This window comes from Pongo abelii, chromosome 18, assembly GCF_028885655.2.
Source record: "Pongo abelii isolate AG06213 chromosome 18, NHGRI_mPonAbe1-v2.0_pri, whole genome shotgun sequence".
NCBI lineage: Eukaryota > Metazoa > Chordata > Mammalia > Primates > Hominidae > Pongo > Pongo abelii.
Window position 1 is genome coordinate 31,761,010 of NC_072003.2, and position 275,300 is coordinate 32,036,309.

Consider the following 275,300-nt stretch of genomic DNA (forward strand, 5'->3'; position numbering starts at 1 on the left):
GGCGGATCACCTGAGGTCAGGAGTTCGAGACCAGCCTGGTCAATATGGCAAAACCCTGTGTCTACTAAAAAATATGAAAATTAGCTGGGCACGGTGTCACCTGCCTGTAATCCCAGCTATGTGGGAGGCTGAGGCTGGAGAATCACTTGAACCCAGGAGGAAGAGATTGCAGTGAGCAGAGATCACACCACTGCACTCCAGCCTGGGTGACAGAGCAAGACTCTGTCTCAAAAAAAAAAAAAAAAAGTAGACGATGCTAGATCTTGCATGTCTTTATAGGCCTGTGGTTTGGAGCCGCCATTGGCAGAGGTTTTAGTACAAGGACTGTGTTACATTTTTCAAGGTGGTTTTGATATGGGAGCGGGACAGGGAAGTGCTGGGAAGGGAAGAGCATGGTCCCTGGCTAGAGTTTCACCTCAGCGCCTGTGCCCATTGACCTAGGTGAGGATAGGCACTTCTGTTTTTGTGCCCAAAGGTTGCATTTCCCAAGACCACCATGGCCCGCCACGCCCCCATCCTGTGCCTATAAAAATCCCAAGACCCGGCCGGATGTAGTGGCTCTTGCCTGTAATCCCAGCACTTTGGGAGGCCCAGGCGGGCAAATCACCTGAGGTCAAAAATTAGCTGGGTGTGGTGGCACATGCCTGTAATCCCAGCTACTTGGGAGGCTGAGGCACGAGAATCGCTTGAATCCAGGAGGCAGAGGTTGCAGTGAGCCAAGATTGCGCCCCTGGACTCCAGCCTGGTGACAGAGCGAGACTCTGTCTCAAAAAAAAACAAGGCTGGGCGCGGTGGCTCATGCCTGTAATCCCAGCACTTTGGAAGGCTGAGGTGGGTGGATTACCTGAGGTCAGGAGATAGAGATCAGCCTGGCCAAGATGGTGAAACCCCATCTCTACTAAAAGTACAAAAAATTAGCTGGGCGTGGTGGCAGGCGCCTGTAATCCCAGCTACTTGGGAGGCTGAGGCAGATAATTGATTGAATCCAGGAGGCAGGGGTTGCAGTGAGCCGAGATTGCGCCACTGCACTCCAGCCTGGTGTACAGAGCAAGACTTTGTCTCAAATACACACACACACACACACACACACACACCCCAAGACCCTAGCGGGCACCCACACAAGCAGCTGGACAGCATAAAAGCACACTGACAGGTATGGGCAGGCCAGCAGGCCATCCACCAGCCGAATGATGTGGAGTTTGGCGAGAAGGTGGGAGGAGAGCTGCTGAGTGGCCCGACCCCAGGGGAATACCACCTTCCCACTCCATCTTCCTCTGGCTCCCCCATCTGCTGAGAGCTACTTCCACTCAATAAAACCTTGCACTCATTCTCCAAGCCTACGCGTGATCCGATTCTTCTGGTACACCAAGGCAGGAAGCCTGGCATACAGAAAGCCGTCTGTCCTCCCGGTAAGGCAGGGGGTCTAACTGAGCTCACTAACACAAGCTGCCTACGTACCCTACAAACGTCAAAACTAAAAGAGCACCCTGTAACACATGCCCATTGGGGCTTCAGAGCTGTAAGCATTCACCCGTAGACACTGCCGTGAGGTCAGAGCCCCACAGCCTGCCTGTCTGCCTGCTCCCCCTAGAGGTTTGAGCAGCCGGGCACTGAAGAAGCAACCACACCCCCATCACATGCCCTGCGACGGAGATAGGGAAGGAACTTTTCCTGTTTCAGTTTCATACATTCAGCATTTGCTGCGTATCTAGCTCTGTTTAGCACTGGAGGGACAATGCTCTCCTGAAAGAACAGCGGGAATTAGCAGATTGAGAGGAAAGAAAGAAGCCATTTTCGGTAGAGGGAACAGTATCGACAAAATCTTGGAGGCACTAAAGTTCAGGGCACATTCGGTGGCTGGTCTGTTGGGGTTAAAATGTGGCAGTGCCTCTGCACACACCCTGGCTGTAACCCTTGTTCTCCCTCCTCCGTCCTCCTCCTTCCCTCTCTTCTCTCTCTCTCTTTCCCCTCCTCCCATCTCTCCTCTCCACAGAAATTGAATGCACTGAAATTGCCAAGGGAGTCAGAGGTAAAGGATAAAGGAGGTTGAGTGAGACGAAGATGAAGAAGTGCAAATTTACAGTAAAGTAAAAGCTTCTGATTTTAGAGTGGTTTCCTGTTACTCCCCAAACCCTGATCCTTTGCAAAGGAAAAGTCATATCAAATTCTTTTTTAAATAAATTAATTTATTTATTTTACTTTTTGAGATGGAGTCTCGCTCTGTTGCCCAGGCTGGAGTGGGATGGTGTGATTTTGGCTCACTGCAACCTCCCCCTCCCGGATTCAAGGGAGTCTCCTGCCGCAGCCTCCTGAGTAACTGGGACTACAGGCATGCACCAGCATGCCTGGCTAATTTTTTTTTTTTTTTTTTTTTTTTGAGGTGGAGTCTCACTCTGTCACCCAGGCTGGAGTGTAATGGCGCGATCTCAGCTCACTGCAACCTCCTCCTCCTGGGTTCAGGAGATTCTCCTGCCTGAGCCTCCCGAGTAGCTGGGACTATAGGTGCATGCCACCACACCTGGCTAATTTTTGTATTTTTCGTAGAGATGGGTTTCACTATGTTGGCCAGGCTGGTCTCAAACTCCTGACCTCGTGATCCGCCCACCTCAGCCTCCCAAAGTGCTGGGATTACAGGCGTGAGCCACTGCGCCCGACCACCTGGCTAATTTTTGAATTCTTAGTAGAGATGGGGTTTCACTATGTTGGCGAGGCTGGTCTTAAACTCCTGACCTCAGGTGATTCACCTGCCTTGGCCTCCCAAAGTGCTGGGATTACAGGCGTGAGCCACTGTGCCTGTCTTTTTTTTTAGTAAAGCTTTTTCTTTTTCTTTATTTTTTTATTTTTATTTTTATTTTTTGAGACAGAGTCTTGCTCTGTCACCCAGGCTGGAATTCAGTGGCATGATCTCGGCTCACTGCAAGTTCTGCGCCCTGGGTTCACACCATTCTCCTGCCTCAGCCTCCCAAGTATCTGGGACTACAGGTGCATCCCACCACGCCCAGCTAATTTTGTATTTTTAGTAGAGACAGGGTTTCACCATGTTGGCCAAGCTGGTCTCAAACTCCTGACCTCAGGTGATCTGCCCGCCTCTGCTTCCCAAAGTGCTGGGATTGCAGGCGTGAGCCACCATGCCCAGCCTAAGTTTTTTTTTTTAAGTATAACAAATTCAGATGAGTGACAGATCATAACTGTACAGCTTGATGAGTTTTCACAAAACAAGCACAGCTGTGTAACCAGTGCCCACATCAAGAAACAAAATGTGGCCATTCCCCCTAGCCTAGCTCCCTGCCTGTGTCCCCCTTTGGTCATCAGCCAACAGGCTTCTTAAGTTTTATTTATTTATTTATTTATTTATTTAATTTTTTTGAGATGGAGTCTCCCTCTATTGCCCAGGCTGGAGTGCAGTGGCACGATCTTGGCTCACTGCAATCTCCACTTCCTGGGTTCAAGCAAGTCTTCTCCTCAGCCTCCCTGAGTAGCTGGGACTACAGGTGCACACCACCATGCCCAGCTAATTTTTTTTGTATTTTTAGTAGAGACAAGATTTCATTATGTTGGCTAGGCTGGTCTCGAACTTTTGGCCTTAGGTGATCTGCCTGCTTTGGCCTCCCAAAGTGCTGGGATTACAGGCATGAGCCACTGCGCCTGGCCAAGTTTTATTTATTTATTTATTTATTTATCTGAGATGGAGTCTCGCACTTTCATCCAGGCTGGAGTGCAGTGGTGCGATCTCGGCTCACTGCAAGCTCCGCCTCCTGGGTTCATGCCATTCTCCTGCCTCAGCCTCCTGAGTAGCTGGGACTACGGGCGCCCACCACCACACCTGGCTAATTTTTTGTATTTTTAATAGAGACAGGGTTTCACCGTGTTAGCCAGGATGGTCTTGATCTCCTGACCTCGTGATCCGCCCACCGCGGCCTCCCAAAGTGCTGGGATTATAGGCATGAGCTACCGCACCTGGCCAAGTTTTATTTTTTATTGTGAAATATTTCAACAGACAAGAATAAAGACTATTCCAATGGACATCTATGTGCTCACAACCCACCCAGCATCATCAAAACTTAATATGAGGCTGGGCATGGTGGTTCATGCCTGTAATCCCAACACTTTGGGAGGCAGAGGTGGGCAGATCACTTGAGGTCAGGAATTCGAGACCAGCCTGGCCAACATGGTAAAACCCCATCTCTACTAAAAATACAAAAATTAGCCTGGCATGGTGGCAGATGCCTGTAATTCCAGTTACTCAGGAGGCTGAGGCAGGAGAATTGCTTGAACCCTGGAGGCAGAGGTTGCAGTGAGCTAAGATCGTGCCACTGCACTCCAGCCTGAGCGACAGAGCAAGACTCTGTCTCCAAAAAAAAAAAAGTTAAAAAAAAAAACAAGGTTCATTGTACATCTGTAAATCCATAAATATCTTTTTTTTTTTTTTTTTTTGAGATGGCGTTTTGCTCTTGTTGCCCAGGCTGGAGTGCAATGGTACGATCTTGGCTCACTTCAACCTCTGCCTCCCAGTTTCAAGCAATTCTCCTGCCTCAACCTCCGAAGTAGCTGGGATTTACAGACGTGCACCACCACATCCAGCTAATTTTTGTATTTGTGATAGAGAAGGGGTTTCACCATGTTGTCCAAGCTGGTCTCAAACTCCTGACCTCAGGTGATCCACCCGCCTTGGCCTCCCAAAATGCTGGGATTACAGGTGTGAGCCACCACGCCTGGGTCTCTTTATTTTTAAATAGTATGTGTACGTTTTTACAAAATGTAAATGGTATAACAGAATACACAGGAAGAAAAAATATACAGGAAAAAATGTTTCCTTCCTGCCCTGACCTCATGTTCGTCAGCTTTTCTCTCTAGAAGCAAACACAATTGTCAGTTTATAGTGTTATCTTCCAGATGTCACTTTGTGCCCTCTCTCTCCGTATCTCTTTTTGTGTACACACACACACACACACACAAAAACACACACACACACACACACACACACACAGAGTTGACCCTTGAACAATGTACAGGTCTACGTATATGTGGATTTTATTCAATAAATACAGTCAATCCTCCATACAGGTGGGTTCCACATCTGGAACCAAATGTCAATCAAAAATAACAGTATTCACTGGATTTGAAACCCATGTATACCAAGGGCCCACATTTTGTAACCACGGGTTCCACAGGGGCAACTGCGAGACTTGAGTATGCACAGATTTTGGTATCTCCCAGGAATCCTAGAACCAATCCCCTGAGGATACCAAGAAATGACTAGATAGAGAGAGAGAGAAAGGATATAGATAGATGTATTGTATGTGTGTGTATATATATATATTCAATATATATATGAATTATATAGATCAGGGTGTGTGTGTGTGTGTGTGTGTGTGTGTGTGTGTGTGTGCATCTACCTGGAACATATCTGTCCCTACCATTGTTTCCTGCATCTTATTTCATTATTCATATATCTTGCAGCTCATTCTGTATCAGTGCATATGGCTCTGTCTCATTCTCTTTTTTTGTTTGTTTTTTGAGACAGAGTCTTGCTCTGTCGCCTAGGCTGGACATAATCTTGGCTCACTGCAACCTCCACCTCCTAGGTTCAAGCGATACTTCTGCCTCAGCCTCCTGAGTAGCTGGGATCACAGGTGTCTGCCACCACACCTAGTTTTTGTACTTTTAGTAGAGATGGGATTTCACCATGTTGGCCAGGCTGGCCTTGAACTCCTGACCTCAAGTGGTCCGCCTGCCTTTGCTTCCCAAAGTGCTGGGATTAAAGGCACGAGCCACCACACCCAGCCTGATTGCCTTTTAAAAGTATTCATAATAGGCTGGGTGTGGTGGCTCATGCCTGTAATCCCAGCACATTGGGAGGCTGAGGTGGGTGGATCACCTGAGGTCAGGAGTTCGAGACCAGCTCGACCAACAATGGTGAAACCCCATCTCTGCTAAAAATACAAAATTAGCTGGGTGTGGTGGCGCATGCCTGTAATCCTAACTACTTGGGAGGCTGAGGCAGGATAATTGCTTGAACCCAGGAGGTGGAGGTTGCAGTGAGCCGAGATCACGCCATTGCACTCCAGCCTGGGCGACAAGAGTGAAACTCCATCTCAAAAAAAAAAAAAAAAGCATAATAACCCCAGAAGGCAGGCCACACTGTTCCACTTTAGAGAGGAGGATGTTGATGTCCTAAGAGGTCAAGTGACCTGTCTAAGGTCAAATCGATAGTTTGCATTCCAACCCAAACATTATTCCACAGCTATCTAAACTGTTGAGAGATGTGTTGTTTTAGAGCCAGACTCCAACAATTTTTGAGTGAATTCAACTTAGTCTTTTTTTTTTTCTTTTCGAGATGGAGTCTTGCTCCGTCACCTAGGCTGGAGTACAGTGGCGCGATCTTGGTTCACTGCAAGCTCCACCTCCCGGGTTCATGCCATTCTCCTGCCTCAGCCTCCCGAGTAGCTGGGACTACAGGCACCTGCCACCACTCCCGGCTAATTTTTTGTATTTTTAGTAGAGATGGGGTTTCACCGTGTTAGCCAGGATGGTCTCGATCTCCTGACCTCATGATCCGCCCACCTCAACCTCCCAAAGTGCTGGGATTACAGGTGTGAGCCACCGCACCCGGCTTTTTTTTTCTTTTTTTTTTTTTTTTTTGCAATTTCTGCTGCCCAGGTTGGAGTGCAGTGGTGTGATCACGGCTCACTGCAGCCTCAAACTTCTGGCCTCAAGCGATCCTCCCGCTTCAGCCTCCTGAGTAGCTGAGACTGCAGGCACACACCACTACACCCAATTAATATTTTTACTTTTTGTAGAGATGGGGTCTCACTATATTGCCCAGGCTGATCTTGAACTCCTGGCCTCAAGCAATTCTCTAGCACTGGCCTCCCAAAGCTCTGGGATTACAAGACTAAGCCACTGTGCCTGGCCTCAACTTCGTCTTGTAAATAGGAAAAATGGGAATGAAGGCAGCTGACTTAAAGAAATCCTAGGTCGGGCATGGTGACTCACACCTGTAATCCCAGCACTTTGGGAGGCCGAGGCGGGTGGATCACCTGAGGTCAGGAGCTCGAGACCAGCCTGGCTGACACGGTGAAACCCCACCTCTACTAAAAATGCAAAAATTAGCCGGGCATGGTGGTGCACACCTGTAATCCCAGCTACTTTGGAGGCTGAGGCAGGGGAATCGCTTGAACCCAGGAGGCGGAGGTTGCAGTGAGCCAAGATCTTGCCACTGCACTCCAGCCTGGGCGACAGAGCGAGACCTTGTCGCCAAAAAAAAAAAAAAAAAAAAAAAAGAAAAGGAAAGAAAACCTAGTAATTTACCTAATTATTTCTTCCTTTATGAGTGTAGTAGGCTCTGTGACTGGAGACAAACGTAACATGGGTGTATTTAATAGGTGAATTTTGTTAATACCCAGATTCTGATGGGGTCCTTAATGGTCCCAGAGTGGGAACCACACCCTGAAAGGGCTTTGATCAGTCTGGTGTCTCCAGTTCACGTGGGCGTACATATTCCTCACAGCAGATTGACTCTCTTCGTGTGCCTGTAATAACACAGCCAGCAAGCAGGAAGATGATAACCATAAGTGGCATTTGAATAACAATTTCAAATGCATAAAGGCGCTTGAAACTCATGAAAAATTATAGGTGGGCAGGAAAAGCAGCTATTACTTACCTCATTTTACAAATGAGAAAAGCAGGACTCTGCAGTGCAGGGGAGGGCTCTGTTGTGACAGCATGAGATTCTGAAACCAGGTCCTCTAACTCGCAGGTCACAGAAGACGCTTCCAAGTATATTATTTTATTGTGGAAGGGGAATGAACTGAGCAGAAGGAGAGGACAGAGCATGGGAAAAGGGGAGGGAGTGCCATGGGAACCCCTCTGTGGGAAAAAATGCTGGGTACCACACTCCCCCTCACTCACGCAACTCCAGCCACTGATATCCCCCCTTTTTCTTTTATTTTTTCCTTTTCTTTTTTTAATCTTAAAAATTATTATTATTACTGTTTGAGAGAGGGTGTCACTCTGTCGCCCAGACTGGAGTGCTGTGGTGTGATCATAGCTCACTGCAGCATCAAACTCCTGATACTCAAGTGATCCTTCTATATCAGCCTCTGGAGCTGGGACTATAGGTGCACGCCACCACGTTGGACTGTTATTTATGTATTTATTTTGAGACAGGGTCTTGCTCTTTCACCCAGGCTGGAGTGCAGTGATACAATCATTGTACTGGAACTACAGGCGCCCGTCACCACACGAGACTTATTTATTTTTATTTTTTATTTTTTGAGACAGAGTTTTGCTCTGTTGCCCAGGCTGGAGTGCAGTGGTGTGATCTCGGCTCACTGCACCCTCCACCTCCTGGGTTCAAACGATTCTCCTGCCTCAGCCTTGTGAGTAGCTGGAATTACAGGCATGCACTACCACGTCCGACTAATTTTTGTATTTTTAGTAGAGACAGAGTTTCACCATGTTGGTCAGGCTGGTCTTGAACTCCTGACCTCAAGTGATCCACCCACCTTGGCCTCCCAAAGTGCTGGGATTACATGCATTAGCCACCGTGCCTGGCTGAGACTCATTGATTTTTATTTTTTTAGAGATGGATTCTCGCTATGTTGTCCAGGCTGGTCTCAAACTCCTGGGCTCAAGTGATCCTCCTGCCTTGGCCTCCCAAATTGTTGGAATTACAGGTGTGAGCCAATGAGCCTGGCTTCAATATCCCCTTTCTAAAATAAATGTCTCAAAAGACTATGAAATTCGGGCCGGGCATAGTGGCTCATTATGCCGGGAATAGTGGCTCATAGATGGTCAAGAGATCGAGACCATCCTGGCCAACATGGTGAAACCCTGACTCTACTAAAAATACAAAAATTAGCTGGGAATGGTGGTGCGTGCCTGTAGTCTCAGCTACTCGGGAGGCTGAGGCAGGATAATCGCCTGAACCTGGGAGGCGGAGGTTGCAGTGAGCCGAGATCATGCCACTGCACTCCAGCCTGGTGACAGAGCGAGACTCCATCTCAAAAAAAAAAAAGAAAGAAAAGAAAAGACTATGAAATTCACAGATAATGTAACTTTTGGATACACACAATTTTATTGTATTTTGCTTTGTGTTTAATTTTCTCAAATAGACCTCGAGTACCTTGAAGACAGGAATGTCTTAGTATCCCCCTCAGTGCATTTCACATAGTACATGTTCAATGATATGTTATTATTATAAATTTTCCGTTTGGAAACAGAGCCTTGCTGTGTCGCCCAGGCGTGAGTGCAGTGGCACGATTTCTGCTCACTGCAACCTCTGCCTCCAAGGCTCAAGCAATTTTCCTGTCTCAGCCACTGGAGTAGCTGGGATTACAGGCATGCACCACCACACCCAACTAATTTTTATATTTTTAGTGGAGACAGGGCTTCACCATGTTGACCACGCTGGTCTCAAACCCCTAGCCTCAAGTGATCTGCCTGCCTCAGCCTCCCAAGATGCTGGGATTATAGGCATGAGCCACCACACCCTGCCTATTATTGTAATTATTGAAAGACAACATACATATAGCTAACTGAACCAGCTGCACTAATCAATCACTGGTTTGGTGTCTATCATCATCTATTAGTTTTGCCTGTTTTATTATTATTTTTTTTTTACTAGAGACAGGATCTCACTCCCTTGCCCAGGCTGATGTGCAATTGCAAGATCCCAGTTCACTGCAGCCTTGAACTCCTGGGTTTAAGGGATCCTCCTGTCTAAGCCTCTCAAGTAGCGGGGACCACAAGTGCACACCACCGAGTTCAGCTAATGTTTTTTGTGGGGTTTTTGTTTTTTGTAGAGATGGGGGCCTCACTATGTTCCCAGGCTGGTCTCGAACTCCTGGTCTCAAGCAATCATCCTGCCTCAGCCTCCCAAAGCACTGGGATTACAAGCGTGAGCCACCGTGCCTGGCCAGTTTTGCCGGTTCTTGAGCTTCATATAGAATCATAAGGCATATCCTCTTTTGTACCTGGCTTCTATTGTTGACCATAATACTTATGAGATTCATCCGTGTTAAGTGCATCAGTGTGGTAGGACATTCTTTTTTGTTTGTTTGTTTTTTGAGATGGAGTTTTGCTTTTGTTGTCCAGGCTGGAGTGCAATGGCGCGATCTTGGCTCACTGCAACTTCTGCTTCCCGGGTTTAAGCGATTCTCCTGCCTCAGCCTCATGAGTAGCTGGGGTTACAGGCATGCACCACCACACCCGGCTAATTTTACGTTTTTAGTAGAGACGGGGTTTCTCCATGTTGGTCAGGCTGGTCTCCAACTACTGACCTCAGGTGATCCGCCCACCTCCCAAAGTGCTGGAATTACAGGCATGAGGCACCACGCCTGGCCCAGTCATTCTTTTTAAATTCCTGAATGATTTTCAACTGAATGATGATCGATACCACAATGTATTCATTGTCCTGCAGATTTTTTTTTTTTGATGGAGTCTCATTGTGTCCTCCATGATGAAGTGCAGCAGCACGATCTTGGCTCACTGCAACCTCCGCCTCCCAGGTTCAAGAGGTTCTCGTGCCTCAGCCTCGCGATTAGCTTGGATTACAGGCGTGCACCATCACGCCTGGCTAATTTTTGTATTTTTAGTAGAGATGGGGTTTCACCATGTTTAGCAGAGACCAGGCCAGGCTGGTCTTAAAATCCTGACCTCAGGTGATCCTCCCACCTTGGCCTCCCAAAGTGCTGGGATTACAGGTGTGAGCTACCATACCCGGCCATATTATAAAGCTTGTATCAACATTTTTTTCAATATTTACATCATATGTTTTAAATTTTTATTATTAGGTACAGAGTTTTTGTTATACATCCCTGTTAATTTGAATATTTTATTTTTTATTTATTTTTTGAGATGGAGTCTCACTCTGTCACCCAGGCTGGAGTGCACTAGCACGATCTCGGCTCACTGTAACCTCCACCTCCTAGGTTCTAGCAATTTTCCTGCCTCAGCCTTCCAAGTAGCTGGGATTACAGGCACGTGGCACCACACCCAGCTAATTTTTGTATTTTTTACTAGAGACGGGGTTTCACCATGTTGGCCAGGCTGGGACTATTTTGTTATTATGAGATAACACTCTTTATCTGCAGTAATACTTTTTGTGTGAGTTTATTTTTTCTGATACTAATATAGCTTTTCCAACTTCATTTTAGTTGGTTTTGGCCTGATGTATTTTTTTATTAATTGCTTTTCAATATTTCTGTATAATAATGATATTTATATACATCTTGAAATAGCAATATAGCTAGTAGCTAGATTTTTTTTTTTTTTTTGAGACGGAGTTTCCACTCTTGTTGCCCAGGCTGGAGTGCAATGGTGTAATCTCAGCTCGCTGCAACCTCTGTCTCCCAGGTTCAAGCGGTTCTCCTGCCTCAGCCTCCCAAGTAGCTGGGATTACAGGCACACACTATCATGCTAAGCTAATTTTTGTATCTTTAGTAGAGACAGGGTTTCACTATGTTGGCCAGGCTGGAATCAAACTCCTGATCTCAAGTGATCTGAGTGCCTCAGCCTCCCAAAGTGGTGAAATTACAGGCGTGAGATACTGCACCTGGCCTATACTTAGCATTTTTATACTTCGTATCATGGTGACTGAGGCACTGCAGTGCAGCTGGTAAGCAATGGATTTTACTGTGTGTGTTGCCTTCAGTAAAGGAATTGTCCAAGTACAGCTCTTGGTAAAGATCCCAACGAAGCAAAATTCATCTTCCTTCAATGACCTGAGATTTTAGTCAGCTCAGGCTGCTATAACAAAATACCATAAACAGGGTGGCTTAAAAAACAATATTTATTTTTCACAGTTCCGGAGGCTGGGAAGTCCAAGATTAAGGTGCTGGCAAAATCGATTTGGTGTCTGGTGAGGGCTCTGTTTCTGGTTTGCTGACAGCTGCCTTCTTGCTGTATCCCCACTTGGTGAAGAAAGAGATTGCTTGTCTCGTTCTCTTTCTGTGAGGGCATTAATACCATCATGAAGTCTCCCACCCTCATGACGTAATCTAGCCCCAATTACCTTCCAAGGGCCTCACCTTCTCACCTTCAGATGCTATCACATTGGGGATTAGGGCTTCAACATATGCATTTGGCAGGAGAACACAAACATTTAGTTCATACTAATACACGATAGTCAAATTCTTGAAAAATTCAGTGTATATTAAAACCAAGCAAGAAATACTTTGGGTTTAGGCTGAGCGCAGTGGCTCATGCCTGTAATCCCAGCACTTTGGGAGGCTGAGGTGGGCGGATCACCTGAGGTCAGGAGTTCGAGACCAGCCTGGCCAACATGGTGAAACCCCGTCTCTACTAAAAATACAAAAATTAGCTAGGTGTGGTGGTGCATGCCTGTAATCCCAGCTATTCAAGAGGCAGAGGCAGGAGAGTTGCTTGAACCTGGGAGGCGGAGGTTGTGGTGAGCTGAGATCGTGCCACTGTATTCCAGCTTAAGTGACCAAGCAAGACTCTGTATCGAAACAAAACAAAACAAAACAAACTTTGGGTTCATATGTAAAATGAATTTAGATTCTTAGCAAATATTGCTGGATGTCTGGGGGGGGGGGATATTAAAAAACCACTCAAATGTATAAGAATCTCTCTTCATCCAGGACCATACTGTGCATGGCAGGATGGCTTTGCTCTCTCCCTCTAAGGACATTGTCACATTCACAGTGAGATCAAAGCACCCACAAACAAGCTTCCAAAATGACCCTAGGGGGCAGTACTACCCCACTGAGAACCACTGTTCAGGGAGTCGGCTGGGTCGCAGAGGCAAAATGGTGGACTACAGCGTGTGGGACCACATTGAGTGATGATGAAGAGGAGAGGCATCCCAACATCCACAGGGCTAACCTCTTCCACTGGCAGCACCAAGCCCGGATGGAGCTCATGGAGCAGTTCCAGAAGGAGAAGGAGGAACTGGACAGGGGCTGCTAGGAGTACAAGTGCAAGATGGCCGAGTGCCAGAGGAAGCTGAAGGAGCTGGAGGTGTCAGAGGGCGCCAGGGGGTAGGTGGAGCGGCTACATGAGGAGCTGAGCTGGGAGCAGAAGCTGGAGGAGATGCCCAAGAAGAAGAGCATGGCCTGGAACGCGGACACGCTCAGCAAAGGCGGCTTCAGGCCAGGTGCGGTGGCTCAAGCCTATAATCCCAGCACTTTGGGAGGCCAATGCGGGGCAATCACTTGAGGTCAGGAGTCTGAGACCAGCCTGACTAACATGGCGAAACCCCTCTCTACAAAAATACAAAAATTAGCTGGGCGTGGTGGTGGGCGCCTGTAATCCCAGCTGCTTGGGAGGGAGAATCGCTTGAACCCAGGAGGCGGAGGCTGCAGCAGTGAGCCAAGATCATGCCATTGCACACCAGCCTGGGTGACAGAGCAAGACTCCGTCTCAAAAAAAAAAAAGACGGCTTCAGCAGGAGCATGGGGAACACCAAGCATGACGAGAAGACGGTCAATTACCTGGTCATCTGCTGTGCGGATCTAGAGGTGCAGGAGAAATGCACTCTCATGGAGCAGGTGGTCCACTAGGCAACTGTCACGCAATTCAACCTGGGGTTGGCCAGGAGCCGGAAGGGGGTCCCCCGGGCCTGCTTCTGGCAGTTCTTCACTGAGATTCAGACGGCTGACTGCCACTGCATGGAGAGCTTCAAGGACAAGCAGGAAGCCTCCACAGAGCCTGCGCGGGGCTGCGCCAAGCTGAGCATCTAGAAGGCAGGTGGTGCAGGACTACCAGGAGGAGTTCAAGCAGCTTGGCCCCGGCGGCAACGACCCCATGGAGGCAACGAGTCCCTCCCTGAGGAACTCCAAAAGAGCCTCAATGTGAAGGACGTGCAAATGCAGCAAGATGGACCCCACCAAGGCCAAGTTCCCCATGCAGCAGTGTATCGACACCGGACTCCGGGTCCCCAACTCTGAGGTCAGCGAGGCCAAGGAGGGAGAGGAGGAGTGTCCAGGGACCCGCTGCTGGAAGCTGTTCCCGAGACAGGTGGGGACATCAGCGCGTGACCCACTCCAGCTGCAGCTGCCACCTGTTTGCAGGCCCCTACGCGCCCCTTTTCAGAAAATAAAAATAGCATCTCCCCAGCTCCTGGCTTCCTCCACTTCCGCTGCTCCCACTAGCCCTGGGGGCCTGCCAGGCCTTCCCTGCCCTCTCCCCGTCCCTGCCCTCTCCACTGTCCCCACTCTCCAGCACCCATTCAAATCTCTGCTTTGAGTCAAGGGACTTCACTGCCCACAGCGCCCCATCAGCATCATGCCAAAGGCCCAGGGGCCCAGGGAGGGGCAGAGGTCGCCAGCCTGGTCCACCAGGTAGAGGGGAGGGTCCCCAGCCACCAGGTGGCTCAGGTCACCGGGTTCTGTTTCCACTATTCATCTTCTGTCTGTGTCTTCTAATGGCAAACAGCAATGATGTTCTAAAAAGATATTAAAAGAAAAAAAAAAGAGGCTGGATGAGGTGGCTCACACCTGTAATCCCAGCACATTGGGAGGCTGAGGAGGGTGGATCACTTGAGGTCAGAAGTTCAAGACCAGCCTGGCCAACATGGTGAAACCCCATCTCTGCTAAAAATACAAAAATTAGCCGGGCATGGTGGCATGTGCCTATAGTCCCAGATAATTGGTAGGCTGAGGCAGGAGAATCACTGAACCTGGAAGATGGAGTTTGCAGTGAGCTGAGATTATGCCACTGCACTCCAGTCTGAGCAACAGAGCGAGACTCTGTCTCCAAAAAAAAAAAAGTTGGAGGATTCACATTTCCTATTTTCAAAAGCTCACTACAAAGCTACAGTAATCAAGACAGTGTTGTATTGGTGTAAGAATAAACCTGGGCCTGGTGCAGTGGCCCACGCCTGTAATCCCAGTACCTCTGGAGGCCAAGGTGGGCAGATCATTTGAGCCGAGGAGTTTGAGACCAGACTGGGCAACATAGTGAGACATCGTCTCTACCAAAAAAATGTACAAAAACTAGCTGGGTGTGGTGGCTAATTGGGAGGCTGGGGCAGAGGAGCCCAGGAGTTCAAGGTTATGGTGACCTATGATCACGCCACTTCACTCCATCCTGGGTGACAAAAACCCTGTCTCTAAAAAAAATAAAAAATTACAAATAAAAATAAAGTTAGCAGTTAGGGTCTACTATGTTAACTTTTTTCTGCACAGACCGCTATATCACACCACCTGCAAAAAAGTTAATTCAAAATGAAAACAAGACCTAAATGTAAGAGCTAAAACTATAAAACTCTTAGAAGAAAATGTAGGAGGCTGGGCGTGGTGGTTCACGCCTGTAATCCCAGCACTTTGGGAGGCTGAGGTGGGCGGATCACCTGAGGTCAGGAGTTTGAGACCAGCCTGGCCAACATGGTGAAACCCTGCCTCTACTAAAAGTATAAAAAATCAGCGGAGTGTGGTGGCACACCCTTGTAATCCCTGCTACTCAGGAGGCTAAGGCAGGAGAATCGCTTGAACCCGGGAGGCAGAGGTTGCAGTGAGCCGAGATTGCGCCATTGTACTCCAGCCTGGGCAACAAGAGTGAAACTCCATCTCAAAAAAAAAAGAAAGAAAAAAGAAAATATAGGAGTAAATCCTCATGACCTTGGATTTGTCAACAGTTTCTTAGGTATCTGTGGGGTTTATTTCTTTTGTTTTTTTTTCGATACTGAGTCTCGCTCTGTTGCCCAGGCTGGAGTGCAGTGGCATGATCTCGGCTCACTGCAAGCTCCGTCTCCTGGGTTCACACCATTCTCCTGCCTCAGACTCCTGAGTAGCTGGGACTATAGGTGCCCGCCACCATGCCTGGCTAATTTTTTGTATTTTTAGTAGAGATGGGGTTTCGGCTGGGCATGGTGGCTCACACCTGTAATCCCAGCACTTTGAGAGGCTGAGGCGGGCGGATCACCTGAGGTTGGGAGTTCGAGACCAGCCTGACCAACATAAAGAAACCCCATCTCTACTAAAAATACAAAAAAATTAGCTAAGCATGGTGGCACATGCCTCTAATCCCAGCTACTCAGGAGGCTGAGGCAGAATTGCTTGAACCCGGGAGGCGGAGGTTGTAGTGAGCCGAGATCATGCCATTGTACTCTAGCCTGGGCAAAAAGAATGAAACTCTGTTTCAAAAAAAAAAAAAAAAAAGAGATGGGGTTTCACCGTGTTAGCCAGGATGGTCTTGATCTCCTGACCTCGTGATCTGCCTGCCTCGGCCTCCCAAAGTGCTGGGATTACAGGCATGAATCACCGTGCCCAGCCCCTCTGTTTGTTTTTTAAGAGACAGGGTCTTGCTTTGTGCCCACATTGGGGTGCAGAGATATGATCATAACTCATTGCAGCCTCGAATTCCTAGGCTGAAGTTATCCTCCCACTTCAACCTCCTGAGTAGCTGGGAGTACAGGCATGCACCACTACACCTGGCTAATTTTATTTTATTTTTATTTTTGAAACAGGGTTTCATTCCTGTCACCCAGGCTGGAGTATAATGGTTCAATGTCAGCTCACTGCAACCTCCACCTCTCAGGCTCAAGCAATTATCCTGCGTCAGCCTCCCAAGTAGCTGGGACTACAGGCATACCTTGCCAGGATAATTCTCTTTTCTTTTTTCTTTCTTTCTTTTTTTTTTTTTTTTTTTTGGTAGAGACAGGTTTTTGCCATGTTGCCCAGACTGGTCTTGAACTCATGACCCAAGTTGTCCTCCTGCCTCCCAGAATGCTGGGATTATAGGCATGAGCCACCACGCCTGGACTCATTTTATCATTATTTTAATTTTTTATAGAGATAGAACCTTGCTATGTTGCTCATGCTGATCTTGAACTCCTGGTCTCAAATAAACCTCCCGCCTTGGCCTCCCAAAGTGCTGGGATTACAGGCATGAGCCACTGCACCTGGCTCCCACTTAGATATGTTACCAGAAGCACAAGCAACCAAATAAAAAATAGATAAATTGGACTTCATCAAAATAAGTGTCTTTCCATAGCAAAAGACAGTATCAAAAAAGTAAAAAGACAACACAGAATGGGAGAAAATATTTACAAATCATGTATCTTATAAGGGACTTCTGTCTAGAATATATGAAGAGATCTTACAACTCAAAAAGACTTCATGTATCTGGCTCTTTAATAAAAAAAGACAGGCTGGGTGCAGTGGCTCACGCCTGTAATCCCAGCACTTTGGGAGGCCGAGGTGGGCGGATCATGAGGTCAGGAGATTGAGACCATCCTGGCTAACATGGTGAAACCCCATCTCTACTAAAAATACAAAAAAAAATTAGCTGGGCGTGGTGGCGGGCACCTGTAGTCCCAGCTACTCAGGAGGCTGAGGCAGAATAGCGTGAGCCCGGGAGGCGGAGCTTGCAGTGAGCCGAGATCACACCACTGCACTCCAGCCTGGGCGACAGAGCGAGACTCCGTCTCAAAAAAAAAAAAAAAAAAAGACAATCCCATTTAAAAATGGGCAAAGGATCTGAGTAGACGTTTCTCAAAGAACTATATGTACGGTCAATAAGGACATAAAAAGATGCTCAGCATCATTAGTCACCAGGGACATGCAAATCAAAACCACAATGAGATACCACTTCACACTCACTAGAAAGGCTATAATAAAAACCAAACCAGCCAACCAAACGAAAAAAAAACAAAAACAGAAAAGAGGCTGGGCACAGTGGCTTATGCCTGTAATCCCAGCACTGTGGGAGGCTGAGGCCAGTGGATCACCTGAGTTTAGGAGTTGGAGACCAGCCTGGCCAACATGGCGAAACCCCGTCTCCATAAAAAAAACAAAAATTAGCCGGGTGTGGTGGTGGGTGCCTGTAATCCCAGCCACTTGGGAGGCTGAGGCAGGAGAATAGCTTGAACCCGGGAGGCGGAGGCTGCAGTGAGCGGAGATTGCGCCACTGCACTCCAGCCTGGTGACTGAGCAAGACTCCATCTGAAAAAACAAAACAAAACAAAAACAAAAAAACAAAAAACAAGAATTAGCCAGGTGTAGTGGTGCATGCCTGTAATCCCAGCTACTTGGGAGGCTGAGGTGGGAGAATCACTTGAACAGGAGACTGAGGTTGCAGTGAGCCAAGATAGCACCACTGCACTCCATCCTGGGCAACAGAACAAGACTGTCTCAAAAAAAAAAAAAAAAAAACAGAGGGCAGCTGAGGCGGGAGAATCACTTGAACTGGGGAGGCGGAGGTTGCGGTGGAAAAAGAATGGAAAAGAGCAAGTATTGGTGGGGAGGTGGAGAAATTAGTGTCCTCGTACACTGCCAGTGGAATGTAAAATTGCAGCCACTTTGGGAAACAGTCGGGTAGTTCCTCAAAGGATCAAACAAAATTACCATCAACCCAGCAATTCCACTCCTTGATATTATCCAAGAGAAATGGAAAACGTGTCCACACAAAAACTTTACACAAACATTTATAGCAGCATGATTCATAGTAAGTCAAAAAATTAAAAACCAAATATCCATCAACTAACAAATGGATAAATAAAATATTGTGGCTGGGTGTGGTGGCGCATGGGTAATAATCCCAGCCCTTTGGGAGGCTGAGGCAGGTGGATCGCTTGAGGCCAGGAGTTCCAGTACAGCCTGAGCAACAAAGCAAGACTTCGTCTCTATAGAAAGGCAGGGCCGGGTGCAGTGGCTCATACTTGTGATCTTGGCACTTTGGGAGGCCAAGGTGGGTGGATCACTTGAGCTCTGGAGTACAAGACCAGCCTGGACAACATGGTGAAACCCCATCTCTACCAAAAATATAAAAATTAGCCAGGTATGGTGGTGCGTGCCTGCAGTCTTAAATACTCAGGAGGCTGAGGCAGGAGGACCCCTTGAGCCCAGGAGGTTGAGGCTGCAGTGAGCTATGATCATGCCACTGTACTCCAGCGTGGGTGACAGAGCAAGATTCTTGGTCTCCAAGAAAACAAAAACAAAAAACAAGGCCTCCAGTGCACACTAAGGTTTGAGAAACACGGGTATAATGCAATGCAAAGGTGAGAGGCAGGAGTCATATCATAGCATGATCAGAGCTGATGTTTATTGAGTGTTGACATGATCTCATGTAGTTTCCAAAAGCAACTTATGAAATGCTGGTGCTATTATTATCCCATTGGACAGATCAGGAAACTGAGGTGCAGAGAGGTGAAGTGACTTGCCCAAGGTCATAGAGCTAGTGAATGGCAGGGTTGGCACCTGAAAGTCAGTTCCTTCTGCCCCCAAAGCCCATGCTATTAACCAGTTGGTCAGCATTTCCTAGATCTGGGTCCACAAACATCACTGGTCGTAATGGAGTAGTCTCAGGGGGAACTTGTATGTTCATTTTAAACTCCAATAGTTACATAACTATTTAAAGTAAAGTAGAAAATACATATATATCACCTCAAACTCATGATTTTAATGTTTCCTTTAAAATAACTGAATTTATATTAAACGTTAGTTGCTTTAATGAAAAATATTAAGTAAATAAAAGTACTGTTAGGTTCAGATATGGCAAATATAGTAGAAAGGGTAACAATGAAGTATGAGAAGCACTAAGCCAGACTCAGTTGTTTTTTTTTTTTTGAGACAGAGTCTTGCTCTGTTGCCCAGGCTGGAGTGCAGTGGCGCAATTTCAGCTCACCACAACCTCCGCCTCCTGGGTTCAAGCAATTCTTGTGCCTCAGACTTCCAAGTAGCTGGGACTACAGGTGCGTGCCACCACACCTGGCTAATTTTTTACATTTTTCATAGAGATGGGGTTTTGTCACGTAGTCCAGGCTAGTCTCAAACTCCTGACCTCAGGTGATCTGCCCGCCTCAGCCTCCCAAAGTGCTGGGATTACAGGTGTGAGCCACAGTGCCTGGCCCAGACTCAGTTTACTGTAAAAATATGTAACAATTTATACATTTTACTGTGTATACCAACTGTACCTAAATAACAGGAGGCTGGGAGCAGTGGCTCATGCTTGTAATCTCAGTACTTTGGGAGGCCGAGGCAGGACTGCTTGAGCTCAAGAGTTTAAGACCAGCCTGGGTAACATAGGAAGATCACGTCTCTACCAAAAAAAAAAAAAAAAAAAAAAAAAAAAATTAGCTGGGCTTGGTGGCATGCACTTATAGTCCCAGCTACTTGGGAGGCCAAGGTGTGAGGATTGTTTCAGTCCAGGAGGTCAAGGCTACAGTGAGCCACGACTGTGCCACTGCACTTCAGCCTGGGTGACAGAGTGCAACCCTGTCTCTAAAAATAAAAAAAAAATAATAAAATGCCTCGGGTGCCAACCTTGCCATTCATTAGCTCTGTCTACTCACTGATGGAACAGTGAATAGATAGATTTGATAGGGGCTGGACTACATGATAAAGCAACTGTAACAAAATGTTAACATAGAACAGGGTGGCGCATACTCAGGATGATTCACTGCACAATTCTTTCCACTTCTCTGAAAACTTTCATGCTGGAAAGAATGTCCAACATGATTGTTTACAGATTGTCCCAAACAACGAATGCATGAATGAATGAATACGTAAGGCCTCAAAGACGGCAGAGGCCAGGCACAGTGGCTCACACCTGTAATCTCAGCACTTTGGGAGGCCAAGGCAGGCGGATCACCTGAGGTCATGAGTTTGAGACCAGCCTGGCCACATGGCAAAATGTCGTCTGTACTAAAAATATAAAAATTAGCCGGTAGTGCTACACCTGTAATCCCAGCTACTCGGGAAAATGAGGCAGAAGAATTGCTTGAACCAGGAAGTGGAGGTTGCAGTGAGCCAAGATCACGCCATTGCACTCCAGCCTAGGTGACAGAGCAAGACTCTGTCAAAACAAAGACAGAGCGAGACTCTGTCAAAACAAACAAACAACAAACAAAAAACAAACAAACAAAAAAAGGGAGAAATCTGCTGACATACCTTCTTTATGCTGTCTATACATACGAAAGTGGGCATGTATTACTTTCATAATAAAACTTTCTTTTTAGAGACAAAAACGGTGTAAGAAGTCCACGGATAAAATCGGCATTTATTCAGAGGGCATGATGCCAGGAAGAAACTCCCCAAGTGGGAGACAATGGCTGGCCCCTCTGCAAGGGAAACAAGGCTTCAGCCCTTCCCTACTCCCAGACCTGCCGGGAAGGCCGGGAGCACAGTTCGTGGAGGGTCTCTGGGGTGGGCCTGGGTGTCTGACCTGTCCCTCTGCCCACAGGTGAATGTGACCTGCGTCCCAAGGATCCCGAGTATCAGGAGAGCTGGCAGAGGAAGTCGTGCAGAGGCAAAGCCAGGAGCCCCGACAGGGAGATCCCCAGCGTGTCAGAGATGCAGGTGGCCGCCATTGCAAACTCCCGGTGCTCATCACTGGTCTGGGAGGGCAGAGAGCAGGGGTGAGGCTTCAGTCCCAGACATCCCTGCCCTGGATGTCCCTGGACAGGCCACCCACAGCCCTTGCCCGGCTGGTGCTGACCTCCAGGGCGATGTTGTGGAAGGTGTTCACGTAGGCTGCGCCTCCCAGGAGCCCCTCATACAGAATGATCAGGAAGACGAGGTAGATGCTTGGCAGAAAGCCGAACCACACATCCGCCAGCAGGAACGCCAGGTTGAGGCACTGTGAGCAGAGGGAGAGGCTGAGCCTGGGACCAGGGCAGGACAGGGAGGGAGAGAGGGCCTCCCCTCCAGGGGCCCCTGGTTCTAGGAGTTACTGGTGAAGGAGAGGGCTGCCAGGTCTAGATAAAATCTCAACACCAGCCCGGCGCAGTGGCTCACACCTGTAATCCCAGCACTTTGGGAGGCTGAGGTAGGCAGATTGCCTGAGGTCAGGATTTCAAGACCAGCCTGGCCTGGTCTCTACTAAACATGGTAAAACCCCATCTCAACTAAAAATACAAAAATTAGCTGGGTGGAGTGGTCCTGTAGTCCCAGCTACTTGGGAAGCTGAGGCAGGAGAATCGCTTGAACCTGGGAGGCAGAGGCTGCAGTGAGCCAAGATCGTAGCACTGCACTCCAGCCTGGGCAACAGAGAGAGACTCCATTCCCCGCCCCCCCAAAAAAAAAAAAATTCTCAACCTCAGCCTGGTGTGGTGGCTCATGCAGGTAATTCCAGCACATTGGGAGACCAAGGTGGGATGATCACTTGAGGCCAGGAGTTTGAGACCAGCCTGGGCAACATAACAAAACTCCGTCTCTACAAAAAATTTAAAAATTAGTTAAGCATGGTAGCACGCACCTGTAGTCCCAGCTACTCGGGAGTCTGAGACAGGAGGATTGCTTGAACCCAGGAGGTGGAGGCTGCAGTAAGCTATGATTGTGTCACTGCACTCCAGCCTGGGTGACAGAGCAAGATCCTGTCTCAAAAAAAAAAAAAAAAAAAAAAAAAAAGGAGGCTTCTTAAAGGAAGTGGGACCATCGAAACCAGGATTTCTCAATTGCAGCACTCTTGGCATTTGGTGCTGGTCGTTCTGCGTGGTGAGGGCTGTCCTGTGTACGGCAGCGCATTTAGCAGCATCCCTGGCCTCTGCCCGCTAGATGCCCATAGCATCCCTCAGTTGTGACAACCAAAGAATGCCTGCAGACGTTGCCAAACATCCCCTGGGCAGCAAAATTGCCCCTGTTTGAAAAACCGCTGGTTCACTATGGCAAAACAAGGTGGGAGTAGCTGGGCATCCTATTCAGCTGGGCTCGAACTCCTGGCCTCAAGCAGTCGCTGCCCCCCTGCCTCAGCCTCCCAAAGTGCTGGGATTATAGGCAGGAGCCACCGCACCTGGCCAGGAAGCCTCCTTGATCCCCACCCCAGGGTGTAGGTCCCACCTCTGTGCCCCAGTCTCTCAGGGAGGTGCCATTCTCCCAGCCCTGACCACGCCACATTGCCTCTTGTGCAGTGTGTAGGCCTCCTCCTGGAGGTTCATACTTTTCATATATGTAAGAATCGCCTGGGGATCTAGGTACAAATGCCCCAAGCGGGGCTTACCCTAGAGATCCTAATTCATTAAATCTGAGGGGGACTTAAAGATGAGCATTAAAATGACACACCTCTAGCCAGGTGTGGTGGCTCACGCCTTTAATCCCAGCACTTTGGAAGGCCAAGGCGGGTGGATCACCTGAGGTCAGGAGTTCAAGACCAGCCTGGCCAACATGGCGAAACCTCATCTCTACTAAAAAATACAAAAATTAGCCAGGTGTGGTGGTACGCGCCTGTAATCCCAGCTACTCAGGAGGCTGAGACAGAAGAATTGCTTGAACCCGGGAGGCGGAGGTTGCAGGGAGCCAAGATCACGCCATTGTACTCCAGCCTGAGCTACAAGGCGAAACTCTGTCTCTAAAAAACACAACAAAACAAAAAATGTGCTGGGCCTGGTGGTGTGCACCTGTAATCCCAGCTACTCGGAAGGCTGAGGCTTGAGAATCGCTTGAATCTGGGAGGCAGAGGTTGCAGTGAGCCGAGACTGCACCGCTACATTCCAGCCTGGGCAACAGAGCGAGACTCCATCTCAAAAAACAAAACAAAAAACATTATAGCTAAAAACATGTAGCTTAAAACCATAAGCTACATGTTTCAGTGGTATCTAGAAGCACCCTGAGTTATAAATTTGGGGTTTTATGGGTACAAACCCTGGGCTTGCAGCACTGCTCAGATACATAGGGAAGGAGGCTGGAGGATATTTACATGCTTTTGCCACAATATTAAAGTGTAATTTTTTTTTTTTTTTGAGATAGGGTCTCACCCAGGCTGGGGTACAGTGGCATGATTATGGCTCACTGCAGCCTGGAACTCCTGGGCTAAAGCGATCCTCCTGCCTCAGCCTCCCGAGTAGCTGGGATTACAGGTGAATGTCACCACACCCTGTTGTTGTTTTTTGTAGAGATGAGGTCTCGTGATGTTACCCAGGCTGCTCTCTCAAACTCCTGGGCTCAAGCAATTCTCCCGCCTGGCTTATCTTTTTTTTAAATTTTTCGTAGAGATGGGGGTCTCACTATGTTGCCCAGTCTGGTCTCAAGCTCCTAGCTTCAAGTGATTTTCCCACCCTAGCTTCCAAAAGCATTGGGATTACAGGTGTGAGCCACAACATCTGGCCTAAGTATAATCTCTATTTCTGTATTTTGCTATCACAGAATTGAGTTCCTAAGTCTTTTTTTTTGTTTTTGGAGATGGAGTCTTGCTCTGTGGCCCAGGCTGGAGTATAGTACTGCGATCTCGGCTCACTGCAACCTCCATATCCCAGGTTCAAGCAATTCTCCTTCCTCAGCCTAGTGAGTAGCTGGGATGACAGACAGGTGCCACCACGCCCGACTAATTTTTGTATTTTTAGTAGAGACGGGGTTTCACTGTGTTGGCCAGACTGGTCTCGAACTCCTGATCCTGACCTCAGGTGATTCACCTGCCTTGGCCTCCCAAAGTGCTGGGATTACAGGTGTGAGCCACCAGGACTGGCCAAGTTCCTAAATTTCAAGGGCAGAGGACTTTCCTGTCACAGTTGACAGTTTATTGTTAACAGTTACCTGCAGGGGCTGTGGATTGTAACCTTGAAACAATGAATGCTGGTTATATGAAACTCCTTTTATTAGACCGTTGTAAGGAAGGGTGTTTGTGCCCTTAAAGCTGTAAACTACTGTTTGCCAAGGGCAGTTGAATTTGCTCACCACCCTTAAGATAAATAACCCATTGACTTCAAAGTCACCGATGCTATAATAATTAACTATCTAGAATAAAAGAACTGTACATTTTCTTATAGTTAGAAACATTATTTGAAAGCCTGTCTCTGCCTGAGGTAAGTGACCTATGATCATGCCACTGTACTCCAGCCTGGGCGACAGAGGAAGGTCCCGACTTTTTCTTTCTTTTTTCTTTTTCTGGGAGACAGGGTCTCGCTCCATTGCCTATGTTGGAGTGCAGTGGCATGACCTTGGTTACTGCAGCCTTGACCTCATGGGTTCAAGTGATCCTCCCACCTCAGCTTCCCAGTAGCTAAGACTACAGGTGTGCGCCACTACACCTGGCTAATTTTTGTAGAGATGTGATTGTGCCATGTTGCCCAGGCTGGACTTGAACTACCAAGCTCAAATGATCCACCTGCCTCAGCCTCCCATAGTGCTGGGATTACAGGCATGAGCCACCTGGCCCGGCCTAATCCCAACGCTACACACACACACACACACACACACACACACACACACCACCAAAACCTTGTTCTTCGATTCTTTCTCTCATCTCTATTTCTTACAACTACCCTGAAAAATAGGTATTGGCCACACCCAATTTATACATGAGGAAATTGAGGCTCAGAGAGGTTCTGAGACCTGCCCTAAGTCACACTGTGGCTGAGTACTGAAGCTCGGTTTTGCTTGGCTCCTGAGGCTATACATTTTACATGGAGCCCTGCTGGACTTTGATTCCCTGTGCTAAGAAATGATAGTGTACAATTTACACTTCCCTGTAATCCCAGCACTTTGGGAGGCTGAGGCCGGCAGATCACCTGAGGTCAGGAGTTCAAGACCAGCCAATATGGCAAAACCCCATCTCTACTAAAAATACAAAAATTAGCCAGTTATGGTGGTGGGCGCCTGTAATCCTATCTGAGGCAGGAGAATCACTTGAACCCGGAAGGCAGAGGTTGCAGTGAGCCAAGATTGCGCCACTGCACTCCAGCCTGGACGACAGAGCAAGACTGTCTCAAAAAAAAAAAAAAAATTTACACTTCCCACTGATAGTGGGAAGCAGGGGGGTTTGGGGAAGCTGGGAGCCAAGCTGGGAGTGGAGTGAGGGGCAGGGGTTTGGTACCTGCAGCAGGGCCAGGGCCCAGGTGAAACGGATGCGACAGCAGCGGAGAGAAGAGCGGGAGGCAAAGACACCAGCCTGGTACAGCATCTGGTACCTGAGGTTAGGGTAGGGGGTAAGAGAGGAGGCTCCTCCAGGGACCATCCCGTTCCCCTGGGTGCCTACTGGGCAGGGCAGCCGCATCACCATGGCGCCCTCCCAGCCCACTGCCCTCGCTCCTCTTACCAGCGGTATTGCTGAGCATGACTCAGGGAAGTGTTCCGGAAAAAGAGGAGTTCAAACTGCAGCAAACACCAGACAGGGGAGATGGACGGGGCCGTGCGGGTCCCAGCCCCAATTGCCACCTCCACACCCCTCCCAGCACCCCTCACTTACAAGTCCCTGGTTAATGAAATACTCGGCGAAGTAAACTACCACCAAGGGAACAATGTACCACAGCAGACCCTGGAAAAGGCGGAAGATATAAGCAGGGGGCCCGGAGATGAGCAACCCCCACAGGGACACACCCCAGCCAACATCCGAACCTTGAACACTGTCCACCTTTCCCGAAGGGAGAGGCTGGAGCTGGAGCCTGCAGGGGAACAGAGCGAGAAGGGCGGATGAAGTTTTCACACTGAAGACTCGGCAAAGAGGCGCCGGTGTCACAGAATTAACCAGACCACGCAACAGTGGGAACTGACTTACATGCCACTGGACTGGACACTTAAAAATGGTTAAAATGGCTGGGCGCAGTGGCTCATGCTTGTAATCCCAGCACCTTGGGAGACTGAGGCGGGCGGATCACCTGAGGTCAGGAGTTCAAGACCACCCTGGCCAATATGGAGAAACCCCATCTCTACTAAAAACACAAAAATTAGCCGTGTGTGGTGGTGGGTGCCTGTAATCCCAGCCACTCGGGTGGCTGAGGCAGGAGAATCACTTGAACCCGGGAGGCAGAGGTTGTAGTGAGCTGAGATCGCGCCATTGCACTCCAGCCTGGGCAACAAGCGTGAAACTCCGTCTCAAAAAAATAAAATAAGATAAAAAAATAATAAAATGATAAACTTCGAGTAATACTTTACCATGATGAAAAAAAAAGCTAACCAGGTGAGACCTCTTCACATCTCTTTTATTTTAATTTTTTTTTATTTTTTGAGACAGAGTCTCACTCAGTTGCCCAGGCTGCAGTGCAGTGGTGCGATCTCGGCTCACTGCAACCTCTGCCTCCCGGGCTCAAGTGATTCTTGTGCCTCAGCTTCCCAAGTAGCTGGGACTACAGGCATGCCTGGCTAATTTTTGTATTTTTAGTAGAGATGGGGTTTCACCATGTTGGCCAGACTGGTCTCAAACTCTTGACCCCAGATGATCCATCTGCCTCAGCCTCCCAAAGTGCTGGGATTACAGGTGTGAGCCACCACACCCAGCCAATGTCTCTTGTACAGCTACACAGCTGGCCATTGGCCCACCCTGCCCTGTCTCACTGGCCATTCTCTGGTTCTAGAACATCCCAGCTTATCCCCACCACAGGCCTCAGCACTTGTGATTGGAATGCCTGGCACATGTTAAGTACTGAATTAATACCCCTCCCTTTCTCCCTCCCTCCCTTCCTTTCTTTTCTTTCTTTCCTTTTTTTTCTTTTTTTTTTTTTTGCGACAAGGTCTTGCTCTGTTGCCCAGGCTGGACTCAAACTCCTGAGCTCAAGCGATCCTCCTGCCTCAGCCTCCCAGAGTGCTGGGATATTACAGGTGTGAGCCACTGTGCTCGGCCTCAACAAGTACTTCTCAAATAGACAAAGGCTTTTCCAATAACCAGTACACTCACTCTCTTTCCCCTCTTAACTATGTCTATTGCAGAGGAAAAGGCCAAACCCAGAGGGAAAGAAAGTGACCTCTCTGAGGGTCTGTGTCTCCTACCTGGCTTCGACTCCGGGGCCTCGGTTCCTACGAGGGGCTGCCGGGCTGCACTCTCTGCCTCTTCTTCCCCTCCAGGGTCCTGGGCCTCAGGAGATGTGAGCAACAAGAAATAGCTAGGAGTAGGATGAAGGCAGGGTCAGAGAACCCTACTGGCTGGGAAGGTCCCCAGGGACCGTCTAGGCCACTGTTTTCCCCGGGAACACCTCTACCTTTGAACACTTCCAAAGATGGGTAGCTCACTGCCTCTAAGGCTCCTACGCTGTGCTGGAGAGCTGCAATTGTGGACAAAGGCTTCCTTCTTTGGAGCTGAATTTATCTCTTTGTTGTTCCTATTCATGGGCCTTTGTTTTGTTTTGATTTTTTTCAGAGACAGGGTCTTTCTCCATCACCCAGGCTGGAATGCAGTAGTGCAATCATAGCTCACTGCAGCCGCGACCTCCCAGGCTCAAGTGATCCTTCTGCCTCAGCCTCCCAAGTAGCTGGGACTACAGGCATGTGCCACCAAGCCCGCCTCATGTTTTCCATTTTTTGTATAAATGGAGTCTCGCTATGTTGCCCAGGCTGGTCTCAAATTTCTTGCCTCTAGTGGTCCTCCAGCCTCAGCCTCCTAAAGCACTGGGATTACAGCCGTGAGCCACTGTGCTCAGCAGGCCCTTGTTTGGACTCCTGGCTCATACCTAGCAAGTCAGTTCTGTTTTCTGGCCATTATTATTCTAATGGTTGCTCTAGCTCTCATTAATTATACGTTCACTCTGCATAGGCCAGAACTTCCTCAATTTTAGTCACTTAGGTTCTGGCTTCATGTTATTTGCCATATCCATATTCCTCCTGTATATATATATTTTTATTTAATATTTTTCTTTAAATAGACTCACTTTTTCTACCTAGACTTGTCCTAAGCACTAATCTTGTGAAGGGCCAGGTATAACTGGCTAGTTCAAAGTATGTGTGCTTTTTTTTTTTTTTAGATGGAGTCTCGCTCTGTTGCCCAGCCTGGAGTGCAGTGGCACAATCGTGGCTCACTGCAACCTCTGCCTCCTGGGTTCAAGCGATTCTTCTCCTCAGCCTCCCAAGTAGCTGGGACTACAGGCAAGCACCACCAAGCCTGGCTAATTTTTGTATTTTTAGTAGAGATGGGGTTTCACCATATTGGCCAGGCTGGTCTCGAACTCCTGACCTCGTGATCTGCCCACCTCGGCCTCCCAAAGTGCTGGGATTACAGGTGTGAGCCACCATGCCCGGCCAAAGTGTTTAGTAATATGCATGAAAATACACAGAACTAATCAGGCCAGGCGCGGTGGCTCACGCCTTTATTCCCAGCATTATGGGAGGCCAAGGCAGGCGGATCACTTGAGGTCAGGAGTTCGAGACCAGCCTGGCCAACACAGTGAAACCCCATCTCTACTAAAAATATAAAAAATTAGCCAGGCATGGTGGCATGGGCCTGTAGTCCCAGCTACTCGGGAGGCTGAGGCAGGAGAATCACTAGAGCCCGGGAGGCCCAGGCTGCAGTGAGCTGAGATCACACCAGCCACTGCACTCCAGCCTGAGTGACATAACAAGACTCCGTCTCAAAAAAAAAAAAAAAAAAAGGGAGTCGCCGTGGCTCAGGCCGGTTGCCCTGGCATTTGGGCAGGCGAGGCTACACATTCGAGGCCAACCTGGTCAACACTGATTTTAAAAAAAAAAAAAGGAACTAATCAAATAAAGTCCACCCTCATCCTACTTCTAATCACCTTGGGAACCACACTGTGCTGAATGCATTACCCTCATCACCTCCAAGGAAAGCAAGAACGACTGTCATTTGAGATATGGGGAAACTGAGGGTTCAGAGAGGTGGAGTAACTTGTTCAATGCTACAGAGCTAAAAAGTGGCAGCTCCAGGACTCACATGTGGGGCTATCAGAGTCCAGATTCTGCCTCCCTTCAGAGCAAGGTAGGGACTTGAAGATTGCAATCATAATCAAGTTTTCTTTTCTTCTTTTTTTTTCCTGAGACAGTCTCACTCTGTCGCCCGGGCTGGAGTGCAATGGCGCGATCTCGGCTCACTGCCACCACTGCCTCCGGGGTTCAAGCGATTCTCCTGCCTCAGCCTCCTGAGTAGTTGGGACTACAGGCCCCCGCCACCACACCTGGCTAATTGTTGTATTTTTAGTAGAGACAGGGTTTCACTACGTTGGCCAGGCTGGTTTCCTGACCTTAGGCGATCCGCCCTCCTTGGCCTCCCAAAGTGCTGGGATTACAGGCGTGAGCCGACATGCCCAGCCATGGCCAACTTTTCTCTCCTTGGACCCCTCTCCCTCCCGGCTCAGGGCAGCTCACCTGGCCAGCAGCAGGGCAGGGATACCCAGCATGGACAGCAGGGTCTGCTGAGGGGAGAGGCCAGCCTGGGTGAGGCCCAGGTAGGACAGGGCCCCCAGCAGCCCAGCTCCCCCAGTCCCTGAGGACCACCAGGAGATCACGGCCCTGGGAAGGAGAACACAGGAACATTCAGGAGGACCAAGGCTGACCATGGGACAGCCTCTCCCCACACTCCCTGCTCCACCTACTTACCTGGGGTAGAAGGCAGTGAGGGAGAGGAAGGTGACCTCCCCAAGGCCTGATGAGATGCTAGCGAAGACCACACCTGGGGGGAGGACAAGCACTGGGATGGTCACACCTCACCTTGCCACACTGCCCAGGCACCTAATGTGTCTGGTCATGGCCTCCTCAGTATCAGCTCATAGAGGCTCCAACAGATCCCACACATAGGCCAGGTTCCAGGTCTGAAGCAGAGCCCCACTCCCCTGCATGTGCCTTCATGGAGAGTGGCACCTCCATCCACCCAGTTATCAGACCAGGGGCAGACATGCACCCTTGATGTCTCTGCCCCTTCATCAGTCTTTTTCTTTTCTTTTCTTTTTGGAGACGGAGTCTCGCCCTGTCACCCAGACTGGAGTACAGTGGCGTGATCTCGGCTCACTGCAATCTCTGCCTCTCAGGTTCAAGAGATTCTCCTGCCTCAGCCTCCCGAGTAGCTGGGATTACAGGCTCGTGCCACCACACCCAGCTAATTTTTGTATTTTTGGTAGAGACAGGGTTTCTCCATGTTGGCCAGGCTGGTTTCGAACTCCTGACCTCAGGTGATCCACCCGCCTCGGCTTTCCGAAGTGCTGGGACCATAGGCATGAGTCACTGTGCCCGGTCCATCACAGAGTCTTGACTTTGTTCACCTCCATCTCCGTCTAATTCATCCATTTTCTCCCATCTCCTCCACTGCCTTCCCCTCCAAATTGTCCCAGTCTCCCATCTCCTACTGCTGATAGCCCTAGCAGGCTTCTAAGGGTGACAGAATGAATCCCTTTCCTCTGGGAGGCTGGGGAGACTCTTCCCACAAATGCTGTGATGTGGTTCCTCGGGGCCCCCCATCTAACACAGAACCACACACTCACCACACAGGCTGGTCCCCACGGAATGAGAAAAGGCAACCAGGACGAAGCTTCCAGCAGCACAAATCCCACTGACGAGAACCCGGGGGCTGAGGGGGTGAGAAGGGAAGGGAGGGGGAACGTCAGTCTCTACTCTCAGCATCTCAGCCATCCCGGCCTCCCCTTTCTCAGCTCCTGCCCACCCTGCCTCCCGCTACCCTCACCCAGACCTGTAGGGCAGCAGGTGAAGGCCAAGAGGAGCCAACAATTTGATGATGAGTGTGGGGAGGATGTCCGCCAGGAGCACAGCCTGGGAAAGGAGAATAGAGTGAGACCGCAGAGCTTCCAGGGGACAACCCTCCCAACCACGTGGCCAAGGAGAGGCAGGAGCTGGCCAAACAGGCCTGCTACAAACACAGGCTCTGGAGTCAGGCACACCTGGGTTCAAGTCTTAGCTCTGCCACTCCTTAGCTGTGTGTCAAGAGTTTATACTCTCTGAGCTTCAATTTCGTCATCTGGAAAATGGGAATATCATAGTGCCTAGCTCACAGGACTGCTGTGTGGCTTAAATGAGCTAACATATGGTACAGACAGAAAGGACTCAGAAACTATATATATATACGTATATATATACACGTGTGTATATATATACGTATATATATACACGTGTGTGTATATATATATATATATATAGAGAGAGAGAGAGACTGAGTCTTATCATTCTGCCACCCAGGCTGGAGTGTAGTGGCTCGATCTTGGCTCACTACAACCTCCACCTCCCGGGTTCAAGTGATTCTCCTGCCTCAGCCTCCCGAGTAGCTGGGATTACAGGCATGCACCACCATGCCTGGCTAATTTTTGTATTTTTAGTACAGATGGGGTTTCACCATGTTGGCCAGGCTGGTCTCGAACTCCTGGCCTCAAGTGATCCATCCGCCTCAGCCTCAGAAATTATATTAAGGTCTCAATTATTACATATATATATATTTTTAATTTTTTTCCTTAAGATGGGGTCTCACCATACTGCCCAGGCTGGTCTCAAACTCCTAGGCTCAAGTGATCCTCCCACCTTGGTCTCCCAAAGTGCTGGGATTACAAGTGTGAGCCAATGCGCCCAGCCCAGGTCTCAACTGTTTTAATCATGACAGTCCCAGCTGGGTAGCGAAGGGCTGGGAGTGGGGTCTATAGACCCAGGGGCCCCGGGTCAGGCAAGGACCAGGTGAGATGAGTACGCACAGCCGTAGAGACAGAGTTGCAGTCAAATCGTGATGAGCTGTTGTGGGGGATCGGCGTTGGGCCTGGGTCCACCTAATGGGAGAAAAGCATGTCTTTCACCCTGGAGGCAGAGGGATAGACACACAGAGCCTGGCTCCCGTCCCAAATCTGCCTTCACTTGAAGGATGGCTGTGGGTCAGCAGTGACTGACTTCTCAGGACCTCAGCGTCTCTGCATGCACAATGAAGAGGGGGTTTCCATATGAGTCTCACCCTACTAGACCACAGGCCACAGACGGCCCTGTAAATGGACCTTGTTTAGATAACACATTCAAGAGCTTTCTTTTTTTTGAGATGGAGTCTCACTCTGTTGCCCAAGCTAGAGTGCAGTGGTGTGATCTTGGCTCATTGCAACTTCTGCCTCCTGGCTTCAAGCAATTCTCCTGCCTCAGCCTCCTGAATAGCTCAGACTACAGGTGTGTGCCACCACACGCAGCTAGTTTCTGTATTTTTAGTAGAGTCGGAGTTTCACCATTTGGCCAGGCTGGTCTCGAACTCCTGACTTCAAGTGATCCGCCCGCCTCAGCCTCCCAAACTGCTGGGATTACAGATGTGAGCCACTGCGCCCAGCCAGAGACTGGAAACTTTACCCCCCCTTGTCCCACCCCCTCATCTTCCCACAGGGACTAACTATGGTGGTGGTGGTAGAGAGTCACTTACATGGCTCTGGTTTCCCGATGTCCTCTCGTGGCTAAGGATGTCGTGGGCAGCACTCAGCATCACCACATAAGAGAAGTTGTTGCAAAGGCCCAGCAGCCTGGAAGGAGCAGGACAGGTCTCAACTCCCTCCTCATCCTGCAGCCATCTGTAGCCTTTGTGCCAAACCTTCCCTTACCTGTGCCCTTCAATCAGCCCCCTCTTTTTTTTTTCCTCTATCACCAGATCCCATCCTCATTCAATGTTGGGGTCAAAAATACAGGCTTTGGTGCTTGGGCAAGATAGTGAGACCCCCGTCTCTTCAAAAAATTTAAAAGTTAGCCAGGTGTGGTGGCTCGCACTGTAGTCCCAGCTACTTGGGAGGCTGAGGTGGGAGGATTGCTTGAGTCCAGGAGTTAGAGGCTGCAGTGAACTGTGATCATGCCACTGCACTCCAGCCTGGGTGACAGAGCAAGACCCTGTCGCAAAAATAAAAAATAAAAAGGAAAAGGCTGGGTGCAGTGGCTCACACCTGTAATTCCAGCACTTTGAGGGGCCGAGGTAGGCGGATCACCTGAGGTCGGGAGTTCGAGACCAGCCTGACCAATATGGAGAAATCCCGTCTCTACTAAAAAATACAAAATTAGCTGGGCGAAGTTGCACATGCCTATAATCCTAGCTACTCAGGAGGCTGAGGCAGGAGAACCACTTGAACCCGAAAGGCGGAGGTTGCGGTAAGCCGAGATTGCGCCATTGCATTCCAGCCTGGGCTACAAGAGCGAGACTCTATCTCAAAAAAAAAAAAAAAAAAAGGAAGAAATAGGGGCTTTGGGATCACAGACTTGGATTCACTTCCAGCCTCCAAGGCCTCTCCCAGAAACTCTCTGTGACCATTCTCTCCCGCGAGCTCCCATTGTGACTCAGTTCCTGGGGCGTTTCTCATCCTCTGATGCACTGCAGTACAGTAAAAAAAAAAAAAAAAAATCCTGGGGCAGCCGGGTGCAGTGGCTCACACCTGTAATCCCAGCACTTTGGGAGGCCGAGGCGGATGGATCACTTGAGGCCTGGAGTTCGAGACCATCCTGGCCAACATGACAAAACCCTGTCTCTACTAAAAATACAAAAATCAGTTTGGCGTGGTGGCTCCCGCCTGTAATCCCAGCTACTTTGGAGGGTGAGGCACAAGAATCGCCTGAATTGGGAGGCGGAGGTTGCAGTAAGCCAAGATCACGCTCTTTTGAAACTCTGTCTCAAAAAAAAAAAAAAAAAAAAAAAAAAAAATATATATATATATATATATATATATATATATATATATATATATATATATATATACTGGGGCTTGAAACCGAAAGGACTGTGTTCAAGCCCCAAGTCTGCTGTTTAGTAGTCTCAGTCTACTCATGTGTAAAATGGGGATACAAATTTCTCTCCCGACTATCCCCCCAACAGAATGCTGTACAGATCAAAACAAGATAAGACCAAAGGCCTTTAGGATCCAGGAAGAGTTCTGTTTGTTTACTCTCATCTCCCAGAGCTGCATGCAGTGATGGGAGGGAATCTGGGTCGGGTGCCAGAGATTTCATCAGGGGCCTTTTCACAAGCCTTGGAAGTAGAACTACAATACTACTCTTCCCATTTGACTGTAGAGGAACCAGGTCAGAGAGGTTAAGTGACTCTTCCAAATAGTACAAGGGAAGCCATTTTCAACCCAAGCTGGAAGTGGGTTGAGGATCCAAGTCCTCAATGTTTAGGTTAATGCTAGAAGTATTTCCTGAGGCTTGGTATTTGAATGATTTTAGAAGGTATGTGGATGACCTTTTAAAAAGTTTCAGGGCGGGGCACGGTGGCTCATGCCTGTAATCCCAGCACTTTGGGAGGTGGAGGCAAGCGGATCACCTAAGGTCAGGAGTTCCAGACCAGCCTGACCAACATGGTGAAATCCTGTCTCTACTAAAAATACAAAAAATTAGCTGCGTCTGGTGGCATGCGCCTGTAATCCCAGCTACTCGGGGGGCTGAGACAGGAGAATCGCTTAAACCTGGGAGGCGGAGGTTTCAGTGAGCCGAGATCGTTCCACTGCTCTCCAGCCTGGGTGACAGACTGAGACTCTGTCTCAAAAATAAAATTTAAAAAAAAAAAAAAAAAAAAAGCCGGGCGCGGTGGCTCACACCTGTAATCCCAGCACTTTGGGAGGCCGAGGCGGGCGGATCATGAGGTCAGGAGATCGAGACCATCCTGGATAATGCGGTGAAACCCCATCTCTACTAAAAATACAAAAAAATAGCCGGGTGTGGTGGCAGGCTCCTGTAGTCTCAGCTACTCGGGAGGCTGAGGCAGAAGAATGGTGGGAACCTGGGAGGCAGAGTTTGCAGTGAGCCGAGATCGCGCCACTGCACACCAGCCTGGGCAACAGAGAGAGACTCTGTCTCAAAAAAAAAAAAAAAAGGTTCAGGCCCGGCATGGTGGCTCATGTTTGTAATCTCAGCACTTTGGAAGGTTGAGGTAGGAGGACCACTTGAGGCCACGAGTTTGAGACCAGCCCAGGTCCCATAGTGAGACCCCATCTCTATAAAAAAATTTAAAAATTAGCCAGATGTGGTGGTGCACGCCTGTAGCCACAGCTACTTGGAGGCTGAGGTGGGAGAATCACTTGAGCCCAGGAGTTCCAGGCTGCGGGGAGCTGTGATTGCACCACTGCATTCCAACCTGGGCAACAGAGCAAGACCCTGTCTCAAAAATAAAATAAAATAAAATAAATAAAAAAAAAGTTTTAGTAGTGATGCATTTATTTAAAAGTTCATTAGGAAAACGCTGGTTTTCCATGTGGAGTCGTGATTTAAAGTTTTCTTTTTAAAAATATGTGCATTAAAAAACGTTAAGGCTGAATTGGCTGGAAGAAAAAAGTAAATAATCCTACAGGTGGTATGAAGATCTTGGTAAATCCGGAAGGTGATAAGGAGTGAAGTTTGGAAATTTTACATGCTGCCCCCGGGGCAAACCAGTGGATTCAATAAATATTTGTGGGTTCAGCTCCTTTGCGCAGCTTAACTCTTTCTTCCCCCTTTCCTCCTGTCACTTCCCTCTTCTCATGCCATTGTCACTTGCTGAACTCTCAGGCCACTCACCAGAAGCCCACCGCGTTCTTCCAATGCGCGCCCTGATGGTCCAACAGAGGGAGCCGTGGCTCCGGGACGGTCTCCTCCCCTGGGAGAGCGAGAAGAGGGCATGACCCCCACCCACTCTCAGGTGCACGACGACTCCATGCGTGTCCTCCCGGGGCCGAGTCAGCTCTCACTCCCCTCAGGTGGGCTGCGAGCCAGAGGTGGTCGCTCCATGAGGGTGGGCGGGAATACTCACCCTCGGAATCCGAAAAGCGCCGCCGCGAGCCCGCACAGCCTCCCATCGCATCAAGTTCAGGTCCCCCGAGGGTCCAGGGTCATAGAGTGTCCAAAGGGGGCTCCCACGGGAGGGATGAGGGTCTGCGACAGGCGACAAGGATCAACGCCCGATTGCCGGTCCCAGCTCCGGCTTGTCTAGGGCACTCGCGCCCCGCGATCCATCAAGGAAGCTGGGGGCTCCATCTCGAGCGCCCTACGACCCACCACGCCCCACCCATCGTACTCTGCCCCCGCCCCGTCTACAGCAGGGACCCTGAGGCCTGTACCTTTAAGAGCAGCAGAATGTTCTGCACTATGCGGAGGCAGGTTGTTGGATCACGTGACAGCACCCGTGTGTTCCCCCATCACGTGCTCAGAGGTTTTTCCTACTTCCGGGTCCTCTCTGTCTTCGCTTTGGGCCTTCTCGGCTTCGGAGCATGAGAAAGGGAGGGGCCGGAGAACCCTGGAACCGCAGGTTTTAAACTGGAGCGGGTGGGAGCAGCAAGCAGAGCCGTGACCTTAGATCAGTGACGCCCAAGAGCGAGACAGTATCCTGCCAGCACCAGTTATGGCTGTGAGAGGCTTCAGCTCCTTTCCTTCAGCACTCACTTGCCAGAAACAAATATGGCCACCTGCCCACTACCCTTTTTTTTTTTTTTTTTTTTTTGAGGCAGGACTGTTTCTGGTTGCGAACAAAGACGACCAGCTTCAGGTCATTCTTATCCCCATCTGTTGACCTTACAAATTGTTTTAGAGACCTAAATAAACATAACACTCATCTAAGGGGATTTCGTAAATGATCTATTGGCAGTATCCAAGATGTTAAGAGATCCCTATTTCCAAATTATCCTAGAACCAGAAAATATCACAGCACGTCAACCCTTGGTGTTACAGATGAGAAAACCAAGGTACAAATATAAATATATATATATAAAATAATGTATATGTATAATATATATATATAAAAAACAAAAATTAGCCGGGCATGGTGGCGCATTCCTGTAGTCACAGGTACCTTGGAAGCTGAGGTGGGAGGATCACTTGTGCCCAGGAGGTTGAAGCTACAGTGAGCTATGATCACGCCACTGCACTCCAGCCTGGAGTGCAGGCTGTGAGTGAGATCCTGTCTCAAAAAAAGAAAAAGTAAAAAAGAAAAGAAGATATATATATGAAAAAAATTGGAAAGTTGCTGACAATCATACAATGTTAGACCTAAAGGTGACCTCAGAGACCTGTATGGTGATAAGAAATAGAGCACCAGAGGCAGGGAGCCATTGGGTTGGCTCCAGGCCGCTGCAGGATTGCTGCCTCCAGCAAAGGTGGTGCTTAGACCAGATTTTTTTTCTTTTTTTGACAGGGTTTTGCTCTGTTGCCCAGGCTGGAGTGCAGTGGCAGGATCTTGGTTTGCTGCAACCTTGACCTCCCAGGCTCAGGCGATCCTCCCACCTCAGCCTCCCGAGTAGCTGGGACAGCAGGTGCGCACCACTGTGCCCAGCTAATTTTTGTATTTTTTGTAGAGACTGGATTTTGCCACGTTGCCCAGGGTGGCCTCAAACTCCTGAGCTCAAGCAATCCACCCGCCTTGGCTTCCCAAAGTGCTAGGACTACAGGCGTGAGCCACTGCACCTGGCCAGACTAAATGATTTTAAAGCCTAAGATTCTGATGCTGTGATTTCATAGAATTTCCCTAATTGGAATAGGAAAGTGGGGCTGGGGAGGGGAGAAGGAGGGTACGGGGAAGAGAAGTAGAGCAAGGTCACTTTATGCAGTTCCAAATAAGGAATCATACCCTTACCTTCCTCTAGCTGGAAAGCAGCGTCCTGCATTCTCTTCTTGTCCTTGGCCTCATCTCTGCTATGGGCTGTGCCACCTCTATATGCTCTTTCTCACCACCAGGCCTTCAGAATGCAGTTTGAGATGTGCCCTCTCGTCTGGGCGTGGTGGCTCATGCCTGTCATCCTAGCACTTTGGGAAGCTGAGGTGGGCAGATCACCTGAGGTCAGGAGTTCGAAACCAGCCTGGCTAACATGGTGAAACCATGTCTCTACTAGAGATACAAAAATTAGCCAGGCGTGGTGGCGCACACCTGTAATCCCAGCTACTAGGGAGGCTGAGGCAGGAGAATCACTTGAACCCGGGAGGCAGAGGTTGCAGTGAGCTGAGATTGTGCCACTGCACTCCAGCCTGGGTGACAGAGTGAGACTGTCTCAAAAAAAAAAAAGAAAAGAAATGTGCCCTCTCTAGTGTGCCTCCCAGGTCACTCAGCTGATGGAAAATGGAATCCTACTAACGTGCAGGGCTCTAGAAATTCAGCAGCACTTCATACATGGCATCTGCCATCAAGGAAGTCACAGGAAGGTGAGAGGAAGACACAGATAGCCACAATATAAAGTTTAGCCAAGTTCTCTTTTGCAAGCCTAATCATAGGTGAGGGGATGCACCCCAGAGCCACCAATCCGGCCCCTTCCGCCCCCGGGGAAAGCTTTAATGACGCTGAAATGTGTCAGAGCTCCCACCAGCCCCCTCTTCACTGCTACTCTTTCTTCCCAAGCAAAACAGGAACCACAAACCCCAGGTTCCTCTTGCAGAGTGGCTGTGGCTTGTAGGGGAGGCGGAAATGGTTGAGGTGCGGATACAAGACCTGAGTCACTTGAGCTGCTGTTGCCACATGTCCCCTCCCTCTCCCCCTCCCCAGTTCTAAGGTCTCCTGCTCCCACCTTGTCCTTTCTGGCCTCTTGCTTGCCCTTTATTTCCAAATGTGCACCTGAGTCCCCTGTGTGATGTACACCCATTTCCCGGGCTGCAGTGGGGGCTGCTGTGGGCATCAGGGGCCGTGGGCAGGGCCTGGGGTGGGGACGCATCAGGGAGACAGGGGAAGAGGAAGTGCCTTTGGTCCTGGGGAAGATTGGCTTGTCTTGCTGGGTGGGGACGGTCATTATCAGCTTTCTGGACACACAGACAGAGACAGACAGGATGGACTTCCTCCGGCTACACCTCCCTGGGCTGCACCAGGCCTTGAGGGGGGCACTGGTGAGAAGGGCAGACAGCTGCCAGAGACTTGCACCCCACTCCCTGGGGCCTCACCTCCGGACACCTCCCCTGGGGCCTCACCTTTCCCCTCCTCCTTCTGATCTCCTCAGACTGGAGATTGCTTTCTCAGGTTCAGGCAGACTCCTGGCCTAATATTTTCTGAATTTCAGTCCCCACCTCCAACCATGCGTCCTCATACCCCTAATCGATGCCCTTTCTGGCTCCTTCTGCAAATCCTCTTCTTCTCCTTTCAGATCCCAGTACCCTCTTCCTTAACCTGGGCTCCTCCAGCCAGGGCCCCCAGGGAAAGGGCTGGGACTCCCCTCAATGACTCTCCCCTCCCTCTTTTTTCCTAGGATTCCCTCGGCACCTTTGTCTCCTACCTCCTGGGAGATGCAGTCCCCACTGTAGAGCGGGAGGCGCAGGCGGCTGAGGAACTAGGGGCGGTGGCGGTGGGAAAGACAGGGAAGATTGTAGAGGAGGAAGCCCAGGAGGACCTGGAGGGCCTTAGAGGCAGCCAAAGCGAGGGGGCTGGAGGTCTGAGAGGGCCTGGAGATGACAAAAGACGTGAGGTGGGGATCTCAGCTGTAGAACAGACCTGGGGCTGGGGAGATGGCAGCTCCCATGGGTCCCAAGCAGAGAGGCAGGACAGTGGGGCTGGGGAGACAGCCAAGGCTGCCAGGTGCCAGGAGCCAAGCGCCCCCTTGGAGGCCAGAAAGAAATCCAAGGCAGGGTCTGGGGCTTGCCAAGACAGGAGTGGCCAAGCCCAGGAGAGGCAGGAGTCCGATGAGCAGGAAGTGAACAGAGAGGAGAGGCTGAGAAGCTGGGAACAGGAGGAGGAGGAGGAGGAGGAGGAAGAGGTCAGGGCAAGAGAGGCAGGGATGGCCAGAGGGGCGGAGTCAGAGTGGACCTGGCATGGGGAGTCGGAGGGGAAGGCTGGTGCTAGTGGGCCAAAGGTGGCGGGGGACAACCGGGAGACGGAGCAGGGGGTCAGGGAGGCAGATGCAGGGGAAACTGAGGAGCCTGGGGCCGAAGGGGCTGGGAAAGGAGAAGAGGTGGTAGTGGTGGAGAAGGCCTGTGAAAGCACTAGGGCACGGGGGACGTGGGGCCCAGGGGCAGAGCCTGAGGACTGGGGAATCTTAGGCAGAGAGGAGGCCAGGACAACCCCAGGTAGGGAAGAGGCCAGAACAATTTTAGATGGGGAGGAAGCCAGGACAATCTCAGGCGGGGAGGAGGCCGAGACAGCCTCAGGCGGGGAGGAGGCCGAGACAGCCTCAGGCGGGGAGGAGGCCGGGACAGCCTCGGGAGGGGAGGAGGCCGGGACAGCCTCACGAGGGGGGGAGGCCGGGACGGCCTCGGGAGGGGACGAGGCCTGGACAGCCTCGGGAGGGGAGGCTGGGACAGCCTCAGGAGGGGAGGAGGCTGGGACAGCCTCAGGAGGGGACGAGGCTGGGACAGCCTCAGGAGAGAACGAGGCCTGGACAACCTCAGGCAAAGAGGAGGCTGACCTGCTGGGAGTCAGACAGACAGAATATGGAGCAGTCCCAGGAGAAAGGCTCCTAGAGGCTACTGGAAAAGTCTGGGTCCTAGAGGAGGAGGGGGATGAGGAGAGAGAGGCTGAGGTGAGCCCTTTCCCCAAACAGGCCCAGGTCCTGGGCACTGAAAGAACAGAAGAGGCTGCTGAGAGCCAGACCGCAGGGAGGGAGGCTGTGGGAGGCCAGGAGGCAGGGGAGAGCTTTGAGGGCCAGGCAGACCTGTGTGGTAAGGAGGCCGAGATGAGGCGGGACTTGGAGATCAGGGCCGACCGGGCCAGGCTGGAAGAGCTGGTACAGGCAGAGGAGGCCCAGGAGGAGAGAGGGAGCAGCATGGATCCAGCGGCTGAGCTGCCCTCAGATGGAGAGGCTGAAGGCGCTGCCGACTTGGAGGTAACTCCAGAGGCCAGGCCTGAGGACGAGCTCACAGGGGAGGAGAGTGAGGCGGCCCAGACTAGCTGTGGCCCACTGGGGGTGGAATGGGGTGGCCTCACACACAGGGTCACCAAAGGCCAGGGACCTGAGCTGATGGGGAGTGCCCAGACCCCAACTAAGCAACCCGAGGAAAGGGAGGCAGGGGAGGTGGAGCTCGTGGGAGTTCTGGCTCTGAGCAAAGAGGAGCAGGAGAGGAGCCTGGAGGCAGGTCCCAGGCACGCGGGGTCTGTAAAGCCTGAGGCCTCCGAGGCCTTCCCAGGAGCCTGGGAAAACCACACGAGAAGGGACATGGAGAGAGGAAATACCCAGGAGGATGCGGCCGATGACGAGCAGCGGGAGGAGGAGGCTGCGGGAGGCCAGATCCCGGTGGCTGAGGCTGAAGGAGACCGAGAGTCTGAACTATCAGAAGTCCCAGAGGCAGGCGGGGAGGGGCCGACAACCCAGGGCACGGGATGTGGAATTGAGGAGGGAGAGGCGTCTGTCTCAGAGAACCAGGAGCTGGACGGAAGCACAGGGGCAGACACAGGGCCTTGCCCATCACTGGGAGAGGCCTATGCCAGAGAAACTGAGGATGGGGAGGCGGAGGCTGACAGAACATCCAGGAGAGGCTGGAGACTGCAAGTGGTGGCTGTGGGCCTCCAGGACCGTGAGGATGCACAGACTGGCTCTGTGGCTGCTGGGATTATTGGGGGTGAGGTGGTCCCAGACGTCAGCGCTGCTGGTGCTGGTGAAGCTTTGGAAGGGGCGCTTGGGCAAGGCTGGGACTCAAAAGAAAGGGAAGAGGCAGCAGCAGGAGAGCACGCAGGTGGGCAAGAATTTGGCCTGGAGGGCTCAGCAGAGGAAGAGGTGGCTGGCAGAGGCGGCCAAGTAGAGGCTTTTGAGTCCAGGGAGGGAGGACTTGGGGGAGGGGGGGTAGAGGCCGAGGAATCTGCAGGTGCAGAGGACAGCTGTGGGCTGGATCGCGTGGGCTCCCAGACAGTGAGGGCAGGGGGGATGGGAGCCATGGTGGAGGCTGGGGGGCTTCTAGAAGAGTGGACGCTGTTGGAAGAAGAGGCTGTTGGATGGCAGGAGAGAGAACAGAGGGAAGACAGTGAGGGGCGGCGTGGGGATCACCACCCCAAGGGAGAGGCACCAAGGCTCCTTGATGCAGAGGGTCTCATGGTGACCGGGGGCTGGAGAGCAGAGGCCAAGGACACTGAGCCAGAAAGCCTGGAAGATGTCAGGGGCCAGGAGGAGCGGCCAACACACCAGGCCCCTGTAGAAGCTGCGCCGGAGTCAGTCGGGGAAGCCAAGACGGCTGAGGCCATGGGCAGTGCCAGAGGAGGTGTTGCCAACAGCTGGAGCGAGGTGAGGGCTCTTGGTGGGGTCTTGGGGGGAACGAGTGGAATCCCGAAGCCGGCCCCATGGTCCTCTGTGCCCCCTTTCCTGCAGGCCCCGCTCCCCGGGTCCCTCCTAGATGTCTCTGTCCCAAGGAGTCGCGTGCACCTCTCGAGAAGCTCCTCACAGCGTCGCTCCCGGCCCTCTTTTCGTCGGACTCCGGCCCGGGAGCAGCAGGAGGAGCCCCCAGCCCCCAACCCTCCTGAGGAGGAGCTGTCGGCTCCTGAGCAGAGACCCCTCCAGCTGGAGGAACCCCTGGAGCCAAGCCCTCTGAGGCATGATGGGACCCCGGTGCCAGCCAGGAGAAGGCCCCTGGGACACGGGTAGGCACAGGGCAACTCGGCTGGGGTGGGGAAGAGACCACAGGCACCTGGGAACCCGTTCTCACGGGCCTGACTTCCGCCTCCAGGTTTGGCTTCGCGCACCCTGGCATGATGCAGGAGCTGCAAGCCCGTCTGGGCCGGCCTAAGCCCCAGTGACTGAGATCCGGTGCTCTGGGAGCCAGGCCCTGAGTGGGGGCCAGAAGGCTTGCGCCAACGCCACTGAGCCCTGCTCCCTCTGCCACCGGGGACACATCCTCTCCACTCTCTGGGCCTCAGCGTCTTGATATATCATTCATGGAGCAGGCAAAACCAGACATCTGGGAAGACCTTGAACTTAAGGAGTCTGATTCTCCAACACAGGCTGGTGGACCACCTACCCCACTGAGACCACCTCTCAGGGTGCCTGCCCTGGTTCCTCCCCAGCCTGAGTCAGCTGTCTGGACTGCAAGGAGGCTGGGCACGGGGGCTCACGCCTGTCACCCCAGAGCTTTGGGAGGCCAAGGTGGGAGGATCGCTTGAGACCAGGAGTTCGAGACCAGCCTGGGCAGCATAGCAAGACCCCCATCTTTTAAAAACAAAATAAAAAAATAAGGACTGCAAGGAAGACTGACAGGGAACAGCGACCATTTTCCTTTCAGGCCTTCCTCTCTGACTCCCGCTTCCCAGCCCAACTCCCTGCACCAAGACCCTCAGAACTGGGCGGGGATCACACAAACCTCTGGAGTTGCATCCAGGCCAAAGGAAGGCAGTTAGGAGGGCTTAAGGAGCACTGTTCAGAATCAAAGACGAGCTGCCTTGAGCTTCCAAAACGGTAGCTCGGCCTCAGGATGCTGCTGGTTACTACGGCAACTGCCTGGCTGAGCAGGACATAGTAGGGGAAGGTGGGCCAGGGACCCCAAAAGTGTAGGAGCAGATAGGGGTTCAGGATGGCTGGAGGTTGCTGACCCCATTCCAGGCTGCCCTGCCCTCTGGGTGTCAGGCAGCCCTTCCCCGAAGAGAAGCGGAGGCCAGGGGGTGGATGAGAGTGCTTTATTGGGCACCCAGCATGGGGGCTTGGCCTGAGGATGACCAGCAGGCCCCAAGACAATAAATAAACCATCATCTCCCTAAACAATAAATAAATATCCAAGAAATAAATAGCTGGCGAGGACCAGAGGGGCTTTCAGATACTGGGTAGGGCCTGGGGCAGGGGGCTGGAAGAGCCCTCCCTTGTCCAAGGCTGATGATGCGGAGGCTGCCCTGATGCCAAGATTCCAGTCCTAAAGTTCTAAAGGGTGGGGGGCAGGGGGCTAAGAAGCCACCGGTCAGGGCTGGGGGCCCAATGTTGGGAACCCCAAGGGCCAGACTGAGTGCCCAGCCTTGGACAGCAGCAGCAACTCCCGCACGGCCCGAGATAAGACGAGCTCCAAGGAGTGCAGCAGGCGGTAGGTGGAGAGGAGCTGGGGCCAAGACACCTGGGCCGGCCCCTGTGAGGCACTGCCCAGTGCCCCTGGGAACAGCCTCTTCCTCTCCTCCTCCTCTTCTTCCTCCTCCTCCTCTGGAAGGTTGAATCCTGCAGCCAGCACCTGTGAGGAGAGGCCATGGGTCAGGGAGGGGCCAGGCCGAGAACCTGAGATAATCCTCATTCCCTATTCATGCCCAGCAGCTCCCAATGACATCAGTGACCACAAGGTCATGATTTCCCCGGACATTCCCTACTTGATCTTCCATGATGTCACCTGCTAACGCGGCTCACCTGATCTTTCGGTTTGAGAAAATGGAAGTCAAGGAGCAAGAGGATGCTCACAGAGCTAGATCACCCCAAGGACTGCCCCGAGGGGTGGGGTTCAGGAAGTTTCTCTCTGCTGTGAAGGTTGCTCTTGGGTCGGGTCATCAATAGCTCAGATTCCCTGCTGCTTGCCGTTCCTTTCTCTCTCTCTCTTTCTTTCTTTCTTGGAGTCCCACTCTGTCGCCCAGGCTGGAGTGCAGTGGGGCGATCATGGCTCACTGCAACCTCTGTCTCCCCAGTTCAAGCAATTCTCCTACCTCAGCCTACTGAGTAGCTGGGACTACAGACGCACACCACCACGCCCGACTAATTTTTGTATTTTTAGTAGAGATGGGGTTTTACCATGTTGGCCAGGCTGGTCTCAAACTCCTGACCTCAAATGATCCACCCGCCTTGGCCTCCCAAAGTGCTGGGATTCCAGGCGTGAGCCACCACGCCCGGCCCTGCTGCTTGCATTTTCTATTCTCATTTCATTAAGTATAAAATTCTGATTTCCCTTTGAAAGGTTCTGGAGGATCTGGGTGACATCAGAGAATCAGAGGCAGAAAGGAAACAGGAGGCAGACGCTGTGCTGGGCGCTCAGGACAAACCCTGAGTGAACTCAAAGCCCAATGGCCTCCTGTTCAAGATGGAGCCCCAGGAGAATGCGAAGATTGAGGGGCAGCACCAGGGCCTGGTGTGGCTGTGTGCACGCGCACACACATGCACACACTCACACACATACTCATTCTCACAACACACCCACACTCATTCCCATACAGTCACATTCACACAAAACACATTCATGGCTGGGCACGGTGGCTCACGCCTGTAATCCCAGCACTTTGGGAGGCCGAGGTGGGCAGAGCACGAGGTCAGGACTTTGAGAGCAGCCTGGCCAACATGGTGAAACTAAAAATAAAAAAAAATTAGCCGAGCATGGTGGTGCATGCCTGTAATCCTAGCTACTCAGGAGGCTGAGGCAGGAGAATTGCTTGAACCCGGGAGGCAGATGTTACAGTGAGCTGAGATCGCACCACTGCACTCCAGCCTGGGCGACAGAGTGAGACTTAGTCTCAGAAAAAAAAAAAAATTCGTTCACGTACCCACACACTCTCACACTCACACTCATCCTCACACACTGACACACCTATACCCAAACTCTCACCCACACACCTCACTTTCACACTCACAACACTCACATTCACACACCCACCCACACACTCCCACACTCTTACACTCACAGTCCCATACACTCTCACACTCATGGACCTACATACTCACACACGGTCATGCTCACACTCATACAGACCCACACACACTTACAGTCACACCCACGCACTCACACACAGTCACACACTTTCACACTCACAGACCCACACACTCACACACTCACAGTCACACACTCACACACTCACGGACCCACATACACACAGTCACACTTACACTCATACAGCCCCCCCCACACACTCACAGTCACACCCACACACTCTCACAGGTACACTCACAAAGACCCACACAATCACTTTCGCACTTACGGACCCACACCCTCATACACAGTCATGCTCACACTCACACAGATCCACACGCACTCACAGTCACACCCACACACTCTCACACTCACAGACCCACACACTCACACACTCTAAAAGTCACACTTTCACACTCATGGACCCACACAGTCACACTCACTCTCTCACGCTCATGGACCCACACAGTCACACTCATACTCTCACATTCATGGACCCACACACAGTCACGCTCATACTCTCACACTCACACACACTCAGAGCATGGGATCACTGAATGAGCCAGCGAGTCTTCTTTCCCACGTGGTCTTGGGTGGCGGAGAGTGGCCGGGCTCTACCTGGAAGCGGAGGTGCCGCTGCAGATCGCGGAGGTCCAGCCTCATGGCCCACAGCTGCATCCTCTCCGTGTTGGTCCAGCGGCCCTGGGTCCCAAGCCCTCCCAGCAGGGCATGGAAGGGGTGAAGCGTGGTGGAGATGAAGCAGAGACGCTCTGGGTCCTGAAGGGGAGGGAGATGGTCAGGAAAGGCCCACAGGCCAAGGATGGCCATATCACACCCCCCCCCCCATTCGAGTCTCCTTCCCATTCCACACTCCAGCCTCCAGTCCATCCCTGTAGCTCTTCCCCACCTCAGCCCAGCTCTGTCCCCATTCCTTCCATCTCCACTGTCTGGGACATTTGTCCCATTTCCTTTTCCAGCCTCCCTTTCACTCCTATGCCCATGATCTCTAACCCACCCCCTCTCAGTCCCTGAAGCACTCTCCATCCACAGCCCTGTTCCCTTCCCTCCTCCACCATCCCATCCTACCTCCTGCCCACGTGTTTCCATCCCATCTTCAGCCTCATTCCCATTCCTAACCCCAACTCCATCCTTCCTCCATGTGCCCAGACTCACTCTTTCCATCTTTCCATCCCATCTCCAACCTCATTCCCAACCCCATTCCATTCCCTTCTCCACCAGCAATCCCCATCCCTTCTCCATCCCCTGCTTAACGTTCACCCTCATCATCACCTTCTCACCTCTAACTGTCCGCATTCTCACCCCCAGTGCCACCTCCACCCACCCTCCATGCTGCTGTGATCTGTCTCCAGCCTCATTCCAGTCCCATGCCTGCCGCGTTCCATGCCCAGCTCCACTCTTACCTCTTCCCAACCCCACTTCCTTATTCCAGCTTCATCTTTATTGTTTGTTTGTTTGTTTTGAGATGGAGTCTCACTCTGTTGCCCAGGCTGGAGTGCAGTGGTGCGATCTCATCTCACTGCAACCTCCACCTCCTGGGTTCAAGTAATTCTCCTGCCTCAGCCTCCCGAGTAGCTGGGATTACAGGCTCACAACACCATACCCGGCTAATCTGGTATTTTTAGTAGAGACGGGGTTTCTTCGTGTTCGTCAGGCTGGTCTTGAACTCCCAACCTCAGGTGATCCACCCACATCGGCCTCCCACAGTGCTGGGATTACAGGCGTAAGCCACCGCACTCAGCTAATTTTTGTATTTTTTAGTAGAGATGGGGTTTCGCCATGTCGGCCAGGCTGGTCTTGAACTCTTGACCTCAGGTGATCCGCCCTCCTCGGCCTCCCAAAGTGCTGGGATTACAGGCATGAGCCACCACGCCTGGCAGTTTATTTATTTTTCTGAGACAGGGTTTCCCTCTGTCCTCCATCCTGGAGTCCAGGATCATAACTTACCGCAGCCTCCAACTCCTGAGCTCAAGCAATCCTCCCATGTCAGGCTCCTCAGTAGCTGGGACCAAAAGTGTACACCACCATGCCTGGCTAACTCTTAAATTTTTTTTTGTAGAGACAGAGTTTCGCTATGTTGCCCAGGCTGGTCTTGAACTCCTGGCCTCAAGCAGTCCTACCACCTGGGCCTCCCAAAGTGCTAGGTTTATAGGTGTAAGTCACCATGCCTGTCTTTCATCTTTATGTCTAATGACATATTCAACCTCATCCAGGTTCTATCCCCAATGCATCTCCAGCTCAATCTCCAGCCTTATCTTGCACCCTGGCCTCAGCCTATCACAAGCTTCCCGCCCCACTCCACCAGCCCTCACTCACAGAGAGGCGGCGCCAGGCCTGGAATGTCAGGGAAACATCAGGGAGCTGCTCTCCCAGGGGCAGGAGGTACAGGTTCACTCCCGGCAGGTGAGATTCCGCCTGGGGGGCAAGGTCTGTTAGTGGGGGCCAGAAGGGATTGGGGGTCTGCCCATCCCCAGCACCAGCTGCATTAGGGGGACTTACAAAGCGGTGGGCCTGGCCCCGAACCTCGGAGAGCAGCTTCCTGGCGAGATGCAGGCTGACCGTGAACTCCCTCTGCAGCTCCTGCAGGCTCAGCTGGGGCCTCCCTGGGGGCCTTGGGAATCCCCAGACACCAGCTTGAACCAGGAGCAAGGGAAGCAGCAACAGGCTGAGCCCTGGAGAGATGGGGAGAGGGTGGCAAGACAGGGAGAGAGCTTGAGAACTTAGGAGAAGGAAGGAAACTTGCCTTTTCTGAGCCTGTGCTAGCTGTGAGCACGGTGCAGGCACTTTCACCAGCATCATTCCTCTGCCTCCTCAAAACCACAATGGAGGCTGGGTGCAGTGACTCACACCTGTAATCCCAACAATTTAGGAGGCCGAGGCAGGCGGATCACCTGAGGCCAGGAGTTCAAGACCAGCCTGGCCAACATGGCGAAACCCCGTCTCTACTAAAAATACAAAAATTAGTCGGGCGTGATGGTGCATGCCTGTAATCCCAGCTACTCAGGAGGTTGAGGCAGGAGAATCGCTTGAACCTGGGAGGCAGAGGCTGCAGTGAGCTGAGATAACACCACTGCACTTCAGCCTGGGTGACAGAGCCAGACTCCGTCTCAAAAAAACAAAACAAAACAAAACCCCACGATGCAGCTGGCACGGCCCCCGTATGGCATCTCCACATGGCGTGCCCACTTTTGCAAAAAGACCAGAAGCCTGATCCTTTTTTTTTTGAAACAGAGTTCTGTTCTGTCACCCAGGCTGGAGTGTAGTGGTGTGATCACAGCTCACTGTAGCCTTGAACTCCTAGGCTCAAGTGATCCTCTCGCCTCAGCCTCCCAAGTAGCTGGGATCACAGGGACACACCACTGTGCCTGTTTCTATTTTTTTTTGTGGAGACAGGGTCTCGCTATGTTGCCCAGGCTGGTCTTGAACTCCTGGCCTCAAGAGATCTTCCTGCCTCAGCCTCCCAAACTGCTGGGATCACAGGCATAAGCCACTGTGCCGGGACAGAGGCTGGATTTTGACCTCCATAAACTCCCTTGGCCAAATGCCTTTTTCAGTGAGCAACCTGCACAACCACGTGTGGCAGCCTCAGTGCTATTGTTCTCCCCAATTTGCAGATGAGGCTCAGTGAGGTTGACTTGCCCAAGGTCAAATAGCCAGAAGGTGGAAAGCGAGGACTGGATTCCAGATTTTTCCAAATGCAGAGCCCATGGGTTTTCCCCAGAGAATGCAGAGGGAGGCAGCCACCTGCCCCAGGAGTGGGTACATCATGTTCTGCCAAGGATTCTTTGGGCTCAGCCAAGCGGCTCTAATGGCTTGAACTGGCCATGAGGTCCCCAGGGATGGGCTGGCAATGCCAGAGGCTCTATTCCAGGGAGTCGAAAGGACAGGTTGGTCCAGTTTCCACCACGGCAGGTGGATCCTGGCAGGGTAACCTGCCTGGGGCGAATCACAGTGTGGGAGCTTTTTTTTTTTTAAGAGAGTCTCACTCTGTCATCCAGGCTGGAGTGCAGTGGCGCAATCTCGGCTCACTGCAACCTTCACTTCCCAGGTTAAAGCAATTCTCCTGCCTCAGCCTCCTGAGTGGCTGGGATTACAGCCATGTGCCACCACGCCTGGCTAATTTTTATTATTTTTAGTAGACAGGGGTTTTGCCGCGTTGGCCAGGCTGGTCTCCAACTCCTGATCTCAGGTGATCCGCCTGCCTTGGCCTCCCAAAGTGCTGGGATTACAGACATCGGCCACTGCGCCCAGCCCAGAATGGCTGAATTCCGAGTGTGCTTCCTGACCTGTGTTTTCCTGGAAAGAGGGGCAGCGGATGGGCGCTCTAGGAAGAGGGCAGCATTCACCAATTTCCCCCTCAGGGAGAGGAAATCTAGCAAGCACAAGAGTTACACAATTCTCCTCGAAACACAAACCAAAACTGGCCCGAAGTCCATCCTGCTCTCCCTTCTCTCCCTGCCTCTTCCCTGTCCTCTCTCAATCTCTAACCCCTGGGCTCTGCTCTTCAAAATGTCCCCTGATAAAGGTGAAGGGGAGCTTCTAGGGACATCTACCTCCCTCGTGGACTTCCAGATGTGGTGGGCAATGCCTAACCTAAGATCTCTGGCATTCAGACTCCCTGGTTTTGGGGCCACTCAGACCCTATGACATCCTGGAGACTTAAGGCAGAGTCTCCAGCTCAATGTTGGGGACTGGGTGGGTGCCCCCAGGCCCTGGTGGATCAAGCCCAACCATAAGTGAGCTGTGCCATCTCCAGCCTGAGCTCTGGAGCCCCCAGACCCCATCCTTACCCTTTGCAACCGATCCTGGGTCATTGGCTCTGGCCTTTGAAGGCTGTCTCCATCCTCCAGCCTTTGGTCCCTACCTGCCCTACGTGGCATGTTACCTTCTCCTCTGCCTACTGCTCTGGTTCTAGCCCCTGAGTTCTGCAGCCACCAGCCACAGATTGGACCTCCTGCCAACATCAAACTAAAGACCTTTGACCCAGTGAGGCTGCTGACATCTTGGTCCTAGCACCCCACTTGTGCCAGCACCTCATTCTGCTCTTCCTCCAGCCGGCCCCATTCTCAGTCTTAGCCAAGCTGTTTGGCTTCTGCTTATTCACTCCAAACTCTTCATTTATCTGCCTAGACCTGGTCCTTGTCAAATTGCTGGTCCAACCCTCCCCATTCCCGCTAGCCAAGGCCTCCTTCTCATCCTCTGCCCAGCCCTGGGTCAAACAAACCACCACCCCACTGCCCCAGGCCCCCACCCAGTCATGCCAACCTCCCTTCCCATCCAGCAGCCAGCTGAATCCTCAGTCTTGGCCAAGTTGCTGCTCTCAGCTCTCGACCCCCATCTGCACCAGCCAAGCTTGTCCATTCTCTGCCCAAACTCAACCAAGCCCCCCACCCCTGGCTTCAAACTCACACCAGCCAAGGTCGCCTGCCGTCTGGCCCATGGCGGGGCCCAGCCTCTTTGGTCAGCCATCTCCTGGGTAGGGGGGGTCTTATACTGGGGGCTGTGCCCGGTTTCACTTTCCGTCCTGCTTGTACTTTCAGCTTTGTGTTCACTCACTCTTCCCTCTCGCCACCCCTTGCTAAAATGGGGAAATGTAATTTCCCTTCCCGGAGGGGGTGGGAGGTATGATGGGGGGTGACGGGAAGCTGGGGTTTCAGGACATCCAAGCTCCAGACTCACTGCTAAGCTCCCACGTCCAGCCCTGTCCTCAATGCCCCATGCTTGGGTGAGCCATCCAGCCCTATTCACTGGTTGATCCCAGAGTCCCAAAGCCCCTCCTGATTCTCGGCTCTGCCACCACCATCCTAGGGTCTACTGTCCTTCCAAAGATGGATGGCCAGGTAAGGGGATTGCCCACCCGAGGGGATTCGGGGTTTTGAGTCATCTGACTCCCTTACGGTTTACCAGATGGCTGAGGGAGGTGGCGCAAAGAGAGTCAGTGCTCAGTGGGTGGCTGGAGTGCACCTTTGCATGGGGCCAGGCAGAGGCTCAGCGTGATGGTGGGATTGGAGCTCAGTTTGTAACTAGGGTCAGAGCTGGATAAAACCAGGTCCAAGGCCATATCTGGGACCAGGGTTAGGGCTTTTTCCAGGGCCAAGGGCTCTGTCTCCATCTTTAACCTAAGTCAGATATAGGATTTGATTTCAGTCTATAATCAGGATCAGGACTCAGTGTACAGCTGAACTCACAGCCTAGTCCTGGGCCAATGTCCTGGCTGTGTCTGTGTTTAGGGTCAGAACTATCGGTGACCTGGGGCTTTGCTTGTGGCCTATAGGGTTGGGTCTAGAGCTTGGTCTTTGGCCAAGGTGCTGACTGGGACTGGGACTCAGCAGGGGGTCCAGGCTTGGGCTGGGATGAGAACTCAGTCAATGACCAGGATCGGGGCTCAGCCTGTGGCCAGGCTCAAGTTGAGTGAGGTCAGGATCAGGGCTCAAACAGATCCAAGAATAATCTTGGTGTTTCTGCTCTGTAGAGGCCATGGTCAGGGCTGGGCCACATGGACCACAGATCTCCCTTCCAGCACAGCCCCACCCTCAGCCCCGCCCTGGATTTCCCATCTTCAGGGAGAGGATGGGGTTTCTTGGTCTTCCCCAAGAACAACTGCTGCCACTTTCTTTTTAGGACCTGTGGGGTTTCCCTGCCGGGTCCCTGGTGTGAGATAGAAACCGGGGGGGGGCTTCCCCTTCCTGCTCTCTGCCTCCTCGGCCTGCCTGGGCACTGCCCACCAGGCCACATGGGAACGAGTGCGCCAGGGAAATACCGATATCTGCTGAGGGAGCAGCCCCACAGGCCACTGGAGACCGACAGGGAACTGGGGCTGGAGTCCAGCCCCTGTTTCCCCTGCAGCACCCCCCAGTGGTGGCAGCTCACTCCCCGGCAGCCCATGCAGCTGGGGCTCCCCACAGTGGGTCCTGGAGGCATGCCATCTGCTCACCCCCTTGACCACATGGGGCCTCGCTTAAGCTCTCTCCATGGCCCCTCCCAAGCTCTACTGTCACCCAGAACTGCCTTACCTCTCACATCTTGAACCCTGGCTGGGCGACTCGGCTCTCACCTGTAATCTCAGCACTTTGGGAAACTGAGGTGAGAGGATCCCTTGAGGCCAGGGGTTCCAGACCAGCTTGGGCAAAATAGCAAGACCCCGTCCCTATTAAAAACACAATAAAATAAGGCCAGGAGAGGTGGCTCATGCCTGTAATCCCAGCACTTTGGGGGGCCAAGGCGGGTGGATCACTTGAGGTCAGGAGTTTGAGACCAGCCTGGCCAACATGGTGAAACCCCGTCTCTACTAAAAATACAAAAACTAACCAGTCATGGTGGCGGGCACCTGTAGTCCCAGCTACTTAGGAGGCTGAGGCAGGAGAATCGCTTGAACCTGGGAGACGGAGGTTGCAGTGAGCCAAGATCGCGCCACTGCCCTCCATCCTGGGCAACAGAGGAAGACACTGTCTCAAAAAAAAAAAAAAAAAAAAAAAGAAGAAGAAAAGAAAAGAGAAAGAAAGGGTAGGGCGTGTTTGGCTGGGTGCCGTGGCTCATGCTGGTAATCCTACCACTATGGGAAGCCGAGGCAGGAGGATCATTTAAGCCCAGGAGTTCAAAGTCAGCCTGGGCAACATCGTGAGACCCCCTTCTCTAATTAAAAAAAAGTCTTAGGCTGGGTGCGGTGGCTCATGCCTGTAATCCCAACACTTTAGGAGACCGAGGCGGGCAGATAATGAGGTCAGGAGTTCGAGACCAGCCTGGCCAGCATGATGAAACCCCGTCTGTACTAAAAATATAAAAAAATTAGCCAGGCATGGTGTCGTGCGCCTGTAGTCCCAGCTACTCAGGAGGCTGAGGCAGGAGAATTGCTTGAACCTGGCAGGTGGAGGTTGCAGTGAGCCGAAGTCACGCCACTGCACTCCAGTCTGAGCGACAGAGTGAGACTCCATCTCAAAAAAAGAAAATTGAACCCCATCTTCTCTTAGGGCTCCCTGACACACCCCAATCCCTTGCTGCTCCTTTGTGCTTTTTTTTTTGAGATGGAGTCTCTCTCTGTCGCCCAGGCTGGAGTGCAGTGGTGTGATCTCAGCTCACTGCAATCTTTGACTCCTAGGTTCAAGCGATCCTCCCGCCTCAGCTTCCTGAGTAGCTGGGATTATAGGTGTGTGCCACTGTGTCTGGCTAATTATTTTTTTTTATTTTTGTTTTTTTGAGATGGAGTCTGGCTCTGTCGCCAGGCTGGACTGCAAGCTCCACTTCCCGGGTTCACGCCATTCTCCTGCCTCAGCCTCCCGAGTAGCTGGGACAACAGGTGCCCGCCACTACACCAGGCCAATTTTTTGTATTTTTAGTAGAGACAGGGTTTCACTGTGTTAGCCAAGATGGTCTTGATCTCCTGACCTCATGACCCTCCCGCCTTGGCCTCCCAAAGTGCTGGGATTACAGGCGTGAGCCACCGCACCCGGCCTTATTTTTATTTTTATTTTATTATCATTATTTTTTGAGACAGAGTCTTGGTCTGTCACCCAGACTGGAGTTCAGTGGCATGATGTTGGCTCACTGCAACCTCCGCCTCCTGGGTTCAAGTGATTCTTGTGCCTCAACCTCCCAAGTAGCTGGGACTACAGGCATGCAACACTGCACCTGGCTGATTTTTGTATTTTTAGTAGAGATGGGATTTTACCATGCTGGCCAGGCTGGTCTCGAACTCCTGGCTTCAAGTGATCTGCCGGACTCAACCTTCCAAAGTGCTGGGATTACAGGTATGAGCCACCGAGCTTGGTCTGTATTTTTAGTAGAGATGGGGTTTCACCATGTTGGCCAGGCTGGTCTCGAATTCCTAACCTCAAGCGATCTGCCTCCTTGGCCTCCCAAAGTGCTGGGATTACAGGCGTGAGCCACCACGCCTGGCGTCCTCTTCTCTTCTTAACCTGGCTTCAGCCAGTGCCTCCAGCCTCATGCCTCATTCTCAACCTATGCCAGCTCCAGCAACTTGCTGCTTGTGTGAAGGTGATGAGCCATCTGGTACTTCCTGGCCCTTGTGCAAGCTCTTCTCTCTGCCTGGAGTTCCCTCTCCCCAATCCCTGTACCATACTCTTCGTCTCTGGCTGCCCCACTGAATGGCTATCCTTTCCTGCCGTAATTCTTGTCTCAAATGAACATTTCACGTCTACATTTTTTTACACTTTTAAACTTTTTTTCACTTTTACATTTTATTAATTTTAAAAATTATTTATTTATTTTTGTAGAGATTGAGTCTTGCTCTGTTGCCCAGGCTGGAGGCAGTGGCGCAATCAGGACTCACTGAGGGCTCAAGCAATCCTCCTACCTCAGCCTCCTGAGTAGCTGGGATACAGGTGCGCACCATCACACCTGGCTATTTTTTAAATTTTTTGTAGAGACAGGGGCTTCCTATGTTGCCCAGGGTGGTCTCGAACTCCTGGCCTCAAGCAATCCTCATGTCTTGGGCTTCCCAAAGTGCTGGGATTCAAGGCGTCAGCCAACACGCCTGGCCCCATTTACTTTTGTGTCTGTCTCCATTCATTAGAATACAGGTTCCACAAGCCGGGCTGGTCTTGGCTGATGGGCTGAGGCTTGGGTTAATGCCAGCAGGAAATGGAGGGAAGGTAGTGAGGGGTAAGGATAGACAGAAGGGAAATTGGGAAGCCTGGGATGTAGACACCTGCGTGTAGCCACCCCTTCTGGTCACCCCAGGGGAGTCACTGGCCTGCCCTGGACTTCATTTTCCTCATTGAAAAGTGAGAGCAGGCTGGGCGTGTTGGCTGACGCCTTGAATCCCAGCACTTTGGGAAGCCGAGGTAGGAGGATCACTTGAGCTCAAGAGCTCCAGACCACCCTGGGCAACATAGCAAGACCTCGTCTCTACTGAAAACCAAAAAAATTAGCTGGGCATGGTGGTGTGCACCTGAAGTCCCAGCTACTCAGGAGGCTGAGGTGGGAGGATTGCTTAAACCCAGGAGGTCAAGGCTGCAGTGAACCAAGATCGCACCACTGCACTCCAGCCTGGGTGACAGAGCGAGACCCTGTCTCTAAATAAAATAAGAAATGAATAAAAAAGAAAAGCGATAGCAATTCATTATTATTACATAGGGAAATTAAAACCCGAAAAAAAAAAAGAGAAGAAAAGAAAAGAACCATGCACCAATTTTTGGGTTATTTTCCAAGTCCTGTTACGGCTCTGACCCTGTGGGGCACTCCGTGGGCTTGCCTGGGAATCCTGAGCTCAGTGACAGAAGTTGGAGGCTTCAGATGTGACATGAGGATGGAATCAGGGAGGGGAAGTCTTGTTCAACGTCACAAAGCTGGTCGGTAGCAGAAGGAAGACTGGAACTCGAGTCCCCTATCTTCAGCGTGGGCCAGTGCGGGGAATCCCTGCACTCCATGATGTCAGCTGCAAGGCCTGGAACTAACCCCTCGGTGAAACCAAGATGCTTTTGTGAAGACAGGAAGGCTGGGGGAAGGTAAAGCCAGGCTGGAGCGCAGCTCTCACCTCAGAGGCTCCCGAGCACAGATGGTGAGACCCCGAGGCTGCGGTAGCTCCTGTCCCCCAGGAAAGGTGCTGTGGCTGAGACCTACAGTCCCTGGACCTCTGATTCCTGGACTGCCCTCCCTTTATGCACACAAACCTCACACCACACTAGGCCTGGACTCCGCCCAGATTTCTCCAGCAATGTGCACTCAGACAGCAGCAACAGGCTTGTGTGTCCAGCCCCCTCCAGCCCACCTTTGGGACTGCCCCTAAGTGTTTTTTTGTTTTGTTTTGTTTTGGCTTGTTTGTTTGTTTTTGAGACGGAGTCTCACTCTGTTGTCCAGGCTGGAGTGCAGTGGCACCATCTCAGCTCACTGCAACCTCTGCCTCCTGGGTTCAAGCGATTCTCCTGCCTCAGCCTCCCAAGTGGCTGGGATTACAGGTGTGCGCCACCACACCCGGCTAATCTTTGTATTTTCAGTAGAGATGGGGTTTTGCCACATTGGCCAGGCTGGTCTCGAACCCCTGACCTCAGGTGATCCGCCTGCCTCAGCCTCCCAAAGTGCTGGGATTACAGGCATGAGCCACTGCACCCCGCCTGCCCTTAAGTGTTATATATGTTATGGGACCAACAACCCTGATAAGGGGAGCCTGGAGAGGGGAAAAGGCTTCTCTCCCTTGGTCTCACGTCTTTTTTCCTTGTAAGGGGGATGCCGGGTACCCCCATACTCTTGCAGCCATGGCAGGCACCTGGGGAGGGCTGAGAGGAAGAGATTGAGGGGCCACTCTTCCCGGACATAAATGACATGTGAACGCAGGCCTGGGAAGACTGAGTTCTGAGGGTGTGGGAAGGTGAGAAGCCAGGGCCGTTGAGTTCAGAGAAGGAAGAGCTTGCAGGAGGCGGGGGCTGCAGAGGAAAATCACCAGCCTGCGCATGAAAAGTCCCAGTTCAATTTCTGGCTGGGCTCTGCCACTTCCTGTGTGTGCCCGCTTGGGCAAGATGGCCACACACTCTAGGCTTCAGTTTCCCCCTCTGTCAAACGAGGCCTACGCTCCCAGCCTTGCCCACCATCTGTCCCAAAATGAACTTGGGGCCGGGCACGGTGGCTCATGCCTGTAATCCCAGCACTTTGGGAGGCCAAGGTGGGTGGATCACCTGAGGTCAGCGGTTCGAGACCAGCCTGGCCAACATGGCCTTGTCTATACTTAAAAAAAAGAATTAGCCAGGCGTGGTGGCAGGCGCCTGTAATCCCAGCCACTAGGGAGGCTGAGGCAGGAAAATCACTTGAACCCGAGAGGTGGAGGTTGCAGTGAGTCGAGATCGCGCCATTGCACTCCAGCCTGGGTGACAGAGGAAGACTCAGTCTTAAAAAAAACAAAAGACGAACTTGGAAGTGGTCATGGGTCCAAGCCCCCCCCAGCTGAGTTGGGAGCCAGACAGACCTCCGCCCCTCCCTTCAGAGCTCCAGCACTTTCCAGTGTGTGATCTTGATCAAGGCCTGAAGCCGCTCTGTGTTTGTCGGCTCAACTGCCAGTTGAGGACGATGCTTATGGCAGCTGGAGAGGACCTACTGTGACCATTATCCATCTAAAACGGCTCTGCCACTGAAGAGCTCTGTGATCTCAGACAAGTTACTCAACTTCTCCGTGCCTCAGTTTCATCATCTAGAATGTGAGGGAAATAATACAAATGCATACAACTGCTTAAAGGATTCGGTGAGTTACTGTGTGTAAAGCACTTAGAACAGGGCCTGGCCTGTGGTAAGACTCACAGGTTTTAGCTGTTATTAGTAGCACAAGGCCTGACCCACAGGAAGTTCTCCAGACACATCAGTTGTCATAAATAAATGCAAACGAAAAAAAGAATTAGCTGGGTTGGTGGCACATACCTGTGGTCCTAGCTACTCGGGAGGTTGAAGTGAGAGGATTGCTTGAGCCTGTGAGTTCGAGGCTGCAGTGAGCTATGATTACACTCCTGCACTCCAGACTTGGTGACAGAATGAGACTCTGTCTCCCCGCTCCCCTGCAAAAAAAGGCAAAGGAGAGCAGTGCAGGGAGAAGAGGATGGAGTCATAAGTCAGAGCAGAGTTCAGGCCAGAGGCAGAAATCTCAGGGGCCCGGCCAGTCAGGCCCTGGGCCAGGGTGTGCGCAGCCTCAGATGCGAGGACCACTGGGTGGGACTCAGCTCCCAGGCCAGCTTGGTGGGGTGGGCTCTACCCCAAGTGCCGCTTGTATTCAGAGCCCTCTCCTTGCACAGCGGCAGGCACCTCTGGCCGGCTCATCAGCCTCCCTGGGATGAGGACGCAGACATACTGGGCCCCAGGACAGGCCCTGCCCAGGGTCTGAGAGGGGCGGCAGGCCCTGGGCCGACACGCCTGGTCCTCCAGTGGCCCCCGGCTCCCAGTCTAATATGAGACCCCATTCCTGTCCCAGCACCCTCAGCTGGCTGCCTCCATGGGGGCTCAGTCACTCCTGTCATGTCCTGTGCACTGCCCATGGAACCCCCAGGCGAGTGCACCGTTTACTCCTCAGGAAGAGGACACACCTGGAACACGTGTCCACTCGCTGCTCATATTTTTATGTATTGGTTGATTTGTACAACAGAATCTACGGGCCGGATGCAGTGGCTCATGCCTGCAATCCCAGCACTTTGGGAGGTCGAGGAGGGTGGATCACTTGAGGTCAGGAGTTCCAGGCCAGCCTGGCCAACATGGCAAAACCCTGTCTCTATCAAAAATACAAAAATTAGCCGGGTGTGGTGTCTCATGCCTGTAATCCCAGCTACTCAAGAGGCTGAGGCAGGAGAATCATTTGAACTCGGGAGTCGGAGGTTGCATTGAGCCGAGATCCCACCACTGCCCTCCAGCCTGGGTGACAGGTGAGACTCCATCTGAAAAAAAAAAAAAATCTATGAACCATATACGTTTCTGCTGCCCCCCTACCTTGCTTCCTCTGCCTCAGTTCTGGTTTGGAGTCCCAACAGGCTGCCTGCAGGACTCCCTCCCTAATTCCCATGGCTCCATGTTCCTTTTCTCTTTTTTGAGACAGGGTTTTGCTCTGTCACCCAGGCTGGAGTGCAGTGGCACAGCCTCGACCTGCTGTGCTCAAGCGATCCTTCCGCCTTAGCCACTCCAGTAGCTAGGTCCACAGGCATGCACCACCAAGCCAGGCTAAATGTTTTACTTTTTGTAGAGATGTGGGTCTTACTATGTTGCCTAGGCAGGTCTTAAACTCTTGGGCTCAAGTGATCCTCCCGCCTTGCCCTCCCAAAGTGCTGGGATTACAGGTGTAAGCCACTGTGCCTGGCAAGAATTTTTCTTTTTCTTTTTCTTTTTTTTTTTTTTTTGAGACAGTGTGTCCCTCTGTCACCCAGGCTGGAGTGCAGTGGCACAATCATAGTTCACTGCAGCCTCGACCTCCTGGGCTTAAGCGGTAAGAATCTTGATTATTATTTACTTTGAGCTCCTAGATCCAACCATTTCTGAAGCAATTACTTCTGAAATGTTCAGTTTCATGAGTCAATCCTGAGTTTTTGTTAAGTCAGTTCGATCTGTTTCTGCCACTTGCACCACATGTTCCCCTCCATTTTGATCTACTCTTCCAAATTAATTTTCTAATGTTAAAAATCAGATAGGCTGAACACAGTGCTCATGCCTGTAATCCCAGCACTTTGGGAGGCCGAGGCAGGCAGATTGCTTGAGGCCAGGAGTTCAAGACCAGCCTGGTCAACATAGTGAAGCCCTGTCTCTACTAAAAATACAAAAATAATTAGCTGGGTATGGTGGGCACCTGTAATTCCAGCTACTCAGGAGCCTGAGGCATGAGAATAGCTTGAACTGGGAGGCGGAGGTTGCAGTAAGCTGAGATCGCACCACTACACTCCAGCCTGGGCGACTGAGCAAGACTCTGTCTCCAAAAAAAAAAAAAAAAATCACACTAGATAAAGAAATCATGGCCGGGCACAGTGGCTCATGCCTGTAATCCCAGCAATTTGGGAGGCTGAGGCGGGTGGATCACTTGAGGTCAGGAGTTCAAGACCAGCCTGGCCAACATGGTGAAACCCATCTCTTCAAAGAAAAAAAAAACAAAACACAAAATTAGCTGGGTGTGCTGGCATGAGCCTATAGTCCCAGCTACTCAGGAGCCTGAGGCAAGAGAATCACTTGAACCCGGGAGATGGAGGTTGCAGTGAGCCAAGATCATGCCATTGCACTCCAGCCTGGGTAACAGAGCGAGACTTCATTAAAAAAAAAAAAACATGACAAAGTCAAACAGTATATTACAGTGGAAAGAGTATTGTGTCAGAAGCCAGCAGCAAGGGCAATTTAGATTTAAAAAGTGTCAATATTTCAGTCAATATTTACTGAGCACCAAGTCAGTATGCCCCAGCCATTGTTCTAGGCATTGGAGATACAGAGGTGAATGAAGCTGATACAAAGCTCTGTCTGTGTGTTTACATTGAATAAAATAAAATAACCACTAAAATAGAATCAAATGCTTATATGTGCCAGGCACTTCTCAACTATTGGCTTATTTAATCCTCACAATAGGCCAGGCATGGTAGCTCATGCCTGTAATCCCAGTGCTTTGGAAGGCCGAGGTGGGAGGATCACTTGAGGTCAGGAGTTTGAGACCAGCCTGGCCAACATGGCGAAACCCTGTCTCTACTAAAAATACAAAAAAATTAGCCGGGCGTGGTCACAGGTGCCTGTAATCGCAGCTACTTGGAAGGCTGAGGCAGGAGAATTGCTTGAACCCAGGAGGCAGAGGTTGCAGCGAGCCGAGATTGTGCCAGTGCACTCCAGCCTGGGCGACAGAGTGAGACTCTGTCTCAAAAAATAATAACAAATAAATAAATAAATAAATAATCAATAAAATCCTCACAATAGGTTATCTATTATCTAGGTTATTGCATGTTTTACCTACAAGTAATATTATTGTTCATGTTTTTAAAATATTTTATTAATTGTATTTTATTGTACTATGTTTTATTGTATTATTTTATTGTTTCCTGAGGCTGAAGCTGGGGCTGGGGCCAGGGCTGGGGCTGGGGCCAGGGCTGGGTCTGGTTACGTTCATTTTATACAAAAGATGAAACAGGCCCAGAGAGGTTAAGTGACCTGCCCACGGTCACAGAGCTAGACTTCAATTCCAGGCAGTGTGGCTTTCTTTCTTTTATTTTTTTTGAGACAGAGTCTCACTCTGTCGCCCAGGCTGGAGTGCAGTGGCACAGTCTCGGCTCACTACAACCTCCACCTCCTGGGTTCAAGCGATTCTCCTGCCTCAGCCTCCTGAGTAACTGGGATTACAGGCGCGTGCCACCACACTCGGTTAATTTTTCTATTTTTAGTAGAGACAGGGTTTCACCATGTTGGTCAGGCTGGTCTCGAACTCCTGACCTTGTGATCCACCTGCCTTGACCTCCCAGAATGCTGGCATTACTGGCGTGAGCCACCACGCCTGGTCAGCTTTCTTAACTACTATACGATGCTGCCTGGTGTGGCAGCCAGCATTTATTGACCCTCCCCTGTATGCCAGACACTCTTCTAGCAGCTTTACATGCAAAATTCATGTACAGTAGTCCCCCTCATCCGAGGTTTCATTCTCTTCAGTTTGAGTTATGCCTGGTCAACTGTGGTCCCAAAATAGGTGAGTCTGTGAGTTTCAAGTCAAGGCTAAGTTAAAGATAGGTGAATACATTACAATAAGATATTTTGCCGGGCGCAGTGGCTCACGCCTGTAATCCCAGCACTTTGGGAGGCCGAGGCGGGGGGATCACGAGGTCAGGAGATCGAGACCATCCTGGCTAACACGGTGAAACCCCGTCTCTACTAAAAATACAGAAAAATTAGCTGGGCATGGTGGCAGGTGCCTGTAGTCCCAGCTACTAGAGAGGCTAAGGCAGGAGAATGGCATGAACCCGGGAAGCGGAGCTTGCAGTGAGCCGAGATCGCACCACTGCACTCCAGCCTGGGCGACAGAGCGAGACTCTGTCTAAAAAAAAAAAAAAGATATTTTGAGACAGAAGGAGGGAGAAACAGAAACTACATTTACATAACTTTTATTACAGTATATTGTTATAGTTGTCCTATTTTATTATTACTTATTATTGTTAATCTCTTACTGTACATAATTTATACATTAAATTTTCCCATAGGGGCCGGGTGCAGTGGCTCTCACCTGTAATCCCAGCACTTTGGGAGGCCTAGGTAGGTGGATCACCTGAGGTCAAGAGCTCGAGACCAGCCTGGCCAATATGGTGAGATCTCGTCTCTACTAAAAATACAAAAATTAGCCTGGTGTGGTGGCAGACACCTGTAATCACAACTACTCAGGAGGCTGAGACAGGAGAATCGCTTGAACCCAGGAGGTGGAGGTTGCAGTGAGCCGAGATCTCACCACTGCACTCCAGCCTGGGCGACAGAGCAAGGCTCCGTCTCAAAAAAAAAAAAAAAAAAAAAAAAATTTCCATGGGTGTATATGTATAGGAGAAAACAGTATATATAGGGTTCGGGACTATCCGTGGTTTCAGGCATCCACTGCGGGGGTCTTAGAACATGTGCCCCATGGATAACGGGAGGCTACTCAGACAATCTATTTTACAGATGAAGAAACTGAGATTAAACAACAGTGACAGAACTGACATTTTTTTTTTTATAGAGATGGGGTCTCACTGTTGCCCAGGCTGGTCTTGAACCCCTGGGCTCAAGTGATCCACCCTCCTTGGCCTCCCAAAGTGCTGGGATTACCAGCGTGAGCCACTGCGCCTGGCCCAGAACTGAACTTTTTTTTTTTTTCTGAGACAGAGTCTTGCTCTGTCGCCCAGGCTGGAGTGCAGTGGCGCAATCTTGGCTCACTGCAACCTCTGCCTCCTGGGTTCAAGCAATTCTCCCACCTCAGCCTCCCAAGTAGCTGGGATTACAGGTATATGCCACCATGCCCTGCTAATTTTTGTATTTTTAGTAGAGACAGGGTTTCACCATGTTGGCCAAGCTGGTCTCGAACTCCTGACCTCGTGATCCGCCCTTCTTGGCCTCCCAAAGTGCTGGGATTACAGGCATGAGCCACCACGCCCGGTCAACTTTTTTTTTTTTTTTTTTTGAGACACAGTCTCACTCTGTCGCCCAGACTGCAGTTCAGTGGCGTGGTCTCGGCTCATTGAAACCTCCACCTCCCAGGTTCAAGCAATTCTCCCTGCCTTAGCCTCCCGAGTAGCTGGGATTACAGGCACCCGTCACTAAGCCCAGCTAATTTTTGTATTTTTTTTTTTTAGTAGAGATGGGGTTTCACCATGTTGGCCAGGCTGGTCTTGAACTCCTGACTTCAGGTGATCTGCCTGCCTTGGACACCCAAAGTGCTAAGATTACAGGCGCGAGCCACCACGCCCAGCCCAGAACTGAAATTTGAACCAAAGCAGCCTGGCTCAAGTGTCCACATACTTAACCACTAGTCCATACTGCCTATAATGGATGAACAAGAGAATAAAGAGAGGGCAGGGCCGGGCCCAGTGGTTTACACCTGTAATCCCAGCACTTTGGGAGACCATAGCAGGCAGATCACTTGAGATCAGGAGTTCGAGACCAACCGGGCCAACATAGTGAAACCCTGTCTCTATTCAAAATACAAAAATTAGCAGGGTGTGGTGGCAGACACCTGTAATTCCAGCTACGCTGGAGGCTGAGGCAGGAACGCTTGAACGTGCGAAGCGGAGGTTGCAGTGAGCCGAGATTGCACCATTGCACTCAAGCCTGGGCCACAGATCGAGACTCTGTCTCAAGAAAAGAAAAGAAGAGAAAAGAAAAGAAGAGAAAAGAAAAGAAAAGAGAAAAGAAAAGAGCCTATGCATATCCATTCTGAGAGTGCAGTGGAGCCTACCGGCCCCACCTCCCACACCTTGACCCAGTGGCTGGACCTGTCCACGTTCCCAGCATGGAGAGTCTTGCAGTGATGACAACAGTGCGCAATGGATGTCAAAAGCAGGCAAGAGACCGGGGGTGGTGGCTCATGCCTGTAATCCCAGCACTTTGAGAGGCCGAGAAGCGTGGATCATCTGAGGTCAGGAGTTTGAGACCAGCCTGGCCAACATAGTGAAACCCCATCCCTGCTAAAAAATACAAAAATTAGCTTGGTGTAGTGGTGCATACCTGTAATCTCAGCTACTCAGGCAGCTGAGGGAGGAGAATCGCTTTAACCTGGGAGGCAGAGGTTGTAGTGAGCTGAGATCGTGCCACTGTACTCCAGCCTGGGTGACAGAGCGAGACTCTGTCTCAAATTGAAAAAAAAAAAAAAAAAAAAAGTTAAAAAGGCAGGCAAGGAACGGAGAGACAACGAGAGGGTAAAAGGGAAGAGCCGGGTGTGGTGGCACGCACCTCTGGTCCCAGCTACAGTGACTCAGGAGGCTGAGACAGGAGAATCACTTGAACCCAGGAGGTGGAGGTTGCAGTGAGTCAAGATCATGCCACTGCACTCTAACCTGGGCAACGGAGCAAGACTCCATCTCAAAAAAATACAAAAAACAAAACAAAACAAAAATAATAAATAAATAAATATAAATGAGAGGGTGAAAGAAAAGAAGGTGTGGGAGTCAGGAATTTTCCCAACCGCCTGGGACTCCACGCATTCCCCACCAGAAATCTCATAACCGTTCCCCTAATTTTCCTATTGCTCTGGTAATTCAGGGGTAGGAATATGCCCTCCAAGCTTTCTCAGTAAATATCAGGAAGTTCTTAGAACTTAGCTGTCAGAAAGGGAGCTGGGGCAGGGGTCAGAGGTCATAGCCACATCAGGCTTCCCCAGTGCACTTCTTTGACCCCCATCCTGGCTCACACCCACCTCTGCAGGTGATGCAGCTTGTGGGTAAACTGTTCCTGCTCACCAGGCGTCTCCCATGCAGAGCTAGTTGGTCAGGACATCAATGTCTTCACCACCATCATTGCTGGTCTGAGCCTCAGAAGACTACAGTCCCACTTGGTACTGAAGGAGAACAGAGCAGGCCCAGCTAACTCAAATAGCAGCAGCAAAGTTATACCGACCACCCCTGTCACTCTGTTCTCATTTAAAGAGGAAGTAGGCAGGCGCGGTGCCTCACGCCTGTAATCCCAGCACTTTGGGAGACCAAGGTGAGCAAATCCGTTGAGGCCAGAGTTCAAGACCAGCCTGGCCAACATAGCAAAACCCTGTTTCTACTAAAAATACAAAAAATTAGCTGGATGTGGTGGTGCATGCCTGTAGTGACAGCTACTCAGGAGGCTGAGGCAGGAGAATTGCTTGAACCTGGGAGGTGGAGGCTGCAGTGAGGTGAGATCACACCACTGCACTCCAGCCTGGGCGACAGAGTGAGACCCTGTCTCAAACAAAACAAAACAAAATAAAACAAGGGGAAGCAGATATAGACACAAACTACCCTAAAATAGGTGGGACTGTAGCAAGAGGTGCAAAGGGTGTAAGCTCTGGGTAAGGAGAGAGTCACTCTTATGAGGAGATGTGGCGGGTGAGCCTCCTCTGCCTGTAGGCAGCCATGCGCGATGCCGCTCATACAAACTTGCTGTCTTTCACTGTCCACTCGAGGGAACCTAAGAACCCTCCTGAGCTGAGGGCTTTGCCTGCATCATCCTGGTGACTACAAAGGGACGAAGAGGATACAGGGGTCTTTGCTCATTGCAGATGGGAGCTGGGGAGCTGTAACTCTAGGGCTGTCATCGCTGGAGAGCTGTGCTGGACCTAAGAGCTCTTTTCAGAGCGGTTATCTTTCCTGGAGACTAACAAGCCATGGGAACCCTGGGAAAACCTTTACCAGGACCCCAAATTAAAGGCCATCGGCACCATTTGGCGTCCATGGACAGGTGAGCCTCAGATCTGCTTCCTCTCGAGATCTGGTGAACCAGGACATGAAAACAGGGCCCCTGGCTTGGTGGCCAGTTCATTGTCCCCATGTCCCCATGCCCAGGATGGGAGCACACCTCGCTGGCTACGTCCTCATTCTCCCTCCCTTTTCTCTCTCTCATTCTCTCTCTCTCTTTTTTTTTTTTTTTTTTTTAGAGACAGGGTCTTGCTCTGTGGCCCAGGCTGGAGTGCAGTGGCATGATCTCGGCTCACTGCAGCCTCAATGTCCCAGGCTCAAGCGATCCTCCCACCTCAGCCTCCTGAGTAGCTGGGACTACAGGTTCATGCCACCATGCCCGGCTATTTTTTATTTTTTTAGAGATGGGGGTCTCACTATGTTGCCCAGGCTGGCCTTGAACTCCTGGGCTCAAGCGATCCTCCCGTCTCTGCCTCCCACAGTACTGGGATTACAGGCCCGAGCCTCTGCGCCAGCTCCATCACCCCTTCCCTGAGATGTTTTTCTCTTTAGTTTCTAATAACCGAGTGATTGCACTTTCCCTGCTTTTAGTGCAGAAATGCATGCTTATACTTATTTCATGCCTTTGTAGTCTGCTTTGGCTATTTGGGCAATTGTTTCTATTTTATGTTAGGCAGGATACTTTCAATCTTTTTTTTTTTTTTTTTTTTTTTTAGATGTAGTTTCTCTCTTGTCACCTAGGCTGGAGTGCAATGGTGGGATCTTGGCTTACTGCAACCTTCGCCTCCCAGGTCCAAGTGATTCTCCTGCCTCAGCCTCCTGAGTAGCTGGGATTACAGGCGCCTGCCACCACACCTGGCTAATTTTTGTATTTTTAGTAGAGATGGGGTTTCACCATGTTGGCCAGGCTGGTCTCGAACTCCTGACCTCAGGTGATCCACCCAAACTGCTGTGACTACAGGTGTGACCCACTGCGCCCGGCCCTGTTTTGAATCTTTTGTTGTTTTGAGAGGTCCCACACTGGGGTGACTCTTGGACCCCAGAGTCATGTGTTTCCTGCTAGATTGTGGGCTGGAGTCCCACTCTAGGGGGATATTGTGGGCTGGAGTCCTACTGTGACTGTTGGCTGCACCCATCCGCCCACCTTCCTGCTCTGGAGGTTTTCCAGACCCTCGGTGGCTAAAACCTAAATGCTCCGAATTCTTTGGCATCTCTCTATGCTCTGTTAGCATCTTTTTTGGTCATCTTTGTCATCCCTCTTTTGCCCAACATCATAACGCTGTCTTTGCTTTTTGTGGAACTCAGACTATAAGTCCTGTCCCCTATTTTCACCTCTCCTTCCTATTTTCACTGCTCCATCTGTACTTTGCTTATTAAAACATCTCTTTGGTTGCATTCCATTTGCTTGGTCATGTCTCATAAGTCACTTTGGTTGCACCCTGCTGGCTATACTCACTCCCTCTTTGCAGGAATTGGTGGTGATTGCCCTGCTGAGCTTTCTTAAGGAAAAAGAAAGGTGGGAATTTGAATGGGAAAATAACTGTGCTCTAGCTAGACTTAGAAAACCCTCTGTGTCTAGTAGAGATCCTTGGTGTTTTTTTCTATTTTTATTAGATAAGGTCTCGCTATGTTGCCCAGGCAGGTCTCGAACTCCTGGCCTCAAGTGATCCTCCCACCTCAGCCTCCCAAAGTGCTAGGATTACAGGCACGAGCCACTGCGACCAGCCTAGTAGTAGAGTAGAGAACCTTGTTAGACAGGGGAACAAGAATGAAGGACCTGCCACCAGAGTGCCTTTTAGGCAATTGGAGCAGATTCCTTCATGACCCATTCCTAGCTGCTTCCCCTAGGACACCCATGCCTGCCCCCCACCCCGACTCCCTTCCTCCTCAGTTCCCTGATTCTCAAGAGGGTTCCTCCAGTCCTCTAGTGAAAGATTCTACACCAGGTCATCAGACACCCCTCCTTATCCAATGAGCCCCAGCCTATAACTCCTGCTTCTGGAGGAAGTAAGTTTAACCAGTGCCACCAGGAGTGGGACCCCATATCAGCCCCTGAGGTTGAACCTATGTCCATTGAGGGAGGTAGCTGACAGAACTGGAAGGACACTCAGAGTACATATGCCTTTTTTTTAATGTCTGATTTGGCTTTCTGCCAGGAGAAATTTGGCCAGGTTTTGGAGGATCCAGAGAAGTTTATAGAGGAGTTTGCTAAGCTGACCATGTCCTTTGACTTAACTTGGCATGACTTGCAAATATTGTTTGCAAGTAGGTCACTCCTGACCTCAAGTGATCTGCCAGCCTCGGTCTCCCAAAGTGCTGGGATTACAGGCATGACCCACCATGCCTGGCCTGGGACTTGTTTAATAGAAGGTATGAGGCTGGGCACAGTGGCTCACACCTGTAATCCCAGCACTTTGGGAGGCTGAGGCAGGAGGATTACTTGAGGCCAGGAGTGTGAGACCAGCCTGGGTAATACAGGGAGACCTTATCTCTGCAAAATAAAAAATAAAAAATCCAGCTGGTCATGGTGGCTCACGCCTGTAATCCCAGCACTTTGGAAGGCTGAGGCAGGTGGATCACCTGAGGTCAGGAGTTCGAGACCAGCCTGGCCAACATGACGAAACCCCATCTCTTCTAAAAATACAAAAATTAGCTGGGTGTGGTAGTGCATGCCTGTAATCCCAGCTACTTGGGAAGCTGAGGCAGGAGACTCCCTTGAACCCAGGAAGCAGAGGTTGCAGTGAGCCAAGATCGTGCCACTGCAGTCCAGCCTGAGTAACAGAGTAAGATTCTGTCTAAAAAAAAAAAAAAAAAAGGATGTTGCAAAGAAGCCAGCTCAAACCAGCTAGGACTAGGAATCATAATACATAATACATTTGCATAAGACACTTCCACCAGCACCATGACAATTTACAAGTCCCATGGCAATAAACCCAAAAGGTACCTTATATGGTTCCAGGAAAACCCTGCTCCCTTTCCAGAAAGTTTGTGAATAGCCCACCCCTTAATTAGCATGTGATTAGAAGGAGGTATCAGTAGAGCCAGCAAGTGATCAGGGAGTGCCCTCTGCCTGTGGGACAGCCCTGCTCTGTCTGTGGAACAGCCATCTTGTTGTACACTGTTGCACAAATAAACTTGCTTGCTTTCACTCTCCGCTCACTCTTGAATTCTTTCCTCCATGAAGCCCAGAACCCTCCTGAGCTGAGCCCTGATTTTGGGGTTCTCCTGCATCCTCACCGATGGCTGATCCTTCAGGAGGCCTTTCCTAGTCATCTGACAAAGATTCCCTCCTTGGCCAAGCTAGCCAGACACCAACATAGTTTTTTTTGTATTTTTATTTTGAGACCAGGTTATGATGTAGCAGGACGAGCCACAGACAAAACTCATCAGACACCGGATTAAAGAAGGAAGAGGTTTATTCTGCCGGGAGCATCAGCAGACTTGTGTCTTAAGAGCCGAGCTCCCTGAGAAAGAAATTCTTGGCTTGTTAAAGGCTTACAACTCTAAAGGGTCCATGTGAAAAAGTCGTGATAAATCGATCAAGCGTGGGGAATGTGACTGGGGGCTACATGCATCAGCTAACAGAACAGAAAGTTTTGCAATGCTTTTTCATACAATGTCTGGAATTTACAGATAACACAAGTAGTTTAGGTCAGGGGTTGATGTTATTATTATTACTTTTTTAACTCCTAGGGCTGGGTGGTGGTGTCAAGGTTGTCTGGCTATTTATCTTACTTTTGTTTCGTTTTAACTTTTTGCTTTTTTTCTTTCCTCCTGTCTTGTAAACTAGGCAAGGTGCAGGGAGAAGGACAGCAGGAGTAGTAGTGGTCTCCTTCCTTATCCCTCCCTTATTAAAAAAGTAATAATAATAACATCAACCCCTGACCTAAACTTCTTGTGTCATCTGTAAATTCCAGACGTTGTATGAAAAAGCATTGCAAAACTTTCTGTTCTGTTAGCTGACGCATGTAGCCCCCAGTCATGTTCCTCACGCTTGCTCGATTTATCACGACCTTTTCACGTGGACCCCTTAGAGTTGTAAGCCTTTAAAAAGGCCAAGAATTTCTTTTTCAGGGAGCTCGGCTCTTAAGACGCAAGTCTGCTGATGCTCCTGGCTGAATAAACCTCTTCCTTCTTTAATCCAGTGTCTGAGGAGTTTTATCTGTGGCTCATCCTGCTACAATGAGACTGGCTAATTTTTGCATTTTTTGTAGAGACAGGGTTTCACCATATTGCCCAGCCAGGTCTCGAACTCCTGGGCTCAAGCAATCTGCCCATCTTGGCCTCCCTAAATGCTGGGATTACAGGCGTGAGCCACCGTGCCCGGCCAGACACCGACATAGTTTCTAATAGCTCAAGGTCTCATCCCTGGAATGACCCTCTAAAAGTGCCTGCCTGAGAAAACTCAAGGCTGCCGAAAGAACTTACTGTTTGTTCCAGCCAACACCTGAGGATAGGGCCCGTCTCCCAGCCCCTGTGGGAGAGTAAGAGCCCAACGACGCTGTTGATAAGTACTAGTTAGCAAGCCCAGATGGGTTTCACCTGGGCCAACCCCCCGTTCATGTGTTTGGTAATTTTTCACTGCCTTGACTTTTCTGAACCCCTGCTCCTCACCCCCACTCCTGTTCCCTCATTCTCTGTACAAATAGAAGTTGAGTTCAGTTCACACTGAACTCTGTTCCCTATTGCAACAGTATATTACAGATTAAGATCTGTCCTTGTGACTTTAACTGCTGTCTGGCTTTATTTCCCTCTCTCTTGCCCTCTTTTTTGGTTTTTGGTGTTTTTCTTTTAGAGATAGGGTCTCGCTCTGTCGCCCAGGCTGGAGTGCAGTGGTGCAGTCATAGCTCACTGCAGCCTCAACCTCCTGGGCTCAAGCGAGCTTCCCACCTTAGCCTCCCTAGTAGCTGAGACTACAGGTGCGTGACACCATACGTGGATAATTTTCTATTTTTTTTTTTTTGTAGAGGTGGAGTTTCACCATATTGTCCAGGCTGGTCTCAAACTCCTGGCCTCAAGCAATCCTCCCACCTCAGGCTCCCAAAGTGCTGGGACTACAAGTGTGAGCCACCACGCCTGGCTCTGCTTATTTTCTTCAAAGCGTTATTAGTCCATAAATATTTATTAAGCACCTACTACGTTCAGGCACTGAGGAGACAATGGTGAAAAAATCAGCCAATAAATAAATAAGTAAAATACATAGCATGCCAGATGGTAATAACCTGCTCTTAAGGAAACAAACAGGAATTTCAGCATGACTGAAACTTCCTTCTGGCCTTTGCTTAAATGCATCCTCAGTGAAGCGTTGCTGAAATTCTTATTTGTTTGTTCACTTATAATTGTTTTTCTGCCCCCACTGGAAGGTAAATTCCATGAGGAAAGGACAATATGTCTAGTTACCATGGTGTCTGCAGTTTTAGACTATTCCCTGGCATATGGTAGGCACTCAGAAAGTATTTGTTGAGGGAATAAATGATATTTCCCCAAACAGTTAAAGAAATGAAACTTTCCAGCCAGGCGCGGTGGCTCATGCCTGTAATCCCACTTTGGGAGGCTGAGGCTGGCGGATCACCTGAGGTCAGAGGTTCGAGACCAGCCTGGCCAACATGGTGAAACCCCATCTCTACTAAAAATACAAAACTTAACTGGGTATGATGGCACACACCTGTAATCCTAGATACTCGGGAGGCTGAGGCAGAAGAATCGCTCGAACCTGGGAGACAGAGGTTGCAGTGAGCTGAGATCATGCCACTGCACTCCATTCTGGGCAACAGAGCAAGGCTCCATCTAAAAAAAAAAAAGAAATGAAACTTTCCAAACTAGTTTCCAGAAAAGAGAACAGGATACAGAGCTGATATGAGAATTCCATGAAGTACTGATTCCATGAAGTGCTGACAGAGAAACATTAATTTTATAATTTAACTACTTTTGCAGGCCTGTCATGGTGGCTCACACCTGTAATCCCAGCACTTTGGGAGGCCAGGACAGGAGGATCGTTTGAGCCCAGGAGTTCAAGACCAGCCTTGGCAACATAGTGAGACCCACTCCCTACCCATCTCTACACACACACTATATATATATACACACACACATATATATACATACATATATATATGTGTGTGTGTATATACATACAAAAATTAGCAGGGTGTGGTGGCGTGTGCCTGTAGTCCCAGCTGCTCAGGAGGCTGAGGTGGGAGGATCACTTGAGACCCGGGAGGTCAAAGCTTCAGTGAGCCGAGATTGCACCACTGCACTCCAGCCTGGGCGGCAGAGCAAGAGCCTGTCTCTAGAATAAAACATAAAATAAAAGTAAGTGTTTTGCAAAAGTTGGAGTTCAGTCATGGGGACAAAGGACAGACAGACCAGAAGATGGGGATTATCTTGCGATTCCACAGCAATAACTTCTTTTGTAATCAGAAAAGAAAAGATAACTTTTGTTTTACAAAAAGAATAAAATGTTTCTATAATAGTTGACAGAGCCCTGGATGCTGATTCCAGCCACCCAGGAGAGATCTCCTCTGTCAAGGCTGCTGATAGCAGGGCACTCAGGGACTGGGTGCTCTAATCTTGCTCCCCTGGGACTCCCTGAAGGCCACAGAACTCCCTAGAAATCAGGGGCATGGGTATCAGCACACTTGGTTCGCTCTTGGCTCAGCCTCCAACCAGCAGTGAACCTGTGACCCAGGTGTTTTTCCCTCCTGCAGGCTTTGGTAAATATCCAGTGTGATAATAATTGCTGTGGCTAGATTTTGTTTTTTTTTTTTTTTTTTTTTTTTAGACAGAGTCTCACTCCCAGGCTGGAGTGCAGTTGCGTGTTCTCGGCTCAGTGCAACCTTTGCCTCCTGGGTTCAAGCAATTCTTGTACATCAGCCTCCCTAGTAGCTGTGATTACAGGCACAAGCCACCAAGCCTGGCTAATTTTTGTATTTTTAGTAGAGACAGAGTTTCACTATGTTGTCGAAACCGGTCTTGAACTCCTGACCTCAGGTGATCTGCCCACCTTGGCCTCCCGAAGTGCTAGGATTACAGGCGTGAGCCACCATCCTAGATAATATTTTTATATACAAACCAAGGTGGAGTTTCTCCTATTCGCCTTTCACCCTGTCAAAAGACAAAATGACAACAATTTTGGATATAGAGATAATTGGCTTTTATTTGCAATTCATGAATTGGTACAGCTTTCATTCTACAAAATAGAATCAAGATCTCTCACTGGCCAAGGAAACAGAACAATAGGAAAAAACCTGATTGGTTAACATGAGGTTCCTTCAGGTGACTTTTTTGTAAGAGTTAAAGCAAAGGGGACCAATATTACACTGACTCAGGTTGACTGGAATCTCCTGTTTTCAGGAAAAACTGGTCTGTTTGGGATCTATCTCCTTCCTTAAAGTTTCAGTTTGATTATGTGACGTTTAGCATGAGTAACTCCATTTTGGTTTGGTCTTATCTGTTGGGGCCTAAAGTGCAGCAGCTGAACCCAAAACAATGATCTCCCATAATTTTTTTTCTTCTTCTTCTTCTTTATTTATTTATTTTTTTTGAGACAGAGTCTCAGCTCTGTCGCCCAGCTGGAGTGCAGTGGTGCAATCTCGGCTCACTGCAACCTCTGCCTCCTGGGTTCAAGCCATTCTTCTGCCTCAGCCTTCCAAGTAGCTGGGATTACAGGCTCGTGCCACCACACTCAACCAATTTTTTTTTTTTTTTTTTTTTTTTTGTATTTTTAGTAGAGACGGGGTTTCCCCATGTTGTCCAGGCTGGTCTCGAACTCCTGACCTCAGGTGATCTACCCACCTCGGCCTCCCAAAGTGCTGGGATTACAGGTGTGAGTCACCACGCCCTACCCTTCTTTTTTTTTTGAGACGGAGTCTTGCTCTGTCGCCAGGCTAGAGTGCGGTGGTGCTATCTCAGCTCACTGCAATCTCCGCCTCCCAGTTTCAAGCGATTCTCCTGCCTCAGCCTTCTGAGTAGCTGAGACTACAGGCTGCAGGCAAGTGCCACAATGCCCACCTAATTCTTGTATTTTTAGTAGAGACGGGGTTTCACCATGTTGTCCAGGCTGGTCTTGAACCCCTGACCTCAGGTGATCCACCCACCTCGACCTCCCAAAGTGCTGGGATTACAGGTGTGAGCCGCCATGCCCGGCCTTTTTTTTTTTTTTGAGATGCAGTTTCCCTCTAGTCGCCCAGGCTAGAGTCGGCTCACTGCAACCTCTGCCTCCCAGGTTCCAGAGATTCTCCTGCCTCAGCCTCCTAATTAGCTGGGATTACAGGCATGCGCCACCACGCCCAGCTAATTTTGTATTTTTAGTAGGGACAGGGTTTCTCCATGTTGGTCAGGTTGGTCTCAAACTCCTGACCTCAGGTGATCCGCCTGCCTCAGCCTCCCAAAGTGCTGAGATTACAGGCGTGAGCCACAGCGCCTGGATGGATGAACTTAAAAAAGTTTTAGTTAAGTGTTCCTTTTTTTTTTTTTTTTTTTTTTGAGACAGGGTCTTTCTCTGTTGTTCAGGCTGGAGTGCAGTGGTGCAATCACAGCTTACTGCAGCCTCAAACTCCTGGGCTCAAACGATCCTCCCACCTAAGCCTCCTGAGTAGCTAGGACTACAGGCACACACCACCACACTGGCTAACTTCGGTATTTCTTTTTACAGTTAATTTCTTTTCTTTTCTTTTTTTTTTTTTTTTGAGATGGAGTTTCGCTCTTGTCGCCCAGGCTGGAGTGCAATGGTGCGATCTTGGCTCACTGCAACCTCTGCCTCCCAGGTTCAAGAAATTCTCCTGCCTCAGCTGGGATTCTCCTCAGTAGCTGGGATTACAGGGGTGTGCCATCACACCCAGCTAATTTTTGTAGCAGTAGAGATGGGGTTTCACCATGCTGGTCTCGAACTCCTGACCTCAAGTAATCCACCCACCTCAGCTTCCAAATGTGCTGGGATTACAGGCATGAGCCACCATGCTCAGCCTTTACAGTTAATTTCTTTATTTTCTTTCTTTCTTTATTTATTTTTGAGATAGAGTCTCGCTCTGTTGCCCAGGCTGGAGTGCAGTAGCACGATCTCAGCTCACTGCAACCTCTGCCTCCCAGGTTCAAGCGATTCTTCTGTCTCAGCCTCCCTAATACCTGGGATTACAGGTGCCTGCCACCATGTCCAGCTAAATTTTTTTGTGTTTTTGATAGTGACGGTGTTTCACCATATTGGTCAGGTTGGTCTCAAACTCCTGGCCTCAGGTAATCCACCCTCCTCAGCCTCCCAAAGTGCTGGCATTACAGGCATGAACTGCTGTGTCTGGCCTACAATTAATTTCTAATTATGACATATGACCGTGGTTTTCCATTGTTGGTGGTTATATGCTGTAGCTTCCTTTTTAAGTATATTTGAGTGAAAAGGATAAGGAGGTAGTTTTTTTTGAGACAGAGTCTTGCTCTGTTGCCCCGGCTGGAGTGCAATGGAGCGATCTTGGCTCACTGCAACCTCTGCCTCCCGAGTTTAAGCAATTCTCCTGCCTCAGCCTCCTGAGTAGCTGGGATTACAGGTACCCACCACCGCGCCTGGCTGATTTTTGTATTTTTAGTAGAGATGGGGTTTCACCATGTTGGCCAGGCTGGTTTCGAACTCCTGATCTCAGGTGATCTGCCCGCCTTGGCCTCCCAAAGTGCTGGGATTACAGGCGTGAGCCACCGTGACTAGCAGGAGGTAGTTTTTAAATGCTAAGTAAATATAGCATAATATATATAGTATAGTTTGAATGTATAGACAGCAGAAATCAATCACAAAAGTGCTATGGGAAAGATGAAGTTGGGAAAACCCTAAGGTAGATCATCAATAGTGGTAGCTGGAACTATTACTGTCATTAGCATTAACTTTAGGGGATTCTAGTTAAAAAATCAATTTTGGGGCTGGGCACGGTGGCTCATGCCTGTAATCCCAGCACTTTGGAAGGCCGAGGCAGGAGGATCACTTGAGGACAGGAGTTTGAAACCAGCCTTGGCATCATAGCAGCGAGACTTCGTCTCTACAAAAAATTAAAAAATTAGCCCAGGAGGTCGAGGCTGCAGTGATTGCACCACTGCACCCCAGCCTGGGTGATGGAGTGAGACCCTGTCTCAAAAAAGAGAAAACTCAGGGTGATTCTGAAATTTAAAAATGTACTCCTGTATCTGTGAGCTGGCCTTTGAGAAAGGGGAAGGTGGAAGAGATTCAGGTTGTTTGCAGAACAGACAGACAACACCATGATGAGTTTCTCAGTTCTCTGCAAGGAGTCGGGAGTCCTCTGAGTTATAGAAGCCTGACAGGGCCAATTCTGTAAGCCCCTGGGTTAGGAGAGAGGTCAGTGATTTCTCTAGTTGTCAGGGGGATCCCCCCAAAATGGGGAAACAGACATTGCATGCAACCAGAAGAAAAAGAAAGGGTTTAGGAAAGGGGATGGAGACACAAGAGGAAGAGTCTGGGTAGGATCCTTTCGGATCCAAAAATTCTGCAATTCCAAGAATTGCCTTAATTCCCAGAACAGCCACTTAAAGTCCTCTCAGGCAGACGCTGTGCCAGGCGAGGGCGAGGCCAGGAAAGGCCAATCAGAGGCCAGGAGGCTGGGGCAGTGTGTGAGGCCTCCTGGCTGGTGTCAAAGGACCCAGGACAGGGAGTGACCATTCCAGCTAGGGACACAGTGCTTCCCAGCCTTCATTTTCTCTTTTGACAGAAGAGAGAGGGCAGTCTCACCATTTGACAGGTGAGGAAACCCAGGCCCAGAGGAGTAATTGACCAGAAATTAAGGAGAGTTTAGGATTCCTCATTGTCAATACATGGTTCTTCCCAGGCATGTAGCAAAGGGGGAAAAAATCCAGGCCTTAAAATTCATACAGACCTGAGTTCATAATTCCAAGTCCTACAGGTTGTGGCTGTGTTACTTTAGGCAAATTACTTAACATCTCTGAACCTCAGTTTTCTGGTCTGAAAAAAAGGGGATCATTAATAGTATGTCCTATTGGGTTAGTAAGAATTAAATGGAGCAAAGCCTATAAAACACTTGTCACAGAATAGGAGCTCCAAACACAGCAGAGATGTTTCCGGGATTTTCTGAAGCCAACACACCAGGTCTGTGCTGGGCTGAGGGCCGACTGCCTGGTGTTGCTCCTGCCATTTGCTCCCTGGGTTCTAGAGCTGATGGTGGCCCTATTCCTGGTTCTGGTCATATCAGGATTCTATTTGTCCCTCTCAGCAGCACAGGCCTCCAGCAGGGTCCTGGTAACTCCCGTAGGCATCCAATAAGCATTGATTGAGTTAACACATAACTTGTATGGAAAGAGGAGTTGGAGGCAAAATCTGAAGGATTTCCAAGATAGACTGTAAGATTCTGGGCCCAGGCTTCCGTGTGATCCCAGAGGAGGGTCGGGCTGGGGTGGAGGTCAGGAGATGGGCGGAGGATTGCAAGTCAAGGAAAACTTTGGTTTTTGTTTTTTTGAGACAGGGTCTCACTCTGACGCCCAGGCTGGAGTGCGATCCTGGCTCACCGCAGCCTCCACCTTCCAGGCACGAGAGATCCTCTCACCTCAGCCTCCTGAGCAGGTGCGCCCACAGGCACAAGCCACCACACCTGGCTAATTTTTAATTTTTTGTAGAGAGAGGGTCTTGCTGTGTTGCTAGGCTGGCCTAGAATTCCGGGGCCCAAGCAATCCTCCCACCTCGGCCTCCCAAAGTGCTGGGATTGCAGGCATGAGCTTCTGCACCCAGCCCTCAGGGAGGAAGAGAAGGAAACATCTAAGCTGAGCCTCATGAGATGGGGTCGGGGGAGGAATTAAAGTCATCTCAGACAGAAAGGACCAGAAAAACAGAAGCTTATTTAAGGGCAGGTATGAGAGACAGATTTCAGCCCACATGAACGATTTGCCCTGAGTTAGGCAACCTTTGCCGGGCAGTGTGGCTCAAGCCTGTAATCCCAACACTTTGGGAGGCCAAGGCGGGCAGATCACCTGAGGTCAGGAGTTTGAGACCAGCCTGGCCAACATGGTGAAACCCCATCTCTACTAAAAATACAAAAATTAGCCAGGTGTGGTGGCCCACACCTGTAGTCCCAGCTACTAGAGAGGCTGAGGCACGAAAATCACTTGAACCCAGGAAGCGGAGGTTGCAGTGGGTCGAGATCACACCACTGCACTCCAGCCTGGGCGACAGAGAGAGACTCCATCTCCAAAAACAAAACAAAACAAAACAAAAAAATTCAGCAACCTTTAAACGTAGCAAGTTCCCCCTCCATAGTGGTATTCAAACAAGCAGAGGCAATGCCACTGTTGCGTGGGGAGAGTTGGGCCAGAGGTCCTTAAATGTCCTTCCCGGTCATGGATTCATTCTGTGGCTATGATTAGGCTGGACTCAAGGGAAGGGGATGGATACAGGTCCCCAAGGGTTCAAGCTGGTCGTAGTCTGACTTGCTCTATCAGGTACTTTGGTCCCCTGTGGATGTCCTTGGGTCCCCATGAACCACTGACTCCAAGTTCTGCAGTGTGAGGCTTATGTGAAAGGGACAGGGGAAAAGGAAACAGGCTCTGTCCGGGGCCCAATCTCAGAGTTTTCTCCCCTGACATGTGTTGAGTCTGCATGTGGGCAATGTTTCTTGCTAGCTTCTTCCTGTATTCACTCTCTCTGGTTCCCTTTCATCATAAAACCCTGCTGTTGCCCAAGTTTTGGCTACCACGTGGCTAAGCAGCTAAATGCTACATTTCCCAACCTCTCTTGTAGTTGGGTGTGGCCATGTGGACACATTCGGAGCAGATGTGATGTGTCCTGCTTTTAGGTTATGCTCTAAAATTGAAGAGGTGTGGCCTCCTCTGTCTCTTCCACACTCTTTCCACAGGCTGAGATGCAAATGTGATGGCAGGTATTGGAGTAGCTATTTTGGGCCTCAAAGTGGAAGCCACATTTTGTGTGGCAGAACAGTGAGTAAAAATAGCTGGAATCCTCAACACAATGGAGCTGCCATTTGAACCCAGGAGGACTTGGGGCTAAGTAAAAGAGGAATAACTTTATATCCTGTTTTGATTCTTCATAATAGCAACCCAAACCTGTATCTCAATCAATAAGTCATCTCAGCTCCAACCACACTTCTTGTTTGCCCCGTATTTTTCTTCAACTCTGGTCCTGAGATATAGCACTGAATAAGAATCTCCCTCCTCCATCTCACTTCCCAGAACCCTGTCCCACAGCCCCCTTGGCCTGGGGACCCACCTCATATCTGAAGACAATAAGATCCCTGAATATGAGCCCTGAGTGAGCTAGGGCAAATCCCTTAATATTTCCTTCTCTCCCTCCCTCCCTCCCTCCTTTCCTTCCTCTTTCTTTCCCTCCTTCTCTCTCTCTCTCTCTTTCTTTCTCTCTTTTTTGCTTTTTTTGAGATGGAGTTTTGCTCTTGTTGCCCAGGCTGGAGTGCAATGGCACGATGTTGGCTTACCACAACCTCTGCCTCCCGGGTTCAAGTGATTCTCCTGCCTCAGCCTCCCAAGTAGCTGGGATTACAGGCATGCGCCACCACACCCGGCTACTTTTGTATTTTTAGTAGAGATGGGGTTTCTCCATATTGGTCAGGCTGATCTCGAACTACTGACCTCAGGTGATCCACCTGCCTTGGCCTCCCAAAGTACTGGGATTACAGGTGTGAGCCACTGCGCCCGGGCTTGCTCTTTTCTCTTTCTTTCTCTCTCTCTCTTTCTTTCTTTCTTTCTTTCTTTCTTCTCTCCTTTCTCTCCTTTCTCTCTCTTTCTTTCCCTTTCTTTCTTTCTTCCTTTCTTTCTTTTCCTTCCTTCTCTTTCTCTCTTTCTTTCTTTCTTTCTTTCTTTCTTTCTTTCTTTCTTTCTTTCTCTCTCTCTTTCTTTTTCAATACATGGTTTCACTCTATTGCTCAGGCTGGAGTGCAGTGGCACCATCATGGCTTACTGCAGCCTCCAACTGGGCTCAAGGGATCCTCCAACTTCAGCCTCTGAGCAACTAGGACTACAGGCATGAGCCACCATGCTTTGCTAATTTTTAAATTTTTGTAGAGACAGGGTCTTGGTATGTTGCCTAGGCTGGTCTCGAACTCCTGGCCTCAAGCGATCCTCCCTCCTTGGCCTCCCAAAGGCTGGGAGGCTGAGGTGGGCAGATCATTTGAGGTCAGGAGTTTGAAACCAGCCTGGCCAACATGATGAAACCCCATCTCTACTAAAAATAGAAAAATTGGCCAGGCGTGGTGGCTGATGCCTGTAATGCCAGCACTTTGGGAGGCCAAGGCGGGTGGATCATGAGGTCAGGAGATTGAGACCATCCTGGCCAACATGGTGAAACCCTGTTTCTACTAAAAATACAAAAATTAGCCAGGTGTGGTGACAGGTGCCTGTAGTCCCAGCTACTCAGGAGGCTGAGGCAGGAGAATAGCTTGAACCCAGGAGGTGGAGGTTGCAGTGAGCTGAGATCATGCCACTGCACTCCAGCCTGAGCGACAGAGTGAGACTCTGTATCAAAAAAACAAAAAACCAAAAATTAGCTGGGCATGGTGGTGCTCACCTGTAATCCCAGCTACTCAGGGGGCTTAGGCATGAGAATTGCTTGAACCCGGGAGGCAGGGGTTGCAGTGAGCCAAGATGGTGCCACTGCACTCTAGCCTGAGCAACAGAGTGAGACTCTGCCTCAAAAAAAAAAAAAAATTGTAGAGATGGGCTCTTACTATGATGCTCAGGCTGGTCTTGAACTCCTAGGCTCAAGTAATCCTCCCACTTCAGCCTCCTAAACTGCTGTGATTACAGGCATGAGCCACTGCTCCCAGACTTTAGTTTTTGTTTGTTTGTTTGTTTGTTTTGAGACAGAGTCTCCCTCTGTCACCCAGGCTGGAGTGCAATGGCACGATCTCGGCTCACTGCAACCTCTACCTCCTGGGTTCAAGCAATTCTACTGCCTCAGCCTCCTGAGAAGCTGGGATTACAGGCACCTGCCACCATGCTTGGCTAATTTTTGGTATTTTTAGTAGAGATGGGGTTTCACCATGTTGGTCAGGCTGGTCTTGAACTCCTGACTTCGTGATCCACCCGCCTCAGCCTCCCAAAGTGCTGGGATTACAGGCGTGAGCCACTGCACCCGGCCCTGGCTTTTAATATTTTAAATCTCAGTTTTCTCTGTCTTTTAGATGGCACTCATAAGTAGCATTCCCGTCTATGAACAGGACACAATCAACAAAAACAGATAGGCGCTGGGGAGGGCCGTGTTTCATGGGCAGTATCGCAAAAAAGCAGAAGAAATTCCTTTCCACTATGTAGGAGCCCACAGAAATGTATGCACTAAAATATATGCAAGCAAAAGCAAACAAACCAAAAGCTGCATTCACAGCGTAGACCCTGCAAGAGCAGGAACACTCCCTGCCCCAGATACATACACCAAACACAAATACACATCAAAGATGCTCTCTCAGGCTCATGAATGTGCAGGCACAGGCAAGCACACACGTGCCCGGAACGAAAACACACAAAGAACAAGGATGAACACACACCCAAGCTGTGGCTGCCATGCGCGTCTATTTATTGTTGCTGCCACCCTGGAGAAGCCCCAGTTTCTTCTGTAGCTTTCTTTTCTGGGGGATCTTCCTGGCTCTGCCCCTCCATTCCCGGCCTCTCACTCCCCACCTTGCACTTTTGCTAGGGTTGGAGGCGCTTTCCTGGTAGCCCCTCAGAGACTCGGTCAGCAGGGATAAGTCCTAGGGGTGGGGGGTGTGGCAAGCCGGCCTGGATCCTGTCCTGGGTCCTCCTTCCTCCGCAGTCCCGTCTCTGTTGCTGGGTGTAGTGTCCGTGGTCTGGCCTCATCTGGGGGGTGAGGAAAAGCAGGTAGTGAAAGGGACAGAGATCTGGGTTCTAATTCTGTCTCTCCCACTCACTTGATTTGTGACTCCAGGGAAGGACCCACCCTCTCTAGCCTCAATTTCTGTCTCTGTAAGTCAAATTTCCCTTCAATTGGAAAGGTTCTGTGTTCCCACTTTGCTCTGGCCGCTAGGAAACTCACAGTCAAACATATGTCTCGTTTTATTCTGCATCAAGACAACAGTTGCCTGATCCCTCCTCCCCACCCAATTGCACACCTTCCTCATGGCAGAAGCACCACCTTGAGCTCTCTGGGCTCCCGGACTCCTTACCTCCAGCTCTGTCTCAGCGCCGTGCCCCTTGCTTCTTCCTCTCTGAATTTTGCAGCTTGGTCAGCAGTTTCCTCTCGTGCCCGCCAGGGCTGGGGCGGTTTGTGTTGGCAGCAGCTTCTCTCTTGGTGCGACCTTTCCGGCCTCCGCCTCCTGTAACCAAGGCAGGAGTCAGAGGTGAAGTGAGCATAGGCATGAGGAGAGGCCCTGTCAGAGGAGAGGCAGGGGTTCGGGGTTGCGGGGATGAGAAGAGCAGGGAGAAGCCTGCTGCTTCCCCTCTGTGGAATGTGGGTCCCCAGGTGTGTGTGAGGTCCCAGGCTGAGTAACATAGCACTCCTGGGATAAGGGACTAGACAGGGGTGACGTGAGGGTCCAAGGAACAGGTTGGCTAGAAAAGGGTGAGTGGGCTGGGCAGGGTGGCTCACTCCTGTAATCTCAGCACTTTGGGAGGCCAAGGAAGGAAAATTGCTTGAGCCCAGGAATTTGAGATCAGCCTGGACAACATAGTGAGACCCCATCTCACCACTACAGGTGGTGCACACCTGAAGTTCCAGCCACTCGGGAGACTGAAGCAGGAGGATCACTTGAGCCCAGGAGTTTGAGGCTGCGGTGAGTTGTGATCACACTACTGCACTCCAGCCTGGGTGACAGAGTGACTCTCTCAAAAAAAAAAAAAAAAAAAAAAAAAAAAAAAAAAAAAAGAAAGAAATGAAGAGGAAAGGAAAGGAAATGAGAGGAAACAAGAGTTGTGGGTCCTGATTTTGGGAGAGGAGGAAGGACCGTGGAGATGGCTGAGTGGGCCTTACTGAGGTAGGAATGGGCCAAGCTGTAGAGGTCAGATTCATCCAGGCTGAGGTCCTCGTCCTCTGGGCCTGGAGGCTGCTGGGGAGCGCTGGTTGCTGGTGGGAAGGTGGCCATCGTGTCTGGCTTGTCCTCCCTGCCTCTCTTCTGCTCCTAACGCTTTGTTTGTCTCTGCTTTCCTGACCCCGGGCCTCTCCACTCCCAGTCCACTCCCTCAGCTTATAAGGCTGTGTCTCCTCCTCATACCACAGTCTGGCTCCAGCCCATCAGGCCCTGTCTGATGCAATCTGGCCCCTTCCCAAAATCCAGCCCAGTAAACACAGTCATGAGACGGGAAGAGTCGGTCCCTGAGTCCAGCCCAACTCACCTCCTCCCTCCCAGGCTCACCCAGCTGGATATTTTCCATAGAGGAGGTCCCGCTTTTGGGCAGAAAGCAGGGAAGAGGCAGGATCTGGGCTAAAACACTCCTTGGGATCATGGCCTCACCTGATCGAGGGTTTCACCTGGGCCTGGGATGACGGCCACACAGCTAACCCCGGCACCCCAATTCTCGCTGAGATGCAGGACGTGAGGAAGGAGGGGGAAGGGATATCAGCACACCTGTGCCAGGGACAAGTCAGCAGCTTCCACCCAGTCACACTCAACATCTTGTTTTTCTTCTTCTTCTTCTTCTTTTTTTGTTTTGAAATGGAGTCTCTGTCGCCCGGCTGGAGTGCAGTGGTGTGATCTTGGCTCACTGCAACCTGCAACATCCTCCTCCTGGGTTCAAGCAACTCTCCTGGCTCAGCCTCCTGAGTAGCTGGGATTATAGGCACCTGCCACCATGCCTGGCTAATTTTTGTATTTTTAGTAGAGATGGGGTTTCACCATGTTGGTCAGGCTGATCTTGAACTCCTGACCTCAAGTCATCTGCCCGCCTCGGCCTCCCAAACTGCTAGGATTACAGGCATGAGCCACACCCTTTTTTTCTTTTTTCTATGAGAAACATCTTGGAAAACCCCTTAATATCCTGAAACAGGGTCCCCAGTAATGTAATCTCCCTCACCTAGGAGGAGGGTGGCAGAGGGTTGGAGAGTTCAGGGTCTGGAGCCAGATGTCCTCTGTTCAATCCCCTGACCCACCACTTTCCGTGTGACCTTGGGCGAGTCCCTTCACCTCTCTGTGCCTTGGTTTCCAATTCTGTAAAATAAGGATGATAATAATTGTATCTTCTTCCTAGAGTTGGGGAGAGGATCAAATGAGATGATGTTTGAAAGACACTTGCCACAATGCCAGGTGACAGAGGGAGACCTTGTCTCAAAAACAAATTATAATAAAATAATATGTATTTCAAAATATGGATGTACTGAGGCAGAAGACATAATGAGGCCGAGCGCGGTGGCTCATGCCTGTAGTCCCAGCACTTTGGGAGATCCACAAAGCGGGTGGGTCACCTGAGGTCAGGAGTTCGAGACCAGCCTGGCCAACATGGTGAAATCCCATCTCTACCAAAAATACAAAAATTAGCCTGGCGTGGTGGCAGGTGCCTGTAATCCCAGCTACTCAGGAGGCTGGGGCAGGAGAATTGCTTGAACCCGGGAAGGAGAGGTTGTGGTGAGCTGAGATCGAGCCACTGCACTCCAGCCTCAGCAACAGAACGATACTGTGTCTGAAAACAAAAACAAAAAAAACACAAAAAGCTGAACTTCTGCTTGTGTTTCTCCCTTGCCTGAGCCGGAATTGAATTTAGCCTTTGTTTTCCCAGATTTGGATGATGTATGAGTTCCTTAACACCCAGGAAATGAAAGTGAAGACAGGATACTTGAATGAAAACAGGATTGGGGCAATAATAGCAGACCAGGTGATCAGAGAAAGAGAAAAAAATCTTAAATTAAGCAAAGATTAGCCTAGTGCAGTAGCTCATGCCTATAATTCCAGGGCTCTGGGAGGGTAAGCTGGGAGGATTGCTTGAAGCTGGGAGTTCAAGGCCAGCTTGGGCAATAGAGCAAGACTCTGTCCTTTTTTGTTTGTTTGTTTTTGTTTTGAGATGGAGTCTCACTCCGTCACCAGGCTGGAGTGCAGTGGTATGATCTTGGCTCACTGCAACCGCCACCTCCTGGCTTCAAGTGATTCTCCTGCCTCAGCCTCCTGAGTAGCTGGGATGACAGGCATGTGCCACCGCGCCCGGCTAATTTTTATATTTTTAGTAGAGACGGGGTTTCACCATGTTGGCCAGGCTGGTCTCGAACTCCTGACCTCACGTGATCTGCCCGCCTCGGCCTCCCAAAGTGCTGGGATTACAGGCGTGAGCCACCCGGCCAGTATCTTTTTTATTTGTTTGCTTTTCCATTATTTGTCCCCACTGGCATGCAACCGTTGGTTTAGTTTAGTTAATGGTTAAAGGAGTAGGCTCTGGAACAGGGCTTCCCAGGTCTAAAGCTTGGTTCTACCCCCTAGTTAGCTGTGTGCCCTTAGACAAGCTTAGTCTGCATGTTTGTTTACTCATCTATACAATGGGGTTAATGGCACCTAGGCTAGATAAGGTGAGGCACACCTGCAATCCTACTGTTTTGAGAGGCTGAGGTGGAAGGATCACTTGAGGTCAGGAGTTTGAGGCTGCAGTGAGCTATGATCGTGCCACTGCACTCCAAAAAGAAAAAGAAAAGAAGGTCGGGGTTGGGCACAGTGGCTCACACCTGTAATCCCAGCACTTTGGGAGGCCGAGGTGGGTGGATCATAAGATCAGGAGCTCGAGACCAGCCTAGCTAAGATGGTGAAACCCCGTCTCTACTAAAAATACAAAAATTACCTAGGCGTGGTGGTGTGTGCCTGTAATCCCAGCTACTCAGGAGGCTGAGGCGGTAGAATCGCTTGAACCCAGGAGGCAGAGGTTGCAGTGAGCTAAGATCGTGCCACTGTACTCCAGCCTGGACGACAGAGTGAGACTCAGTCTCAAAAAAAAAAAAAAAAAAAAGCTTAGCGCAGTGCCTAGAAGATAATCAGTGTGTAATAAATGCTTGCTATTTTAATTATCATTATTCTCGGGGCAGGAGTCTTGCCTGCCATATTGTATCCTCAATGCCTGGCACTCAGTCTGAGCTCAGTAAATGTCTAGTTGAATACATGAGGCTCTGCTAAGATCAGTGTTGCTTGTTCAGCTTCCACCTGCTCTGCAATGCAGGAACTGAGAGGCCAATTCTAGCCTCACAGGGGACCGCAGAAACATTGTGATTGTCCCAGATGGAGCCAGGGAAGGAGGTCTCCCTGGCCTTGATCTTACAGGTGCTGGAAGAAGGAAGCCTACGAGAGAAGGAGGCGGGGCATGGTGGCTCACACCTGTAATCCCAGCACTTTGGGAGCCCGATGAGGTTGGGTGGGTCACCTGAGGTCAGGAGTTCGAGACCAGCCTGGCCAACATGGTGAAACCCCGTCTCTACTAAAAATACAAAAGTTAGCCAGGTGTGGTGATGGGCACCTGTAGACCCAGCTGCTAGGGAGGCTGAGGCTGGAGAATGGCATGAACCTGGAAGGCGGAGCTTGCAGTGAGCCGAGATCGGGCCACTGCACTCCAGCCTGGGCGACAGAGCGAGATTCCATCTCAAAAAAAAAAAAAAAAAAAAAAAAAAAAGGGCCAGGCGCAGTAGTTCACGCCTGTAATCCCAGCACTTTGGGAGGCAGAGAAGGGTGGATCACGAGGTCAGGAGTTCGAGACCAGCCTGGCCAACATGGTGAAACTCCCTCTTTACTAAAAATACAAAAATTAGCTGGGCGTGGAGGCATGCGCCTGTAATCCAAGATACTTGGGAGGCTGAGGCGGAAAAATCTCTTGAACCCAGGAGGCGGAGGTTGCAGTGAGCTGAGATCACGCCATTGCACTCCAGCCTGCTGGAACCCCTCTAGCATGGACCTGCAGGGCTCTAGACGTGGCTCCATGGGAAAAGTAGAGGTGTGCTTTTTGTTACAGGAACAACAGATTTGTATACCTGCTGCCCTGTCACAGCCCTATTACACTGGACAACAGGGATGCAGTAGAGAGAGTTTCATGATCCCAGGGCACTGTGCAAGGGGATGGGAGGAGAACCGCAAATGCATCTCCCCAGGGAATTCTGGGATGGGGCTTTTAAGGGGATTATGGAGGGTGAGGGGCTAGAAAATTGGGGTCATTGGTCAGAGCAAGGGAGATGAAATCATCACGATGTGAAAAAGACATTTTTGGGGAGTTAGCTCCTGGTGGGGTCCTTCAGGTTGGCGGAGTCAGTCTCTTCACTGGCCCGCAGGACCTGAAGGAATTTCTCAAAAGTAACATTTAATGTTTCATAATGTTCAAGTTGCTATCTCTAGTGCAGTTAAGGGGAACTACGATCTTGTAACCAGGTCTACGTGATTCTAGAACAGCAGGCACCAGACAACTAAGAGGAAGCAGATCAGGGGGCAGCTGACCTCATGATCAGCGCTGGGTGTGCTGCAAGCCTGGCTTGTTTCCATTTCTCCTCTCTGTTCTCTGATTAATTGCATGAAGTTTACAGGGATGGTTTCATTTTCCCATCCTCAAGCCTCCAGGTGCATGTAAAATCTGCCACGAGGAAGTTTATTTTCTTCCTGCTTAGGGTTATACCTTCGTGACGTTGCTAGGCACACCTATGACAACCCAGCGCCATCAGCTTGGAGTAAACGCAGAGGGCTGGGAGCTCCCAGGAGGGCACCTAACCTCTCTGGAGATAGGGAGATGAAGGCACACTTCCTGGAGGAGGAGAAGCTTGTTTTCTAATTCTTTTATTTTTAATTAATTAATTTATTTAATTCTTTTTTTCTTTTTTGAGACGGAGTCTTGCTCTGTCACCCAGGCTGGAGTGCAGTGGCATGATCTTGGCTCACTGCAACCTCCGTGTCCCGGGTTCAAGCGATTCTCCTGTCTCAGCCTCCTGAGTAGCTGGAATCACAGGCATGCACTACTACGCCCAGCTAATTTTTGTATTTTTAGTAGAGGCAGGGTTTCATCATGTTGGCCAGACTGATTTCGAACTCCTGACCTCAAGTCATCCACCCGCCTCGGCTTCCAAAGTGCTAGGATTACAGGCATGAGCCATCGCACCCGGCCTATTATTTATTTTTGAGACAGGTTCTCACTCTGTCGTCCAGGCTGAATACAGTGGAGCAATCTTGCTCACTGCAGCCTCGACCTCTAGGGCTCAAGGGATCCTCCCACCTCAGCCTCCCAAGGAGCTGGGACTTTAGGCACGCACCACCACGCCCAGCTAATTTTATTTTTTGTAGAGATGAGGTCTCCCTATGTTGCTGAGACTGGTCTTGAACTCCTTAGCTAAAGTGATCCTCTTACCTCGGCCTCCCAAATTGCTGGAATTACAGGCATAAGTCACCATGCCAGGCCTGGAGGCAAAGTTTGAACAAGAATGGCTGTTTGTGGGCCAGATGCAAAGGCCGACACCTGTAATCCCAGCACTTTGGGAGGCCGAGGCAGGAGGACTGCTTGAGCCCAGGAATTCAAGACCAGCCTGGGCAACATAGCGAGATCTCATCTTTACAAAAAAAATCCAAAAAGTAGCCAGGCGTGGTGGTGCATGCCTGTAGCTCCAAGTACTCAGGAGGCTGAGGCAAGAGGATGACTTGAGCCCAGGAGGTTGAGGCTACAGTGAGCCATGATCGCACCACTGCACTCCAGCCTAGGCAACAGAGCGAGACTTCCTCTCTGTTGGATAGCCTGAGGGATGTACAAAGTCACTAGCTCAAAGGAACAGAAGCTTCCCAGGCTGAAGGCAGAATGCATAATTAAGGTGGATTGGACATCGCTGTGTTCCAAGAGGACACAAGAAATCTAAATGAGGTTAAACAAAATATATCCATATGATCTCACAACCCCATCCCAGATAAAAATGTCAAATCTGGCAGCTGCATTTGGAAGTTTTCTTGGCTGTGTGATATCATCGTTTTAAATATAAGTGGATGCTGTCTTTTTTTTTTCCTTTGAGATGGAGTTTCACTCTTGTTGCCCAGGCTGGAGTATAGTGGCGCAATCTCGGCTCACTGCAACCTCCACTTCCCGGGTTCAAGGGATTCTCCTGCCTCAGTCTCCCTAGTAGCTGAGATTACAGGCAGATGCCATGATGCCCAGCTAATTTTTGTATTTTTAGTAGAGATGGGGTTTCACCATGTTGGTCAGGCTGGTTTCGAACTCCTAACCTCAGGTGATCCACCTGCCTCAGCCTTCCAAAGTGCTGGGATTACAGGCGTGAGCCACTGCGCCCAGCCAGATGCTGTCTTTAATGGGTGGTTTGGCAACATTGATAAGATTTTGAAATTCTTATATCCCCCTGATATTGCAGTCCCACTTTCAGGAGTCTCTCCTACAGAAATCTTCCCAGAGGTGAGTAAAGAGGCAGGTACAAGGAAGTTCATTTGTTTGTAGTAGTGAAAAACAGGAAACCCAGCCTAGGCAGCATAGCGAGACCCTGTATCTAAAAAAAAAAAAGCCTGGCATGGTGGTGTGTACCTGTAGTCCCAGCTACTCAGGGGGATGAGGCAGGAGGATCACTTGAGCCATGATGGTGGCTCTGCACTCCAGCCTGGGTGACAGAGCAAGACCCTGTCTCTAAAAAAACAAAAAACAAAAATCGGAAACAACCTAAATATCCATCAGTAGGTGACTGATCAGTTTCCTTCTGTGAAACACTGTAGCCATTCGATATTCTTTAGAGAGAGACCGTGTCTCTATCTCTGATGAAAAAGATGTCCATAATACATTCTTAATGAAAAACACAGGTTGCAGAACATCATGTACATTACAAATTATATTTTTGCATTAAATGTATAGATAACTATGAGTAATACACAGTTTTCACCATAATAGAGGTGTGACATTTTCTCCCGACAACTAAAATAGACAGATAGCCAGATAAAATACAATAGTAGAAAAATCTAGAATAAGGCTGGACGTGGTGGTTCCTGCCTGTAATGCCAGCATTTTGGGAGGCCAACTCATGTGGATCACCTGAGGTCAGGGGTTTGAGATCAGCTTGACCAACATGGTGAAACCCCATCTCTACTAAAAATACAAAATTAGCCGGGCTTGGTGGCACATGGCTGTAATCCCAGCTACTTGGGAGGCTGAGGCAGGAGAATTGCTTGAGCCCAGGAGGTGGAGGTTGCAGTGAGCTGAAATTGCACCATTGCACTCCAGCCTGGGCAACAAGAGCGAAACTCCGTCTCACACACACACACACACACACACACAAAAGAGAGACAGAGAAAAGGAAAGAAAGAAAGAAGAAAAGAAAAGAAAGAAGCAAAAAATCTAAAATAATAAATTTTATTACTGATGTCTTCTGGGAGATCAGCAAACCTGACCCCATTTAACAGAAGAGGAAAGTAAAGACCAGGGAGGCATGCATTCTCCAGTCTACAAATGTTTAGGGTACTAACCATGTGCCAGGCACTTGCTTGGTGCTGGGACTATAAAAGTAAACATGGAGCCGGGCACGGTGGCTCATGCCTGTAATCCCAGCACTTTGAGAGACCGAGGCGGGTGGATCACCTGAAGTCAGGAGTTCGAGACCAGTCTGGCCAACATGGTGAAACTCAGTCTCTACTAAAAATACAAACAATTAGCCGGCGTGGTAGCGGGCACCTGTAGTCCCAGCTACTCAGGAGGCTGAGGCAGAAGAATCGCTTGAACCCGGGAGGCAGAGGTTGCAGTGAGCCAAGATGGCGCCATCACACTCCAGCCTGGGCAACAAAAGCAAAACTCCATCTCCAAAAAAAAAAAAAAAAAAAAAAGTAAACTTGGGCCAGGCGCAGTGGCTCTTGCCTGTGATCCCAGCAAGATAAGTATGTGATGATTCAGCACATATATCAATACTCCTGCATAGAAAAAAAGGAAATGGTTGGACCTGGTGCTGTAATCCCAGCACTTTGGGAGGCCAAGGCAGGGGGAATGGCTTGACCCCAGGAGTTTGAGACCAGCCTGAGCAACATGGCGAAATTCCCATCTCTACAGAAAATACAAAAGTTAGCCAGGTATGGTGGCTCATGCCTGTGGTCCCAACTACTCAGGTGGCTGACGCCAGAGGATCACCTAAGCCTGGGGAGGTCATGGCTGCAGTGAGCGGTGATTGTGCCCCTGCACTCCAGCCTGAGCAACAGAGTGAGACCCTGGCTCAAAACAAAATTTTTTAAAAAAAAACAAAGAAAGAAAGAAAAACGGAATATACATGGCTTGTGCTTACTAGGTGTAGACATAAAGATTTTTCCAAACCCTCTTGCTTAAAATGTATCTTTAAAGAAACAGTTACTTCATAGTATAGATTTTCCTTCAAGCTAAAATTTTTATAGCAATTGGGTCATGCCATAAAGCTCTTAAATATCTGGAAATAATTTTAAGGGAGCATTTTGGGACAGGGCAGTGGGAGCAGACCCCCACCCTGATCCAGGCTGTCTAAAGAACTTAATAATTGAACTGATCCAGATCATTCTGCCTTTTATTATCACTATCAATTCTCAACAATGTCAGTAATAAAATATGCCTCCCTGCCACTGCGAACTACTCCTAGGGAGTCCTCCTTACCTCTTAGCACTGTTAAAAAAAAACGAGGCCAGGCTTGGTGGCTCACGCTGTAATCCCAGCACTTTGGGAGGCTGAGGAGGGCAGAATGGTTGAGCCAAGGAGTCTGAAACCAGCCTGGGCCACATGGCGAGATCTTGTCTATACAAAAAATACAAAAATTAAGACCGGGAGCGGTGGCTCATGCCTGTAATGCCCACACTTTGGGAGGATGAGGCAGGCAGATCACTTGAGGTCAGGAGTTCCAGACCAGCCTGGGCAACATGGTGAAACCCCTGTCTCTACTAAAATTCAAAAACTAGCCCAGCATGGTGGCACCTGTAATCCCAGCTACTCAAGAGGCTGAGGAAGGAGAATCACTTGAACCCCAAGAGGCGGAGTTTGCAGTGAGCCGAGATCGTGCCATTGCACTCCAGCCTGGGCGACAGAGCAAGGAGCTGTCTAAAAAAAAAAAAGAAGAAAAAAAACCCACCATACACAAAAAGCAAAAATTAGCTGGGTGTGGTGGTGTGTACCCGTAGTCCCAGCTACTTGGGAGACTGAGGAGGGAGGATTGCTTGAGCCGGGGAGGCAGAGGTTGCAGCGAGCCAAGATTGTGCTATTGCACTCCAGCCTGGGTGACAAAGCAAGATCCTGTCAAAACAAAACAAAACAAAACAAAACAAAACACACAAAAAACCCCTGAGGTATCCATACTAGCCATTGATTCAGCCCATTCAATTTCTTTTATAGACAGTTTGACTAGTCAAGATCATACTTACAAAAAAAAACCCATAAAAATGTCTACCGTCCTAAACTTATGATATTTAAGCTCCAGTGAAAATTCTCAAGTCTCAAATCTGTTTCCAGCTGGGGTCACTGATGTCCAATGCCGTCGCTTCTGGGTTTTCACGTTCACCAGGGCTGGTCCTGGTCATCTTCTCCACTGGGCTGTCTGGCCCATGCCCCACGGGGTCAACATGGAGGGGTCTTTAACACCCAGGTGTATGTCAAAAAAACAGGGAGGGCAACATCGCACTGTAATTTTTGGTGAGGATAACAATTTAGGTTTCATCTGCTCTGGCTGACTTTCTGCCTGAGCGCCCCTGGATGGAGGCGCGCTCATCGAGCCGCCTGGTGGGTACCGGACTTCAAAGGTGGAGTTCTGCTGAAGGTCAAGAGGATCCCAGGGCTCAGTCAGGGCGACCTTGGAGCTCTGCTTGGCAGTTTGTCCAGCCTGCAGCATCAGTCCATCCTCTTAGGGAAGATGTATTCAAACAGTCTCTTGCAGGTCAAGTGCGTCTTCCTGGTGTCCTGATGGGTGGGGTGGTGGGTGGAGACCTGGGCCAGCTCTGCCGGGGAGCACTGCGCATTGCGGGTGTAGACGGGGTGCCCTGCAAACAATGCGTTGTCCCACCCCACCCATCCCTGGGCCACAGACACCGTCCCTTACCCTCCCTCCTCGGGCTGAGGGGCCGTGCCCCCCTACCCCATGCCCCAGCCCAGGTAGAACGAAGCGAGCCCAGACATCATCATCGCCCCGGCAATGGCGCATCTATGCTCCCATTTTTGCAAGGAAAGTTATTTTCTTTTTCTTTTTTTTTTTTTTTGAGACGGAGTCTCACTCTGTCCCCCAGGCTGGAGTGCAGTGGCACGATCTTGGCTCACCGCCTCTGCCTCCTGGGTTCAAGCGATTCTCCTGCCTCAGCCTCCCAAGTACTAAGTAGCTGAGATTACAGGTGCGGGCCACCATGCCTGGCTATTTTTTGTATTTTTAGTAGAGATGGGTTTCACCATGTTGGCCAGGCTGGTCTCAAACTCCCGACCTCAGGTGATCCCCCCGCCTCAGCCTCCCAAAGTGCTGGGATTACAGGCGTGAGCCACCGCACCCGGCCAGAAAAATTATTTTCATTATTTAAAATAAAAGTAGGGGGGGCAATGAGATGTAAACCAAACTCTCCAAAGTGGTTATATCCTAGACTGGCCTTCTGGATAATTTTTACTTTCTCCTTTATAGACTCCAGATCTCTGTAGTGTTGGACTTTTGCACAATGTATATCTATTTTATGATCAGAAGAAAAGGCAACATTTAAGAGTTAATGTATTTCATCTCTTTTTCCTTTTGGATTGCAGGCACATTGTGCCACCTTCTGGTCATGATATGGCTACGTGTGCCTGCAGCGGGGACAAAAACCATTAAATTGTGAATAGTTAACAATTTCCTCTTTGCCATGGGAGGTCAGATCCTGAGAGAGCTGTGTGTGTGTGTGCGTGTGTGTGTGTCTGTGTGTGTGTGTGTGTTCTGAGAAATGGTCTCACTCTGTTGTCCAGGTTGGAGTGCAGTGCAGTGGCGTATTCACAGCTCACTGCAGCCTCAACCTCCTGGGCTCAAGTGATCCTCATGCCCCACCTCCCTGTACCCTACCATACCCGGCTGATTTTTTTTTTTTTCTTTGAGCCAGAGTCTTGCTCTGTCACCCAGGCTGGAGTGCAGTGGCACAATCTCAGCTCACTGCAACCTCCACCTCTCGGGTTCAAGTGATCCTCCTGCCTCAGCCTCCCTAGTAGCTGGGACTACCCAGCTAATTTTTTTTTTTTTTTATGAGGCTGGAGTGCCGTGGCACCATCTCAGCTCACTGCAACCTCCACCTCTTGGGTTCAAGCGATTCTCCTGCCTCAGCCTCACCAAGTAGCTGGGATTACAGGCATGCTCCACCACGCCCAGCTAATTTTTGTATTTTTAGTAGAGACAGGGTTTCACCATGTTGGCCAGGCTGATCTCGAACTCCTGACCTCAGGTGATCCACTTGCCTTGGCCTCCCGAAGTGTCGGGATTACAGGTGTGAGCCACCCCGTCTGGCCTGATTTTTAAATTTTTTTTTTTTTTTTTTTGAGACGGAGTCTCGCTCTGTCACCCAGGCTGGAGTGCAGTGGCACGATATCAGCTCACTGCAAGCTCCGCCTCCCGGGTTCATGCCATTCTCCTGTCTCAGCCTCCTGAGTAGCTGGGACTACAGGCGCCCGCCACCACGCCCAGCTCATTTTTTGTATTTTTAGTAGAGACGGGGTTTCACCGTGTTAGCCAGAATGGTCTCGATCTCCTGACTTCGTGATCCACTCGCCTCGGCCTCCCAAAGTGCTGGGATTACAGGCATGAGCCACCGCGCCCGGCTGATTTTTAAATTTTTTGTAGAGATGAGATCTCACTGTGTTACCCAGGCTGGTCTTGAATTCCTGGGCTCAAGCGGTCCTCCTGCCTCAATCTCAGTAGTAGCTGGGACTACAGGTGCATGCCACCACGCCTGGCTAATTAAAAAGAATTTTTTTGTAGAGACAGGATCTTACTATGTTTTCCAGGCTAGAGTGCAGTGGCACAATCATAGCTCACTGTTGCCTTGAACTCTTGGCCTCAAGTGATCCTCTAGCCTCAGCCTCCCAAAGCAGTGGGATTGTAGGCATGTGCCACTCTGGCCAGAACAGATGAGGGGAGATCATTTAAGATGGCATTGCTCAGTCTCACTAGTGGGCATACATCTCAGAGAAATCTTCACACAGACCACAGGGGAATAAGCATGAGGTTGTTTACTGTGGCATTGTTTGTGGTAGCCAGTAGTAGTTGGAGGCAACTTACAGGTCCCTCATAACTGAAATGTGGGTGCCCACTTCGAAATATTGCATGGTTGCTGTAAGTCATAGGTAAAGTGTGCACACAATGACAGGTGTTGAAAGCAGAGCGCTGAGGCCTGGCGCACTGGCTCACACCTGTAATCCCAGGAACTTTGGGAGGCTGAGGTGAGTGGATCATCTGAGGTCAGGAGTTTGAGATCAGCCTGGCCAACATGGTGAAACCCCATCTCTACTAAAAATACAAAAAATTAGCTGGGCATCGTGGCGCGGGTCTACACTCCAGCCTGAGTGAGTGAGACTCTGTCTCAAAAAAATTTTTAAAATAACAAATAAATAGAGAGGCCATGCAGAGCCCAATGACGAAGTGTGTCATTAAGTAGAAATAAGTAACTCAACCTTAGCACCAGCGATTAAAAAACAGAAAGCCTTTGCAGTTGTTTAGGGAAGGTGTCCCTACCTTGGCCTAGGGTGGATGTGGTGGAGGTGAAAAGTAGGTGGATTGTGTTATATGAATGAATACGTGTAAAGGATTTTGAATAGTGCCCGGTGCATAGCAAGTGCCAACAAATGTGTTTTTATATTGCAGACACGTGGTGGATTGAATGAGGGAGGGGAGGGAAAGGGTGATGTCAGGGATAACCCCCAGGTGCTGACTCAGGACATTGTACTAAGTAGGAGGTGAGACATGAAAACTGAGTATAGATCATTCTTTTGAGAAATGTGGATGTGGAGAAGACAGAGCAATTCCTTACATGTGGACAACACTCTAAAACACTTTTTAAAAAGTTAATCAATAAATGTTTATTGTAGAAAAATCAGAAATTAACAATAAAATTTTAAAACAGGGCAGAGACCAAAATAATTTAAAAAACAACTGTGAGCTCTACATCTCTCCTGATCAGTGACTAGGGTTGATTTTTTAAATTTATTTTATTTATTTATTTTTTAAGACAGAGTCTTGCTCTGTTGCCCAGACTGGAGTGCAGTGGCACAAGCTTGGCTCACTGCAACCTCTGCCTCCTGGGTTCAAGTGATTCTTCCCTGCTTCAGCCTCCAGAGTAGCTGGGACTACAGGTGCGTGCCACCATGCCCAGCTAATTTTTGTATTTTTAGTAGAGACATGGTTTCATCATATTGGCCAGGCTGGTCTCAAACTCCTGGCCTCGTGATTCGCCCACCTTGGCCTCCCAAAGTGCTGGGATTACAAGCGTGAGTCACCACACCTGGCCTAGCTAGGGCTGATATTTAACTATCAGGAGAAAGAGCCCCTGAGACCTTTACAAATGCAAAATTTGCAAAATCTCTCAAAGCATAACCTTCATAAAAGGCAGTAAGTAGAACTGCAGCTGGGTGGATGGGCATGTCATTCACTGACCTGACGCCCACAGAAAGAAATGCAAGTGTGATGGAAGAAAATGACGCATTAATTTTTGGGTTAAAATAGTTTCAGTGCTAACGCCTGAGATTCTCTAATAAACAGAAAAATACTGACGGGGCTGAGCGTGGTGGCTCATGCCTGTAATCCCAACACTTTGGGAGGCTGAGGCAGGAGGATCGCTTGAGCCCAGGAACTCAAGACCAGCCTACGCAACATAGCAAGACGCCCATCTCTACCAAAAAAAATTTAAAAATCAGCAGAACGTGCTGGTGTGTGCTTGTAGTCCTAGCTACTCAGGAGCCCTGATGGCACCACTGCACTCCAACCTGGACAACAGAGCAAGACCCTGTCTCAAAGAGAAAAAAAAAGAAAAAGAAACATGTGATGGCCAGGCACTGTGCTAGGTACTAGAAATACACAGGTGAACAAAAGATGATCCTAATCTCACAGGACTTGCAAGTTTTTCAAATAATCAACAAATAATTACACACATTTGTAGTAAGAAACTTTAAGATACCAGGATGGCCTTCGATGAATACCATTGAGGCCACACGTCCATTGCACGTCCATATCCTTAGTAGTTTCCTGAGAAGATTCCCTAAAAGTATGATTTCTGGTTCTAAAGATCTGCTTGTGTTGTTTTTTTTTTTTTGAGATGGAGTTTCCCTCTTGTCATCCAGGCTGGAGTGCAATGGTACAATCTCCGGTCACTACAACCTCCGCCTCTTGAATTCAAGCGATTCTCCAGCCTCAGCCTCCCCAGTACCTGGGATTACAGGCACCCGCCACCACGCCCGGCTAATTTTTGTATTTTTTAATAGAGATGGGGTTTCACCATGTTGGCCAGGCTGGTTTCGAACTCCTGAACTCAGGTGATCTGCCCGCCTCAGCGCCCTAAAGTGTTGGGATTACAGGCGTGAGCCACCGCGCCCGGCCTGTTTTTAATTAATTTTTTAACAACAGACTTTATTTTTTAGGGCATTTTTAGGTTCACAACAAAACTGAGCAGAAAGTACAGTTTTCATATTACCCCTGCGCCCATCCACCTCCAGCAAGCAGCAATCTGTTCGCTTTCAAGTTTTATTTATTTATTTATTTTTTGCTTTTTGTTTTAAATAGACTCTGGGGAAATGTGAGAAAACGCTGAAAACGCACAAGCACTTTGCTTGGTTAAATTAAGGTTCCGCCAAGAGCCCGAGCGGTGTGCCAAGTGAAAACTACATTTCCCACGGGGCAGCGGGTCACGTCACAGAGGAAAGACTACGCATGCGTGCACGGTCCTCCGCGCGCGACTACGCTCATAAAAGGAAAAAAAGCGTGTGCGGTTCTCGACGTGCCGCCAATCTTCGAACGCAGGTCCGTGATCATCCGCTGACTCCGAAAAAGCGTTCGAGGAACGCGCCTGCTCCCCTCGTCGCAGTTTCCAGGCCGACGAGCTTGTTTTGTCCGAGACTCGGTAGGTGGGGACGGGCCGTGGCCTGAGACCTCCGGCGAAACGCGGGAGTGAAGAGCTGAGTCCTCCCTCCGCGCCGCGGCTCCCGACCTCCCTGAGGCGGCGCTCTAGGGTCGGTGCGCACGCGCTCTGGGCGGGAAGGGGCCGGGCTCGTGGGGGTGGGGGGAGGGGCGGGGCTCGGGGGCGGAAGGGGCGGGGCCAGGGGAGGGCGGGCCTTGCGCCCGGCCGCTCGAGGTCTGCGCGTGCGTGCTTCCATCCCGGGCGAGGGTAGGAAATAGCGACACGCTGGGCTCGGCAAAGTGTGGGGAGTATAGGCGTGAGCCCCCGCGCCTGGCCAAAAAATGCCCGTCTTAAGAACAGCGAAACAGCCTCCTTCACCCTCGCTGTCCTCCAGTTACCTCTTCCTCGGCTCGGGTTTGCACCCAGAGGCCTTAGTCTACTCTCACTAATGCCTTTTCTCGTCTAAGTCTTGAACCCTTGAGCCTCTAGTCAGGCTTTGGTCTCCACCACTCCACTAAAAAGGCTTCTTGTCAAAGCCACCAGTGATCTCTAGGTGGCCAAATTTATTGTTAAGTTAGGTCTCAGTCCTGTAGCAGCATGTGATGCTGTGGATCACTGCCCCATCTTGAAACACTGTTTTCATTTGGCTTGCTGAACGTTCACTTCCTTTGCCTCTGCTCTCTCTGGCTTCTCCTCTGTTGATTCTAACCTAGGCATCATCTCACATTTTTTTTTTATTAGAGACACGTTCTCTGTTGGCTCAGACTGGAGAACAGTGGTGCTATCACAGCTCACTGCAGCCTCGAACTCCTGGGCTTAAGCAGTCCTCCTAACCAAAGCCTCCCCAAATGCTGGAATTACAGGCATGAGCCACCACAATCCCAGTTTCACATTTTAAATGTAAATACCGGCCAGGCGCGGTGGCTCACGCCTGTAATCCTAGCACTTTGGGAGGCCGAGGTGGGCAGATTGCCTGAGCTCAGGGGTTTGAGACCAGCCTGAGCAACGTGGTGAAATCCAGTCTCTTCTAAAAAAAAATAAAAAAAATAAAAAAAAATTAGCCGGGCGTGGTGGTGGGTGCCTGTAATCCCAGCTACTTGGGAGGCTGAGGCACAATAATCGCTTAAACCCAGGAGGTGGATGCTGCAGTGAGCCAAGATCGTGCCACTGCACTCTAGCCTGGGTGACAGAGCAAGACCCTGTTTAAAAAAAAAGAGTCCTAGAGGTGGAAGAAAATCCACATATAAGTGGACCTGCACAATTAAAACCTGCATTGTTCAAGGGTCAACTGTATAGCTATATTGAAAGAGATTTATTGTGATGGATTGGGTCACACTATTATAGAGGCTGAGAAGTCCCGAGATTTGCCATCTGCAAGCTGGAAGCCCAGGAAAGCAAACCCTCTGGAAACTCACAGACACACTCAAAAGTGTTTCACCAGCTATCTGGGAATCCCCTAGCCCAATCAGTTTGACACATGAAGTTAACCATCACATTTCCCTAGCTTTGTTTTTCAGTTGCCTCAATCATCATTTTACTGGTGATACTTTGAGTGTTGTCATAATAGCCTAATGGTGGATTGGCAGCTTCCACTTTTGTGATCTCTTTTACTATTGAATATGCTGAAGTCGTGACACAACTTGGAATTCAGAGGAAGAGCATAGGTTTTAGAACTTGCAGCCTTGCAGTCCCAGCTCAACTACCTATTTTTCCTGAGTTACCTAGCATAACCTATCTGAATTTCAGTTTCTTCACTATACTTACCCTTCTGTTATCTATTTTATAAGATTGCTGTAAGGTTTAAATGAGAAACACTGGCATAAGTTGCAATACAGAGTCATTAAGGAAAAAAATTGTCTTCTCTTCTTAATGTCTCTTTAACCAATTGATGAATATAGATTCTATTTATTTATTTATTTATTTATTTATTTATTTATTTATTTTTGAGATGGAGTCTCGCTCTGTCACCCAGGCCGGAGTATAGTGGTGCAATCTCGGCTCACTGCAACCTCTGCCTCCCGGGTTCAAGCGATTCTCCTGCCTCAGCCTCCTGAGTAGCTGGGACTACAGGCATGCACCACCATGCCCAGCTAATTTTTTTTTTTTTTTTTAGTAGAGATGGGGTTTCACCGTGTTGGCCAGGCTGGTCTCGACCTCTTGACGTCACGATCCACCCGCCTCAACCTCCCAAAGTGCTGGGATTACAGGCATGAGCCACCACGCCTGGCTGCACATCTGGGTATTTTTTATTTTTGGTAGAGATAGAGCCTGGCTATGTTGACAAGTCTGGTCTCAAACTCCTGGGCTCAAGCAATCCTCTGTACTTGGCCTCCCAAGGTGTTGGGATTACAGGCATGAGCCAGTGTGACCCGCCTGTTTATTGGTTTTGTTAAATGCCTTGTCATGAGGCATTAAAAAGCCCATGATGGAAAGAAGATAGCCCCAGAGAAGGGATTCCAAATTCTTCACAAATTCTTCAGCGGATGAGTGGATTAAAAATGAGATCTATCCATACAATGGAATGTTATTTAACCATGAAAAGGAATGAAGTTACTGATACGTGCTGTGACATTGATGACCTTTGGAAACATGCTAAGTGAAAGAAGCCAGTCACATAAGGTCACAGAGTACAGTTCTATTTATATGAAATGTCTAGAATAGGCAAATGTACAAATATGAAATTAGAATAATAGCTGCCAATGACTGAGAGGAGAAGGGGGTGGGGAATGACTGCTAATAAGGTTTTAAGGAGAGTTGGTGAAAATGTTCTAAAATTAGTGGTGATATTTGCACAACCTTGTGACTAACATAACACTGAATTGCACACTTTAAAAAAGTGAACTGGGGTGGGTGCGGTGGTTCACATTTGTAATCCCAGCACATTTTGGGAGGCTGAAGCAGGAAGATTGCTTGAGCCCAGTAGTTTGAGACCAGCCTGGGCAATATGATGAGACCTCATCTCAACAGAAAATTATAAAATTAGCTGGGTGTGGTGGTGCACACCTGTAGTCCCAGCCACTTGGGAGGCTGGGGCAGGAGGATTGACTGAGCCAAAGAAGTCAAGGCTGCAATGAGCTGTGATTGCACCACTTCACTCCAGCCTGGGCAATGAGAGTGAGACCCTGTCTCAAATAAATAGATAGAGAGATAAATAGAGAATTGTATGGCATGCAAATTGTCTCCATTAAGCTGTTTTTGTTGTTGTTGTTGTTTTGAGACGGAATCGCACTCTGTCACCCAGACTGGAGTGCAGTGGTGCGATTTTGGCTCACTTTAACCTCTGCCTTCCGGATTTAAGTGATTCTTGTGCCTCAGCCTCTCAAGTAGCTGGGATTACAGGTGTGCGCCACCACACCCAGCTAATTTTTGTACTTTTTTAGTAGAGACAGTGTTGGCCAGGCTAGTCTCGAATTCCTGGCCTCAAGTGATCCGCCCACCTTGGCCTCCAAAAGTGCTGGGATTACAGGTGTGAGCCACCGCACCCGGCCCATTAAGTTGTTATTTTAAAAAGTCTGCCTAAACCTCTGAACTAGACAAACATGGGGCACATTCCAAGCAACTTAGCCAAGTTTAAAAGATCAGTACAGATTTCAACTGATGCTTGCCTCAGGGAAGCTAGATTTGGAGTTTGAGTTCAGCGGTGATTAACTGTTTAACAGAAACAAAACACCAAACTCTCAAGAACATAACAGAATCCAGAGTCTACAACACATCATCTACAATGTCCAGGATATAATCCAAAATTCTTAGACACAAGAAATGGCCTGGGCATGGTGGCTTATGCCTGTAATCCCAGCACAGCACTTTGGGAGGCTGAGGCAGGCAGATCACTTGAGGACAGGAGTTTGAGACCAGCCTGGCCAACATAGCAAAACCCCTTCTCTACTAAAAATACAGAAAAATTAGCTAGGTGTGGTGGTACACAGGAGGCTCAGGAGGCTGAGGCACAAGAATTGTTTGAACCCAGGAAGTGGAGGTTGCAGTGAGCTGAGATCGTGCCACCACTCCAGCCTAGGCAACAGAGCAAGACTCTGACTCAAAAAATAAAAAATAAAAAGGCCAGGTGCAGTGGCTCACACCTGTAATCCCAGCACTTTGGGAGGCTGAGGTGGGTGGATCACAAGGTCAGGAGTTCGAGACCAGCCTGACCAACATGGTGAAACCCCGTCTCTACTAAAAATACAAAAATTAGCTGGACGTGGTGGCACACACCTGTAATCCCAGCTACTCAGGAAGCTGAGGAAGGAGAATTGCTTGAACCCGGGAGGAAGAGGTTGCAGTGAGCTGAGACTGCACCACTGCACTCCAGCCTGGGCAACAGAGCGAGACTCTGTCTCAAAAAAAAAAAAAAAAAAAGGAACGAAAATTTTAAAATATATTTTTACAAAACAGGAAAATATGATCTGTGTTCACACAAAAAGGCAATCAACGGGCCCGGCGCAGTGGCTGACGCCTGTAATCCCAGCACTTTGGGAGGCTGAGGCAGGTGGATCACGAGGTCAGCAGATCGAGAGCATCCTGGCTAACATGGTGAAACCCCGTCTCTCCTAAAAATACAAAAAATTAGCCGGGCGTGGTGGCGGGTGCCTGTAGTCCCAGCTACTCGGGAGGCTGAGGCAGGAGAATGGCGTGAACCTGGGAGGCGGAGCTTGCAGTGAGCTGAGATCGTGCCACTGCACTCAAGCCTGGGTGACAGAGCAAGACTCCGTCTCAAAAAAAAAAAAAAAAGGCAATCAATGAAGATCAACCCCAAGAGGACCCAGATGTTGGTATCAACGGACAAGAATTCTAAAAGAGAATCAAAATAATTAGTTAAAATAAATTTTTTTAAAAATTTAAAGCAGTTATTAAAACTTTGTCAGGCCAGGTGTGGTGGTTCACACCTATAATCCCAACAATTTGGGAGGCTGAGTTGGGAGGATCACCTGAGCACAGGAGTTAAAGACCAGCCTGGGCAACATAGTGAGACCCCATCTCTACAAAAAGTTTAAAAATTAGCTGGATAGGCACAGTGGCTCATGCCTGTAATCCCGACACTTTTTGGGAGGCTGAGGCGGGCAGATCACCTGAGGTCAAGAGTTGGAGACCAGCCTGGCCAACATGGTTAAACCCTGTCTCTACTAAAAATACAAAAATTACCTGGGTGCAGTAGCTGGCACCTGTAATCCCAGCTACTTGGGAGGCTGACGCAGGAGAATTGCTTGAACCTTGGAGGTAGAGATTGCAGTGAGCCGAGATCGCACCACTGCACTCCAGCCTGGGTGACAGAGCAAGACTCCGTCTCTAAAAAAAAAAAAAAACAAAAAACAAAAAAAACAAAAGGTGTGGGGGAAAGAAAGAAAGAAAAGATGTGGCCTTCTACGTCAGTGGGAACATGAGCATGCTAGGAGCCAAAAAGTTTAGGGTACTGGGCATTGCCTCAGCATTCCTAAGAATGCTTGAAACCTTGCTGGAATTGCTGAGCCTCTCAGGGTTTGGGACAGTTTTGTTTACACGATAGAATTGTGATAAGATTAGCTGGCACCCTCAGACTCTGATAAAACCAGCCACTTGGCCTGGAAGTGCAGTGTCCCCCCATCTGGCCTTCCAATTCGTTATGGTTCCAACCCCAGGGCCTCATTCCCACTTGCTTTGCACCAGCAGGCTTGGCATTTGTTCTCATAAGGTCACAGAAACCTTTGCTTCTACTTAGAACATGTTTCCTGGGGAAGTTTAGACTTATGACTGACCAGATCCAGAGATAGCAGCACTTTGATGTAAAATCATAGGAAGAGCTTGTTCTTTCAGACAAGCCACTACCCAGTAGGCAAAGCTCAAACAAGAGATCCCTTAAATGGTGTGGTCTTTGGCCAGGCCATCATCGCGGGGTTATTCCTAGGTTTGGCAAGCGTCAGCGTTTCTTTTGCTTGTGCGATTGGCTCTTTGGCTCAATGTAACAGCAGACCCCTGGCCTCCAGATGAAAAGGGCCACTAGCGTTCACTAAGTGCATGCTCTGGGCCAGCCGCAGCCTAGGACCTTTCTTAGATATTTGATCATCAAGTAGGTGCTCTTGTTTTAATTTTATTGAGACCCAGAAAGGTTAAATAATTCATGCAGGGTGAGTGTGAGGCTTTATGAGAACTTTACAGTTGTTCTCTCCCTTCCCCCTCCTTGGACTATTCCTGGAACATGAAGGTCCAGTTCCTTTCCCTGATGGCTGTATGGCAGGTGGCGTACTTCATTTCTTTGCGGGAAATTATACTTGTATTGATGCTGGGCATGCTGCTCACCTCTTCAGTGTTTTCCCAAGTAGGGTCTGACAAATGGGGATCCAAGCCCTCCTGTATTTCAGGCTTTATTTTGGGTGCCAAGATGCAAAGACAATCCATTAAGATTTAGTTCTTGGCCGCTCATGGTGGCTCATGCCTGTCATCCCAGCACTTTAGGAGGCTGAGGCAGGAGGATTGCCTGCGCCCAGGAGTTTGAGATCATCCTGGGCAACAAGGCAAGACCTCATTTCTACAAAAAAAATTTTAAAATTAGCTGGGTGTGATGGTGCATGCCTATAGTCTCAGCTACTTGGGAGGCTGAGGTGGGAGGATCACTTGAGCCTGTGAGGTGCAGGCTACAGGGAGCCAAGATTGGGCCACTGCACTCCAGCTTGGGTGACAGAGTGAGACCCTGTCTCAAAAAAAAAAAAAAAAAAAAAGACTTAGTTCTTCTACTTTTAAGGGGCTGGAAGTCTGAGAAGTAGACTCTTCCACACATAGAAAGCAGTCTTAAAAGGGTGTATGTGCTCTGATTGTGGTTATATAACATTTACAGAAGGTGGATACAGAATGAAAATCACTTGAGGTTGTTGGGATTTGCTTTAAAACATCCTTTAATGTTGCATTTTTCTTTCACCTTAATTAGGGGAAAAAGGGAGATAATTGGAAACAGCGGTGACCAGAGTGCTCTGGGGAGGCAGAGGTTCTGTAATAACTGTTGGTAGCCAAGGAGGCCGCAAAGAAGAGAGGGTGTGCGTGGTAAGAGTGTGTTGCCATTCGCCAGATACGTGCCAGAGGCAAGGGGCATCAAGGCAGTGGGCACAGTTAGATGTTCCGCTTTGAGAGTTTGTGGCTGATGGGATCCAGGGATAGCAAGAGCTTATTGTGAAATTATAAAATGAGGTGGTTCTGCCAGGCAAGGCACTACCCAGTAGGCACAGTGATCCTCCAGACCACGTGGTCAGCTCTCTCTCTGAAAGTTTCAAACTCTGTGTGTGTCTGTGTGTCTTTGTCAGCAAAAGCTTTTATGAGATACACACCATTTTTTCTTGTTATATGTACATGGGATATCTTTAAAGGAATACCCAAGAAACAACTAGTTGCCTGAAGCGACAAGAGATTTCGTTGTATTTCAAAAATAATCTGAATTTTTTTACTATGTGTGTATATTGTTTACTCAAAGTTTTTTGTGTGTGTGTTTTTCTAGAGAAACAGACTTTTTTTTTTTTTTGAGACAGAGTCTCACGATGTCACCCAGGCTGGAGTGCAGTGGCATAATCTCGGCTCACTGCAACCTCCGCCTCCTGGGTTCAAGCGATTCTCCTGCCTCAGCCTCCTGAGTAGCTGGGACTGCAGGCGTTCCCGAGTAGCTGGGACTACAGGCGCACACCACCACACCTGGCTAATTTTTGTATTTTTAGTAGAGATGGGGTTTTGCCATGTTGGCCAGGCTGGTCTTGAACTCCTGACCTCAGGTTATCTGCCCGCCTTGGCCTCCCAAAGTGCTGGGATTAGAGGCTTAAGCCGCCGCGCCTGGCCAAGAGAAACAGACTTTATGAACAACCACATGAGACAATGAGACAGGTGATGAGGGCCTCAACTAAAACAATGACAAGCGTGGTGGGAGAGAGGGGGCTGGATTCCCAGCTCGGGAAGCCAGCTGTGCAGCGATGCTGTTAACCAGCATCTAGAAGGCAGAGCAGTGCGGGACTGGAAGTGTGAGCATCTGCGGGTGCATCTCAGTGGGATTATTCAGGGGGCAGTTGGAAGTCTGAATTGGGAGCCTTGGAAAGAGGTCGGGGTTGATGACACTGATTTAGAAGTTTAGCCTGAAGCTGATGAGAATGCTTAGGGAGTGCTTAGAGAATGAGAAGAGGATCCCGGAGCGATCTTCCACTGGGGTAGAGAAGGAGGCGGCAAAAAACCAGAATGGTGGTTAGAGACACTGGGGAGCGTGGAGGCCTGGTGTGTTAGCATTCTCCAGAGGGACAGAACTGATAGAGTGTATATATATATATATACACACATATGAGTTTATTAGGGAGAATTGCCTCACACGATTATGAGGTGAAATCCTGTGATAGGCCATCGGCAAGCTGAGGAAAGAGAGAAGCTGGTAGCATAATTCAGTCCAAGTCCGCCAGCCTTAAAACCAGGGAAGCCAACAGTGCAGCTCTCAGTCTGAGGCCTAAGGCCTGAGAGCCCCTGAGAGGTGTAAGTCTCAGAGTCTAAAGGCCAAAGAACCTGGAGTCTCATGTCCAAGGGCAAGGGGAGAGGAGGCCAAGTGTCCGGCATGACACAGAACAGAGCCAGCACGCGGAGTCAGCAAGCTGCTAGTCCCCCTTCTTCCGCCTGCTTTGTGCCAGCCACGCTGGCAGCCAACTGGACGGTGCCCACCCATATGGAGGGTGGGTCTTCCTCTCCTAGTCCACTGACAAATGTCAGCCTCTTCTGGCAACACCCTCACAGACACACCCAGGAACAGCACTTCACCAGCCATCTAGGCATCCCTCAATCCAGACAAGTTGTTGCCTAGGATTAACCATCACACATGGAAATCTAGAGAGTGGAGCTTTGAGGTGCAGCATGTAAGCAGGTGTGCAGTGCAGCAGAAAGGTCCAGGAGCTTCCAGGAGCTCCCTGGGAGCTTGAGGGTGGGCTGAGGCATGAATGGGAGAAGTGACGATGGTAGGTATGGTAGTTCTTTGTTTTTTTTTTTTGAGACGGAGTCTCGCTCTGTCACCCAGGCTGGAGTGCAATGGCGCGATTTTGGCTCTCTGTAACCTCTGCCTCCTGGGTTCATGCAATTCTCCTGCCTCAGCCTCTAGAGTAGCTGGGACTACAGGCACCCGCCACCACACCTGGCTAATTTTTGTATTTTTAGTAGAGATGGGGTTTCACTATGTTGGTCTCAAACTCCTGACCTTGTGATCTACAAGCCTCGGCCTCCCAAAGTGCTGGGATTACAGACGTGAGCCACCGCGCCCAGCCCGGTATGGTAGTTTTATGGTGAAGGAAAGGATAGTGATTCAGTCAGCATTTATTGAGAACCCAGTGTGCCAGGCTCTCTGCTAGGTATGGAGAATAAAGTGATCCCTACCCTCAAAGACTGGACAAACTAGGGGAGGAGACAAATATATACAAAGAAGATTTGAATGTGATTTGGTAGATACAGTGCTAGAAAGAGGGTCTTAGGGGGCCAGGCATGGTGGCTCACACCTGTAATCCCAGCACTTTGGGAGGCCGAGGCAGGCGGATCACGAGGTTAGGAGATTGAGACCATCCTGGCTAACACGGTGAAACCCCGTCTCTACTAAAAATACAAAAAAATTAGCCAGGCGTGGTGGTGGGCACCTGTAGTCCCAGCTACTCAGGAGGCTGAGGTGGGAGAATGGCGTGAACCCGGGAGGCAGAGCTTGCAGTGAGCCAAGATTGTGCCACTGCACTACAGCCTGGGCGACAGAGCAAGACTCTGTCTCAGAAAAAAAAAAAAAAAGAAAAGAAAAGGAGAAAGAAAGAGGGTCTTAGGGGAACAGAAAGGCAACTTAACCCTGCCTAGGAGACTGGGAGTTTCAGTTTGTGATCAGTGGAGGAGGTGACTTGGTGCTAAGCTAGATCTTAAAGATTAAGTAATTAACTGAGAGGATTAGGAGTGATTTGGATGTCCCAGATAGAGGGAACAGTGTGAACATAGGGCAGGCATGGAGATAAGAAATTATGTGGGGCTGGGCATGGCGGCTCACATCTGTAATCCCAACACTTTTCAGAGCCAAGGCGGGCAAATCACTTTGGGCTCAGGAGTTCAAGACCAGCCTGGGCAACATGGTCAAACCTGGTCTCTACAAAAATTACCTGGGTGTGGTGGTGCACACCTGTAGTCCCAGCTACTCAGGAGGCTGAGCCTGGAGAGAGAATTGCTTGAGCCCGGGAAGCAGAGGTTGCAGTGAGCCAAGATTGCACCACTGCATACTAGCCTGGGCAACAGAGTGAGACCCTATCTCAGCCTCCCAAGTAGCTGGGATTACAGGCGTGCACCACCATGCCCAGATACTTTTTTTGTATTTTTAGTAGAGACCAGGTTTCACCATGTTGGCCAGGCTGGTCTCAAACTCCTGACCTCAGGTGATCTACCCACCTTGGCCTCCCAAACTGCTGCAATTACAGGGTGAGCCACCGTACCCCACCAGTTAATTGGCTTTTAAAGTACATTCAATTATAAAATCATTACCATAATCCAATTTTAGAATATTTTCTGGACACACTGATTTTCTTTTCATTTTCTTGACTTTTAAAAATATTATTTATTTTTATTTTTTTAAGGCTTTAGCTTCAATATGATTTTTTAAATATTTTTATTATGGAAAATTTCTAGCCATAGAGAAGTAGAACTGTATAAGGAATATCCATGTTGAGCATAGTAATTTGGAGTCTTCTCTGGGTAGAGATGTTCAACCAGTGAGTGAGTATCTTAGTTCATTTGGGTTGCTGTAACAAAATACCTTAGGCTGGATATTTGTAAACAATAGAAACATATTGCTTATAGTTTTGAAGGTACCATCTTTGAAGCACAGAGCAAGCCCTCACCAGATGCTGAATCTGCTGGCACCATGATCATGGACTTCCTAGCCTCTAGAGCAATGCATTTCTGTTGTTTATACATTACCTAGTCTAAAATATTTTGTTAAAGCAGCCAAATGGATTAAGACAAATTGGTACCAGAAGTGGGGTGCTGCTGTAACAAATACCTGAAGATATGGAAGCAGCTTTGGAACTGGGTAGTGGGTAGAGACTGAAGGAGTTATGACGTTCATACTAGAAAAAGTTTACATTGTCATGAACAAATCATTAAGCACAGGTGTGGTAAGGGCACAGGAGGAGAGCTGTAGAGAAAGCCTCAGTCTTCTTAGAGATTCCCTAAGAGGGCATGAACAGAATGTTGGTAGAAATATGGATGGTAAAGGCCATTCTGATGAGATCTCAGATGGAAATGAGGAACATGTTAGTGGAAACTGGGGGACAGGTGATCTTTGTTATAAAGTGGCAAAGAACTTGGCTGATTTGGGTTTGTGCCTGTTGACCTAAAGGAACAAGCCTAGGCAAAATTAATGTAGAGTTTATTTGGGCCAAGGTTGAGGACTGCAGCCTGGGACACACTTATAAGTTGCCTTGGGGAGTGCTCTGTTTGGCCTTTGTTACAAGCAGATTTTTAAAGGCAAAAGGGAATGAGGAGTGGGCTCACACAAAGTTGTTTGAAAGGGGCCAGGCGTGTTGGCTCACGCCTGTAATCCCAGCACTTTGGGAGGCTGAGGCGGGTGGATCACCTGAGATCAGGAGTTCGAGACCAGGCTGACCAACATGGTGAAACCCCATCTCTACTAAAAATACAAAAATTAGCCGGGCATGGTGGTCGGCGCCTATAATCCCAGCTACTCAGGAGGCTGACACAGGAGAATTGCTTGAATCTGGGAGGTGGAGGTTGCAGTGAGCCAAGATCACGCCATTGCACTCTAGCCTGGGCAGCAAGAGCAAAACTCCATCTCAAAAAAAAAAAAAAAAAAAAAAAAAAAGTTGTTTGACAGGAATTCTCATTGGTTTACAGAGATAACATGAATTAGTGACTGGCTATACATTGTTGAACTATAGGATATGAGAAATTATGGAAAATGCCAGTGTATGGCATTGTATAGCTACTTTGCATGAGTTAGTCTAGAGCTCACATAGCAAGTGGCTTCATGAGGTGATTGATTATTTAGCTTAAGTGTGGAGTGAGACATGAACGCTGTTGCATCTCATTGCTTCTCTGGGCTTGATAATTAAGGGGCGGGGTGGGGGGCTCACATTCTTCAGATTAAAAGTTCCTTGGCCGGGAGCAGTGGCTCATGCCTGTAATCCCAGCACTTTGGGAGGCCTAGGCGGACGGATCACGAGGTCAAGAGATCAAGACCATCCTGGCCAACATGGTGAAACCCCGTCTCTACTAAAAATACAAAAATTAGCGGGGCATGGTGGTATGTGCCTGCAATCTCAGCTACTTGGGAGGCTGAGGCAGGAGAATCGCTTGAACCCAGGAGGCGGAGGTTGTGGTGAGCTGAGATTGTGCCACTGCACTCCAGCCTGATGACAGAGTGAGACTCCATCTCAAAAAAAAAAAAAAAAAAAAACAAAATTAGACGGGCGTGGTGGCTTGTGCCTGTAATCCCAGCTACTTGGGAGGCTGAGGCAGGAGAATCGCTTGAACCCGGGAGGCGAAGGTTGCAGTGAGCCAAGATCGCACCATTACACTCCAGCCTGGGCAACAAGAGCGAAACTCTGTCTCAAAATAAATAAATAAAGTAAAAAAAAGAAATAAATAAAAATAAAAGCTTCTTTTCTTTCTTATGTCCTAGTGTTTTGTGGGAGAACTTAAGAGTGATGAAATAGAATATTTGGTGGATGAAGTCACTGAACAAAGTGGTGAGGGGGTGGCATGGCTTCTCTTGATGGCTTATAGTAAAATGTGAGAAGAGAGAAACAAATTAAATACAGAATTTAAAACCAAAAGGGAAGCAGAACTTAAGCATTTGGAAGATTCTCAGCATGGCCACATTGTAAAGAATGAAAAAGTAGGCTGGGCACAATGGTTTACGCCTGTAATCCTAGCACTTTAGGAGGTTGAGGCAGGTGGATCACTTGAGCTCAGGAGTTCAAGACCAGCCTGGGCAACATGGTGCAACCCTGTCTCTACAAAAAATTAGCCGGGCATGGTGGCATGTGCCTGTGGTCCCAGCTGCTCAGGAGGCTGAGGTGGGAGGATCACTTGAACCTGGGAGATTGAGGCTGCAGTGAGCTGAAATTGCACCAGTGCACTCCAGCCTGGGTAACAGAGCGAAAGCCTGTCTCAAAAAGAAAAAAAAAAGAATAAATGTATTTGGAGAGAATATGAAGGGTGTGGCCAAGCCATCCTTTGATAAGGAGACTAGTATGGATGTGGAAGCCAGGTACTAATCAAGACAATGGAAGGATAACCCCGAAGGCATGTGGGGGCTGTCACCCCCATCACAGGCCCAGAAGGCCAGGGTGTTGGGGGCAGAACCGTTTCAAGGCTCTGTTCCTAGCATTCTGGGGCAGTGCTCCTTGGCAGCCCGAGGTAGTTTGGCAGCATCCACATGGCGCTGTCTCTGCTGGTGCACAGAATACACAAGCTGTAGGGGCATGGCTACCTAGATTGTAAAGGATGCCCTGAAGAGCCTTGGGCCCAGGCAGAGAACTGACACAGGGTAAAGGCCCCTGGAGAAAGTCCCTATTAGGGCATTGCCTAGCAGAGCCTTGGGGGTAGGGTTGCCTCTGAGACCCCAGACTGGTAGAGCCACCAGTGTGCAACTCCAGCTTGTGAGAGCCACAGGCATGCAACTCCAACAAGTGAGGGCTGTTGCATGGGCTGTGCCCAGCAAAGCTGTACGGGCAGGGCTGCCCAGAGCCCAGCAACACGTCCCTGCCAGTGTGTCTGGAAGGTAGGAGGACATAGAGTTGAAGAAGATTGTTCAGAAACCTTGAGATTGAATGGGGTTTTCTCTGTTGGGTTTTGGACTTACCTGGGACCTATTACCCGTTTCTTCTTTGTTATTTCTCTCTTTTAGAATGTCTGTCCTATGCCTGTCCCACCATTGTATTTTACAAGCACATAACACGTTTGATTTCACAGGCTCACAGATGGTGGGGAATTTGCCCCAGGATGAATTGTACTTTGAGTCTCACCCATACCTGACTGATTGATTGATTTTTTAAATTTTATTTATTTATTTATTTATTTTGAGAGCGAGAGATTGAGTCTCACTCTGTCACCCAGGCTGGAGTGCACTGGTGGGATCTCGGCTCACTGTAACCTCCGCCTCCCAGGTTCAAGTGATTCTCCTGCCTCAGCCTCCTGAGTAGCTGAATTACAGGTGCCTGCCATAATGCCCAGCTAATTTTTGTATTTTTAGTAGAGACAGGGTTTCACCATGTTGGCCAGGCTGGTCTTGAACTCCTGACCTCAAGTGATTCACCCACCTTCGCTTCCCAGAGTGTGGGATTATAGGCGTGATACACCACACCCAGCCACCCATATCTGATTTAGATGATAGATGAGACTCTGGACTTTAGACTTTTGAGTTGATGCTAGAATGAGTTTCTATTTGGGGCCATTGGGGTGGACTGAATGTATTTTGCATGTAAAAAGGACATGACTTTTGGGGGTTCAGGAGCCAAATGCTGTGGTCTGAGTGTTTGTGTTCCCCTAAAATTTGTATATTGAAACTTGATCCCCAACATGGTGGGGCCTTTGGGAAGTGATTAGGCCGTGAGGGCTCCACTCTCAAGAATGGGGTTAGCGCCCTTATGAGAGAGGCCTGAGGGACTTGTGTTGCCCCTTCTGCCATGTTGAGAATGCAGTGAGAAGGTGCCATCTTTGAAGCGGAGAGCGATGCCGGATATACTTGGGCCCGTATCTTGTACTTTCCGGCCTCCAGAACTGTGAGCAATAAATTTCTGTTGTTGTCCAGGCATGGTGGCTCACGCCTGTAATCTCAGCACATTGGGAGGCCGAGGCAGGTGGATCACCTGAGGTCAGGAGTTCGAGACCAGCCTGTCCAACAAAGCAAAACCCTGTCTCTACTAAAAATACAAAATTAGCCAGGCGTGGTGGCAGACACCTGTAATCCCAGCTACTTGGGAGGTTGAGGCAGGAGAATCGCTTGAACCAGGGAGGTGGAGGTTTCAGTGAGCCGAGATCACGCCACTGCGCTCCAGCCTGGTGACAGAACTAGATTCCACCTCAAAAAAAAAAAAAAAAAAAAAAAGATTCTGAATCTTTGGGAAGCCCTCTGGGCTGGGGATCAATTTGGGAGTCAGTACCATGTAGTTCATATTTGATGCGGTAGCTTGCAGAAGCCAAGGAGCCTACGCTTTCAAAAAAAGTTTGGAAGAGTCAATGTAAGGAAATCCAAAGTGGACCTAACTGTGGAGATGGGGGTCAGGGAAGGAGAGAGGTGGAGTGTGAAGTAGTGAAAATTTGAAAAGTTCCTGCTAAGTGCCTGATGCTACTAATGAGTGGTGATTGATTGATGAAAGCAGAGATTTCCGTTCTTGCCTGAGAGCTTCTAGTCTGTTGGGGAAGAAAAGATACACCAATAGCAGCTGGCTAGAAGGCCAGTTTCTTCTTTTTTTATTTTTATTTTATTTTTATTTTTATTTTTTGAGACGGAGTCTTGCACTGTTGCCCAGACTGTAGTGCAGTGGCGCGATCTTGGCTCACTACAAGCTCCGCCTCCTGGGTTCACGCCATTCTCCTGCCTCAGCCTCCTGAGTAGCTGGGACCACAGGCACCCACCACCATGCCTGGCTAATTTTTTGTATTTTTAGTGGAGATGGGGTTTCACTGTGTTAACCAGGATTGTCTCGATCTCCTGACCTTGTGATCCACCTGTCTCAGCCTCCCTAAATGCTGGGATTACAGGCATGAGCCACCGCGCCTGGCCCTTTTTTTTTTTTTTTTTTTTTTTTTGAGACGGAGCTCTTGTTGCCCAGGCTGGAGTGCAGTGGCACGATCTCGGCTCACTGCAACCTCTGCCTGCTGGGTTCAAGCAACTCTCCTGCCTCAGCCTCCGAGTAGCTGGGATTACAGGCACCCGCCACCACGCCTGGCTAACTTTTGTATTTTTAGTAGATACAGAGTTTCACCGTGTTGGCCAGGCTGGTCTCAAACTCCTGACCTCAGGTGATCCGCCTACCTCGGCTTCCCAAAGTGCTGGTATTAACAGGCATGAGCCACTATGCCTGGTAGAAGGCCAGTTTCTAAAGGTGTGTTGCAGAGTCCATGTCAGTTCTAGGAAGAGTCAAGCAAGAGAAAAGTGTGCTTCTTTAGGACTGGTCAGGCAAGCGCAGCCTTGAGCCAGAAGGGAAAGGGCTTTGCAGGTAGGAGTGGGCAGGCAGCAAGATCGTGTGTCTGAGACAGTGTAGAGGGAACAGGCCAGAAGGAATGTCAGCTGAGCCGGGGAGGTGTTGCTGGGTATGATCCAGTGCTAGAGCCTGTCTCTCGCTGCGCCTGCCTCCTCTCACACAGCCCCCTCTTCTGTCCCTGGCTTCTCAGCATGAAACTCCCCCCAGCCACATGGTCACATTCCTCCGTGTCACTTTCCTCCATTCAGCACCCCCCATACCCCTTCCTGCTCGCTGGCCTCCCAGCCGTGCTCCCAGAGTAACCTACATTTGCTTCCTGCATTCTCCTCACCCCCCTGTGTGTTGGCTTCTCTCTTCCACAGAAAGTGTTTTCCCCAAGGTCCTCAGTGACTTCCTCAGCTTTGGGAGACCCCTCTGAGTCCTCTTCTGTGGCATTTGGTGCTGTTTATCATCCCTTCTGTGACTTTCTTTTGATGGATGTACAGATTGGGAGATGGCACTACACAGCCAGGAAGTAGGGGTGAGGACCTGGGGGGGTGCAAGAGATAGCCAGGCTCCAGCCCAGAGGAGGAGCTGGAGGTGGGTGGCCGGCGAACTGCCAGGAGGGAGGCCCTGAAGCCAGAGGAGAAGAGGGTAGCATCATGTCAAGATCAGGAGGCCACGTCGGAAGCAGCAGAGAGGGCCCTCACGCTTCCCCTGCAGGGGCTGTTGGCTCTCTTGATGAGAGGCTGGTGAGGACAGAGTTAGAGAAGTGGGTTGGAAAGTGAAGTGGGGACAAGGAAGCAGCACTGGATCCCTGCACAATTTAGGGAAGAAGTTTTGCCATGAAGAGGAACAGACGTGGGGGCCTCTAAAGGGGTTTGGAAGCTCTTTTGTGTTTTTTCAAGATGAACTCTCCTCAATCATGCTTGTTCACTGGTAGAGGAGAAAGGATTCGCTGACAGTCGGAGGGGAGATGGAATTCAGAACACAAATGAAGACTGTTTTTCCCTCTTCAGGGTGAAGGCAGAGGTGACAGGCGTTGCTATACAGAGCTTGTAGTTTTGATGGTGGGAATAAAGTCTCTGGCTTCCCTTCCAAGTGAAGTAGGAACCTCAGATATCAGCTAATAGGACCCAGGCCTGGGTCTGAGGGCAGTATCAAGGATATTGAGGAGAGAGGAGGTTTGAAGTGTGCTAAGGGAAGGCTAACCAGATGACTTGGCGGTGTGGTTGCAGCACCTCTCGCTGTTTGTGACAGTACCATGTAAAGTAAAACCCCCTGTCCAGTGGTGGGGCTGTTAATAGGGCTCAGGTGCGGGCATATGCAAGGCGGGCCATTGGTTTTGTTACGGGTGGAAGGTATCTGAGTTACCAGCAGCAAATCTGTACGGGTTTGCAGCAATCTCACTTCTTGCCTGTTAAGAATTCGACTCGGGCACAAGGCAGAAAAAGAGACCGAGGCAAGTTTCAGAGCAGGAGTGGAAGTTCATTAAGAAGCTTTGGAACAGGAAAGAAAGGAGAAGTACACTTGGAGGAGACCCACGCGGGTGCTGAGGTCCAATGCGGTGTTTAACCTTGATCCTAGGACATTCTAGGACCAAGGCTGGCCCTTTTCCCATGATTCTTCCCTCACGGCGAGCTGCCTGCATGCACAGTGCACTCCTTACCCTTGGGAGGTGGGCACACACACAGTGTGTAGGAAGTTGTATGGATGCCCATCTGAGGCTTTCTTCCCTGTTCTGGTGATGTGCCCTGGGAGGCCATGCTCTGCCATTTGGTCTCTTAATGTGCATGCTCGGGGAGGTGCGTCTCCCTGGTGTCTGCATTCAATTAACACTTTAGTGCATCAAGTGTGGACCATCAGGAAATGGCCTCTCCCTGGCACCTAGTGGGTGGGGGAGAGCCCTCTCCTGCCCCGCTTGTTCCTGTCCAACTCCCTATAACAGTTTCAGCCAGGATTCCTGCTTCAGCAGGAGAGAATAACCCTTTCTGTGCCAATCCACACCTTCCCTGATCTGGCCACTGAGCTTGCATCTTCTGTCCACACCTTCACTTTCTTTCTTATGGCTCACTGGGGTTCTTTCCTTTTTCCTCACTTAGCAGACAATCTCTAGCCTCATCAGTTCCCAAGACTTTAGCAACAGCCTGCATGCTGATCATGCTCAGATTTATCCACTTCCAATCTGTGATCTAAACTCCACTTTTATTCTTTTGTGTGGTTTTAACTAATACAACTAGGGAGACTAAAGCAACTTCATCCTGGATTCTAGTTCACCGTGTTCACTTCTGATTAATTCCAGTTCTGGGAAGGACTCCAAGATTTCCAGTTTGTTTATTGTTCCTTGTGTAAGAGTACATACTTACCATAAATCCTGCCATGGGGTCACACAATCTTGATGTTATCATACTTCAGTTGTCCAGTGCATCCCTTCTGAACCACCCCTTCCCTACGGTATACAAGCCCTGGGGGTACTGGCACCAGGATCCACCATCTGGCCTCACCGCCACCTGAGACACAGATGTAGCTTCTGTTCCTAGGTCTCTAAATGTTTCTAAGGGGATATGTTCTTCTCTATATGACAATGCATTGTGTAAAGCTGTGGTGGTAAAAACAGTGTTGTACATGTGGGACAACACAGATCAATATCACAAGCAGCTAAAAGAAAAAGAAATTGATCTTCATAAAAATTAAAAACATGTGCTTCCAAGGACACAACTCAAGACAACTGGCTGGACACGGTGGCTCACACCTATAAGCCTAGCACTTTGGGAGGCCAAGGTGGGTGGATCACTTGAGGTTGAGAGTTTGAGACCAGCCTGGTCAACATGGTGAAACCCCATCTCTACTAAAAGAAATACAAAAATTAGCTGGGCTTGGTGGTGTGTGCCTATAATCCCAGCTACTCAGGAGGCTGAGGCAGGAAAATTGCTTGAAGCCGGGAGGCAGAGGTTGCAGTGAGCTGAGATTGAGTCACTGCACTCCAGCTTGGGCGGCAGAGTAAGACTCCGTCTCAAAACAAACAAGCAAACAAACAAAAAAGACCAATAACCAAACTTTAAAATGGTAAGATACACAGATGGCCAACAGCATATGAAAAGATGCTCAATGCCATTAACCGTTAGGGACACACAAATCAAAATCACAATGAGACTCTACTTCAGACTCACTAGGATGGCTGTAATCAAAAAGAGAGAGGCCAGAATTGGTGGCTCACACCTGTAATCCCAGCATTTTGGGAGGCCAAGGCAGGAGGATTGGTTGAGCCCAGGAATTCCACACCAGCCTGGGCAACATAGTGTGACCCTGCCTCTGCCAAAAATAAAAATGACAGAGAGAGACAATAGCATGTGCTGGCGCAGATGCAGAATGGGAATGCACATTGCAGGTGGGAGTGTAAAATGGTCACCCAGTTGGAAACAGCATGCAGCTCCTCAGAAGGTTAAACAGAGTTTATGTTTAATATGCTTATTAAGATAAACATAGTATAATACGTTAAAAAAAAACACATTATTAATTCTACTCATAGATGTGTACCCAGAAATGAAAACGTGTCATGAATACAAAGAAGGCAACAACAGACACTGGGCGGGGAGGGTGGCAGGAGGGAGGAGTGGGGAAAGATAACTATCGGGTACTGGGCTTAATACCTGGGTGATGAAATTATCTGTATAACAGACTCCCATGACACGTATTTACCTATGCAACAAACCTTCACATGTATCCCCAAAACCTAAAATTAAAGTTAAAAAAGAAGGGCCGGGCGCAGTGCCTCACGCCTGTAATTCCAGCACTTTGGGAGGCCGAGGCGGGTGGATCACCTAAGGTCAGGAGTTTGAGACCAGCCTGGCCAACATGGTGAAACCCCATCTCTACTAAAAATACGAAAAGTAGCCAGCATGGTGATGGGTGCCTATAATCCCAGCTACTTGGGAGGCTGAGGCAGGAGAATTGCTCGAACGAGAGAGGCAGAGATTGCAGTGAGCCAAGATCACACCACTGCACTCCAAGCTGGGCAACAAGGCTAGACTCTGTCTCAAAAAAGAAAAACAAAGAAAACGTGCCCACACAAAAACTTGTACACAACGCTTATAGCAGCATTATTCATAATAGCCAAAAAAACGGACGTAACCAATGTCCATTAGTTCATGAACTGACATGTAAAATGTGATATAGTAAAACAATGGAATGTTATTCAGCAATGAAAAGAAAGCGCAGGCCTGGCATGGTGGCTCATGCCTGTAATCCCAGCACTTTGGGAGGCCGAGGCAGGTGGATCACCCAAGGTCAGGCGTATCACCCAAGGTCAAGCGTTTGAGACCAGCCTGGCTAACATGTCGAAACCCCATCTCTACTAAGAATACAGAAATTAGCCGGGTGTGGTGGTGGGCGCCTATAGTCCCAGCTACTTGGGAGGCAGGAGAAACACTTGAACCCGGGAGGCGGAGGTTGCAGTGAGCCAACATCACGCCATTGCACTCCAGCCTCGGTGGCACAGTGAGACTCTGTCTCATTAAAAAAGAAAAAAAAAAGTGCAGACTACATAAATCTGAAGAGACAGAAAGTAAATTAATATTTGCCTGGGGGTGGGGTGGCCGTGTACCATGTATTTAAAGTGTGCAACTCATTGGTTTTTAGTATATTCAGAGTTGTGCAACCATCAGCACAATTTTAGAACATTTTCATCACCTGGCAAAAAAAAAAAAAAAAAAAAAAAAACCCATACCCATTAATAGTTGCTGTCCTTTATCTTCCAACCCTTCCCCACCCAGCTTTCTATGGATTCGGCTATTCTGGATATTTCACGTAAATGGAAACACAATTATGTGGTCTTCTGTGACTGCGGTTTCTTTCACTTAGCATAATGTTTTCAAGGTTCATCCATGTCATAGCGTGTCTCAGTACTTCATTACTGTCAAGTAATATTCCACTGTATGGATAATATCACACTATATGCATTCATACAGTTTCTCTACCTCCTTCACAACTCTTGTCTCTTTTTTATTGTAGGTGTGAAGTGGTGTTTTCGGTAGTTTTGACTTGCATTTCCCAATGGCCAATGATATGGAGCATCTTGTCATGTGCTTGGTGGTCATTTATATGTCTTCTTTGGAGAACTGTCTATTCAGATCATTTTTGTATATGGGCTGAGGTAGGGAACCAGATTCATTCTTTTACATGTGGATATTCAATTGTCCCAGTACCATTGTTGAAAAGATTATTCTTTCCCCACTAATTTGTCTTGATGCCCTTGTTGAAAATTAGTCGACCATTTCTGGTCTCTCAGTTCTATTCCATTGAACTAGATGTCTTTGCTTACACCATCTTGATTACTGTAGCTTTCTTTTTTTAAAGTTAAAAAATTTATAAAGTAGAAGTGGGGCTCAGGCTCATCTGGTTGCCTAGGCTTGTCTGGACCCCCGGCTGCAAGTGATCCTCCCACCTCAGCCTCCCAAAGTGCTGGGATTACAGGCATGAGCCTCTGGGGCCTGGCCACAATTGAGTTTTGTTTATTGATCTTGTATCCTGCAACTTTGCTATGAGTTCTAACCTTGTTCTTAGTCCTAATAGTTGTTTAACGGATTCCTTAGGGTTTTCTATATACAAGGTCATGTCATCTGCAAATAGAAATAGTTGTACTTCTTCCTTTGCAATCTGGATGCCTTTTATTTCGTCTTATTGCCTCATTGCCCTGGTGAGAGCCTCCAGAACAGTGTTGACTAGAAATGATAAGGGCCTGTGCTCATCTTGTTCCTGATTTAGGGGAAAGCTTTTAATCTTTCACCTTTAAGTCTGATGTTAGTTGTGGGTTTTTCATAGATGCCCTTCATCAGATTGAGGAGGTTCCCCTCTATTCCTAGTTTGTATGTTGTTATACTTTTAAATAACAGCAGCAGAGCCTGTAAGAAGATACAAATAAATACATGGAGAGAGGTTCGCAGTTGATCAAGTTGGGGGAAGAGTTTACTCCATTCAGCGTGAATCTGATCTCTGTGAGTAGGAGGATGTGTTAGTTGAACAAAAATAGAGGGTGAGGTGGGTGGATCACGAGGTCAGGAGTTCGAGACCAGCCTGGCCAAGATGGTGAAACCCCTTCTCTACTAAAAATACAAAAAATTAGCCAGGCAAGGTGGCGGGTGCCTGTAATCCCAGCTACTCTGGAGGCTGAGGCAGGTGAATCGCTTGAACCGAGGATGCCGAGGTTGCAGTGAGCAGCGATCGCGCCACTGCACTCTAGCCTGGGCGATAGAGCAAGACGCCATCTCAAAAAATAAATAAATAAAAAATAAAAATAGAGACGGGGTCTTGCTATATATTGTCCAGGCTGATCTCTAGCTCCTGGACTCAAACCATCCTCCTACTTTCACCTCCCAAAATGCTGGGATTACAGGTGTGAGTCACTACCCCCAGCCTGAACAAACTTTGTAAGATGCAGGCTATCGTGCAAAATTTTAGCACCGTAAAAAATCTCCCCTTATTTTATCAAATATACCTTTATCTTTAGGCATATGTCTATTTTCACCTACTTATAACTTACACTTTTGATTACTTTTGGTTGTCTTTTTACTCTTGTTCTAATTATCTTTTTTTTTTTTTTTTTTCGAAACGGAGTCTCGCTCTGTCGCCAGGCTGGAGTGCAGTGGCATGATCTCGGCCCACTGCAACCTCCACCTCCCGGGTTCAAGCGATTCTCCTGCCTCAGCTTCCTGAGTAGCTGGGACTACAGGTGCCCACCACCATGCCCGGCTAATTTTTGTATTTTTAGTAGAGACAAGGTTTCACCATATTGGCCAGGATGGTCTCTATCTCTTGACCTCATGATCTGCCCGCCTCGGCCTCCCAAAGTGTTGGGATTACAGACATGAGCCACCACGCCTGGCCCTAATTATCTTTTATTGTACAGAAGCATTTTATTTTCATCAGAGTACATTCATCTTGATTGAGATATTTTACAGTAGTTAATTTCTCTTCCCATGCTGGCTGGGTGTGATGGCTCACACCTGTAATCCCAGCACTTTGGGAGACCGAAGCAAGCAGATCACCTGAGGTCAGGAGTTTGAGACCAGCCTGGCCAACATGGTGAAACCCCATCTCTACTAAAAATACAAAAATTAGCTGGACATGGTGGCACACGCCTGTAATCTCAGCTACTTGGGAGGCTGAGGCAGGAGAATTGCTTGAACCTGGGTGACAGAGATTGCAGTGAGCCAAGATTGCACCACTGCACTCCAGCCTGGGTGACAGGGCAAGACTCCCATCTCAAAAAAAAAAAAAAAAAAAAAAATTATCTTCCCACTATAGTAAGAAAGTAACAGTGTTTTATGACTTGGAAAGTGTCTTCATATAAAATCTTGTTTGAATCTCCCAAAATATAGCAGAGATGATCCCCATTTTACAGATTAAAATATGGATACCAGAAATGTTTGAATCGTTTGTCAGGATATTGGCAGCAGAGCAGGGGCTAAGGGCATGCTGTCTTTTTAAGGCACTTCATATTAATTTTTGTATTTATATACAAAAATTATACACTCCTTGACTCCTTGACTTCGTTGAACATATGACATTTAAACATATCATTAGGGTGGAGGAGAATCCAAGGACAGCTTGCCACTGTATTCATTTCTTATGGCTGCCATAACAAGTTACTGGAAACTGGGTGGCTTAAGACTAGAGAAATTTATTCCATCACAGTTCTAGGGGCCATAATTCCAAAATCAAGATGTCAGCTTGGTTCCAAAGACAAGGGATTGTTGCTTCTTGGAGGCTCAGAAGGGGCCGTTACTCCATGCGTCTCTCCCGGCTGGATGGGTGGCTGCCGGCAGTCCTTGGCATTCCCTGGCTTGCAGCTGTCCAAGTCCAGTCGCTGCTTCTATCTGCACCTGGCTGTGTGTCTGGATTAAGGGCATACCCTATTCCACTATGACCTCATCTTAGTGACATCTTAAATACTTCTCCAAAGATCCTAATTCCAAACAAGGTTACATTACAGGTACCATGGTTAGGACTACAATGTATCTTTTTATTATTATTATCTTTTAAAGAGATAGGGTGTCACACTGTTATGTAGGCTGGAGTGCAATGGCACGATCGTGGCTCATGCAGCCTCAACCCCCTAGGGCCTAGCGATCCACTCACCTCAGCTTCTCGAATAGCTGGGACTACAGATGTGTGCCACTATGCCGGGCTAAGTTTTTAATTTTTTTATAAAGACGGGGTCGCACTGTGTTGCCCAGGCTGGTCTTGAACTCCTGGCCTCAAGCAATCCTCCCATCTTGGCCTCCCAGAGTGCTGGGATTAGAGCATGAGCCTCTAGGCCTAATGTATCTTTTGAGGGGGCACAGTTCAGCCCACATCAGCCACTAACAGAGTTGTCTTCTGTCCTCACTCCCCCACCAGGTGCCACTGTAGACAATGGCCCTCGTGTCTGCCGATTCCCGCATTGCAGAACTTCTCACAGAGCTCCATCAGCTGATCAAACAAACCCAGGTAAAAAGTCACCACCCTCCATTCCCAGATGGGAACATGGGCTTTGATGCTGAGCCGTGAAGTGGGGGTGGCGTTTGTGTTCAGAGAGATCGGACACGCAGGAACCAAAATGACGCAACAAAAGTGAGAGGAGGAGAATTTGGTGTATGGCTACCATTCCTGTTGGATTTTCTACCATGTACAGGATTTCATGATTCATTTTGTTTGACAGCTATCCTGAGATAGAATTCACATGCCATACAACGCACCCATTTAAAGTGTATAATCCAGTGGTTTTTTGCAGCTCACAAAATTGTGCAGCCATTAGCATGATCAATTTCAGAACATTTTTAGCACCTAACAAAAATGCCCGATATCTTTTCCTTCCACCCTATTAATCCAGGCAAACAAAAACATTCTTTTTTTTTTTTTTTTTTTTTTTTGAGACGGAGTCTCGCTGTGTCACCTAGGCTGGAGTGTAGTGGCGCGATCTCAGCTCACTGCAAGCTCCGCCTCCTGGGTTCAAGCGATTCTTCTGCCTCAGTCTTCCTAGTAGCTGGGATTACAGGCACACACCACCATGTCCGGCTAATTGTTTTTGTATTTTTAGTAGAGACGGGGTTTTGCCATGTTGGCTGTCTCTACTAAAAATACAAAAGTTAGCTAGGCTTGGTGGCGGATGCCTATAATCCCAGCTACTGGGGAGGCTGAGGCAGGAGAATCACTTGAACTCGGGAGGCGGAGGTTGCAGTGAGCCGAGATGGCGCCACTGCACTCCAGCCTCGGTGACAAAGCAAGACTCCATCTCAAAAAAAAAAAAGCCATTTTTCCCCTATTTGATATCTTTTCTTTCGCAGATACAAGGGAGATGCGTATTGGTGCCTGTAGCTCACTGCAGGCTATCGGGCATGCTCCGCCACATTTTGCCCACGATACTCAGGGTTTATAGCTACACAAGGATCAGTTTGCTGGCAGTTGTGCACCACACAGCCAGGAAGGAGTAGATCCCAGAAATTCCTTCCCAAATGGCATCCTTTTTAGACGTAACCTGGAGAGTAAGAGTCAGAAGATCCCGGCACTCATTGCTAAGTGAAAGACGCCGGTCTGAAAGGTTATGTGCTGTCTATTCCAACTGTAAACGAAAAGCAAAAGCAGAACTAGAGAGTGAAAGGATGAGCGATAGCCAGGGCTTGGGAGAGAGGATGAAAGGGATGGATAGGTGGAGCACAGAGGATTTTAGGGGTGGAACTCTTCTGCAGGGTACTGTGATGGGGGGTGCGCGACATGATGCGTTGTCCAAACCCATAGAACTGCAGAACACATGGAGTAAATCATCATGGGGATGGATGTAGTTAATTATCTAACAGTATCGGCTCATCAGTTGTTACAAACGCACCACACTAATGCAAGATGTTAACAATAGGGGAGACTGCACAGGGCAGAGCAGGTATACATACAGGAACTCTGTGCCATCAGCTCAGCTTTTCTGTAAACCAAAACTGCTCTAAGAAGAGTTTATCAATAAAATACATTGTAAAATAAAGGAAAAAAGGGCCGGGTGTGGTAACTCATGCCTGTAATCCCAGCATGTTGGGAAGCTGAGGCGGGTGGATCACCTGAGGTCAGGAGTTCGAGACCAGTCTGGCCAAATGGTGAAACTCCATCTCTACTAAAAATTAGCCGGGCGTGGTGGTACATGCTTGTAATCCCAGCTACTAAGGAGGCTGAGGCAGGAGAATCGCTTGAACCGGGGAAGTGGAAGTTGCAGTGAGCCAAGATCACACCACTGTACTCTAGTCTGGGCGACAAGAGTGAAACTCCATCTCAAAAAAATAAATAAATGGAAAAAAAGACACAGGCAGATTACGTATTCCATTCAGTCATCCACAGTTAGAACAGTTTATCATCATCCCATACAACCAGGGTGTCCCTCAGACAGCTGCTGCCGAGTTCCCAGACTCCCATCTCACCCGTCAGCTTCCAAAAGCAGGTGTGGTGCTGACAGACACAGGGCTTTGCCTTTTCGGGCACCCGGTGTAACTGACCTAAGAGATGGCATTCTCTCTCTCTGAGCCTCTCTTGAGGTATGAATACAATGTTGGATTTCTCTCATTGCATAACCCATTTAATTTGCTCTGTTAACTCGGCTACTATTTCTCCTCTCCATTTGATTAGTTTTCACCCAAACTTTTCCACCTTGGAAGGGATGTTAGCTTTGGCCACTGTACCCGGTCCAGATTGCAGCGGCAGCAGTACTAGTCTAGCAAGTATCCCCCCCGCAACCCCAATGCATTCCCATTTATATAGGGTGGGGTCACACAGGTATAGACTATTGGCTCTCTTGAGCACTAGGCAGCTGTGTTCACTGTTAACCTCATTTTGCAGGTTGAGGTAAAGGCACAACCCACCCATCAGGCACCTAAAAATTCTCACATAAAGCCTAAAAAGCATAGTCATAATTTCTTTCTTAGGAACTATCTCAGTTTCCAGCATCTGCAGTTGCAGCTCTGCTCCCAGGACCGCTGATACGGGAGGAATTGCACCAGCGTTCTTCCCCACCCCTTCTTCTCCACATCAATTGATCACACCTGTTTGTGTCAATTTCTGGACTCCGAATTCTGTTCTGTTGATCTATATGCCAGTACCACACCATCGTGATTACTGTAGCTTCGTAATAAATTTTGAAATTGGGAAGTATGAGTTCTCCAACTTTTTTTTTCCCCCCCCAGACTGGGGATAATCTGGGTCCCGTGAATTTCCATATGAATTTTAGGATGAACTTGTCAATTTCTGCAAAGAAGTCAGTTAGAATTTTGATGGGGATTGCATTGACTGTATAGATTGATTTGTCTCTTTGATAAAGGACTATCATTAAAGACATCACTTATGATTCAACTTTAATGCCTTCTTTTTTTTTTTTTTAACAGTCTCACTCTGTCGCCCAGGCTGGAGTGCAGTGACATGATCTCAGCTCACTGCAACCTCTGCCTCCTGGATTCAAGCAATTCTCCCACCTCAGCCTCCCAAGTAGCTAGGACTATACGCACATGCTACAATGCCTGGCTAATTTTTGTATTTTTAGTAGAGGTGGGGTTTCATCATGTTGGCCAGGCTGGTCTTGAACTCCTGATCTCAAGTGATCTGCCCACTTTGGCCTCCCAAAGTGCTGGGATTACAGGCTTAAGCCACTGCACCAGGCCCTTTAATGCCTTTTATAATGCTTTTGCATTAGTCAAAGGAGAAAATCATCTTGAACTCCTGAATTTGGATTTAGAAAATGAGGGCCATGGCCGGGCGCCCTTGCCTGTAATCCCAGCACTTTGGGAAACCGAGGCAGGTGGATCACGAGGTCAGGAGTTCAAAACCAGCCTGGCCAAGATGGCGAAACCGTGTCTCTACTAAAAATACAAAAAATTAGGCCGGGCACAGTGGCTTACTCCTGTAATCCCAGCACTTTGGGAGGCCGAGGCAGGTGGATCACGAGGTCAGGAGTTCAAAACCAGCCTGGCCAAGATGGCGAAACCGTGTCTCTACTAAAAATACAAAAAATTAGGCCGGGCACAGTGGCTTACTCCTGTAATCCCAGCACTTTGGGAGGCCGAGGCAGGCGGATCACGAGGTCAGGAGATCGAGACCTTCCTGGCTAAGACGGTGAAACTCCGTCTCTACTAAAAATACAAAAAATTAACCAGGTGTGGTGCCGCGCGCCTGTAATCCCAGCTACTCGGGAGGCTGAGGCAGAGAATTGCTTGAACCTGGGAGGCAGAGGTTGCAGTAAGCCGAGATCACGCCACTGCACTCCAGCCTGGGCAACAGAACGAGACTCCGTCTCGAAAAAAAAAAAAAAAGGAAAAGAAAATGAGGGCCATATTTTGGGGATGGGGACTCTGGCCTGGCTCGCAGGGTACCACAGCAGCACAAAGGGCCACCGTCATGTCCTGCTGCTCTTTTCTTTACAGGAAGAGCGTTCACGGAGCGAACACAACTTAGTGAACATCCAGAAGACCCATGAGCGGATGCAGACAGAGAACAAGAGTGAGTAGCTGGGCACAGGAGAGAAAGGGGATGAGACGGGGCTGGGGTGAATATGGCCAAGACTGGGACCGAGGTGGTCATTGTATTCAAAATAGATTTGCATGTATCTGCATATTCCAAAATGCAGCAGGAGGGACAGCTTTCCGTTAATCTGGGTGACCTGAAGAACTAAAATCCCTCCACTCTGAGGATTCGAAAGGCAGTGAAATGAGGCTGCATCTAGGGAACCTTGCCCTCAGAGCGCACAAGCACCCCAGTTAGCTGGTGTTTTCTAGAAAGGAGCTTCCTTCCCAGGCGGCCCCTGCATCTGCCCTGAGGCCCTCAGGTGGTCAGATCTGGGGCTGGGGCTTTCTTACTCTGGGTAACTCTGAGAATTGTGTTTTCCTGGGTCCTGACAAATATTTTCTGTGAGTGTCATGATGGGGAAAAGGTAAGACAGTCCTCTCGCAGATGTAGGGATGGCATTTGTACCATATGGAAATGCGGACTCGTGGAGCCTGGGGGCATCCGCCTCAGGAGCACTCCTGAGCCAGCAGAGCTCTGACTGCAGCTACGGCCTCTCTGTGCCTCCACGAGTGTGATTCCGGTGCATGGAAGCAGTGCCATGCTACTGTGCCTGCCCTGGCCCTGCCTCCTTATCCCTGTGTTTCCTCTGCAGTTTCTCCCTATTACCGGACAAAGCTGCGTGGCCTTTACACAACCGCCAAGGCCGATGCAGAGGCTGAGTGCAAGTGAGTACTGTGCACCTGCTCCATCGCCGCTCCCTCCTTTCCTGGGGGCTGGGCTGCAGGCCCATTTGGACCAAGTCCCCAGCCTACCTTCCTCCCATGGATAAGCTGATTGCTACTCCCAGCCTCTCCCTTGGGTCCCACATTCCCTGGCCCACTGCCAGGCCCACTCTTCCAGTTACCTCTGCTGCTAATGCAGCAGGCGGCAAGGCATGAGTCAACACTGCCATTTACTGGCTCTATGACCTTGGCAGAGTCATTAAAATAGGGATATCAGGGGCTGGGTAGCTCAGATCTGTAATCACAGCATTACAGAGGTGATTGGGAGGCCGAGGTTAGAGGATCACTTGAACCCAGGTGTTTGAGACCAGCCCGGGCAACAAAGTGAGACTTTGTCTCTACAAAAAGTTTTTAATTAGCTGAGCGTGGTGGCATGTGTCTGTAAGCTTGGCTGGGAAGTCATACTCAGATGACCTGAAGGTTTTATGGTTCTGAGATGGAAAAGTTTCACTTCCAGAAAACTGCTGCTTTTAAAATGATCTTAAGGCCGGGCAGGCACATTGGCTCATGCCTGCAATCGCAAGGTGGGTGGATCACCTGAGGTTGGGGGTTTGAGACCAGCCTGGCTAGCATAGCGAAACCCCATCTCTACTAAAAATACAAAAATTAGCCAGGTGTGGTGGCGCACGCTACTTGGGAGGCTGAGGCAGGAGGCAGAGGTTGCAGTGAGCTAAGATCGTGCCACTGTACTCCAGCCTGGGCAACAGAGCAAGGCTCTGCCTCAAAAAAAAAAAAAAAACTAAAATTTAAAAAACGATCTAAAAACACTGTTTTCTTGAATCTCTACAGTGGAACTGCAGTAACTTTAGGAACTTGAACATTACATTCCTCTCCTTTGAGAACATACTGGTTCTGAAGTCTGACTGTGCCCAGAGGCTCTGTTTATTTGGGGTGGAGCTCCAACATTGGTATTAACTATCTGACATTTCCTCACTAGTAGGATTCAGGCTTTACACTTTTGGCACAGAAGAGGTGTCTCTGGTGGGTCATATTAGACTGTGCCATTGGTTAAAGTGGTATTTTCCACGTTTCTCTTGTATCAGATTACTGCTATTTTCCATTGTGTGATTGATTGATTAAGACAGGGTCTCACTCTGTCATCCAGGCTGGAGTGGAGTGGCATAATCATGGCTCACTGCAGCCTCAAACTCCTGGGCTCAAGTGATCCTCCTGCCTCAGCCTCCTGAGTAGCTGGGACTATAGGCACATGCCACCACCCTGCCTAATTTTTATATTTTTTGTAGAGATGGGGTTTCGTCATGTTGCCCAGGCTGGTCTTGAACTCCTCAGCTCAAGCGATCCACCCACCTTGGCCTCCCAAAGTGCTGGGATTACAGGTGTGAGCCTCTGCACCTGGCCTCCATTGCATAATTAATAAGTGTCTTGTGGGGAGATACTTTTGAGACTGTAACTATCCCGTTCATATCAAACACACTAGTTTTAGCATCCATTTATGATTTGTGCATGAAACAATTGAGATTTTTTAAAGTTCCCCCAGGAGATTCTGATGCCCACCAAGGTTTGAAAGCCACTTCAGTAACACGTCACAGAAGACAGTTTAGGACAGGCTGTATAAAACTGTATCTTCCACACAGGCCTGGCAACAGTGATGAGACTCTCAGAGTTCCCTTTGGCCCCGTGGCTCTTGCTCCTTCTCTGCTTTCTGGGGTCCCGGTGCTCACAGCCTGAGGTGGCACTGGCTGGGCCATCCCTGCGTTGCACGCAGCAGGCAAGCTGTTCCCTATCCCTGCGGTGGTTTGGCTGCCCTTGGCTTACCTCTGTCTTCTGGCCCTGGCCTGGTGAGGTCCATGAGTCACATGCCCTGGGGTGCCCCCGGACACCTCCCGAGATGCTGCATCGTACCCAGTTCCTGTGCATCTCCTTCCTGCTGCACAAAGGTCTTTAGAACTCCAGGTCATTTCAGAAAGGCTTGCCAGAGGAATAGACTGGGGTTTGCCATGGTATCAGAGGAAAATAAAATGACCCAAAGTGGAGTTTGTGCTGCTGACTACTGTGGAAATACATATTTTTTTTTTGAAATGGAGTTTCGCTCTGTCACCCAGGCTGGAGTGCAGTGACACAGTCTCGGCTCACTGCAAGCTCTGCCCCCAAGGTTCAAGTGATTCTCTTGCCTCAGCCTCCCAAGTAGCTGGGATTATAGACGCCTGCCACCACGCCGGGCTAATTTTTGTATTTTTAGTAGAGAAGGAGTTTCTCTATGTTGGCCAGGCTGGTCTCGAACTCCTGACCTCAAGTGATCCTCCTGCCTCAGCCTCCTAAAGTGCTGAGATTGCAGGCGTGAGCCACTGCACCCAGCCCTGCTGTGGAAATACTCTTTGGGAAGATTCCCTGAGCTTTAGGATGAAGGAGCCTCACTCCAGCCAAGTTCTGTGTTTGCTTCTGCTGGGTTCTTTGGGTTCCTGCCACCCTGGAATCCCCATAAACTAACTTCACAGAGGCTTCCTGGGGCTGCAAGGCCATCCAGGGGTCTGTCTTTGGGTTCAGGCTTTCAGAAAGGATGAGTTCCTTCCACCCAGTTCTGCTCTGGGCCAGCACCTCTCCCGAGCGTCTCCCCTCCTTTTGCGTGACCCTCGGGCAGACCTGAGGCCCCCTCTCCTCATTTCAGGAGGTTCCGGCAGCCTTTCTGCAGGGTTTGCGGAAGGCAGTTTGCCTGTGTCCTTTCCTCTCTGGGATCCTGTGTTCTCTTAGTTTTTGGCATGCTGCTTTCTACCACCTTGTTTTTTATGTTCTTAAGACTAAAAAACACATACTGAAGATTTCTTTTTTTTTTTGAGATGGAGTTTCGTTCTTTTTGCCCAGGTTGGAGTGCAATGACACGCTCTCGGTTCACTGCAACCTCTGCCTCCCAGGTTCAAGCGATTCTCTTGCCTCAGCCTCCTAAGTAGGTGGGATTACAGTTAAAGACGCTCGCCACCACACCTGGCTAAGTTTTGTATTTTTAGTACAGACGGGGTTTCACCATGTTGATCAGGCTGGTCTTGAACTCCTGACCTCAAGTGATCCACACTCCTCGGCCTCCCAAAGTGCTGGGATTACAGGCGTGAACCACCACACCCGGGAAGATTTCTAGTTTTCACCGTGAGGTTGGTCTGAATAACCCAGCCCACCTTGACCAGAACAGGAAGCTGCACACACCTGTCATTCCACCTGCGCAGGAGGCTACTGTGGGAACCTCTGGAGCCCGGGACCAGCCTGGGCAATATAGCGAGACCCAAAACAGAAAAAATGGAAGAGAAATCTATGCTATGTGCGTTAACCAAACCCTCTTTCTCCCTTCTCCCCGCCCTCAGCATCCTTCGGAAAGCTCTGGACAAGATCGCGGAAATCAAGTCTCTGTTGGAAGAGAGGCGGATTGGTGAGTGGGAGAGAACATGCTGGGAGGTCCTTTGCTAGGACAAGAGAGGCCCTGCGGGCAGCAGTCACCCTCCTGTGGGAGCCTGCAGCCACCGCCTGCTGGGATCCTCCCATGGAGGCTCTGGCAGACTGGCTCTGCCACTGAGAAGGGACAGGAGGTCATTCCCAGCGCCCAGAGGCAGGGGTTTCCCAGTTCTCCCTCAGCAGCCAGAGATCATCCCGCCCCGGCCCCTCATCTCCTGCCCCTTCTGGGGCCTGGGCCAGTCGCCCCCTCCTCTGCCATGGCCCATGCCCATCTCTTGCCCTGGCTGGTTTCTGCAGAGCCACACGCTGTGTGTTGTAAAGCCAGCCTTCCAGACCCCTTCAGCCTGCATTAGGCTCTCCTACCTGTCTGCCCTCCCAACAATCCCATGGTGGGCAGAATCTTGGCATGTCAGTGTCCCCACGCAGCCATGCTGGCTCTGTGTGAGGTCAGGTGGGGTGTCCAGCCGTGCCTGAGGAGGTTGAAGGTGCACATTTAATTTTTTTTGTTGTTGTTCTTGTTTTTAACTTTCTGTTGAATTACAATGTATATTAATAGAAGAAAAGTACACATAAGTGCAGAATTCAATGAAATATTCACTAACTGAACACACTTCTGTAACCAGCATTCAGATCAGCAAACACAGCCTGAACAGCACCTCGGAACCCGCTTTCTTTCTTCTGGTTCCTCTCCCTGGATCCCCGCTGTGCTGCCGTCTCACCCAACTGTAGTTAAACCCAGCAGCCCCTATAGGTGTTGACACATGGCCGATGGGGTCACAGTCCTGCTGGGCCCTCGGGCTCACTCGAGAACTGGGGGCTCCCAGGTGCTCCTCCAACAGCTCAGTATAGCATGCTGGGGGGTCAGGGCCAGCTCCTGTCCCTGGGGCCTCAGGCCTCCCTTCCTTCCCACAGCGGCCAAGATCGCGGGTCTCTACAATGACTCGGAGCCACCCCGGAAGACCATGCGCAGAGGGGTGCTGATGACCCTGCTGCAGCAGTCGGCCATGACCCTGCCCCTGTGGATCGGGAAGCCTGGTGACAAGTGAGGGCAGCAGCTGCAAGGGAGGGACTGGTGCCCAGGGGCTGGGACTGACCCTTTTTTCCACTCATAGGCCCCCACCCCTCTGTGGGGCCATCCCTGCCTCAGGAGACTACGTGGCCAGACCTGGAGACAAGGTGGCTGCCCGGGTGAAGGCCGTGGATGGGGACGAGCAGTGGATCCTGGCCGAGGTGGTCAGTTACAGCCATGCCACCAACAAGTGAGTGACACCAGGCCCGGGCCTGCTCTCTGGTCACCGAACTTGCCTGGGCTGCGGGAGAAAACTCCGCAGAGGGTGCTCCCCAGAGGCTGGCTGTGCAGGGAGCACCAGGTCCTCCCCCATCCTCACTCCCCAACAGGGACTGCGCCCCTGGCTGCATCCAGCGTTTTCCTCCTTTTGTCTGCAGGTATGAGGTAGATGACATCGATGAAGAAGGCAAAGAGTGAGTGTCCAGGCCAGGGCAGGGCATGGAGCCTGGGGGCAACCTAACAGCTGGGAAGGAGCATCCCCACCCGGCCACAGGTTGATAAAAGCCCCCCTTTCCCCAGGAGACACACCCTGAGCCGTCGCCGTGTCATCCCGCTGCCCCAGTGGAAGGCCAACCCGGAGACGGACCCTGAGGCCTTGTTCCAGAAGGAGCAGCTCGTGCTGGCCCTGTATCCCCAGACCACCTGCTTCTACCGCGCCCTGATCCATGCGCCCCCACAGCGGGTAAAGCAGCCTCCAGGGGAGAGGCCATGGGTGATGTCAGGAACAGGCTGATCAGACAGGCGGGGGGTCCTCTCCCCACTCCTTCCCTTTGTCCTCATCTCACAGGCTCCAAGCTGACAGGACCCAGCAGCTCCCCTCCCTCTTCCACTCTAGCCCCAAAGGCCACCATCCCTTTGCCAGCCCTGGCAGCCTTGGCAAGCCCCGAGTCAGTGGCTTCCAGCCCCAGGAGAACCAGCTCCGAGATGGGAAGCTCCTGCCCTGAGCCCCGGGCTCCTACCGCCTTGTGCTCTGGGTGACATGGGACACAAGCCACCTGAGGCCAGGATCCCTGCCTGCCGCCCTCTGGGTTGCCCTCAGTCCTCTCAACAAAGAGTCCTTGAAAGGCAGCAGACCCTCCAGCTATGACCCCACTAGGAAGGGAGTCAGCACCCCTACCCCTCCCCGCCTATTCCCTGCCTTGGGTCTCCAGCCACTGAGAAAAGAGCTCTGTAGCAGCAGGGACTGGGCCAAGACTTCTTGACCCCAGAGTGAAGGATGATAGGAGTGGCTGAGAGTCCACGGCCCAGACGCTCCTGTGGTCTAGTGTGGGGGAAGGGGGTGCCTGTCCTGGCCTGGGGGTCTCTGAGCAGCCCCTCCTGTCTGCCTGCCCCACAGCCCCAGGATGACTACTCGGTCCTGTTTGAAGACACCTCCTATGCAGATGGCTATTCCCCTCCCCTCAATGTGGCTCAGAGGTACGTGGTGGCTTGTAAGGAGCCCAAGAAAAAGTGACGCCGCCCGGCGGACTCACCATCCCCCAACGACACAGGGCAGGACAGCAGAGGACGTGCTGCGATTAAACACATTCCCCCTCCACCCGTCTCCTGGGTTTTACTTCTCCAGACCCTCTCCCCTCTCCAAACAGGGCAAGTTGAGGAGCTGGAGCCGGGAGGTGGCCGTATTTGGCCCCAGTGGGCGATCACTCTTTCAGCTCAGGGTTTGTCTTGGCTTGGAATAGAGACTCTGCATTGAACACAAATCACACTTTATTCTTGAGGTGCTTGGTCAGGCTTGATTCACACACTCCCTCTGCAGTGACCCCAGGAGCCCCTCTCACAGCTCAGAGCGGAAGCTGAGGCTGCAGCCTGCCATCTTCTCTGCATAGTCCGCATCGAAGCGCTCATTCTGCGCCACGGTGAAGGTGGTCTTCCAGTCCCCAGCCATGCCTGGGGGAGGAAGGCAGGGAGCAAAGCTGGAGTCTCATCCCAGGGGAGGCCCCGAGTGCCTATGAGGAGGCTCCAGCTGCTGCTCCCACCCGCCCCAAACCCCCGTGCTGGCTGGCACCCACCTTTCCTCATGAAGGGGGAGATGCTGTGGTCCATGAACTCCCGGCGGATGGTGGTGTAGTTGGTCATAGGGTTCTTCTTCATCTCCTTGAACGACGTGTGCTGAACCATGAGGTCCACGGTCTCCTCTGGCAGGGAGCGCCCCACAAACTCCAGGATCTTCCGAATCTCCCTTTTGGGGTTCTGAGCAGCAGAGGGCTCCTCAGTGGAGGCTAGGATTGCTGATTCAAGAAAATAAAAGGGGTCCCCTTCTCTAACCTCAGAGGGGAACTGGCCACTTCCACTTGAAAACCCATAGAGCCAGCTCTTCGACCCCTGGGACCCCAGTCTCTGGGGTAAAATGAATTGCTCTCTGCCCTGTGATCCCATCATGAGCTGGGCTTGGCTCCTATGGGTAAGGACTGGGATGGTCTTCCGTGCCTGTGGCCCTGGGTGACATAACCGTTGGCAAGGAGAAGCAATTGGAATAGATAGCTGATCCGTGGCAAGGGGCCGTGGTTCAGGCCTGTAATTCCCAAGACTTTGGGAGGCTGAGGCAGGCGGATCACCTGAGCTCAGGAGATGGAGACCAACCTGGCCAACATGGCACAACACAAAAATTAGCCAGGCATGGTAGTGGGCATCTGTAATCTCAGCTACTCAGGAGGCTGAGGCAGGAGAATCACTTGAACCTTGGAGGGAGGGTTACACTGAGCTGAGATCACACCACTGCACGCCATCCTGGACAACAGAGCAAGACTGTCTCAAAAAAAAAGTAGCTGATCCATGGCCACCCGTGCAGCTGACTCAGGCACAGGAGATGAGAGCTGTGCCGAGCCCCCTGCCACATGGGGCTGCAGTGGGGCCTGGGCCAGGGAGTCAGGATGGGGAATCCGGGCCTGCTGGGGGGCCGCCCAGGGAGGGGGCTGGGTGGCCTTGGCAGGTCCCTGTGAAGTGCCTGCTCCCAGGTGTCACATGGAGGGAAGCATCAAAGGCAGTCTCACCTCCTTCATGTCTTCATAGAAGAGGTAGAGAACAGGGTGGGTGCGGCTCAGCTCCCACCACTCTTGCACGTGGTGGTACCAGGACCCGTAGGACACTGGAGAAGCGGGCAGGGGGCGCCGACACAGGGTTGCTGTGCGTTGTAACCACCACTCCTCAGCTCCACACCTTCCTTCCTCCCATCAAACCCACCTTCTCCGGCCATGAACTTCTCCAGGAAGCTGTCCCAGGTCCCGGGCTCAGGGTACACCTTGGCCATGCGGTAGAAGTGATAGTAGGAAACCGCCACATCCTTCGCGTTGCGGGCAACATAGACCACCTGCAGGGGCAGAGGACTCGACCCTAGCACCATCACCACACAGCCCACCCCAGGCCAGCTCATCTCTTGGATTGGCAAAGGAGGAACCTGAGGCTTAGCGGCTGACTTGCTTGAGATCTCACGGCACAGATAGGGCCAAGCTGGGATCTGAACCCTGCTCAGAAGCCGAAGTCCTGCCTGGTCCCTGAGACCATCATATTCTATAGTAATATAATCTGCATCAATGCGTCACACCCCGATCTGGAGCAAGGCGTGCTCCACCAGGCGTGATCCCACCACCACCAAATTTTGTGGGCTTGTGAGGACACACCCTCTACTTTCTTAGGTCTACACAGAAGAGTCTCATGTTTTTGGTCATCAGAGCAAAAGGGAGACAGTCCCCCCCGCGGAAGATGAGACAAGCCTGGAGGAAGTGAGGCGGCTTTCCCAGAAGAACAGGACCAAAGCTGGGCTGAGCCAGGGCCTCCTTCCCGGGATTCACATGCCCCACACCTGGACCTTTGCTTTTTTCTTTTTGTTGTGGGTTTTTTTGTTTTGTTGTTGTTGTTGTTGTTTTGAGACTCTATGTCTCAAAAAAAAGAGAAAAGAGAAAAAAGACCTTGGGCTTTCTTTTTTCCTGTTGCCCAGGTTGGAGTGCACTGGAGTGATAATAGCTCACTGCAACGTTGACCTCCCAGGCTCAAGCAATCCTCCAACCTTAGACTTTTGAGTAGCTGGGACTATAGCACTATGCCACCATGCCCTGCTGATTATTTGCATTTTTTATAGAGATGGAGTCTCCCCATGTTTCCTGGGCTGGTCTGGAACTCCTGCGCTCAAGCGATCCACCCACCTTGGCCTCCCAAAGTGCTGGCATTACAGCAGTGAGCCACCCAGGTGGCAAACTTTTTAATATTTATTTGTTTTGTTTGAAACAAAGTCTCGTTGTGTCTCCCAGGCTGGAGTGCAGTGGCACAATCTCGGCTCACTGCAACCACCGCCTCCCAGGTGCAAGCTATTCTCCTGCCTCAGCCTCCCGAGTAGCTGGGATTACAGGCGCCTGCCCCAACGCCTGGCTAATTTTTGTATTTTTAGTAGAGATGGGGTTTCTCCATGTTGGCCAGGCAGATCTCAAACTCCTGACCTCGGGTGATCTGCCCACCTCGACCTCCCAAAGTGCTGGTATTACAGGCGTGAGCCACAACAGGCCCAGCCCCCCGCCACCTGCCGCTTTTTTTTTTTTTTTTTTTTTTTTGAGACAAGAGTTTTGCTCTGTTTCCCAGGCTGCAGTGCAATGGTGAGGTCTCGGCTGACTACAACCTCTGCCTCCCAGCTTCAAGGAATTCTCCTGCTTCAGCCTCCCAAGTAGCAGGGATTACAGATGCCTGCCACCATGCCCGGCTAATTTTTTTGTATTTTTAGTAGAGAGGGGGTTTTGCCACGTTGGCCAGGCTGATCTCAAACTCATAGTCTCAGGTGATCTGCCTGCCTCAGCCTCTTCTAGTGCTGGAATTACAGGTTTGAGCCACCGCACCGGTGGGACACTCTTTCTATTCTTCATCTTTATTTTGAGACAGTGTTTCTCTGTCACCCAGTCTGGAGTGCACTGGTATGATCATAGCTCACTGTAGCCTTAAACACCTAGGCTCAGATGATCCTCCCACCTCAGCCTCCTGAGTAGCTGGTACTACAGGCACACACCACTATGCATAGCTAATTTTTTTTTTTTTGGAAGAGACTCATCTGGAACTTCTGGCTTCAAGGGATCTTCCCACCTCAGCCTCCCAAAGTACTGAGATTGTGGACGTGAAACACTGTGCCCAGCCTCACCTTGACCTTCTGATCCAACAGAGTCTGGGGGAGCAGAGCCAGGGGCAGGTGTGTCTTCAGGAGTCGTGGGGCCAGTGTGTCTTTCAGAGTCTCCATCCCTGAGCAGTGGATCAGAGAAGGTCTGGTGAGCTGAAGCCCCAGCCCTGTCTTCCTCCACTCCCCTTGCACCCAGGACACACTCACACACCTGAGGGAATCCCTGGGACTTTGAACTCAAGGAAGGGCACCCGCCTGAAGATGGGAGCTCGGTGACACTTCTCCAGGTCACCACCCTGGTAGATCATGTCCAGAATCTGGCTCACCCAGGTGGTGCCTGGAGAGGAAGGGAGATGGGAGGTGAGCAGGCTGAGGGCATGACCTCACTGGCCAAGCTGGGGACTGCCGCCTGGGAGAGGGTGGGTGGCCCTCCTCACCTACCGGACTTGGGGTAGGTGCTGATGAGCAGGTCATCGGGCTGGGCCCGGAAGCTCTGCAAGGGTCCCAGTGCCTCTGCAAAGTATTTGATGAGCGGGACCCCCTTCACGTACTCCAGTGGCGGGCGAGAGATGTCCTGGATCAGCTCCATGTTCCTGCGTCAGGGGCCAGAGCCAGGCCCATTCCCTTAACACCATCACAACAGCAAGAAAGCGGAATTCTTGCTTTCAGGGAAGTCACTGAGGCCTAGGGAGGCTGAGTGACTTGCTCGTGCTTACAAAGCCAGTCAGTGGCGGGGCTGGGGCTGAAAACCAGGTCGGGCTCTAATGCGGTGGTTCCCCAGCCTGGCTGCACCTTTCATTCACCTGCAGAGCTGTTCAAAATCCCAGGGCCTGGGCCATGGTGCAGACCAGTGAAAGCACCCTCGTGGGGCAGGAGGCCCAGATATCAGGGTGTGTGAAGGTCTCCAGGAGAGTCCAGCTGCACTGAGGAAGCTCTAGGACCTGCCTGTGCTGTCTCCCTGCCAGCCAGCACCCTTTGTCTCACCATTTCCTGCCGTGACCCCCAGCTTCCACCCAGTGGGCTCCTCTCCCCGATGCTCCCCTCCTTGAGCCCCTCGGCCCCTCACATGTGGCAACTCCTAGGCTGGCCAGGCCTGTGATCCACCTGCCCGGCCACAGTCCATCTGGGCTCCAGGACAAACACAGCCCATTGAGCAACTGAGCTGGTATTGGGGGCCAGAGCCTGGTGTGGGAATGAGCAAAACTGTGATGACTCAGCAAAAGGAGGATCCTGGGCAGGGTGACTCCCGCCTGTAATCCCAGACCCTAGGGAGGCTGAGGCCAGAAGTTGGAGACCAATTTGGGCAGAATTGGAAGACCCCATCTCTAAAAATCTTTTAAAAATACTTTTTAAAACTATCCAGGCAGGATGGTGAGGGTCTGTAGTCATAGCTACTGAGGCAGGAGAATCACTTGAGCCCAGGAATTCAAGGCTGCAGTGGCCAGGATCCCACAGCACTCCAGCCTGGGTGACAGCAAGGCCTACCTGGCCTCCCCGGAAAAAAAAAAAGGAAGGGAGGGGGATTCACGCCGGCCGGGGTTGTCTGAAATGGGATATCCATGGGGAAAGGGCAGGGATGGCAGAGGCCTCGGCTTCTGGAATGTTGGAGCCAGAAGCTGAGCAGGGTGAGGGCGCCCTGGGCCATTCCAGTGTGTCACTCACCTGAGCTCTCGGGAACCTGGCCTTGTGCCCTCCTCGCCTGCAGTGGCTGAGTGTGGGTGCAGTGTGGGGAATGCAGGGGTGTTGTCTGTGCTGAGGGTTTCTTAGGTCCAGTGTGGGAGGGATCTGGAGCCAGGGACGGACTTAGATTTGCTTCCGGAAGGAAGGGGTGGGGTTGGGGGTGGGGGAGCTTCTCCATTACCCTCCTTAGTTTGCCAGCTAGAGACAAGCTTAAAGTGATCTCCAAAGCCATGACTGGGTTTGGTGTGTAGAAAACAGAAGAATGAAAGGAGAAAGGGCCCAACAGTGGGTTTGTTTTTGTGGGTTTTTTTTTTTTTTTTTTTTTTTTGAGCTGTCATGGGGCTCCTGACCTGCCCCTGAACTCCAACAGACAAGCTTTCTCTAATTGACCCAGGCAAGAGAGGGGAGGGATTGGAGGAGAAAGATGGGATAGGCAGGCCTGGGAAAGGTCACCTACCTGCTGGCTCCAGGCCAGTCTTGAAGGTGCCAGGGGTTCTGGCCCAGTGCAGCCCAGAGGCCTCCAGCAGCCCATGCACTCCAGGCTCTGACCACAAGGCCAGTCTGGAGGGATGTGTGTGGGCAGAGTGAAGGGGCAGGGGTGGAGCAGAGCATGGATGCATAGAACAAGAAAGAACAAGGACACTGCAGTCCCATTGCCCTGGGAGCCAGCCCCAGCTTCATGGCTCCCTGGGGACCTCACAGAGCATCGATAGAAGATCCTAGAAGAACCACAGCCCCTGGCAGGTACTTTTCTTTCCATGGGTTTTAAAGAGGCTCCGCAGACGGAGGCTTCACAGACAGAGGCCAGAGGAGGTTGAGGCTTGGAAGCCACAGGGCCCTGTGGAAGCAGGGCATCCCCCCACCCTCCTCGTTCTTTGTCCTCACTATTTAAAGTCTAGGATCAAGCTGGGCATGAGACGGGTAAACAACCATCTGAGTAAAGGTGAGTCTCCCAAGCCTTCCCAGAGTTGCGTGAGCTCAGAGGCAAGCAGGGAAAGCTGAGACATGGGGTTTCCAGGCAGAGGAGAGGCCCTGCCAGGGCCACAGGCCTCTCCTCCCTCCTCTGGGCCCCTGGTGAATCCCCATGACTGGCAGGTCCTCAGGCTACTAGCTCCGCCCCTGCCCTCAGCAACCTTCAGGAGGCCCTCTTGACTCAGACTTTGCATTGCATTCTAGTAAAAACCAGCCTGAACAGCAGGGGGTGGCACAGAAAAGAGGCAAGAATGTGAGATTTATAGAGTGGTAGCAAGAGAATAGAAAATCCCAGGCAGCAGTTTCACATGACCAGAAGAAGGAAACTTGAAATAGCTGCATGTGCCAAGGGCCAATAAGTCCCTGAAAAATAGGATGAGGACCAAGCTGGCTATGACCAACCAGACACAACATGGCGCTGTATTTGATGTAGGTTTCACCTAGGATCTTATTGTGTGATCAGTAACGTATGAAACCATACACCCACCAGTGCCAAGACGGCTCCAGGAACACCTGTATTTGGGTGTAAATTGTGGCACCACGGTCTTGAGAAATCTTTACCTTTTCCTGGAACCTTCATGAATATATACCCCTCTTTAGTTAAAGAAGCCCATAAAGGTCAGCCCCAAACCTTGTAGGGCATGAGACACTCTCTTGAGGACCCCCACATTCCTCTTCTTGAATGAGTCCTTTCGCTTTGCCAAAAGTCTCCCTACGTTCATGACTTTCTGACTCGTCCTTAAATTATTTCTGGCAAAGGTGTCAACAGCCCGGATACTGATCGAGGTCGATATCCCACTGGTCTTTGAGGACCTCCCCTAGGCCACTGGTATCTGGCGGGGGTTAGGGACACTGAGGATCAGGCTCCAGCAGGGCTGTCCACTGTGCCTGCAGAGGCAAGAAGGTTGGTCACAGGCAGCCCAGGGCAGGGAGTGGGGTAGGGAGGCTGGGGCCAAGGCCCACTCACGTCTTCTAATTCCGAGTCTTCTACTATTTCCTCCGTGCTCATCCGGCACAGCCAGATCAGGTCACCCAAAGCAGTGACACCTCACAGCTACCAAGGCATGGGGCCAGAGAGAAATACAGAGTCAGGCATCACAAGCCTCCTCCAGCCTCAGCCCTGAATACCAAGATCAGCACTTGGCTGCCCTGGCCTGGATTGCACAACTGGGCACCCTCTTCCCAGAGCTGGACCAGGCTGGGGCCAGGGGACTGCACTCACCTAGGGCATTGGCCCTCTAGGGGCAGAAGCTGCCCTGGTTCTTCCGGAAGGAACTCCTCTGGCAGATCACGTGAGCCCTTAGGGGGCAGCCAGGGTTGGGGCAACACAAGGACCCGTCTTCATCCTGTCCCAGGCAGCAGGCAAGTAAGAGACAAGGAGGGAGAGGGAGCTGGCAGCAAGCCCCTCTGTTCAGCAGGCACTGTTCTGGGCATTACACAGCTCCATCCCGTGAGGCAGGGGTGACTCTTATTTGCATCTTACAGACGAGGAAATGGACGTGGGGGTTTAAAATCCTTGCCCCCTGGGACTAAGCTGGTGAAGGTCCTGTGAGCATCAGCAGCGATTGATTGAGTCACAGCCTCACCACTGCAGCCAGACCTGAACTTCCTCACAGCTCAGCAACACCCAGCAGGTCACTGAATCTCCACAGAGCAAGTCCTCTACTCACAATTAGCAGGAGCTCAGTAGAAGGCGCCCATTGTCCATTATTTTATTAACTATTTCTTGGCCATCAGCTCTGTGTAAGATTTTGTTCTACGGCAGTGACAAGAGCTGCCCTCGGGCAGTTCAGTGCAAAGGTTGGGGTGGGAGAGACTAATGAGAGCCATAAAGACGAAGCAAGTAACATAAAGTATTCAGGAAAAGGAGCGGATGGGGAAGTACATAAGAGGTGCAATTTAATTTTATATTTTTAGAGACAGGGTCTTGCTCTTTTGCCGGGGCTGTAGTGCAGTGGAGTGATCATAGCTCACTGCAGCCTCCAACTCCTGGGTTCAGGCGATCTTCCCACCTCAGCCTCCCCCATAGCTGGTTCTACAGGCATGTGCCACCATGCCCGGCTTATCAGAGCTGCAATTTTAAATCGGGAGCCTGGGAAGACCGCCCTGTGGAGGTGGCAGGTTATCAAGACAGAAGTTGTAGAGAAGAACCTTCCAGTCAAAGGGAAAAGGCAGGTCCTGCTGTGCTCAGGAATGGCCAGAACTACTATCATCCCATCTTAGAGATGGGGACAGGGCCGCAAAAGTGTCAGGGCGTTTCCTGATTCCTCAACAAACAGCTGGATCCGAAGTCGTCTGGAAGATCGAGCCTCCGTGCCCGGGGCGGACCTCACCTGGAGCGCGTGGGCGCGCAGGGCGCACAGGCCTCTAGGTCCCAGGGTCCGGCTCAGGCTCAGGCTTGGCGTCAGCAATGGGACCTGCGCGGCGCCCTGGGGCAGAGGAGGCCCGAAGGCCAGTGGCCAGTGCGGTGCGGCGGGAGGAGGTCGGGGCGCAGCAGGAAAGGGAGGCCCGCACAGAGCGAGGGTGCCAGGCCCACTCCAACCGCGGCAGGGTAGGGGGGCATCAGGGCGGCTCCGGGCGGGTGTCGGACCCTAAACCCCGGCCACTAGCGGCCGCCCGGTCTTCTTCCTTACTCGAAGGGCGGCACGGCGGGCGGGAAGCTGTGCACCAAGAGCGCTATCTCCCTGGGGAGGAGAACGGGAATGTCCCTGGGAGTCCCGCCGCGCTCCACCGCGAGTCCCTTCCAATCCCACCCGAAAGCGAGGTGCTCATTCCCGGCTTCAGCAGAGTCCCAGGCCCCGCCCCTGCCTGAAGTCACGCCCCCTGCACCTGTCCACCTCAGGCCCTGCCTCCCTCCCAGGTACCCACCCACCTGTCCCCCATCCTCTCCCTCCTGCGCTCCATCCGACCCCAGCGTGCCCACCAAGACCCCTACGCTGGACTCCAGCCTGGGTCATCACCCCGCCCCAGCCCGCTCCTTCCGGGAATTCCACCGCCGAGATTCCCAGCGCACTGGCTCCCCGTCACGCGCCTCCTCTGCGACACGCCTCGTCCCCTCCCCAGACGCCCCACCCTTGTCACAGGCCTGGCGGGTCCCTCTCATCAGGCCTGTGCCTCGCGGGGTCCGCCGCCTTCTCCAGGAAGCCTTCCTCCAGCCACAGAGACCCTCCCCGTCTCACCAGGCGTGCAATGGCGCGATTCAGCTCGCTGCAACCACTGCCCCGACCCCCGGGGCTCAAGCGATTCTCCTGCCTCAGCCTCCCAAGTAGCTGGAATTACAGGTACGTGCCACCATGCCCGGCTAATTTTTGTATTTCTAGTAGAGACGGGGTTTCACCATGTTGGCCAGGCTGTTCTCAAAGAACACCTGACCTCAAGTGATCCGACCACTTGAGGCCTCCCAAAGTGCTGAGATTACAGGCGTGAGCGACTGCGCCCGGCCTGGACCCTGTCTTTTGTGAGGCCCCCATTGTGCTGCTGGACCCGACAAGCAGGGCTGACAGTGAACCCCACGTAGACGCGGTCCTGGTGACAGGAGTTCAGGCAGTAGAGCAGGTAGACGCTGAAGAAGCGCCTCCATCTCTCAGGAACCCCGCGGGATCCTTCGAATTTTAGGAAATTCTCATTAAATACACTTCTGGGTCAGCACCGACATCAGGAAGAGAACCTGACCAGCACCTCGGAACCCGCTTTGTCCCTCCCTGGTTCCTCCCTCTGGGTGCCAGCTGTGCTGCCATCTCACCCATCTGTAGTTGAGCACAGCAGCCCTTGTAGGACACCTGGCCGATCGGGTCACAGTCCTGCTGGGCCCTCGGGCTCACTTGGGAGCTCGAGGCTCCCAGGGGCTCCTTCCCACAGCTCAGTGCAGCATGCTGGGGGGTCAGGGCCAGTCCCTGTGCCTGGGGTCTCAGGCCTCCCTTCCTTCCCACAGCAGCCAAGATCGCGGGTCTCTACGATGACTCGGAGCCACCCCGGAAGACCGTGCGCAGAGGGGTGCTGATGACCCTGCTGCAGCAGTCGGCCATGACCCTGCCCCTGTGGATCGGGAAGCCTGGTGACAAGTGAGGGCAGCAGCTGCGAGGGAAGGACTGGTGCCCAGGGGCTGGGACTGACCCTTTGTTCCACTCACAGGCCCCCACCCCTCTGTGGGGCCATCTCCGCCTCAGGAGACTATGTGGCCAGACCTGGAGACAAGGTGACTGCCCGGGTGAAGGCCATGGATGGGGACGAGCAGTGGATCCTGGCTGAGGTGATCAGTTACAGCCACACCACCAACAAGTGAGTGACACCAGCCCCGGGGCTGTTCTCTGGTCACTGCACCTGCCTGGGCTGCCGCTCTGCTTCCTGTCTGCACAGCGGGAGAAAAGCTCCCCAGACGGTGCTGCGGGCGGGGCCGGCTGTGCAGGGACCACCGGGTCCTCGCCCTGCCCCCATCCTCCGCACTCCCCCACAGGGACTATGCCCCTGGCTGCATCCAGCGTTTTCCTCCTTTTGTCCACAGGTATGAGGTAGATGACATCGATGAAGAAGGCAAAGAGTGAGTGTCCAGGCCAGGGCAGGTCATGGAGCCTGGGGCAGCATAACAGCTGGGAAGGACCATCCCCACCCAGCCACAGGCTGACACAAGACCCTCAACCACCAGGAGACACAGCATGAGCTGGCGCCGAATCATCCCGCTGCCCCAGTGGAAGGTCAACCCGGAGACACCCTGAGGCCTTGTTCCAGAAGGAGCAGCTCGTGCTGGCCCTGTATCCCCAGACCACCTGCTTCTACCGTGCCCTGATCCATGCACCCTCACAGTGGGTAAAGCAGCCTCCATGGGAGAGGCCATGGGTGATGTCAGGAACAGGCTGATCAGACAGGCGGGGGGTCCTTGTTTGGGCCAGGGCAGGGCATGGAGCCCAGGTGAGGCAGGAAAGGTAGTCAAGGAGACAACCACCTTCTCAGGATGCTGCGGCCTTGGTGACCGCACGGCCAACACAGTAAGCCTCAGCATTTGCCTGATCACTGAGCTCAAGCAAAGCTATCTTCAGTAGGGACTTTCCCTTTGGAGAACATGTGCATTTTCATTTTACCTGTCCTCAAACTGACCCTTTGCTCATTTTAATAGTAAAAACCACACCCCTGGGTGGAGATTTAAAATGCTAATGAGATATGCATCCTAGGAACAAGCATGTATAGCAAATGCCCATGTGCACCCAGAGGACCACCCAGAACATGCTTACTAGTGACGCCTCTTCTCACCCATTATGAACAGTTGTGTAAGACTCCCATAAAGGGAGTTTTTCCTGCAGTAATCAACACTGTCCCACCCTGAGGAGCAGCCCATTCTGAACTCACTCAAGGTGTATTGTCTATTCTGCACTTAACTTTCAAAATACTGTTTTGTTTTGCAATAAGTTACTCCATGCTGCACTTCTTTGGCTGTGTGTCTCCTGTTTAAATTATTTTATTTTGCTTATTTATCTATTTATTTTTTGAGACAGAGTCTTGCTCTGTCACCCAGGCTGGTGGGCAGTGGCGCGATCTCGGCTCACTACGATTCTCCTGCCTCAGCCTCCTGAGTAACTGGGATTACAAGTGCGTGCCAACACTCCCGGCTAATTTTGTATTTTTAGTAGAGATGGGGTTTCGCCATGTTGGCCAGGCTGGTCTCGAATTCCTGACCTCAGGGGATCCACCCGCCTCAGCCTCCCAAAGTGCTGGGATTACAGGTGTGAGCCACCGCGCCCTGCCTACTTACTTTATTTTAAACCAAGAAGACGAGAACCCAGGTATCACAACAGCCGTCAAGCTGGAAAGGAGTGTCCCCAGCCACAGATTGACACAACCCCCAGGAGACACACCATGAGCTGGCAGTCATGGCCTCAGTGGAAGGCCAACCCCCAGATGGACCCCACAGCCTTGTTCCAGAAGGAGCAGCTCATGTTGGCCCTGTAACCCCAGACCACTTGCTTCTACTGTGCCCTGATCCATGCGCCCCCACAGCAGGTAAAGCAGCCTCCAGGGGAGAGGTGGAGAGGTCATTGGTGATACCAGAACAGGCTGATCAGAGAGGCTTGGGGGTCCTCTTCCTCTTCCTGCTCCGTCCCACTTGTCCTCATCTCCTGAGCTAATGGGACCTGCCAGCAGCCCTCCCTCTTCCACTCCAGCCCCAAAGGCTACTGTCCCCTTGCCAGCCCTGACAGCCTTGGCAAGCCCCAAGTCAGCGCCTTCCCTTCTACAGCCCCAGGAGAACCAGCTCTGAGACGGGAAACTCCTGCCCTGAGCCCACGGCTCCTGCCCCCTCATGCTCCTGGTGACATGGGACACAAGCCACCTGAGGCCAGGATCCGGGCCTGCTGCCCTTTGGCTTGCCCTCGGTCCTCCAAACACAGAGTCCCTGAAAGGCAGCAGACCCTCAAGCTATGGCCCCACTGGGAAGGGAGTCAAGGCCCCTTCCTCTCCCCACCCTTTTCACTGCCCTGGGCCTCCTGCCACTGAGAAAAGATCTCTGTAGCAGCAGGGACTGGGCCAAGACTTCTTGACCCCAGAGTGAACAATGGTGGGAGTGGCTGAGAGTCCACAGCCCAGAGGCTCCTGCGGTCTAGGCTGGGGGAAGGGGGTGCCTCTCCTGGCCTGGGGGTCTCTGAGCCGCCCCTCCTGTCTGCCTGCCCCACAGCCCCAGGATGACTACTCGGTCCTGTTTGAAGACACCTCCTATGCAGATGGCTATTCCCCTCCCCTCAATGTGGCTCAGAGGTACGTGGTGGCTTGTAAGGAGCCCAAGAAAAAGTGACGCCGCCTGGCGGACTCGCCATCCCCCAACGACACAGGGCAGGACAGCAGTGGACATGCTGGGATTAAACACATTCCCCCTCCACCCGTCTCCTGGGTTTTACTTCTCCAGACCCTCTCCCCTCTCCAAACAGGGCAAGTTGAGGAGCTGGAGCGGGCAGGTGGCCGTATTTGGCCCCAGTGGGCGATCACTCTTTCAGCTCAGGGTTTGTCTTGGCTTGGAATAGAGACTCTGCATTGAACACAAATCATAGTGTTGTTGTTGTTGTTGTTTTGTTGTTAAGACGGAGTCTTGCTCTGTCACCCAGGCTGAAGTGCGATCCCAGCTCAATAAAACCTCCACCTCCCAGGTTCAATACATTCTCCCACCTCAGCTTCCAGAGTAGATGGGATTGTTACAGGCACACACCATCATGCCCGGCTAATTTTTGTATTTTTAGTAGAGATGGGGTTTCGTCATGTTGGCCAGGGTGGTCTCCAACTCCTGACCTCAAATGATCCACCAGGCTGAAGTGCTGGGATTAGAGGCATAAGCCACCGAGCCGAGCCCAAATCATAATTTATTTTATTTTATTCATTATTATTATTTTTTCGAGATGGAGTTTCACTCTTATGCCCAGGCTGGAGTGAAGTGGGGCGATCGTGGCTCACTGCAACCTCTGCCCTCTCCCCCACCGGTTCAAGCAATTCTCCTGCCTCAGCCTCCGGAGTAGCTGGGATTACAGGCACACCCCCATCACGCCCCCCTAATTTATGGGTTGTTTTGTTTGTTTGTTTGTTTGTTGTCAGTAGAGTCGGGGTTTCACCATGTTGGCCAGGCTGGTCATGAATCAAATTTATTTTCATTAAATTGTTTATTTCTCAGGCAGGGTTCACTCTGTCCCTCAGGCTTGAGTGGATTAGCCCAGTCACAGCCAACTGCCTGCAGCCACAACCTCCCTGGCTCAGGCTATCCTCCTGCCTTCACTTGCCAAGTAGCTGGGACTACAGGTGCCCACCACCGCATGCAGATAATTTTCTCAAATTTTTGTAAGGTTGGTGTCTTGTAACGTTGACCAGGCTGGTCTCAAACTCCTGTCCTCCAGTGATCCTCCGGCCTCAACTTTACAAATTGCTGGGATTACAGGTATGAGCCACCCTGCCTGGCCCACAAATCATATTTTATTATCTTTTCAAAAATTGATTTTATTTTGTTATTTTGTTGTTGTTGTTCAACAGAATCTCACTATGTTGCCCAGGTTGGTCTTGAACTCCTGAGCTCAAATGATCCTCCCACCTCAACCTCCCAAATTGCTGCGATTACAGACATGACCTACCGTCCCTGGCCCTCAATTCATATTTTATTCTTGGTCAGGATTGATTCTCCCCTTGATCAGGCTTGATTCACACACTCCCTCTGCAGTGACCCCAGGAGCCCCTCTCACAGCTCAGAGCGGAAGCTGAGGCTGCAGCCTGCCATCTTCTCCGCATAGTCCGCATCGAAGCGCTCATTCTGCGCCACGGTGAAGGTGGTCTTCCAGTCCCCAGCCATGCCTGGGGGAGGAAGGCAGGGAGCAAAGCTGGAGTCTCATCCCAGGGGAGGCCCCGAGTGCCTATGGGGAGGCTCCAGCTGCTGCTCCCACCCGCCCCAAACCCCCCGTGCTGGCTGGCACCCACCTTTCCTCATGAAGGGGGAGATGCTGTGGTCCATAAGATCCTGGGGGATGGTGGTGTAGTTGGTCATAGGGTTCTTCTTCATCTCCTTGAACGACGTGTGCTGAACCATGAAGTTCACGGTCTCCTCTGGCAGGGAGCGCCCCACAAACTCCAGGATCTTTTGAATCTCCCTTTTGGGGTTCTGAGCAGCAGAGGGCTCCTCAGTGGAGCAAAATAAAACGAGTCCCCCTCTCTAACCTCAGAGGGGATCTGGCCATTTCCCCTGGAAACCCCGAAGAGCCTCAACCCCCGGGGCCCCAGTCCCTGGGGTAAAATGAATTGCTCTCTGCCCTGTGATCCCATCATGAGCTGGGCTTGGCTCCTATGAGTGAGGACTGGGATGGTCTTCTTCCGGGACTGTGGCCCTGGGTGGCACACCCTTTGGCAGGGAGTAGCATTAGGACTAAGTTTCTGATCCGTGGCCACCCACGCAGCTGACTCAGGTGCGGGAGATGAGAGCTGTGTGGGGCCCGCTGCCAGGTGGGGCCTGTGGTGGGGAGGCCTGGGCCAAGAAGGCAGGATGGGGAATCTGGGCCTACTGTGGGGGCTGCCCAGGGAGGGGGCTGGGCGACCTTGGCGGGTCCCTGTGAGGTGCCCGCCCCCAGGAGTCACATGGAGGGAAGTTTCACAGGTGGTCTCACCTCCTTCATGTCTTCATAGAAGAGGTAGAGAACAGGGTGGGTGCGGCTCAGCTCCCACCACTCGTGCACGTGCTGGTACCAGGACCCGTAGGACACTGGAGAAGCGGGCAGGGGGCGCCGACACAGGGTTGCTGTGCGTTGTAACCACCACCCCTCGGCTCCACACCCTCCTTCCTCCAGTCAAACCCACCTTCTCCGGCCATGAACTTCTCCAGGAAGCTGTCCCAGGTCCCAGGCTCAGGGTGCACCTTGGCCATGTGGTAGAAGTGATAGTAGGAAACTGCCACATCCTTCGCGTTGCGGGCAACATAGACCACCTGCAGGGGCAGAGGACTCGACCCCAGCACCATCACCACACAGCCCGCCCCAGGCCAGCTCATCTCTTGGATTGGCAAAGGAGGAACCTGAGGCTTAGAGGCTGCCTTGCTTGAGATCTCACGGCACAGGTAGGGCCGAGCCGGGATCTGAACCCTGCTCGGAAGCAAAAGTCCTGCCTGGTCCCTGAGACCATCATATTCTATAGTAATATAATCTGCATCAATGCGTCACACCCCGATCTGGAGCAAGGCGTGCTCCACCAGGCGTGATCCCACCACCACCAAATTTTGTGGGCTTGTGAGGACACACCCTCTACCTTTCTTAGGTCTACACGGAAGAGTCTCATGTTCTTGATCATCAGAGCAAGAGGCAGACAGTCCCCGCCCCCCGCAGAAGATGAGACAAGGATGGAGGAAGTGAGGTGACTTTCCCAGAAGAACAGGACCAAAGCTGGACTGAGCCGGGGCCTCCTTCCCGGGATTCACATGCCCCACACCTGGACCTTTGCTTTTTCTTTTAATTGTGGGATTTATTTTACTTTATTTTATTTTATTTTTATTTATTCATTTATTTATTTATTGAGACAGACAGTCTCAAAAAAAAAAAAAAAAAAAAAAAGACCTTGATCTTTCTTTTTTTCTGTTGCCCAGGTTGGAGTGCACTGGAGTGATAATAACTCACTGCAACCTTGACCTCCCAGACTCAAGCAGTCCTCCAACCTCAGACTTTCCAGTAGCTGGAACTACAGCACCATGCCACCATGCCCTGCTGATATTTTGCATTTTTATAGAGATGGAGTCTCCTCATGTTTCCCGGGCTGGTCTACAACTCCTGAGCTCAAGCGTTCCACCCCCCTTGGCCTCCCAAAGTGCTGGCATTATAGCAGTAAGCCACCACAGGTAGCACACTTTTTTATTTTTTTGGGAGGGAGTTTCGCTCTTGTTGCCCAGGCTGGAGTGCAATGGCGCGATCTCCGGCTCACTACAACCTCCTCCTCCCAGGTTCACGTGATTCTCCTGCCTCAGGCTACTGAGTAGCTGGGATTTTAGGCATGCGCCACCACACCCGGCTAATTTTGTGTTTTTAGTAGACACAGGGTTTTTCTATGTTGCTCCAGGTGGTCTCAAACTCCCAACCTCAGGTGATCTGCCTCCCAAAGTGCTGGGATTACAGGCGTGAGCCAATGCGCCCGGACCCCTTTTTTTAATCTTTATTTATTTATTTACTTTGTTTGAAATGAAGTCTCTGTCTTCCAGGCTGGAATGCCGTGGCTCGATCTTGGCTCACTGCGACCACCCACCTCCCAGGTTCAAGCAATTCTTCTGCCTCAGCCTCCCAAGTAGCTGGGATTACAGGTGCCTACCAACATGCCTGGCTAATTTTTTCAGATTTTTAGTAGAGATGGGATTTTGCCATGTTGGCCAGGCTGGTCTCCAACTCCTGACCTCAGGTGATCTGACGGCCTCACCCTCTTAAAGTGCTGGGACACTTTAAGACAGGCGTGAGCCACTGCGCCTACCGGCCCCTCTTTTTATTCTTCATCTTTTTTTGAGACAAGATTTCTCTGTCATCTAGTCTGGAGTGCAGTGGTGTGATCATAGCTCACTTCACTCTCTTTTTTTTTTTTTTTTTTTTTTGAGACAGAGTCTCACTCTTTCACCCAGGCTGGAGTGCAGTGGTGGGATCTCGGCTCACTGCAAGCTCCGCCTCCCAGGTTCATGCCATTCTTCTGCCTCAGCCTCCCGAGTACCTGGGACTACAGGCGCCCGCCACCGCGCCCAGCTAATTTTTCTATTTTTTAGTAGAGACGGGCTTTCACCGTGTTAACCAGGATGGTCTTGATTTCCTGACCTTGTGATCCACCCGCCTCAGCCTCCCAAAGTGCTGGGATTACAGGCGTGAGCCACCGCACCCGGCCTTCACTCTTGAACTCCTAGGCTCAGGTGATCCTCCCACTTCAGCCTCCTGAGTAGCTGGTACTACAGGCACACACCACCACGCCCAGCTAATTTTTTTTGGAAGAGATTGCTCTGGAACATCTGGCTTCAAGGGATCTTCCCAGCTCAGCTTCCCAAAGTCCTGAGATTGCGGGTGTGAAACACTGTGCCTGGCCTCACCTTGACCTTCTGATCCAACAGAGTCTGGGGCAGCAGAGCCAGGGGCAGGTGTGTCTTCAGGAGTCGTGGGGCCGGTGTGTCTTTCAGAGTCTCCATCCCTGAGCAGTGGATCAGGGAAGGTCTGGTGAGCTGAAGCCCTAGCCCTGTCTTCCTCCACTCCCCTTGTACCCAGGACACACACATACCTGAGGGAATCCCTGGGGCTTTGAACTCAAGGAAGGGCACCCGCATGAAGATGGGAGCTCGGTGACACTTCTCCAGGTCACCACCCTGGTAGATCATGTCCAAAATCTGGCTCACCCAGGTGGTACCTGGAGAGGAAGGGAGATGGGAGGTGAGCAGGCTGAGGGCACGACCTCGCTGGCCAAGCTGGGGACTGCCGCCTGGGAGAGGGTGGGTGGCCCTCCTTACCTACCGGACTTGGGGTAGGTGCTGATGAGCAGGTCATCAGGCCGGGCCCGGAAGCTCTGCAGGGGCCCCAGTGCCTCTGCAAAGTATTTGATGAGCGGGACCCCATTCACGTACTCCAGTGGCGGGCGGGAGGTGTCCTGGATCAGCTCCATGTTCCTGCGTCAGGGGCCAGAGCCAGGCCCATTCCCTTAACACCATCACAACAGCAAGAAAGTGGAATTCTTGCTTTCAGGGAAGTCACTGAGGCCTAGGGAGGCTGAGTGACTTGCCCGTGCTCACAAAGCCAGTCAGTGGCGGGGCTGGGGCTGAAAACCAGGTCGGGCTCTAATGCGGTGGTTCCCCAGCCTGGCTGCACCTTTCATTCACCTGCAGAGCTGTTCAAAATCCCAGGGCCTGGGCCATGGTGCAGACCAGTGAAAGCACCCTCGTGGGGCAGGAGGCCCAGATATCAGGGTGTGTGAAGGTCTCCAGGAGAGTCCAGCTGCACTGAGGAAGCTCTAGGACCTGCCTGTGCTGTCTCCCTGCCAGCCAGCGCCCTTTGTCTCACCATTTCCTGCTGTGACCCCCCAGCCTCCACCCAGTGGGCTCCTCTCCCCAGTGCTCCCCTCCTTGAGCCCCTGAACCCCTCACATGTGGAAACCTCCCAGGCCAGCCAGGTCCGTGATCCACTTGCCAAGCCACAGTGTATCTGGGCTCCAGGACAAACACGGCCCATTGAGGAACTGAGCTGCTACTAGGGGCCAGAGCTGGTATGAGAATGAACAAAACTCTGATGACTCAGCAAAAGGATGGGCCCAGGCAGGGTGGCTCCTGCCTGTAATCCCAGACCCTAGGGAGGCCGAGGCCAGGAGTTGGAGACCAACCTAGGGCAGCATTGCAAGACCCCATCTTTTAAAATCTTTAAAAAATATTTTAAAAAATTAACCAGGCAGGATGGTGAGGGCCTCTAGTCCTAGCTACTCCAGAGGCTGAGGCAGGAGAATCACTTGAGCCCAGGAATTCAAGGCTGCAGTGGCCAGGATCCCACAGCACTCCAGCCTGGGTGACAGCAAGACCTGGCCTCCCCGGGAAAAAAAAAAAAAGGAAGAGAGGGGGATGGGAAAGGGCAGGGATGGCAGAGGCCTTAGCTTCTGGAATGTTGGAGCCAGAAGCTGAGCAGGGTGAGGGCGCCCTGGGCCATTCCAGTGTGTCACTCACCTGAGCTCTCGGGAACCTGGCCTGTGCCCTCCTTGCCCGCAGTGGCTGAGTGTGGGTGCTGTGTGTGGAACGCAGGGGTGTTTTCTGTGCTGAGGATTTCGTAGGTCCAGTTTGGGAGGGATCTGGAGCCAGGGCCAGACTTAGATTTGCTCCCAGAAGGAAGAGGCGGGGTTGGGGGTGGGGGAGCTTCTCCATTACCCTCCTTAGTTTGCCAGCTAGAGACAAGCTTAAAGTGATCTCCAAAGCCACGACTGGGTTTGGTGTGTAGAAAACAGAAGAATGAAAGGGGAAAGGGCCCAATGGTGGCGTTTGTTTTTGTAGGTTTGTTTGTTTTGTTTTGTTTGTTTTTTGAGCTATCACGGGGCTCCTGACCTGCCCCTGAACTCCACCCTGCCAGGCAGGCCAACAGACAAGCTTTCTCTAATTGACCCAGGCAAGAGAGGGGAGGGATTGGAGGAGAAAGATGGGATAGGCCCGGAAAGGTCACCTACCTGCTGGCTCCAGGCCAGTCTTGAAGGCGCCAGGGGTTCTGGCCCAGTGCAGCCCACAGGCCCCCAGCAGCCCATGCACTCCAGGCTCTGACCACAAGGCCAGTCTGGAGGGATGTGTGTGGGCAGAGTGAAGGGGCAGGGGTGGAGCAGAGCATGGATGCATAGAACAAGAAAGAACAAGGACACTGCAGTCCCATTGCCCTGGGAGCCAGCCCCAGCTTCATGGCTCCTGGGGACCTCACAGAACATCGATAGAAGATCCTAGAACCACAACCTGTGGCAGGTGGTTTTGTTTCCCTGGGTTTGAAGGAGGCTCCACAAACAAGAGAACAGAGGAGGCCGAGGCTTGGAAGCCACAGGGCCCCGTAGGAGGGCATCCCCCCACCCTCCTCCTTCTTTATCCTCACTTTAAAGTCCAGGGTGAAGCTGGGCACGAGACAGGTAACCAACCATCTGAGTAAAGGTGAGTCTCCCAAGCCTTCCAAGAAACGTGTGAGTTCAGAGGCAAGCGGGCAGGTGGGAGTGTGGGGGAAGCTGAGGCCTGGGGCTTCCAGGCAGAGGAGAGGCTTCTCATATGCTAGGGCCATGGGCCCGTCCTCCCTCCTCTGGGCCCCTGAGGAATCCCCGTGACTGGCAGGTCCTCAGGCTACTAGCTCCGCCCCTGCCCTCAGCAGCCTTCAGGAGGTCCCGCCTTGACTAAGACTTTGTATTGCACTCTAGTAACAACCTGTCGGACCCACACGGGGTGGCACAGAAAAGAGGTGAGAATGTGAGATTAATAGAGTGCTAGCAAGTGAATAGAAAATCCCAGGCAGCAGTTTCACATGAGCAGAAGAAGGAAACTTGAAATAGCTGCATGTGCTAAGGGCCAGTAAGTCCCTGAAAAATAGGATGAGGACCAAGCTGGCTACCACCAACCAGACACAACATGGCGCTGTATTTGATGTAGTTTCACCTAGGATCTCACTGTACGATCAGTAACATATGAAACCATACACCCACCAGTGCCAAGACAGCTCCAGGAACACCTGTATTTGGGCATAAATTGTGGCACCACGGTCTTGAGAAATCTTTACCTTTTCCTGGAATCTTCATGAATATACCCCTCTTTAGTTAAAGAAGCCCATAAAGGTCAGCCCCAAACCTTGTAGGGCATGAGACACTCTCTTGAGGACCCCCACATTCCTCTTCTTGAGTGAGTCCTTTTACTCTGCAAGAAATCTCCCTGCGTTCATTACTTTTGGACTTGTCCTTAAATTATTTCTGGCTAAGGTGTCAAGAGCCTGGAGAAGGCTGGGCACAGTGGCTCACTCCTGTAATCCCAGCACTTTGGTAGGCCAAGGCAGGCAGATCACCTGAAGTTGGTAGTTCGAGACCAGCCTGGCCAACATGGAGAAATCCTGTCTCTACTAAAAATAGAAAATTAGCCAAGCGTGGTGACACATGCCTATAATCCCAGATACTCTGGAGGCTGAGGCAGGAGAATCGCTTGAACCCGGGAGGCGGAGGTTGTGGTGAGCCGAGATCGCGCCATCGCACTCCAGCCTGGGCAACAAGAGTGAAACTGTCTCAAAAAAAAAAAAAAAAAAAAAGAGCCTGGAGATGGGCTGAAGTCGATGTCCCACTGGTCTTTGAGGACCTCGCCTAGGCTACCAGTATCTGGACGGGGTTAGGGACACTGAGGATCAGGTCTCCAGCAGGGCTGTCCAGTGTGCCTGCAGAAGCAAGAAGGTTGGTCACAGGCAGCCCAGGGCAGGGAGTGGGGTAGGGAGGCTGGGGCCAAAGCCCACTCACGTCTTCTAATTCCGAGTCTTCTACTATTTCTTCCGTGCTCATCCGGCACAGCCAGATCAAGTCACCCAAAGCAGTGACACCTCACAGCTACCAAGGCATGGGGCCAGAGAGAGATACAGAGTCAGGCATCACAAGCCCCCTCCAGGCTCAGCCCTGAATACCAAGATCAGGACTCGGCTGTCCCGGCCTGGATTGCAAAACTGCGAACCCTCTTCCCAGAGCTGAACCAGGCTGGGGCCAGGGGACTGTACTCACCTAGGGCATTGGCCCTCTAGGGGCAGAAGCTGCCCTGGTTCTTCTGGAAGGAACTCCTCTGCCAGGCAGATCACGTGGGCTCTTAGCCAACAGCCAGGGTTGGGGCAACACAAGGGCCCCGCTTCATCCCGTCCCAGACAGCAGACAGGTAAGAGACAAGGAGGGAGAGGGAGCTGGCAGCAAGCCCCTCTGTTCAGCAGGCACTGTTCCGGGCATTATACGGCTCCGTCCCGTAAGGCAGGGGTGACTCTTATTTGCATCTTACAGATGAGGAAATGGAGGTGGGGGTTTAAAATGCTTCCCCCTGGGACTAAGCTGATAAAGGTCCTGGGAGCATCAGCAGCGATTGATTGAGTCACAGCCTCATCACTGCAGCCAGACCTGAACTTCCTCACAGCTCAGCAACACCCAGCAGGTCACTGAATCTCCACAGCTGTGCACGACGAGCACCATCTCCCTGGGGAGGAGAACGGGGGTGTCCCTGTGAGCCCTGCCTCGCCCAACCGCGGGTCCCCTCCAATTACACCCGAGAGCGGGATCCTCACTCCCAGCTTCAGCCTAGCCCCAGGCCCTGCCCCTGAATGAAGTCACGTCCCCTGCACCTGCCCACCTCAGGCCCCGCCTCCAGCCCAGGTACCCACCTGTCCCGGGGACTCCTCTCCCTCCTGCGCTCCATCCGACCCCAGCATGCCCACCAAGACCCCTACGCTGGCCCGCATCCTGGATCATCACCTCTGCCCCAACCAGCATCTCCCCGGAGTTCCACCGCCGAGATTCCCAGGGCACCGGCTCCCTGCCATGCTCCTCCTCTGTGACAGGTTCCATCCCCACCCTGGACTCCCCACCCATGTCACAGGCCTGCCCCTCCCTCTCATCAGGCCTGTGCCCAGTGGGGTCCGCCTCCTTCAGGAAGCCTTCCTCCAGGCACGGAGAGCCTTCCTGTCTCACCCGGAGTGCAATGGCCCGATTTGGCTCACTGCAACCTCTGCTGCTGCCCCCCTGCTCCACCTTTCAAGCGATTCTCCTCCCTCAGCTTTTTGAGTAGCTGTAATTACAGGCACGTGCTAAATTTTTGTATTTTTAGTACAGACGGGGTTTCACCATGTTGGCCAAGCTGGTCTCGAACTCCTGACCTCAAGTGATCCGACCGCTTCAGCCTCCCAATATGTTGGGTTTACAGGCTTGAGCCACCTCGCCAGGCCTGGGCCCTGCCTTTTGTGTGGCCCCCATTGTGCTGCTGGACCTGACAAGCAGGGCTGACAGTGAACCCCACGTAAACGTGGCCCTGATGACGGAGGTTCAGCCCGTAGAGCAGGTAGATGCTGAAGAAGCGCCCCGGCCTACCCACGACTCCTGTGAAACCCTTTGAATTTTAGGAAATTCTCGTTAAACACACTTCTGGTTCAGCACCGACATCAAGAAGAGAGCCTCACCAGCACCTCGAAACCCGCTTTGTCCCTCCCTGGTTCTTCTCACTGGGTGCCCACTATGCTGCAGTCTCACCCATCTGTAGCTGAGCCCAGCAGCCCCTGTAGGACACCTGGCCGAACGGGTCACAGTCCTGCTGGGCTCACTCGGGAGCTGGAGGCTCCCAGGGGCTCCTCCGACAGCCCCAGGGCTGCTCTCTGGTCACTGCACCTGCCTGGGCTGCCACTCTGCTTCCCATCTGCACAGCGGGAGAAAAACTCCACAGAGCATGCTGTGGGCGGGGCCGGCTGTGCAGGGAGCACCAGGTCCTCGCCCTGCCCCCGTCCTCCACACTCCCCCACAGGGACTGTGCCCCTGGCTGCATCCTGCATTTTCCTCCTTTTGTCCACAGGTATGAGGTAGATGACACTGATGAAGAAGGTAAAGCGTGAGTGTCCAGGCCAGGGCAGGGCATGGAGCCTGGGGGCAGCCTAACAGCTGGCAAGGAGCATCCCCACCCGGCCACAGGTTGACACAAGCCCCTCTACCACCAGGAGACACACCCTGAGCTGGCGCCGGATCATTCCGCTGACCCGGTGGAAGGCCAACCCCGAGACAGACCCCGAGGCCTTGTTAGTCAAGGAGAAAACCATGTTCTCAGGGTGCTGCGACCTTGGTGACAGCACGGCCAACACAGTAAGCCTCAGCATTCGCCTGGTCACTGAGCTCATTCAAGCAAAGCTATCTCCAGTAGGGACTTTCCCTTTTCAGAACATGTCCAAAGGGTCAGCAAACTGACCCTTTGCTCATTTTAATAGTAAAAACCACACCCCTGGGTGGAGATTTAAAATGCTAATGAGACATGAGTCCTAGGAACAAGCATGTATAGCAAACGCCCATGTGCACCCAGAGGACCACCCAGAACGTGCTTACTAGTGACGCCTCTTCCCGCCCATTATGAACAGTTGTGTAAGACTCCCATAAAGGGAGTTTTTCTTGCAGTAATCAACACTGTCCCACCCTGACGAGCAGCCCCTTCTGAACTCACTCAAGGTGCATTGTCTATTCTGCACTTAACTTTCAAAATACTGTTTTCTTTTGCAATAAGTTACTCTATGCTGCACTCTTTTGCAGTGTATCTCTTGTTTAAATTATTTTATTATTATTATTGTTATTATTATTATTTTAGATGGAGTCTCGCTCTGTGGCCCAGGCTGGAGTGCAGTGGCCCAATCTCGACTCACTGCAACCTCTGAGTCCTGGGTTCAAGCGATTCTCCTGCCTCAGCCTCCCGCGTCGCGGGGATGACAGGGCTCACCACCACGCCTGGCTAATTTTGCATTTTTAGTAGAGACAGGGTGGCGTCATGTTGGCCAGGCTGGTCTTGAACTCTTGACTTCAGGTGATCCACCCACCTCAGCTTCCCAAAGTGCTGGGATTACAGGCGTGAGCAACTGCACACTGCCTGCTTAATTTACTTTAAACCAGGAAGACGAGAACCCAGGTATCACAACAGCCGTCAAGCTGGGAAGGAGTGTCCCCAGACACAGATTGACACAACCCCCAGGAGACACACCATGAGCTGGCAGTCACAGCCTCCGTGGAAGGTCCACCCCCAGATAGACCCCACGGCCTTGTTCCAGAAGGAGCAGCTCATGTCAGCCCTGTAACCCCAGACCACTTGCTTCTTCCGTGCCCTGATCCATGCGCCCCCACAGCGGGTAAAGCAGCCTCCAGGGGAGAGGTGGAGAGGTCATTGGTGACACCAGGAATAGGCTGATTAGAGAGGCTAGGGGTCCTCTTCCTTGTCCCCTTTGTCCTCATCTCTCAAGCTAATGGGACCTGCCAGCAGGCCTCCCTCTTCCACTCCAGCCCCAAAGGCTACTGTCCCCTTACCAGTGCCCTGGCAGCCTTGGCAAGCCCCAAGTCAGTGCCTTCCCTTCTGCAGCCCCAGGAGAACCAGCTCTGAGACGGGAAACTCCTGCCCTGAGCCCACGGCTCCTGCCCCCTTGTGCTCCTGGTGACATGGGACACAAGCCACCTGAGACCAGGATCCCTGCCTGCCGCCCTCTGGGCTGCCCTCGGTCCTCTGAACACAGAGTCCCTGAAAGGCAGCAGACCCTCCAGCTATGGCCCCCCTGGGGAAGGAGTCAGGACTTCTTCCTCTCCCCACCTTTTTCACTGCTGTGGGCCTCCAGCCACTGAGAAAAGAGCTCCATAGCAGCAGGGACTGGGCCAAGACTTCTTGACCCCAGAGTGAACAATGGTGGGAGTGGCTGAGAGCCCACGGCCCAGAGGCTCCTGTGGTCTAGTCTGGGGGAAGGGGGTGCCTGTCCTGGCCTGGGGGTCTCTGAGCAGCCCCTCCTGTCTGCCTGCCCCACAGCCCCAGGATGACTACTTGGTCCTGTTTGAAGACACCTCCTATGCAGACAGCCGTTCCCCTCCCCTCAATGTGGCCCTGAAGTACGTGGTGGCTTGTAAGGAGCCCAAGAAAAAGTGACACCGCCCAGCAGACTCGCCATCCCCCAGTGACACAGGGCAGGACAGCAGTGGACGTGCTGGGATTAAACACATTCCCCCTCCACTCGTCTCCTGGGTTTTACTTCTCCAGACCCTCTCCCCTCTCCAAACAGGGCAAGTTGAGGAGCTGGAGCGGGCAGGTGGCCATATTTGGCCCCAGTGGGCGATCACTCTTTCAGCTCAGGGTTTGTCTTGGCTTGGAAAAGAGACTCTGCATTGAACACAAATCATAGTTTTGTTGTTGTTGTTGTTGTTGTTGTTTTAAGACTGAGTCTTGCTCTGTCGCCCAGGCTGGAGTGCAGTGGCGTGATCCCGATTCAGTGAAACCTCCACCTCACGGATTCAATCGATTCTCCCACCTCAGCCTCCGTAGTAGCTGGGATTACAGGCGCCCATCATCATTCCCAGCTAATTTTTGTATTTTTAGTAGAGATGGGGTTTTGCCATGTTGGCCGGGCTGGTCTTGAACTCCTGACCTCAAGTGATCTGCCAGGCTGAAGTGCTGAAATTACAGGCATAAGCCACCGAGCCCAGGTCAAACACTAACTTAATTTAATTTAATTATTTATTTATTTTCAAGACAGAGTTTTGCTCTTATGCCTAGGCTGGAGTGAAGTGTCGCGATCTTGGCTCACTGCAACATCCATCCCTGGGTTCAAGCCATTCTCCTGCCTCAGCCTCCGGAGTAGCTGAGGTTACAGGTGCCTGCCACCATGCCCGGCTAATTTTATTTATTTATTTATTTATTTATTTATTTATTTATTTGTTTGTTTGTTTATTTTTAGTAGAGACAGGGTTTCACCATGTTGGCCAGACTGGTCCTGAATCATAATTTATTTTAATTAAATTGTATTTTATTTATTTCTCAAGCAAGTTTCTCCCTGTCCTTCAGGTTTGAGTGGATTAGCCTAGTCAGCCAACTGCAGCCACAACCTCCCTGGCTCAGGCGATCCTCCTGCCTTCACTTGCAAGTACTTGGGACTACAGGTGCCCACCACCACATACAGATAATTTTCTCAAATTTTTGTAGGGACGACGTCTTATGATGTTGACCAGGCTGGTCCCAAACTCATGTCCTCCAGTGATCCTCTGGCCCCAAATTCTCAAATAGCTGGGATTACAGGCATGAGCCACCCTGCCTGGCCCACAATCATATTTTATTCTCTTTTTAAAAATTGATTTTATTTTGTTATTTTTTTTTCAACAGAATCTCACTGTGTTGTCCAGGTTGGTCTCGAACTCCTGGGCTCAAATGATCCACCCACCTCAACCTCCCAAATTGCTGCGATTACAGACATGACCTACCGTCCCTGGCCCTCAATTCATATTTTATTCTTGAGGTGCTTGGTCAGGCTTGATTCTCACACTCCCTCTGCAGTGACCCCAGGAGCCCCTCTCACAGCTCAGAGCGGAAGCTGAGGCTGCAGCCTGCCATCTTCTCTGCATAGTCCGCATCAAAGCGCTCATTCTGCGCCACGGTGAAGGTGGTCTTCCAGTCCCCAGCCATGCCTGGGGGAGGAAGGCAGGGAGCAAAGCTGGAGTCTCATCCCAGGGGAGGCCCCAAGTGCCTATAGGGAGGTTCCAGCTGCTGCTCCCACCCGCCCCAAACCCCCGTGCTGGCTGGCACCCACCTTTCCTCATGAAGGGGGAGATGCTGTGGTCCATGAACTCCCGGGGGACAGTGGTGTAGTTGGTCATAGGGTTCTTCTTCATCTCCTTGAACGACGTGTGCTGAACCATGAGGTCCACGGTCTCCTCTGGCAGAGAGCGCCCCACAAACTCCAGGATCTTTTGAATCTCCCTTTTGGGGTTCTGAGCAGCAGAGGGCTCCTCAGTGGAAGCTCGGATTGCTGATTCAGGAAAAGTAAAAGGGGTCCCCTTCTCTAACCTCAAAGGTGATCTGGCCACTTCTAGAAACCCTGCAGAGCCAACTCCTCAATCCCCGGGGCCCCAGTCCCTGGGGTAAAATGAATTGCTCTCTGCCCTGTGATCCCATCGTGAGCTGGGCTTGGCTCCTATGGGTGAGGACCGGGATGGTCTTCTTCCGTGCCTGTGGCCCTGGGTGGCACACCCTTTGGCAGGGAGTAGCATTAGGACTAAGTTTCTGATCCGTGGCCACCCACGCAGCTGACTCAGGTGTGGGAGATGACAGCTGTGTGGGGCCCGCTGCCAGGTGGGGCCTGTAGTGGGGAGGCCTGGGCCAAGAAGGCAGGATGGGGAATCTGGGCCTACTGTGGGGGCTGCCCATGGAGGGGGCTGGGTGACCTTGGTGGGTCCCTGTGAGGTGCCCGCCCCCAGGAGTCACATGGAGGGAAGTTTCACAGGTGGTCTCACCTCCTTCATGTCTTCATAGAAGAGGTAGAGAACAGGGTGGGTGCGGCTCAGGTCCCACCACTCCTGCACGTGCTGGTACCAGGACCCGTAGCACACTGGAGAAGCGGGCAGGGGGCGCCGACACAGGGTTGCTGTGCGTTGTAGCCACCACCGCTCGGCTCCACACCCTCCTTCCTCCCATCAAACCCACCTTCTCCGGCCATGAACTTCTCCAGGAAGCTGTCCCAGGTCCCAGGCTCAGGGTGCACCTTGGCCATGTGGTAGAAGTGATAGTAGGAAACCGCCACATCCTTCGCGTTGCGGGCAACATAGACCACCTGCAGGGGCAGAGGACTCCACCCCAGCACCATCGCCACATAGCCCGCCCCAGGCCAGCTCATCTCTTGGATTGGCAAAGGAGGAACCTGAGGCTTAGAGGCTGACTTGCTTGAGATCTCACGGCACAGGTAGGGCCGAGCCGGGATCTGAACCCTGCTCAGAAGCAAAAGTCCTGCCTGGTCCCTGAGACATATTCTATAGTAATATAATCTGCATCAATGCATCACGCTCTGTTCTGGACCAAGGCGTGCTCCACCAGCCGTGATGCCACCACCACCAAATTTTGTGGGCTTGTGAGCACCCGCCCTCTACCTTTCTTAGGTCTACACTGAAGAGTCTCATGTTCTTGATCATCAGAGCAAGAAACAGACAGTCCCCGTCCCCCACAGAAGATGAGACAAGGATGGAGGAAGTGAGCCGACTTTCCCAGAAGAACAGGACCAAAGCGGGACTGAGCCGGGGCCTCCTTCCCTGGATTTACATGCCCCACACCTGGACCTTAGCTTTTTCTTTTTATTGTGGGATTTATTTTATCCTATTTTATTTTATATTATTTATTTATTTTTGAGACAGAGAGTCTCAAAAAAAAAAAAAAGACCTTGGTTTTTCTTTTTTCTGTCGCCCAAGTGGGAGTGCACTGGAGTGATAATAACTCACTGCAACCTTGACTCCCAGGCTTAAGCAATCCTCCAACCTCAGACTTTCCAGTAGCTGGAACTACATCGGCATGCCACCATGCCCTGCTGATATTTTGCATTTTTATAGAGATGGAGTCTCCCCATGTTTCCCGGGCTGGTCTGTAACTCCTGAGCTCAAGCGTTTCATCCACCTTGGCCTCCCAAAGTGTTGGCATTACAGCAGTAAGCCACCACAGCTAGCACACTTTTATTTATTTTTATTTATTTATTTATTTATTTATTTATTTATTTATTTTTGTGAGTTTTGCTCTTGTTGCACTGGCTGGAGTGCAATGGTGGGATCTCTGGCTCATCGCAACCTCCTCCTCCCGGGTTCAAGTGATTCTCCTGTCTCAGGCTCCGGAGTAGCTGGGATTACAGGCACCCGCCACCACACCCGGCTAATTTTGTGTTTTTAGTAGAGACAAGGTTTTTCTATGTTGCTCAGGGTGCTTTCAAACTCCCAACCTCAGGTGATCTGCCTCCCTCAGCCTCCCAAAGTACTGAGATTGCGGGTGTGAAACACTGTGCCTGGCCTCACCTTGACCTTCTGATCCAACAGAGTCTGGGGCAGCAGAGCCAGGGGCAGGTGTGTCTTCAGGAGTCGTGGGGCCGGTGTGTCTTTCAAAGTCTCCATCCCTGAGCAGTGGGTCAGGGCAGGTCTGGTAAGCTGAAGCCCCAGCCCTGTCTTCCTCCACTCCCCTTGTCCCCAGGACACAGTCACACACCTGAGGGAGTCCCTGGAGCTTTGAACTCAAGGAAGGGCACCCGCATGAAGATGGGAGCTCGGTGACACTTCTCCAGGTCACCGCCCTGGTAGATCATGTCCAAAATCTGGCTCACCCAGGTGGTGCCTGGAGAGGGAGAGAGATGGGAGGTGAGCAGGCTGAGGGCACGACCTCGATGGCCAAGGTGGGGACTTGCCACCTGGTAGAGGGTGGGTGACCCTCCTCACTTACCAGACTTGGGGTAGGTGCTGATGAGCAGGTCATCAGGCCGGGCCCGGAAGCTCTGCAGGGGCCCCAGTGCCTCTGCAAAGTATTTGATGAGCGGGACCCCATTCACGTACTCCAGTGGCGGGCGGGAGGTGTCCTGGATCAGCTCCATGTTCCTGCGTCAGGGGCCAGAGCCAGGCCTATTCCCTTAACACCATCACAACAGCAAGAAAGTGGAATTCTTGCTTTCAGGGAAGTCACTGAGGCCTAGGGAGGCTGAGTGACTTGCCCGTGCTCACAAAGCCAGTCAGTGGCGGGGCAGGGGCTGAAAACCAGGTCGGGCTCTAATGCGGTGGTTCCCCAGCCTGGCTGCACCTTTCATTCACCTGCAGAGCTGTTCAAAATCCCAGGGCCTGGGCCATGGTGCAGACCAGTGAAAGCACCCTCGTGGGGCAGGAGGCCCAGATATCAGGGTGTGTGAAGGTCTCCAGGAGAGTCCAGCTGCACTGAGGAAGCTCTAGGACCTGCCTGTGCTGTCTCCCTGCCAGCCAGCGCCCTTTGTCTCACCATTTCCTGCTGTGACCCCCAGCCTCCACCCAGTGGGCTCCTCTCCCCAGTGCTCCCCTCCTTGAGCCCCTCAGCCCCTTACATGTGGAAACCTCCCAGGCCAGCCAGGCCTGTGATCCACTTGCCAAGCCACAATGCATCTGGGCTCCAGGACAAACACGCCCATTGAGGAACTGAGCTGCTACTAGGGGCCAGAGCTGGTGTGGGAATGAACAAAACTCTGATGACTCAGCAAAAGCACAGGCCCAGGCAGGGTGGCTCCCACCTATAATCCCAGACCCTAAGGAGGCCCAGGCCAGGAGTTGGAGAACAACTTGGGGCAGCATTGCAAGACCGCATCTTTTAAGATCTTTTAAAAATATTCTTAAACATTAACCAGGCAGGACGGTGAGGGCCTGAAGTCCTAGCTACTCTAGAGGCTGAGGCAGGAGAATCACTTGAGCCCAGGAATTCAAGGCTGCAGTGGCCAGGATCCCACAGCACTCCAGCCTGGGTGACAGCAAGACCTGGCCTCCCCCCCACAAAAAAAAAAAAAAAGAAGAAGGGAGGGGGATTCACACTGGCCGGGGTTGTTTGAAATGGGATATCCATGGGGAAAGGGCAGGGATTGCAGAGGCCTCGGCTTCTGGAATGTTGGAGCCAGAAGCTGAGCAGGGTGAGGGTGCCCTGGGCCATTCCAGTGTGTCACTCACCTGAGCTCTCGGGAACCTGGCCTTGTGCCCTCCTCGCCTGCAGTGGCTGAGTGTGGGTGCTGTGTGGGGAATGCAGGGGTGTTGTCTGTGCTGAGGGTTTCCTAGGTCCAGTGTGGGAGGGATCTGGAGCCAGGGACGGACTTAGATTTGCTTCCGGAAGGAAGGGGTGGGGTTGGGGGTGGGGGAGCTTCTCCATTACCCTCCTTAGTTTGCCAGCTACAGACAAGCTTAAAGTGATCTCCAAAGCCATGACTGAGTTTGCTGTGTAGAAAACAGAAGAATGAAAGGGGAAAGAGCCCAATGGTGGGTTTGTTTTTGTAGGTTTTGTTTTTTCCGTTTTTTTTTTTTTTTTTTTTTTTTTTTTTTGAGCTGTCATGGGGCTCCTGACCTGCCCCTGAACTCCAACAGACAAGCTTTCTCTAATTGACCCAGGCAAGAGAGGGGAGGGATTGGAGGAGAAAGATGGGATAGGCAGGCCCGGGAAAGGTCACCTACCTGCTGGCTCCAGGCTAGTCTTGAAGGCGCCAGGGGTTCTGGCCCAGTGCAGCCCACAGGCCCCCAGCAGCCCATGCACTCCAGGCTCTGACCACAAGGCCAGTCTGGAGGGATGTGTGTGGGCAGAGTGAAGGAGCAGGGGTAGAGCAGAGCATGGATGCATAGAACAAGAAAGAACAAGGACACTGCAGTCCCATTGCCCTGGGAGCCAGCCCCAGCTTCATGGCTCCTGGGGACCTCACAGAACATCGATAGAAGATCCTAGAACCACAACCCGTGGCAGGTGGTTTTGTTTCCCTGGGTTTGAAGGAAGCTCCACAGACAAGAGACCAGAGGAGACCAAGGCTTGGAAGCCACAGGGCCCCGTAGAAGGAGGGCATCCCCCCACCCTCCTCCTTCTTTATCCTCACTTTAAAGTCCAAGGTGAAGCTGGGCACGAGACAGGTAACCAACCATCTGAGTAAAGGTGAGTCTCCCAAGCCTTCCAAGAAATGCATGAGTTCAGAGGCAAGTGGACAGGTGGGAGTGTGGGGGAAGCTGAGGCCTGGGGCTTCCAGGCAGAGGAGAGGCTTCTCATATGCTAGGTCCATGGGCCCCTCCTCCCTCCTCTGGGCCCCTGAGGAATCCCTGTGACTGGCAGGTCCTCAAGCTACTAGCTCTGCCCCTGCCCTCAGCAGCCTTCAGGAGGTCCCGCCTTGACTAAGACTTTGTATTGCACTCTAGTAACAACCTGTCGGACCCACACGGGGTGGCACAGAAAAGAGGTGAGAATATGAGATTAATAGAGTGCTAGCAAGTGAATAGAAAATCCCAGGCAGCAGTTTCACATGAGCAGAAGAAGGAAACTTGAAATAGCTGCATGTGCTAAGGGCCAGTAAGTTCCTGAAAAATAGGATGAGGACCAAGCTGGCTACCACCAACCAGACACAACATGGCGCTGTATTTGATGTAGTTTCACCTAGGATCTCACTGTACGATCAGTAACATATGAAACCATACACCCACCAGTGCCAAGACAGCTCCAGGAACACCTGTATTTGGGCATAAATTGTGGCACCACGGTCTTGAGAAATCTTTACCTTTTCCTGGAATCTTCATGAATATACCCCTCTTTAGTTAAAGAAGCCCATAAAGGTCAGCCCCAAACCTTGTAGGGCATGAGACACTCTCTTGAGGACCCCCACATTCGCCTTCTTGAGTGAGTCCCTTTACTCTGCAAGAAATCTCCCTACGTTCATGACTTTTGGACTTGTCCTTAAATTGTTTTTGGGTAAGGTGTCAAGAGCCAGGAGAACACCTGGCACAGTGGCTCACTCCTATAATCCCAGCACTTTGGAATGCCAAGGCAGGTAGATCACCTGAAGTCGGGAGTTTGAGACCAGCCTGACCAACATGGAGAAACCTTGTCTCTACTAAAAATAGAAAATTAGCCAAGCGTGGTGGCACATGCCTGTAATCCCAGCTACTTGGGAGGCTGAGGCAGGAGAATTGCTTGAACCCGGGAGGCAGAGGTTGCGGTGAGCCGAGATCGCGCCATTGCACTCCAGCCTGGGCAACAAGAGTGAAACTCTGTCTCAAAAAAAAAAAGCCTGGAGAGGGGGTGAGGTCAATGTCCCACCGGTCTTTTAGGACCTCCCCTAGGCCACCAGTATCTGGAGGGGATTAGGGACACTGAGGATCAGGTCTCCAGCAGGGCCGTCCAGTGTGCCTGCAGAAGCAAGGTTGGTCACAGGCAGCCCAGGGCAGGGAGTGGGGTAGGGAGGCTGGGGCCAAAGCCCACTCACGTCTTCTAATTCCGAGTCTTCTACTATTTCCTCCGTGCTCATCCGGCACAGCCAGATCAGGTCACCCAAAGCAGTGACACCTCACGGCTACCAAGGCATGGGGCCAGAGAGAGATACAGAGTCAGGCATCACAAGCCCCCTCCAGGCTCAGCCCTGAATACAAAGATCAGGACTCAGCTGTCCCGGCCTGGATTGCAAAACTGGGCACCCTCTTCCCAGAGCTGGACCAGGCTGGGGCCAGGGGACTGCACTCACCTAGGGCATTGGCCCTCTAGGGGCAGAAGCTGCCCTGGTTCTTCTGGAAGGAACTCCTCTGCCAGGCAGATCACATGGGCTCTTAGCCAACAGCCAGGGTTGGGGCAACACAAGGGCCCCACTTCATCCCGTCCCAGGCAGCAGGCAGGTAAGAGACAAGGAGGGAGAGGGAGCTGGCAGCAAGCCCCTCTGTTCAACAGGCACTGTTCTGGGCATTATACAGCTCCATCCCGTGAGGCAGGGGTGACTGTTATTTGCATCTTATGGATGAGGAAATGGAGGTGAGGATTTAAAATCCTTGCCCGCTGGTACTAAGGTGGTGAACGTCCTGTGAGCATCAGCAGTGATTGAGTCACAGCCTCACCACTGCAGCCAGACCTGAACTTCCTTAGAAGGCGCCCATCGTCCATTATTTTATTAAGTGTTTCTTGGCTATCGTCTCTGTGCAGGAGTTTGTTCTACAGCAGTGACAAGAGCTGCCCTCGGGCAGTTTAGTGCAAAGGTTGGGGTGAGAGAGACTAATGAGAGCCATAAAGCACCTAGCAGGTGAGATAACAAGTATTCAGGAAAAGGAGCGCACGGGGAAGTACACAAGATGTGCAATTTTATTTTATATTTTTAGAGACAGTTTCTTGCTCTTTTGCCCAGGCTGTAGTGCAGTGGAGCCATCATATCTCACTGTAGCCTGCAACTCCTGAGCTCAAGCGATCCTCCCACCTCACCCTCCCCCGTAACTGGGACTACAGGCATGTGCCACCATGCCCGGCTTCTCAGAGCTGCAACTTTAAGTCGGGAGATAGGGAAGACCTCCCTGTGGAGGTGGCAGGTTATCAAGCCAGGTGTAGAGAAGAACCTTCCAATCAAAGGGAAAAGGCAGGTCGTGCTGTGCTCAGGAATGGCCAGAAATACTATCACCCCCATCTTAGAGACGGGGACAGGGCCGCAAAAGTGTCAGGGCGTTTCCTGGCTCCTCAATAGCTGGATCCGATGTCGTCTGGAGGATGAGCCGCCCTGCCTGGGGCGGACCTCCCCTGGAGCGCGAGGGTGCGCAGGGCGCACAGGCCTCTTGGGCCCCGGGTCCCTCTCAGGTTCAGGCTTGGCGTCAGCAAAGGGACCTGCGCGGTGCCCTGGGGCCGGGGAGGCCCGAAGGCCATCGCCCGTGCGGCGCGGCGGGTAGAAGTCCGGGCGGAGGTCGGGGTGCAGCGGGAGCAGGAGGCGCGCCTAGGGCGGGGGTGCCAGGCCCACTCCAATCGCGGCAGGGTACGGGGGAGTCAGGGAGGCTCCGGACAGGGGGCGGACCCCAAGCCCTCGCCTGCCTGCCGCAACCCTCCCCCCAGTCTCTTTCCTTACCCGAAGGGCGGACACCGCAGACCGCAAACCGGAAGCCGTGCAGGACCAGCACCATCTCCCTGGGTAGGAGAACAGGGGGTGTCCCTGTGAGCCCTGCCGCGCCCAACCTCGGGTCCCCTCCAATTCCACCCGAGAGGGGTCCTTACTCCTGGCTTCACCCTAGCCCCAGGCCCCACCCCTGAATGAAGTCACGCCCCCTGCACCTGCCCACCTCTGGACCCGCCTCCAGCCCAGGTACCCAGCTGTGCCCCCTCCTCTTCCTCCTGCGCTCCATCCGACCCCAGCGTGCCCAACAAGACCCCTACGCTGGCCCGCCTCTTGGATCATCACCTCCGCCCCAGCCAGCTCCTCCCAGAAGTTCCACCGCCAAGATTCCCGGGGAACCCGCTCCCCCTCACGCTCCTCCTCTGTGGCAGGCCCCGTCCCCGCTCTGGACTCCCCACCCATGTCACAAGCCTGCCCACTCCCTCTCATCAGACCTGGGCCTAGCGGGGTCCGCATCCTCCAGGAAGCCTTCCTCCGGGCACAGAGACCCTTCGTGTCTCACCAGGAGTGCAATGACCAGATTTGGCTCACTGCAACCTCTGCCCGTGCCCCCCTGCCCCATGTTTCAAGCGATTCTCCTGCCTCGGCCTTTCGAGTAGCTGTAATTACAGGCATGTGCCACCATGCCCACCTAATTTTTGTATTTTTAGTACAGACGGGGTTTCCTCATGTTGGCCAGGCTGGTCTCGAACTCTTGACCTCAAGAGATCTGACTGCTTCAGCCTCCCAATGTGTTGGGATTACAGGCATGAGCCACCACGCCAGACCTGGGCCCTGCCTTTTGTGTGGCCCTCATTGTGCTGCTGGACCTGACAAGCAGGACTGACAGTGAACCCCACGTAAAAGTGGCCCTGATGACGGAGGTTCAGGCCGTAGAGCAGGTAGACGCTGAAGAAGCGCCCGGCCTAGCCGCCACCCCTGTGGAACCCTTTGAATTTTAGGAAATTCTCGTTAAACACACTTCTGGTTCAGCACCGACATCAAGAAGAGAGCCTCACCAGCACCTCGAAACCCGCTTTGTCCCTCCCTGGTTCCTCCCCCTGGGTGCCCACTATGCTGCTGTCTCACCCATCTGTAGTTCAGCACAGCAGCCCCTGTAGGACACCTGGCTGATCGGGTCACAGTCCTGCTGGGCCCTTGGGCTCACACAGGAACTGAGGGCTCCCAGGTGCTCCTCCAACAGCTCAGTGCAGCCTGCTGGGGGGTCAGGGCCAGCACCTGTCCTGGGCCTCAGGCCTCCCTTCCTTCCCACAGCTGCCAAGATCGCGGGTCTCTACGATGACTCGGAGCCACCCCAGAAGACCGTGCGCAGAGGGGTGCTGATGACCCTGCTGCAGCAGTCGGCCATGACTCTGCCCCTGTGGATCGGGAAGCCTGGTGACAAGTGAGGGCAGCAGCTGCAAGGGAGGGACTGGTGCCCAGGGGCTGGGACTGACCCTTTTTTCCACTCACAGGCCCCCACCCCTCTGTGGGGCCATCCCCGCCTCAGGAGACTACGTGACCAGACCTGGAGACAAGGTGGCTGCACAGGTGAAGGCCGTGGATGGGGATGAGCAGTGGATCCTGGCGGAGGTGATCAGTTACAGCCACACCACCAACAAGTGAGTGACACCAGCCCCGGGGCTGCTGTCTGGTCCCTGCACATGCCTGGGTTGCCACTCTGTTTCCCGTCTGCACAGTAGGAGAAAAGTTCCACAGAGGGTGCTGTGGGCGGGGCCGGCTGTGCAGGGAGCACCGGGTCCTCGCCCTGACCTGTCCTCCACACTCCCCAACAGGGACTGTTCCCCTGGCTGCATCCTGCATTTTCCTCTTTTTGTCCACAGGTATGAGGTAGATGACAACGATGAAGAAGGCAAAGAGTGAGTGTCCAGGCCAGGGCAGGGCATGGAGCCTGGGGGCAGCCTAACAGCTGGGAGGGAGCATCCCCACCCGACCACAGGTTGACACAAGTCCCTCTACAGCCAGGAGACACACCCTGAGCTGGCGCCGGATCATCCCGCTGCCCCAGTGGAAGGCCAACCCCAAGACAGACCCTGAGGCCTTGTTTGGGCAAGGGCAGGGCATGGAACTTGGGCAAGGCAGGAGAGGTAATCAAGGAGAAAACCACCTTCTCAGGATGCTGCGACCTTGGTGACAGCACGGCCAACACAGTAAGCCTCAGCATTCGCCTGGTCACTGAGTTCAAGCAAAGCTGTCTTCAGTAGGGACTTTCCCTTTGGAGAACATGTGCATTTTCATTTTACCTGTCCTCAAACTGACCCTTTGCTCATTTTAATAGTAAAAACCACATCCCTGGGTGGAGATTTAAAATGCTAATGAGACATGAGTCCTAGGAACAAGCATGTATAGCAAACGCCCATGTGCACCCAGAGGACCACCCAGAACGTGCTTACTAGTGACGCCTCTTCCCACCCATTATGAACAGTTGTGTAAGACTCCCATAAAGGGAGTTTTTCCTGCAGTAATCAACACTGTCCCACCCTGAGGAGCAGCCCATTCTGAACTCACTCAAGGTGTATTGTCTATTCTGCACTTAACTTTCAAAATACTGTTTTTCTTTTGCAATAAGTTACCATGTGCTGCACTTCTTTTGCTGTGGCTGTGTGTCTCTTGTTTAAATTATTTTATTTTATTTATTTATTATTATTATTAATTTTTATTTTTAGATAGTGTCTCGCTCTGTGGCCTAGGCTGGAGTGCAATGGCCCAATCTCGACTCACTGCAACCTCTGAGTCCTGGGTTCAAGCGATTCTCCTGCCTCAGCCTCCCGAGTAGCTGGGATTACAGGACTCACCACCATGCCTGGCTAATTTTGTATATTAGTAGAGATGGAGTTTCATCATGTTGGCCAGGCTGGTCTCGAACTCCGACCTCAGGTGATCCACTCACCTCAGCTTCCCAAAGTGCTGAGATTACAGGTGTGAACCACCGCACCCTGCCTGCTTAATTTATTTTAAGCCAAGAAGGCAAGAACTCAGGTATCACAACAGCCGTCAAGCTGGGAAGGAGTGTCCCCAGACACAGATTGACACAACCCCCAGGAGACACACCATGAGCTGGCAGTCACAGCCTCCATGGAAGGTCCACCCCCAGATGGACCCCACGGCCTTGTTCCAGAAGGAGCAGCTCATGTTGGCCCTGTAACCCCAGACCACTTGCTTCTTCCGTGCCCTGATCCATGTGCCCCCACAGCGGGTAAAGCAGCCTCCAGGGGAGAGGTGGAAAGGTCATTGGTGACACCAGGAATAGGCTGATTAGACAGGCTAGGGGTCCTCTTCCTTGTCCCCCTTGTCCTCATCTCTCAAGCTAATGGGACCTGCCAGCAGGCCTCCCTCTTCCACTCCAGCCCCAAAGGCCACTGTCCCCTTGCCAGCCCTGGCAGCCTTGACAAGCCTCAAGTCAGCGCCTTCCCTTCTGCAGCCCCAGGAGAACCAGCTCTGAGATGGGAAGCTCCTGCCCTGAGCCCACAGCTCCTGCCCCCTTGTGCTCCTGGTGACATGGGACACAAGCCACCTGAGGCCAGGATCCCTGCCTGCCGCCCTCTGGGCTGCCCTCGGTCCTCTGAACACAGAGTCCCTGAAAGGCAGCAGACCCTCCAGCTATGGCCCCACTAGGGAAGTCAGCACCTCTTCTTCTCCCCACCTTTTTCACTGCTGTGGGCCTCCAGCCACTGAGAAAAGAGCAGTAGCAGCAGGGACTGGGCCAAGACTTCTTGACTCCAGAGTGAACAATGGTGGGAGTGGCTGAGAGCCCACAGCCCAGAGGCTCCTGTGGTCTAGTCTAGGGGAAGGGGGTGCCTGTCCTGGCCTGGGGGTCTCTGAGCAGCCCCTCCTGTCTGCCTGCCCCACAGCTCCAGGATGACTGCTTGGTCCTGTTTGAAGACACCTTCTATGCAGATGGCTATTCCCCTCCCCTCAATGTGGCCCTGAAGTACGTGGTGGCTTGTAAGGAGCCCAAGAAAAAGTGACACCGCCCAGCAGACTCGCCATCCCCCAACGACACAGGGCAGGACAGCAGTGGACGTGCTGGGATTAAACACATTCCCCCTCCACTCGTCTCCTGGGTTTTACTTCTCCAGACCCTCTCCCCTCTCCAAACAGGGCAAGTTGAGGAGCTGGAGTGGGGAGGTGGCCGTATTTGGCCCTAGTGGGCGATCACTCTTTCAGCTCAGGGTTTGTCTTGGCTTGGAAAAGAGACTCTGCATTGAACACAAATCATAATTGTGTTGTTGTTGTTGTTGTTGTTGTTGTTGTTTTAAGACTGAGTCTTGCTCTGTCGCCCAGGCTGGAGTGCAGTGGCGTGATCCCGATTCAGTGAAACCTCCACCTCACGGATTCAATCGATTCTCCCACCTCAGCCTCCGTAGTAGCTGGGATTACAGGCGCCCATCATCATTCCCAGCTAATTTTTGTATTTTTAGTAGAGATGGGGTTTTGCCATGTTGGCCGGGCTGGTCTTGAACTCCTGACCTCAAGTGATCTGCCAGGCTGAAGTGCTGAAATTACAGGCATAAGCCACCGAGCCCAGGTCAAATACTAACTTAATTTAATTTAATTATTTATTTATTTTCAAGACAGAGTTTTGCTCTTATGCCCAGGCTGGAGTGAAGTGTCGCAATCTTGGCTCACTGCAACGTCCATCCCTGGGTTCAAGCCATTCTCTTGCCTCAGCCTCCAGAGTAGCTGAGGTTACAGGTGCCTGCCACCATGCCCGGCTAATTTTATTTATTTATTTATTTATTTATTTGTTTGTTTATTTTTAGTAGAGACAGGGTTTCACCATGTTGGCCAGATTGGTCCTGAATCATAATTTATTTTAATTAAATTGTATTTTATTTATTTCTCAAGTAAGTTTCACTCTGTCCCTGAGGCCTTGAGTGGATTAGCCCAGTCACGGCCAACTGCAGCCACAACTTCCCTGGCTCAGGCGATCCTCCTGCCTTCATTTGCCAAGTACTTGGAACTACAGGTGCCCACCACCACATACAGATAATTTTCTCAAATTTTTGTAGGGACGACGTCTTGTAATGTTGACCAGGCTGGTCCCAACCTCCGGTCCTCCAGTGATCCTCTGGCCTCAACTTCTCAAATTGCTGGGATTACAGGCATGAGCCACCCTGCCTGGCCCATAAATGATATTTTATTCTCTTTTCAAAAATTGATTTTATTTTGTTATTTTTTTTTTTTTTTCAACAGAATCTCACTATGTTGCCCAGGTTGGTCTTGAACTCCTGGGCTCAAATGATCCTCCCATCTCAGCCTCCTAAATTGCTGGGATTACAGACATGACCTACCGTCCCTGGCCCTCAATTCATATTTTATTCTTGAGCCGCTTGGTCAGGCTTGATTCTCACACTCCCTCTGCAGTGACCCCAGGAGCCCCTCTCACAGCTCAGAGCGGAAGCTGAGGCTGCAGCCTGCCATCTTCTCCGCATAGTCTGCATCGAAGCGCTCATTCTGCGTCACGGTGAAGGTGGTCTTCCAGTTCCCAGCCATGCCTGGGGGAGGAAGGCAGGGAGCAAAGCTGGAGTCTCATCCCAGGGGAGACCCCGAGTGCCTATGGTGAGGCTCCAGCTGCTGCTCCCACCCACCCCAAACCCCCGTGCTGGCTGGCACCCACCTTTCCTCATGAAGGGGGAGATGCTGTGGTCCATGAGCTCCTGGGGGACAGTGGTGTAGTTGGTCATAGGGTTCTTCTTCATCTCCTTGAACGACGTCTGCTGAACCATGAGGTCCACGGTCTCCTCTGGCAGAGAGCGCCCCACAAACTCCAGGATCTTTTGAATCTCCCTTTTGGGGTTCTGAGCAGCAGAGGGCTCCTCAGTGGAGGCTAGGATTGCTGATTCAAGAAAATAAAAGGGGTCCCCTTCTCTAACCTCAGAGGTGATCTGGCCACTTCTAGAAACCCTGAAGAGACAGCTCCTCGACCCCTGGGGTCCTAGTCCCTGGGGTAAAAAGAATTGCTCTCTGCCCTGTGATCCCATCGTGAGCTGGGATGGGTGATGATAGGGATAATCTTCTTATGTGAGTGTGGCCCTGGGTGGCACACCCTTTGGTGAGGATAAGCAATAGGACTAAGTATCTGATCCGTGGCCACCCACGCAGCTGACTCAGGTGCAGGAGATGAGAGCTGTGGAGGGCCCGCTGCCAGGTGGTGCTGCAGTGGGGAGGCCTAGGCCAGGGACGCAGGATGGGGAATCCGGGCCTGCTGTGTGGGCTGCCCAGGGAGGGGGCTGGGTGGCTTTGGCAGGTCCCTGCGAAGTGCCTGCCCCCAGGTGTCACATGGAGGGAAGCATCACAGGTGGTCTCACCTCCTTTGTGTCTTCATAGAAGAGGTAGAGAACGGTGAGTGCGGCTCAGCTCCCACCACTCCTGCACGTGCTGGTACCAGGACCCGTAGGACACTGGAGAAGCGGGCAGGGGGCACCGACACAGGGTTGCTGTGCATTGTAGCCACCACCCCTCGGCTCCACACCCTCCTTCCTCCCATCAAACCCACCTTCTCTGGCCATGAACTTCTCCAGAAAGCTGTCCCAGGTCCCAGGCTCAGGGTACACCTTGGCCATGTGGTAGAAGTGATAGTAGGAAACCGCCACATCCTTCGCGTTGCGGGCAACATAGACCACCTGCAGGGGCAGAGGTCCCCACCCCAGCACCATCACCACACAGCCCACCCCAGGCCAGCTCATCTCTTGGATTGGCAAAGGAGGAACCTGAGGCTTAGCGGCTGACCTGCTTGAGATCTTATGGCACAGGTAGGGCCAAATTGGGTTTTGAACCCTGCTCAGATGTCAAAGTCTGGTCTGGTCCCTGGATCCATATTCTACACTAATGTAATCTGCATAAATGCTCTCACACCCCAATTTGGAGCAAGGCATGCCCACTCCCCTCCAGCCCCCTCCTCAGTGGGCCCGCGAGCACCCACAAGCTGTCTCAGGCAGACCCTGAAGAGTCTTGTGTTTGTGGTCATCAGACCCTTGCCAGAGCAAGAAGCAGATGGTGTCTCCGCTGAAGATGAGACCAGGCTGAAGGAAGAGGTGCGACCTTCCCAGAAGAACAGGACCAAAGCTGGGCTGCGCCGGAGCCTCCTTCCTGGATTCCTATTCCCCACATCTGGATGTTTTTTGTTCTTTTTGTTTTGTTTCTTTCTTTGAGTCGGGGTCTCTCTCTGTCACACAGGCTGGAATGCAGTGGTGTGATCATGGCTCACTGCAGCCTCAAACTTCTGGGCTGGGTGATCCTCCCACATCAGTCTCCCAAGAAGCTGATACCACAGGCACATGCTACCACACGTGGCTTTTTTTTTTTTTTTTTGGAGCGGGGGAAGAGACTGCATCTCTATATGGCCCATGCTGGTTTCCAACTCCTGGCCTCAAGTCAGCCTCCCGCCTTGGACTCCCAAAGTGCTGAGCTGACAGGCATAAGCCACTGTGCCCGGCCTCACCTTGACCTGATCTAACAGAGTCTGGGGGAGTAGGGCCAAGGGCAGGTGTGTCTTGATGAGCCATGGGGCCAGTGTTTCTTTCAGAGTCTCCATCCCTGAGTAGTGGGTCAGGGAAGGTCTGGTGAGCTGAAAGCCCCAGCCCTGTCTTCCTCCACTCCCCTTGCACCCAGGACACACTCACACACCTGAGGGAATCCCTGGGGCTTTGAACTCAAGGAAGGGCACCCGCATGAAGATGGGAGCTCGGTGACACTTCTCCAGGTCACTGCCCTGGTAGATCATGTCCAGTATCTGGCTCACCCAGGTGGTGCCTGGAGAGGGAGGGAGATGGGAGGTGAGCAGGCTGAGGGCACGACCTCACTGACCAAGGTGGGGACTGCCGCCTGGGAGAGGGTGGGTGGCCCTCTTCACCTACTGGACTTGGGGTAGGTGCTGATGAGCAGATCATCAGGCTGGGCTTGGAAGCTCTGCAGGGGCCCCAGTGCCTCTGCAAAGTACTTGATGAGCGGGACCCCATTCACGTACTCCAGTGGTGGGTGGGAGGTGTCCTGGATCAGCTCCATGTTCCTGCATCAGGGGCCAGAGCCAGGCCCATTCCCTTAACACCATCACAACAGCAAGAAGGTGGAATTCTTGCTTTCAGGGAAGTCACTGAGGCCTAGGGAGGCTGAGTGACTTGCTCGTGCTCACAAAGCCAGTCAGTGGTGGGGCTGGGGCTGAAAACCAGGTCGGGCTCTAATGCGGTGGTTCCCCAGCCTGGCTGCACCTTTCATTCACCTGCAGAGCTGTTCAAAATCCCAGGGCCTGGGCCATGGTGCAGACCAGTGAAAGCACCCTCGTGGGGCAGGAGGCCCAGATATCAGGGTGTGTGAAGGTCTCCAGGAGAGTCCAGCTGCACTGAGGAAGCTCTAGGACCTGCCTGTGCTGTCTCCCTGCCAGCCAGCGCCCTTTGTCTCACCATTTCCTGCTGTGACCCCCCAGCCTCCACCCAGTGGGCTCCTCTCCCCAGTGCTCCCCTCCTTGAGCCCCTGAACCCCTCACATGTGGAAACCTCCCAGGCTGGCCAGGCCTGTGATCCACCTGCCCGGCCACAGTCCATCTGGGCTCCAGGACAACCATGGTCCATTGAGCAACTGAGCTGGTATTGGGAGCCAGAGCTGGTGTGGGAATGAACAAAACTCTGATGATTCTGCAGAATGAGGAGGGGACACCGTGGCTCATGCCTGTAATCCCAGAGCTTTGGAAGCCCAGTGGGGAAGAATCACTTGAGCCTTGGAATTTGAGACCAACTTGGGCAATACAGCAAGACCCCATCTCTAGAAAAAAATATATTTAAAACTGAGCTGGGCAGCCAGGTGCGGAGGCTCACACCTGTAATCCCAGCATTTTGGGAGGCCGAGGTGGGCGGATCACCTGAGGTCGGGAGTTTGAGACCAGCCTGACCAACATGGAGCAACCCCTTCTCTACGAAAAATACAAAATAAGCAGGGCGTGATAGCACATGCCTGTAATCCCAGCTCCTTGGGAGACTAAGGCAGAAGAGTCGCTTGAACCCGGGAGGCGGATGTTGCAGTGAGCTGTATCACGCCATTGCATTCCAGCCTGAGCAACACGAGCAAAACTCCGTCTCAAAAAAATAAAAAATAAATTAAAAATAAGTTTAAAAAATTAGCTGGGCATGGTGGCTCTCTCCTATACACCCAGCTATCAGGGAGGCTGAGGCGTGATTATCGTGTGAGCCCATGATTTTGAAGCTGCAGTGAGCTACAATTTGACCACTGCACTCCACCCTGGGTGTCAGAGCCAAGCCCTGTCTCAAAAAAACAAAAATAAAAAAGAAGGAAGGGAAGCCAGGCTGGAGCACCCCTAGTGAAACTGGATATCCGTGGGGAAACAGCCAGTATGGCAGAGGCCTTGGCTGCTGGAATGTTGGCTCCGAAAGCTGAGCAGGGTGAGGGCGCCCTGGGCTATTCCACTCTGGTACTCACCTGAGCTCTCTGGAATTTTGCTCCCTTGCCCTGGTGGCTGAGTGTGGGGAGTGTGGAGCTGTTGTCTGCCCTGTGGGTGTGATAGGTCTAATGTGGGAGGGATCCGGAGTCAGGAGCAGACTTGGGTTTGCTCCCGGAAGGAAGGGGTGGGGTTGAGAGCGAGGGAGCTTCTCCCTTAGCCTCCTTAGCACCACAGCTGCAGCCAAGCTTAGAGTGATCTGCAAAGCCAAGATGTGAGTTCAGTGTTTAGTTGTGATTACAAAACACAAGAATAAAAGGCAAAAGAGCCCAATGTATCATTAATTAATTTATTTATTTTGGGATGGAGTCTTGATCTGTCGCCCAGGCTGGAGTACGGTGGCATGATCTCAGCTCACTGTAACCTCCACCTCCTGGGTTCAAGCAATTCTCCTGCCTCAGCCTCCTGAGTAGCTGGGATTACAGGCATCCGCCACCACACCTGGCTAATTTTTGTATTTTTAGTAGAGGCGGGGTTTCACCATGTTGGTCAGGCTGGTCTTGAACTCCTGACCTCAGGTGATCCGCCTGCCTCGGCCTCCCAAAGTGCTGGGATTACAGGCATGAGCCACTGCTCCTGGCTGTTTTCTTTATTTTTTGAGCTGTCACCGAGCTCTTGAGCTGCCCTCTGAACTCTATCCTGCAGGGCAGGCCAACAGAAGAGCTTTTTCTAATTGACCCAGCCAAGGGAAGTGAGCCGGTGAGTGGGGAAAAATGGGTACCCACTAGACAGAAACGGGGCAGGTCATGTTTCCCAGGGCAGTCTTGAAGGTGCCAATGCTTCTAGTCCAGTGCAGCCTGCATGCAAGCCCCCAGCAGCCCAGGCATTCCAGGCTCTGACCACAAGGCCAGTCTGGAGTAATATGTGTGGGCAGAGTTGAAGGGGCAGCGGTGGAGCAGAGCATGGATGCATAGAACAAGAAAGAACAAAGACACTGGAGTCCCATCACCCTGGGAGCCAGCCCCAGTTTCATGGCTCTCGGGGGAACTTACAGAGCATCACTAGAAGATCCTAGAAAAACAGCAGGCTGTGGCAGGTGCTTTTGTTTCCCTGGGTTTGAAGGAGGCTCCACAGACAAGAGACCAGAGGAGGCTGAGGTTTGGAAGCCACAGGGCCCCGTGGAAGGAGGGCATCCCCCCACCCTCCTCCTTCTTTGTCTTCACTATTTAAAGTTCAAGGTCAAGCTGGGGCCAGGCATGGTGGCTCACGCCTGTAATCCCAGCACTTTGGGAGGCCAAGGCGGGTGGATCACGAGGTCAGGAGTTCAAGACCAGCCTGGCCAACATGGTGAAACCCTGTCTCTACTACAAATACAAAAATTAGCCAGGCATGGTGGTGGGCACCTGTAAACCCAGCTACTGGGGGGGGGTGCTGAGGCAGGAGAATTGCTTGAACCCAGGAGGCGGAGATTGCAGTGAGCTGAGATCATGCCACTGCACTCCAGCCTGGGTGACGCAGCATGACTCCAACTCGAAAAAAAAAAAAAGGTCAAGCTGGGCACGAGACAGGTAACCATTTGAGTAAAGGTGAGTCTCCCAAGCCTTCCAAGAATTGCGTGAGTTCAGAGGCAAGCGGGCAGGTGGGAGTGTGGGAGAAGCTGAGGCATCCAGCTTCCAGGCAGAGGAGAAGCTGCTCACATGCTAGGGCCACAGGCCCCTCCTCCCTCCTCTGGAAGCCCCTTGACTGGCAGGACCACGGGCAACTAGCTCTGCCCCCACCCTCAGCAACCAACAGAAGGCACCCTTGACTCAGACTTTGTATTGCACTCCAGTAAAAAGCTCCAGACCTGCAGTGGGTGGCATAGAAAAAAGGTGGGAGGGGGATTACACAGCTCAATCCTGTGAGGCAGGGGCGACTATTATTCACATCTTAGAGATGAGGAAATCGAGGTGGGGGGGTTAAAATCCTTGCCCCCAGGGACTAAGCTGGCCAATGTCCTGTGAGCATGAGCAGTGATTGATTGAGTCACAGCCTCGCCACTGCAGCCAGATCTGAACTTCCTCAAAGCTGAGCAACCCCCGCCAGGTCACTGAATCTCTGCAGGGCAAGCCCTTTACTGGCTCACAGTAGAGGCCAGGACCATCGTCTGTTATTTTATTAACTGTTTCTTGGCCATCGGCTCTATGTGGGACTTTGTTCTACAGCAGTGACAAGAGCTGCCCTCAGGCAGTTTAGTACACAGGTTCGGAAGGGGTTTAATGAGATGCATAAAATTTGTAGTATGGCAGACAATAATAAGGGTTCAGGAAAGGGGGGCGGGCAGGGAAGTGCACAAGAAAGAGCCGCAATTTTATTGTATTTTATTTTTTTAGAGACAGGGTCTTGCTGTTTCCCCCAGGCTGGAGTGCAATGGAGTGATCATAGCTCACTGCAGCCTCTAACTCCTGGGCTCAAGCGATCCTCCCACCTCAGCCTCCCCCGTAGCTGGGACTACAGGCATATGCCACCATGCCCGGCTTCTCAGAGCTGCAATTTTAAATCGGGAGCCAGGGAAGACCTCCCTGTGGAGGTGGCAGGTTATCAAGACTGAAGGTGTAGAGAAGAACCTTCCAGTCAAAGGGAAAAGGCAGGTCCTGCTGTGCTCAGGAATGGCCAGAAGAACTATCATCCCCATCTTAGAGATGTGGACAGGGCCGCAACAGTGTCAGGGCGTTTCCTGGCTCCTCAACAGCAGGATCCGAAGTCGTCTGGAGGATGAGCCGCTCTGCCTGAGGCGGACCTCCGCTGGAGCGCGCGGGCGCGCAGGGTGCACACAGCCGTCTTGGACCCCGGGACCGGCTCAGGCTCAGGCTCGGCGTCAGCAAAGGGACCTGCGCGGCGCCCTGGGGCGGAGGAGGCCCGAAGGGCAGTGGCCAGTGCGATGCGGCTGATGGAGGTCGGGGCGCAACGGGACCGGGAGGCGCGCCCAGGGCGGGGGTGCCAGGCCCACTCCAACCGCGGCGGGGTTGGAGTCAAGGCGGCTCCGGGCAGGGGTCGGACCCCAAATCCAGGCCACACGCCGCCGCCCGGTCTTCTTCCTTACCCGAAGGGCGGCCACGGCGGATGGGAAGCCGTGCACGACGAGCACAATCTGCATGGGGAGGAGAACAGGAATGTTCCTGTGAGCCCCGCCGCGCCCTACCGCCAGCGCAGCCCGGCGCCGCGGGTCCCCTCCTATCCCACCGGAGAACGGGGTCCTCATTCCCAGCTTCAGCCGAGCCCTGGCCCCGCAACTGCCTGAAGGCACGCCCCCTGCACCTGCCCACCTCAGGTCCCGCCTCCAGCCCAGGTACCCACCTGTTCTCCTTTCTCTCCCTCCTGCGCTCCACCCGACCCCAGCATGCCCACCAAGACCCCTGCGCTGGACCCCAGCCTGGATCATCACCCTCGCCTCACCCAGCTCCTCCCCAGAGTTCCACCGCCGAGACTCCCAGGGCACCGCCTCCCCGTTAGGCTCCTCCCCTGCGACAGGCTCCCCCCACCCGGCCTCGCCCGGGACGTCCCGCGCCATGTCACAGGCCTAGTGGGTCCCTCTCAGCAGGCTTGTGCCCCCCGGTTCCGCCTCCTCCAGGGAGCCTTCCTCCGGGCACAGAGACCCTCCCCCTCTTATCAGGGACCTCGGCCAATGGTCCGCCAAGCCCCGCCTTTTTTGCGGCCACCATTGTGCTGCTGGACGAACAGGGTTGACAGTGAACCCCACGTAGACAGCGCCCGGGTACCAGGGATTCAGGCAGTAGAGCAGCTGGACGCTGAAGAAGCACCCGGCCTCGCCCCGATTCCCGCGGGACCCTTCGAATTTTAGGAACTTTTCACTAACGAAACACACTTCTGTGTCAGCACCGACATCAAGAAGAGAACCTCACCAGCACCTCAGAACCCGCTTTGTCCCTCCCTGGTTCCTTCCCCTGGGTGCCTGGTGTGCTGCCGTCTCTCACTCGGGAGCTGGGGGCTCCCAGGTGCTCCTCCAACAGCTCAGTGCAGCATGCTGGTGGGTCAGGGCCGGCACCTGTCCCTGGGGCCTCAGGCCTCCCTTCCTTCCCACAGCGGCCGAGATCTCGGGTCTCTACAATGACTCGGAGCCACCCCGAAAGACCATGTGCAGAGGGGTGCTGATGACCCTGCTGCAGCAGTCGGCCATGACCCTGCCCCTGTGGATCGGGAAGCCTGGTGACAAGTGAGGGCAGCAGCTGCAAGGGAGGGGCTGGTGCCCAGGGGCTGGGACTGACCCTTTGTTCCACTCACAGGCCCCCACCCCTCTGTGGGGCCATCCCTGCCTCAGGAGACTACGTGGCCAGACCTGGAGACAAGGTGGCTGCCCGGGTGAAGGCCGTGGATGGGGATGAGCAGTGGATCCTGGCCGAGGTGGTCAGTTACAGCCATGCCACCAACAAGTGAGTGACACCAGCCTTGGGGCTGCTCTCTGACCCTCCTGTCCGCCTGCCCCACAGCCCCAGGATGACCACTCTATCCTGTTTGAAGACACCTCCTATGCAGACGGCTACTCCCCTCACCTCAGTGTGGCCCAGAGGTACCTGACAGCTTCTAAGGAGCCCAAGAAAAAGTGATGCTGCCCGGCGGACTCGACGTCCTCCACCATCTTGGGGCAGGACAGCAGAGGATGTGCTGGGATTAAACAGACATCCCCCCTCCACACGTCTCCTGGGTTTTACTTCTCCAAACCCTTCTCCCCTCCCCAGATATGGTGACCTGGGGAGCTGGAGGCTGGGGGAGGGGTGATCATATGTGGCCCCACTGGGCATTCACTCTTTCAGCTCAGAGTTTCTCTTCCTTTCCAATACAAGCTCTACATGAACACAAATCATATTTTATTTTAATTGAGCTTTATTTTCTTTGGAGGGAGGGTCTTGCTTGTCATCCAGGCTGTAGTGAATGGGCATGTCATAACTCACTGTATCCACAACCTCCTGGGCTGAAATGATCCTCCAGCCTCTGCTTCCCAAGTAGCTGGGACTACAGGTAAGTGCCAGCACATGTGGCTAATTTTTTTACATCTTTGTAGAGATGAGGTCTCACTACTTTACCAGGCTGGTCTCAAATTCGTGGCCTATTGTGATCCTACCAGCTCAACCTCCCAAATCGCTGGTATTGCAGACATGAGCCACTGTGCCTGACTCAAAAATCATACTTTATTCTTGAGCCCATTGGTCAGGCTTGATTCGCACACTCCCTCTGGAGTGACCCCGGGAGCCCCTCTCACAGCTCAGAGCGGAAGCTGAGGCTGCAGCCTGCCATCTTCTCCGCATAGTCCGCATCGAAGCGCTCATTCTGCGCCACGGTGAAGGTGGTCTTCCAGTCCCCAGCCATGCCTGGGGGAGGAAGGCAGGGAGCAAAGCTGGAGTCCCGCCCAAAAGGAGGCTCCGAGTGCCTATGGGGAGGCTCCAGCTGCTGCTCCCACCCACCCCAAACCCTGGTGCTGGCCAGCACCCACCTTTCCTCATGAAGGGGGAGATGCTGTGGTCCATGAACTCCCGGGGGACGGTGGTGTAGTTGGTCATAGGGTTCTTCTTCATCTCCTTGAACGACGTGTGCTGAACCATGAAGTCCACGGTCTCCTCTGGCAGAGAGTGCCCCAAAAACTCCAGGATCTTTTGAATCTCCCTTTTGGGGTTCTGAGCAGCAGAGGGCTCCTCAGTGGAGCAAAACAAAACGGGTCCCCCTCTCTAACCTCAGAGGGGATCTGGCCACTTCCCCTAGAAACTCCAAAGAGCCTTGACCCCTGGGGCCCTAGTCTCTGGAGTAAAATGAATTGCTCTCTGCCCTGTGATCCCATCATGAACAGGGCTTGGCGCCTATGGGTGAGGACCGGGATGGTCTTCTTCCGTGAGTGTGGCCCTGGGTGCCACACCCTTTGGTGAGGATAAGCAATAGGACTAAGTATCTGATCCGTGGCCACCCACGCAGCTGACTCAGGTGCAGGAGATGAGAGCTGTGCCGAGCCTGCTGCCAGGTGGGACTGCAGTGGGGAGGCCTGGGCCAGGGAGGCAGGATGGGGAATCCGGGCTTGTTGTGGGGGCGGCCCAGGGACGGGGCTGGGTGGCCTTGGTGGGTCCCTGTGAGGTGCCCGCCCCCAGGTGTCACATGGGGGGAAGCATCACAGACGGTCTCACCTCCTTCATGTCTTCATAGAAGAGGTAGAGAACAGGGTGGGTGCGGCTCAGCTCCCACCACTCCTGCACGTGCTGGTACCAGGACCCGTAGGACACTAGAGAAGCGGGCAAGGGGCACCGACACAGGGTTGCTGTGCGTTGTAGCCACCACCGCTCGGCTCCACACCCTCCTTCCTCCCATCAAACCCACCTTCTCCGGCCATGAACTTCTCCAGGAAGCTGTCCCAGGTCCCAGGCTCAGGGTGCGTCTTTTCCATACGGTGGAAATGGTAGTAGGAAACCGCCACGTCCTTTGGGTTTCGGGCAACATAGACCACCTGAGGGGGCAGAGGTCCCGGCCCCAGCGCCATTACCACACAGCCCACCCCAGGCCAGCTCATCTCTTGGTTTGGCAAAGGAGGAACCTGAGGCTTAGCGGCTGACTTGCTTGAGATCTCACCACACAGGTAGGGCCAAGCTGGGATCTGAACCCTGCTCGGAAGCCAAAGTCCTGCCTGGTTCCTGAGACCATCATATTCTATACTAATATAATCTGCATCAATGCCATCATACCCTGATCTGGAGCAAGGCATGCCTGGTCCCCACCAGCCCCCCCTCCTCTGCTGACCTGTGAGCAACCACACGCTGCCTTTCTTAAGTGCTGTAGAGACTCACTATCCTTGCATTGGACCCTCATCAGAGCAAGAGGCAGACAGTGTCCTCTCTCAACATGTGATGAAGGCTGGGCATGGTGGCTCACACCTCTAATCCCAGCACTTTGGGAGACCAAGGTGGCCAGATCACCTGAGGTCAGGAGTTCAAGACCAGCCTGACCAACATGGCGAAACCCCATCTCTACTAAAAATACAAAATTAGCCGGGCGTGGTGGCAGGTGCCTGTAATCCCAGCTCCTTGGGAGGCTGAAGCAGGAGAATTGCTTGAACCCAGGAGGTGGTGGTTGCAGTGAACCGAGATCACACCATCGCGCTCTAGCCTGGGCAACAAGAGTGAAACTCTGTCTCAAAAAAAAAAAAAAAAGAAAAAAGGGCCAGGCGTGGTGGGTCACGCCTGTAATTCCAGCACTTTGTGAGGTCGAGGCAGGAGGATCACAAGGTCAAGAGTTCAAGATCCACTTGACCAACATGGTGAAACCCCGTCTCTACTAAAAAGAATACAAAAATTAGCCGGGTGTGGTGGCACACGCCTATAATCCCGGCTACTCAGGAGGCTGAGGCAGAAGAATCTCTTGAACTGGGGAGGCGGAGGTTGCAGTGAGCTGAGATCATGCCACTGCACTCCAGCCAGGGTGACAGAGCAAGACTGTCTCAAAAAAAAAGGATGTGATGAGCCTGGCAGAAGCAAGGAGGCCCTTCCAGAAGAACAGGAACATGGCTGGGAGGGCACCTGAGCCCCGCTTCCTGGCTTTCCTTGCCAGTCAGTGGGAACTTTTTTTCTGTAGAGATGGTTTTGCTGTGTTGCCCAGGCTGGAGTGCAGCACCAGGATCATCAGGGCTCATTGCAGCCTCCAATTTGCATAAACAATCCTCCCTGCTGAGCCTCCTAAGTAACTGGGAACAGTCTATGCCACCATACCAGGTTTTTAATTTTTTTTTTGTAGAGATGGGATGTCATCTCTACAGCAATGAGCAATGTTGCCCAGGCTGGTCTCCATCTCTCGCCTTCAAGGGATCCTTCCCACCTCAGCCTCAAACTGGGATGACAGGTGTGAACCATTGAGCCCGGCCTCACCTTGACCTTCTGATCCAACAGAGTCTGGGGGAGCAGGGCCAGGGGCAGGTGTGACTTGATGAGCCGTGGGGGAGGTGTGTCTTTCAGAGTCTCCAGCCCTGAGTAGTGGGTCAGGGAAGGTCTGGTGAGCAGAAGCCCCAGCCCTGTCTTCCTCTACTCCCCTTACCCCCAGGACCCAGCCGTGCACCTGAGGGATCCCCTGGATCATTGACCTCAAGGAAGGGCACCCGTATGTAGATGGGAGCCCGGTTACACTTCTCTAGGTCGCCGCCCTGGTAGATCATGTCCAGTATCTGGCTCACCCAGGTGGTGCCTGGAGAGGGAGGGAGATGGGAGGTGAGCAGGCTGAGGGCACGACCTCCTGACCAAGGTGGGGACTGCCACCTGGGAGAGGGTGGGTGGCCCTCTTCACCTACCGGACTTGGGGTAGGTGTTGATGAGCAGGTCATCAGGCTGGGCTTGGAAGCTCTGCAGGGGCCCCAGTGCCTCTGCAAAGTACTTGATGAGCGGGACCCCCTTCACATACTCCAGTGGTGGGCGGGAGGTGTCCTGGATCAGCTCCATGTTTCTGCGTCAGGGGCCAGAGCCAGGGCCATTCCCTTAACACTATCACAACAACACCGTGTGCGGAATTCTCTTTTTTGAGATGGAGTCTCACTGTCACCCAAGCTGGAGTGCAGTGTGGCACAATCTCAGCTCACTGCAAACTCCGCCTCTTGGGTTCAAGCAATCCTCCGGCCTCGGCCTCCCAAGTAGCTGGGATTACAAGCATGTACAACCATGCTCAGCTAATTTTTTTTTTTTTTTAGTGGAGATGGGGTTCACCATGTTGGCCAGGCTAGTCTCGAACTCCTGGCCTCAAGTGATTTGTCTACCTCAGCCTCCCAAAGTGCTGGGATTACAGGTGTGAGCCAGCACCCAGCTGCCCCTTTGCAGAGTTTTTGCTTTCAGGGAAGTCACTGAGGCCTAGGGAGGCTGAGTGATTTGCCCGCGCTCACAAAGCCAGTCAGTGGCAGGGCTGGGGCTGAAACCAGGTCGTTCCCCAGCCTGGCCGCACCTTTCAGTCACCTGCAGAGCTGTTCAAAATCCCAGGGCCTGGGGCATAGTGCAGACCAGTGAAAGCACCCTTGCTGCATGGGGCCCAGATATCAGGGTGTGTGAAGGTCTCCAGGAGAGTCCAGCTGCGCTGAGGAAGCTCTAGGGCCTGCCTGTGCCGTCTCCCTGCCAGTCAGTGCCCTCTGTCTCACCATTTCCTGCTGTGACCCCCCAGCCTCCACCCAGTGCGCTCCTCTCTCCGATGCTTCCCTCCTTGAGCCCCCCTCATGCCCCTCACATGTGGAAACCTCCCAGGCCGGCCAGGTCTGTGATCCACTTGCCTGGCCACAGTCCATCTGGGCTCCAGAACAAACACAGCCCATTGAGCAACTAAGCTGGTACTAGGGGCTAGAGCCTGGTGTGGGAATGAAAACTCTGATGACTCATCAAAAGGAGGGGCCCAGGCAGGGTGACTCCCACCTGTAATCCCAGAGCCTTGGGAGGCCAACGGGAAAGGATCCCTTGAGCTCTGGAGTTTGAGACCAACCTGGACAACAAAGCAAGACCTCTCCTCTACAAAAAATATTTTTCAAAATTAGCCGGGTGTGGTGGCTTGCTCTTGTAACCCCAGCTACTCAGGAGGCTGAGGTGGCAGGATTGCCTCAGCCTAGGAATTTGAGGCTGCAGTGGGCCAGGATCCCACTACACTCCAGCCTGGGTGACAGAGCAACACCCTGTCTCAAAAATACACAAAGGAAAAGAAGGAACGCAGGGGGATTCCGGCCAGGCTGGGTTGTCTAATTGAAATGGAATATCCACGGGAAAGGGCAGGGATGGCAGAGGCCTCGGCTTCTGGAATGTTGGAGCCACAAGCTGAGCAGGGCGAGAGCGCCCTGGGCCATTCCAGTGTGTCACTCACCTGAGCTCTCAGGAACTTGACCTGTTCTCTCCTTGCCTGCAGGGGCTGAGTATGGGTGCGGTGTAGGGAGTGTAGGGCTGCTCTCTGCCCTGAGGGTTTTGAAGGTCCAATGTGGGAGGGATCTAAAGTTAGGGCTGGGAACTCCAGGAAGGAAGGGGTGGGGTTGAGAGTGGGGAAGCTTCTCCATTACCCTCCTTACCACCACAGCTCCAGCCAAGCTTGGAGTGATCTACAAACCCAAGATGTGAGTTTAGTGTGTAGAAAACACATGAATGAAAGGCAAAAGGGGCCAACATCAGTATTTGTGTTTTTTTTTTGAGCTGTCACTAGGCTCCTGACCTTCCCTCTGAACTCCACCCTGCAGGGCAGGCCAACAGACAAGCTTGCTTGCTTGCTTTCTTTCTATTTTATATGAGATGGAGACTCGCACTCTCACCCAGGCTGCAGTGCAGTAGCACGATCTCGGCTCACTGTAACTTCCCCCTCCTGGGTTCAAGCGATTCTTCTGCCTCAGCCTCCCGAGTAGCTGGGATTACAGGTGCACACCACCACATCCGGTTAATTTTTGTATTTTTAGTAGAGACGGGGTTCTGCCATGTTGGCCAGGCTGGTCTCAAACTCCTGAGCTCAGATGATCCGCCCGCCTCGGCCTCCCAAAGTGCTGAGGTTACAGGCATGAGCCACCATGCCTGGCCGACAAGCTTTCTCTAATTGACCCAGGCAAGGGAGGTGAGTGAGTGGAGGGGAAAGGTGGGATAGGCAGGCCTGGGAAAAGTCACCTACCTGCTGGCTACAGGCCGGTCTTGAAGGCAGCAGGGGTTCTGGCCCAGTGCAGTCCACAGGCCCCCAGCAGCCCAGGCATTCCAGGCTCTGACCACAAGGCCAGTCTGGAGTGATGTGTGTGGGCAGAGTGAAGGGGCAGAAGTGGAGCAGAGCATGGATGCATAGAACAAGAAAGAGGCTGAGTGTGGTGGCTTACGCCTGTAATCCCAGTACTTTGGGAGGTCTATGCAGCAGGATCACCTGCGGTCAAGAGTTCGAGACCAGGCTGGCCAACATGATGAAACCCCGTCCGTGTCTATTAAAAATACAAAAATTAGCTGGGCATGATGGCGGGCACCTGTAATCCTAGCTACTCGGGAGGCTGAGGCAAGAGAATCGCTTGAACCCAGGAGGCGGAGGTTTCAGTGAGCCAAGATCACACCACTGCACTCCAGCCTGGGCAACAGAGTGAGACTCTGTCTCAAAAAAAAAAAAAGGAAAGAAAGAAAGAACAGAAAGAATAAGAAAGGACAAGGACACTGGAGTCCCATTGCCCTGGGAGCCAGCCCCAGCTTCATGGCTCCCGGGGGACCTCACAGAGCATCAATAGAAGATTCTAGAAGAACAACAACCCTGGCAGGTGCTTTTCTTTCCCTGGGTTTGAAGGAGGCTCCGCAGACAAGAGACTAGAGGAGATTGAGACTTGGAAGCCACAGGGCCCCGTGGAAGGAGGGCATCCCCCCATCCTTCTTGGTCTTTGTCCTATTTGCATTCAATTCCAAGGTAAGTCTCCCAGGGTTCCAAGAATTGCATGAGCTCAGAGGCAAGTAGGGGAAAGCTGAGGCATGGGGTTTCCAGGCAGAGTAGAAGCTGTTCACATGCTAGGGCCAGGGGCCCCTCCTGCCTCCTCTGTGCCCCTGAGGAAACCCTGTGACTGGCAGGACCTTAGGCTACTAGCTCCGCTCCTGTCCTCGGCATCCACCATAAGGCATCCTTGACTCAGACTTTTTATTGTACTCAAGTAAAAACGTGCTGGACCCGCGGCAGGTGGCACAGAAAAGAGGTAGGAGGGGGTAGGGACACTGAGGATCAGGTCTCCAGCAGGTCTGTCCAGTGTGCCTGCAGAGGCAAGAAGTGTGGTCACAGGCAGCCTAGGGCAGGGAGTGGAGTAGGGAGCCCGCCACCAAAGCCCACTCACCTCTTCGAATTCTGAGTCTTCTACTTCTTTCTCAGTGTCCATCTGGCACAGCCAGATCAGGTCTCCCCAAAGCAGTGACTTCTCACAGCTACCAAGGAGAGGGGCAGGTAGGAGATACAGAGTCAGATGCCACAAGCCCCCTCCAGTATTGGCCCTGGATGCTGAGATAAGGACTCAGCTGCCTGGGCCTGGATTGCACAACTGGGCACCCTCTTCCCAGAAGTGGACCAGGCTGGGGCCAGGGGACTGCACTCACCAAGGGCATTGGCCCTCTAGGGGCAGAAGCTGCCCTGGTTCTTCCTGAAGAAACTCCTCTGCCAGGCAGATCACGTGGGCCCTTAGCAGGCAGCCAGGGTGGGGACAACACAAGGGCCCCTCTTCATTCTGTCCCAGGCAGCAGGCAGGTAAGAGACAAGCAGGGAGAGGGAGCTGGCTGCAAGCCCCTCTGTGCAGCAGGCACTGTTCTGGGCATTACAAGCTCCATCCCGTGAGGCCAGGGTGACTGTTATTTGCATCTTACAAATGAAGAAACTGAGGTGGACAGTTAAAATCCTTGCCCCTGGGACTAAGCTGGTGAACGTCCTGTGAACATCAGCAGTGATTGATTGAGTCACAGCCTCACCACTGCAGCCAGACCTGAACTTCCTCACAGCTCAGCAACACCCAGCAGGTCACTGAATTTCCACAGGGCAAGTCCTCTACTCACTCACAATTACCGGGAGCTCAGTAGAAGGCACCCACCATCCATTATTTTATTAAATATTTAGGCCGGGCACGGTGGCTCATGCCTGTAATCCCAGCATTTTGGGAGGCTTAGGTGGGCAGGATCACCTGAGGTCAGGAGTTTGAGACCAGCCTGACTAACATGGTGAAACCCCATCTCTACTAAAAATACAAAAATTAGCCAGGCGCGGTGGCAGGCGCCTGTAATCCCAGCTACTCTGGAGGCTGAGGAAGGAGAATTGCTTGAAACCAGGAGGCAGAAGTTGCAGTGAGCCGAGATAGCACCACTACACTCCAGCCTGAGAGACAGAATAAGACTCCGTCTCAAAAAAAATAAATACATAAACAAAAAGAAAATTTCCGGGCCATCGGCTCTGTGCAGGACCTTGTTCTATAGCAGTGATAAGTGCTGCCCTCTGAGAGTGCAGTATGGCAGCTGGGGTGGGAGAGACTAATGAGATCAAGAAAACACGTAGCATGCCAGACAATATTAAGTGTTAAGGGAAAGGGGGTGGCAGAAAAGTGCACAAGAATGAGCTGCAATTCATTACATCGTTTTAGAGACAGGGTCATGTCCAGGCATGGTGGCTCACGCCTATAATCCCAGCATTCTGGGAGGCCGAGGCGGGCAGATCACTTGAGGTCAGGAGTTTGAGACCAGACTGCCCAACATGGCGAAACCCCATCTCTACTAAAAACACAAAAATTTGGCAGGTGTGGTGGCACACTTGGGAGGTTGAGATAGGAGAATCGCTTGAACCCAGGAGGCAGAGGTTCCAGTGAGCTGAGATCACTGCACTCCAGCCTGGGCAACAGAGCAAGACTCTGTCTAAAAAAAAAAAAAAAAAAAAAAAAAAAGGGCCGGGGGCGGTGGCTCATACCTGTAATCCCAGCACTTTGGGAGGCTGAGGCGGGCGGATCACGAGGCTAGGAGATCGAGATCATCCTGGCTAACACGGTGAAACCCCGTCTCTACCAAAAATACAAAAAATTAACCAGGTGTGGTGGCGGGCGCCTGTAGTCCCAGCAACTCGGGAGGCTGAGGCAAGAGAATGGCGTGAACCCAGGAGGCGGAGCTTGCAGTGAGCCGAGATCGCGCCACTGCACTCAAGCCTGGGCGACAGAGCTAGACTCCTTCTCAAAAAAAAAAGAGGTAGACAGGGTCATGCTCTGTCGACCACACTGGAGTGCAGCGGAGTACAGATGGCCTAGGGAAGAACCTTTTCGTCAAAGGGCAAATGGTGAAGGCCCTGAGCAGGTCCTGCTTTGCTCAGGAATGGCCGTAAGTACTATAGCATCAGCATCTTAGAGATGGGGATAGGGTGACCAAAGCGTGTCAGTGGGTTTCCCTCAAGAAAGAGCTGGATCCGAAGTCGTCTGGACTCTAGAGCCGTCCGTGCCTGGGGGGGACCTCACCTGGATGGTCTGGGCGCACAGGGAGCAGCAGGCCCCTGGATCCCCCTGGTCTGGCTCAGGCTCCGCGTCATCAAAGGGACCTGCGTGGCGCCTTGGGGCCGGAGCCTGGGGCGGTGGAGGCCCGAAGGCCAGGGGCACGTGCGGCGGCGGCGGGAGGCAGAGGTCCTGGCGGAGGTCTGGGCGCACCCAGCGCAGCGTGAGCGGGAGGCGCGCCCAGGGCGGTGAGCGCAGCATGTGCGCCAGCACGCGCAGGTGGAACGCGAAGGCGGTCTCTCCTCGCAGGCGAGGCCCCACGTGCGCCAGGCGGCGCGAGGCGTGCGGGTGCTGCCAAGCCCACTCAAACTGCGGGCGGCGTACAGGGGCGTCAGGGTGGCTCGGAGCGAGGGGCAGAACCCAAGCCCTCGCCCGGCCGCCGCTGCCCGGTCTCCTTCCTTACCCGAAGGGCGGCCACAGAGGACGGGAAGCCGTGCACGACAAGCACCATCTCCCTGGGGAGGAGAAAGGGGATGTCCCTGTCGAAGCCCAGAGCCTCAGCCGCGAGTCCCCTCCAATCCCACCCGACAGCGGGGTCCTCATTCCCGGCTTCAGCCGAGAGGTGCAGCCCCCTGCACCTGGCCACCTCAGGCCCTGCCTCCAGCCCAGGTACCCACCTGTCCCACCTCCTCTCCCTCCAGCACTCCACCCGACCCCAGCGTGCCCATCAAGACCCCTACGCTGGAACCCAGCCTGGATCATCACCCCCGCCCCAGCTAGCTCCTTCCCTGAGTTCCGCCGCGGAGATGCCCCGGGCACCGCCTCCCCGTCACGCTCCTCCCCTGCGACATGCCCCGTCCCTGCCACAGACGCCCCGCCCCTGTCACAGTCCTGGCCGGTCCTTCTCATCGGGCCTGTGCCCCGCGGGGTCCGCCTCCTCCGGGAAGCCTTCCTCCCGGCACAGAAGTCCTCCCCCTCTCACCAGGGCCCTCGCCCGCTGGTCCGCCAGGCCCCGCCTTTTTTGCGGCCCCCATTGTGCTGCTGGACCCGACGACCAGGGTTGACAGTGAACCCCACGTAGACGCGGCCCCGGTACCGGGGGTTCAGGCAGTAGAGCAGATAGACGCCGAAGAAGCGCCCTGGCCTCGCCGCGACCCCCGCGGGACCCATCGGGCCTTGGGGTTCGGGAACCACAGCAGGGGGTTGATTGCCGTGACCTAGGGTCCAGGGGAGGGCTGGATTGCTAGGGCTGCAGGGTGCTTGCTTCGGAACAAGCTCTCGGGGACTATCCGGAGGGAGCCTGGAGGCCGCGGTGGCGCGGGTACGTGCCCCTTTCGTGTCTGGAGACGGGTGTAGAAGTCCGACCGCCGAAGCCAGACTGCTGTTGCGTCGGCGAGCGCATACCATTCAGCATCGGCTCCGCCCGAGTCCCACCTTCCTCAGGCTCTGATTGGCTGACAGATGGCAAGCGCGAAAAGCCTGGACCGTTGGAAAGCCCGGCTGCCTGAGGGCGGAAGTACTGCGTTGACGTACGCCTTAGTAAGGGCGGAAGTGAGTTTTCCAGCGGAAGTGGCTCCTGTAAGGCAGCAAGGTAGCGCGGCAGCCGTCCGAGGGGGTTGTGTCCCGGTTGGGCTGCCGTCCCAGCTGGACTACCGCCATGGAACTCAGCGCCGAATACCTCCGGGAGAAGCTGCAGCGGGACCTGGAGGCGGAGCATGTGGTGAGTTGAGCTGCCGGACGAGGGGAAAAGAGCTCAGGGGGCGGGTTCGGCACCATTCATATTCTTCCGCTCGGTAGGAGGTGGAGGACACGACCCTCAACCGTTGCGCCTGTAGCTTCCGAGTCCTGGTGGTGTCGGCCAAGTTCGAGGGGAAACCGCTGCTTCAGAGACATAGGTGAGGCCCTGGGAGCACCTTGCCTAGCGAGGTCTCAGCTCCTGTACCACAACCCCAGCCACTCCCCCTACCCCTGCAACCTAACTCCCGCACTCCCCCCGGCGTGGCTCAGGGACCTTGAGGATCCCGCCTTTGTGACCCCTGCTTCGAGTATTTCGATGTAGACCCTCTCTCCAAGTACATGTTCCCACGGCCTGGGGACTGCAACCTTGGGGACACCTACAGTCTCTTGGGTCACCCTAGCCTCGGGGTGTGCGATCACCGCCTGCCTTTTCCTAACCCCATCTCTCGCCCCAGGCTGGTGAACGCGTGCCTAGCAGAAGAGCTCCCGCACATCCATGCCTTTGAACAGAAAACCCTGACCCCAGAGCAGTGGGCACGTCAGCGACAGAAATGAGGGACTGGGAACTGCACAGCCATTAAATTATAAATCTGGACCAGCTTCTGTGTCGACGTGTGTGTGGGAGGGGTGCTGAGGCCAAGTCTAGGACCTGGCCTCTCCCTGCCCTGCCTCCGTCCATTGTTTTACCTTGGACACATCTCTGTCCCCATCTAGGCCTCTATCCCTGCTTGTAAAATGAAAGTTCTACCGTAAAAGTCCCTTCCAGGGTCTACTGAGAAAGCCTTCTCTCTGTAACTCCGTGTAGACGTCTAGGAGTCTGTACTGCCACCACCCACCCACCTCCCAGAGAGCTCAGGGTTCCTGCTCTCTGCCAGCCTTCAAGATGCAGAGATGAGGAAGCGATCAGGGTTTTCAGGGCCATGACCAGTTGAACAAACCTCTCCCTCTTCCCGACATCACCGCAGTGTCAGAGGCACCATATACAATTCCACATATTCCCTGCAGGTTGCCCCTAGCCTTCTCAGGCCCAAGAGGTAGCGGTGCCCACGTAGGGGCTCATCAACAGCTGGAATGCTGATGTTTTCAGACCCACTGGAGAAGTTTCCAGTGGCCCCATAGCCCTGGGCTTGATGTGTCTATAGCTGCCCCCGGAGGACCATGGAGGTTTTAGGAATAGTGGGTGTGGGATGGGGATAGGGGTGAGATTAGAGTAGGAATATAAGGCTGACCTGAGTCAGAAAATTGGGGCAGGTGATGCCCCTGTATCAGCCTTCATAACAGGTTAGTAGGGTTGCTAGGACCTTGTTTGTTTTATTTGTTGTTGTTTGAGATAGGGTCTTGCTCTGTCGCCCAGGCTGGAGTGCAGTGGTGCCATCTCAGCTCATTGCAACCTCTGCCTCCCAGGTTCAAAAGATTCTTGTGCTTCAGCCTCCTGAGTAGCTGGGATTACAGGGGTGCACCACCATGCCCGGCTAATTTTTGTACTTGTAGTAGAGACGGGGTCTCACCATGTTGGCCAGGCCAGTCTCAAACTCCTGGCCTCAAGTGATCTGCCCGCTTTGGTCTCCCAAAGTGCTGGAATTTTAGGCGTGAGCCACTGTGCCTGGCCCAGATTGCTAGGACTTTGAACAGAGGTCCCTGAGACCTAGGGAGGGAGCCCAAATAACCCAGTTGGGGCCAGGGCTCGTTGAGAGTGAGAAATTGCAAGTTTCAGCCATCACACACTCTTCTCCTGCGTTTTTTTGTTTGTTTTGAGACAGAGTCTTGCTCTGTTACCCAGGCTGGAGTGCAGTGGTGCAATCTTGGCTCACTACAATTTCCCCCTCCCAGGTTCAAGCGATTCTCCTGCCTCAGTCTTCCTAGTAGCTAGGATTACAGGCACACTCCACCACACCCAGCTAATTTTTGGGGTTTTTTGATTGTTTGTTTGTTTGTTTTTGAGACAGAGTTTCGCTCTTGTTGCCCAGGCTGGGGTGCAATGGCACGATCTTGGCTCACCACAACCTCCGCCTCCCAGGTTCAAGCGATTCTCCTGTCTCAGCCTCCCGAGTAGCTGAGATTACAGGTATGAGCTACCACGCCCGGCTAATTTTGTATTTTTAATAGAGACAGGGTTTCTCCATGTTGGTCAGGCTGGTCTTGAACTCCCGACCTCAGGTGATCCACCCGCCTCGGCCTCCCAAATTGCTGGGATTACAGGCGTGTGCCACTACGCCCGGCTTTCTTTTTTGTTTTCTTCCCACACCTCTACTGCCCAGGTAGTTTTCTATGGCATACTGAAAAGGTGGGGCCTGGAAATGAGGCCATGGGTGGTCCCTGCTTGATATGAACCAAACCCCACTATGGCTAAGACGCCCATCCCAAACAGCCCTGTGTCCTCCCATCTCAGGATCACCTGCTGTCAGCCATCAAAACCTATTCCCACACCCACTCCCCACAAGGCCTGACAGACCTGTTCCTGCCAGGTCCATCACAGAGGCCAGGCCCAGACAGAACCCACAGGAAGAGCTAGAGAGGCAGAAGCGCTCACTACACGGGGGAAGGCTCCGAATTCAAAAGGGGAGACGTAGGGCCAGGCACAGCTGCTCACGCCTGTAGTCCCAGCACTTTGGGAGGCCGAGGCAGGCAGATCACTTGAGGCCAGGAGTTTGAGACCAGTCTGGCCAACATGGTGAGACCCCACCTCTACTGAAAACACAAAAGTTAGCTGGACGTGGCGGCACACGCCTGTAATCCCAGCTAGTTGGGAGGCTGAGGCACGAGAATGGCTTGAACTCAGAAGGCAGAGGTTGCGGTGAGCCGAGATTGTGCCATTGTACTCAATTTGGGTGACAAGAATGAAACTCTGTCTCAGAAAAAATTAAATAAATAAAAAAGTGGGGACACTTAGACTCTGACTTGGGATCTGCCCTTCAGTGAGCTGGGTTCCTACTCTCAGCCTCAGTTTCTTCTCTGGTAAACTAGGGTCAGCCTGTTGCTTCAGTTCTGTCTTTTCCTTACAAGAAGTTCCCTTGTTTTATATATTTAAAAAAAAAATATATATATATACATTTATATATATATATATATATATATATTTTGAGACGAAGTCTCACTCTTGTGCCCCAGGCTGGAGTGCGATGGCATGATCTCGGCTCACTGCAACCTTCGCCTCCCGGGTTCAAGCAATTCTCTTGCCTCAGCCTCCTGAGTAGCTGAGATTACAAGCGCCTGCCACCATGCCCAGCTAATTTTTGTATTTTTAGTAGAGATGGGGTTTCACCATGTTGGCCAGGCTGGTCTCGAACTTCTGACTTCAGGTGATCCACCTGCCTTGGCCTCCTAAAGTGCTGGGATTACAGGCGTGAGCTGCCACACCTGGCCTATTTATATTTTTTAGAGACAGTGTCTTGCTCTGTCACCCAGGCTGCAGTGCAGTGGTGCAGTGGCTCATTGCAGCCTTGATCTCCTGGGCTCAAGGGATCCTCCTGCCTCAGCCTCCTGAGTAGCTGGAACTATAGGTGCGCACCACCATGCCTGGCTAATTTTTTATTTTATTTTTTGTAGAGACGGTATCTCGCCATGTTGCTCAGGCAGGTCTCAAACTCCTGGGCTCAAGTGATCCTCCCGCCTCAGCCTCCCACAGTGCTGGGATTATAGACGTGAGTCCCCACACCCGGCCTCCCTCGTTATTTTTATCTTTGGACTTGCAGTTTAAAAGATGCTTACCCTGTAAGTGATGATTGGTTCATTTCCTCACAAGCAACAGTGCCAGCAGAGTCATGTGCAACCTGATGTTTTGGTTGACTAGGAAAGGCAGATTTTTGGTAAATTTGGGAATTATTGAGGTCCTAAGCTAGGGCCTTAAATAGCTCAGCTATGTCAGCTCTGAGAAGGAGCTCGGAAACGGAGAGCAGCCTCCTGGCCCACATCAGCATGGCTGGCTTCTACCCACGAAGGCCCTGTTCCTGTGATGTAGTAAGTCAGGGGGCATCCCACATCCCCTGCCATGGGTCAGTCCCCTCAGCGTGGTGGAGGGGAAGCTCTAGGGCTGGTTGGTTCAGCAAACCCCGTGTCTAGGGGACCAGTCATCAGAGTCTGGGAGGTACCAGAAAATAAAGCCATTTTATTATGATTTTTTTCTCTGCCATGTGGCTGGGAATGGGAAGTGAGTGGATGGGTGTGAATGGCTGACCCTGCTGAAGTCCCTGTGGGGCTCTACTTGGCCTGGACTGTCTCCTCCAGCCTGTCCAAGCGCTTCTGGAGCTCCTGCACCGTGGCCTGGAGCTTCCGCATCTCCTCCTCCAGCCGGGACATGGCATCCTGGGGACGCGGTGCTGCATTAGGCCCAGCTCCTCCCTGGCTCCCCTTGCCCCAGCATCTGCTGAGCCCCATCCCTAGAGCCCTGGCCTTGGGCCCTTTAGTTGCTCAGCTGGTTGCTGCCTGGAGACCTGCAGGCCTACCAGTCTGAAACCTGTGTTCTGAGGCCTCAGGATTACCACTCCCAGCCCCGCAAAGATTCCCAATGTTGTGAGTTTGAGCTGCCCCAAATGCCAGCCCCACCCCACCCTCCCAGTTTTATTCCTTGGCTTCCTGGCCCTCTCACCGAGCTGGGAGTGCCACTGGCCTCTGGTGCTGCCCTCCTGCGCCCAGTGTCCAGGCCCCGGTTGACCCTCAGCTCCCGGCTCTTTGGGGGTACGTAGCCATCCTTGAGGGAGATGAGGAGGGGCCCAGCATCCCGACCCCCCAGCCACTCCTCAGCCGTGAGGGCAGGGTCAGGCCCTGCGGTGGGTGGGTACAGGTCCTCCTGGAACAGGTCCGACTGTAGGCAAGGCCAAGGATAGTGAGGAAAGCACTTATGCCAGGACATCCCCCTGCAAGACTGCAAAGTCAGTGCCCAGCCTGGAGCCCAGGGTGGGGCGGGGGAGCATCACCTTTCGAGGCACTGTCATGGCAATGGGCTCACACCTCCGCTCGTGCAGCTTGTAGAACCTGTGGGAAGGGGAAGGTGAGCGGGGCCCACAGTCTGGTTGGGCAGGCTTGGAACTGCCTAAGGGGCATGCTGCGGTCAGGGCCGGGGGTCAGTCACCTGGCGATCTCACACTTGTTCACCTCCAGCCCACGTTTGGGCATGTAGCCCATGCCCCGCTGGGACTCCTTGGAACTGAACATGGAGAGATAGTGCAGGAACGGGGCCTCGGAAGTGATCTCAAAGTACCGGATAGAGCTGTCACCCTGTAGGTGGCAGGTGCAGAGGGAGGGTCAATACCAGCAGATGCCCGCTGCCCTGGCCCTCTCCAGGCCCATCCTGCCCACCTCCCACCCCCACCCTGCCTGACGAGGCCACCTTGCCACAGAGGTAGACGATGTTGGTGTCAGGGTCAAAGAAGGGCAGCAGGACACCGCTGCTGGTGTCCAGCTCCTGCAGGGACAGCGGCTCCTCCAGGTGCTTCTGTAGACACAGGTGAGAGGTAACATCCCAGGCCCTGGGATGGTGGTCTTCCCTGGGCAGTGACCTGTGAGGGCCCTCCCAACCAACCAGTGGGAACACCCATCTCACGCCTGGGTAAACTGAGGCCCGTGGCCATCCTGCCAGGTGAGTGGCAGAGCAGGGAGGAAACCTCCAGTCTTGGTTCCCAGCCTGGGGGCCCTCAGCTTCCTGCCCCAGCACTCACTGTGTCCCACAGCGCCACCTGCCGCTCACTCATGCGGCTGAAGCCCGTGGTCAGGATCTTCCCCTCCGACACGAACACTGCACGCACGGGCCGGGTCCCCTCGTGGGGACGATCCTTCTCCTGCAAGGAAAGGGAGGTGGTAGGTCAGGCACCCATACACACCCTACGGGGCCAGTCCCAGGTGGAGGCGAGGGAGGGCAGCATCCAAGGGCCTGGCTGATGGTACATAAGAAGGATAAAGGCTGTAGGGTCAAGGGTCAGGGTGGATGGCGACTCACAGCTACAACAGTGCCTTTGCGGGGCTCGATGATGCGCACGCGCTTGTCACGGCAGGAGGTACAAATGAGGCCTCCGTCTCGGCTCCAGTCCACACTGTAGATCGTGTCTGGGTGCACCTCTGGGCCCAGCGTCAGCATGGCCGCCCCAGTGCCCACGTCCCACACCATGATCACGTTGTCACAACCTGCACGTTCCCCACAGTGTCAGAAGCCATGAGCCTCCTGCTCTTATCCAGTGCAGGCCACCAGCCACCCCCAGGCCCCTCCTCCCGCAGCACCTGCACTGAGCAGCACGTTCTGGGCTGTGGGGTGCCAGGCCACAATGCCTACACGCTTGGTGTGGCCCTCCAGGGTGACGACAGGCTCCCGCAGGGGCAACATCAGGCCCCCATCCGGGATCTCCCACACCTGCAGAGGAGGGGACAGGTGAGTCTTCAGGGCTCCAAATGTCAGATCCCATCCTAGAGCCCCTCTCCCAGCCCCTGGGTCCCCACCATCACTCACCATGACTGTGCAGTCCTCGGAGCCACTGGCAATGACGTTGTCATTGTGCGGGCACCAGGCGATGTCTAGCACAGGGGCTGTGTGGCCACAGACCGTGGGCGCATTCTTGTCTACACGTCCAGTCTAAAGGCACAGCAGGGCCTTGGATGTAGGTGCTTTTCCCCCCAAACCCAATCCAACCTCCCCACACCTCCTTCAGAGAGGCCCAGAGAAGAAAGCTGTGGTGTCCCTGGGAGCTGGACCAGGGCCTAGGGTAGGGGCAGGGGTCGGGTTGTTCTTCTCTTGTTCCAGCCCCAAAATGGCCTGGGCAAACCCCAGGAGGGCTGGCCACGCATGGCAGAGGTTGGGGGCTGTGCAAGACCCTGGTGGAGTTCCTGCCGGTCTCTGTCTCAGTCTGTCTCTGCCCTTAGAGTTGGCACCCCCACCCCAGCTTCCCCAAGTGAGGCTTCCATGGGCACAACTGGCCCTGGAGCCAGGACAGGTGTATGGGGGCTGGGGGTGGGGGTGGGGGCGGCTCCCCAGAGAGCAAGTGTGAGTGGTGGGGCTGCAGGGGTGGGTCCTCCCAAAAGGAGAGGGGCCAGGGAGCCTGTCTTAACTGGCCCCAGGCAGGAGCAGAGGTTTGGAAATGGCTTCTTCCGGGGACAGCTGCTTCAGCAGGGCTTCCTGTTTGACAGCCGTGCGGGGCGCGGGCCCAGCTCTCACCCCGACAACCACTTCCTCTTCTCTTTGCTTCCATCGGCCCTTTTAAGGTAACAACTTGAGGCCCATCTCCCCTTCCTGTCTTACCCCCCAAAGAGCACAGGAGTGTGCTGGGGGTGCGGGGCAGCAGACAGCCAGCGGAGGGGGCAGCAGGCTCCAGGGGAGGGCAGGGCTGGGGGTGGGGGAGAGCACCTCTTGCATCATCCCTGCCTGCGAGCTAGGGGACAGAGTTCCTGGGTCCTCAGACAGGCCCAGAGCCAGAGTCCCTCCCAACCCCGAGAATGCTGCCAGGGCCCCCAGACCCCATCCCAACCCTCTCTGTGTTTCCATGGGGAGAAAGCCCCAGGCTGAGGCTCAGGAGGGCTGGTCGTGGGTCTGCAGACTGTCTGCAGTCGGGGGCCCCCAGACCCCATCACAGCCCTCTCTGTGTTTCCAGCCCCAGGCTGAGGCTCAGAAGGGCTGGTCGTGGGTCTGCAGGACTGTCTGTAGTCCTGGTCACTGGTGTGACCCATCTTGTGTTGGCTCATTCTGAGCGTCAGTTTCCACACAGCCACAGCACAGAGGAGCTGGAGGAAGTGTAAGGCTCATGGGGCCCAGCTCAGTTTTCCAGATGGCAACACAGGCCCTGGAAGGCCTGGTGACAGTCACCTAATCAGGACCTGCACAGAGCCATGGGAGCTGCTCCCCCCAGGGCCCCAGGGGCTCACCTTGCCCAGGGGCAGCACCAGGAAGGCCCCTCCCCCGCTGGCCTCACAGATCAGGGCCACAAACTTAGGGTTGACGGCACAGAAGCCACTGTCCCAGGTGGTCTGTGAGACGCGCACATCTTCATAGCACTGGTCGGCCTTGGCTGGCTGTCCAAACACGTGGCGGAACTTGCTGGAGCGGACCACCTGCCGGCTCATTCTGGGGGCGCACAGCATAAGAGCATTTCTCCCTTCAGGTCAACTCTGATCTTCCAGTGGTCCCCACCTCCCCCAGGACACCCCTTAGTCTGGCTTTTGAGGTCCCAGCATCATCTCCAGGGGCTCCCTATCCTTTCCTCTGTGGCTGATGCCTGCTCGCCTTCCCCAGCCTCTCCTTCTGTCTAACCTGCAAGCCCCCTTCTCCCTGGCCCCAGGCCACTCTGAGCCACCCTCTCAATCTGTACCCTTAGCCTCTGCAACAGAGCCTGGTGTGGTGTTGCCCTACTGCATGTTTGTTGACTGACTGGCTGATGGATGCGGAGCCCGTCCTTCCTAATGGTTCAGACTCAGGCGTCATCAGCCCAGATGGCTCCGAGGGTGGGTTCTCTCTTAGTTACCGTGTCCAGAGCCCACCTCCCTCACACCCACACAGCGCTTCCTAAAGGCAGGGACAGGAGCTGGCCTCCCTCGCCTGCTGGCATGGGGCTGGACACAGGAGGAAGTGGCGTGGGGGCTGCCCGAGGGGAGTGAGGCAGCAGGATGGCTTCCCCAGCAGGTCTCTGGCTCAGGTCCCGGTATCTCCTCCTCCCCATACCTCTGCCTCTCGCCTCCGCTCAGAAAAGCAGGTGCCCTTAAGAGCCATCTCCACCCCCATGTGAACTGCACACAGGAAGGGAGAGGCCACTCCGACTGCTCTGAGGTCCAGCTAGGATGGTTTCCCCCAGTGTCTGGGTGGGGAGCAAGGAACTCCAGGGGCGACCTTGCGCCACCGCAACACCTTCCTGCTCAGGGAAGGGGCCTGTGCTGCCGCTCGGAGGCTGCCATGCCCAGAGCCTCTGCCCCTAGCCTCAGCCTCGCCTACTCACTGGGGGCTCCAGCACCCCCGGCCACCCCAGGACTCCCAAAGAGGCTGCTAGGTCGGCCTGCCCAAAGAGCGGTGAGGAGCGTGTGTGAAGAGCCCCAGCCTTGAGGAGCAGCCTGGGTCTGGAGAGAGGGGAGCCCCGGACCAGAGGTGGGGGACAGGAAGCCATCGCCCCACCCTGCCTCCTCCCCCGCCACAGGTACCAGGCCCGGAAACCACGGAAAGGGGAACTTGGTCTTTTCTTGTTTTGCTCTCAACCCCTTCCTGTCTCCAAGCCCAAGGCAGCTGCCCCGCTCACCCCACCCTGCCCCCGTCCCCACCCTCCCCGAGACTCAATTCCGGGGGGAGTCGGGCCCTCAACACTGTGCTGACCCCCGGCCACCCACCTCCATCTTGGCCGCGGTGGTCCCTAGCCCTCGCCTCCGCAGAGCGCTCTGGGGCCCCGGCGGCCCCCACTCCAGGCAGCGTTCCCCCACGGGCTGCTGCGCCTGCTGTCTGGCCCTGGCGCTGGCTGGGTCGCGGTGACAGCCGCGCGCCCCCGCAGCCCGCGGCTCCCACGCGCGCGCCGCCCCACAGGTGGCCCTCGCCCCGGCCCATCCGCGCCTCCCAGGCCCAGCCTCACCTGCTGCCGAGAGAGGACCGTGACCCCCCAAAAGCCGGAGGTGGAGGAGGAGGAGGAAGAGGAGGAAGGAGCTGGAGGAGCCGGGGACTCGCCCGCTGAGGATGCTCTTGTCAAGACAATGAATGAGAAGCAGCCGTGCGCCCGCCTCCGGGGTGGCCGCGCCCCTTGGGGCGGAGCTCTTTCAGGCCCGCCCTGCGCTCCCGGGCCCCCGCTGCGGCCGCCTCCCTCCTCGGCCCCTGCCCGCGCCCCACGTTGGTCCCCAACCATAGCGCAGGCTGCCAGCCCGGCTCCGGGAAGCGAATCTGCATTTCTTTTTAAAATGTCAAAACGCAAAAACACCCCATTGCTTCTTTCCTCCCTGCGTCCGCCCCCAGCCTCCTCGCCAGCCTTTCCCTGGCAGGCACGAAAGCGCCCCAGGCCCGCCCGCCAGGCCTCGGTGCCCGCCCCGGCCCGGCTGCGCCGCCCCTTCCTCCCGGCCCCGCAGACGCGAGCGCAGGGGGCTCGAGGGGCGCGGGGGGCGCGGGGGGCGCGGGCGAGGAGGAGCCCCGAGCGCGCTCCCGGACCCACGGGACCTGGCTCTTGCCTGGCTCCGAGATCTACGCATGGGTGGCCCCGGGAGTCGCTTCTCCTCCCTGGATCTCCTGTCTTCATCGGGAACACCCCTGCCCTCCTGCTGAAATAATCTGGTATCACGGGCATCTACTTCGTGCCAGGGGCTACAGGGTCGAGCGAGGCAGGGAAGCCAGGCAGGTTTCCGCCCCTGAAGAGCCCAGCCTGGGGGAAGGAGGAGGAGCCCACGGCCGCTCCAAGCCCTGGCTTTGGCGAAGGCTCGAGGGCAGGAGGAGTAGTTCCCACCCTTGGATTCAGAGAGGCTTCTGGAGGCAGCAAAAGCGGGCAGAAAAGGCCTGCTCTAGAGTCAGACTATGTCATGAGTGCGACTGCAGCCTGTCACCTGCTGAGTGAGGTGTGGCCGCTACTTAGCCTTTCTCAGCCTCGGTTTCTCCCTCTGTAACAGTCATACCTGCCACGTAAGAGGTATGGGGATGATTACCTAAAATAACCCAAGGAAGTCAGTAAGGACCTCATCTAGAAAGTGGCGGGTGCTTAATAACCGTTAGCTCTCAGCCATGCGTGGTGACTCACGCCTGTAATCCCAGCACTTTGGGAGGCCAAGGCTGGCGGATCACCTGAGGTCAGGAGTTCGAGACCAGCCTGGCCAACATGGTAAAACCGCATCTCTACTAAAAATACAAAAATTAGTGTGGTGTAGTGATACATGCCTGTAATCCCAGCTACTCAGGAGGCTAAGGCATGAGAATAGCTTGAACCCTGGAGGCAGAGGCTGCAGTGAACCAAGATTGAGCCACTGCATCACCCAGTCTTCCCTGGGTGAAAGAGCAAGACTCTGTCTCATTTAAAAAAAAAAAAAAAAGTTAGCTCTCGTCATTCTTGTTTACAAAGTATCTGGGCTGGGCCTGAAAGGATGAGGAAGAGCCAACAGGCAAGGCTAGAGGGGTGACCTGTAGGCTGAGGGACAGCCCTGTCGTGTGGAGAAGTTCAAGGAACAGCAAGGGACGGGTTCAAGTCCCACCTCTGCCACTGACTGGCTGTGCGATCTTGGCCAAGAGGGCTAATCTCTCTGAACCTCTTTGTCATTGGTAAATGGGGAATTAATAAGATTTGTCCTGCCCACCTCACAAAGTTATGAGGCTCTGGCCGGGCGCAGTGGCTCACGCCTGTAATCCCAGCACTTTGGGAGGCCAAGGCGGGCAGATCACGAGGTCAGGAGATGGAGACCATCCTGGCTAATGGTGAAACCCGTCTCTACTAAAAATACAAAAAATTAGCCAGGCATGGTGGCAGGCGCCTGTAGTCCCAGCTACTTGGGAGGCTGAGGCAGGAGAATGGCGTGAACCTGGGAGGCGGAGGTTGCAGTGAGCCGAGATCGTGGCACTACACTCCAGCCTGGGCGACAGAGCGAGACTCCATCTCAAAAAAAAAAAAAAAAAAAAAATTACCCGAGCATGTTGGTGCATGCTTGTAATCCCAGCTACTCTGGAGGCTGAGGCAGGAGAATTGCTTGAACCTGGGAGGCGGAGGTTGCAGTGAGCTGAGATGGCACTGTTGCACTCCAGCCTGGGCAACAAGAGTGAAACTCCGTCTCAAAAAAAAAAAAAAGATTAGCTGGGTGTGGTGGTGTGTGCCTGTAGTCCCAGCTACTCGGGAGGCTGAGGCAGAAGAATCGCCTGAACCCGGGAGGCAGAGGTTGCAGTGAGCCAAGACTGCGCCACTGCACTCCAGCCTGGGCAACAGAGTAAGACTCCATCTCAACAACAACAAAAAAGTTACTAGGCTCAAATGAGACAATAAATCTGTAAATCTTTTATAGATGCAATTGTAAAAACCTTAGGGCTGTACTGTACTCAAAGGCCTGCGACTGGACGGGACTAGACCGAGATAAGGTGGGTACTCTGATGTGCAGTCTCCAACAGAAGTGACAGGAATAATAACTGGCTTTTATTGAGTGCCTACTATGTGCTGGGCACTCTTCTAGACACTATACTATGTTCATGTAATCCTCATAGCACCCCTGGGTAGCAAATACTATCTCCATTTTACAGATGCAGAAACTGAAGCACACGCTGCCTTCAGCTCTGGAGGGCCTCGTGTCCACACACAGGATGAATGCATTGCTGAAGGACCTGAAAACCAGGCTCCTGAAGGTGGTGAGCCTGACAGCCCTGGAGAGGGCAAGGTGCGGGCAGACAGTGCTGCTTTCAGAGGCCAAGTGGGCCGCAGCATGGGAAGGGGTGGGCAGGCTTGGGGCTGCCACAAAGGACAGGGGCAAGGCCGGTGGGTGGAGGTTCTGGGAAGCAGATGTCCATGCAGCAGAAGAATTAGTTACAGCAGTGAGTGGGGAAGGCCCTGGCAAGGCTCTCCATGTTTGAGAGGGGGCCAACCTTCTCAAAGGGTGCCCTTATAAGGGATGTCAGAGGGCATTTGCCCAGGAGCTGTGAGAATCACTTGAGCCTAGGAGTTTGAGACCAGTGTGGGCAGCATAGCAAGACCCCATCTCTACCAAAAAAAAAAAAAAAATGAAATTAGCCAGCTGTGGTGGCATGCGCCTGTGTTCTCAGCTGCTTAGGAGGCTGAAGTGGGAGGATAGCTTGAGCCCAGGAGTTCCAGGCTAACAGTGAGCTGTGATTACACCACTGCACTCCAGCCTGGGTGACAGAGGGAGACCCAATTTCAATTAAAAGAAAAAAAAGGGGGACCTTTGCCTCTCTTGTTCCTGCTGGTCTAGCTCTTACCATTGCCTCTCTCTTTTTTTTTTTTTTTTTTTTTTTTGAGACAGGGTCTCACTCTGGCTGGGGTGCAATGGCACGATCACAGCTCCCTGCAGCCTCAACCTCCCAGGCTCAAGCGATCCTCCCATCCATCCTCAGAGCCTCCCGAGCACCTGGGACCAGAGGCACATGCCCAACACACCTATCTAATTTTTTAAATTTTTGGTAGAGACGGGATCTCACTATGTGGCCTAGGTGGGTCTCGACCTCCTGGGCTCAAGCAATCCTCCTGCCTCAGCCTCCCAAAGTGCTGCAATTACAGGCATAAGCCACCATGCCTGGTCCCGTCGCCTCTTTATTGGATTTTCTTTTGGGGAACCAACCCCTCCTCACAGGTGCTCCATAAGGTTCAGGAGGGGACCTGGTGTAGTCACATGGCCTGTGCTTCCCAGCCAAAGCAACCTGTTTTCATTGGCTCAGGGATGGGCACTTGATTCATCTTGTGCCCAAGACTCGTCTTGGAGCTGCTGTGAAAAAGATGCCCTCTTTCCACTGGGGGTTAGGAAGCTGATAGGGTGTAAGCCCAGCACTGCTGGTGATATCTTGTTGGTATGCAGGAAAAGCTGGTCAGAGCAAGGCGCAGTGGCCCATGCCTGTAATCCCGGCACTTTGGGAGACCGAGGCGGGCAGATCACCTGAGGCCAGGAGTTTGAGACCAGCCTGGCCAACATGGCAAAACCTGTCTCCACTAAAAATATAAAAAGTACCCAGGCATGGTGGTGTGCACCTGTAGTCTCAGTTGCTTGGGAAGCTGAGGCAGGAGAATAGTTTGAACCGAGGAGGTGGAAGGTTTGGTAACCTGAGATCATGCCACTGCACTCCAGCCTGGATGACAGAGCAAGACTCTGTCTCAAAAACAAACAAACAAACAAACAAACAAAAACAGCAAAAAAGCTAGCTAGGATGAGTCTACACAGAGGCCTGCAGAGGCCAGATATGAAGAGACATATTCTTGAGATCATTTGAGTGTCTGGATCAAGCTGTGCCTGAAACCCCTAACTTTCCTGTTGTATAAGGCAATGCACTTCTTTTTCACGTAAGCCAATAAGTATGAGTTGGATTTCTGACACTTGCAGCTGAAAAAGTTCTGATTACACCTACCCTGGAGGGAGACAGGACCAGAGGCCCTTCCAAGGAGCTAGATACCTACAGTAGAGGTAGACTGAAGTGTTGGAATCAAATCATTACTCCTCTTTTTATTTTTATTATTTATTTATTTATTTATTTAATTATTTATTATTTTTTGAGACAGAGTCTCACTCTGTCACCCAGGCTTGAGTACAGTGGTACAATCTCTGCTCACTGTGACCTGCACCTCCTGGGTTCAAGCGATTCTCCTGACTCAGCCTCCCGAGTAGCTGGGATTACGGTGCATGCCACCTTGCCTGGCAAATTTTTGTATTTTTAGTAGAGAAGGGGTTTCACCACGTTGGCCAGGCTGGTCTTGAACTTCTGACCTCAGGTGATCTACCCACCTCGGCCTCCCAAAGTGCTGGGATTACAAGCGTGAACCACCATGCCTGGCCAAAGTCCAGAGTCTTTAGCAAGGTTCACAGAGCTTCCCTGGTCTGTCTTGCCCAAAGGAGGCTGTGAAACATGGTGGGGTCAGGCACCCCTGAGAACCCTGGTTTCAGCATCTCCTTGCTGTCTCTGGCCAGGTGCGGTTTCCTCATCTAGGACAGGTGCACAGTGGCCCTCACTTTATAGAGGATGAGGACTAATGGAAACTGTCTATAAATGCTGGGCACGGTACCAGGAACCAGGCTGGAGTGTGCTGGCAAATTTCCCTACCCGCTCTGCCTTCTCCATGGAGAAAGTGTGGCCCTAGAACGACACATGTAACATGCTGTCTTTGGGAAGTCACTTCCACTTGGAGTTTCTGCCCTTAGCATGGTAGCATGCTTTGTAAACATGTGAAAGGGACTCTTCTCTTATTTTTCTTAAATTTTTTTTTTTTTTTTTTTGAGACAGAGTCTTGCGCTGTCACCCAGGCTGGAGTGCAGTAACCTGATCTTGGCTCACTGCAACCTCCACCTCCCAGGTTCAAGCGATTCTCCTGTCTCAGCCTCCCAAGTAGCAGGGATTACAGGTGCCCGCCACCATGCCCGGCTAATTTTTTGAATTTTTAGTAGACACAGGATTTCACCATGTTGTCCAGGCTGGTCTCAAACTCCTGACCTCAGGCGATCTGCCCATCTTGGCCTCCCAAAGTGCTGAAATTACAGGCGTGAGCCACCGTTCCCAGCCCTTTTTCTTATTTTTAATTTAATTTTATTTATTTATTTTTGAGACAGCATCTCACTCTGTTGCCCAGGCTGGAGTGCAGTGGCATAATCACAGCTCACTGCAGCCTCCACCTCCCAGGCTCAAGTGAGCGATCCTCCCACCTCAGCCTCTCAAGTCACTGGGACTACAGGCAAGTGCCGTAATACCCAGCTAATTTTTAAATTTTTTGTGGAGATGGGGGTTTTGCATTATTGCCCAGGTTGGTCTTGAACTCCTGAACGCAAGCAATCCTCCTGCTTCAGCTTTTCCCAAAGTGCTGGGATTATAGGCCTGAGCCACCTCACCCAGCCCTCTTTTAATTTTTTTAGAGACATGGTCTCACTGTGTTGCTTATTTTCCATCCTCTTCCTCACCCATCTGTCCATCCATCCACCCACCTACTTGTGTCCCAGGCAGGGTGCTTTGTGCGGGGCATTCAGAGGCTAATTAGCACACCCCTGCCATTAGAGAACAGCTGATTAAGAGAGGAGTGATGAGCGCTGGCGACCCAGGCCAGGCCAAGAGTGCCCTGCGAACTAATTCCAGGCCTTTTTTTTTTTTTTTTTGAGACAGAGTTTCGCTCTTGTTGCTCAGGCTGGAGTGCAATGGCGCAATCTTGGCTCACTGCAACTTCCACCTCCCAAGTTCAAGCGATTCTCCTTGCCTCAGCCTCCTGAGGAGCTGGGATTACAGGCATGCACCACCAAGCCCGGCTACTTCCATATTTTTTTAGTAGAGACGGGGTTTCACCACGTTGGTCAGGCTGGTTTGGAACTCCTGCCCTCAGGTGATCCGCCCACCTCGGCCTCCCAAAGTGCTAATTGCAGGCCTTTAATTGGAACTTTCTGTTGGATGACTCACATTATAGGATAGAAGTCTAAGAAATGCTGGTAGTCATCCCACCTTCATCTGAAGCAAAACTGCCTGAGAACAGAACCAACCTAGAGGACAGTAGGGTCAAGAAAGGGAGAGAGCAAGACAGACTCCCGGAGCCCGCCCTGGGTCCAGCCGCACTTGAAGCTAGATCTTTCCATTTTGTGAAGCAACAAATTCTCTCTCTTTTTTTTTTTTTTTTTTAATCAAAATTTGAACTAGGTTTCTTTCTTCTTCTTTTTTTTTTTTTTTTTTTTTTTTGAGACAGAGTCTCGCTCTGTTGCCCAGGCTGTGGAGTGCAGTGGTGCCATCTCAGCTCACTGCAAGCTCCACTTCCTGGGTTCACGCCACTCTCCTGCCTCAGCCTCCCGAGCAGCTGGGACTACTGGCGCCCGCCACCACGCCCGGCTAATTTTTTTGTATTTTTAGTAGAGACGGGGTTTCACCCTGTTAGCCAGGATGGTCTTGATCTCCTGACCTCATGATCCGCCCGCCTCGGCCTCCCAAAATGCTGGGATTACAGGCGTGAGCCACTGCTCCTGGCCCCTCTTTCTTCTTTTTTAACTTTTGATGGTAATAAGGTTTTATCTCTTTTTATTATTATTATTATTATTTTTTGAGATGGAGTTTCACTCTGTTGTTCAGGCAGGAGTGCAATGGCGCAATCTCGGTTCACTCCAACCTCTGCCTCCCAGGTTGAGGCGTTTCTCCTGCCTGAGCCTCCTGAGTAGCTGGGATTAAAGATGTTCACCACCATGCCCAGCTAATTTGTTTCTATTTTTAGTAGAGATGGGGTTTCACCGTGTTGGCCAGGCTGGTCTCAAACTCCTGACCTCAGGTGATCTGCCTGCCCTGGCCTCCCAAAATGCTAGGATTACAGGTGTGAGCCACTGCACCTGGCCTATTTTATCTGTTTTTAAGAATTTGTTAACTTTATTTATTTATTTTTTTGAATCAGGATCTCACTCTATCACCCAGGCTAGAGTGCAGTGGCTCGATTAGAGCTCACTGTGGACTCGACCTCCTCGGCTCAAGCAATCCTCTACCTTGGCCTCCTAAAGTGCCAGGACTACCGGCATGAGCCACCTCATGCAGCCGATTTTTTTTGAGACAGAGTCTCATTCTGTTGCCCAGGCTGGAGTGCAATGCTGCAATCTCAGCTTACTGCAACCTTCACCTCCTGGGTTCAAGTGATTCTTCTGCCTCAGCCTCCTGAGTAGCTGGAATTACAGGCATGCACCACCACACCCAGCTAATTTTGTATCTGTAGTAGTGATGGGATTTCACCATGTTGGCCAGGCTGGTCTCCAACTCCTGACCTCAAGTGATCCTCCTGCCTCAGGCTCCCAAAGTGCTGGGATTACAGACATGTGCCACCACGCCCGGCCTGTAGACATTTTCAAATACAGAAAACGGGAATAATTATATAATAAACTCTTTTGTACCCATCATCCAGCTTTGACAATGGTCAACATATATTGGCAATATTTGATTCAAATATGGCAATATTAGCAAACATTGATTCATTTCTTCTTTCACATTATTTTCTTAGAATGTATTAAAACAGCTGGGCGCGGTGGCTCACGCCTGTAATCCCAGCACTTTGGGAGGCTGAGGCGGGCGGATCATGAGGTCAGGAGATCGAGACCGTCCTGTCTAACACGGTGAAATCCTGTTTCTACTAAAAATACAAAAAATTAGCCGGGCGAGGTGGTGGGCGCCTGTAGTCCCAGGTTCTCGGGAGGCTGAGGCAGGAGAATGGCGTGAACCTGGGAGGCGGAGCTTGCAGTGAGCTGAGATTGCGCCACTGCACTCCAGCCTGGGTGACAGAGCGAGACTCCGTCTCAAAACAAAACAAAAAAAACCAGAATGTATTAAAACAAATCTCAGACATCATAGCATTTCAACTTAAATACTTCAGTATTAGCCAGGCACGGTGGCTCACACCTGTAATCCCAGCACTTTGGGAGGCTGAGGCTGGCGGATCGCTAGGTCAAGAGATTGAGACCATCCTGGCCAACATGGTGAAACCCCATCTCTACTAAAAACACAAAAATTAGCTGGGCGTGGTGGTGCATGCCTGTAGTCTCAGCTACTCAGGAGGCTGAGGCAGGAGAATTGCCTGAACCTGGGAGGTGGAGGTTGCAGTGAGCTGAGATCATGCCACTGCACTCCAAACTGGTGACACAGTGAGACTCCATCTCAAAAAAAAAAAAAAACTTCAGTATTTACCTCTAACACAGAGAGACTTAGAAAAAAAAAATCTCTTAGCTCTGGCCAGATGCAGTGGCTCAAACCTGTAATCCCAGCACTTTGCAGGGTCAAGGTGGGCAGATCACCTGAGGTCAGAAGTTTGAGACCAGCCTGGCCAACATCACAAAAACCCATCTCTACAAAAATACAAAAACTAGCTGGACGTGGTGGCGTATGCCTGTAATTCCAGTGCGGTGGCGAGATCTCAGCTCACTGCAACCTCTTCCTCCTGGGTTCAAGCAAGTCTCCTGCCTCAGCCTCCCGAGTAGCTGGGACAGGTGCACATCACCACAACTGGCTAATTTTTGCATTTTCTGTAGAGACAGGGTTTCACCATTTTGCCAAGACTGGTCTTGAATTCCTGGGCTCAAGCGATCCGCCCACCTCGGCCTCCTAAAATGCTAGGATTACAGGTGTGCACCACCATGCCTGGCGGATTATTTTTATTCTAGTTGTAACGTTATTTTCCTTCTTTTTAAAACCAACTTTATTTACATACAACAAAACACACTTTAATTTTCTTTTTTTATCTTTGTTTTTTTTTTTTTTGAGACGGAGTCTCACACTGTCACCCAGGCTGGAGTGCAGTGGTGCGATCTCAGCTCACTGAAACCTCCGCCTCCTGGGTTCACGTGATTCTCCTACCTCAGCCTCCCAGGTAGCTAGGATTACAGGTGCACACCACGACACCCGGCTAATTTTTTGTACTGTTAGTTGAGACAGGGTTTCACTATGTGGTCAGACTGGTCTCGAACTCCTGACCTCGTGATCCACCTGCCTCAGGCTCCCAAAGTGCTAGGATTACAGGCGTGAGCCACCACACCCAGCCCACTTTAATTTTCATACAATAAAGCACATTCATTTTAAGTGCATGATTCATTTAGTTTTGACAAATATACATACCCATGTAATTACTACCATAATCAAAATATGAAATACTCCCATCACCCTTAAAAGTTCCTTCCACTGGCCAGGCGCAGTGGCTCACGCCTGTAATCCCAGCACTTTGGGAGGCTGAGGCAGGCGGATCACAAGGTCAGGAGATCGAGACTATCCTGGCCAACACGGTGAAACCCCATTTCTACTAAAAATACAAAAAATTAGCCGGGTGTGGTGGCACGCACCTGTGGTCCCAGATACACAGGAGGCTGAGGCAGGAGAATCGCTTGAATCCAGGAGGCAGACATTGCAGTGAGCCAAGATCGCGCCACTGCATTCCAGCCTGGGCGACAGAGCGAGACTCCATCTCAAAAAAAAATAAAAATAAAAATAAATAAGTTCCTTCCACAATCAATCCCCAACCTCAGCCCCAGACAACCATTGATCTGTTTGCTGTCATTATAGATTAATTTTGCCTGTTCTAGAATGTTCCACACAAATGAAATATACAGTACGGGTCTACTTTTTTTCACTTTTCATAGTGTTTTGAGATTCGTCATATTATTGTATGTCAGATAAGGATTATTACCTAACCACAGTACCATTACATAATACATAATTACACCTAAATTTAGCAATAATTTTTTTTTTGGAAATGTACTAAAATTTAATCATCCGTAAAAGCTTTTTTTTTTTTTCCCCCCAGACGGGTTTTCGCTCTGTTGCCCAAGCTGGAGTGCAGTGGCACAATCTCGGTTCGCTGCAGCCTCCACTTCCTGGGTTCAAGCAATTCTCAGGCCTCAGCTTCCCACGTAGCAGGGACTATAGGAGTGCACCAGCCCTCCTGGCTACTTTATTTTTTTTCGAGATGGAGTCTCGCTCTATCGCCCAGTCTGGAGTGCAGTGGCATGATCTCAGCTAACTGCAACCTCCGCCTTCTGGGTTCAAACAATTCTCCTGCCTCAGCCTCCAGAGTAGCTGGGATTACAGGTGTGTGTCACCACACCCCACTAATTTTTTTTTTTTTTTTTTTGAGACGGAGTCTCGCTCTGTCGCCCAGGCTGGAGTGCAGTGGTGCGATTACCGCAAGCTCCATCTTTCAGGTTCACACCATTCTCCTGCCTCAGCCTCCCGAGTAGCTGGGACTACAGGCACCCACCACCGCACCCAACTAATTTTTTGTATTTTTAGTAGAGACAGGGTTTCACCGTGTTAGCCAGGCTGGTCTCGATCTCCTGACCTTGTGATCTTCCTGCCTCGGCCTCCCAAAGTGCTGGGATTACAGGTGTGAGCCACCGCAACCGGCCCACACCCGGCTAATTTTTTGTATTTTTAGTAGAGATGGGGTTTCACCATGTTGACCAGGCTGGTCTTGAACTCCTGCCTCATGATCTGCCTGCCTCGGCCTCCCAGAGTGCTGGGATTACAGGCATGAGCCACCGTGCCCAGCCAATTTTTCTATTTTTAGTAGAGATGGGGTTTCGCCATGTTGGCCAGGCTGGTCTCAAACTCCTGGCCTCAAGTGATCTGCCCACCTTGGCCTCCCAAAGTGCTGGGATTACAGGCATGCGCCACCACGCCCAGCCCAGAGATATAATTTAACAGTAAAACAGAATAAGCTATGTTAGAGTTGGTTTAGTGCAAGCTTGTGCAACCCCAGGATGGCCCAGGATGGCCCAGGATGGGTTTGAATGCAGACCAACACAAATTTGTAAACTTAAAACATTATGAGATTTTTTTGTGATTTTTTTTTTTAAGCCCATTAGCTATCGTTAGTATATTTTATGTGTGGCCCAAGACAATTCTTCTTCTTCCAGTGTGGTCCAGGGAAGCCAAAAGATTGGACAGCCTGATTTAGTATATTATATATTTTATCTTTGAAAGACATAGAAATCATTTGTCCCAGGCCGAGCGTGGTGGCTCACGCCTGTAATCTCAGCACTTTGGGAGGCCAAGGTGGGTGGATCACAAGGTCAGGAGTTCAAGACCAGCTTGGCTAATATGGTGAAACCCCATCTCTACTAAAAATACAAAAATTAGCCGGGCATGGTGGTGGGCACCTGTAGTCCTAGCTACTCTGGAGGCTGAAGCAGAGAATTGCTTGAACCTGGGAGGCAGAGGTTGCAGTGAGCCGAGATCGTGCCACTGCACTCCAGCCTGGGCGACAGAGCGAGACTCCATCTCAAAAAACAAAAAAAAAAAGAAAGAAAAGAAATCATTTGTTCCAGTTTTTTTTCTATAAAACATCCATTTTCCCAAAGCGTTCTGCACAAATTTTAATTAGAATGCAATGACAGACGGTATTTCATAATTTTCAAAACATAAAATGAAGTCAATGACTCAAAAAAGTTATCTGCTGCAAATAATTCAAAAGGAATTTTCATAATCTATATCATTGCAGAAATAATGATTCAACTTTTCAGTGCTTGGCAGAGAGGAATAATGATTAAAAGGTCAATATGAAATCATTTGAGGCTGAGTGTGGTGACTCAGGCCCGTAATTCTAGCACTTCGGAAGGCTGAGGTGGGAGGATTGCTTGAGTCCAGGAGTTTGAGACCAGCCTGGGTAACATAGCAGGACTTTGTCTCTACAAAAAATTTAAAAGGAAAAAATAAATAACTGGGCACGGTGGCACGTGCCTGCAGTCCCAGCTACTCGGGGGGCGGCCGAGGTGGGAGGATTGCTTAAGCCCAGCAGATCGAGGTTGCAGTAGGCCATGATTGTGTCACTGTACCCCAGCCTCAGTGACAGACAGACTCTGTCTCAAAAAAAAAGAAAAGAAAAATAAATCATTTGATAATACTAGCAACATCTAACATTTGAAATGCATTCATGCTCTTCTGTATAATCATATTAGAGTTGAGTGTATTTATTTTCACATCTGTTATAGCTGCCTTTGCAAAGGAAAAATACTATTGTCTTATTTTCCAAGAGATATACACAGAGCAATTTTTTTTTTCTGCAGGGAACTTGTGCAAACCAACATAAGATCTAAATTCTCCACATAATATATCAAGCAGGAGAAGCCTCATCAGATTTCTTTTTTGAATTCTGGGATGCTGACACTTTCCAATTAGGCAACAGTTCTTCATCCTGCAGTTGGCTCAGAGCTGTAGCTGACTGTGGGTCTGCCATAGCAGACATGATTTCTTTTTTTTTGAGATAGAGTTTTGCTGTTTCGCCCAGTCTGGAGTGCAGTGGCACGATCTCGGCTCACTGCAACCTCCTCCCCGCAGGTTCAAGCAATTCTCCTGCCTCCACCTCCAGAGTAGCTGGGATTATAGGTGCCTGCCACCATGCCCAGCTAATTTTTGTATTTTTAGTAGAGATGGGGTTTCGCCGTGTTGGCTGGGCTGGTCGCGAACTCCTGATCTCAAAGTGATCTGCCCGCCTCAGCCTCTCAAAGTGCTGGGATTCCAGGTGTGAGCCACCACACCTGTCTAATTTTTCAATTTTTTGTAGAGACAGGTTTCACCATGTTGGCCAGGCTGGTCTCGAACTCTGGACCTCAGGTGATCCGCCCGCCTCGGCACCCCAAAGTGCTGGGATTCCAGGCGCAAGCCACCACACCTGTCTAATTTTTCTATTTTTTTTAGAGATGGAGTCTTGCTATACTGCCCAGGCTGGTCTCAAACTCCTGACCTCAGGTGATCCGCCTGCCTCACCTCCCAGAGTGCTGGGATTACAGGCGTGAGCCACTGCGCCTGGCCTGAACTAGGTATTGAATAGGAGTTTGCCAAGCAAAGAAGAGAGGCAAGAGGGAGAAGAGCCATTCAGATGAACGCAGGAAAAGATCATGACGTTTTAGGGAATGGAGAGCTGTTTCCCAAGGCTGGGGCTTCAGGTGCTTGGAGTGATAGGAAAGGTCAGAACTCTGGGAAGGTCCATAGGGGCAGAGCATGGGGGACCTCAAACAGAGCCTTCTCAAGGAGTTTTCTCCAGTGAGTAGCAAGAAGCCCCCACAAGTCTCCAAGTAAAGAAGTAACAGAGTCTCATTGGCAAGAGGTTGCTCTGGTAGCCTGGCACCTCCTCATGTGGCCCTGATCTTCCATCTACCCGCAGGGTCAGCACTGACTCATATTCCGAAAGCACTCCTGCCCGGGCACAGTGGCTCATGCCTGGAATCCCAGCATTTTGGGAGGCCAAGGCAGGAGGATCATTTGAGGCCAGGAGATTGAGACAAGCCCAAACAACATAGTGAGACTCCATTTCTACAAAATATAAAATACAGGCTGGACGCGGTGACTCACGCCTGTAATCCCAGCACTTTGGGAGGCCAAGGCGGGTGGATCACCTGAGGTCAGGAGTTCGAGATCAGCCTGACCAACATGGTGAAACTCCGTCTCTACTAAATACAAAAAATCAGCCAGGTGTGGTGGCACATGCCTGTAATCCCAGCTAGTTGGGAGGCTGTGGCAGGAGAATTGCTTGAATCCAGGAGGCGGAGGTTGCAGTGAGCTGAGATTGTACCATTGCACTTCAGCCTGGGCAACAAGAGCGAAACTCTTGTCTCAAATAAATAAATAAATTAAATTAAATATTAGCCAGGTGTGATGGCATGTGCCTGTAGTCCTGACTACTCGGGAGGCTGGAGCAGGAGGATCCCCTGAGCCCAGGAGTTGGAGGCTTCAGTGAGCTATGATCGCGTCACTACATTCCAGCCTGGATGACAGAGGGAGACCCTGTCTCTAAAAAAATGTTTTTAAAGTAATGGTTCTCACTGGGCCCAAGGCCGATCCCTCTTGGGACACATTCCTCCCATTTTTTCAGTGACCTCACTCCATCGTTTCACCCTTTTCTCCTCTACTGCCAGGCCTCTCTCCGCAGACCCTCTCTTTTCCGGATATAAAACACACCCAGGTTCCTGTGTGCAGGGGGAACCTCTCTCAACACGGCAACCTCAAACCACTTCCCTATTTCACTCCTATTGTTCACATGTGAGTTTCTTGAGAGAGCGGTGGACACTCACTGCCTCCACTTCCTCACTTCCTACTTTTCCACCTACTTGAGTCTGCCTTCTGCCCTCACCATTCCACATAGATTTGCCCTCACCAGCCAGGCCCGGTGGCTCATGCCTGTTATCTCAACACTTTGGGAGGCTGAGGTGGGCAGATCACCTGAGGTCAGGAGTTCAAGACCACCCTGGCCAACATGGTGAAACCCCGTCTCTACTAAAAATACAAAAATTAGCTGGGTGTGGTGGCACACACCTGTAATCCCAGCTACTGGGGAGGCTGAGGCAGGAGAATCGCTTGAACCGGGGAGACAGAGGTTGCAGTGAGCTGAGATTGTGCCATTGCACTCCAGCCTGGGTGACAGAGCGAGACTCCATAAAAAAAAAAAAAAAAAAGATTTGCCCTCAGCAGGGCCACCAGTAACTTCCTGGTCATCAAATCAGACAAACACGTTTTGGTGTCTGTCCGATGCTACTGACTACGCCTCCTTCTTGAACATGTTCCTTTCGCATCTGCGACGTACCCTCCCCTTGTTCTCATCTTTCTCTGCGGCTTTCTCTGTCAATCCCCTGTGGGGTGTCTCTTCCTCTGCTTTACTCATTATACCCAGAGTCCTCCCAGGACTCCACCTCTTAGTTACTTATTTAGATTCAGGGTCTTGTTCTGTCACCCAGGCTGGAGTGCAGGGGTGCAATTACAGCTCACTGCAGCCTCAAAGTCCTGGGCTCAGGCGATCCTCCTGCCTCAGCCTCTCAAAGTGCTGGGACTAAAGGCGTGCAACACCATGCCTGGCTAATACTTGTGGTTTTTGGAGAGGCGGGGGGTGTCCCATAATGTTACCCAGGCTGGTCTTAAACTCCTGGCCCTAAGCAATCCACCCATCTCAGCCTCCCAAAGTGCTGGGATTACAGGTGTGAGTCCCCATGCCTCCATCTCTTCTTATTGCACTCAAACTCCCCACACTGTCTTATCCACATAGGCAGCTTCAATTGCAAACTCTGATGATTCTCAGCCTGTCTCTGAGGTACAAACCTGTCTCTGTGTTTCCTGGCTCTGACCTGTATGTCCCATTAGAACCCCAGGGAGGGCCTCCTGGAGTGAGGAGTCTTGACCTTGAATCTCCCCCTTTCTCTCCATCACTACCGACACTACCTGAGTTGAGTTGCTTCTACCATTGCAGGAACCCCCTAAGTAATCTGCGGGCCATCTCACCTTCTTCTGATTCATCTTTTATTTATTTATTTATTTACTTATTTACTTACTTATTTGAAACAGAGTCTCGTTCCATCACTCAGGCTGGAGTGCAGTGGCACAATCTCAGCTCACTGCAACCTCCACCTCTTGAGTTCAAGCGATTCTCGTGCCTCAGCCTCCTGAGTAGCTGGGGTTACAGGCACACGCCACCACAGCTGGCTAATTTTTGTATTTTTAGTAGAGGTGGGGTTTCACCATGTTGGCCAGGCTGGTCTGAAACTCCTGACCTCAGGCGATCCTCCCACTTCGGCCTCCCAAAGTGCTGAGATTACAGGCATGAGCCACCACACCCAGCTCCCATGACTGCTTAACCGATAGAATGTGGTAGAAGTTATTCCGTGACAATTACAGGCCTATCCTTTCAGTAGACTGAAAGCTTTTGCTTCCTTTCTCAGGATGCTTCTGCTCAAAACCCCAGAATAATGAGAAATAACAAAATGGTTGTCAATTTGGCCAGGTGCAGTGGCTCACACCTATAATCACAGCACTTTGGGAGGCCAAGGCGGGTGGATCACTTGAGCTCAGAAGTTCAAGAACTGCCTGGGCAATATGGTGCAAACTGTGTCTACAAAAAATAAAAAAAAATTAGCTGGGTATGCACCTGTGGTCCCAGCTACTCAGGAGGCTGAGGTGGGAGGATTGCTTGAACCAGGGAGGCAGAGGTTGCAGTGAGCCGACATCACACTGCTGCACTCCAACCTGGGCAACAAAGTGCAACCCTGTTTCAAAACAAACAAACAAACAAAATAATAATAAATAATGGCTCCAGTGTGGTGGCTCACACCTGTAATCCCAGCACTTTGAGGGGCCAAGGCAGGAGAATTTCTTGAGCCCAGGAGTTCAAGACTAGCCTGGGCAACACAGGGGGATCCTAACTCAACGAATAATATAAAAAGTTAGCGGGCCGGGTGCAGTGGCTCACGCCTGTAATCCCAGCATTTTGGGAGGCCAAGGCAGGAGGATCACTTAGGGCCAGGAGTTCAAGACCAGCCTGGGTAATAAAGTAAGACCCTTGTCTCTAAAAATATTTTAAAATTAGCCAGACTATAGGTGGCGTGTGCCTATAGTTCCAACTTTCCAGCTGCTCGGGAGGCTGAGGTGGGAGGATCGCTTGAGCCCAAGAGTTCAAGTCTGCAGTGAGCTATGATCACACCCCTGCACTCCAGCCTAGGCGATAGAGTGAGACCCTGTCTATACACAAATAAATAAATAAACAAACAAACCACTCTTTTTGGCGACAGATGGGGTTTCACCATGTTGGCCCGGCTGGTCTCAAACCCCTGAGCTCAGGTGATCCATCCACCTTTGCCTCCCAAAGTGCCATGATTACAGGTGTGAGCCACCACACCCAGCCAACTTCTTTTGATGTGGAAATTTACAAAGGATTGGCAGCCGTCTTTCATTCACTAGAGAGGACTGTGCAGGTAACATGAGCATCTGAGGCAGGGCCGGTGAACCAGAACACGGAGTGGAGGGGCCGTGGTGGTGCCAGCCACTTGTCACCATGGAGAAATGCTGGCCCTGTGTAGCCAAACTTGGCTTTTCAAGATAAAGTGGAAATATGGATTTTTATGTGAAAGCTCTAGATCTTTCAATGTTGGCAACTAATTCAAAAATTTCTAAAAATGTTGTGCGAGCAAAACTAAATATGTCTTTGGTTTGGATGTGGTTTTTCTGACCAGATTTTTTTTTTTTTTTTTAAAGAAATAGAGACAGGGATTTGCTATGTTGCCCAGGCTGGTCTGAAACTCCTGGCCTCAAGTGATGCTCCCACCTCAGCCTACCAAAGTGCTAAGATTATAGGCATGAGCCACCAGGCCCTGCCCTGGCCAGCAATTTTTCTTTTTTGACTCTGTTCTTTGCCCTTGACATGGGCCTGAAATCTCCTTTTTAAAATTAATTATTTATTTTTGAGACAGAGTTTTGCTCTGTCACCCAGGCTGGAGTGCAGTGGCACCATCTCGGCTCACTGCAACCTCCACCTCCCTGGTTCAAGCGATTCTCCTGCCTCAGCCACCCAAGTACCTGGGACTACAGATGTGTGCCACCACACCTGGCTAATTTTTGTATTTTTTGGTGGAGACAGAATTTCATCATGTTGGCCAGGCTGGTTTCAACCTCCTGACCTCAAATGATCCACCTGCCTTGGCCTCCCTAAGTGCTGGGATTACAGACGTGAGCCACTGCGCCCGGCCTAAATTTATTTTTAATTTATATGTTTTTTAGAGACAGGGTCTCGCCATGTTGCCCAGGCTTGTCTCGAACTCCTGAACTCAAGCTGTCTGCCTCAGCCTCCCAAAGAGCTGGGATTACAGGTGTGAGCCACCGTGCCCAGCCTGGGCCTGAAATCTCTTACTCTTTGTTTCCTACCAAACTTTCATGTATCCTACTTATCCCTTGAAACTTGGTGAGGTGTGGTGGCTCAGCGAGCCGAGATCGCACCACTGTACTCCAGCCTAGGTGACAGAGTGAGACTCCATCTCAAAAATATAAAAATTAAAATAAATAAAACTCAAGTCAAGATTTCCTTCTCTGGGAACTGCCTCTCGCCTGACCCACAGTCACTGCCCAAATGCTTTCCTTTCTGTTTTGTGTTAGTGGCCCTTGCTGTATCCCTCAGTCATTGTAACTTGTATATTGGATAGTCATTGTTTATATGTCCACCTCTTCCACAGACTGAGTTGTTGTCTGTTTCTTTGAAACAGGATCTTGCTCTATCACCTTGGCTGGGGTGCAGTGGTGTGAGTATGGTTCATTGCAACCTTGACATCCCAGGCTCAAGCAATCCTCCTCCTGCCTCAGTCTCCCCAGGAGGTGGGCCCACAGGCACGTGCCACTGGACCTGGCTAATTTTTCATTTTTTGTAGATGAGATCTCACTGTGTCGCCCAGGATGGTCTTAAACTCCTGGCCTCAAGTGATCCTCCTGCCTCAGCCTCCCAGAGTGCTGGGGTTACAGGCATGAGCCACACCATGTCTGGCCTTCAAAATGAGTTGTATTTGCCCAGCACAGTGGCCAACACATGGCTAGCATTCAATAGATAAAACCCTCTTTCTTTCCTAACACTGCTAAGCAACGAGCTCTTGCATACTCTGCCTCCACCATGTTATTTTCTGGCCAGTCCATCCTCTGTCCCCACTGCTATTACCCTGGCCAAGCAGAACATACCTTACCTCCTCTTCCCCATGGTGATTAGTTTACAGAAGAATTTATGACCCAGCATAGACCAATGAGATTCTTCCCAAGTGCCATTGCAGGAACTTTTGGGGATGAGATTTCTTTCGACTCTGGTCGACAAAATGGCAGAAGGAAGAGGCTGCCTGAAAATGAAGCTAACAGCCGGGCGTGATGGTTCACATCTGTAATCCCAACACTTTGGGAGGCCAGTGGAGAATCACTTGAGGCCAGGATTTCAAGACCAGCCTGGGCAACATAGCAAGACCTCGTCCCTAAAACAAAAAATTTAAAAATTAGCTGGACAGGCAGGGCATGGTGGCTTATGCCTGTAATCCCAGCACTTTGGAAGGCCAAGGCAGGTGGATCATGAGGTCAGGAGATCGAGACCATCCTGGCTAACACGGTGAAACCCCATCTCTAATAAAAATACAAAAAATTAGCCGGGCGTGGTGGCACGCGCATGTAGTCCCAGCTACTCCGGAGGCTGAGGCAGGAGAATCGCTTGAACCCGGGAGGCGGAGGTTGTAGCTGAGATGGCAACACTGCACTCCAGCCTGGGCAACAGAGCGAGACTCCGTCTCAAAAAAAAAGAAAAAAAAATTAGCTGGACATTGTGGCACTCACCTGTGGTCCCAACTACTTTGGAGGCTGACACAGGAAAATTGCTTGAGCCTCGGAGATTGAGGCTCTAATGAACCATGATTGCACCACTGCATACCACTGTAGGCAACAGAGGGAGACCCTGTTTCAAAAAAAAAAAGTAACCAGGTGTGCTGGTGCTTGCCTATAGTCTCAGTGACTCGGGAGGCTGGGGCAGGAGGAATGCCTGAGTCCAGGACTTTGAGGTTAGAGTGAGCTGTGATTGCACCACTGGACCCAGCTCTGGGCGACAGAGTGAAACTCTGTCTCTTAAAAAAATGTTTTTTGTTTTTGTTTTTTGGTTTTTTTTTTGAGATGGAGTCTCACTCTTGTCGCCCAGGCTGGAGTGCAATGTTGCGATCTCGGCTCACTGCAACCTCTGCCTCCCAGATTCAAGTGATTCTCCTCCCGCGGCTTCCCGAATAGCTGGGATTGCAGGCGCGCACCACCACGCCTGGATAATTTTTATGTTTTTAGTAGAGACGAGGTTTCATCATGTTGGCCAGGCTGGTCTCGAACTCCTGACCTCAGGTGATCCACCCACCTCGGCCTCCTAAAGTGCTGGGATTACAGGTGTGAGCCATTGCGCCCGGCCCAAAAATATGTTTTTTTTAATTGAAGCTAACACAGGTAAGGGATTGGTGAGACAAGTTCCTGATGACATTCTTTGAACACCTATTCAGGCTTTCCTGAAGCCAGCTATACACAGGAATTTTCATTTATATCAGTCAATAAATTTATTTCTGGCTGGGTACTATGGCTCACGCCTGTAATCCCAGCACTTTGGGAGGCCGAGGCCGGTGGATCATTTGAGGTCAGGAGTTCAAAACCAGCCTGGCCAACATGGTGAAACCCCACCTGTACTAAAAATACAAAAAAAAAAAATTATCTGGGCATGGTGGCACACTCCTATAATCCCAGCTACTTGGGAGGCTGAGGCAGGAGAATCACTTGAACCCAGGAGGTGGAGGCTGCAGTAAGCCGAGATCGAGCTACTGCACTCCAGCCTGGGTGACAGACTGAGACTCTGTCTCAAAAAAAGAAAAAGAAAAAAAAAAAAGAATAGAGGGGAGTTTCGCTTCAGTAAGAGAAGACTAGCGACGCCGGGCACAGTGGCTCATGCCTATAATCCCAGCACTTTGGAAGGCTGAGGAGGGCGGATCACCTGAGGTCAGGAGTTTAAGACCAGCCTGGCCAACATAGGGAAACCCTTTCTCTATTAAAAATACAAAAAGTAGCTGGGCGTGGTGGTGCACTCCTGTAATCCCAGCTACTCAGGAGACTGAGACAGGAGAATTGCTTGAACCCAGGAAGCGGAGGTTGCAGTGAGCTGAGATCGTGCCACTGCGCTCCAGCTTGGGGGACAGAGCAAGACTCTGTCTCAAAAAAAAAAAAAAGAAGACTAGCAGCACAGATTTCACGAGCAACCTATATATAGCTATTTCAGAATCACAGAATGCAGTCATCTTTCTAAAACACAGCCTTAATGTTACTCTCCTGCTTTGTAAACTGGAAGAGCTTCTTGGCACTCTCCTGTTAAATCCAAACTCTTCTTTATAACCTCTATTCAGAGTTATGTCCTTTCCAACAGAATTGCCTAATTTTAAGAGCTGGGAGATATTTCTGTTTACTATTTTACATTTCTTTTTTTCTTTTCTTTCTTTCTTTCTTTTTTTTTTTTTTTTGAGATGGAGTCTGTCTCTGTCGCCCAGGCTGGAATGCAGTGGCACGATCTCGGCTCACTTCAAGCTCCACCTCCCGGGTTCACATCATTCTCCTGCCTCAGCCTCTCAAGTAGCTGGGACTACAGGCGCCCGCCACCATACCCAGCAAATTTTTGTATTTTTAGTAGAGATGGGGTTTCTCCACATTGGCCAGGTTGGTCTCAAACTCCTTACCTTGTGATCCGCCCACCTCAGCCTCCCAAAGTGCTGGGATTGCAGGCGTGAGCCACCGCGCCCAGCCTCTTTGTACTTTTTGTTTGCATTTCCTTAATGACTAAAGATGTTGAGCATCTTTTTATGTGCTTATTGGCCACTTGTACATTTTTGTAGAACTGTCTATTCAGATCCTTTTCCCATTTTTAATTGAGTTGTCTTTTTATTACTGAAGTGTAAGAGTTCTTTATATATTTTGGATACAAGTCCTATATCGACTTGCAAATATTTTCTCTTATTCTGTGGGTTGTTTTTTCACTTTCTTGACGGTGTTCTTTGAATCACAGAAGTTTCACTTTTTCGTTTCAAATTCTTTTTTTTTTTTTTTTTTTTGAGACAGAGTCTCGCTCTGTCCCCCAGGCTGGAGTGCAGTGGCACGATCTCGGCTCACTGCAAGCTCCGCCTCCTGGGTTCACGCCATTCTCCTGCCTCAGCCTCCTGAGTAGCTGGGACTACAGGCGCCCACCACCACACCCGGCTAATTTTTTTTTTTTTTTGTATTTTTAGTAGAGACAGGGTTTCGCCGTGTTAGCCAGGATGGTCTCGATCTCCTGACCTCATGATCCACCTGCCTCAGCCTCCCAAAGTGCTGGGATTACAGGCGTGAGCCACTGTGCCCGACCAAAATTCTTTTACACTTATTATGATTGTTGATTAGTTTCTATATTTTATTTTAAATTCTGGGATACATGTGCGAGATGTACAGGTTTGTTACATAGGTAAACATGTGCCATGGTGGTTTGCTGCACCTATCAACCCATCACTTAGGTATTAAGCCCCGAATACATTAGCTTTATCCTAACGCTCTTGCTGCCCCCACCCCCCGACAGACCCCAGTGTGTGTTGTAAGTTTCACATTTTGATGAAGCCCAATTTATCTGTTTTCACTGTTGTTGCTTTTGTTTTTGTTGACATGTCTAAGAAGACACTGCCGGGATGGGCACTGTGGCTCACGCCTGTAATCCCAGCACTTTGGGAGGCTGAGGCACGCGAATCACGAGGTCAGGAGATCAAGAACATCCTGGCTAACACAGTGAAACCCTGTCTCTACTAAAAATACAAAAAATTAGCCGGGTGTGGTGGTGGGTGCCTGTAGTCCCAGCTACTCGGGAGGCTGAGGCAGGAGAATGGTGTGAACCCAGGAGGCAGAGCTTGCAGTGGGCCGAGATCGCGCCACTGCACTCCAGCCTGGGCAACAAAGCAAGACTCCATCTCAAAAAAACAAAAAGAAGACACTGCCAAATTTGAAGCTACAAAGACTTGTCCCTATGTTTTCTTCTAAGAGTTTTATAGTTTTAGCTTTTACGTTTGGTTTTATAAAAAACAACAACAACCCTATTTTGAGTTAATTTTTGTATATGGTGTGAGGCAGGGGCTCCACATTCCTTATTTATTATTTTTTGAAACAGGATCTTACTCTGCTGCCCAGGCTGGAGTGCAGTGGTGTGATCACAACTCACTGCAGCCTTGAACTTTTGGGCTCAGGTGATCCTCCCACCTCAGTCTCCTAAGTAGTTGGGACTACAGATACACACCACCATGCCTTGCTAATCTTTTTGTATTTTTTGTGGGACAGGAGTTTCACTATGTTGTTCAGGCTGGTCTCAAACTTCTGGGGTCAAGTGATCCACCCACCTGGGCCTCCCAAAGTGCTGGGATTACAGGCATAAGCAACCATGCCCAGTCAAGTTCATTATTTTGTATGTGTATGTTTTGTACATGTTCACTGTTACATAGCACTGTTTATTTAAAGACTATTCTTTCCCTCATTGAATTGTCTTGGCACCCTTATTTAAAATAAATTGACCACAGACATATAGGTTTATTTCTGGACTCTAGATTTTTTTTTTTGAGGCAGAGTCTGTCACTCAGGGTTCAAGTGATTCTCCTGCCTCAGCCTCCCAAGTAGCTGGGACTACAGGTGCCCACCTCCACACCTGGCTAATTTTTGTATTTTTAGTAGAGAGGGTTTCATCATGTTGGCCAGGCTGGTCTCAAACTCCTGACTTCAAGTGATCCACCCCTCAGCCTCCCAAAGTGCTGGGATTATAGCTGTGAGCCACCACATCCAGCCATGGACTCTATAGAGCATTGATCTATGGGTCTACCCCTATGACAGTATCACATTGTCTTGATTACTGTGGCTTTGTAGTAAGTTTTGAAATTGGGAAGTGTGAGCCTCCAACTTGTTTCTTTTTCAAGATTGTTTTGGCTATTCTGAGTCCCCTGAGTTTCCATATGAATTTTAGGACCCATTCGTCAATTTCTACAAAGAAGTCACTGGAATTCCAATAGGGATTGGGTAGACTAATTTAACAATATTAAATCTTCTGATCCATGAATATGGGGTATCTTTCCATTTACTTAGAAATCAAATCTTCTTTGATTTGTTTCAACAATTATTTCAAGGTTTCAGAGCATATATTTTGTACTCCTTTTGTTAAGTTTATTCTTAAGTATTTTATTTTGGGGGTGCTATTGTAAATGGAATTGTTTTCTTAATTTCCTTTTCAGAAATAGTTCACTGCATTTTTTTTTTTTTTTTTTTTTTTTTGAGACGGGGTCTTGCTCTGTCACCAGGCTGGAGTGCAGTGGCACGATCTCGGCTCATTGCAACCTCCAACTCCCTGGTTCAAGCGATTCTCCTGCCTCAGCCTCCTGAGTAGCTGGGATTACAGGCATGCGCCACCACACCCAGCTAATTTTTTGTATTTTTAGTAGAGACGGGGTTTCACCATGTTGGCCAGGATGGTCTCTATCTCCTGACCTCGTGATCCACCCACCTCAGCCTCCCAAAGTTCTGGGATTACAGGCATGAGCCACCACACCCGGCCTTTTTTTTTTTTTGAGATGAAATGTCACTCTTGTTGCCCAGGCTGGAGTGCAATGGTGCATTCTCGGCTCACCGCAACCTCCACCTCTCGGGTTCAAGCTATTCTCCTGCCTCAGCCTCTCTAGTAGTTGGGATTACAGGTGCCCGCCACCATGCCTGGCTAATTTTTTTGTTTGTTTTTGTATTATTAGTAGAGATGGGGTTTCACCATGTTGGCCAGGCCAGTCTCGAACTCCTGACCTCAGGTGATCTGCCCGCCTTGGACTCCCAAAGTGCTGGGATTACAGCCGTGAGCAAACGTGCCTGATCTGTCCATTGCAATTATATGGAAATACAATTGATTTTTTTTTTTTTTTTTTTGCATATTGACCTATATCTTGCAATGTTACTGTTTTCATTAATTAGTTTGTTTTTTGTTTTTTGTTTTTCAGATGGAGTCTCGCTCTGTCACGCAGGCTGGAGTGAAGTGGCATGATGTCGGCTCACTGCAACCTCCACACCCCATGTTCAAGCAATTCTCCTGCCTCAGCCTCCTCAGTAGCTGGGATTATAGGTTCGTGCCACCACACCTAGCTCATTTTTGTATTTTTTTAGTAGAGACATGGTTCCACCATGTTGGCCAGGCTGGCCTTGATCTCCTGACCTCAGGTGACCCACCCACCTTGGCCTCTCAAAGTGCTAGGATTACAGGTGTGAGCAACCTCACCTGGCCTTGGCCTTTTTTTTTTTTTTTTTAGACAGAGTCTATCTCTATTGCCCAGGCTGGAGTACAGTGGTGCGATCTTGGCTTACTGCAGCCTCAACCTCCCAGGCTCAAGTAATTCTCTCTCTTCAGCCTCCCAAATAGCTGAGACCACATGCATGCACCACCATGCCCAGCTGATTTTGTTTATTTTTGTCGAGACAGGGGTTTCACGGTGTTGCCCAGGATGGTCTCGAACTCCTGGGCTCAAGAGATCCTTCCATCTCAGCCTCCCAAAGTGCTGGGATTACAGGTGTGAGCCACTGTGCCTGGCCAGTTTTATTTTCTTACTGTGATAAAACACATAACATGAGATGTACCCTCCTAGCAAGTTTTTGTTGTTGATTTTTGTCACATTTTTAGGAGGCCTCGGCCTCCTAAAGTGCTGGGATTACAGGCATGAGCTACCACACCTGGACCCTAGCAAGTTTTAAGTGTAGAGTACTTTAAACTACGATCACAATGTAACGTAGTGCAGCAGATTCTAAAATTTTTCATTTTGCATGATTGAAACTCGATACCCAATAAACAGCAACTCCTCCTCTCCCCCTCCGCCCAGCTGCTGAACACCACCTTTCTAATTTTTGTTTTGGTGAGTTTGACTACTTTAGATACCTCATATGAGTGGAATCATGCAGTTTTTGTCCTTCTATAACTGGTTTATTTCACTTAGCATAATGTCTTTGTGTTAAGCCGTTCTTGCTTTGCTATAAAGAAATGTCGGAGACTGGGTAATTTACAGTGAAAAGAGGTTTAATTGGCTCATGGTTCTGCAGGCTGTACAGGAAGCACGGTGCTGGCAACTGCTTGGCTTCTGGGGAGGCCCCAGGAAACTTAAAATCATGGCAGAAGGCGAATGGGGAGCAGGCACATCATGGCGAAAACAGGAGCAAGACAGCAAGAGGGTGAGGGGGGGTGCCACTAACTTTTAAAGAGTCACATCTCGTGTGAACTCAGAGTAAGGGCTCACTTATTGCTAAGGAGATGGCTCAAGCCATTTATGAGGGATCTGCCCCCGTGATCCAAACACTTCCCCGCAGGCCCCACTTCCAACATTGGGGATTGCATTTCTACAAGAGATTTGGGCAGAGACACACATCGAAACTGTATCAGTCTTCAGGGTTCATCTGTGTTGTAGCATATGACAAGATTTCCTCCTTTTTACAGCTGAATAATATTCCATTGTATGTCTGTGCCTTTTCTTTCTTTTTTTTTTTTTTTTTTAGATGGAGTCTTGCTCTGTCACCCAGGCTGGAGTGCAGTGGCGCGATCTCGGCTCACTGCAAGCTCCACCTCCCGGGTTCACACCATTCTCCTGCCTCAGCCTCCTGAGTAGCTGGGACCACAGGCGCCTGCCACCACACCCAGCTAATTTTTTGTATTTTTAGTAGAGACAGGGTTTCACCATGTTAGCCAGGATGGTCTCAATCTCCTGACCTTGTGATCCACCCGCCTTGGCCTCACATTTTCTTTATCCATTCATCTGTTAGTAGACATTTAGGTTGTGTACACCTCTTGATTATTGTAAATAATACTGAAATGAACATGGGAATGCAGATATCTCTTTGAGATTCTGATTTCAATTCTTTTGGATAAATACCCAGAAGTGGCCGGGCGCAGTGGCTCACACCTGTAATCCCAGCACTTTGGGAGGCCGAGGCGGGTGGATCACTTGAGGTCAGGAGTTCAAGACCAGCCTGGCTGACATGGTGAAACCCTGTCTCTACTGAAAACACAAAAATTAGGCCGGGCATAGTGGCTCATGCCTGTAATACCAGCACTTTGGGAGGCCGAGGTGGGTGGATCACCTGAGGTCAGGAGTTTGAGACCAGCTTGACCAACATGGTGAAACCCCGTCTCTACTAAAAATATAAAAATTAGTCTGGCATGGTGGCAGATGCCTGTAATCCCAGCTACTCAGGAGGCTGAGGCAGGAGAATTGCTTGAACCTGGAAGGTGGAGGTTGTAATGAGCCAAGATCACACCACTGCACTCCAGCCACTGTACTCCAGCCTGGGTGACAGAGTGAGACTCTGTCTCAAAAAACATACATACACACACATACACACACACACACACACACACACAAATTAGCTGGACGTGATAGCACACCCCTGTAGTCCCAGCTGCTTGAGAGACCGAGGCACAAGAATCACACGAACCCGGGAGGCGGAGGTTCCTGTGAGCCAAGATCGCACCATTGTACTCCATTCTGGGTGACAAGAGTGAAGCTCTGTCTCAAAAATAAATAAATAAATAAATAAATAAATAAATAAATAAATACCCAAAAGTGGGACTGCTGGATCATATGGTAGTTCTATTTTTAATATTTTGAGGAACTTTCACACAGTTTTCCACATTAGCTGTACCATTTTACATTCCCCCCAACAGTGCACGGGGTTTCCAATTTGCTCTCATTCTTGCCACATGTATTTTCTGGTTTTGCTGTTTTTTGTTTTTGTTTTTTATAGTGGCCATCCTAACAGGTATGAGGCAGCACCTCATTGTGATTTGGTGATATATATATACATCTAGATTTTGTCTACAGTTCCTGGTTCACAGCTCCCATAGCTCTTGCTAGAATGCTGCAGTGCTGCAATCCTCTGAAGCAGGCCTCATTAAAAAAAGAATCTCTTGGCCGGGTGTGGTGGCTCATGCCTGTAATCCCAGCACTTTGGGAGGCTAAGGCAGGTGAATCACGAGGTCGGGAGTTCAAGACCAGCCTGGCCAACATGGTGAAACCCCGTCTTTACTACAAATACAAAAATTAGCCAGGTGTGGTGGCGGGCGCCTGTAATCCCAGTTAGGAGGCTGAAGCAGGAGAATCGCTTGAACCCGGGAGGCGGAGGTTAGTGTGAGCGGAGATTGCTGCACTCTAGCCTGAGCAACAGAGCAAGAATCCATCTCAAAAAAAAAAAGAATCTCTCTCTCTGTTTGAACTTCTCCTGCTCTCCTTTCACCTGCTTCTTTTTCTCTCCAAGACAGGAATCTTCCCCTACCTTTCTGTATTGAAACTGGCCATAAAGAAACTCTCTGACATACCTTGTCTGAGTGTAGTTGATGACACCTTCATTTCGGTAGGACTCCTGCCCATACCCTGGAGGAAGGAAAGCTGCACAGAGAGGCCAAGGAGCTGCTGAACACAAGGGCCTTGCTGGGGTTCCCCATTCAGGGTATTAGTATCAGATCGTGCCCTTTTTGACCCATCACATTTCTACACATTTGTCCATGCTTGAGTCATGCCTATCCAATTAGGTCTCCATAAAAGGCCAAAAGGACAGGGCTTAGGGAGCTTCCAGATAGCTGACCATGTGGAGGTCATACAGGAGTTAAGAAGACATTACTTAGGCAGATAGTAAGGGTACAGAGTCTTTGGTAAGGTTCTCCTTTTAATGAAAAGCAGCCCAAATTATTTTCCTTTCTAACGAAGCCTGTAAAATCGAGCTGCAGACATAGATGTTGGCAGTTGTGCCAATCATGTTCAAGACGGCGGCTCCATCTTCCCTTCTCTTTGTCAACCACGTGTACAGTAAGGAGCAGACAAGATGGTGAAGGCCAAGGGGAAAGTTCATTTGCATAATAAGATTAGAGTGAGGCAGCCAGCCTTCCCTGCGCGCTATGTAATATCACACTTGATCAAACCAATCTGTGAGTCCTATGTAAATCAGGCACCACCTCCTTAAACCTGACTATAAAATATGGCACATCCCCCACGTGCTGGTCTTTTCCTCTCAGAAGTCCCCACTCTCACTAAAGAGAGAGCTGTGCCAGGCATGGTGGCTCATTCCTGTAACCCCAGCACTTTGGAAGGCCGAGGCCGACGGATCATGAGGTCAGGAGATTGAGACCATCTCTGGCTAACACAGTGAAACCCCGTCTCTACTAAAAATACAAAAAATTAGCCGGGCGTGGTGGCATGCGCCTGTAGTCCCAGCTACTCAGGAGGCTGAGGCAGGAGAATGGCATGAACCTGGGAGGCGGAGCTTGCAGTGAGCTGAGATCTCTGCCACTGCACTCCAGCCTGGGTGGCAGAGGAGACTCTGTCTCAAAAAAAAAAAAAAAAAAAAAAAGAGGGGATCATGGAAACCCCAATTTGAAGCCAGTCGGTCAGAAGTTCTGGTGTGTGTAGGGGTGCAGTCTTGTGGGATTGAAACCTCAACTTGTGGGATCTGTTGCTATCTTCAGGTAGATAGTGTTGGAATTGAATTGGAGGACACTCAATTCAGAACTCCTGCTTGGTGTTGGCAGGAGTTCACCCCAACATTTGGTCACAGAAGCCTTCTTTTTTTTTCTTTTTTCTTTTTTTTGAGACCAAGTCTCACTCTGTTGCCCAGGCTGGAGTTCAGTGGCACGATCTCTGCTCACTGCAACCTCTGCTTCCCTGGTTCAAGCATTTCTCCTTCCTCAGCCTCCCCAGTAGCTGGGATTACAGGTGCCTGCCACCACACCTGGCTATTCTTTTTGTGTTTTTAGTAGAGATAGGGTTTCACCACATTGGTCAGGCTGGTCTTGAACTCCTGACCTCGTGATCCACCCACCTTGGCCTCCCAAAGTGCTGGGATTACAGGTGTGAGCCACCGCACCCAGCCTGGTCACAGAAGACTTCTGTAATGATTGTTATTGTGGTGTGAGAGCCAAGAAAAAAAACAGTTTGTGTTTTTTCTTCAGAGGTTTTGATTTGCATTTCCCTGGCAATTAAAGTTCTGATTTTTTAGTGGGTTCCTTAGGATTTACAGGATCTTGTATATTTTCTTTTTTTGTTTTTGTTTTGTTTTGTTTGAGACAGAGTCTCACTCTGTCACCCAGGCTGGAGTGCAGTGGCACAATCTCAGCTCACTGCAAACTCTGCCTACCAGCTTCAAGGGATTCTCCTGCCTCAGACTCTGAGTAGCTGGGATTACAGGTGTGCACCACCATGCCTGGCTAATTTTTTGTATTTTTAGTAGAGACGGAGTTTCACCATGTTTCCCAGGCTGGTCTCGAATTCCTGACCTCAAATGATCTGCCCACCTTGGCCTCCCAAATGCTGGCATTACAGGCATAAGCCACCGCGCCCGGCCTTGGATCGTGTATATTTTCTGTATACAAGATCATGTAATCTACAAATACAGGTAGTTTCACTTCTTTCTTTCCAATCTAGATGCCTTTTATTTCACTTTCTTGCTTAATTTTCCTGGCTAGAATCTCCAGTACAATATAGAATATAAAAGGCAAGAGCAGACTTCTTTGTCTTATTTTGATCTGTCAGGAACTTTGACCATTAAGTATGATGTCAGCTGTGGGTTTTTCACAGATGTTCTTTATCAGGTAGAGGAAGTTGTCTTCTACTTCTAGTTTGTTGCATGGTTTTTTTATTATGAAAGAATTGAATTTTGTCAAAGTTTTTTTCTGCATTTATTGAGATGATTAATTGTTTTTTTCCATTTATTCTGAAATTATGGTGTATTAAGTTAATGTATTTTCAGATATTGAACCAACCTTGCATTCCTGGGATCATTCACACCTGATCATGGTGTACAGTCCTTTTGATGTGGTGCTGGATTCTGTTTGCTGGTATTTGAAGATTTTTGCCTCTATATTAATAGTTTTCTTTCTTAAGGTATCTTTGTCTGGCTTTGGCATCAGGGTAATACTGGCCTCATAAAAAGAGTTGGGAAATGTTGCCTCTTCTATTTTTTGAAAGAGTTTATGAAAAACTGGTATTAATTTTTCTCTAAATGTTTAGTTAAATACAGCAGTGAAGCCATGTGGGCATGAGCCTTTGTGGAAGTTTTGTTTTGTTTTGTTTTGTTTTGTTTTCTTGAGAGGGAGTCTCACTCTGTTGCCCAGGCTGGAGTGCAGTGGCACAATCTCATCTCACTGCAAGCTCCACCTCCTGGGTTCACACCATTCTCCTGCCTCAGCTTCCCAGGCAGCTGGGACTACAGGCATCTACCACGATGCCCGCTAATTTTTTTTTAGTAGAGACGGGGTTTTACGGTGTTATCCAGGATAGTCTTGATCTCCTGACCTCGTGATCTGCCCACCTCGGCCTCCCAAAGTGCTGGGATTACAGGCATGAGCCACCACGCCCGGCCTGTGGGAAGTTTTTTATTACTACTTCAATCTATTTACTTGTTATATGTCTATTCAGAATTTCCATTTCTTCCTGAAATTTGGTAGTTTTTTTTGTTTTTCTAGGACTTTGTCCATTTTTTAAGTTGTTTAATTAATTGGCATACAACTATTTATTGTATTCCTTTATAATACTTTTTATTTCTTTAAGGCTCATAGTAATGTCCCCAAGGTGTCTAATAAGAGATCAGCTCTAGTTAAGTGGAGGCTGAAATAAATCATTTGAACCTCAAATAACTTTGGGGGAGGTCAGGTACTATATATATATATATATTTTTTTTTGAGATGGGGTCTCACTCTGTTGCCCAGGCTGGAATGCAGTAGTGTGATCTTGGCTCACTGCAACCTCTGCCTCCCAGGGTCAAGTGATCCTCCCACCTCAGCCTCCCAAGTAGCTGGGAGCTGAGAGCACAGGCATGCACCACCACACCTGGCTAATTTTTTGTATTTGTTGTAGAGACTGGGTTTTACCATGTTGCTCAAGCTGGTATTGAATGCCTGAGCTCAAGTGATCCACCTAGCTCAGCCTCCCAAACTGTTAGGATTACAGGCAGGAGCCACTGTGACCAGCCTAGTACTACATTTTAAATCTTTCATTTTTGCTGACATGAAAAGCTATTTGTCTGTAAAAATGGAACCTATAAATTAATCAGATTAAGCAAAAACTTTACATGTGGTCTGTCCAGAATAGGCAAATCCATGGAGACAATAATTAGATCAGTGGTTGCCAGGGACTTGGGGAGTAGGGAGGGGACAGGAAGTGGCTGCCAATTAGTATAGAGTTTCTTCTTGGGGTGAAAATATTTTGGAATTACATAGTGGTGACAGATGAACTTTGTGAATCTACTAAAAACCAAACCCACCAAACTGTACACTTTGAAAGGGTAAACTTAATGATATATGTTTTATATTCCAATAAAGCTGTTATTTTTTTAAAAGGTTATATGGGTCAGGCGCAGTGGCTCACACCAGTAATCCTAGCACTTTGAGAGGCTGAGGCGGGTGGATCACTTGAGGTCAGGAGTTCGAGACCAGCCTGACCAACATGGTGAAACCTCGTCTCTACTAAAAATACAAAAATTAGCCAGGTGTGATGGCGGATGCCTGTAATCCCAGCTGCTTGGGAGCCTGAGGCAGGTGAATCACTTGAACACAGGAGGTGGGGAATACATTGAGCCGAGATTGCGCCACTGCACTCCAGCTTCGGAAACAGAGCAAGACTCTGTCTTCAAAAAGAAAAAAAAAAAAAGGTGGCCGGGTGTGGTGGCTCATGCCTATAATCCCAGCATTTTGGGAAGCCAAGGCGGGTGGATCCCAAGGTCAGGAGATCGAGTCCAGCCTGACCAACATGATGAAACCCCGTCTCTACTAAAAATACAAAAAAAATTAGCTGGGTGTGGTGGCACGCGCCTGTAGTCCCAGCTACTCAAGAGGCTGAGGCAGAAGAATCGCTTGAACCTGGGAGGCAGAGGTTGCAGTGAGCCACGATCACGCCACTGCACTCCAGCCTGGTGACAGAACAAGACTCCATCTCAAAAAAAAAAAAAAAAGTTATATGTGAGCTCTGTTACTAATTTTAAGTTATGCTGTATGTTCCTACCTTTCAAGGATGCAATATGAAAGGAGAACAAAAAAGGAAAAGAAAAGAGATAAGGGCTCTCTTACTGTCAACTTATTGTGTTACCCTTCTAAAATATAAACCGGGCCGGGCACGGTGGCTCATGCCTGGATTCGCAGCCCTTTGGGAGCCTGAGCCGGGTGGATCACCTGAGGCCAGGAATTTGAGACCAGCCTGGCAAACATGGTAAAACCCTCTCTCTACTAAAAATGCAAAAATTAGCTGGGATGGTGTCACGCACCTGTAATCCCAGCCACTCAGGAGGTTGAGGCAGGAGAATCACTTGAACCTAGGAGGCGGAGGTTGCAGTGAACCTAGATTGAGCCACTGCACTCCAGCCTGGGTGACAGAGCAAGACTACATCTCAAAAAAAAAAAAAAAAAAAAAAAGCCGGACATGGTGGCTCACACCTGTAATCGCAGCACTTTGGGAGGCCGAGGCAGGTGGATCACCTGAGGTCAGGAGTTGGAGACCAGCCTGGCCAACATGTGAAACCCTGTCTCTACTAAAAATACAAAAATTAGCTGGGCGTGGTGGCGAGTGCCTGCAGTCCCAGCTACTCAGGAGGCTGAGGCAAGAGAATGGCGTGAACCCGGGAGGCGGAGCTTGCAGTGAGCCGAGATCGTGCCACCGCACTCCAGACTGGGCGAAAGTGCGAGACTCTGTCTCAAAAAAAAAAAGTGATTAAGTTTGAACTGACAAGTAGTTTATTTTCTCTACTTCTTCTCACTGATCTCCTCCTTTCAATTAATGAGTGCCCAGATAAGCTCTGTCCTCCATCTGTCATGCAGCCTAAGGGTGGCTGCACACATTGGTAAATGAGTTTGATATTTCTGTGGCCCACATTGCTCAGCCCTTGATCATGTTTTCCTTTTCCTTCACATCCACCTATGATGCTCAAGCATCAGGTACAATCCTGACATCCCAAACTTCTATTTTTTCACCTGTTAACTGGTGCAATCAATGACATCACTCACACCAGCCAGGGATGAGGGAACAGTACAAATTATCACATCCTGTCTATATTTGTAAATGTCTTCATCAACATTCAAATGTGCAAATGTTTTTACTGCAAGGCTCTGAAGCTGACTAACATGATAAAATGCTCTCATTCCTTCTAGCAGAAAATCCAGTCTTCTTATCCCAGCCCTCAAGGGCTTCTTTGCCATCTGCTGCTCCAATTGTTCTCCACACAACTCCTATTTTTTTTTTATTGATACATAATATATTCCAGGCCAGGTGCAGTGGCTCACACCTGTAATCCCAGCACTTTGAGAGGCCAAAGCGGGTGGATCACCTAACATCAAGAATTCGAAACCAGCCTGACCAATATGGTGAAACCCCATCTCTACTAAAAATACTAAAATTAGCTGGGTGTGGTGGCGGGCGCCTGTAATCCCAGCTACTCGGGAGGCTGAGGCAGGAGAATTGCCTGAAACCAGGAGGCGGAGGTTGCAGTGAGCCAAGATTGTGCAATTGCACTACAGCCTGGGCAACAGAACAAGATGCTGTCTAAAAAAAATATATATATATTATATATATCTCACATATATTATATATCACGTATATTATATATCACACATATCATATATAATATATATCACATATATCATATATATTATATCACATATATATCACATATATATCACGATATGTGTCACATATATATCATATATGTCATATATTTTTTATATATATATATATACACACCATACTTATGGGGTCCATGAGAGTATTTGTTACATGCATAGAATATGTAATGATCAAGCCAGGGTACCTGGGGTACTCATCACCTTGAGTATTTCTCATTCCTGTGGGTTGGGAGTAATTCAAGTTCTCTTCTAGTTACTTTGAAATATACAATTCATTGTGGCCAACTATAATCACCCTACTCTGCTATCAGATATTAAAACTTTTTTTTTTTTTTGAGACTGAGTGTTGCTCTGTGGCCCAGGCTGGAGTGCAGTGATCTTGGCTCAGTGCAACCTCTGCTCCCCAGGTTCAAGCAATTCTCTTGCCTCAGTCTCCGAAGTAGCAGGGATTACAGGCGCCTGCCACCACGCCTGGCTAATTTTTTTTTTCCAGTAGAGGTGGGGTTTCGCCATGTTGGCCACGCTGGTCTCGAACTCCTGGGCTGAAGCAATCCACCTGTGTTGGCCTCCCAACGTGCTGGGATTACAGGTGTGGGCCATCGTGCCCGGCCTAATTCTGTTTTATAGTCAAATAGTATTCCATTCTGTATACATACCATAGTTGATTTATCCACTCCTCTACTGATAGATTCTTAGGTTGATTCCATATCTTTGCTTTGTGGATAATGTGGATAATGATGTGTAAGAATATGACAACTCTTTTTTTTTCTTCAAGACAGGGTCTTGCTCTGTTACCCAGGCCAGAATGCAGTGGTGCAATCACAGCTCACTGTGGCCTTGAATTCCTAGGTTCAAGTGATCCTCCTGCCTTGGCCTCCCAAAGCACTGGGACTATAGGCATGTACCACCACACCTGGCTATTTTTTTTAATTTTACGTAGAGACAGTCTCACTCTGTTGCCCAGGCTGGTCTCAAACTCCTGGCCTCAAGCAACCCTCCTGCCTTAGCCTCCCAAAATGTTGAGATTACAGACATGAGCCACCATGCCTAACCAAGACAAGGTTTACTTTTAAAAAGTTAGAATGGGCCAGGCACGTTGGCTCACACTTATAATCCCAGCACCTTGGGAGGCCAAGGCGGGCAAATCACCTGAGGCCAGGAGTTCAAGACCAGCCTGGCCAATATGGTGAAACCCTGTCTCTACTAAAAAAAAAAATTAGCCAGGCATGGTGGCAGGCGCCTGTAATCCCAGCTACTCGGGAGGCTGAGGCAGGAGAATCGCTTGAACCCAGGAGGCAGAGGTTGCAGTGAGCCGAGATCACACCATTGCACTCCAGCCTGGGTGACAAGAGCAAAACTCTACCCCCCAAAAAAAAAAAAAAGTTAAAAGGCATCAGGTTAAAGATAGTAGACTAAACACATGTATTTACTTCTGTTCTTGCCCCAACCATAATAAAATGGCAGTAAGAGAATCTTTCTAATGCCACACACCCACAGGAAGAGTAAGAATAGGAAAGAAGACAATAGGAACAAAAATGTTTAAGCCAGGTGCTAATAGATGGACTCATGGTAACCAATTTACTAGAACCAAGGAAGTGGAATCACACTGGCATTGGAAAAAATGAGAAATTGCCAGGTTTTCTTTGCAGAAGCCACAAAAGACATAGAAATTGGCATCTTCAGGCAGGAATTGGAAGAATCTTCTAAAGGGACTGTGATCAAGCCAAGAGGAAAAGACCTGAAGACAGTGACATCAGGAGCTCCCTGGGAAGCCACCAGCAAGGTCACCCCCTAGCACACAGTGCCACACAGTGGAGAGAGGTTTTTTTTTGTTTGTTTGTTTGTTTTTGAGATTGGGTCTCACTCCGTCACCCAGGCTGCAGTGCAGTAGCACAATTACAGCTCACTGCAACCTCAAACTCCTGGGCTCGATCATCCTCCCACCTCAGCCTTCCTGGTATCTGGGACTACAAGTGTGCACCACCGTGCCTGATTTATTTTTTTTCTTTTTTTTTTTTTTTTTTTGAGATGGAGTCTCGCTCTGTCACCCTGGCTGAAGTGCAGAGGCACGATCTCAGCTCACTGCAACCTCTGCCTCCCGGTTCAAGTGATTCTCTTGCCTCAGCCTCCTGAGTAGTTGGGATTACAGGCGTCCACCACCACACCGGCTAATTTTTGTATTTTTAATGGAGACGGGGTTTCACCATGTTGACCAGACTGGTCTCGAACTCCTGACCTCATGACCCGCCCGCCTTGGCCTCCCAAAGTGCTGAGATTACAGGCATAAGCCACCATGGTCAGCTTTATTTTTTTATTTTTGTAGCGATGAGGTCTTGTTATGTTACCTAGGCTGGTCTTCAACTCCTGGACTCAAGAGATCCGCCTGTCTTGGCCTCCCAAAGTGCTGGGATTGCGGGCATGAGCCACTGTGCCCTCAGCCTGGGGAACTTTTAAAAGGCTTTTAATAGCTCCAGCTTTAGTATGCACAGACACCCAAGATTCACCACATGTTTGAGGAAGGCATCCAATATAGAAGACAGAGGGCTGGGCGTGGTGGCTCACACCTGTAATCCCAGCACTTTGGGAGGCCGAGGTGGGCAGATCACTTGAGGTCAGGAGTTCGAGACCAGCCTGGTCAACATGGTGAAACCCTGTCTCTACTAAAAATACAAAAATTAGCCAGGCATGTGGTGGTGGGCACCTGTAATCCCAGCTACTCAGGAGGCTAAGGCAGGAGAATCACTTGAACCCGGGAGGCGGAGGTTGCAGTGAGCTGAGATAGTGCCACTGCACTCCAGTCTGGGCAACAGAGCAAGACTCTGTCTCAAAATAATAATAATAATAATAATAATAATAAAGACAGAGGCTGAAAGGATGAATGGATAAACAAACTGTGGTACCTACATACAGTGGAATATTATTCAGAATTTAAAAAAAAAAGGAAATTTTGATACATGCTACAACATGGATGAACTTTGAGGACATCATACTATGTGAAATAAGCCTGTCCCCAAAAGACAAATACTGCATGATTCCACTAATGTGAGGTATCTGGAGTCAGAGTCATACAGATAGAAAGTAGAGTGACAGTTGCCAGGGGCTGAAGGGAGGGGAGAGAGGGGAGTTGTTGTTTAGTGAGTTCAGATTTTCAGTTTTGCAAGATGAAGAGTTCTGGAGATTGGTTGCACCACAGTGTGAATGTACTCAACACCACTGAACTGAACACTAAAAAATGGTTCAGATGGTACTTTGGGAGGCCGAGGCGGGTGGATCATCTGAGGTCAGGAGTTGGAGACTAGCCTGGCCAACATGATGAAACCCCATCTCTACTAAAAATACAAAAATTGGCCAGGCCCACATCTGTAATCCCAGCACTTTGGGAGGCCAAAGTGGGTGGATCACCTGAGGTCAGGAGTTCGAGACCAGCCTGGCCAACATGGTGAAACCCTGACTCTACTACAAATACAAAAATTAGCCGGACGTGGTGGCACACACCTGTAATCCCAGCTACTCGGGAGGCTGAGGCAGGAGAATTGCTTGAGCCTGGGAGATGGAGGCTGCAGTGAGTGGAGATTGTGCCACTGCACTCCAGCCTGGCCAAGAGAGTGAGGCTCTGTCTCAAAAAAAAAAAAAAAACAAAGGTACATTTATGTTGTGTGTATTCTACCACAATCACAATTAACTTTTTTTTGTTTATTTATTTTTGAGACGGAGTCTCACTCTGTCACCCAGGCTGGAGTGTAGTGGCACGATCTCGGCTCACTGCAAGCTCTGCCTTCTGGGTTCAGGCCATTCTCCTGCCTCAGCCTCCCGAGTAGCTGGGACTACAGGCGCCTGCCACCACGCCCAGCTTTTTTTTTTTGTATTTTTAGTAGAGATGGGGTTTCACCCTGTTAGCCAGGATGGTCTCGATCTCCTGACTTCGTGATCCGCCCGCCTCAGCCTCCCAAAGTGCCAGGATTACAGGCGGGAGCCACCATGACCAGCCAACTTTTTTTTTTTTTTTTTTTTGAGATGGAGTTTCACTGTGTCACCCAGGCTGGAGTGCAGTGGCACAGTCTCGGCTCACTGCAACCTCTGCCTCCCTGGTTCAAGTGATTCTCCTGCCTCAGCCTCCCTAGTAGCTGTGATTACTTACAGGTGCCCGCCACCACGCCTGGCTGATTTTTGTATTTTTAGTAGAGACAGGGTTTCACTACATTGGCCAGGCTGGTCTTGAACTCCTGACCTCAGGTGATCCACCCGCCTCAGCCTCCCAAAGTGCTAGGATTACAGGCGTGAGCCACCTCGCCTGGCTCACAATTAACGTGTTTTTTTTGTTTTGTTTTTTTGTAGAGACCGGCTTGTAGCCACTGGGCCCAGCCCCAAGTAATTTGGAGTATAATACCTAGACAATGACAATGACAATGAGTGCATTTTGTTGTTGTTGTTGAGATAGAGTCTCGCTCTGTTGCCCAGGCTGGAGTACCGTGGCACGATCTCAGCTCACTGCAACCTCTACCTTCTGGGTTCAAGCAATTCTCCTCCCTCAGCCTCCTGAGTAGCTAGGATTACAGGTGCCCACCATCACGCCCAGCTAATTTTTGTTGTTTTGTTTGTTTTTTGTTTTTTTGAGATGGAGTTTTGCTCTTTTTGTCCAGACTGGAGTGCAATGGCACAATCTCCGCTCACCGCAACCTCCACCTTCTGGGTTCAAGCAATTCTCCTGCCTCAGCCTCCCAAGTAGCTGGGATTACAGCCATGTGCCACCATGCCCAGCTAATTTTTTGTACTTTTAGTAGAGACGGGGTTTCTCCATGTTGGTCAGGCTGGTCTCAAACTCCTGACCTCAGGTGATCCGCCTGCCTTGGCCTCCCAAAGTGCTGGGATTACAGATGTGCGCCTCGCCAATTTTTGTATTTTTAGTAGAGATGGGGTTTCACCATGTTGGCCAGGCTAGTCTCTAACTCCTGACCTCAGGTGATCCACCTGCCTCAGCCTCCCAAAGTGTGGGATTACAGGTGTGCAGGTGTGAGCTACCGCACCCAGCCTACAATTAGTGCATTCTTTTTTTTTGAGACGGAGTCTAGCTCTGTTGCCCAGGCTGGAGTGCAGCGGCACAATCTCGGCTCACCACAACCTCTGCCTCCCGGGTTCAAGAGATTCTCCTGCCTCAGCCTACAGAGTAGCTGGGACTACAGGTGTGCAACACCATGCCCGGCTAATTTTTGTATTTTTAGTAGAGACAGGGTTTCACTATGTTGGCCAGGCTGGTCTCGAACTTCTGACCTCATGATCCATCCACCTTGGCCTCCAAAAGTGCTGGGATTACAGGTGTGAGCCACTGTGCCTGGCCATGAGTGCATTCTTATAAAGCCCAAAACAGGCAGAACTAAGCCTGTTTAGAAACGCATACATGGTGCAGTTGGGCGCGGTGGCTGATGCCAGTAATCCCAACACATTGGGAGGCTGAGGCAGGAGGATCACTTGAGCTCAGGAATTCAAGACCAGCCTGGGCAACATAGCAAGACCCTGTCTCTATAAAAAATTTAAAAATTAGTCAGGTGTAGTGGCGTGCATGTGTAGTCCCAGCTATTCTGGGGGCTGAGGTGGGAGGACTGCTTGGAGCCCAGGAAGCTGAAGCTGCAGCGAGCTGTGATTGTACCACTGCATTCCAGCCTCCGGTACAGAGCAAGACCCTGTCTCAAAATAAAACAAAACAAAGTAATATAAAATAAAACCAATAGAAAATGGAATATGTTTGAATGTGATAAAGGATTGACATCTCAAGGTAGCATTCAGGATTCAACTAGTGTTACATAGCAAGCAAACACAGCAGCTAAAATGCGACATAATGAACTCAGCGTGGTGGAGGGGAAAGAAGGAACAACAGTGCAGGAAAGAAGTGTTTGTGGCAAGGGCATGGTTCAGCTGTGAACAGTGTTTACATAGCTATAGGATATAGACTCTGAATATCTGTGTACCCAGAACCGAGGCACAGTGACATGGAAGAATGAAAACAGGAAGTGCACACGTGCATATGTAGGAATAGAGATGTGGGCTGTCGGGGAGAGGTGGAAGAACTGTAAAGCCTCAACCTTCAAAATGATAACAGGTAGTGCCTAAAACCGAAAAATCAGCAAGTACAATATGAACATGCTGTTTAGAGACATGGAAGTCAATACCAACGGCTCAGCCAAAGCGGTGGAACATTCTTGCCTCTGGGGAACAGGAAATGGGTGATGAAGGAGCCCTGGTTTTTCATAATAAACCTATAGAGCCCAGCATCGGTGGCTCATGCCTGTAATCCCAGCGCTTTGGGAGGCTGAGGCGGAAGGAACACTTGAGCCCAGGAGTTCAAGACAAGCCTGGGCAACATGATGAGACTCCATCTCTACAAAAAAATTGAAAAAATTAGCTGGATGTGGTGGCATGCACCTGTACTCCTAGCCACTTGAGGGGCTGAAATGGGAGGATTGCTTCAGCCCAGGAGTTCAAGGCTTCAGTGAGCAATGATCATACCACTGCACTCCAGCCTGGGAGACAGAGTGAGACCTTGTCTCAAAGAAAAAGAAAAGCCAGGAGGCCAGGTGCCATGATTCACGCCTGTAATCCCAGCACTTTGGAGGCTGAGGTGGGCAGATCACTTGAGGTCAGGAGTTCGAGACCAGCCTGGCCAACATGGTGAAACCCTGTCTCTACTGAAAATACAAAAATTAGCCGGCGTAGTGGCGTACGCCTGTAATCCCAGCTACTTGGGAGGCTGAGGCAGGAAAATCGCTTGAACCTAGGAGGCAGAGATTGCAGTGAGCTGAGATTGCACCACTGCACTCCAGCCTGGGTGACAGAGCGAGACTCCGTCTCAACAAAAAAAGAAAGGAAAGGAAGGAAAGAAGGAAGGAAGGAAGGAAGGCCGGCTGGCCAGGTGCAGTGGCTGACACCTGTAATCCCAGAACTTTGGGAGGCATAAGTGGGAGGATGACTTGAGCCCACAAGTTCCAGACCAGCCTGGGCAATGTACTGAGTCTCTACAAAAAATTTGTAAAAAAATTAGCCAGAAGGCCGAGGCGGGCGGATCACCTGAGGTCAGGAGTTCGAGACCATCCTGGCCAATATGGAGAAACCCCGTCTCTACTAAAAGTACAAAATTAGCCAAGCATGGTGGTGCATGCCTGTAATCCCAGCTACTCAGAAGCTGAAGCAGGAGAATCACTTGAACCTGGGAGGCAGAGGTTGCAGTGAGCCGAGATCACGCCATTGCACTCCAGCCTGGGCAAGGAGAGCGAAGCTCTTTTTCAAAAAAAAAAAAAAAGTTAGACAGGCATAGTGGCGCACACCCGTAGTTGAGAGGCTGAGATGGGAGGATCGCTTGAGCCCGAGGTAGAGACAGAAGTGAGCTGAGATTGCACCACTGCCCTCCAGCCTGGGTGATGGACTGAGACCCTACCTCAGAAAAAAAGAAAAGAAAAGGCCTGGTGTGGTGGCTCACACCTATAATCCCAGCACTTTGGCAGGTGGATCTCCTGAGGGCAGGAGTTGGAGACCATCCTGGCCAACATGGAGAAACCCCATCTCTACTAAAAATACAAAAATTAGCCAGGTGTGGTGGTGGGAGCCTGTAATGCCAGCTACTCGGAGGCTAAGGCAGGAAAATCACTTGAACCCAGGAGGCAGAGCTTGCAGTGAGTTGAGATCGCACCACTGCACTCCAGCCAGGGTGACAGAGTGAGACTCTTGTCTCAAAAAAAAAAAAAAGTCCAACTGCATTTTCGCATATGGGTTGCCCCCTTACACACAGGCTGTGTGGTTTTCAGTCCCCTCTGGGCCTGAGCCTACCCTCCTGCCACTGCAGGGCAGGCAACAGGCATGTGACTAAAGCAGCCATCTGCGAAGCGGATCCCCAGCCCCGGCTGTTCCCTCCCCGTCCATTAGAGTTACCGTTGGCTGTTCGGGTCACCCCATCTGAGGCTGAGGCTCACACATCACAGAGCAGAGTATAGCTTTTCCCACTTTACCCTTCCCAAACTCCACCCACAGAATCAATGAGCATTTGAAAAAAAATTTTAAGAGGTGGTTGTTTCATGCCACTAAATTTTAGGATCGTTTACCACACAGTCGTAAATAAATGAAAGCTAAGGGAAAAAGCAGTATGTAATTGTGTATTAATGTACTTGAGGTGAACAAGACAATGCCTATGACTATTAGGGTGCTAAATTAATCACAGGATGCTAAATTAATGAACAATTATCTCATTGCATGTGCTAAATATTTATCTGTGTTCCAATACTGAACTAATATGTATCATTTTATTTATCATTTCAAGAATATCCAACCTCCTCCCGCCTCCCCAAAAAACCAGCCACTCCTTCATCTCTTTTGGGTCCTGATGAAGAGGCAATCGGAATAGCATTTATAGGAGCCAAAGCGGCTGCACAGGAAGTTCTGTAATAAAAGAAGATGTAAGAAGAGCCGCGTAACCCAGAGATAAACACAAAAGCTGGGCATAAACCTATGAGAACAGTGTCGGGATGGCTGTAACTTGGAATGAGCTGAGATTACAAAACACGCTATAGACAACAAAAAGGTCTTTGATAGCTATATCTGCAGCAAGAAAAAGGAAGAAATAGGCCCATTGCTTAGGGTAGATGTTGTAATACGAACAGATGACCAAGAGGAAGCAGAAGCTCTCCACTTTCATTTAGTTTCTCTTTTTTCTTTTTTTTGAGACAGACTCTCTCGCTCTGTTCCCCAGGCTGGAGTGCAGTGGTGCAATCATAGCTCACTGCAGCCTCCACCTTCCAGGCTCCAGGGATCCTCTCACTTCAGCCTCCCAAGTAGCTGGGACTACAGGCATGCACTGCCATGCTCAGCTTATTTATTTATTTATAGAGCTGGAGTCTTCCTATGTTGCCCAGGCTAGTTTTGAACTCTTGGCTCGGCCTGGCACAGTGGCTCATGACTGTAATCCCAGCACTTTGGGAGGCCGAAGTGAGCAGATCACTGGAGGTCAGGAGTTCAACCAGCCTGGCCAAGATGGTGAAACCCTGTCTCTACTAAACCCTGTCTCTACAAAAATTAGCCGGGTGTGGTGGCACGCACCTATAATCCCAGCTACTCGGGAGGCTGAAGCACAAGAATTGCTTGAATTTAGGAGACAGAGGCCTCAGTGAGTTGAGTTCCCACCATTACACTCCAGCCTGGGCAACAGAACGAGACTCCGTCTTAGGAAAAAAAAGAAAAAAAGAAAGAAAGAAAGAAAGAAAAGAAAAAAACGTGGCTGGGTGTCATGGCTCACGCCTGTAATCCCAGCACTTTGGGAGGCCGAGGCGAGCGGATCATGAGGTCAGGAGATCAAGACCATCCTGGCTAACATGGTGAAACCTCGTCTCTACTAAAAATACAAAAAATTAGTTGGGCGTGGTGGCATGCGCTTGTAGTCCCAGCTACTCGGGAGGCTGAGACGAGACAGGAGAATCACTTGAACCTGGGAGGCGGAGGTTGCAGTGAGCCGAGATCGCACTACTGCACTCCAGCCTGGGCGACAGAGTAAGACTCCATCTCAAAAAAAAAAAAAAAAAAAAAAGGAAGAAAAAGAAAAGAAAAAACTCCTGGGCTCAAGGATTCACCTGTCTCAGCCTCCTAAAGTCCTGGGATTACAGGAATGAGCCACTGTGCCCAGCCTGGTTTGTGTTTTCTCTTTTTTTTTTTTTTTTTTTTTGAGATGGATTTTCGCTCTGTCACCAGGCTGGAGTGCAGTGGCATGATCTCGGCTCACTGCAACCTCTCTGCCTCCTGGTTTCAAGCAATTCTCCTGCTTCAGCCTCCTGAGTAGCTGGGACTACAGGTGTGCGCCACTACGCCCAGCTAATTTTTGTATTTTTAGTAGAGGCAGGGTTTCACCATGTTGTCCAGGATGGTCTCAATCTCTTGACTTCGTGATCTGCCTGCCTCAGCCTCCCAAAGTACTGGGATTACAGGCGTGAGCCACCGCGCCCAGCCTGTGTTTTCTATAAAGAGAATGACACTCAAGATTAAAATGCTTTTAGGTCCACACTTCAGTGGAAATTGAAGCCCCAAAGAAGTGAAGAATGATAATAGGACACTAACTCAACTGAAATGTTCAAGACCCCAGATTTGGATGCAGTCCACCCCTCGAAATGCTGAAAGTCTCTATAGATAAAGTTTTGGAACCACTGAAGACCACCTTTGAGAAATTTTAGAAAATGGGGAAAGTACCGGGGATAGGCAAATCTTCTTGTGGCTTTGAAGAAATTTTAAAAATGGCTGGGGAAGGTGGCTTGAGCACCTGTAATCCCAGCACTTTGGGAGGCCAAGGCAGGTGGATCACTTGAGCTCAGGAGTTTGAAACCAGCCTGGCCAACATGGTGAAACCCCATCTCTACCAAAAATACAAAAGTTAGCCAGGCATGGTGGTGTGCACCTGTAATCACAGCTACTTGGGAGGCTGAGGCAGAAGAACCACTTGAACCCAGGAGGTGGAGACTGCAGTGAGAAGAGATTGTGCCACTGCACTCCAACCTGGGCGACAGAGCAAGACCCTGTCTCAAAAAAAAAGGTAACATAAATAAATAATAAAAATTGCCCTAGTCCCAGCCCACACCCTCCAGCTCAGTTGCAACCTTGAAAAATAACAGCCCACATTCTCAGTGCAACCTGGCAGCCCCCCCAGGGAGTAAAATGGAGCTGGAGTTCTTTCAAAGTTGTGTTTCCAAAGAACTGTCATTACTGGAGCTGTCTTGAGGTTCCCTAGAAGACTCCACTTGCAAGTCCATCTGTATTTGACCTCACTGGAGCTGGCCCAGTGCAAAAGGCCCTCTCCCCAGGAGGCATTCATCAGAAACATTTACAGGCAAGATTTTTTTTCAGGGAGACTTCATTGGATAACAGGTAGGATTTTTAACTTTGAGGCTGTCTGAAGTAGTAGACAGGTGTTGGAGGAAGCAATAGACTAACCCAAAAGCCTGAAAGGAAAAGCTGAGGGATGTGGTTTAGAACTGTGTGCCTACCCAAATCTCATGTCGCATTGCAATCCCCAGTGTTGGAGGCGGGGCCTGGTGGGAGGTGATTGGATCATGGGGGTGGGGTTTCTCATGAATGGTTTAGCACCATCCGTTTGGTGCTATTCTTGTGATAGTGAGTGAGTACTCACGAGATCTGGTTGTTTAAAAGTGTGTGAAGGCGGGGCACAGTGGCTCACGCCTGTAATCCCAGCACTTTGGGAGGCCGAGGTGGGTAGATCACTTGAGGTCAGAGTTCGAGACCAGCCTGGGCAACATGGTGAAACCCCCATCTCTACTAAAAATACAAAAATTAGGCCGGGTGCGGTGGCTCACGTCTGTAATCCCAGCTACTTGGGAGGCCAAGGAGGGTGGATCACCTGAGGTCAGGAGTTCGAAACCAGCTTGACCAACATGGAGAAACCCCATCTCTACTAAAAATACAAAATTAGCCAGGTGAGGTGGCGCATGCCTGTAATCCTAGCTACTAGGGAGGCTGAGGCAGGAGAATTGCTTGAACCCAGGAGGCGGAGGTTGCAGTGAGCCGAGATGGCACCATTGCACTCCAGCCTAGGCAACAAGAGCGAAACTCCATCTAAAAAAAATAAATAAATAAAAATAAATTGGCCGGGCACGGTGGCTCACGCCTGTAATCCTAGCACTTTGGGAGGCCGAGGTGGGCGGATCACCTGAGATCAAGAGTTCGAGACCAGCCTGATCAACATGGAGAAACCCCATCTCTACTAAAAATACAAAAGTAGCCGGGTGTGGTGGCGCATGCCTGTAATCCCAGCTACTTGGCAGCTGAGGTGGGAGAATCGCCTGAACCTGGGAGGTGGAGGTTGTGGTGAGCCAAGATGGTGCCATTGCACTCTAGCTTGGGCAACAAGAGCAAAACTCTGTCAAAAAAAAAAAAAAAGCCAGTCGTGGTGGCGTATGCCTGTAGTCCCAACTACTCAGGAGGCTGAGGCAAGAGAATCACTTGAATCCAAGAGATGGAGGCTGCAGTGAGCTGAGATAGTGCCACTGCACTCCAGCCTGGGTGACAAAGTGAGATTCCATTTCAAAATAAATGGATAAAAATAAAATAAGTAAAGTGTGTGGTGCCTCTTCCCTTGCTCTCTTGCTCCTGCTCTTGCCATGTGACGTGCCTGTTCTCCCTTCACCTTCCACCATGATTGTAAGTTTCCTGAGGCCTCCCCAGAAGCCAAGCAGATGCCAGCATCATGTTCCCTGTACAACCTGCAGAACCATGAGCCAATTAAACCTCTTGCCTTTATAAATTATCCAGGCTTAGGTATTTATAGCAATACAAGAATGGATTAATATACTGGGGGACATCAAAGCTCTAAGATGACAGTGCCAGAGCTTTGAGGATCTATTCCCCAGCAAAACAAGCAAAGCTGGTGAAAACCATTTAAAAATAAATAAAGTTTCTGGGAATTATCCTAATGTCATATAATAGATGAATAAACATTTAATTTTATTTTTTATTGAGATGGAGTCTTGCTTTGTCGCCCAGGCTGGAGTGCAGTGGCGCAATCTTGGCTCACTTTCTTATTCAAGAAAATCTACTAAAACTCAGTAAGAACAGGGAGAATCTGTGGCATTGAATTTTATCACTTTTATTATTATTATTTTGTAGAGATGGGGTTTCACTATGTTGCACACGCTGGTCTCAAATTCCTGGGCTCAAGCTATCCTGCCACCTTGGCCTCCCAAAGTGCTGGGATTATAAGCATTGTTATCAGTGAAAGGTTATCCAAGTTACCGGTGACAAATCTGTACGGGTCTGCAGCAACCTCAATTCTTGCCTCCACGGAAGAAAGAACCGCAGGGCATAAGGCAGAAAAAGAGACCGAGGCAAGTTTCAGAGCAGGAGTGGAAGTTTATTTTAAATGGCTTTAGAATGGGAAAGAAAGGTAAGTACATTTGGAAGAGACTCAAGTGGGCACCAAGGTCAAGTGTGTTCAACCTTGATCCTAGGATTTTATAGGCTGGCCCCTTTCCCATGATTCTTTCCTTAGGATGGGCTGCCTGCATGCACAGTGCCCTCCTTACCCTGGGAAGGTGAGCATGCACAGTATGTGCAGGAAGTTGTATGCATGCCTATCTGAGGTTTTCTTCCCTTTTCCGATGGTCTGACCCCGGAAGTTCATGCTCCATCATTTTGTCTCTTTTTTGTTTGTTTGTTTGTTTTGAGACAGAGTTTCACTCTTGTTTCCCAGGCTGGAGTGTAGCGGCCTGATCTCAGCTCACTGCAACCTCCACCTCCCGGGTTCAAGCAATTCTCCTCCTTCAGTCTCCTGAGTAGCTGGGATATCAGGCACCCGACACCACGCTTGGCTAATTTTGTATTTTTAGTAGAGACGGGGGTTTCACCACATTGGCCAGACTGGTCTTGAACTTCTGACGTCAGGTGATCCGCCCGCCTCAGTCTCCCAAATTGCTGGGATTACAGGTGTGAGCCACCGTGCCTGGACTATTTTGTCTCTTAATGCACATGTCCAGGAAATTGCTTCTCCCTGGTGTCTGCATTCAATTAACACTCTAATGTAACAGCTGTGGACCATCAGGAGCTTGTCTCTCTCTCTGGCGCTGGCTGCCAAATTATTAACAACATTTAGAGAGGCAATGTGATCATTGTTGAACCATCACTTGACATTCCTGGTGGGTGGGGAAGAGCCCTCTCCAGCCCTGCTCATGCCTGTTTATCTACCTGTAACATTATGAGCCACTGTGCCAAGCCACCTGTGGCATTTAAGCCAGGAGGACCAACTATCTCCTGACTGCCCTCCCCCCACAGTTCAGCTGGAAGGAAACTGCTCTCTGAGTAGATGTGGCCAAGAAGACAAGCTCCCTCTCCCCTCAGCTGCCAATCAAGGCTTACCATATCTCACCAGCAGGAGCATGCTGCCACCATTTTTCATCCCCTCCAACTCCAAATTGAAGAGGCTACATTTCTGGTGAACATGGTAAAGAAATAGGGCACTCTTCTCCTCCACCCAGCACTTGCCCACACCATAGAATGAAGGCTCTACCATCGGTGACAGTCCAAGAATACTGGGACCATAATCACACTCCTCCCAGCTTGCTCATAGAACAGAGATCCCATGCTAGGAGGGGCAAGCCACGAAAACCAGAGGCTACTGCTCCACCAGTGTCCAAAATAGGGGCTCAGAGGCTTTGCCCAGTGGGACAGACAGTTCATAAAAAAAGAGACCCTGAGGGCCAGGCATGGTGGCTCACACCTGTAATCCCAGCCCTTTGGGAGGCCGAGGCAGGTGGATCACCTGAGGTCAGGAGTTCGAGACCAGCCTGGCCAACATGGTGACACCCCACTCTACCAAAAATACAAAAATTAGGTTGGGTGCAGCGGTTCACACCTGTAATCCCAGCACTTTGGGAGGCCAAGGTGGATGGATCACCTGAGGTCAGGAGTTTGTGACCAGCCTGGCCAACATGGCGAAACCCTGCCTCTACTAAAAATAAAAAATTAGCCAGGTGTGGTGGCATGCGCCTGTAATCCTAGCTACTGAGGCAGGAGAATCGCTTGGACCAGGGAAGCAGAGTTTGCAGTGAGCCAAGATCACGCCACTGCACTCTAGCCTGGGTGACAGAGTAAGACTCCATCTCAAAAAAAAAAAAAAATACAAATATTAGCTGGGCATGGTGGCGCACACCTGTAGTTCTGGCTACTCAGGAGGCTGAGGCAGGAGAATTGCTTGAACCCAGAAGGCAGAGGTTGCAGTGAGCTGAGATTGTGCCATTGCACTCAGCCTGGGCAACAAAAGTGAAACTCCATCTCAAAATAAATAGATAAATAAATAAATAAACAAGACAAAAAGAGACTCTTGGAAGCAGCAAGAGAAAAACAACTCATCGCGTACAAGGAAACTCCAATGAGATTGACAGTTGATTTCTCATCAGAAACAACGGAAGCCAGCAGGTGGTGGGATGATACATTCAAAGCTGATGCTTGCCTCTGTGGTGGTTATATTCCCCACAAACAACGAATTAGAGAATACTGAACATTGCTCCTAGCAGAAATACACGGTGACGTTCCTGCCAGCCTCTGATCACTACACTTTTGTCAACCAATCAGTCCACAGCAGTGTGTTACATGTGATTCTGTTTCGGGTTTTGTTTGTTTTTTGTAGGTCTTGCTCTGTCACACAGGCTGAAGTGCAGTGGCACAATCAGAGCTCACTGCAGCCTTGAACTCCTAGGCTCATGCCAGGCGCGGTGGCTCACGCCTGTAATACCAGCACTTTGGGAGGCCGAAGCAGGCGGATCACGAGGTTGGAGATCGAGACCATCCTGGCTAACACGGTGAAACCCCGTCTCTACTAAAAATACAAAAAAGTAGCCGGGCGTGGTGGCGGGCGTCTGTAATCCCAGCTACTGAGGAGGCTGAGGCAGGAGAATAGCGTGAACCTGGGAGGCGGAGCTTGCAGTTAGCCGAGAGATCTCACCACTGCACTCCAGCCTGGGCAACAGAGCAAGATTCTGTCTCAAAAAAACAAAACAAAACAAAAATCCTAGGCTCAAGGAACTCTCCTGCCTCAGTCCTGTAGCTGGGACTACAGATGTGCATCACCACTGCGCCTGGCCCCCAAATCTATCTTTTCAGACTGGTTTGGGACTACAGGCACATACCACCACCCCTGTAGTCCCAGCTACTCAGGAGGCTGAGGTGGGAGGATCACTTAAGCCCAAGAGTTCGAGGCTGCAGTGAGCTATGATCAGGTCACTGCACTCCAGCCTAGGTGACAGAACAAGATCCTGTCTCTAAAAAAGATAAAATAAAAAATAAGGCCGGGTCCGGTGGCTCACAGTGGCTGGCTGTAATCCCAGCGCTTTGGGAGGCCGAGGTGGGCGGATCACGAGGTCAGGAGTTCAAGATCAGCCTGGACAACATGGTGAAACCCCGTCTAGGAAACTAGTCTGCCCAGCTAATTTTGTATTTTTAGTAGAGACAGGGTTTCACCACGTTGGTAAGGCTGGTCTTGAACTCCTGACTTCAAGTAATCCACCCCACCTTGGCCTCCCAAAGTGCTGGGATTACAGGCGTGAGCCACCATGCCCACCCCACAATTACTTTTGCACCAACAAAATATAAGAGGGCTTCAAAGGGAGGACACCAGCATAATGGCCCTCAAGATACTGTACAATCTAGCCGGGCGTGGTGGCTCACGCCTGTAATCTCAGCACTTTGGGAGGCCAAGGCAGGCGGATCAGCTGAGGTCGGGAGTTCAAGATCAGCCTGACCAACATGAAGAAACCCCATCTCTACTAAAACAAAATACAAAAAATTAGCCGGGCGTGGTGGTGCATACCTGTAATCCCAGCTACTCGGGAGGCTGAAGCAGGAGAATTACTTGAACTCGGGAGCCAGAGGTTGCCATGAGCCAAGATCGTGCCATTGCACTCCAGCCTATGCAACAAGAACAAAACTCCATCTCAAACAAACAAAAAAAAAAAAGAAAAAAGAAAAGAAAAGAAATTGTACAATCTAAACTGAACACGGTGGCTTGCATCTATAATCCCAGCTACTTGGGAGGGTGAAACAAGATGATTGCTTCAGGCCATGAGTTCGAGACCAGCCTGAGCAACACAGAGAGACCCCTATCTCCTAAATAATTTTTTAAAATTAGCCAGGGGTGGTGGACTTCATTTGGTAGTTAATGAGAGGAATTAGGCCAGGAGCAGTGCTCACACCCGTAATCCCAGCACTTTGGGAGGCTGGTGGGGAGGACTGGTCTCAAGCCCAGGAGCTTGAGACCAGCCTGGGCAACATGCCCAAACCCCATCTCTACAAAACAAACAAACAAACAAACAAACAAAATCCCCATCTCTACAAAACAAACAAATAAACAAACTATATATATACACAAAAAAAATACAGAAATTAGCTGGACGTGGTGTTGTGTGCCTGCAGTTCTAGCTACTTGGGAGGCTGAAGCTGGAGAACTGCCTGAGCCTGGGTGGTCGAGTCTACAGTGAGCCACGATGGTGCCACTGGACTCCAGCCTAGGGGACAGAGCAAGACCTTGCCTTAAAAAAAAAAAAAAAAAAAAAATGTGGGGGGAGGAATTAAAAATATATATATTATAATAGACACTGCCGTAACTTTCTGCTCAGCACTTTCTGGGGATGGTGGTGCCCGAATTTTCCTTGGGAAAACCATCCCTTCCCCAGCCTACTTTATGTCATGCCAGTAGACATAACTAAATCCCCAATTCCACACTGATTCAGGTTGAAAGATTTGCACAGGCTTCAAACAAAACTAGTAACTGGCCAGGCATGGTGGCTCATGCCTGTTATCAAAGCACTTTCGGAGGCTGAGGTGAGTGGATCGCTTGAGGCCAGGAATTTGAGACCAGCATGGCCCACATGGCAAAACCCTGTCTCTACTAAAAATACAAAAATTAGCCGGGCATGGTGGCAGGTGCCTGTAATCCCAGCTACTTGGGAGGTTGAGACAGGAAAATCGCTCGAACCCAGAAGGTGGAGGTTGCAGTGAACTAAGATCGCACCACTGCACTCCAGCCTGGGTGACAGAGGGAGACTCTGTCTCAAAAAAACTAGTAACCAATAAGAGTCAAATCTGGGCCTTGCATTACAAGGGACAAAGACAGGGAGAAAGAGAGACAGAGAGAGAAGAGCTTTCCCTTGCTGGAGTTACTGAAAAAACCAGACACGAATCTGCAAGTACTAGCTGCCATCTGGCTACTCTGAGAGGAGGGGGTGGCTAAGAATGGAACCAACTCAGAAGAAAGTTGAGCTAAGGGAGGGATCAAAGTCCTAATGATACTGTTTGAGTCTGTGGAGCCAACTGTGTCTTCACAGTCAGTAAGCCAATGCACCTCCTTTCTTGCTTGAGTCCTTTTGAATTGGGTCTTTGAAGACTTGTTACTGAAAGATTCCTGCCTACTACAACCTCATCAGGGCCATGTTTTAGGCATATCTGAGGAGGAAGGAGACAGACAGAAAGGAACCTAGTTAACACCAGCCTGGGGCCAGGCGCGGTGGCTCACACCTGTAATCCCAGCACTTTGGGAGGCCGAGGCAGGCGGATCACGAGGTCAGGAGTTTGAGACCAGCCTGGCCAACATGGTGAAACCCCATCTCTACTAAAAATACAAAAATTAGCCAGGCGTGGTGGCGGGCACCTGTAATCCCAGCTACTCGAGAGGCTGAGGCAGGAGGATTGCTTGAACCCAGGAGGCAGAGGTTGCAGTGAGTTGAGATCGAGCCACTGCTCTCCAGCCTGGGCGACAGGGCAAGACTCTGTCTCAGGGGAAAAAAAAAGAACCAGCCTGGGCAACATAGCCAGACTGTCATGTCTACAAAAAATTAAAAAAATTAGGCCAGGCGCAGTGGCTCTCACTTTGGGAGGCCAAGGCAGGTGGATCACTTGAGGTCAGGAGTTCGAGACCAGCCTGGCCAACCTGGTGAAACCATCTCTAATAAAAATACAAAAAGAATTAGCCAGATGTGGTGTTGTGTACCTGTAGTGCCAGCCGCTTGGGAGGCTGAGGAAGGGGGATCATTTGAGTCTGGGAAGTTGAGACTGCAGTGAGCTATGATCATGCCACTGCACTCTAGCCTGGGCAACAGAGTGAGACCCTGTCTCAAAAAAAGGAAAGAAATGAAAAGAAAAGAAAGGCCAGGCGCAGTGGCTCACTGTAATCCCAGCATGATGGGAGGCCAAGGCGGGCAGATCACTTGAGACCAGGAGTTCAAGACTAGCCTGGGTAACATGGTGAACCTCGTCTCGATACAATACAATAGTAAAGGCAAAGTGACATGAGAATCACAAGGAAATATCACACAAACCCAAATTGAGGGACATTCTACAAAATAACTGACCTGTAATCTTCAAAAGTCTAAGGTCATGAAAGACCAAAATACTACTACTAAGAAGAAGAATACATAACTATTTCAGGCCAGGCATGGTGGCTCATGCCTGTAATCCCAGCACTTTGGGAGGCCAAGGTGGGCGGATCACTTGAGACCAGCCTGGGCAACACGGTGAAACCCCGTCTCTACCAAAAATACTAAAATTAGCTGGGCGTGGTGACACATGCTTGTGGTCCCAGCTACTCAGGAGTTGAGGTGGGGGGATCATTTGAGCTTGGGAGGCAGAGGTTGCAGTGAGCCATGACCGCACCACTGCACCTCCAGCCTGGGCGACACAGCATGACACTGTCTCAAAAAAAAAAAAAAAAAAAAAGAAAGAAAAAAAACAGTGCCAGACCTTGAAAATCACAAAAAGCTAAGAACTGGTTTAAGATTTAATCTGGAGCCAGCCGAAGTGGCTCACGACTGTAATCCTAGCACTCTGAAAGGCCGAGGTGAGAGGATCACTTGAGCCTAGAAATTTGAGACCAGACTGGGCAACATTAGCTAGAACCCTTCTCTACAAACATTCTAAAAATTAGCCAAGCCAGGCACGGTGGCTCACACCAGTAATCCCAGCACTTTGGGAGGCCAAAGTGGGCAGATCACTTGAGGTCAGGAGTTCGAAACCTGCATGGACAACATGGTGAAACCCCATCTTTACTAAACATATAAAAATTAGCCAGGAGTGGTGATGTGTGCTGGTATTCCCAGCTACTTGTAAGGCTGAGGCAGGAGAATCGCTTGAACCTGGGAAGTAGAGGTCAAGGTGAGCCGAGATTGTGCCACTGCACTCCAGCCTGGGCACAGAGGGAGACTCCATCTCAAAAAAAAAAAAAAAAATGCTGGGTGCAGTGGCTCACACCTGTAATCTCAGCACTTTGGGAGGCCGAGGTGGGAGGATCACGAGGTCAGGAGATAGAGACCATCCTGGCTAACACAGTGAAACCCCCGTCTAATAAAAATACAAAAAATTAGCCAGGCATGGTGGCACGCACATGTAGTCCCAGGTACTCAGGAGGCTGAGGCAGGAGACCCAGGAGGCAGAGGTTGCAGTGAACCGAGATTACATCATTGCACTCCAGCCTGGGCAACAGAGCGAGACTCTGTTTCAAAAAAAAAAAAAATTAGCTAGGCGTGGTTGTGTGTGCTAGGTGTGGTGGCAGGATCAGTTGAGCCTAAGAGTTCGAGCCTGCAGTGACCTATGATCTTGCCACTGCACTCCATTCCAGCCTGGGCAACAGAGCAAGACCCTGTACTAGAAAAATAATTCTGCCGGGCGCAGTGGCTCACGCCTGTACTCCTAGCACTTTGGGAGGCCGAGGCAGGCGGATCACGAGGTCAGGAGATCGAGACCATCCTGGCTAACACAGTGAAACCCCATCTCTACTAAAAATACAAAAAATTAGCCGGGCGTGGTGGCGGGCGTCTATAGTCCCAGCTACTCGGGAGGTTGAGGCAGGAGAATGGCGTGAACCCGGGAGGCGGAGCTTGCAGTCTCTCCCTTTTTTTTTGGGGGGGTGGTGGTGGGCAGGGACTCTCACTCTGTCACCCAGGCTGGAGTGCAGTGGCACCATCATAGCTCACTGCAGCCTCAACCTCCTGGGCTCAACTGATCCTCCCGCCTCAGCCTCCCAAGTAGCTGGGATTACGGACGCACGCCACCACACCCAGCTCATTTTTGTATTTTTAGTAGAGATGGGATCTCACTATGTTGCCCAGGCTGGTCTCCAGCTGCTGGGGCTCAAGCAATCAGCCTGCCTCAGCCTCCCAAAGTGCTGGAATCACAGAGGTGAGCCACCACGACCAGCCAGCATCATTTTCCAGTTAAATGTTAATAGTATCTACTTCATATGGCTGCTGTGAGGATTACAGGAGGTAGTGTACATAAAAGTGCCTGGCAAGTCAGGTGCCGTAATCTCAGCACTCTGGGAGGCCAATGCGGGTGGATCACCTGAAGTCAAGAGTTTGAGACCAGCCTGGCCAACAGGGTGAAACCTCATCTCTACTAAAAATACAAAAATTAGCCGGGCGTGGTCGCTGGCGCCTGTAATCCTAGCTACTTGGGAGGCTGAGGCAGGAGAATGACTTGAACCCAGGAGGTAGGGGTTGCAGTGAGCTTGCACTCCAGCCTGGGCGATAGAGCAAGACTCCGTCTCAAAAAAAACAAAACAAAACAAAACAAAAGTGCCTGGCACAGAAGAGATGGCAAGTCTACATTAGTTGAATATGCATCTATGAACCAGAACAAATCCCAGTCCAGTCCTCCAAGGAAATGCCAACCTCAGTCACTAGAGGGGAATCTCGGTCACACTCTAACTGAGCTTCCAGCAGCAGGAGGTGGCAGCTTGCGGCTCTGATACACCAGCCTTTCCTATGCTGGGAAACTCACTCTCACTCAGCAAACCTGGCTCCATGCTGAACTCCATGGTGTTTTTCTCTGAGTCACTATATTCTCCCGCAGTTGCAAAATGATCTGGCAAAAGTCCCTCTAGGGTTTTTACTGCTTACTGAGTAACATCCAAACTCCTTGCCAGAATCCAGAGCCTTCCTAATCTGGCCCCAACCTACCTCTCCAGGCTGAAACCTCATCATTGTTTTACTGCAGCCACGCTGGACAAGTTATGCTTCGGCCTCTATGCCTCAGCTTACCCCGATCCTTCTCCTTCATGCCTTTCTTCAGTCCCGACCCTCTGCAACGCTACTTTTTCTCTTCGTTTTTTGTTTCTGAGACGGAATTTTGCTCTGTCGCCCAGGCTGGAGTGAAGTGGTGCAATCTCAGCTCACTGCAAATTCCTCCTCTCGGGTTCAAGCGATTCTCCTGCCTCAGCCTCTCAAGTAGCTTGGATTACAGGCACGTGCCACCACGCCCGGCTAATTTTTATATTTTTAGTAGAGACGGGGTTTCACCATGTTGGTCAGGCTGGTCATGAACTCCTGACCTCAGGTGACTCACCTGCCTTGGCCTCCAAAAGTGCTAGGATTACAAGTGTGAGCCACCATGCCCAGCCTACTTTTTCTTTTTTAAAAAAATTTTTTGGCCCATTGCAGTGGCTCACGCCTGTTATCTCAACACTTTGGGAGGCCGAGGAGGGCAGATCACGAGGTCAGGAGTTTGAGACCAGCCTGGCCATGGTGAAACCTCATCTCTACTAAAAATACAAAAAGTAGCCAGGCGTGGTAGTGGGTGCCTGTAATCCCAGCTACTCGGGAGGCTGAGGCAGGAGAATCAGTTGAACCTGGGAGGCTGAGGCAGGAGAATCAGTTGAACCTGGGAGGCAGAGGTTGCAGTGAGCCGAGATCGGCGCCATTGCACTCCAGCCTGGGCAATAAGAGCGAAACTCCCTTTAAAAAAAAGATTATTGTAGAGACAGTGTCTCCCTCTGTTGCCCAGGCTGGAGTGCCATGTTGCAATCATAGCTCACAGCAGCCTTGACCTCCTGGGGCTCAAGCGATTCCCCCACCTCTGGAGTAGTCAGGACCACAGGCATGCACCACCACGCACAGCTAATTTTTGTCTTTTTGTAGAGATGGAGTCTTCCTATGTTGCTCAAGGTGGTCTCAAACTCTTGGTCTCAAGGGATCCTCCTGCCTTGACCTCTCAAAGTGCTAGGATTACCAGTGTGAGCTCCCACACTTGGCCTGTTTATTTATTATTTTAGAGACAGGGTATCAATATTATTAAAAGAGAAAGAGGAAGAAAAAGAAATACAGACAGGGTCTCACTCTGTCACCCTGGCTGGAATGCAGTGGTGCAATCATAGCTCACTGAAGCCTCAAATTCCTGGGCTCAAGTGATCCTCCTGCGTCGGCCTCCCAGACAAAGCACTGGGAGTGAGCCACTGCACTGGGGCCTAAATTGATTTATATATTTTATCTCTTCAATAGCTTGGAGTGTGTATTTTATCTCTTCAATAGATTAGAGGCCTCCACCAAGAAGCCAGTAGGTAATTTGCCCAGGGTAATACAGGGTAAATAAGTGGCAAGGATGGGATTCTTTTTTTCTTCTTTTTCTTATTCTTCATCATTCAACTTGAACAAAGATCGGATTCTATCCCAGGCAATCAGGCTCTGGGGGGTTCTTTCTCTTAAACACAGATTCATACTATATAGTAATCCTTTATCAGCCACAGTACCTAGCTCAGAGCTTTGCACACAGTGCCATGCAATGCTTTATCAAATGAATAACTAAAAAAACTCATTGATCTAATTAGCACCTCTTGAACCCTCACTGACCTATGGGCCACTGGGAATCAGAAACTCAGTCTCATTAATCTGAGTGAGACTGCCTGGCTGTGGATCTAATTATGAGCAATTTCGGAATCATAATTACTGTTCCATTTTGTCTCTTGATCTGTAATGCATCCAAGGACCTACTCCCAGCTTCTCAGGGACAGAAAAAAAAACAACCCACTACATGATTACTTACTGAAGCCTGGGAACTGTGTGTTTTTGTGAAGCTTCCAGCTCACGTCTTCGCTGTGAAATGAGGGGGATGGGCTGGATGATCTCCGAGGGCCCCTTCTTCAGTTGTAACAGTCTGAGATGGACAGGTGTGATCCCAGAGCTTTGGGAGGCCGAGGTGGGAGGATCCTGTGAAGTCGGTAGTTTCAGACCAGCCCAGGCAACATAGCAAGACCCAGTATCTACCAAAAAAAAATTATATTTTCTTTTTTTCTTTTTTTTTTGAGATGGAGTCTCGCTCTGTCACCCAGGCTGGAGTGCAGTGGTGCGATCTTGGCTTACTGCAACCTCCACCTCTTGGGTTCAAGCAACTCTCCTGCCTCAGCCTCCTGAATAGCTGGGATTACAGGCCCCTGCCACCACGCCCAGCTAATTTTTGTATGTTTAGTAGAGACAGGGTTTCACCATGTTGGTCAGGCTGGTCTCAAACTCCTGTCCTCAAGTGATCTGCCCACCTCGGCCTCCCAAAGTGCTGGGATTACAGGCGTGAGCCACCGTGCCCAGCCTCCAAATTTTTTTTTTAATTAGCAGGGTGCGGTGGCGCGCACTCGTAGTCCCAGCTCTTTGGGAGGCTAAGGTGGGAGGATCATTTGACCCCAGGGAGGTTGAGGCTGCAGTCAGCAATTATTGCACCACTGCACTCCAGCCTGGACGACAGAAAGAGACCCTGTCTCTAAAATAAAATAAAAACAGCCTAGGACTCTGAGAGGCATGGAATTAGAAAGAGTCTCTGTGTCAGAAGACATCATTTTGAGTCTCAGCTGTCATTACTAGTGACCTTACCCAAGTTAGTAAACCTAACTCTCAGATTCCCCATCTGTAAAATTTGGTCCATTTATTAGAACATTATTTGTAACCTGGGGTGATCCCGGGCCCAGGTTCTGGTGGGCTGCCGCACACACTGGCTAGGTGGCTCTGGTAGGTCACGCCCTGGCCGCTTCGCCATCGAGGGGAGGGTGAGGACAGTCTCCGAGGCGGCGCTGCCGAGCCTCCCGGTGACCTGGAGGCCGCGGAGCCCGCGGGGACCCAGGGCCCCCGAACCTGCGGCGAGACGGGCGGGCGCGCGCGCGGCGGGTCATGTGACGGCTCCAGGCCCGCGCGGGGCCGAGGCAGGGGCGGGGCCTGGCGCGCGCGGCCCTGCGGGTGACAGGCGGGCGGGAAGGGGCGGGGCCTCGGGCGGGGCTGCCGTGGGGAGGAGGGCGGTGGGAGGGGAGGAGTGGAGATGGCGGCGGCGGCGGCGGCGGCTCAGGGGGGCGGGGGCGGGGAGCCCCGTAGAACCGAGGGGGTCGGCCCGGGGGTCCCGGGGGAGGTGGAGATGGTGAAGGGGCAGCCGTTCGACGTGGGCCCGCGCTACACGCAGTTGCAGTACATCGGCGAGGGCGCGTACGGCATGGTCAGGTGAGGGGGCGTTCCGGGGGAGGGGGCGCCCTCAGGGGAGGGGGCTTCGCGGGAGAGGAGGAGGAGGCGCCGAGCGCTTTCCGGGACGTGGAGACGCGGAGCGTCCCGAGGAGGCAGGAGACTCGGGATGATCGGGAGCGTCCCAGGGAGGGGGCCCCTGAGTGCTTTCTGGGGGAGGGGGCGCTGCCTACGTCCTCAGGGGAGAGGGCTTGGAGGCTTTGAGTCCACCCTTCTGTAATGACGGGAGGGGCATCTGAGTGCATGTGGGGGCCCGCGGGGACCCTAGTGACACGGGGCGAGGCCCAGAGGATGAGTACTCTCGGGGAGGCGACATCCTTAGTGAAGAGGCAGTGGAGGGCCCGTTTTGGGGGAAAGGGTGTCTTGGATTCCCCCTGTGAGGCAGTGCCAGAGAGCCTGGGGGAGAAGAGCCGAGCTCAGGGTGGGGCAGGGCTTTGGCCCCACCACCACCACCACCAGGGGCCCAGAGAGAGATGAGGGGGCCAGGAGTGCCACCTGCATGTTTTGGGAGGGGTCTGTGAGTGCCTCCCGGCCCCACCGTGTGCTCCTCTGGGACAGCCCCGCTGCCCGGATCCCTCACCCTGGGACCCTCCCCTGCCCTGTCCATTCTCTGCTGCTCCTCCCCTGGCTGCCACCTTCCCAGTATTTGCCCCATGGTGTGTCCCCAGCATCTGCACCCCCGGACCTGTCTTGGGTTAAGGAGCCTTTCCTGGGAATGGGGGCGAAGGGTTCAGGGCCAGTAGAATGGAAGGGGATTGAGGAGAGGGGAAGTCAGTGAGCAGTCAGTCTCTTCCTCTGTTTGTAAAGTCACCGAAGGGCCGCCTGGCTGGTCCCCAGCTTTCTCTCTGGAGATCCCAGGCCTCCACAGCAGGAAGGAACCAGCATTGTTTATGATTTGACCAGAGCCAGCTCCTGCTCTCTCCCCTCCCTGCCAAGGCCTGGGTGGGGCCACCAGGCCCGGACTCCCCCTTTGTAAGGCCACAGCAGCAGCCTCTCTCCGGTCCCCTCAGCTCGGCCTATGACCACGTGCGCAAGACTCGCGTGGCCATCAAGAAGATCAGCCCCTTCGAGCATCAGACCTACTGCCAGCGCACGCTCCGGGAGATCCAGATCCTGCTGCGCTTCCGCCATGAGAATGTCATCGGCATCCGAGACATTCTGCGGGCGTCCACCCTGGAAGCCATGAGGGATGTGTATCCTTCACCTTGGCCAGTTGGCTGGTCAGGCACGGCCTCGCAGGGACCCGTTGCTTGCTTTCTGTTTCCATCTTACCCACCACCCTCCAAAACAAACCCAGTAAAATAAACTTTCCTGCAGAGGAGAAGCCACAGTGTAACAGGACTTGGAGACCTCTGATGAACCCAGGCCTGCAGCCGCCGGGCAGTATGGCCTTGAGCAAGTCGGTTCTCTGCTCTGTGCCCCAGGAGGGAGGGCTAGGCAGGATGGTCTCTATGGGAGTGGTGTCTTCTGACATCGGCAGTTCTGAGACATGACCCAGCCTCTGCCCACAGTCACTTCTTGCTAAGGAATGGATGATTCTTTCTCTCTTTCCTCCTTCCCCAGACTGGAAGGGAGACAGGGAGAAAGAAAACAGTCAGCTGGGCGTGGTAGCTCACGCCTGTAATCCCAGCACTTTGGGAGGCTGAGGTGGGCAGATTACCTGAGGTCAGGAGTTGGAGACCAGCCTGGCCAACATGGTTAAACCCCATCTCTACTAAAAATACAAAAAAATTAGTGGGGCATGGTGGCGCAAGCCTGTAATCCCAGCTACTTGGGAGGCAGAGGCTGGAGAATCACTTGAACCCAAGAGGCGGAGGTTGCAGTGAGCCAAGATCGTGCCACTGCACTCCAGCCTGGGTGACAGAGCGAGACTCTGTCTCAAAACTAAACAAAAACAAAAAACTGCTTTTCTTGAGGGCCTGCTGTGTGTCAGGTACTATACATGCCCCATGCTTTTTTTTTTTTTCTATTACACCTCCCAACTGCCCTATGAGATGGGCTTTTCAGCTTCATTTCAAAGATGTGGGGTGGAGTGCAATGGCTCACATCTGTAGTCCTAACACTTTGGGAGGCCAAGACCAGAGGATCACTGGAAGCCAGGAGTTCAAGACCAGCCTGGGCAGCATAGTGAGACCCCACCTCTACAAAAAATTTAAAAATCATCCAGGTTTGGTGGTGCATGACTATAGTCCCAGCTACTTGGGAGGCTGAGGCAGGAGGATGGCTTGAGCTTAGGAGTTCGAGGCTGCAGTGAGCTATGATTATGCTACTGCACTCCAGCCTGGGGGACAGAGCGTGACCCTGTCAAAAAAAAAAAAAAAAAAAAAAAAAGATGAGGAAGCTAAGGCCCAGAAAACCTAAAATCAAGTGTTTCTGTTGCTGTTTCCTCCTCTCCTCCCCCAGATGGGAACTTGTCCTTCTTCTTAGGACTTCTCACTCAGAGCTGCACCCTAATCACCTGTGGACTTGCACCTTGCCCAGGGAGGGACAGCCTAGCCTTGGTCGTCCTCCCCCAATACTGCTTTCCTAGTTTGCTGTCCACTTCCTGTCTCGCTCTCCTTAGCAACTTATGACATCTGTCACTTCTTCCCTGCCCCACCCACCCACTCTCAGTCCCAGCCCTCCACCCAAAAGCGGGGATTTGTACTGAGGTGTCTGCAACCCCCACCACAAACTGTGGACAGGAAATCTCCGTGCTCACCCCCAGCTCGCTGTGTGATCTGAAGCAAGTCACTGCATCTCGCTGGGCCTCCCCAGCCCTAAAACAGTAGGGCTGGTCCACATATTCTCTGAAGACCCTTTCAAGGCAGATTCTTGTTTTGTTTTTTGTTTGTTTGTTTGTTTTTAGATGGAGTCTCCCTCTGTCGCCCAGGCTGGAGTGCAGTGGCTCAATCTCAGCTCACGGCAACCTCCACCTCCCAGGTTCAAGCTATTCTCCTGCCTCAGCCTTCCAAGTAGCTGGGACTACAGGCGCCTGCCACCACGCCTGGCTAATTTTTGTATTTTCAGTAGATGCGGGGTTTCGCCCTGTTGGCCAGGCTGGCCTGGAACTCCTGACCTCAGGTCATCAACCCACCTTGGCCTCCTGAAGAGCTGGGATTACAGGCATGAGCCACCATGCCTGGCCTCAAGGCAGATTCTAAAAGACAGCCCTGACTTATTTTTCCAGCCACAAGCCAAACGGCATTTGTGGATTTATTTATTTATTTACGCATAAGCTTTGTTTTATCTTCAAATAGAAAAAGACATTTTACTCCTCCATCTTCTGAGGTATGGCCAAGCACTCTCCTTTGAGTGGGAGTGTGCTGTTGGGAGTGTCTCCTCATTTTTCTTGCACAAACCATTCCCATAAGGCAGGCATTTATTTTTAAGCAAACATTTATTGCATGCCAGATGGTGTTCATACATTATCTCATTTAACTCCCTCAACAGCCATGTGACTCAGGCACTGATATTAGTAATAATAGTTCATGTTTGCCTAGCACTCACAACTTGCCAAGCACTGGGCTGACAGCTTTACATGCGCCATCTCATCTAGTCTTCACAACCACCCTCAAAAGAACCATTATTTCATGCCTCGCACCTGTAATTTCCAGCACTTTGGGAGGCCGAGGGGGAAGGAACACTTGAACCCATGAGTTCAAGACCTGCCTGGGCAACATAGCAAGAGCCCATCTCCACAACAAGAAAACAAACAAACAAAAAAACATTATTTCCCCTACATACCAGATGAGAAAGTTGAGGCACAGACAGGTTGAGATCCTGAAGCCAGTGAGTAGTAGAGAAGAGATTTCCGACATCCATGGGTTAACTCCAGAGTTGCTGCTCTTTTTGTAGTTTTTTTGGTTTTTTTTGTTTGTTTGTTTATTTTTGAGACAGAGGCTCACTCTGTCATCCAGGCTGGAGTGCAGTGACACAATCTTGGCTGACTGCAACATCTGCCTCCTGGGTTCAAGTGATTCTCGTGCTGCAGCCTCCTGAGTAGCTGGGATTACGGGCACATGCAGCCGTGCCCAGTTAATTTTGGTATTTTTAGTAGAGACAAGGTTTTGCCATGTTGCCCAGGCTGGTGGTCTCAAACTCCTGGCCTCAAGCAATCCTCCAGCCTCAGCCTCCCAAAGTGCTGGGATTACAGGCGTGAGCCACCACTCCTGGCCCAAGTTGCTGCTCTTAACTGAAGTTCTCCTGCCTCCCACAGTTTATTATTATCCCCGTTTCCCCGGTAGGGAAACTGAGGCCACAGAAGTGAAGCCCCTTGCTCAGGATCAGCAACTGTGATGCGACAGAGGCTCAGAGCCCTGCTGCTGGGTAATGGCAGCAGCTTGCCCAGTTGGTGGTGCAGGTTGACAGATCTGTTGAGTCCCAGGGGCCCTGGCTGGAGGAGGTGTGCAGCCTCGCCTTCAGAGCCTGTTTTCCTTAACCAAGTGCCTCCCGCTGCCCCCTGGCCGGGGGGTCTCCGGAACCATCCTCAGCTACATTGTGCAGGACCTGATGGAGACTGACCTGTACAAGTTGCTGAAAAGCCAGCAGCTGAGCAATGACCATATCTGCTACTTCCTCTACCAGATCCTGCGGGGCCTCAAATACATCCACTCCGCCAACGTGCTCCACCGAGATCTAAAGCCCTCCAACCTGCTCATCAACACCACCTGCGACCTTAAGGTCAGAGGGTTGGGCACCTGTCCCCTCCTCCCCCAGGGTCTGGGGCTTCCAGGTGACCAGTAGAAGCAGCCTTGGGCAGGAGAACATTGCAAGCAAGGGGAACAGTGGAGGCAAAGACAAGGGGGCGTGACTGCTTAGGCTGCAGAGGCCTTGAGCGCCGAGCTTAGCAGCTAGGTCTGATTCCAGATTTGCGATTTCGGCCTGGCCCGGATTGCCGATCCTGAGCATGACCACACCGGCTTCCTGACGGAGTATGTGGCTACGCGCTGGTACCGGGCCCCAGAGATCATGCTGAACTCCAAGGTAGGAGGGGCTGCCTACTCCTGAAAGGAGCGGACCAGTTCCCAGGAAGCCCTGGAGCTACCTCTGAGCCAGACACTGACCCCCATGACACAAGAATTCTACCCTCTGGGCCTTGGGCTCTACAAGGAAGCTGAGCATTGAGCCCTCCAGGCCTCTGCCTTCTGCCTGGTGTTGGATCTAACTTGGAGGTGGTGGCCTGACGCAGACAGCAGGATGAGGCTGGCCCAGGAGCTCACCACTTCCTCCTCTCCCCCAGGGCTATACCAAGTCCATCGACATCTGGTCTGTGGGCTGCATTCTGGCTGAGATGCTCTCTAACCGGCCCATCTTCCCCGGCAAGCACTACCTGGATCAGCTCAACCACATTCTGGGTGAGGAGGCCCGGCTGGCTGAGTCGGGGATGATTAGTTTTTCCGAGGTGAGATTTCTCGAGAGTCCAAGTCAGGGATACCACCACGTGTGGGGCGCTTCCAGCATCTCATGGTATCTCAATGAGGTATAGATATTATCCCCATTGGATAGATGGGAAAAGCAAGGCTAAGTCCCACACCTGAGGAGGCACCAGACCTAGGATTTGAGCCTCAGTCTGCCTGAATCCAGCCCCCTTGCTCAGCACCACTGTGCTAATGACTAGGAGGTGACTGAGGGATTGGCATGGGTTGCTGGGCTGGGGGGTCTTGTTCTTGCCTTGTTGCCTTTTCTGTTCCCAGAAAGAAAGAGGTGATCATTTACCAAGTCACCTCCTTATCCACAGGCATCCTGGGCTCCCCATCCCAGGAGGACCTGAATTGTATCATCAACATGAAGGCCCGAAACTACCTACAGTCTCTGCCCTCCAAGACCAAGGTGGCTTGGGCCAAGCTTTTTCCCAAGTCAGACTCCAAAGGTTCGAGAGACATGAGGGTGGGTGTGGGGTAAACCTGGGTGTCGTGGAGGGTGTGTGAGCCCAGCAGCCGCTGGAGGAGACAGGCAAAGCAATGCTTCTGGGAGCTCCTCCAGTCTTCCCTGTGACCCCTGACTCCTGCCCTTCCATAGCCCTTGACCTGCTGGACCGGATGTTAACCTTTAACCCCAATAAACGGATCACAGTGGAGGAAGCGCTGGCTCACCCCTACCTGGAGCAGTACTATGACCCGACGGATGAGGTGGGCCAGTCCCCAGCAGCAGTGGGGCTGGGGGCAGGGGGGCACATAGGCATCCCCCATGCCAGGCCTGAGACTTGCTGTCTCTGCCACCCCAGCCAGTGGCCGAGGAGCCCTTCACCTTCGCCATGGAGCTGGACGACCTACCTAAGGAGCGGCTGAAGGAGCTCATCTTCCAGGAGACAGCACGCTTCCAGCCCGGAGTGCTGGAGGCCCCCTAGCCCAGACAGACATCTCTGCACCCTGGGGCCTGGTGAGTGTTTCCATGGCCCACACACGGACACCTTGATACTAAATATCTATATTTGTATCTATCTGTACATGCCTCCATACAGCAGCAAGCTTACCCCGCACGCATGGTCAATGTGTCTGGTGACAACAGAAGTGCCCAGGGGGCTGGGTGCGGTGGCTCATGCCTGGAATCCCAGCACTTTGGGAGACTGAGACTGAGAAGAGTAGATCACCTGAGGGTCAGGAGTTTGAGACCAGCCTGGCCTGCATGGCGAAATCCCATCTATACTAAAAATACAAAAATTAGCCGGGCACAGTGGGTCACTCTGGTAATCCCAGCACTTTGGGAGGCTGAGGCAAGTGATCACCTGAGGTCAGCAGTTCGAGACCAGCCTGGCCAACGTGGTGAAACCCTGTCTCTACTAAAAATACAAAAATTAGCCGGGCACAGAGGCATGCGCTTCTAGTCCCAGCTACTCAGGAGGCTGTGGTGGGAGGACTGCTCGAACCCGGGAGGCGGAGGTTGCACCACTGTACTCCAGCCTGGGCAACAGTGAGACTCTGTCTAAAAAAAAAAAAAAAAAAGGGGCTGGGCACAGTGGCTCATGCCTGTAATCCCAGCACTTCGGGAGGCCGAGGTGGGTGGATCACAAGGTCAGGAGTCGAAACCAGCCTGGCCAACATGGTGAAACCCCGTCTCTACTGTAAAGAATACAAAAATTAGCTGGGTGTGGTGGCGCGTGCCTATAATCCCAGCTACTCGGGAGGCTGAGGCAGGAGAATTGCTTGAACCCAGGAGGCAGAGGTTGCAGTGAGCCGAGATTGCACCACTGCACTCCAGCCTGGACTACAGAGCAAGACTCCATCTCAAAAAAAAAAAAAAAAAACTGTCCAAGGGCTGCCCAGACTCGTGGCCCACCCAGTCCTCCAACCCCAAATGTCTCTGCCTGTCAACACCTTGCATTCTCCAGCCCCAGAAGCCATTCTAATCTCCTTCTGGGAACAGAACTGGCAAAGAGGCAAGAGGTCACTGAGGGCCTCTGTCACCCAGGTGAGGACCTGAGCCAGGCTTCAGCTCTGGGTGTGGCAGAAGCAGGTGGGGCCATGATTGCTTTGGGAGGGGCCCAGCAGCGCCCAGCCTGACCCAGATTGCCAGGCCTCCTCACACCTGCTGCCAGATCAGCAGTTCACATAGCTGTGGGGACCCCGCTGGGCCTGCCCCCACCCACGCTGCCTCCTTGCCTCCTCCGGTTTCTTCCTGTCTTCAGCCAGGTGTGGCCTGATAGAAAGAAGGCATGCACACCTGGGCTCAAACTCCAGCTGTGCCACTTAGTAAGTGCTGTGTGATATTGGGCAAGGCACCTCACCTCTCTGTGCCTCAGTTTCCTGGAGTCAGTTCTATTTATCTTTTTTTTGGTTTTGTTTTTTTGAGACTGTCTCACTCTGTCACCCAGGCTGGAATGCAGTGGCGCAATCATAGCTCACTGCAGCCTCAAAACTCCTGGGTGCAAGGGATCCTCCCAGCTAGCTGGACGAGCCATTGCAACCAGCTAATTTTTTTTTTTTTTTTTTTTTTTTTTTTTGGTGGAGCTGGGGTCTTGCTATGTTGCCCAGGCCAGTCTCAAACTCCTGGGCTCAAGCAACCCAATACCTTGGCTTCTCAAAGTGCTGGGATTATAGGCGTGAGCCACTGCGCCGGGCCGAGACAGTTCTAATAATGAAAGCATAAAGCCCTAAGCATTGTTCTAAGAGGTTTACATGTATTAATTCCTTTAATCTTACAGCAGTACCTCGAGCTAGATACTATTATTATTTCTATTTACAGATAAGGAAACTGAGACCCAGCCTATCCAGCTGTGAGGGTGAATGAGAGATGTTGAGGTCAGGGCTCCAGTGGGTCTGCCCGGGGGATGCTAACGACTCTTCTTCTGCCTGCTTCTCTTTAGGACCTGCCTCCTGCCTGCCCCTCTCCCGCCGGACTGTTAGAAAATGGACACTGTGCCCAGCCCAGACCTTGGCAGCCCAGGCCGGGGTGGAGCATGGGCCTGGCCACCTCTCTCCTTTGCTGAGGCCTCCAGCTTCAGGCACGCCAAGGCCTCCTCCTCCCCACCCGCCCTCCCCACGGGGCCTCGGGGGCTCAGGTGGCCCCAGTTCAATCTCCCGCTGCTGCTGCTGCGCCCTTACCTTCCCCAGCGTCCCAGTCTCTGGCAGTTCTGGAATGGAAGGGCTCTGGCTGCCCCAACCTGCTGAAGGGCAGAGGTGGAGGGTGGGGGGCACTGAGTAGGGACTCAGGGCCATGCCTGCCCCCCTCATCTCATTCAAACCCCACCCTAGTTTCCCTGAAGGAACATTCCTTAGTCTCAAGGGCTAGCATCCCTGAGGAGCCGGGCGGGGCCGAATCCCCTCCCTGTCAAAGCTGTCACTTCGAGTGCCCTCGCTGCTTCTGTGTGTGGTGAGCGGAAGTGGAGCTGGGGGGCATGGAGAGCCCGGCGCCCCTGCCACCTCCCTGACCCGTCTAATATATAAATATAGAGATGTGTCTATGGCTGACCCTGGCTCTGTCTGTGTTCGCGACGCCCCCACCCTTGCCCCGTGTGGCTCTGAGGACGGACTCCTGCAGCCCAGCTGCTGCTTGACTTGGGCTTTCAGGGGCCTGGTGCCCTTCACTCCCAGCTGCCCAGGGCTGGGGACGGGGCTCTGGAGAACTCCAGACTCCTAGAAAGAAGGGGGTCAGTTTTCCCCTTAGTCACTGTCCTGTCGTCTCGCTAATGGCTTCCTGTCTAACTGGCTGGGGGTGATTCGGGGTGACTCAGGAGCACCCTACACACCCCTGGATCCTCTGAAATGGCAAGGGGTAGGCATGTTGGATGCACTGGCTACAAGTACCAGTGAGAGGGAGAGGTCCTAACAGTCGTGGGTGGTTTTTACTCCCCTCATGTAGCCCAGGACAGGGGGCTGCTGGGGTCTGGGAAGGGCCTGGGGATATGAGGGCCAGGGCTACTTGCCTCACCTCCTGACACTACCCCGGCTTCAGCCGAACCCTGCAGCCTGGCTCCAAGCCAGCCCAGGGGCAGGCTCAGCAGGTCCCAGGGGTGTGGCAGTGGCCAATAGTAGAGCCGGCCCACACCGGCTAGGCAGGCAGCACAGTCCCGCAGACGGCTGAGCGTGCGGCTGCGGGAGCTTCTGTGGGAGTACGGTCATGAGCCTTTTGCTGTACTATGCCCTCCCCGCCCTGGGCAGCTACGCCATGCTGTCCATCTTCTTCCTGCGCCGGCCTCACCTGCTGCACACACCCAGGGCTCCCACCTTCCGCATCCGCCTGGGGGCCCACCGAGGAGGTGAGCCGGGTAGGGGTGAGAACAGGTGCCAAAGTGGACAGCACAGAGGGGTAGGTCCAAGGGGGCATGCTAGAAACAGGGCAGGGACCAAGAGAGAAGGAGAGCAAAGTGGCAGGGCAGGGCGTGGACGAGGAAGAAGATGCTGGTGCAGCCTGGGCTGGCTGGGGAGGTGAGGCCAGAGGGAGGATGGAGCCCACAGAGGGAATGTGGGTGATGAGGTCGGGCCAGGCCCCTAGACCCCAAGCCCCAGGGGCCCACTCCAGTGCCCCCCACAGGATCTGGAGAGCTGCTGGAGAACACCATGGAGGCCATGGAGAAGTGAGTGTATCTGCCCCTGCCCAGGTTGCCATGTGAGGGTGTGCAGGTCGTGGACTGCATCACAGCAAGGGACGCCATTCACTTCCTAGCTGGGTGACTGGCGCCCCCTGGAGGTGGCCTGCACATCCCGCCATGAACTCTGCTCTCATTCCCGGCCACCTCCCCGCCACCATGCCCCTCATCCCAGTCCCCTGCCCCCGCCCCCCGCTGACCTTCACCCCCACAGCTCCATGGCCCAGCGCTCGGACCTCCTGGAGCTCGACTGTCAGCTGACACGGGACAGAGTGGTGGTGGTTTCACACGATGAGAACCTGTGCCGCCAGTCGGGCCTGAACAGGGATGTGGGCAGCCTGGACTTCGAGGTGGGCCCTGCCCTGACACCCCAACCCCCACCCTGAGAGTCGCCATGCCTAGTGCGGGCATCTAGTGACATCCTTCCTGTCCTCCCCAGGACCTGCCCCTCTACAAGGAGAAGCTGGAGGTTTACTTCTCTCCAGGTGAGAGCAAGGGCTTCGAGCCCTGCCTGGGCCATGCCCGCCTTCCCTGGACCTCCGCCTTGGCTTCCCTCTGACCCCTCTTCCCACACCACCCCCAGGCCACTTTGCTCACGGGTCAGACCGGCGCATGGTTCGTCTGGAGGACCTGTTCCAGAGGTTTCCAAGGACACCCATGAGCGTGGAGATCAAAGGGAAAAACAAAGAGCTCATCCGTGAGGTGGTGCTGCAGGCAGGGCTAGGGCGGCCACCAGGGGCGGGAGAGAGGCCTGGCTCTCCCTTCACCTCCTTCTCCTCCTCCCAGATAGCAGGCTTGGTGAGACGCTATGACCGTAATGAAATCACCATCTGGGCCTCGGAGAAGAGCTCGGTCATGAAGAAATGCAAGGCTGCCGTGAGTCCCCCCACCCCCACTTCCTCCTCCAGGGGCCCCTCCTCCCCGGACCTGGAGCCCACCCAGCATGGGGACCCGAGCTAGAGGGGTCTGGGAGAGTTCCCAGTGGCGTGGCAGTGGCAATGAAAAGGGTGTGAACTCAGGCCTCAAACACAGAGCCAAGATGTGACTTTTGTTTTTTTTCTTTTTTGAAACACAGTCTCTCTCTGTCGCCCAGGCTGGAGCGCAGTGGTGCTACCTCTGCTCACTGCAACCTCTGCCTCCTGGGTTCAAGTGATTCTCATGCTTCAGCCTCCCGAGTAGCTGGGATTACAGGTGCACGCCACCACGCCCAGCTAATTTTTGTATTTTTAGTAGAGATAGAGTTTCACCGTGTTAGCCAGGCTGGTCTTGAACTCCTGATCTCAGGTGATCCACCTGCCTCAGCCTCCCAAAGTGCTGAGGTTACAGGCGTGAGCCACCACACCCAGCCCCAAGATGTGACTTGGATCCTGCAGGTAGTAGGGTCTCCGGAATGCCCACCATGGCTCCCCTGCAGCTCATGCCTCCTCTCTGCTTCCCCAGAGCAGACAGATTCTCATGCCTCTCCTTGCCTCCCCAGAACCCCGAGATGCCCCTGTCCTTCACAATAAGCCGAGGATTCTGGGTGCTGCTTTCCTACTACCTGGGGCTGCTTCCCTTCATCCCAATCCCTGAGAAGTTTTTCTTCTGCTTCCTGCCCAACATCATCAACAGGTACCAGTGCGGGGCAGACCTCAGAAAAACGCCCCACTGCTTAGGGTCTCCGTGGAGAAGGAGCCCAGATCTTCCCAGCTCCCCAGCTCCCCTCAGAGATAACCCCCAAGGTCTTTTAAGGACAGTGGTTCTTACCCAGCATTCATGAATACTAAGGGAACTGTGAACACCCTGAAATTCTGTGCATATGTGGAGTTTTAGGATAGAGGGGTCATTTATCCATCTCAGTCCATCTAACATATTTTATTGAATGTCTACTCTGTCCCAGGTGCAGTTATAATGTGTAAATAAGACCAATGAGGGTGGGGAGAGGTCTTTGGTGAGCTTACAGTCTGGCTGGGGAGACATTTGTTCATTAATTATAGCATGGCTGTCTCAGACCCTCAGCAGGAAAAGGCAAGTCAGTGTTCTGCAGGAAGGCAGGGGTTAACAAAGTAACAGCTGGGGAAAGGATCAGGAATTTGGATATTTCGCTGGCACTTAAGCCTGGTCTCTCCCTTTGCTTTAGAATTTTTTTTTTTTTTTTTTTTTTTTGAGACAGAGTCTTGCTCAGGCTGGAATGCAGTGGCCAGATCATGACTCACTGCAGCCTCGACCTCCTGGGCTCAGGAGATCCTCCTGCCTCAGCCTCCTGAGTAGCTGGGAGTATAGGCGTGCAACACTGCTAATTGTTAAAATATTTGTAGAGACAAGGCTAATTGTAAACAGGCTAATTGTTAAATTATTTGTAGAGACAAGGTCTCACTATGTTGACCAGGCTGCTCTTGAACTCCTCAGCTCAAGCGAGCCTCCCACCTCGGTCTCCCAAAGTGCTGGGATTACATACCTGAGCCCCCAGGCCCGGTCTCCCTTTGCTTTCTGACAGCTTCTCTGTGGTAGTCCCAGAGCTCTCTGCTCCCCTCTGTTGTCCAGAAGGAAGT

General features: G+C 51.3%; 17 protein-coding genes, 2 long non-coding RNA genes and 3 pseudogenes across 43 annotated transcripts in view; 11 read left to right on the plus strand and 11 right to left on the minus strand.

The window, feature by feature from the left end:
• The first annotated feature begins 12,773 nt into the window (after positions 1 to 12,773).
• Positions 12,774 to 14,327, plus strand: LOC100433851 (hsp90 co-chaperone Cdc37-like; annotated as a pseudogene).
• A 6,517-nt stretch (positions 14,328 to 20,844) lies between these two features.
• Positions 20,845 to 38,353, minus strand: CLN3 (CLN3 lysosomal/endosomal transmembrane protein, battenin). Of its 11 annotated transcripts, none has more exons than XM_054533749.2 (16): positions 38,092 to 38,353; positions 36,584 to 36,759; positions 36,045 to 36,398; positions 32,941 to 33,037; positions 32,243 to 32,314; positions 31,237 to 31,316; positions 31,031 to 31,116; positions 30,153 to 30,225; positions 29,922 to 30,065; positions 27,600 to 27,712; positions 26,232 to 26,278; positions 26,083 to 26,151; positions 25,933 to 25,988; positions 25,711 to 25,804; positions 21,403 to 21,543; positions 20,845 to 21,301 (listed from the first exon to the last, which is right to left on the minus strand). In XM_054533749.2, the coding sequence occupies exons 3-16, from the start codon at positions 36,320 to 36,322 to the stop codon at positions 21,182 to 21,184; spliced, it is 1,470 nt and encodes a 489-aa protein (XP_054389724.1). In that variant the 5' UTR covers positions 36,323 to 36,398; positions 36,584 to 36,759; positions 38,092 to 38,353; the 3' UTR covers positions 20,845 to 21,181. The 11 variants fall into 11 exon arrangements, with proteins under 11 accessions (XP_054389724.1, XP_054389726.1, XP_063573321.1 ...); XM_054533751.2 differs by having other exon boundaries at positions 36,584 to 36,779; XM_063717251.1 differs by lacking the exon at positions 38,092 to 38,353 and having other exon boundaries at positions 36,045 to 36,123; positions 36,277 to 36,398; positions 36,584 to 36,833.
• Positions 38,354 to 39,100: 747 nt separating this feature from the next.
• Positions 39,101 to 43,597, plus strand: APOBR (apolipoprotein B receptor). Its single transcript, XM_002826282.6, has 4 exons — positions 39,101 to 39,326; positions 39,683 to 42,640; positions 42,725 to 42,993; positions 43,080 to 43,597. Exons 1-4 carry the CDS (start codon positions 39,270 to 39,272, stop codon positions 43,147 to 43,149), a joined length of 3,354 nt encoding a protein of 1,117 aa, XP_002826328.2. The 5' UTR covers positions 39,101 to 39,269; the 3' UTR covers positions 43,150 to 43,597.
• A 411-nt stretch (positions 43,598 to 44,008) lies between these two features.
• Positions 44,009 to 52,928, minus strand: IL27 (interleukin 27). Its single transcript, XM_063717320.1, is given in 7 exon segments — positions 44,009 to 44,558; positions 46,608 to 46,766; positions 48,324 to 48,422; positions 48,507 to 48,703; positions 48,706 to 48,766; positions 50,294 to 50,379; positions 52,733 to 52,928. Coding segments are annotated over 7 exon segments (1,059 nt in total). The 3' UTR covers positions 44,009 to 44,297.
• Positions 44,268 to 133,645, plus strand: SGF29 (SAGA complex associated factor 29). 5 transcript variants are annotated; one of them, XM_002826283.6, is made up of 11 exons: positions 44,268 to 44,417; positions 97,878 to 98,214; positions 122,751 to 122,840; positions 126,779 to 126,854; positions 127,513 to 127,585; positions 130,954 to 131,018; positions 131,954 to 132,083; positions 132,154 to 132,300; positions 132,488 to 132,523; positions 132,630 to 132,792; positions 133,447 to 133,645. In XM_002826283.6, the coding sequence occupies exons 3-11, from the start codon at positions 122,766 to 122,768 to the stop codon at positions 133,561 to 133,563; spliced, it is 882 nt and encodes a 293-aa protein (XP_002826329.1). In that variant the 5' UTR covers positions 44,268 to 44,417; positions 97,878 to 98,214; positions 122,751 to 122,765; the 3' UTR covers positions 133,564 to 133,645. The 5 variants fall into 5 exon arrangements, with proteins under 5 accessions (XP_002826329.1, XP_054389741.1, XP_054389743.1 ...); XM_054533766.2 differs by having other exon boundaries at positions 44,270 to 44,417; positions 97,878 to 98,323; XM_054533767.2 differs by lacking the exon at positions 44,268 to 44,417 and adding an exon at positions 96,875 to 97,162.
• On the minus strand, positions 81,793 to 83,456 carry NUPR1 (nuclear protein 1, transcriptional regulator). Its single transcript, XM_024233916.3, has 3 exons — positions 83,226 to 83,456; positions 82,423 to 82,572; positions 81,793 to 82,096 (listed from the first exon to the last, which is right to left on the minus strand). Exons 1-2 carry the CDS (start codon positions 83,335 to 83,337, stop codon positions 82,436 to 82,438), a joined length of 249 nt encoding a protein of 82 aa, XP_024089684.1. The 5' UTR covers positions 83,338 to 83,456; the 3' UTR covers positions 81,793 to 82,096; positions 82,423 to 82,435.
• A 155-nt stretch (positions 133,646 to 133,800) lies between the features above and the next one.
• Positions 133,801 to 151,491, minus strand: LOC100459830 (sulfotransferase 1A2). Of its 7 annotated transcripts, none has more exons than XM_054533762.1 (8): positions 151,403 to 151,491; positions 137,644 to 137,795; positions 137,414 to 137,539; positions 137,227 to 137,324; positions 135,291 to 135,417; positions 135,101 to 135,195; positions 134,120 to 134,300; positions 133,801 to 133,997 (listed from the first exon to the last, which is right to left on the minus strand). In XM_054533762.1, the coding sequence occupies exons 2-8, from the start codon at positions 137,789 to 137,791 to the stop codon at positions 133,885 to 133,887; spliced, it is 888 nt and encodes a 295-aa protein (XP_054389737.1). In that variant the 5' UTR covers positions 137,792 to 137,795; positions 151,403 to 151,491; the 3' UTR covers positions 133,801 to 133,884. The 7 variants fall into 7 exon arrangements, with proteins under 7 accessions (XP_054389737.1, XP_054389739.1, XP_024089724.1 ...); XM_054533764.1 differs by having other exon boundaries at positions 137,644 to 137,826; positions 151,403 to 151,478; XM_024233956.3 differs by lacking the exon at positions 151,403 to 151,491 and adding an exon at positions 138,865 to 139,009 and having other exon boundaries at positions 137,644 to 137,826.
• Positions 143,028 to 147,768, plus strand: LOC100434980 (SAGA-associated factor 29-like). The gene is made up of 7 exons (XM_054533771.1): positions 143,028 to 143,135; positions 143,786 to 143,915; positions 143,986 to 144,132; positions 144,356 to 144,391; positions 144,497 to 145,845; positions 146,516 to 146,595; positions 147,666 to 147,768. The coding sequence occupies exons 2-5, from the start codon at positions 143,854 to 143,856 to the stop codon at positions 144,564 to 144,566; spliced, it is 315 nt and encodes a 104-aa protein (XP_054389746.1). The 5' UTR covers positions 143,028 to 143,135; positions 143,786 to 143,853; the 3' UTR covers positions 144,567 to 145,845; positions 146,516 to 146,595; positions 147,666 to 147,768.
• Positions 147,795 to 155,932, minus strand: LOC100459213 (sulfotransferase 1A1). 3 transcript variants are annotated; one of them, XM_054533758.2, is made up of 8 exons: positions 153,502 to 153,788; positions 151,818 to 151,969; positions 151,588 to 151,713; positions 151,403 to 151,500; positions 149,158 to 149,284; positions 148,968 to 149,062; positions 148,288 to 148,468; positions 147,795 to 148,164 (listed from the first exon to the last, which is right to left on the minus strand). In XM_054533758.2, exons 1-8 carry the CDS (start codon positions 153,723 to 153,725, stop codon positions 148,052 to 148,054), a joined length of 1,116 nt encoding a protein of 371 aa, XP_054389733.1. In that variant the 5' UTR covers positions 153,726 to 153,788; the 3' UTR covers positions 147,795 to 148,051. The 3 variants fall into 3 exon arrangements, with proteins under 3 accessions (XP_054389733.1, XP_054389734.1, XP_009248876.1); XM_054533759.2 differs by lacking the exon at positions 153,502 to 153,788 and adding an exon at positions 155,551 to 155,932 and having other exon boundaries at positions 147,796 to 148,164; XM_009250601.4 differs by lacking the exon at positions 153,502 to 153,788 and adding an exon at positions 153,011 to 153,472 and having other exon boundaries at positions 147,796 to 148,164.
• On the plus strand, positions 153,882 to 155,942 carry LOC134759388 (uncharacterized). Its single transcript, XR_008514465.2, has 3 exons — positions 153,882 to 155,232; positions 155,347 to 155,698; positions 155,818 to 155,942. It is a non-coding gene; the product is annotated as an uncharacterized LOC134759388 (long non-coding RNA).
• A 624-nt stretch (positions 155,943 to 156,566) lies between these two features.
• Positions 156,567 to 159,637, plus strand: LOC129050739 (uncharacterized). Its single transcript, XR_008514466.2, has 3 exons — positions 156,567 to 157,398; positions 157,512 to 157,653; positions 159,341 to 159,637. It is a non-coding gene; the product is annotated as an uncharacterized LOC129050739 (long non-coding RNA).
• A 995-nt stretch (positions 159,638 to 160,632) lies between these two features.
• Positions 160,633 to 165,163, minus strand: LOC100460203 (sulfotransferase 1A1). 2 transcript variants are annotated; one of them, XM_009250602.4, is made up of 8 exons: positions 165,001 to 165,163; positions 163,766 to 163,948; positions 163,535 to 163,660; positions 163,348 to 163,445; positions 162,002 to 162,128; positions 161,812 to 161,906; positions 161,109 to 161,289; positions 160,633 to 160,986 (listed from the first exon to the last, which is right to left on the minus strand). In XM_009250602.4, the coding sequence occupies exons 2-8, from the start codon at positions 163,911 to 163,913 to the stop codon at positions 160,874 to 160,876; spliced, it is 888 nt and encodes a 295-aa protein (XP_009248877.1). In that variant the 5' UTR covers positions 163,914 to 163,948; positions 165,001 to 165,163; the 3' UTR covers positions 160,633 to 160,873. The 2 variants fall into 2 exon arrangements, with proteins under 2 accessions (XP_009248877.1, XP_009248878.1); XM_009250603.4 differs by having other exon boundaries at positions 163,766 to 163,917; positions 165,001 to 165,159.
• A 2,010-nt stretch (positions 165,164 to 167,173) lies between these two features.
• Positions 167,174 to 182,205, minus strand: LOC129050881 (structure-specific endonuclease subunit SLX1-like; annotated as a pseudogene).
• On the plus strand, positions 168,522 to 171,512 carry LOC134760444 (SAGA-associated factor 29-like). The gene is made up of 7 exons (XM_063717814.1): positions 168,522 to 168,526; positions 168,623 to 168,707; positions 168,794 to 168,947; positions 170,184 to 170,313; positions 170,384 to 170,530; positions 170,753 to 170,788; positions 170,891 to 171,512. The coding sequence occupies exons 1-7, from the start codon at positions 168,522 to 168,524 to the stop codon at positions 170,964 to 170,966; spliced, it is 633 nt and encodes a 210-aa protein (XP_063573884.1). The 3' UTR covers positions 170,967 to 171,512.
• LOC100462166 (sulfotransferase 1A1-like) lies at positions 174,187 to 176,936 on the minus strand (annotated as a pseudogene).
• Positions 181,909 to 183,008, plus strand: LOC100436472 (SAGA-associated factor 29). Its single transcript, XM_054533774.2, has 2 exons — positions 181,909 to 182,533; positions 182,604 to 183,008. Exons 1-2 carry the CDS (start codon positions 182,454 to 182,456, stop codon positions 182,752 to 182,754), a joined length of 231 nt encoding a protein of 76 aa, XP_054389749.1. The 5' UTR covers positions 181,909 to 182,453; the 3' UTR covers positions 182,755 to 183,008.
• Positions 183,009 to 183,181: 173 nt separating this feature from the next.
• Positions 183,182 to 186,854, minus strand: LOC100461565 (sulfotransferase 1A3). 2 transcript variants are annotated; one of them, XM_024234037.3, is made up of 7 exons: positions 186,632 to 186,854; positions 186,403 to 186,528; positions 186,216 to 186,313; positions 184,678 to 184,804; positions 184,488 to 184,582; positions 183,809 to 183,989; positions 183,182 to 183,686 (listed from the first exon to the last, which is right to left on the minus strand). In XM_024234037.3, exons 1-7 carry the CDS (start codon positions 186,777 to 186,779, stop codon positions 183,574 to 183,576), a joined length of 888 nt encoding a protein of 295 aa, XP_024089805.1. In that variant the 5' UTR covers positions 186,780 to 186,854; the 3' UTR covers positions 183,182 to 183,573. The 2 variants fall into 2 exon arrangements, with proteins under 2 accessions (XP_024089805.1, XP_054389748.1); XM_054533773.2 differs by having other exon boundaries at positions 183,809 to 184,007.
• A 144-nt stretch (positions 186,855 to 186,998) lies between these two features.
• Positions 186,999 to 193,648, minus strand: SLX1A (SLX1 homolog A, structure-specific endonuclease subunit). The gene is made up of 6 exons (XM_002826295.6): positions 193,224 to 193,648; positions 192,705 to 192,756; positions 192,269 to 192,610; positions 190,386 to 190,513; positions 190,130 to 190,217; positions 186,999 to 190,050 (listed from the first exon to the last, which is right to left on the minus strand). Exons 1-6 carry the CDS (start codon positions 193,646 to 193,648, stop codon positions 190,021 to 190,023), a joined length of 1,065 nt encoding a protein of 354 aa, XP_002826341.4. The 3' UTR covers positions 186,999 to 190,020.
• Positions 192,388 to 194,576, plus strand: BOLA2B (bolA family member 2B). The gene is made up of 4 exons (XM_002826296.6): positions 192,388 to 192,910; positions 193,703 to 193,961; positions 194,039 to 194,136; positions 194,434 to 194,576. The coding sequence occupies exons 2-4, from the start codon at positions 193,899 to 193,901 to the stop codon at positions 194,531 to 194,533; spliced, it is 261 nt and encodes an 86-aa protein (XP_002826342.3). The 5' UTR covers positions 192,388 to 192,910; positions 193,703 to 193,898; the 3' UTR covers positions 194,534 to 194,576.
• A 3,487-nt stretch (positions 194,577 to 198,063) lies between these two features.
• CORO1A (coronin 1A) lies at positions 198,064 to 203,652 on the minus strand. Its single transcript, XM_024234038.3, has 11 exons — positions 203,503 to 203,652; positions 201,821 to 202,019; positions 200,415 to 200,537; positions 200,189 to 200,318; positions 199,911 to 200,095; positions 199,633 to 199,752; positions 199,305 to 199,409; positions 199,047 to 199,192; positions 198,892 to 198,949; positions 198,564 to 198,779; positions 198,064 to 198,280 (listed from the first exon to the last, which is right to left on the minus strand). Exons 2-11 carry the CDS (start codon positions 202,016 to 202,018, stop codon positions 198,176 to 198,178), a joined length of 1,386 nt encoding a protein of 461 aa, XP_024089806.1. The 5' UTR covers position 202,019; positions 203,503 to 203,652; the 3' UTR covers positions 198,064 to 198,175.
• Positions 203,653 to 262,539: 58,887 nt separating this feature from the next.
• On the plus strand, positions 262,540 to 271,651 carry MAPK3 (mitogen-activated protein kinase 3). Its single transcript, XM_002826297.4, has 9 exons — positions 262,540 to 262,745; positions 263,774 to 263,956; positions 267,236 to 267,425; positions 267,612 to 267,728; positions 267,985 to 268,099; positions 268,483 to 268,614; positions 268,764 to 268,873; positions 268,969 to 269,123; positions 271,048 to 271,651. Exons 1-8 carry the CDS (start codon positions 262,570 to 262,572, stop codon positions 269,089 to 269,091), a joined length of 1,146 nt encoding a protein of 381 aa, XP_002826343.3. The 5' UTR covers positions 262,540 to 262,569; the 3' UTR covers positions 269,092 to 269,123; positions 271,048 to 271,651.
• A 134-nt stretch (positions 271,652 to 271,785) lies between these two features.
• Positions 271,786 to 275,300, plus strand: part of GDPD3 (glycerophosphodiester phosphodiesterase domain containing 3) — an 8,900-nt gene continuing 5,385 nt past the window's right edge. Inside the window, exons 1-7 of the mRNA XM_002826298.4 lie at positions 271,786 to 272,439; positions 272,715 to 272,757; positions 272,984 to 273,119; positions 273,209 to 273,254; positions 273,353 to 273,471; positions 273,556 to 273,645; positions 274,247 to 274,380. Coding sequence (XP_002826344.1) covers positions 272,301 to 272,439; positions 272,715 to 272,757; positions 272,984 to 273,119; positions 273,209 to 273,254; positions 273,353 to 273,471; positions 273,556 to 273,645; positions 274,247 to 274,380 — 707 coding nt within the window. The 5' untranslated portion in view covers positions 271,786 to 272,300. The remainder of the gene's footprint in view (positions 272,440 to 272,714; positions 272,758 to 272,983; positions 273,120 to 273,208; positions 273,255 to 273,352; positions 273,472 to 273,555; positions 273,646 to 274,246; positions 274,381 to 275,300) is intronic.

Coding starts and splice junctions, on each gene's coding strand:
- CLN3 (XM_054533749.2), bottom strand. CDS start 36,322: ATGGGAGGCTGTGCGGGCTCGCGGCGGCGCTTTTCGGATTCCGAGGGT. Junction 31,317..32,242: donor GCAACTCTGTCTCTACGGCT/GTGCGTACTCAT, acceptor CTCCTTTCCCAG/GCTGTGCTCCTGGCGGACAT. Junction 21,302..21,402: donor TCCACAACATCGCCCTGGAG/GTCAGCACCAGC, acceptor CTGCCCTCCCAG/ACCAGTGATGAGCACCGGGA.
- APOBR (XM_002826282.6), top strand. CDS start 39,270: ATGGACTTCCTCCGGCTACACCTCCCTGGGCTGCACCAGGCCTTGAGG. Junction 39,327..39,682: donor AGGCCTTGAGGGGGGCACTG/GTGAGAAGGGCA, acceptor CTTTTTTCCTAG/GATTCCCTCGGCACCTTTGT. Junction 42,994..43,079: donor AGAAGGCCCCTGGGACACGG/GTAGGCACAGGG, acceptor TTCCGCCTCCAG/GTTTGGCTTCGCGCACCCTG.
- NUPR1 (XM_024233916.3), bottom strand. CDS start 83,337: ATGGCCACCTTCCCACCAGCAACCAGCGCTCCCCAGCAGCCTCCAGGC. Junction 82,573..83,225: donor CTTGGCCCATTCCTACCTCA/GTAAGGCCCACT, acceptor CCTTGGTTACAG/GAGGCGGAGGCCGGAAAGGT.
- SGF29 (XM_002826283.6), top strand. CDS start 122,766: ATGGCCCTCGTGTCTGCCGATTCCCGCATTGCAGAACTTCTCACAGAG. Junction 126,855..127,512: donor GATGCAGACAGAGAACAAGA/GTGAGTAGCTGG, acceptor TTTCCTCTGCAG/TTTCTCCCTATTACCGGACA. Junction 132,301..132,487: donor TACAGCCATGCCACCAACAA/GTGAGTGACACC, acceptor TTTTGTCTGCAG/GTATGAGGTAGATGACATCG.
- LOC100459830 (XM_054533762.1), bottom strand. CDS start 137,791: ATGGAGCTGATCCAGGACATCTCTCGCCCGCCACTGGAGTACGTGAAG. Junction 137,540..137,643: donor CAGCACCTACCCCAAGTCCG/GTAGGTGAGGAG, acceptor CTTCCTCTCCAG/GCACCACCTGGGTGAGCCAG. Junction 133,998..134,119: donor CTCCCCCTTCATGAGGAAAG/GTGGGTGCCAGC, acceptor TTCCTCCCCCAG/GCATGGCTGGGGACTGGAAG.
- LOC100434980 (XM_054533771.1), top strand. CDS start 143,854: ATGACCCTGCTGCAGCAGTCGGCCATGACCCTGCCCCTGTGGATCGGG. Junction 143,916..143,985: donor ATCGGGAAGCCTGGTGACAA/GTGAGGGCAGCA, acceptor TTCCACTCACAG/GCCCCCACCCCTCTGTGGGG. Junction 144,133..144,355: donor TACAGCCACACCACCAACAA/GTGAGTGACACC, acceptor TTTTGTCCACAG/GTATGAGGTAGATGACATCG.
- LOC100459213 (XM_054533758.2), bottom strand. CDS start 153,725: ATGAAGCTGGGGCTGGCTCCCAGGGCAATGGGACTGCAGTGTCCTTGT. Junction 151,970..153,501: donor GACTGGCCTGGAGCCAGCAG/GTAGGTGACCTT, acceptor CCCCTGACGCAG/GAACATGGAGCTGATCCAGG. Junction 149,063..149,157: donor GAAGTTCATGGCCGGAGAAG/GTGGGTTTGACT, acceptor CCGCTTCTCCAG/TGTCCTACGGGTCCTGGTAC.
- LOC100460203 (XM_009250602.4), bottom strand. CDS start 163,913: ATGGAGCTGATCCAGGACACCTCCCGCCCGCCACTGGAGTACGTGAAT. Junction 163,446..163,534: donor AGCTCCAGGGACTCCCTCAG/GTGTGTGACTGT, acceptor CCCACTGCTCAG/GGATGGAGACTTTGAAAGAC. Junction 161,907..162,001: donor GAAGTTCATGGCCGGAGAAG/GTGGGTTTGATG, acceptor CCGCTTCTCCAG/TGTGCTACGGGTCCTGGTAC.
- LOC134760444 (XM_063717814.1), top strand. Junction 168,708..168,793: donor TCGCCCGTGCGGCGCGGCGG/GTAGAAGTCCGG, acceptor CAATCGCGGCAG/GGTACGGGGGAGTCAGGGAG. Junction 170,531..170,752: donor TACAGCCACACCACCAACAA/GTGAGTGACACC, acceptor TTTTGTCCACAG/GTATGAGGTAGATGACAACG.
- LOC100436472 (XM_054533774.2), top strand. CDS start 182,454: ATGTGCAGAGGGGTGCTGATGACCCTGCTGCAGCAGTCGGCCATGACC. Junction 182,534..182,603: donor ATCGGGAAGCCTGGTGACAA/GTGAGGGCAGCA, acceptor TTCCACTCACAG/GCCCCCACCCCTCTGTGGGG.
- LOC100461565 (XM_054533773.2), bottom strand. CDS start 186,779: ATGGAGCTGATCCAGGACACCTCCCGCCCACCACTGGAGTATGTGAAG. Junction 184,583..184,677: donor GAAGTTCATGGCCGGAGAAG/GTGGGTTTGATG, acceptor CCGCTTCTCTAG/TGTCCTACGGGTCCTGGTAC. Junction 183,687..183,808: donor CTCCCCCTTCATGAGGAAAG/GTGGGTGCTGGC, acceptor TTCCTCCCCCAG/GCATGGCTGGGGACTGGAAG.
- SLX1A (XM_002826295.6), bottom strand. CDS start 193,648: ATGGTATGCGCTCGCCGACGCAACAGCAGTCTGGCTTCGGCGGTCGGA. Junction 190,514..192,268: donor TGTGCGCCCAGACCATCCAG/GTGAGGTCCCCC, acceptor TGCCTGGGACAG/AATGAAGAGGGGCCCTTGTG. Junction 190,218..190,385: donor CTAGAGGGCCAATGCCCTTG/GTGAGTGCAGTC, acceptor TCTCCTTGGTAG/CTGTGAGAAGTCACTGCTTT.
- BOLA2B (XM_002826296.6), top strand. CDS start 193,899: ATGGAACTCAGCGCCGAATACCTCCGGGAGAAGCTGCAGCGGGACCTG. Junction 193,962..194,038: donor ACCTGGAGGCGGAGCATGTG/GTGAGTTGAGCT, acceptor TCCGCTCGGTAG/GAGGTGGAGGACACGACCCT. Junction 194,137..194,433: donor CCGCTGCTTCAGAGACATAG/GTGAGGCCCTGG, acceptor CTCTCGCCCCAG/GCTGGTGAACGCGTGCCTAG.
- CORO1A (XM_024234038.3), bottom strand. CDS start 202,018: ATGAGCCGGCAGGTGGTCCGCTCCAGCAAGTTCCGCCACGTGTTTGGA. Junction 199,753..199,910: donor GCAAAGGCACTGTTGTAGCT/GTGAGTCGCCAT, acceptor CTTTCCTTGCAG/GAGAAGGATCGTCCCCACGA. Junction 198,780..198,891: donor CCATGACAGTGCCTCGAAAG/GTGATGCTCCCC, acceptor CCTTGCCTACAG/TCGGACCTGTTCCAGGAGGA.
- MAPK3 (XM_002826297.4), top strand. CDS start 262,570: ATGGCGGCGGCGGCGGCGGCGGCTCAGGGGGGCGGGGGCGGGGAGCCC. Junction 267,426..267,611: donor ACACCACCTGCGACCTTAAG/GTCAGAGGGTTG, acceptor GTCTGATTCCAG/ATTTGCGATTTCGGCCTGGC. Junction 268,100..268,482: donor TCAGCTCAACCACATTCTGG/GTGAGGAGGCCC, acceptor CCTTATCCACAG/GCATCCTGGGCTCCCCATCC.